At 54.1% G+C, this 278,201-nt stretch overlaps 10 protein-coding genes, 1 long non-coding RNA gene and 1 pseudogene across 25 annotated transcripts; 8 read left to right on the top strand and 4 right to left on the bottom strand.

Moving 5' to 3' along the window:
* Positions 1–9,519: 9,519 nt before the first annotated feature.
* Positions 9,520–9,612, top strand: LOC133101847 (small nucleolar RNA SNORA11; annotated as a pseudogene).
* A 6,299-nt stretch (positions 9,613–15,911) lies between these two features.
* On the bottom strand, positions 15,912–32,417 carry MFNG (MFNG O-fucosylpeptide 3-beta-N-acetylglucosaminyltransferase). 2 transcript variants are annotated; one of them, XM_061204643.1, is made up of 9 exons: positions 31,949–32,417; positions 26,126–26,174; positions 25,613–25,715; positions 25,040–25,193; positions 22,202–22,287; positions 20,679–20,761; positions 20,160–20,325; positions 18,324–18,409; positions 15,912–16,874 (listed from the first exon to the last, which is right to left on the bottom strand). In XM_061204643.1, exons 1-9 carry the CDS (start codon positions 32,201–32,203, stop codon positions 16,801–16,803), a joined length of 1,056 nt encoding a protein of 351 aa, XP_061060626.1. In that variant the 5' UTR covers positions 32,204–32,417; the 3' UTR covers positions 15,912–16,800. The 2 variants fall into 2 exon arrangements, with proteins under 2 accessions (XP_061060626.1, XP_061060628.1); XM_061204645.1 differs by lacking the exon at positions 20,679–20,761.
* Positions 32,418–35,027: 2,610 nt separating this feature from the next.
* Positions 35,028–60,585, bottom strand: CARD10 (caspase recruitment domain family member 10). Of its 2 annotated transcripts, XM_061204214.1 has the most exons (21): positions 60,479–60,585; positions 60,056–60,307; positions 59,051–59,188; positions 57,272–57,597; positions 53,336–53,527; positions 52,230–52,385; positions 51,347–51,472; positions 50,037–50,228; positions 48,734–48,868; positions 48,273–48,388; positions 47,448–47,476; positions 46,875–46,998; positions 41,333–41,492; positions 40,786–40,894; positions 39,875–40,118; positions 39,644–39,713; positions 38,508–38,610; positions 37,121–37,279; positions 36,912–37,027; positions 36,320–36,435; positions 35,028–36,079 (listed from the first exon to the last, which is right to left on the bottom strand). In XM_061204214.1, the coding sequence occupies exons 2-21, from the start codon at positions 60,288–60,290 to the stop codon at positions 35,842–35,844; spliced, it is 3,084 nt and encodes a 1,027-aa protein (XP_061060197.1). In that variant the 5' UTR covers positions 60,291–60,307; positions 60,479–60,585; the 3' UTR covers positions 35,028–35,841. The 2 variants fall into 2 exon arrangements, with proteins under 2 accessions (XP_061060197.1, XP_061060198.1); XM_061204215.1 differs by lacking the exon at positions 60,479–60,585 and having other exon boundaries at positions 36,320–36,432.
* Positions 60,586–74,649: 14,064 nt separating this feature from the next.
* LOC133100995 (ADP-ribosylation factor-like protein 6-interacting protein 1) lies at positions 74,650–75,642 on the top strand. The gene has a single exon (XM_061205533.1). It carries the CDS (start codon positions 74,725–74,727, stop codon positions 75,214–75,216), a length of 492 nt encoding a protein of 163 aa, XP_061061516.1. The 5' UTR covers positions 74,650–74,724; the 3' UTR covers positions 75,217–75,642.
* A 20,529-nt stretch (positions 75,643–96,171) lies between these two features.
* On the top strand, positions 96,172–104,064 carry CDC42EP1 (CDC42 effector protein 1). 2 transcript variants are annotated; one of them, XM_061205349.1, is made up of 3 exons: positions 96,172–96,287; positions 100,699–101,468; positions 102,797–104,064. In XM_061205349.1, exons 2-3 carry the CDS (start codon positions 101,006–101,008, stop codon positions 103,417–103,419), a joined length of 1,086 nt encoding a protein of 361 aa, XP_061061332.1. In that variant the 5' UTR covers positions 96,172–96,287; positions 100,699–101,005; the 3' UTR covers positions 103,420–104,064. The 2 variants fall into 2 exon arrangements, with proteins under 2 accessions (XP_061061332.1, XP_061061333.1); XM_061205350.1 differs by lacking the exon at positions 96,172–96,287 and adding an exon at positions 96,320–96,543.
* Positions 104,065–104,512: 448 nt separating this feature from the next.
* LGALS2 (galectin 2) lies at positions 104,513–121,519 on the bottom strand. 4 transcript variants are annotated; one of them, XM_061205353.1, is made up of 6 exons: positions 121,425–121,519; positions 120,788–120,919; positions 120,187–120,259; positions 106,297–106,379; positions 105,002–105,161; positions 104,513–104,836 (listed from the first exon to the last, which is right to left on the bottom strand). In XM_061205353.1, the coding sequence occupies exons 4-6, from the start codon at positions 106,362–106,364 to the stop codon at positions 104,690–104,692; spliced, it is 375 nt and encodes a 124-aa protein (XP_061061336.1). In that variant the 5' UTR covers positions 106,365–106,379; positions 120,187–120,259; positions 120,788–120,919; positions 121,425–121,519; the 3' UTR covers positions 104,513–104,689. The 4 variants fall into 4 exon arrangements, with proteins under 4 accessions (XP_061061336.1, XP_061061337.1, XP_061061335.1 ...); XM_061205354.1 differs by lacking the exons at positions 120,788–120,919; positions 121,425–121,519 and having other exon boundaries at positions 120,187–120,329; XM_061205352.1 differs by lacking the exons at positions 120,187–120,259; positions 120,788–120,919; positions 121,425–121,519 and adding an exon at positions 114,668–114,688.
* Positions 121,520–122,993: 1,474 nt separating this feature from the next.
* GGA1 (golgi associated, gamma adaptin ear containing, ARF binding protein 1) lies at positions 122,994–143,971 on the top strand. 4 transcript variants are annotated; one of them, XM_061206496.1, is made up of 18 exons: positions 124,036–124,429; positions 126,989–127,084; positions 128,344–128,428; positions 129,679–129,754; positions 130,822–130,920; positions 131,903–132,026; positions 132,445–132,545; positions 133,232–133,312; positions 134,362–134,502; positions 134,580–134,661; positions 135,767–135,874; positions 136,553–136,705; positions 140,116–140,180; positions 140,662–140,828; positions 141,297–141,490; positions 142,428–142,597; positions 142,835–142,945; positions 143,038–143,971. In XM_061206496.1, the coding sequence occupies exons 1-18, from the start codon at positions 124,387–124,389 to the stop codon at positions 143,146–143,148; spliced, it is 2,007 nt and encodes a 668-aa protein (XP_061062479.1). In that variant the 5' UTR covers positions 124,036–124,386; the 3' UTR covers positions 143,149–143,971. The 4 variants fall into 4 exon arrangements, with proteins under 4 accessions (XP_061062483.1, XP_061062479.1, XP_061062482.1 ...); XM_061206500.1 differs by lacking the exons at positions 124,036–124,429; positions 126,989–127,084 and adding an exon at positions 122,994–123,081; XM_061206499.1 differs by lacking the exon at positions 126,989–127,084.
* Positions 143,972–150,289: 6,318 nt separating this feature from the next.
* LOC133101510 (chronophin) lies at positions 150,290–171,930 on the top strand. Of its 4 annotated transcripts, none has more exons than XM_061206382.1 (18): positions 150,290–150,574; positions 151,732–151,774; positions 152,006–152,110; positions 153,254–153,330; positions 153,623–153,734; positions 153,826–153,902; positions 154,405–154,543; positions 155,107–155,175; positions 155,326–155,416; positions 155,828–155,973; positions 156,704–156,815; positions 157,184–157,265; positions 157,357–157,437; positions 157,951–158,067; positions 158,615–158,712; positions 159,047–159,212; positions 160,237–160,331; positions 161,758–162,585. In XM_061206382.1, exons 1-18 carry the CDS (start codon positions 150,516–150,518, stop codon positions 162,168–162,170), a joined length of 2,082 nt encoding a protein of 693 aa, XP_061062365.1. In that variant the 5' UTR covers positions 150,290–150,515; the 3' UTR covers positions 162,171–162,585. The 4 variants fall into 4 exon arrangements, 3 of the variants coding, with proteins under 3 accessions (XP_061062365.1, XP_061062367.1, XP_061062366.1); XM_061206384.1 differs by lacking the exon at positions 161,758–162,585 and adding an exon at positions 170,179–171,519 and having other exon boundaries at positions 150,295–150,574; XR_009702649.1 differs by lacking the exons at positions 150,290–150,574; positions 151,732–151,774; positions 152,006–152,110; ... (13 more) ...; positions 160,237–160,331; positions 161,758–162,585 and adding exons at positions 164,947–165,702; positions 170,179–170,554; positions 171,711–171,930.
* A 7,010-nt stretch (positions 171,931–178,940) lies between these two features.
* On the top strand, positions 178,941–182,206 carry LGALS1 (galectin 1). The gene is made up of 4 exons (XM_061206385.1): positions 178,941–179,069; positions 180,324–180,403; positions 181,520–181,691; positions 182,007–182,206. Exons 1-4 carry the CDS (start codon positions 179,061–179,063, stop codon positions 182,151–182,153), a joined length of 408 nt encoding a protein of 135 aa, XP_061062368.1. The 5' UTR covers positions 178,941–179,060; the 3' UTR covers positions 182,154–182,206.
* A 4,611-nt stretch (positions 182,207–186,817) lies between these two features.
* NOL12 (nucleolar protein 12) lies at positions 186,818–191,825 on the top strand. The gene is made up of 6 exons (XM_061204856.1): positions 186,818–186,961; positions 188,816–188,921; positions 189,208–189,256; positions 189,793–189,935; positions 190,891–190,988; positions 191,395–191,825. Exons 1-6 carry the CDS (start codon positions 186,879–186,881, stop codon positions 191,558–191,560), a joined length of 645 nt encoding a protein of 214 aa, XP_061060839.1. The 5' UTR covers positions 186,818–186,878; the 3' UTR covers positions 191,561–191,825.
* Positions 191,826–201,671: 9,846 nt separating this feature from the next.
* On the top strand, positions 201,672–258,337 carry TRIOBP (TRIO and F-actin binding protein). Of its 3 annotated transcripts, XM_061206537.1 has the most exons (22): positions 201,672–201,821; positions 206,897–207,036; positions 208,537–208,726; positions 210,190–210,358; positions 215,396–217,598; positions 221,670–221,784; positions 222,482–223,615; positions 227,476–227,553; positions 229,730–229,867; positions 239,230–239,286; positions 241,917–241,985; positions 242,108–242,197; positions 242,589–242,698; positions 244,172–244,697; positions 245,330–245,461; positions 251,347–251,494; positions 253,226–253,328; positions 253,894–254,053; positions 254,132–254,245; positions 255,242–255,328; positions 256,088–256,251; positions 257,623–258,337. In XM_061206537.1, exons 1-21 carry the CDS (start codon positions 201,708–201,710, stop codon positions 256,247–256,249), a joined length of 6,039 nt encoding a protein of 2,012 aa, XP_061062520.1. In that variant the 5' UTR covers positions 201,672–201,707; the 3' UTR covers positions 256,250–256,251; positions 257,623–258,337. The 3 variants fall into 3 exon arrangements, with proteins under 3 accessions (XP_061062520.1, XP_061062521.1, XP_061062522.1); XM_061206538.1 differs by lacking the exons at positions 201,672–201,821; positions 206,897–207,036; positions 208,537–208,726; ... (4 more) ...; positions 227,476–227,553; positions 229,730–229,867 and adding an exon at positions 234,040–234,216; XM_061206539.1 differs by lacking the exons at positions 201,672–201,821; positions 206,897–207,036; positions 208,537–208,726; ... (11 more) ...; positions 256,088–256,251; positions 257,623–258,337 and adding exons at positions 234,040–234,216; positions 245,610–245,967.
* LOC133101572 (uncharacterized) lies at positions 227,900–233,621 on the bottom strand. The gene is made up of 3 exons (XR_009702659.1): positions 233,535–233,621; positions 232,810–232,892; positions 227,900–227,983 (listed from the first exon to the last, which is right to left on the bottom strand). It is a non-coding gene; the product is annotated as an uncharacterized LOC133101572 (long non-coding RNA).
* Positions 258,338–278,201: the final 19,864 nt, after the last annotated feature.

Below are 278,201 nucleotides of genomic sequence, written 5' to 3'. Positions count from 1 at the left end.
AGCCCGCGCGCCTAGAGCCCATGCTCCGCAACAAGGGAAGCCACCGCAATGAGAAGCCCGCGCACTGCAACGAAGAGTAGCCCCCGCTCGCTGCAACTAGTGAAAGCCCGTGCGCAGCAACGAAGACCCAACACGGCCAAAAATAAATAAATTCAATAAATAAATTTTAAAAAGAAAAAGCCTTGGCCTGACCTGGAGGGCACCCCACAACTCAGGGGAGTGGTGTTCCACGCCAATCACTGCATCTGGAGCTGTCGAGATGAGTGTAGTTGAGAAAGCAAAGCACTGGGCTGAAGCTCATGCCTGTTGTAGAAATAAAGGAGAAGCTGGAGAATATTTGCAAATCACAAAGAGCAAACAAACAGAACGAATACTAGCCAGGTGGGGTAAAAGTCTCTTTTAAACTTGTCCTCCCCTGTCTTTGCCATGTGAAACTAAGGTTTGTGGGTCTCCTGCAAGAGGGGAAACCATTAAACTCACCCTGAGACCACACTACAGGGCTGTCCTACAATTCATGGCCTAGCGGCTGGGGACTAAGCAAGGGTACCAGCCAGCCTGGGTTCAAATCCCTGCTCCATGAACTGTGTGATCTCAAGGCAAATTCCTTACCCTCTTTGTGCCTCATCTATAAAATGGGCACCATAGGTGGCTTTGAGGGTTTTAGGAGCTGACCTGGGTAGAGCTCAGTCCTGATATGTAGGAGGAGATATTAAGTATCAGCCACTGTTGACATGTTCGTGCTGAGAACTTTCTTTATCGTGTGTCTGTTATAGGAAACTGAATTTACTCACCAGCTTTGGAACATTTCATTCGCGGACTTCACACTCACTGCTCTGATCATAATTAACCCTGTGTAGAGTCTCCGGGCACCAGGAAGAGCAACCCAAAGCTTTCCCTCTTGCTTAAGTTTATGCAAGTAAAACTAAGTGGTGATTATACATGGTTCATTTGTCAAACACAAGGTCAGGAATCTCAACTTGTCCATGTTACTAAGGCAACGCCAGGAAGCACCCTACGTCCCAAACCATCCCCCCTCTGACACTGACTGAAATGCCACCATTAGAGCCAGAGAACCCCTAGGAAGAGAAGCAATGTAGGAACAGAGCGTCTTGGAGTAAATGCACATATCCAGGTCAGCCAAGGGGAGCGAATCATAGCAAGGAAAGGGAGGGAAGGAAACACCATGGGAAAAATTTTGGAGCTTCTTTGGGGTAGGTGAGCTGTGAGCTCAGTCTCACCCACCTACCCAAGTGTGTGTGCACGCGCACACACACACATGCACACATACATGGATAATCGCTTTACCCCAGCAGTAGGGGCTTAAGCTGCTATCTAGGCTAGCACCACCCCCCCAGGCTGCACCAGCCACCTCTGTCCCAAGGTAAGGTTCCCAGAGGTTCAGAAATGAAACCCTGCAGGGCTGGAAGCTGAATCCCACAGAGCCAGCAGCTACCGGTGGTAACAGACAACCTCTCTCTCTGTCACACACACACACACACACACACACACACACTCATGCACAGACACACAGTCAGAGACAAAACACCAGACACAGATACACACTGAACTGTCCTCCCAAAGGCAAGACAAATCCAGAAAGACCACAGGGAATCGTCCTGTCTCAGAGAAAGCCACAACTGTGCACTCCCAGAAACAAGGTGGACACGCACCCTGAAAAACACTCACCAACAGACCTGCTCCCCTGGGGTCTCTCTGCCCTGTGCCCCCACTCCTACCCCTAGCTAGTTCTGCCCCCATAGTTTTCTCCCCAGGAGTCAAACCCAATCAGGATTCCCTATCCTCACCCATCCCCTTTCCCAGATACGCAGGCCCCCCAGGAATATCCACCCTCCCACATGTCCTCCTTTAACGCAGCTCCCAGGAACGGGGCTGCAGGCAGTAGGTGCTCGGCACACCTCCCCCTCCCCCTTGCCTGGGGCTCACTCCTCATCTCCCCTCCTCCGTGGAGCTGGCGGCTCTTCTCATTTTCCAGCGAGTGCGTGAAAACACAGATTAGAGCAATTAGAGAAAAGTCATCGGAGGGCAAGGCAGGAGCCACCACCGCACCTAATTGCCAGCTCCAGCAAGGCGTGGTGAAGCACAGACTCAATCGCACAGATTACAAATTGGCACAAATTCCAAAGCAGGAAGGGGTGGGGGGCGTGGGGTGAGGAGGCTCCAAGTTCCATTTTAGATTCTCTTGTTTCTGTTTAAACTTCTTCTTTGCTGTTTGCAGCAGTTTTCACAGCCATGCTCCCAAGAGAGGCAGGCAGGGCAGAAATGATTTCAGTCCCATTTTATAGAAGGGAAAACTGAGGCCCAGGGGAAGAACAGTTGTAGAAGGTCCACCTGGACTGGTCTTCCTGGCTGGAGGTGGGGATCAGTGTGGCCCCAGACCCCAGGAAAGGCCCCCACTGACCCCCATCAGCCCTCTCCTCTCCCTGGAAAGAATCAGCAAAGGGTTGAGGTACAGGGCAGGTTCCGGATCGGCCACAGGCGTGCTGTCTGGTGCTCATGGTGGGCAGCGTCTGCACATGGGGTGGCCTTGCCCTTCACCAAATGGCAGGATTATTTAATTGATGGCTGCTGTTCCCAGGTGCTCCTGTGTAAAAAGATGTCCTGTGTGCTCTTTTCCCCTGACAGGGAGGAGGGGAAATTTCCTAGAATCTGAGTGCAGGGGGCCCATTTCTATGTCTCCTTATCCCACAAGACTCTTCCCAAGCCTGGCCTGGTCCCCGCCCCCAGCAGCATCCCAGGCATCCTAACCTTCCAGCTGGGGCCCACCTTGCCGGGCCCTGGCCTGGGGGAGAAGCCAGCAGTGAGGCAGGAGTGCCCCCTGGTGGTAACAGCCTATACTACCCACTGGGACTCCACCCCCCCACCCCCACCCCGGGGTCTAACATCAGGGCCTGAAGACACTGGGGATGGCTCCATTCCTGTTCCAGCCTCAGGGAGCTCAGGAGGCTCCTGGGTGGCAGACGGACACTAGGTATGGTCAAGAAAGAAGGCAGGGGAGGATGCCCAGTATCAAGCATGACCCATCAGAGGAGCTCAGGAAATGTGGAATGGATGAATGAAAGAATGAGTGAACAAATGCGGAAATTAATTCATTGTTTCCTAAAAGGTGGTGTAAATATCACTAGTAATATACAAGATACCTCTTAGATAGTAGTGTGCTTTTTAGATAATAATTCTTGTTTATTTTAAGAATTACGTACTTATTTTGATGTATGTTAGATATAATAGATCTGGCCCATCAAATCCATTACATAAACTTTCTGTTTAAAACAAATGTCCTTAGGTACAAAAAAAACCATTAAGTAAGTAACATATGGGTATTCTCAGGACCTAGCATAGAAAGTGTTCAATTAATGCTAATAAATGAATGAGGAGATGACCAGCAGATTATGATGCTCTTTGTAGAGCAGAAGGTAGACAGTCCCAAACTTTGCTGTAAACTGAAATCACCGGGGGAACTTTTTTAAAAAAATATCTCTGGGCAGGTATGTGTCTTTGAATCTCCGGTGGCTGAGGAAGAAGGCAATGTGTCCTGGACAGCTCCCAGAGGAGGGGAAAGACACAAAGCACCCAATTTAGGTGACTTATAAGGAGCAGCATGGCTTCGTTACCATTTGAGATAGTAAAACTCATCACTGGAGGAAACAAGCTGTGCTTGGGTGACCTGGGACTCCTTTGCTGGGTAAGAGATTGGACTGGATGAACTTGAAGTTCTCATGCAAGGAAAGAGAAGTGAGTTATTCTTTATGTAAACTAGCTTCTACATTGACACACAGTACAAAGTTAATGTGTATTTACTATGGTTTTAACATACTAATTAAGTATTCCTCATTTATTCACCCTGCACATCATGTTTTATTTGACATATGTCTTTATTATCAGTTAATATAAATATTACATTAGTTGCCATACAGAGGATATAGAATTTGCTGTCCTGAGTTGATTTACAAGTTAGTTCATTTACGGGAGTTTTCTCTCCTGAAAAAAAAAATCCCCTTCTTCTTGAAAACTGTGTCTAGTGAATTATGAACATATATTAATATAATGTAGTTAATGTGGCTACAATCTGTTTATCTGTTTTGATTGGATCCCGGTTTGATCACAACAACTTTCAGTCGCTTTCTGAATTAGAAGTTGGAGGAGTGAGGTGTTTGGTGTTGGCTTTGGAAAGGGATGCTGTTTGCTTCTAAATCCACACGTCATCTAAAAAGCGCAGGTTGAGTTAATATTTGATGTGTGAGTTGTTCCATTATCTTGTTAGATACCACTGATAACAGAAAAGAATTTCCCGTCATGAATTTTCATGGCTATACCTCTGGGAAAATATTGATAAAAATAAATTTTATCCTATTTGGAAAGATTGGCATACCTATTGAGATTGAGTCTAATTTTTTATATCATTTTAATAGTATTAAGGAGCAGCTTTTTAAATTTTGAATAGATTTTTAAAACATAAAACATGAATAGATTTGTCATAGCACAGGGTCAAAAATCAGTTCTGTTGATGGCAAGTTATTCGATATTAATTCCATTTTATGAACAAATGCAATTGAGTTGCAAATCCCTTAACAGAGGGCAGTGTTAGGCCAATGTTTTAATCGGTATTAGGAAATGTCAGACTAGCATCCCCAAGGAAGAAGAAATCTTTGGCACAATGCTGAAAATATATGTGTTAGTTTTAAAGCTGCACCTTGCTCTCTTACATAGCTACAGGGAATATAAATCGGTACATCCTCTCGCAAGGGCAATTGGACAATATCTACCTAAATGATAAATGCAGCTTCTCTTTAATTCACCGATCCTACTGCTAGGAATTTATCTTTCAATATACTCACACATGAGCATAATAACATGTGTACAAGAAAATTCATTGTTGCATTGCTTGAACAGCATATGATTGGAAACAACCTGAATAGCCATCAGTAGAGGACTGGTTAGTAAAAGAACTGTATAACTCTTCTTTGAAATGCTACATGGCTGCAAAAAAGAATGAGGGCTCATCTACAACAAAAAACAACCCAATTTAAAACTGGGCAAAGGACTTGAAAAGACATTTCTCCAAAGAAGACATACAAATGGCTAATAAGCACATGAAAAGATGCTCAAAATCACTAACCATCAGGGAAATGTAAATCAAAACCACAATGAGATGGTTCCCACCCATTGACGAGACTTCACATGCATTAGGATGACTATTATTTTTTTAAAAAATGGAAAACAAGTGCTGGTGAGGATGTGGAAAAATTCAAACCCTTGTGCATTGCTGGTGGGAATGTAAAATGGTGCAGCTGCTGTGGAAAACAGTATGTCAGTTCCTCAAAAAAAATGTACACAGAATTACTGTGTGATCCAGCAATTGCACTCCTGGGTATATTCCCAAAAGAATTGAAAGCAGGAATGCAACAGATATTTGTACACCAGTGTTCATAGCAGCATTCACAATAGTCAAAAGATGGAAGCAACCCAAGTGTCCACGGATGGATGAATGGATAAACAAAATGTGACATATACAGACAATGGAATAGTATGCAGTCATGAAGAGGAATGGAGTTCTGATACATGTTACAACATGGATGAAACATTACGAAGAAGTTTTGGTGGTGGTTGCACAACATTGCGAATACAATTAATGCCACTGAAGTACACTTAAAATGGTTAAAATGGCAAATTTTATGTTTTATATGTATTATATTTTAACGCAATTTTTAAAATTAATAATGTAATTTCTTAAAGGCAAGGGTGGGGAGTCTAAATCCCCTCTCTTTGAACATGGGCTGGCCTTGGTTGGTGCTGCTGGACTTCCTAAGCTGGGTCATAAGGGGCAACCCAGCTTATACCTGGGACCCTGAGCCAGCATGTAAGAAGTCCATCTACCCTGCAATGTCATACCAGAGAGACCTCATAGAACGAGAGCAGCAATTTGAGTCTTCCCAGCCAGGTGTCAGACACGTGGAAGAGCCTTCAGATAATCGTAGCCCCAGCCGGAGCCGCCCCAGCTGACACCAAGTGAAGCAGAGACAAGCTTTCCCACAAAACCCGTCCCAAATCTCAGATTCATGAGCAAAATAAGTGGTGTCACTGTTCTAAGTCACTAAGTTTTGGGGTAGTTTGTTATGCAGCGATGGGACATGGAATGGTAAACATATTACTTATGTATTATAATTTATTTCAATTTAATTTAAAAATAATCAGATACAAATAAAACAGATTTGGACTACATAAATATCTCTTGCAAACCAACTGGTAAATTGGATGTTTTCACTCTCATGGTCTATATCCTGCCTCTGTAAAGTCATTAAAGGTGCAAATATACTTTCACCCAAATACTGAACAAAGCTGGGGTGGGAGAGGCTCAGTGGGCTGGAGAGATGGGAACACAGGTCCATCTGGAGACTCTTTTCCCAGAAGGCCAGGTTACGGGAGAGAGAAAGGTCACTGGAGCTATGTAGCATGAAGGGACAGGTTTCTGACCCAGCAGGGCCTGATTAAAGACAAAACTTGGTCAGCAGGTCCTTGAAATAAAATCCAGAAGGTGGAGTTATGAGTGACATATATCACACGAGATGGGGTCTCAGGAGGCTTGAGAAGGAAGTTATATAGCCAAAGCTAGAGAATTTCAGACCAGGACCATTGAGGGGCTAAAGGTTTATTTTTTAAGCTTAGAAGAACTTAAAAATAAATCCATAATGTATCCCCCAAACATTGCCCCACTCTCTCCTTCCTGTGTGTGGCTCTCCTCACTCCACCAGTTTCTAGAACTCCTGCTTATTTGTTTATCTGTTTGCTGTATCTCCCTGTATTATTAGTCAGGGTAGGCTAAGTGCTGTAACAAACACCCCAAAACCCAAGGGCTCAACTCAACACCAGTTTGTTTCTGGTTCTTCTAACACTTCAGTGCATCTGTCTGATGGACAGACTTCCACGAAGAGATTCTGGGACCTGGGCTCCTCCCATCTCCAGGCTCCTGTAACGCAAAGTCCTCCCCCTCCAGCCAGTGATGAGGACAGAGAGAGATCATCTCATGGGGGGGAATTTTATGGGCCAGGCCTGCAAGTGGGGCACATCCATCAGCCAGAACTCAGTCACATGGCCACCCTCTCACTGCAAGGGAGGCTGGAAATGTAGTCTCACTGGAGGCCAGGAGTATTGCCCTACCCCCCAGTTTACTCCCCCTGTGTGCCAGTTCTCATGCCCCTTGTTCACAGTGACTGTCACCATGCTTGGCATAAATGTGGAGTCTATGAGTGAATGAATGGTGCTGGGGCTGCACCGCTGGAACCGGGCTGAGTAGGCACGTTCCTTATAAATGCCCTGGGAGATGGAAGGACGTAGTCACTCCCATTTCTCAGATTAGGAAACTGAGGCTCTGAAAGCTAAACAGCAGGCACAAGGCCACACAGCTAGTCGGTGCCAGGGCCAGGTCTCAAATCCAAGAAGCCTCTTCTGCCACGTGTCTCTTCTCTCCACTCCTCTGGCAGCCTCTCCAGTAAGCATACTCACTGACTCCAGGTCTGGTTATCTTCGAGGCCGCTCTGCTTTCTAACAGTCAATGAGCCATATTTGACAAGCTGCTGGTTCCTTGGGGTGGCAGCTGTATCTCACTCATCCCTCTGCCCCCTGGCTACCAGCACAGCCCTTGAACACAGTAGGTGCTCAAACCACGGTTGGGGGATTAATTTGTTCACACTGGCTCAGGCTTCATGCTTTGCTGCTTGCACAGTATGAGGGTCGCTTACAACTTACAAAAGAAATAGAGGGAATATTTATTATCCTGCCTCTCCCTGTGCAGTCAGAGCTGTCTCCCACAGCAGGACCAGTGTCCACCCCGAAACGTGCTCCTGAAGCAAAGACAAGGGCTGTGTCACTTGAGGGCCAAGGCCACAGATGTCTCACGGCCCCCATCAGGGTTAGACCATTAACTCCCGCCACATACATACATAGAATGCCCTCGCCCCAGCTAGTCCCAGGAAGGAGAGTAGATAAAGGCAGCGGTGTGAGGTTCTGTCCATGGTGCTGAACGCACCTCAAATCCTTGTTCTCTAACCCAGCAGCCACTTAGATCCTCTTGGGAAACCAGGTAAAAATGCAGATTCCCTGGCTCCTTCTTCGGAGACTTGCATTCTGAGGATCTAAGATGGGGCCTTGGAATCTGTTTTTACCAAGCACCTGTGATTCTAATACAGCCAGGTTGGTACTAGCCTGAGGTTGACTCACCCACCTAAATAGTCATTGGTCTTCATGAAGTGCCTGCTGTGTGCCCAGCACTGTGCCAGATACTATAAGGCACAGAGCTGCATTGAGCAGGGTCTCTGCTCTGGGGGGGAATTTACAAAGTCATTCAGGAGGCGATGTAGGGAGGGAAGGAGGGAGAGAACTTGCTCTGTTTTATGTGGACACAGTGCCAGGTACATACTTCATCTTTGTCCTGCAAGGTGAGATAAGTAGGCACGTGAAAACAGTAATCATAACCATAACTAACATTTATCTTTCCTTAGAGTCTCCCTAGACATATCTTCAAGGCAATATGTGATGCATTCTGTTCCTTCTCACCTCCTCATGGCTCAAGACCCAGATCTTCCTGATTCCTGCTGCCCCTTATACCCCCTAGAATTTACTCCTCCCTTCTTCTGTCCCATGGTCACATTTCATCATCGATTACATGATACACCATGTTTTCAATATTGTCTCAACTGGGATTCGAGTTCCCTATTGAGGGTAGGGCTTACACCTGACCCCCCTGTGTAGCCTCTAACACCGGGACCTACCCATGCCCCCACCAGAGGAGGTGAACAGTAAATTCTTATTGGATGGATGACTAGGGGGAGTGATAAGTGGGCAGAGGAATCTGCCCAGTGACTGTGCCCAAGGAAAGTGCTGCTGGGTTACGAAGCAGTTGGGACAAGTGCTCAGAACCAAAAGAAGTCAGGATGGGCCTCAAGGAAACCAGGAAACAGGCAAAATGCAAATCAGGCAGGGGCCAGCTTCTGGTCAAGGTCTGCTTCTCCTTTCTCTGGGTGTTTGGGGAGAACAGGAAGTAGACTCAGGACAGCAGTGTCTGATGAGAACAGATGTTCTCTGGGCCTGAATGTGGGGCATGGAGGAGGGGACAGAGGAGAGAGAAAGGGGAAAAGCAAAGGGGGAGGGCCATAGCTAGCAAAATGGAATATCCACAGGCCCTCTTATTTATTTAATTTTACTTTTTTTATGGAAAATTTCAAACACACACCAAAATAAAGGGAATAGGAATAATGAACCCCCATGTGCCCATCGCCCCGCTTCAACAACCATCCCCATTTTAACATCCTTATTTAATTCCTTCCCCCAAGCATCTCTTTAAAGAAAATTCCAGACAATATATCATTTCAGAATATCTTCAGAATGTATCTCTCACATATTAGAACATTTCTGAAAAAGTAACCTCATTATCACACCTAATAAAATTAACAATTTCTTAATACCATCTAATGCAAAGTCCACATTCAAATTTCCTCATTTTTATCAAAAATGTCTTTTTAACACCTGACAGGAATCTGGGTTCATTGTGACAAGGGGCACAAACCTTGTGGCCTTCCTGTGAACAAATACCCACCACATATCCCCCTGAACCTCCACGTGGCTGCTGGGCAGGACCAGTAGGACCGGGCTCAGTACTGGAAGGAAAGCTACAGTATTTAGTGGGGGAGTTTGCCACCTGGAGCCTGTCCTGTCCACACATGGGTGGGCCATGAGTGCTCTTATAGGCATATAGGCTTTGAACCCCTCTCTTCAAAGAAAAAAGAAAAACAGATTCCAACTATATGCCATTCTGGAAAAGGCAAAACAATGGAGACAATAACAAGATCAATGGTTGCCAGGAGTTTGAGGGGAGAGGGGAGATGAATACACAGAATACAGAAGTTTTTATGAGAGGTGAAAATACACTGTATGCCATTATAATGATTTTATGTCATCATACTTTTGTCCAAACCCATAGAACGTGCAACACTATTCACTTCATAAAGTGAACCCTAAGATGAACTAGGGACTTTGGTCATTATGATGGGTCAGTGCAGTTCAGCCTTGGTTAAAAAAAAAAAAGTCTTAAAAAGAATTAACACTGAGGGTAGACGTTTTTGGCAAAACTTTTGTTTCACTTTTATATATGTATACATATTATATATGTGTGTGTTTGTTGGATTGTGATGTAAAATGTACTTTTTAGATTAAAAAAGTTTGCAGGCTACTGTAGTTATGCTGGCAAATAAAAGAACAAATTAATCTAAAAAAAAAAATGACTTTTTAGGGTCCATTTTTATGAACCAGGATCTAAACAAGGTCCGTGCACTGCATTTTGTTGCTATGACCCTTAAATCTGTTTTAATCTCTAACATTCCTTCCTCCTTCCCTTTTTTATGTCATTTTACTTGTTGAAGAAACCAGGTTCTTTGTCCTGTAGAATTGTCCTCATTGTTGATTTGGTGGATTGAGCCCTCCTGGTGTCATTTTACATGTTCCACTGCCCACTCCCCGCCCAACTCCTGGAAACTGATATTTAGACCCAGAGGGTTGATCTGTGTAGAGTCAATTATTTTGGCAAGCAGACTTCCTGGGTGAAGCTGTGTCCTTCCTAGTGCACCATATCAGGAGCAAGTAAGCTCAGATATTCCTTTTGTGTGTGATACTAAAAATGATCAATGTTACCAGCCTGATCCTTCCATTATAAAGCTTCCCCATCACCTGGTCCCCAAGGGGTTTTAGCACCTTTCGTAAAATCTTAAAACTGACAAAGCTGGAATAGCTCTGAGAAACTCATTCACTCGTTTTTCAACTCATCCCACAAATATTTGTTGAGCATCTACTATGCACCAGGCAGTGAGCAGGAGTGAGAAAAAACCACCACAATCCCTGGGATCACAGAGCCAACAGTCAGATGGGGGCAAACAACAAATACTTGAGCAAGCAGGTACACCAACAAGAGACGTTTAGAGCCATGTAAAGAGCTACCCCAGAGCACGGTGATGGTGGTCAGGCAGCCACTTTGTGGTGGGTGATCAAGGAGAGCCTCCCTAGGAGAGGACATTGGAGCTTGACAAGAGCGATCCAGTCATGCATTCCAGGGAGAGGGAGAGCTGGGGCAGGCAGAGAAGCTGTGCACCCATCAGCAGTAACGAGGAGGTAAGTGTGCTCAGCACCAGTGGGCAAGGGTGAGGGGGCCTGAGGGGAGGCCAGCGAGGAGGCTGCTATGGTAACACAGGAGAGACTGACCATGACCCAGACCAGACGGCGGAGTGGAGGTGATGGCCAGTCCAGCGCCCCTTCCACCCCCTTTTACAGCCGAGAACACTGAGCTTGGGGAGGGCAGGGAGATAGTGGTTATTGAGTAACCACCCGCCACAGGAGTTTTCTGTGCAGCATCTCAACACCGCCCCTGCACACTATGTAGAGGTCATTGTGCCTATTTCACAGGTGAGGCCAGTGAATCGTGACGTCACCTGCCCAAGGGCATAGAGGCAGAGGGGGAAAGGAGGATAGAGCCCCGGCCTGAGGAGGCCCTCTGACCCTGCAGGGTCATCCCACGCTGTGATGACCACTGTGGAGTCTCAAACCTTGGCCCTGGCACCTGAAAGCCCTGTGACCTGGACCAAGGGACTTCTCCCTGTGCCTCAGTTTCCTAACCTGTAAAATGGGAATAATACTTGCCCAAGGGGCACAGCAAAGCCGAGACAAGGTGGTCCAACCTTGCTCCCAGTCCCTGCCTGTGGGGCCCACACGAGTCACCTTAGCACAGCCTACAGGCAGCTTCACACCCTCCCATACGGACCCACAGAGGGTTAAACTCAGCCTCCCTCCTTCCTCCATCCCAATTCTGATCCTTGCTGACTCTGCTCCCCGCCCTACAGCAGCTATTCTGGGACAATGGAGGCAGCAGATGGCCCGAGTCCTATTCCCTCCACCCGACCCTCAGAATCTGGGAGCAACCTGCAAATTTGCTGCTGCTTCTAAAAGCGGTCCAGCCGGCAGCCTTCCACGTACAGGGTGGAGAGGACAGCGGCAGTACAACACACTATCCCATGCCCACCGGGCTGTAGGCCCAGGGGCCGCCCCACCCAGCTCGTATCCCACAAACCCAGCATTAGGTCAGCCCAGAAAGAAAGGAAGCCCTGCACCTAACAAGCACAGAGCGGCCTCCCTCTGGGTCAGGCTCCTCCTTGGAAAAGAAGGTGCTAAGGCTCCAGTGCTCGGCAGTTCCATCAGCCCAGACAGAGTTGCGGCAGGGACAAGGTCCTTCGAGGGCTGGAGGACGTGCTCCAAAGGAGCCCCCAGTCCCGGCTGCCTGGTTCAGAGCCCCCTTGTCCTCCCTCCCTCCTCCCCTCAGCCCTGAGCCCCACTGTGACGCCAATTCCCCAACATCTCTGAGCATGACGCTGGCGGGGAGCAGACAACTTCCCTTCCTAGCCCTGCCCACAGGTACCATCAGGCCTGAAATTTCACCATGATCACTTTCATTCAGTCATGCAACCTCTTCGGGACATGAAATTCTAAGGGCATTTACCTTTACTCAGCTCCTACCTGGGCTGTCAAAGTGCCCTTTTATCTGATACCAGAGGCTGAATCCCTTAGCTCCATTCAGCCTTCCTTGATTCTCTGGCCACGCCAACCCAGGCCCTGAAGACAGATAAAAGGAAGAATCGTCCCCAGCAAACCAGCACCTCATAGCACGCAGATATTCACACACACACAGGTGTGACACAGGCACAAACACGTCCATACACCCCACATATGTCCTTAGGCACAGACGAGCGTAGAAGGGTGTACGGCACATGCACACCCTTATATGCCTTGGCATGCAATGACACAGCAGACACTACTTACCATCACTGTTCACTGAGCCATTCCTTTCTCCGTGCTGTGCCCTTTACAAACTCTGCATCATTTCACCTACAACCCGTGAGGTAGGTATTCCTTTTCTCATATATAAAATGATTCCAAAATATTGCAGAGGGAGGAACACTCCCCAACTCATTCTACGAGGCCACCATCACCCTGATACCAAAACCAGGCAAAGATGTCACAAAGAAAGAAAACTACAGGCCAATATCACTGATGAACATAGATGCAAAAATCCTCAACAAAATACTAGCAAACAGAATCCAACAGCACATTAAAAGGATCATACACCATGATCAAGTGGGGTTTATTCCAGGAATGCAAGGATTCTTCAATATACGCAAATCAATCAACGTGATACATCATATTAACAAATTGAAGGAGAAAAACCATATGATCATCTCAATAGATGCAGAGAAAGCTTTCGACAAAATTCAACACCCATTTATGATAAAAGTCCTGCAGAAAGTAGGCATAGAGGGAACTTTCCTCAACATAATAAAGGCCGTATATGACAAACCCACAGCCAACATTGTCCTCAATGGTGAAAAACTGAAACCATTTCCACTAAGATCAGGAACAAGACAAGGTTGCCCACTCTCACCACTATTATTCAACATAGTTTTGGAAGTGTTAGCCACAGCAATCAGAGACGAAAAAGAAATAAAAGGAATCCAAATCGGAAAAGAAGAAGTAAAGCTGTCACTGTTTGCAGATGACATGATACTATACATAGAGAATCCAAAAGATGCTACCAGAAAACTACTAGAGCTAATCAATGAATTTGGAAAAGTAGCAGGATACAAAATTAATGCACAGAAATCTCTTGCATTCCTGTATACTAATGATGAAAAATCTGAAAGTGAAATTAAGAAAACACTCCCGTTTACCATTGCAACAAAAAGAATAAAATACCTAGGAATAAACCTACCTAAGGAGACAAAAGACCTGTATGCAGAAAATTATAGGACACTGATGAAAGAAATTAAAGATGATACAAATAGATGGAGAGATATACCATGTTCTTGGATTGGAAGAATCAACATTGTGAAAATGACTCTGCTACCCAAAGCAATCTACAGATTCAATGCAATCCCTATCAAACTACCACTGGCATTTTTCACAGAACTAGAACAAAAAATTTCACAATTTGTATGGAAACACAAAAGACCCCGAATAGCCAAAGCAATCTTGAGAACGAAAAATGGAGCTGGAGGAATCAGGCTCCCTGACTTCAGACTATATTACAAAGCTACAGTAATCAAGACAGTTTGGTACTGGCACAAAAACAGAAATATAGATCAATGGAACAGGATAGAAAGCCCAGAGATAAGCCCACGCACATATGGTCACCTTATCTTTGATAAAGGAGGCAAGCATATACAGTGGAGAAAAGACAGCCTCTTCAATAAGTGGTGCTGGGAAAATTGGACAGGTACATGTAAAAGTATGAAATTAGAACATTCCCTAACACCATACACAAAAATAAACTCAAAATGGATTAAAGACCTAAGTGTAAGGCCAGACACTATCAAACTCTTAGAGGAAAACATAGGCAGAACACTGTATGACATAAATCACAGCAAGATCCTTTTTGACCCAGGTCCTAGAGAAATGGAAATAAAAACACAAATAAACAAATGGGACCTAATGAAACTTAAAAGCTTTTGCACAGCAAAGGAAACCATAAACAAGACCAAAAGACAACCCTCAGAATGGGAGAAAATATTTGCAAATGAAGCAACGGACAAAGGATTAATCTCCAAGATTTACAAGCAGCTCATGCAGCTCAATAACAAAAAAACAAACAACCCAATCCAAAAATGGGCAGAAGACCTAAATAGACATTTCTCCAAAGAAGAGATACAGATTGCCAACAGACACATGAAAGAATGCTCAACATCATTGATCATTAGAGAAATGCAAATCAAAACTACAATGAGGTATCATCTCACACCGGTCAGAATGGCCATCATCAAAAAATCTAGAAACAATAAATGCTGGAGAGGGTGTGGAGAAAAGGGAACACTCTTGCACTGTTGGTGGGAATGTAAATTGATACAGCCACTATGGAGAACAGTATGGAGGTTCCTTAAAAAACTAAAAATAGAACTACCATATGACCCAGCAATCCCACTACTGGGCATATACCCTGAGAAAACCATAATTCAGAAAGAGTCATGTACCAAAATATTCATTGCAGCTCTGTTTACAATAGCCAGGACATGGAAGCAACCTAGGTGTCCATCATCGGATGAATGGATAAAGAAGATGTGGCACATATATACAATGGAATATTACTCAGCCATAAAAAGAAATGAAATGGAGGTGTTTTTAATGAGGTGGATGGAGTTAGAGTCTGTCATACAGAGTGAAGTAAGTCAGAAAGAGAAAAACAAATACAGTATGCTAACACATATATATGGAATCTAAGGGAAAAAAAAAAAAAAAAAAAAAAAAAAAGAGGTCATGAAGAACCTAGTGGCAAGATGGGAATAAAGACACAGACCTACTAGAGAATGGACTTGAGGATATGGGGAGGGGGAGGGGTGAGATGTGACAGGGTGAGAGAGTGTCATGGACATATATACACTACCAAATGTAAAATAGATAACTAGTGGGAAGCAGCCGCATAGCACAGGGAGATCAGCTCGGTGCTTTGTGACCACCTAGAGGGGTGGGATAGGGAGGGTGGGAGGGAGGGAGATGCAAGAGGGAAGAGATATGGCAACATATGTATATGTGTAACTGATTCACTTTGTTGTAAAGCAGAAGCTAGCACACCATTGTAAAGCAATTATACTTCAATAAAGATGTTTAAAAAAAAATAAATAAATAAAATAAAATAAAATGAGCAAACAGGCCAGAGAGACCAAGTGGATTCCTCAAGGTCACACAGCCAGCAAGGGTAGGGCAGGGCTGTCTAGCCGAGGGACCCAAATCAACACCACTGCAACAGACAGATCAAAGAACCTGCCCCGGTCAGGAACGACTTTGGCTGCAGGTAACAGAAAACTGAACCAAGAGAGGCTTAAACAAATAAGGGTTTAATATTTTTACACAACCAGATGTTGGAAGGGACAGCTGTGGATGATTGTCTTGGTCTTTCCTTCATGGTAGCAAGGTGGCTGCCCCAGACCCAGACATCACACCCACATTCACAGCAGGAAGATGGGGTCTGGGGCTGCGAAACCTTCCCCAGAAGCCTCTCTATTGGCTTTGCTTAATTTGCACTAACAGACAGAGCTCTGGCTCTGGCCAGAGCTGGGTCATATAGTAGCTCCTAACAGAAAGGGAAGCTGGGAAAGTGAGTAAAAGGATCATCATGACGGGCTAGGACCCATTCTGATTCATCATCTGGGTCTGGACATGCTGATGCTCCAAACAAAACCGGGTGGGGAGCAGGGACTGGAGACTGGTCGGCAATAACAGTATCTGCCGCAGACCCTGGATTCTGCCCTTCTTCCACCTGGGTCCCCTCGGTGGTTGGGGATCCAGCCGAGGAAGCCAGGAGTGGGTGGCCCAGCGCTTGACCCCGGGAGAGTGACTGAGAGACCAGAGGTGGGGGCTCTGACCACACCAAGGGACCCATGCAATTCTCTGCAGAGTTAGGACTCCTGAGCCCGAGCAGCTCAAGGACCCCTACCCTTGTTCAGTTCAGCCACCTAAGGCCCGTGGAAGTCCAGCCCCTGAGACCTCTCTGGCCCTCACATGGTGCACCTGGTCCTGGGCTGTCCAGCCCACCTCCCAGGGGCTTGGGATGCCTTTACCGCCAGCCACCATCCAATCCTGGGCCTGCCCACCACAGAGGCCCTGCCAGGGACTGCTGCCCACACAGGAACTGCCACGGGCCCTAAAGGCCGCCTGGGAGGCTAAGGACGACCAGAGGCTTCAGCTCAACCTTTGCCCGGAGGTTCAGGGTTCATCGGGCCACCAGCTGTGGGCACCAGGGAGTATCCGGGTAGAGGAGACAATGGAGGGAGCGAAACCTGTGGAGAGACCAGAAATGGACAAGACGGGTCACCCCCGCGGGTTCCTGGGGAGCGCGTCACAGAGATGCTCTGGAGCAGGGATTTTCCACCTCAGCACGATGAACACTGGGGGCCAGATAATTCTGTTGTGGGGCTGTCCTGTGCATTGTAGGATACTTAGCAGCATCCCTGGACTCCACCCACTAGATGCCAGCAAGCATCCCCTGAGTCTTAACAATCAAAAATGTCCCCACACGCTGCCAATTGTCCCTTAGTGGGGGGCGTGCGGGGGAGTTGCAAAATGGTCCCTGGTTGAGAACCACTGGTTTATAAAGACTTCAAAAGCCAGAGAAACCATGAAGAGGCCTCAGCTGAGGCCACACCATCTGACCGCACATATCTGAGTCCCCAGTTGGCTCCATCCCCATTAGGTAGCAACCTTTAGATTCTAAATCTTCAGGCTTTGAGAGAATTTAACACCAATTCTTAAACGTCTTGGCAGTATAGCCATAGCTTGCACACCTCCACTGATGGGGAGCTCACTCTGTTAGAAGGCAGCTCCTTTCCTCTTAGAAATTGAGCCAGACTCTGTCTCCTTGTAATGTCCAACTTGTTCAACACAGCCCTGGTCCCGGCAGCCTTGGGATAGCTGTGAGTTCTCTGCCCCCAGCCAGACAGATCTGCAGAATTTCAGGGCAGGAGTGCTGGCTCCCCTAAGGGTTACCCTACAGATAAATCCAAAGTCCAGACAGAGCCTACAAGGCCTTCAAGGGCATGGGGGAGGGTGTTCCCTGCCACCTCCTCAACTGAATCTGACACCACTCTCCTCTCTTCTCCCACATTCCAGTCACACTGGCTTCTTTTACTTCCTTCAGTAGGTCTTGCTCCCCTGCCACAGTTGTGTCACAGGCTGTGCTCTGAGCTGCCCTACAGCAATCGGGGCTGGGGGTGGGACGGAGGGGGCTGGGCTGAGCAGCTCTAATCCCCCCAGGGAGTCTTTGGGGACAGAACTGGAAGGTGCCTAAGTGGCATTCTAGCCCCCATCCCAACCCTGTATCCATCGAAAAGTATCATCAAAGAAACAAAGAGCCTGAGAAAGATTTTCTTTTCATTTCCCCATGAGTGCCTGGAGCTCCTCCATTAGAGCACCTCCTTTGCTCAGTGAAGAGAGCTCAGTCTTTCACAGGCTCCCAGAGGATCAGGCCTGGGAGAGCCCTTCAGATCCACATCGCTCAGCCTCCTTGTGTTACAAATGGGGCGACTAAGGTCCAGAGAGGGCAAGGCACCTGCCCAAGGTCACACAGCAAGCCAGTGACAGAGCAGAGACTGAAATCCACTCCCTCCACTCCCAGCTCTGTGCTGTCAGCCACTGGCCTCTCACTTCCCTCCCTCCCGGCTCCCCCATCTTTGGATGCCTGGACGCAGGCCCCACTCCTCCCATCCTACAGTTTCAGCCTCCAGACCCACCTGGAGGAGTCCTCCTCAGGGGAGAAGGGGCCGTGGAGCTTAATGACGTTGAGTTTCCCCTCAAAGACGCCATAGCTGAGGGTGACCTGCGCAGAGAGACACAGAGAAGAGAGTGAAGGGTGCGGGGTGTCCCACTGGCGACCCCACAAGGGGGCAGCATTTGGGCAGAAACAGAGAAGGCACATAAGGCATTTTGAGGGGCACAAAAAGCCTGCCTCTGCACCTGAAATTCCACCGTCTGTAACAGGTGTTCCGCTGAGGGCCCCACCCCACTCCCCTTTGACCATAATCCCATTTGTGCCCCCAACGGTCCAGTTTACTAGGGAGGCTGGAACGATTCCCTCATCTACAGATTGGGAAACTGAGGCTCAAGGCGGGAAAGCACCTTTCCAGGAAGTTGCGTGCCTGAACGGAGGTTTCCTGAGACCCACTCTAGGGCCTGGGCAATCCGTCTCCACCCAGAGCCTAAGGTCACTCCACGAGAAATGAGGATGCAGGATGATGACACCCGTCAAGAGGTAGTCAAGCACAGTGGTTAAAGACTGTGGGCTTAGGGGCCACCCAAGCAGGGTTCAAATCCCTCTCTGTCCTCTACTAGCTGTGTGCCACAGTTAGTTCCACTCTCTGGGCCTCAGTTTCTCCATCTGTAGAATGGAAATAATGTTAGGACTCACCCCCACATCAATGCTGTGAGGAAGCAGAGAGTTAAAGAAGTTAAGGTCCCCAGTGTGGTGCCTGGCACAGCGGGGGATCTGAAAACCCCACCTTTAGGGTGCCCTGGTTTTGGCTGTCCAAAATCTGCCCCTCTTTCCTGGCTGTGGTCCTAATGGGACCAATCTGCATCCCCGTTCTAGGCCTGGCCAATCAACTCTAACTCTAGGCGCTGGTAGGAGACAGGTCATGTGACCCAAGTGGGCCATGTGACCAATGAGCACCAGTCCTGAGATCTGGTGGAAGGAGGAGCTCTCTTCCCATGGGTGGGGTGGAAACCTGGGGCTGCCACCTTGTCAGCATGAGGGTTGAGCCTGCCTGAGAATGAGGCCAACGTGGGGGAGGGCACATGAGAGAGGGGACAGAGTCTGAGCACCCAGACCCTGCCAGATCTAGCAAGTCAGGCCAAGCCCTCAGCTTCTCAGGTACGCAGGCCCATAAATGACCTTTTCTGTTTAATTAGTCTGTTGCCTCTCTGTCACTTGCAGCCAAAAGGGCTCTGACTCACACCATGGGGCAGAAGATCCCAGGGGCCTCCCAGCCAGGACCCTCTACGGGGCTGGAAACCCATGAGTTGGAGGGCGTGTCTGCAAGGCAGAGCCAGTTGGACCTCAGCAGAGTCATTACTTGCCAGGTGGTGGGAGGGGTCCCTACCCCTCCCCCAGCCTGACATTACACTTGGATGTCCCTACTGAAGACCTGGTCCTTCCCAGTGACACCTGAGTGAGAAGGAAAAGCAGCAATCAGTAGACGGGTAAGCTTTGGTGAAGGAGAGGGCTGCCGATAGGCAGTTGAAAAGGACTGGCCCCTTCAGAGGGTGCGGGGAGGATGGGAGGTTGAAGAGAGGAGAGAGGGAAGGAGGTAGCATGTGGCGAGCTGGGTGGTCTGAACCTCAAGACGAGCTTCATCTCATGTGTGCAGGTCCCTCCAGCTGGCATTTGGGAACCAGATCAAAGAATTTTAGCATCATAAATGCAGACCCTTGAGGGTTAGAGGTGGAGAGAGCTGAGACACTGCATGCCCTCAAGGGGATCCTTTACCACCCTGGCCCTCAGTTTCCCCATCAATAGGGGAGAGCCCCCACAAACACCTTCCCCAGTGCCACCTGCCCCAAGGCTGGCTCACCTGCTCTGGGAGCTGGGCAGCCCCCAGCAGCTGCAGGGTCTCCAGGTGGGAGTGGAAGAGGGGGCTGGGCTGCAGGTGACCGCCCAGCTTGCACTCGACGATGTAGCCCACAGTGCAGTCGTCAGGCAGCCGGATGAGGGCAGATGTGTCCACGAAGCGGGGGCCACTGAGGGACAGAGTCATGCTGCAGCCACTGGCCTAAGGCCCTCGACACCTAGAGCCCTCCCTGCCTCCCTGAAGACCCTGCCTCCGCCAGGGCCAGCTGGGAAAACAGAGCTCGGCTCTAGCATCTGCCTCTTGCATACTGTGTAGCCTTGTGCAAGTCACAAGCCTCGAGGAGCCTCAGTTTCCTCTTCTGTAAAATGGGCATGATAATCGCCCTGCCCTCACAAGGCTGTTGTGAGGATTAAGTGGAGGAAAGGTGAAATGAAGCCCTTTATAAATGTATCCTTTCCTTCTCTCTCTTTCTTTTCATTCATTCACTCACTCATTCATTCATTCTTGAGTTTGAGCATCTACCTGCTGCCAGCCACCACGACACAGAGGCTGAGGACAAAGAGATGAGAAAGAAATGCTTCCTGCCCTCAACGGCAGCCCCGATTCTGGAGGGAGACAGATAGATGAGCAGGTCATTTCAGAGGAGGACTGATGCTAAGTCAGAGGGAAGCACGAGGCCTGGGGACAGGGAGGACAAAGTGGATTCCCAGGGGATGTGGCAGGCTTTTGTTTTGCTCTTTACTTAATCATGGCAGTAGCAGTTTTTAAACAGAGTCTTACAGGATGAGCTGGAGTCAGCCAGGTGCCGAGCAGGGGAGGAGCAGTGTTCCAGGCAAGGGCGTCACCTGACTGCATACCCCACGAACGCCGCGGGGGTGCCGGGGGGGCAGCTTGCCCCGCTGCGCAGGATGCCTGACCGAGGGGTCGAGTGGGTGCAGAAACCCAGCCGTTGCTCCCCTCCCCAGGCTGCACCTGCCCAGAGTGGGTACATTTTTCTAATTCACACACATGTACCATAGAGGTGGACAGAAGCCTAGATGGGGGCACCCCAGGCACAGGGATGACCCCTGGTTGTGGGTACATGCCTGCTGTCGACAGATACTAGGACAGCACTCCTGCTCCCAGTCAGGGCACAAATTGCCCCCGGAGGACCCCACCCGTCCAGGACAGGGCACGGCAGGCTGGTGTGGTGACAGAGCACGCAGGTCTTAGAGCCAAACCCAGCAGCTGAGTGACCTTGAACCAATTACTTTGCTTAACCTCTCAGCACCTCAGTTTCCTCAGCCAAGTAGAAATAAGGCCAACACCCCTTCCTCCCTGGGGGCTGTGATACTCTTAGCAAAGCACAGACCTGGCTCAGAGTCAACCCTCAATTCAAGGTAGCGACACTGATGTGGCTGTGAATAACAGCCTGCTCGGCAGACCTCAGGAGGCTAGACCTTTGCCACGTCCTCTCTAGAATATCAGTACCCCCACCAGGTACTGAGGGCTTCCACTACTCCCACGATCCCCCTCAGTCTGAGCCCTCTAGGACCATCCCAGCTCAAATTCCACCTCTTCCAGGAAGCCTTCCCCCCTTTCCCCAAGCAGAAGGCCCTACTCCCTCCTCTGAGTGCCCCTCCAGTTGGCCTTCACCTCCCCTTTGAGAGTGACCAGTCAGAAGAGGGCTGAAAATGGGACCTAATGTTTGCCGGGCTCCTGCCAGGTGCCAGCCCAGACACTTTTTCATTTAACCCTTACAACAACCACTGGCCATTGTACTATCAGGTCCATTTTACAGATGGGGGCACTGAGGCTCCTGGAGATTACACAACTTGCCTGTGTGTGGCAGAGTGCACTAGGCGGTGTACCCCCAAGGGCATGGTGACAGGTGGCTTGCTCACCACTAACTGTGTAACTCTGTGATGCAGCGGGAATGAGAGGTAGTTTCTCCTGAGCTCTCTCTCAAGCCCTTCCTACTGCAAAGGCCCCACCCACGCACCAGCCAACATCCCCTCTCTGCACCCCCCCCCACCTCTTCCACCAGTCTCTAGGTCTCTGCTTACCTGGCCCATGGGGCCATCTTCAAAGCCAGTTTGCGGTTGATGCAGAAGCCGGCACCCCCGGTGGCAAACCAGAACTGTACCAGCCTCTGCGGGGAGAGATGGGGAGGGCCAAAATGTAGGGTGACCTGGGGTGGGGGCAACAGCCAGGCCCCCCCTTACCCCCAACCAGCATGGCTCAAAACTTTTTATTTCACATCTCACTAGAGTCTTCCTACAGCCTGACATTATTATGCCCATTTTATAGATAAGGAAACCGAGACCCAAAGTCACATAGCTATTTAAGAATGATGGGGACACCAATTAGACCCCAATCTGGCTGGATTTCAGTTAAAGAGAACACATAACCTATTTGTCTACCCAGTGCACCTTATCCCTATCCTCAGAGAAACATCCCCATGTGTTCAGGAGGGACTGCCCAACACAGCACCTGCTCCCATAGGCCACAGATACGGGCAGGTGCCCCAGGAATGATGGATCACAAGACCACACCTTTGACCCAGTGACTGGCTCAGCGACAGGCACATGACTCAGCCAGCCAATCAGAGTCCTCGCCTGAGTTCCATATGCTGTCAGGGAGAGATGCTTTTACAGGGTCACCAGTAAATATAATCCTGATGCCATTTACACCGGGCCATGTACACTGGCCTCGCCACTCCCAACTCCTGGGACCAAGAAAGCTTTTCTGCAAAAGGAGAGAATGAGGTCTCATGGAGGAAAGAGAGAAGGGCAGGCAGGCCTGTGAGCCCCTGAGGCCAGCAAACCCCTTGGCATTACAATCTCAGCAACCAATACCACCCCTTTGGGGTGTAAACCACTTTCTGCCCTCACCCAACATCACCATGGCCCAAGGCCTCTTCTACCTCCTCTGTGAGGACCTGTGAATTCACCCATGAATTTCTTTAAGGCTTTTGAGAAACACTGAACCTTTTCAGCTGTACCATCTCTTGGTCAAACAAGTGCCCTAAAGTTACCTTCTCCCAAGTACAGAGTTGGTGCTTCATTGATGCATGTTGCATTGGGTTGGGTTACCTCCCATGATGCAGTAGTGAGAAGAGCCGTGGGCAGGGAGCTGGAAAGTGGAGGGGCCCCCGCCTCCTCCACTGCACAGCTGTGTAACCTTGAGAAAGTTCCTGCCCCTCTCTGTACCTCAGATTTGTCACCTGTGAATACAACATTGGCTCCAGTTCTGAAATCCGATGGCTCTCCTGGCCCAGAGGTGTCCTCCTCCTAAAGACGTCTACGAGCTTACTTCTGGAAACTCTGCCCTCTTAGAGAGAGGTCAGGCCTCAAACAGGCAGAATGAATGGTTTCTTGAGGACCTGACACACAGGAGGCGCCCAATAAATGCTTGTTTAATGAATGAATGAGGGCAGGGCTTCCACTCCCAGAGAACTGTAGCAACATCAGCAGTGACCATGCAAGCGCCTAGGCCTGAGTACGGACTGCAGAGCCCTGTGCTGCAGGGGAGGTGACCAAGGTGCACAGAACTGACGTCACTTGACTGAGGTCCCAGCTGGGACTGACTCCAAGCCTGAGCCCTTGTCCCCTTTGCTGTCCCACCCTGGGGGATGCCAGGGTCTTAACAGGCCAGGACACTTTGGAGCAGAGTCCTGGGATCCCGCTGGTGGGGTGTCTGACAAGGAGGGCATTCGTGCACGTTGTGAGGTCGGGGACTGGGTGTGCCCAGGACTGGGTGTGTCCTGAACCACCACAGGAAGAACACAGCCCAGAGATGAGGCTGAGATGAGTCGAGTGCTGATTGATAACGCTCACTAGCGTCCACCACGTGCCAGATCCCGTTCCAAGCCCTTGGATAGATGAGCGCATTTAATTCTTTTTTTGCTCACAATGGCCCTATGAGGTAGTGACTGTTTTCACTGATTTTACAGATAAGGAAACCGAGGCACAGAGAGGTGAGGTGACTTCATTCAAGGTCACAAAGCCAGGAGGTAGCAGGGCTGGTGTGTGAACCCTGGGAGTCAGGTTCCAGAGCAGAGCTCTCAAACCCTTTGGTCAGGGGTGAGGTGGTGTGGGAGTCTGGAGGACCCCGCGGCTCACCTGGCATCAGCTCGCTCACACGCGCTCCCCCAAGGCCCAGGAAGATTTAATTAGGGCTCAGAGGCTGATTAGCTGCAGATAATTAAGGTTCTGTGTTTCCTGCTCTTGGTTTCCCTAGTGAAGCAGATGGTGACCCTGGGAGGGAGAAAACCCCACAACTGGCCCAGCTCCCGCTCCAGGCACCACGTCTAGAGAGGGGGACCCATGGCCTGACTCTTCACAGGGGCCAAGGGAGCCCTAGGGGCAAAATCTGGCGACCTAAACCTGTCCATTCAGGTCTGGAGCCGAAGCTGGTGCTGGGGACCCTGTTGTGCAAGGTGTCAACTCAGTTGCTGGTTAGTGAAATCTGGAAAGAGGAGGGGTGTCTAGAGGAGAGGAGGGGAGGGGAGGGTTCAGGGGCTCCCGGCAGCCACAGTTTACTACCCGGCCCAGCAGATTCAGCATTTTAACAATCTGCCGTGGAGTCAGGAAGCCTCAACTCACCCCCCTCATGCTCACTCTGTGACCAGGACGAGCCCCTGCTCCTCCGTGGCCGAGGCTCTACTAAGCGCCAGTCTCTGTGCCTTACCTGCATTATCTCAATCTCCCCATTTCATAAAGGAGGAGACTGAGGATCACAGGCGAAGCCACCAGCCCAGACACACCCGGATGCAGCCAAATCTGAAACCCAGAAAACCCACCGGACCCCTCCACAGCCCCGCCCCCGCATGGCCCCGCCCCGCATGGCCCCGCCCCCGGGGCCAGCGGCCAATGCACAAAGGAGGCAGCGAGGGAACCGACCGTGCGGTTGTTCGGCTGCGGCTCGGAAGCGTGGATAGGCCGGTTCAGGCTGGGCCGGCCGATGTAGACGTCGCGGGTCCACGGGAAGGTTTTTAGCAGCTTCAGCAGCGCCCTCGGGTTCAGGTAGTTGTCGTCATCCACATGACAGAACCACCTGTGGGGATGGAATGCGGGACAGTGAACTTGGAGGGGGTTCCCAAGGGCCGCCAGCCAGCCAGACTCCGCCCTGCGCCCTCATAATCAGTCAACAGAGTTATGGGGTGGGGGAGGCTAACATTGAAGGCACCTGTTCTGTGCCAGGCAGCGTCTGGTGTAAGCTCATGAGGAAGTTGTGCCCACTTCACAGGTGGGAACCAAGACTCAGGAAGGTTAAGACACTTGCCCAAGGTCACACAGCCGGTGAATAGCAGAATTTGAATCCCATCTATCTGCCCAGAGACAGACCCCAGCAGGCCCTACATGTGATTAAATTCACAGGGCCCGGACAACTTTACTTTTTTGACAAGACACCTCATTTAGGAACTGGCCTGAGGCAAAGGTCACGCCTGCCCCCAAAGACCAAGGTGAACTCACCTCAGTCCGCTGGCCAAGAAGGCATCAAACTCAGCAGCCATCTTGCAGGACAGGGCAGGGTGGCTGTGCTCCGCAGAGCAGTTGGTGACCACGAGGTGGGACCCTGAATAAGGGAGGACAGGTCAGGGGCCCCTGCCCAGCTCCTCCCAACAGCCCTACACAGTGTGAGAATGCAGAGGAAGGCGGGGCCTCAGAAAGCCTGGAGCAGTGCATCCAGTCCCATTTTACATATGGGGAAACTGAGGTCAGGGGGGGCTGACCTGCCCAGGACCCTGGAGCTAATGGACAGTAGGCCGGGCTGGGACCCAGGTGTCCAGGGTCTTGTCCAGCACAGTCCCTCCCCACACCCATACCCGTTTCCAGGGAAGAAGCCTGCTCCCCTCCTGGGCAAAAGGGGAATCCACGTGTGACAAGGGTGGGCAGCCCTGTTTCCTGGGGAACGCCAGGCCAGGGGACAGCCACCCCAGCTTTCCCTGGCAACAGCCGAGGGGCTCCCAACCCACCCAGAGTTACCCAATCTCTCCTGGAGGCCTTCATCCAGGCTGTCGGTGAAGATGAACGTCTAGGAAGGAGAAAGGAATCAGGACTGGGGTTGGCCAAGGAGAGTCCCGGGCCAGCCCACAGCCCACCACAGCCAAGTCCAGGTGGATACACACATGGCAGACCTCTCCTCCTTCAGTGATGGACACACACCCCTCTCACAGTCACACGCTCCTTTAGGACAACATGACTTTCTCAGCTACCCAACCCACCCCCCCCATACAACACACACAACCCAGCTTTTGTACAACTTCGCGGTATACACCAGCCCATCAGTCTCACACTCAGCCCCCTTACAGACCAGCACCCACAGGGTCCCTACCAGAGTCACACACCCTTAGCAGAATCACACCTCCATCAACCACACACACACACACACATCACACATCACATCACACACACACATCACACACACACACACATCACATAACACACACACATCACATCACACACACATCACATCACACACACATCACACATCACATAACACATCACACACACACATCACACACACACCACACATCACATCACACACACATCACACACACACACATCACACATCACATCACACATCACATTACACACACATCACACATCATCACACACACATCACACATCACATCACACACACACATCACATCACACACACATCACACATCACATCACACACACATCACACATCACACACACACACATCACATCACACACACATCACACATCACATCACACACACATCACACATCACATCACACATCACATCACACACACACATCACACACACACATCACATCACACACACACATCACTCACACACACATCATCACATCACACACACATCACATCACACACACATCACATCACACACACACATCACACATCACATCACACATCACATCACACACACATACATCACACACACACAAACACATCACACACACACATCACACACACACACATATCACATCACACACACATCACACATCACATCACACACACACATCACACATCACATCACACACACACATCACATCACACACATCAGATACACATCACATCACACACACACATCACACATCACATCACACACACATCACACATCACATCACACACACATACATCACACACACAAACACATCACACATCACATAACACACACACATCACATCATACACATACATCACACACACAAATCACACACACATCACATCACACACACACATCACACACCACATCACACACACATACATCACACACACATCACACATCACATCACACACACACATCACACATCACATCACACACACATACATCACATCACACACACACATCACTCACACACACATCATACATCACATCACACACACATCACATCACACACACATCACATCACACACACACACACACACAAACACATCACATAACACACACACATCACATCACACACACACATCACACATCACACACACACATCACACACACATCACATCACACACACACATCACACATCACATCACACACACACATCACACATCACATCACACACACACAAACACATCACACACACACATCACACACACACACATATCACATCACACACACATCACACATCACAGATCACATCACACACACACATCACATCACACACACACATCACATCACACACACACATCACACATCACATAACACACACACATCACACATCACATCACACACATCACACATCACATCACACACACATACATCACACACACACAAACACATCACACATCACATAACACACACACATCACATCACACACATACATCACACACACAAATCACACACACATCACATCACACACACACATCACACACCACATCACACACACATACATCACACACACATCACACACACATCACATCACACACACACATCACACATCACATCACACACACACATCACACATCACATCACACACACACATCACACATCACATCACACACACATCACACACACACAAACACACACATCACATAACACACACACATCACACACACATCACATCACACACACACATCACACATCACATCACACACACATACATCACACACACACAAACACACACATCACATAACACACACACATCACATCACACACATACATCACACACACACATCACATCACACACACACATCACACACACATCACATCACACACACACATCACACACACACATCACACATCACATCACACACACATACATCACACACACATCACACATCACATAACACACACACATCACATCACACACATCACACACACACATCACACACACACATCACACATCACATCACACACACATCACAGTCCCGCTTGGCTCCTCCACATATACAGAACCCTAAACACTTGTTCAGTAGACAGACCCACATACTAGGACACCAAACTACTTAGGGAGACGGTCACGACTTTCACAGCCACGCAAACTCCCTGTGCAAGTGTCGGGGCCCTTACACATCTCCCAGATAGGAGAGGTGACCCACCAACAGCATTCATACACCTGGTCCCCCATTACCTCACTAAACCTCCAGACAGGTGTTATGATCTGTCCCCTTCGCAGATGGCAAAACGGAAGCTAAGTGATGGAGCAAGGCTGTGCGGTTGGCAGGAGGTGAGCTAGGATTTGAACCTAGCCTGGACCTCTCCCCGCCCTCAACTCCCACTACAGCCAGACTTTTCCCTGGGGGTCTAGCAGGCACCTCAGACTGAGGGCAAGAACACCGAGCACCCAAGCACCCCCAGACCTGGGCTCCTCTCACTCTTCCCCAGCTTGCTGGAACCCAACACCTTGGGGTCACCGTGCCTCCTCTCTCTCTCACACCCACATCCAGTCTGTCAACAAATTCTGTCCACCCAGCTTTCAAACTGCCCAGGGTGCACCCTCTCCCTCCAGCCTCCGCGGCCAGCCCTCGGTCCAGCCCACCCTCGTCACCTCCTGCCCGTTTTGCTGCAGTCACCTTTTCCCTGCTCTCCCTGCTCTGTCCTGCCCCACCCCAAGTCTGTTTTCAACACAGCCCCCGGGGGAGCCTGTAAAATAAGTCAGACCTTTCTTGCCCTGCTCCCTGGCAAACTTTTGCCACCAACCAGTCACCCAGATAGTGGAACTCTCTCAAGTCTGGAGCGTGGGCCAAATGGGCCAGGGAATGCCTGTGAATGAATCGGTGGGGGGAGGCGGAAGGGAGGGGTCCCCGCAGCAGGGCCCGGGGGCCGAGCAGGGTGCATGAGGCTGGTGTTTTGGTCCCCAGGAATCCTGAGGCTGGCACAGAGCGGCGGGCAGAGTTTCCTCTGAGCTGAGGGTTGCATTTGATTTGTTCAAGGAGGGACTCTGACAATGGTTAAAACCTCGCAGGAAAACAAAGGGACAGACAGCCTGCTGGGGTCAGGGGAGGGGTGGCCGGGGCCATCTGCTGCAGAGGAGGGGAGAAGTGGGGCCATTGTTGCTCCCCCCATCCCCCACCCACCCTCCTCGAGGACTGTGGGGAAGAGGAAGACCCCCCCCCGAATCACAAAACGTGCCTCCCCCAAGCCCACCCCCTTTGCCTGGGACAAAGGCCCCACACGAGCCCCAGCTCGCTGCCACAAAGGCCCACCTGCCACCCGGCTGCCTTAACCAGCTGGGGCGGGTGCCCAGCCCTGGAGTTAAGCAGCTCAGGACTGCTCCTGATAGCAGAGCTGAAAGAGGCTCCGAGACCCTCCTGCCCTGTGTGGCTGGGGAAACTGAGGCTGAACGGTGGAAGGCCTTGGCCAAGGTCACAGGAAGAGATGAGCCAAAGGGTGGAAACGAAGGGGGCCCAGATGCAGTGGCACGAGTGGGTCTCTCTGTCTCCTCTCCTCTTCCTCTATCTTTCCTTTTTTCAACTCTGCCTTAAAGGACAAGATTTCTAGACTCTGCCCCTTGTGGTAGGGGCAGGGGTGGGGGGAGTGGGAGTGTCCAGCTGCGTGAATTCATCTCCTACCTCTGCTTAACCTTGCTCAGTTTCCTCACCTGTAAGCTGAGAATATCAATATCTACCACTCGGGTTATTGTGAGGGTTCAATAGAGTGATGCACCCGATATGCTGTCACTTAGATGCTGAGCAGCTGGGCTGCCTGGTTAGCATCTGGGACTGAGCTCAGGGCACAGAGGGGGGCTGCTTGCCTCTCCTCTGCCGGCCTGGTCCTGCCAGGCCCAGACACCCAGGCTGGAGGCCCAAGTGACTAGGCAGCTCTGGGATCCCGGGTCTCAGCAGAGAAGGAGGGGCCCCAGCGGGAGATGGCAGGCGGGTCCTACTGGGCTCTGCCCCCTCAGGCCTTCGGGGCAAGCACTTCCTCCTCTCTGGCCTCAGTTTCCTCATCCGGAGCAAGCGCACCACCATAGTGATCAAGACGAGACAGGAAAGGGCCTCTGACCACGTGAGGCCATGCTCCCGGGTACACGCAGACATAGCACCATAAACAGGAAGGTCTGCGGGGAGGGCCAGGCTGGGCGGCTTCCGCAAGCGGATCCAGAATCTCCCCAAGATGAGAAGCTGTGCAGAGCCCCAGGGAAGAGCCTGGGGTGCTGGGGGTACAGCAAGGAGAGGGTTAATCCAGGGTGCTAGGAAATCCGGGCAGGGGTGTCCCCTCCCCAGGGGGCCCTGGCCTCTTCCAGGCACCACCTCCCCCCTCCTTGGTCTCCAGGAGCCCCCAACCCCCTCCGAAGGCTCGTCACTTCCACTGAGCCAAAGTGGGGACAGTGTGTGTGTGTGTGTGTGTGTGTGTGTGAGAGAATCTGCCTCTCCCCCTCCCCCAGGGATGCCTCCCAGCACCCCCAAATCACTGACTTTGCTTGAGGAGGGCACTGGATGTGAGGAGGGGAAGAGCCAGAAGGGACTCAGAGTGTCAGGGCCACCTCCCCAGAAAGACAGAAGCCGCCCACCCCTGTGACACACACGCCTCTTGTCACGGCACATCTAACACTGACGCCGGCTCCATGCAGGTGAGCATGCACGCGGGTGTACACACACACACACACACGCACAATCCCAATGCCAGGCAGACCTCTGCCCTGCCCTCCTGCCCACCACTACCTCAGCCACCACCATCACAGCACACACCCCACCTCCCTCGCCCGGAAAGTGCCCCACAGGAAATGGAGCACAGGAGGTGAGGTGCCACCGCCCTGGGCACACCCTGGGCAGTAGAGGCGTGGGGGCAGGGGCTGTCAGGAATTCTGAAAGGATGCCCCCCTGCCGCTCTCCCCGAACAGGCCCCCCCCCAGACTGTCCCCTCCTCAGCGGCTCAGTCCCTGTGCTTCACCCTCACAGCCAGGGCAGAAGGACCGCACCCAGGGCCTGGACAGGGGGCGGCCTGGCCTGGGCGCATGTCAGAGTCAGGACCTCTCGGGGGCCTCTGTCCCAGCTGCCCAACACCCCCCCTTGCCCCCGATGCCAGGCTGGGCCAGGGTGGGCAGGAACGAAACCTGTGCCAGGACAACCAGGGAATAGAGGGACCACCCCCCAGAAGGGACCCAGGAGCCCGGGGTAGGGGCCCAGCCTGGCCCCAGAAGAAACGAAGCAGTGGGCCTGAGGAGCACCTGGCCCCGGGGCCAGCAAGGGACACAGTCAGGGCCGCAGGAGCCCCCGATCCTTCCAGGAAGGCGCGAGAAGACAGCCCAGGTGGGGCAGGTGGGTGAGCAGCTTCTCCCTCAAGGCCGCCAGGGACCCCAGCTCGGTAGAAAGTCCTCTGTGAGTCCCTCAGACCAGAGGCCACTCCTGGGGCCCGCAGTCACCCGCTTGTCACCTGTTCCCTGGTCCTGGAGACCCACGTGTCGAGCAGCAGCTCCAGGCGGGAGCGGTGGAAGGCCCGGGTTGTCTTGACTGCGATGAAGACATCGTGCAGCTGCAGCTCGGGCGGCCGAGGGCTTGGCGGGCTCAGCCCGGGGGTCTCCGGCACGCCCTGCGGGGATGGGCTTGAGTAGTACCGTAGGGAGAGGAGCCCCATGCACAGCAGGGTGAGGAGGACTCCAGCCAGGCCCCGGAGGAGCCGGCACTGCATTGGCCCTGGGACCCCAGACGGCTCAGCCCCCAAATCCCAACCAGACGGGGAGGGGAGGCTGGTCAGGCGGGAGCCCCGGCAAAGGCAAAGGTCTGCCGGGCATGGGGGGCAGGCCAGGAGGGGAGAGGTGGGAGTCGGTGCTCTGGACCCGGAGGCCGAGCCATGGCAGCCCCGCTGCCGCTGCCGCCAGCCCTCCACCTGCTCCCGGGCCCTCCCTCCCACTGCCGGCTCTGGGGCGCCTGGCCCCGCCCCTGCCTCCAGGGCAGCCCAGGGGCGGGGCCGGCCCAGGGGAGCCCAGAGGAGCCCAGAGGTGGCTGAAAAAGTGTCACTGGCTGAAGGGACAGCCCAGCCCTGCCCGCTGCTGCAGGGGGGGATGGGGGCAACAACAACCCCTCCATGCCAGATGGAAGGGAGGGGCCCTCCAGCCTTCCCACTCCCCAGAGACCCCCGGCTAAGCTCATTCAATACCCAGTATCTTCTGGTGTCCAGCCTCCCAGCTTTTGCTCACGCTGTTCCTCGTCCTGGATGCTCTTCCCCAGCCCCCACCATCCTCACCCACGTTCCTTCCACCAGGCTTAATTCTATCTGGACTTCAAGGCTCAGCTCAAGGGTTCTCTCCTCCAGGAAGCCTCCCAGCCTCTGGGGCTCCCCCAGTAGTTAGCTCAGTTCCTCTGGTCTTCACAACAGTGTTAGAATTATTTCCAGTTCATAGCTGGGCACATAAGGCTCAGAATGATCTAAGATGATCCAGCAGCTCAGCCACAGAGCCAGGTAGAACCCAGGTCGCTGGCCCAACAGAGGCCCCTGAGGGTGCCTGTCCTGCTGTGGCCCACTGGAGCCCATCTTGCTCACCAGTCTTTATTGCTGCCTCTCTCCCAGCCAGGCCAGTGGACAGAGGACCCTCTGCAGCTACCACCTCCGTCTTGTTTTGTACAAGGTCACTCATATCTTGTCCTCCCTCTGCTAGAACCCTGATGGCTCCCATCTCCCTCAGAACAAAAGCCAAAGATCAGACACCAGCCTACAGGCCCTGTGTAAGGGGGGCCCCGTTACCTCCAATCCCATCTCCTACCATCTTCCCCTTGCTTCCTCACTCCAGACCCAGTGGGCTTCTGGCCAGTTCAGGGACACACCCACCTCAGGACCTTTGCACATGCTGTTCCTGCCTGGGCCTCTCCCTAGAGATCCATACACCTCACCCTCACCTCTTTCAAGTCTACACAAATGTCTTCTACGTGAAGCCTTCCCAGAACACCTTATTTAAATTGGAATCCCTTCTCCCTCGTCCTTCCCAGCCCCCCAGGCTCTCCTTCCCAGGCCCCCTTTTCTGCTGTTTTCTCCATAGCACTTTTCATCTTCCAACATCCTGTATATTTTATTTATTGTCTGTCTTCCTCATGAGAATATCAGGGCAGGGATTTCTGTGTATTCACTGAATCCCCAGTGCCTGGAACAGTGCCTGGCACGTGGTAGGAGCTCAATCAATATTTGTTAATTAAACACAAGAAAGTACCAGATGGCTGGTGAACTGCATTAGCCCCATAAAGGGAGAGGAAAGGAAAAGCAACCCTTTTGAGTCACCGTTCTATGGGCCAGCCCCGTGCCAGGCCCCTTCACAGTCTGTCTTCTCAGAATGGCATCACCAAGGGATGATCCCGTGGTTCATGCCACACAAACCAGGGTTCAAATCCTGATTGGGGCACTCCCTAGCTGTGTGACTCTGGGCAAGTTACTTCACCTCTCTGAACTTTACTTTCATTTGTCAGATGGGGACAAAAATAAGACTTGGTGAAGATTAAAGGATTGGTGGGCTTCTCCACCCCCATGGAAAAGGCACCTAAGATGGGACCAGCTACTGGGCTCCTGCATCTTCACCCAGACTCATATGTCCATAGACTAAGCACTAGGCCAGGCACACAGCAAGGAAGTGGGGAGGTTTGTTTACCCAAATGAGCATGACCCAGTCTCCATGGCCAGGGAGCCCAGAGCCACCCACAGAGACCCACCATCCTGCCACAAAGCAGAGCATGGCATGGCCCAGGAGAATTCCCAAGGGCTGGGAGAATCAGGCAGGCTTTGTGGAGATGGTGTCTGAGCCAGACCTCAAATTTAAGCAGCCCCCGACCCCTGGATGTGGACTTCTCAGCCTCATTTCCTACCACTCCCCAGGTGGCCAATCTCAACCCATCTTCTGCCTCTGAGCCTTTGCTCTTGAGGTTCCCTTCACCTAGTATACCCACTCCCCCAAAACCTCCCAGGAGCCTGCCCAAATTCATCACTGTGACTGAGGACAGTCATAGGAGGACTAAGAACATATAGGCATGTAAGTCCAATAAGTGCTTCCTGAAGAAAGGAATCCCACAACGCAAGCTCAAGTAGCACCTCCTGCAGTAAGGCCACCTAGATTTCTCCCACTGGAGGTGACCATCCTCTCCAGTGAAGCAGTCTCAGGGACCTGGTAATACACTGAGGGTTTGCTCTTAGTCCCCTGGATTCAGCAGCTGGGCCCCTTAGCCTAAGACCACACCCTGCTGGCTTGGCATCCCCACTCCAGGGGACACTCCTTTGATGATCAGGCACGGGCAGAGCTGAGCGCAGGGGTGGCCCATCTGTGGGGCCCTCCTCCAGTCATTCCGGGGCAGGTAAGGTGATGCCAGCACAGATGGCAGGCAGCTCCGGGATGAGTCAGGAGCGAAATCTGACCCTCCCCGCGGGAGAGTGGGAACCTGAAAGGTGGTATCAACCTGAGCTCGTGGTGGCAACAAGTGGGGGGATGGAAAGGGGGCCCCGGGCCAGGGATGCAAGCAAGCAAAAGGCCACCAGCTTCTATGACAAACTGTTTAATGTTCCATAATGTGCAGCTTCTAAGTGAAAAAGGCCCGTTAAAAATCTACGAGCTGTACATTCTGGTAATGGGGCAGCCGGCCCCCTCCCCGGCCGTCCCTCCGAGAGGCAGAGCAGGGCAGGGTACAGGCGCCGTGAGAACATGGTCCTGGGTGTGCTCACCAGGAACACACGCGGGTCAGTGCCCAAGGGTCATGGGGGTGGGGACATGATATTTACACAGGGGAGAACCACGGACACATGTGTGACCGGAAGACACGAGGGGCACAGGTGACAGTGGACCCGGGAAGCCACAATGCCCCCGTGGAGGTATACACAACAGATGTGAGCTGGACGGGTGGGCACCACGCCTGACGGGCTCAGGGCTCCTGTGAGCAGAGGAGGCTGTGGAGCCGGGAGACCTCGTGTGCCAGGGGGAGGGGCAGACGCGAGCCGGCCCCATGGGAACTTGGGTGTGCAAACCAGTGCACAGGGGTGAGAACGCAGATGCTCCAAGGTGAGCGACGAGGGAGAGGACACAGACGTGTGCATGAGACCCACGAGATGGGTCCGTGGAGACACGGGGCCACGGGAAGGCCCAGAGCAGCAAGTACAGGGATGGGAGGGAGCTCTGCCCCGGGGGCTCCTCCGGGTGAGAGAGCCCGGAGCCCAGAGCCAAGGGCCCCCCATCGAGCGTCTCAGGGTCTAGGAAGGCTCAGGATGGGGAGGACCCAGCTCCACTGCACACACCAGGGTCCCCGCTGGGGGCTGTTTCTGAGGTGCGTGAGGAAGGCACAGGCATCAGAGGGGACTCCTCAGGCCTCACTGCTGCTGCTGCTGCCACCTCTGCCGCTGCCACGCTCCGCCCACACGAGGCGGGCCTGCTCCTGCAGGATGCGGCCACGCACCACCTTGGCCAGCTCCTCTGAGTGGCCCCACTCGTGGGCCGCCACCTGCACCCAGGAGCAGGGCAGCCCCCAGAGCACCTGCTCCGAGCCTCGGCACTGCCGCAGCAGCTCTGAGTCCCGCCAGCCCGGCCGGCCCAGCAGACCCCTGCCGAGAGAGAGGAAGGTGGGCGGTGGTCAGAGTGGGGGATAAAGATGGACGGTGAGACAGAGAGAGAGGGACAGACTCAGATAGGAGAGTCAGAGAGAAAGGACGGACAGCGGGAGACAGAAGGCAAACAAAGAGATGGAGAAGAGGAAGAGACGGAGAGAGAGAAAGAGACAGAGACACAGGCAGCCAAAGAGGAGGAAGCGCTGGGGTCCTCCCCATCCTCCCGGCCCATCTCACCTGACTTCCCGGACATTCTTCTCGGTCACCTCCACGTGGATGACGATGGGGTAGATCTCGTTCTGGACCAGCTCCCGCACGCCCCGAGCACCCAGCTCCAACAGGCAGTGCTTCTTCTCAGGGGGTCAAGGCTACATTTTACTCTCAGGCCAGAGACCCTAAGCTCCCTGCCCCCTGACTGGGCCCCATAACACAGCCCCCTACACGGTCCTGTTTCTGCATCCAGGGGGACCTTGGCAACAAGGAAAGAACTGGAGGGAAAGGGCCAAGACCCAGGGAAATAAGTCACTTCCCCCCACTGGACCTCAGCCTCCCTATCTGTAGGATGGAGCTGGCCCCGGCAGCCCCAGCTCCCAGGGAAGAGGCAAGTTTGAAGGCAAAGGCAAACAGGTGAGATGTATCAGCCAAATTCTCCAGGGTGACCCACATGAGGTCGACTGCCCCAGGCCACCCATCTCACAGGTGAGGAAACAGGCCCACGGAAGGGAAGGGACTTGCCCAGGGTCACTCTGCAACTGAGCGGCACAGGCATGCACTCAGACTCTGCTCTTGGGCCCAGAGGGCACCCCCCCGCCCCACCCCAAGCACCTACCTTCCCGACAGACTCCTGGATGGCACGGATCCTGCTGCCCAGCCCAGGGGTGGCAGGTCGGGCCTTGGGGGCTCCGGGCGCTGACGATGTGCACTGTTCCTCCCCAGAGAGGCTTTCTGCAGGCAGGGAAAGGCAGGAACGAAGGGCCAGTGGGCCTGGCTGCCCCAGGGTGCCACCCAGCCCTCCCCTCTCCGGGCGTGCAGGCTCACCTGCTGGGCACACTTGGAAGTCCAGCCGGGAACTGGGCAGGTCTAGGAGGTTGCGGATGAGCCGGGGCGCCAGGCATTCAGGCAAGAGCACCACGGGCCGCAGGGCAGACACCAGCAGGGGCCGTACCAGGCTATAGGGTTTGAGGCTCCGCTCTGGCTCTGGGCAGGGAAGGGGGTGTGAAGAGATGGGGGTGCAGGCAGGGCCCCAGCTCCTCTTTCCTGGGGCAGCCAGTCCCCTTGATACTCTCCAGGCCCCTATCTTTTTTCCCTTCCTAAGTCCTGCTGCCCCTCCGACACACAGCAGAGCTGCCCCCTCCCTCGCTGGGACGTGGGACCCTCGAAGGAGGCTCCACCCCATCCCCTGCCTCACCCTTGCCCCCTACAGGCCATTCTCCTCTCAGCAGCTGGAGGGACACTTTAAAACTGAAGTCAGATCCTGTAACTCCCCTGCTTTCAATGCACCAGTGACTCCCCACAACTCTCAGGAAGAAAGCCACATCCTCCACGTGGGTGAGCCAGCCCTGCCAGAGCCTGGAGAAGCAGCGAGCCACGTGGCCCCTCACAACAGACTCCATTCCTGCCTCACAGCTCAGCAGCTCTAGTCACAGGGCCTTTGCATGCCCTGGGGTGGCCCAGTTAACTCTCCTTTCAGAGCCCAGGTCACACTTTCCCAGGTCCCCAGGTGGGCGGGGACCCCTCCCCCCTCCCCCTCCCCCCTCCCCCTCCCCCCTCCCCCTCCCCCCTCCCCTCCCCCCTCCCCCCTCCCCTCTCCCCCCCTCCTCCTCGCCGCCACAACACATGACAGTTATGCACTTGCTGTACTCAATGTCCTCCAAACACAGTACATGCAGCCATGCCTCTGAGCCTTCGCACAAGCTGTGCCTTCTGCCCGGCACAAACTCCTCTTCATCCGTGAAGGCCCCAGTTCAAACAACCTCCCTTCCAGGAAGTCTTCCCTAACCACCCTCTCCTCCTTGCCCCTCAGAATTGCTATTCCCTCATCTGGGCTCCCCCAGCCCCTCTTCCCTTCTCTGGCCCAAGGCCTCACCCTCCTGCCTCCAGAAACTCCCTCTGGGGTCATCATGGCACCTGCCACCACACACAGGCAAGAAACACAGCTACGCATGCTTTGCCAGACAAGGACAGGCCCGTGCTCGTGCGTGCCCCAAACTCACCCAGACCCCCAGTCACACCTGGACATAGATAGCTCCCTCAACCCTGGTGGCCCATCTCCCACCAGGCCCCTGGCATGGGCCCTGGCCCCCACCGGAACCCTCCCACAGGCCCTTCCAGGCCAAAGGGACCACCAAGGCCGAGGACACCCAGATGTGCACACTCCTGGACCCCGTGAGCAGCGCAGGCTGCACCTTCACACCTGTGCACGCACCTGAGCAGGGCTCCAGCAGCAGCTGCTCCGGGGAGTCCCCAGCAGGACTCCCCACATGCTTGGGCTTCACCAGCCGCAGCTGGTCCAGGGCTCGCTTCTTCAGCTGGGGAGCAGGTAGGGAAAGAGGGGCACCTGAGAGCTCAGCTCCATCCCACCCTCAGGGAGAGAGGGCCCCGCTGCCACTACTGTCCAGGCTCATGGGTCAGCACAAGAGCCCCCTCCCCACCAGGCTTTCCCCTACCCCCACCCGGCCCAGCACAGCCCCCGAGGCAGGGAAGGGCAACCATCACTAGGGACCAAGGGAAACAAGACTGTCAGACCCAGTTAGAGCTAGAGGAGCCTTAGGTGTGCCCCCACTTTAGAGACTGAAAAACCGAGGTCCAGAATAAGACATAAGGGACAAACTCTGGGGTCTCTTCCAATGAATTAGCAATGTGACCTTGGGTAGAAAGATTACAAAAACCAATATTGACAGCACTAATTACACCAATAGCTGACAGGTGTTGAAAGCCTACAATGTGACAGACACTAACTAGATCCCACGTGCATGAACCCAAGAGGCAGGCAGCATAATCCCCCCATTTTACAGATGAGGAAACAGAGCCTCAAGGGAGGGTCCCGTGGTCGTCCAAGGTCACAGGCTGAGAAGGGGCAGAGCAGGGATGCAAATCTGGGTGGCCTGGCTCCAGAGCCCAGGCTCTCCCCCTTCTCTCCAGCACCGTGGGCTCTTGAGACCTCTTTAACCTCTCTGAGCCTCACTCTGCCCAGGCGCACAGTGGGGGGCCATCACCCAGCCCAGCCCTGGTCCAGGGATTAGAGAAGGGGGTGTGACTGTTGTTCCGTTAAGTGCTCACCACGTGCCACGCATGCTCCTGGGCAGCGGGCACACTATCTCACCTCCCCCTCTCAACTACCCAGACGGGAGCCCTGTTGTTCTCTTTGCTGGACACATCGGAGAGGATCAACCAAGTCTGGGTGGAGAAGCAACCAAGGAGCTCACCAAGAAGATGAGGAACCAAGCGTGGGTGGGGTCTCCTCCCCCAGCTCCTGGATAATGGAGCCTGTCCTCTCCCTTTTGGGGCCCCCCTCAGTACCCCGTCCCCAGGCCCTCGCCCTGCCCCCCCAGCCCTGCTTACATTACTGCGGGGCCCCCGGTGTCGGCTGGAGGGCAGGCATTTCTCCTGAACTTCCAGGAGCTGCTGGGCTCTGTGCGGGGGGTCATGTCATGCGTTTGTAGGGAGAAGGGGAGCCCTTCACCTTCCCTCCTCCAGCCCCCCAATCCTGTCCCAGAGGATGGCGAGGAACTGAAGGAGGGAGAATGAGTCCCCCATCCCAGTCCCAGGTCCCAGGGCTGCTGGCAGTGTCACCTCTGATAATTGGGCACAGTGCCCCGGTCCAGGTCCCACAGCGTGAGGGGGTCAACCCGCGTGCAGAACCACTCCTGCCGCCGCTTGTACGCCGGGTCCACCAGCCGCAGGATCTCCTGGGCTTTCACGCACAGGGCATGGGGGTCGGTCCGCTCGGGCAGGGTGAGGTTGGCTCGAATGTAGAAGGGCTCGGCCCCCGGCCTCTTCACCCAGGCGTCTAGGGCCTCATGGAAGGACTGGCAGGCTGGGCATGGACAGGCAGGGGGCAGCAAGGAGGACAAGGAGAGGGGAAAGTCAGGCATCAGCCTCAGAGAGGCCACAGATGTGGCCCTCTCGAGGCCTGAGCGGCCAGGACCCCACCTTCCCCTTCTTTTTTTTTTTTTTTTTTTAATATTTATTCATTTATTCGGCTGCGCCAGGTCTTAGTTGCGGCATGTGGGATCTTTAGTTGTGGCACACGGATCCAGATCCCCGAGCAGCAATTGAACCCGGGCCCACTGCATTGGGAGTGAGGAGTTCCAGCCACTGGACCACCAGGGAAGTCCCCACCTTCCCCTTCTTAAAGTGAGAGTCCAAGGCCCAGAGAGGGCGGGGACTGGCCCAAAGCCACCAAGCTCACTCGGGACAGAACCAGGACCCGAACCCAGGTCTCTGGACTCCTATCCAGTGTTCCTTTCACTGTAAGCTGTTTACTGAGGACAAGACAGAGGAAGGGCAAAAGGACAACCGGCAAGGAGGCAGCGGCGCGCGGGAGGGAAGGGAACTGCCAGGAGTCAGGAGGCGGAGCATCCCCCTCTCAGGCCTTGGCTGTCCCACCCACACTATGGACCAGATGAGTCTTCTCTTGGGCCCTCAGTTCTGACCTTCTAGGACTCCCGAGTCCTCAGTCCCTCCCCCCAGGCCAGATTTACCCTTGAAGTCCATCAGAGGGAGTGTGGATGTCTGGTTCCAGGGCAAGGTTCTCTGCTGGGCCTCGCCTTCCAGGCCTGCCCGCTCCAAGCCAGCAGCCTCTGCCCTTGGCTGGGAGAAAACCCAGGCAGGGAGGGAATTGAGCTTCCCAGGGCTTCCAGAGACAGCCCTGGGGCTGGAGAACATCGGGTGTGGGGGTGACCATGTCTCAAAATTCAGCTGCCCCCACCTCACAGGGTGGTGCCCAGTCAGACACTGCTCTTGGCAACTGGCCTCCCCACCCAGCCTGGCTCAGTCTGGTCTTTCCCACGTGTAAGGGTGGGGATCTGTCCAGGTTCAGTCAGTCTGCCCCACCTCCCAGCCCCTGCCCAATCAGATTTCATTTGACGCTGGCTGAGGCGGGGCAACCGGCCGCTGGTCACTGAGCCCGCCTCAGCTTCGGCCAATCCGCAGAAACTCCGCCCAGTGACCTAGATCCACCAATCAGAGGGCGTCCAGCCCCAACTAAAGCACTGACTCCGCCCCCAGCTCAGAGGGGCGGGGCCTCACCTCTCTTGGTTCCACCCTGGCCGATCCTGGCCCAGAGAGCACCCTCCGAACGACAGCCCCTGACCAGCTGTCCCCAAGGAACGACAGGCCGTCTAGGCCCTTGTCCTGGGGCTCAGGCCCCCCCGGGGGGCTCCAGCCAGACACTCGGATGGCCAGAGACCTGAGAAGAGAGAAAGGAGATGGGAATTAGCGTTCAGTATTTTGATTCAGTTCAACATTCTTGGAGAACCATAGTGATTCCCCAAGGATGCCATGACTCCCACCCCGGGCCACTGCACCTGCTGGAACGCCCTCCCCCTTCTTCTCTGCCTGGCAAATTCTGTTCATCCTTCAAAGCTCAGGTCAAAAGCGACCTCTCCCTCCCAAACCCCTGCACACGGTGAGGTGGAGCTTCCTGCTGAAGCCCCGCGTTTTTGTATTTTCCCATTTGTTTCCTCGCTCAGAAAGAACGCCCTGAGAATAAGCCTGCTGTCATGTTCAGCTCCAGATCCCTACCACCAAACACAGTGTCTGGCACATAGCAGATGACTAATATAAGCTTGTTATGCTCATAGTCTAGGGCGGGAGGTCACCTTTAGATCACAACAGATCAGAGATGGTTACTGCTGGCAGTGGGAGCACAAAGGGGAGGGGCTTTCCAGAGGAAGCAGCAGCTGGGCTACATACATCATGGTGAAAAATAGAAGCACTTCGGGAATCGACAGAGAGCACACGGTTCTAGGCTGAAGAGCTGGCATGGGCAAAGGTGTGGAGGGCAGGATACAGGATACAGTGTGGAAGAATTTAATAACAACAATAATAATAGTAGCAGGAAACCCTGGGTGCTTCCCATGTGCCAGACACCATGCTAAGCTCCTTGCCCTAATTAACTCCCAGAAAAGGCAAGCTGGAGCCAGCCTATGGAGGGCTCGGAATGAAGGCGCCTGGCCTTCCTCTCATGGGCAGTGGGTACCACTGACAGGACAAAGAGTCACCAAACCCCCATCATGGCAGGGCTCTGCCTGTCCCTGGATGAGAAGTGGTGAGGACCTGTGGCCAGACTAAGTGACAACTGACCACAAGTCTCCCCATGGGCTTCCACGGTTCTGGGGAAGAAGAAAGACCAGGGTCCATGGGTGTGCCCCAGCTGGAGAGGGGGCCCAGGAAGAGCCCAGGCTTCACTCGCCTCCCCACCCACCCTGGCAGCTGCAGCCACAGGGCCACACTGCCCCCTGCTGCCAGCCCGGCATGGGCAAGGCTGCAAAGATCTTAACCCAATCAGCACCCATGCAGGGGGGGAACCCTGGCCTTGGGGAGTCCGACTTGGCTCCTGCCACCTCAGTCAAAACAGAGAGCCAGGCCCCAGGGGCTGGGGCTAGACATGGGTGCTAGAGGCATCAGGGCTGCCTTTACAGGCTCCTTCAGCCCCGGGACTGTCCTGGCCACATCCGTGTGGCACAGAAAGGCCTCGGCAGAGACAGGAGGCCTGAGGCCAGGCCTGGCTATGCTGCGCAATGGCCCGATGGCTGAAGCCACACAGTCCAGCTCCAACCCCAGCATTAACTGTGCCCTAGCCTTGGACAAGCGAGCTGGCCACTTGATTCTGTCCCCGCATCCCTAAAGCAAGAACGATGATGGCACCCGTCTCCCACTGTGGGTATGAGGGTCAAATATAGAGATAATGCAGGTAGAGGTGGAAACCAGAGGGCTGCAGGGCCTTCCAACTAAATGGGTTGTGAAATTCACTGGGTCATGACCAGCACTGTTTTTTAATGGAATGGAACAGAAAACATAAGCCTGCCTCCCTTCAAGTAAATCCAACTATCTTCCTGTAACCCTTTTGTTTCAGGCACATGTACTGGGTTTCTCGCGTGGAGGGCTGTGGTCAGAAGAGTTTGAGAAAAATGGCATGGAGGGCGCCAGCAGGGACTCTTGGGCCAGGCAGCCGGGCTGCTTGCCTCATTCTCAGCAGTCCCACCTGCATCTACCTACCTCATTGTACAACTCAGTGAGTTAAAACATGGGACATGGGACTTCCCTGGTGGCGCAGTGGTTAAGAATCCGCCCGCCAGTGCAGGGGACACAGGTTCGATCCTTGGTCTGAGAAGATCCCACATGCCGCGGAGCAACTAAGCCCGCACACCACAACTACTGAGCCTGTGCTCTAGAGCCCGTGAGCCACAACTACTGAGACCGCGAGCCACAACTACTGAGACCGTGTGCCTAGAGCCCATGTTCCGCAACAAGAGAAGCCACCACAATGAGAAGCCCATGCACCACAACAAAGAGTAGCCTCCACTCGTCACAACTAGAGAGAAAGCCCACGCGCAGCAACAAAGACCCAACGCAGCCAATCAATCAATCAATCAATCAATAAAATAAAATTACTTAAAAAAAAAAATGGGACATTGTTGGAACAGTGCCCGGTGAATCTACGTGCTCAATAATAGACATTCACTGTCAACAGGTGTGATTCAGGACTAGTCACCTCTCTGTGGCCCCATTTCCCCACCCGTTTCAAACCCACAGACAACTGGCCATCACAGCTCCCCAGTCGAGGGCCCAGCAGGCAGCCTGCATCCAGGCCCTCCAGGACCCACCTGCTCACCACCCACCCCTGCCTGAGCATGCCCCCTCCCCTCCCTGTAATTCCAGGATCAGGGCAATTTCTCAGCCACCCCAGGTTTTCAGGCTTTTCTTGCCAATTCCTGCTGCTCTGAGACCCAGCTCAGGCATCTCCTCCTTCAGGACACCCTTGCCCACCTCCCCAAGGGACCAAATGACTTCTCTGAGCCTCCACAGCCCCAGGCTACTACCTGGAGGTTCACTGGGGGCAGGGTCCAGGCCAGGTCCCTCAGCCCCAGGTCTCAGCAGACAAGCGGGTTTGGAAGAGAAAGGAATGCGTAGGGGGCAGGGGCTGCCTGCTCCAACCTCTCAGGACTCCTGGGTCTCGGGCAGCACACTCTGATTGACCCCAACCCTGCCTGTGGGGGCTGGAAAGGATGGGGTCCCAGGACACTTCCCCAGTGTCAGGTCAGGAGTTGGGTCACAGGGGAATGGGGCCAAGTCCTTCACTCTGCCAGCCCTGAGCAGTGATGGGCCAAGTGGCCTGGATGAGGGTTGCCCCACCCCAGGGCACTGTGGGAAGATCCCTAGGCAGGCCAGGGACCTTTGAAGTTGACACTTAAGCATGTCACATAGATTGCCTCACTGAATCCTCCCGACAACCCTTCAGGAGCCGCCTGTTATTCCCCCCACATTAGAGAAGAGGGAAACTGAGGCCCTGGGGAAGTTATAACTTGACAAGGGTTACACACGTGGTGGGTGGTGGAGTCAGGTGATGACCTATCCAAACCCTCCCTGTGCAAGGTCGGCCAGTGCTGGAGACCCTATGTCTACGTGACAAGTGCGGACAGGGGTGGCCCTGCCCGGGAGACAGCACCTCGATACTCTCCCAGTGCCTTCCCCACTCAGCACCTCACTTTCACTCTTTTTCTGCCTGTCCATCCATGTCCCCCATCCTGCCCTGCCCCAAGGCCCTGGGAGCCAAGAGGGGAAGATGAGAGCAGAGGGCTGAAATGCCCAGAGCACAGTGAGCACTCAACACGGGCACGAGGTTAAAGTAGCTTCGACGGGAGGAAGGGACAACAGAATCCCCAGCTCCACCACCAAGTGGCCATGGGACACATTCCTGACTCTGAGCCTCATTTTCCTCATCTGTATAATGGGGCTTGCAGGGCTACCCTGAGGATTAAGCCACAACAGCACCAGTAATAATAGCTAAGAGCTAGCGTCCCGCTCACCGCGAGCCAGGCACTGTACTAAGCACTCTAGTAGGAGTACCGGAACCCCCAACAATGACCCCAGGGGACAGGCACTATTGTGAACCCATTTTACAGAGCAGGAAACTGAGGCACTGAGAAATTAAATGACTTGCCCAAGGCCCCACAGTAGCGAGTGACAGAGCCCGGACTTCAGCTGGCTCCCAAGTCTGTTCTTACCGCTGTGCTGTCCTTCCCGCTGTCCTCCAGCCCAGGACACATGCAAACAGCACTCGCCAGCCCGTTAGGGTACTCGAGTCCCTGACCTCCCATCGGTCCACCCCTTTCTCTCCCGGCCCACCTCAGTCTGCGTTCTTCCCCCATCTCCCTCCTCCCCAGGAACGTCGTGGGCAGCAGAGGTGGCCCCACGTGATCATGGGGCCCAGGTGGGGGCTGGGCCAGAACCTCCAGCTCCCTCTGCTGCATCCCAGCCCCCTGGACAGCAGCCAGGACCCCTGCTGCAGGCCCGAGCGGAGGAAGGGAGGAAGAGCCAAGGCAGGCAGGAAGGGAGGCGCCTCCGCCCCTTCCCCCAGAAGCACGTCCTGCACAGTGAGAAACAATGTCGCACTGGGCCCTGTGCCGGAGTGTGAGAGTGGGGGCAGGGGCCTGGCCAAGCTGCTTCCAGGAGGCAGGAGGCCCCTGGCTCTGTGTGCCCTGATTTCTTGTGACCTGCACTCTGTGACCAGCATCCCTACGTTCCAGCTCTGACACCAGCGCTTCCTATGCCCCCTCCAAAACCCAGATCTGATCAGGTCACTCTGCACCTTGGCCCTGGCATGTCCCAGCTGTGTGACCTCAGGCAAGTCAGTTAACCTCTCTGAGCCTCGGTTTCCTCCTTTACAAAACAGGGGTAATCATAATAATGCCTGCCTCCCAGGACAGAGGGAATGCTGTAAGGCAGCCAGGAGCCGGCCCTGCATTTAGTAATAGCTAAGCTCCCCCAACCACCACCAGGTTTCCCAGGGTGCACAAGCCAAAATCCACACTTCCCCATCCTGACTCACAAAGCCTGCCCTAGCCTTTCGCCTTTCCCCTCCCCCACCCTCACACTCCAGTCACCACCAAACTGCAGGTCCATCCCTGGACAGATTCTGTTCTCTCTTCTTCCACGTCACCCAGCGGCCCCCCCATGCCTGCTCCTGAGTTCAAAGGCCACATTCTCAGACCAGCCTCCTCCATCTCCTGCCCTCCTGAGATCACGGACAGTCTTGAGCAGGGAGACCACGCATCCACCAAAACGGACAGAGCGCATGGCCTGCAGCGCGCTCTGAGCCGAGGCGGTTCATGACTCCAGTTGTGGGCCCGGGGCCAGCCCAGCTGCAGGGGCCCCACCCCACTCTCAGCGTGAGGTTTGCTGGGAGGCTCAGTCCTGCTGGGAACCCCGAGCCGGGAGGACAAGTAAGAGCTACCATCTCCCCACCACCTGCCTGGCAAAGCGGGGTGCTTTACTGCCATGAGTCCTAAACCTCCGAACACCACCTGTGGAAGACATCACTGTGGCCCTTTAGCCAGTGAGGAAACTGAGGCCCAGGGAGGTGAAGTGACCAGCCCAAGTCTCCCAGACGATAAGCGGTGGTGACAGCATATGAATCCAACGTGTGACTCTGTCTAAAGACCTTAATGGTCTGACAGCCGTGAGGCAAAGGCTTCGCTGCTGCTCCCTCCCACCTCGCCCCTGCTCACCCTTCTCCAGGAATCCGAACCAGCCCCCCAGCTCCACCCACCCCAGGCAGCTGCAGTACCTGTTGAGGAGATCCAGGCCACAGCCTCTGGCCAGAAGGCCCTCCGGCTTTCCCAAAGGCCACACGCTGTCGGAGGACGAGGACGAGGAGAGGCCAGGGGACCAGGGCTTAAGCGTCACACTCCCTGGGGAGGAGGAGTGAGGTTTAGGGGTGCCAGACTGAGCAATGGAGTAGGGCCTGGGGTTGAGCCCCTCAAGCCCTGGGATGGCCCAGGGCCCAGAGGCCTGGGGACTTGGCAGGTTTGAGGCCCCTGGAACACGTTGGACTCACGGGGCTCAGGGCTGGGCCTGGGCCGGCCAGGGTGACCCTTCAGTTTCCCGGAAAAGGGTGGAGGGCAGGCTGGAATTGAGGAGCCCCATAGAGCACAGCCGGGACCAGGAGAGAGAACCAGGGTGGGCTCGGGGTGAGAGGTGGGAAGCAACTCCCCCAGGGCCTCCCAAGCAGAGCCTCCCTGCCCGGCCAGGGGACAGCAAAGCCTCAGGGAAGGGGACGCAGGCCAAGGGCAGAGCAGGCAGCATAGCCCTCAGGTGGGCCCCCAGATGAGCCCTCCCCACGGAGTCCCCAGGCCTTTACCTGTGATGTCCGACATGCTGCTAAAGGACCTGGGCAGAGAGAGGGCGAGAGGGGCCGGCACTGAGCACAGTGATCCTGTGCCTCCCAAATGTCCTGCAACCCCCAAGCACGTGCAGGCTAGACCCCGGGAGGGGTCTCAGGCACAGTGCACTCGTGCCACCCAGTTCCCTCAACACACAGGACAAGAAGCTAACATCCTGACCTCTGCCCCGTTCTTCCACCTAGAATGCCCTAGCCTGTCCTTTAATGCCACCCCCTCCCGGAAGGCTGCCCTGACCTCTCACGCCTCATCTCAGCCTCACTTTCTACCTTTGTCATTCGTGACTCTGGGGTCTGCCTCCCTCCCACACTAGACCATGACCTCCCCATGACACACCTGTCATGGCAAGTTCATCCATCGGATCAAGCCCATGACAGGGGGACACATGCCAGGAGGCGTCTCCTGCCCTTGGTGTTGCCATCAGTGATATGGCTCAGTTTTTCTGGCCCCCATTTTCTGCTGCTGCTTGAATCTGGGGCCTGACTTTCTTGCTTGAGGTCCCTGACCCCTGGGAACTTCCTCCATGTCTCCTAGCCCTGAACCACCCAGGCTTCCCCCTGGATTAAGGATCTTTGAGGCTTGACCTCCAGTGACTCTCATGTCAAGGTGCTCAGCAGGGACTGAGCTCACTCTGCCCTTTGACCTTGTCTTAACCCCTGACCTCATTCATGCCTATGACTCCTGCAACCTGGGTTTCCAGAGCTCCAGCCATTTAAGGGCAGTAAAGGGAGGTGACAGCCTGGACCTGACTCAGGCATCAGGGATTCTGGGAGGAAGCTGTTTACCTCTTAGGGGGTGCGGGGTCCTCCTCCCGCTGCCGGCGAAGGATGGAGCCGGCGCTGGGGGGGAAGGGCAGGATGGAGAGCCGGTTGATTTCCTTCTCGCTGTCCGTGGCCTCCTCCTGCAAAGCCACAGCAGGGCCTGGTCACCCCCACGGGACCTGCCCACAACTCATCATACCTAGTTTGTGCCCATTTCACAGATGGGAACTAGGGCCCAGAGCCGAGGGGTAGGCTCTGCAAGGTTATGGGCGTGTGAGTGGCTCCCCAGGTCTCCTGGCACCCAGGCCCAGGCCCAGCACAGAGCTGGCTCTGCGTGAGCTTAAACAAGGCACTTGGCCTTCATGGGCCTCGATTTCCTCTCGTGTGAAACCGAACTGTCAGCAAACTGGAGAGTACTCTACGTGTCAGTAATTCTACGATGGCCATCCGTACCCCCCATGTCCGGGCTAGGGCAGGTGTCTTACCGAGGTGTGGGGCTCAGATCCCCCCGTGACAGCCGCCTCCCCAGCTGTTTCAGGGCCTCCCAGCGGGGAGGGGAACTCGCTCAGGCTCCAGGTGCTGCTGAGGTTGGAGCACAGGGAATGGGAAGAGGCGCAGGCCTGGGAGAGTAAGGGGGTGGGGAGGTCAGCAGCCCTGGGCCAGGGCCAGCCCCCGCCATTTTCTCAACACCTGCTGGGAACAGGGATGCGGTGGAGAAGGAGGGCTGGATCTCTGCCCTTGTGGAGCTCACACCCTAGCGGAGGAGATAAGCTATAAACAAGCAGATAGATGAAGGAAATAAGGCTCAGCGGCCAGGAGAGCCAGGCAGGAAGGTACCCAGGGTGGGGAAGGCACTCAAAGGCCCCACCCAGCCGGGGGCATCAGAGTGCTTTCCAGAGAAAGTGTGGTTGGAACTGAGAACTCAAGGATAAGTAGGTGTGAAAGTTGGGGCGGATGGTCTAGGCAGATGGAACAGTATGTGTAAAGGCCCTGAGGCAGCACTGTGACACATTCCAGGAATTAAAAGGCTGAGACCGAGAGAACCAGGCTGGGGGGGGTGGCACCCTGTAGGGCCTCTAGGGCATGGTAAGGGGTTTTGCCTTTACCTAAAAGCCACTGAGGATTTTTAAAAGTTAGAAATCACAGATTCACGCTTCCTTTGTTCTATTTCTTCAAGCATTAAACTCAACTGATCATCTTTAAGCAAACCCAAGATAGGAAAAGGCAGAGTTCCAGGCAGAGATCTGAGAGCCAGTGTCTGGTTTATAAGGGATCTGGGGGCTCAGCTCCACTGTTGGCTGGCTGTGTGATCTCGGGCAAGCCTCTGACCCTCTCTGGGCCCTGTGCAATGAGGGAACTGGACTAGCTGGTCTCTGAGGGACTTCTAGGGCCCACATTTTGCATTCTAAGATGCTCACAGGCCCTCGGGCAGCTGGGCTTCTCCAAGTATATGCTAAGCCAGGCTTCAAACTATTCTTTGTGCCCCAGGTGCAACCCCAGAAACTCAGAGACCCCCATGCTCCTGTCTTGTTCCCTGATACACCAACCCACAACTACCCGAGCTACATTTTGTCCACCCTGGCCAACAGGGCCCTCCAAGACTGGCATGTTCTTGACCTTGGGTGAGGGCTCCAGCCAAGACCCACGTATTTCCTCCCAGAACCTGCATCTTCCCAGGCCCAGCTGAGGACTCCCAATGGGTCCCCCGTGTCCCCACCCCCGGCTGAGTTCTCCCACCAGGTCCCACCCTGGCCAAGAGCTCCAGCTTGGATTCCTGACCCTGCTCACCTTGAGGTAGGGGCCACCCTGGACCCGCTGCAGCTGCACCTCCAGCAGGGCCTTGGCACCCTCCAGGCTGGTGAGCGCGGTCAGCAGCTCGTCCCGCTCGGCCTCCAGGCCCCGGACCTGCTTCCGGTACTGGTCCTTCTCGATGAGGCTCTGTGAGTACTGCAGCTGGATCCGGTCTCGGCTCTGGATGGCCTGTTGAGAGAGGGCAGGGAGGGTGTTGGGCCAGCAGCTGAAGGAGCCACATGGGCTCAGCTGTCCTGGCCTCTGACCTCTCAGATGCGGGGGTGGCAACAGGAACAGCGGCTAACGTTTATTAAGGACTTCCTGTGTGCCAGGCCCTGTGTTAAATATCGGCTCATTTAATCTTCACACTAACTCTCCGACTTAGAGATTCTCACTATTCTCATTTTACAGACATGGACACCAAGCCAGCAGGGACAGAGTTGCAGAGTCCAGGCTCGTACCGTTTCCCCAAAACAACTTAAAACTCGTCTGTGGGACCCACTGGGTGCAGGGGTCTTTATTCCCAGCCTTCAGGGTTCAAACCGAGACCAGTGCACCCAAAGTGCTTTTCCCCACAGTGAAGACCAGGGTCCCTGAGAGCTGGGCCCATGGCCAGGACCTGCTACCCACTGTCTCAGAGGGAGCTGGGGCCAGAGACCCACAGGCTGGGAGCAGGCAGGTGAAGCGCACATTCCTGGGCCCACCCCAGACCACATGAATCAGAATGTCTGGGGACGAAGCCTCAAATCTGCGTTTTCACCAGGCCCTCCAGGGGATGCTGAGGCCCATTCTCACGTGTACACTTCAACTCCTCTAGTGGGATTCAAACGTGGTCCAAGGACAAAACCTCCTGCCCTTCCCGCTGCATGGGGAGCCTCACACAAGGAGGGCTGCGGGCCCAGAAACTGGCCCGAGGTCCTCAGCCTACCCTATGGCCTCAGGAGATGAGGGCTATGGTACCCAGGGCCTGGGAGCCAGAACTTTTGAGGATTTCTTCATCAGCAAATATCTGTAAGTACCTCCCACTGTGTAGGCCTTGCTCTTGAGGCAGGGAGAACAAGGGATTCAGATGCAAAAGCCACCAGGACCAACTTTCATAACTGTCACAAGAGCCCAGTGAGGCAGGTGTGTTGAGGGGGCCGGGCTGGCACATCTCAGGCCCCCTGTCTGTTTCTCCTGGCCTACTTGCCCCCTCCTAAACTGATAAGTGTACTGTTCATCTCTGTCTACAATTCCAGTCCTGTCTGCCTCTCGTCATCCTCCCCTGGACGAAAGCCAGGGCCGGGCACACAGCAGGCCAGGCTCACCTGGTCCCGCTCCTTCTCGATCTCCTCCAGCTGGGCCAGGACGGTGGCCATGCGGTGCTTATACAGGTCACAGTCCTTCTGCAGCGTCCGGTGCTTCAGCCGCAGGTCCTCCATCTCCTGCAGGTACTGTGGGCAGGCGGAGCGGGGTGGGACACGCCCAGGCCGGACCCCAGGGCTGGGGACAGGGGCAGCTAACCAGCTGGTGTCCAGCAGGTCCAGGGAGAGAGGCCTGAGCCCCAATAATGAGTGCCCACCTCCCCAGCTGGGTGGCCTGGGCCACTGACTGACATCACCTCACTGGGCCTCAGCTGCCTGATCTGTAAAATGGGGATAACGACCCCGTCCCAGCCAACCTGGGCCTCCCCATTTCAAGTGCAATCTGCCCCCTTACCCCGCTCTACTTGTTCCACAGCACTCATCGCCCTCTGTGACATGAAGTAACGGACTGCGGATTACGTGTATGGCGTCCTGTTTGTCTCCCCTGCTAGAATCTGCCCTCCCCAGGAGCAGGGACCTTTGTTCCGTTCACTGATCGATCTCAATACATATTTGAGAGCAAATGAATGCACAGTTCTTGGCACAGGACTTGGCGTACAGCAGATGCTGGGGGAAGGCTGGCTGAAGTAAACTGGTGATGCCCTCCCCCCTCCCCTCCCCAGGCTGTTAGCAAGAAGGCAGGTGGGAGGGTGGGAGCGAGGGAGACGCCAGAGGGAAGAGATATGGGGATATATGTATATGTATGACTGATTCACTTTGTTATAAAGCAGAAACTAACACACCATTGTAAAGCAATTATACTCCAATAAAGATGTTAAAAAAAGGGGAAAAAAAGGCAGGTGGGGGCAAGGCAGGTGCGAGGGGAGGGGGGAGATGCGGACGCTACCTTGTCCCGCAGCTCCTCAGCCCACTGCAGCTCCCCCTGCACGGCGTGCAGCTTCTGGCACAGCTCCTGCCTGCTGTCCTGCGCCTCCCGCCAGTCATGCTCCAGGATGTCCAGGAGGATGCGCTCTGAGCCTGGGGCCCCTGGCCGGCTTGCCTCCTGTGGGGTCAGAGTTCAGGGCTGCCTCAGCCCCTGGCTCAGGGCCCACCCTGAGTGTGGGGTAAGGGGGACAAACAGCCCTCAGCCCCACCCTACTAGCTCTGCCACCTTGGCCAAGGGCCTTGACCTCTCTGGACCTCGGCTTCCCCCTCTGTAGAGTGTGTGTGGCGCCAACAGCCCTGCCCACCCTCCAGGGAGCATCTGGGGGTACAAATGAGGTAAGTGGATGAGGGCGTGTTCAGACAAGTTGGACCAGGACCTTATTCTTCAACAAGAACCAGGCCTGTTCTCTCTTGCTCTGGGCCCTACCTGCCACCCAGGACAGCAGACGGGTAATATTTCCAAGGCCTATTCCCCCCACCCCGACAATGGGTCTTCACAGGGTTTGAGCCTGGCCCAGGGAGGTAGACGGAAGGCTTAAGATCCAGCCCACAGACCCACACCCCAGCCGGCACGTCCAACCCTGTGAAATACACCAGAGCCCCGGCTCCCTCCCCCACTTCCTATGAGGAGCAATGGCCAGGTGGCAGGCCCACACTGCTACTGACCTGCCGCAGGACACCGAGCAAGCTCCAGGGCCACCCAGGGGTCTCAACCTTTCCAGGGTCAGACTCCTCTACAAATCCAAGGAAAGCTGAGGCCCTCTCCCCAGAAAAATGCTCACACACAAAATCAGGTACACAGTTTCAGGGAGTTTAGAGGCTTCCTGCCCCACCCGACCCCAGCCCCCCGCAGACCCCAGACTCAAGACCCAGCCCAAGCTGAGCACTGAAGGCCCTCCACTCAGAGCTTAAGACAAGGGGCCAGCCAGGATTCCATCCAGACCTCAGATCCCCGGATCTAGAATCCTCACTCTCCAGGCCTCAGGGGGACGAGTGAGCAGCAGGAGGGGTCTGGCCTCCCCCCGCCCTGCGGCACTGCCCCCCCCCACCCCGCCACGGCCCCCGTACCTGCTGCAGGCCCTCCTGCAGCTCCTGCAGCGATGCCGCCAGCCGCTGGTTCTCGGCGCGCAGCTCAGAAACCAGGTCCGCGCTGTCAGGCTCTTTCTCCTTCTCCTCGGCCCCGGGGAGTGGCCCCCTGGCCCTTCGCAGCAGTGTGCACTCTTCTTCCAGCCGGCTCACCTTGAGCTTCAGCTGGTCCACCTGGGGCCCAGGACAGGGGTCAGCTCAGGGAGGGGGCACCAGCCAGGCCAGAGAGGAGAGGTCCTGCTCCCACACTCCTGGGTGCCTCCCCGATTCCCAGAGGGGGCCGAGCAGGTGTCCTCCCCAGATGTGTCTAGGAAGAAGGGACAGGCTGGACAAATACAATGAGGAAGGAAGGGAGTTAGCGAGGCCAAGCCACCCTCCCAGGGGAATCTGCCTCAAGGACTTGTGGGTGGAGGGGCCGTATCATAACACGCTCTTCTGTCCCACACTTCTGACACTGAGCACAGGACCAGCATAACGGAGGGGAAGGAGGGCTGCACCAAGAACAGGGAGGCCCCAGGGGCTGGGCCCAGCTCGGCCTCTAACTCAGTGTGGCCTTGGGCAAGTCACAGCCCCTCTCTGTGCTTCAATCTCCTCATCTCGTCGGGGGAAGAAGGAGGAGGAGGATTCTGAGGGTTTCACCCAGCCCAAGAGCCAGGATGTCCCCCTCTCACCCAGCCTCCCCACTCAACATACACTCATGGAACACATGTGAGTCGCACCCTCCCTTAAAGATATTCCTACCAGAGCCTCCACTTGGGAAGATTATGAGGTTGGTTCACCCCAACACGAATTCCAAGTCCGGGATCCAGATTTCAATTGTACCATTTTACCCTCTGTCATCCTGAGCAAGTCACTTACCTCCTCTGAGCCTCAGTTTCCCCATCAGTAAAATGGGCCCATTCAATCCCCCTGCTCCACCACCTGCCTCCCAAAGTCACTGCAGGAATCAAACAAGACAGCAGGTGGACGGAGGCCTTTAAACTACAGAGCTGCTGAGGGTGTGACAGTGGCTATCTTTACAGCTTTAAATAAAATCCTAGGACCCCAACTGTCACCGGTTCGGTGCGGGCAGCCAGAAACTGGCCAAGGGTGCTGGGTGGGCAGCTGGGTGGTGGCCGCCTGGCAGACAGCAGATATGCACGGCCAGTTTGCTGGATTATGAATGCACTCAGCCGGAGTGATTTTCCAAATTCATGCGGGGTCTGGTGTCCAGCAGGTCCAGGTGGCTAGACCTGTGGTGGCTAGACAGTGACAAGAGGAGCAGCAGGTGGCAGGCCACAAAATGAAGTCACTGTTGGAAAAAGGGCACAGTGACCTCTGGGGCTATACTCAGGCATGCCGACATCTGGTGCCCTAGGAGTGCCCTGGCCTTGCTTGGAAAGGACTTGCAGCCCCACACCCCCAGAGCCTGGCATGGCACCCCCCTCCTCCACGCCTCCCCCCCGCCTCCCCCCCGCCCACACACACACACGCAAGGGTCTGGAGGCTGGGTCAGGCAGTTCCACGAATTAACAGCCCACTCCTCCTCCGCAGAGGACTCAGAAAGAAATTCATGACTCTCACATTCCTTTCCCCTCACAAAACACGCTTTGTGAACCGCCGGAGAAAGACAGCTAGTTACAAGGGCAAATGTGGTCACACCCTCTCCAGCAAACTGCAGCCACACACCATGGCCTCCCGCCCAACCCACGGCCAGCAGGCTCCCCCGATGAGCTCAGGGGACAGAGCACCTGGGAGTCTCCGCTGAACGCCAGGAAATATGGATGCATTTAATCCTGGTGTACAAACTCACTTAGCACAAAATTATAGCGTTCGTTCCTTTAAGTTTATGTTGCTTAGAAATAACAGCTCATTACATTTGCACCTTATAAAGCACAGTATTAAATCACAGCCACTACACACCTGTCCACAGGGGGAGGGAACCCAAGCTGCCGAGAAAAGCACCATCAGCTGCTCTGTTCATTTCCATCCGCAAAGCCTTTGTTAATATGTTGCCAAAAAGCTCCAGTAAGTTAAGGCAAATGTAGGGTAGCTACATTTAAAGAAAAGCTGATCTATTAACTGAATTTCACCCCTTACCCTCTGCTAAACTGGGAAAAAGCAGCTATTATCTGCCTACTGGCAGATCGCCATACCCCTAGGGCCATACTATGTGCACCTACAGCTGAACGGCAGACACAGAGAGAACCTGTGACACCTCTTCTACATCCCCCTACCCAACCCCAGGAGACTCCAGACAGCTGCACACACACACAGGGCATCCCCCACCCCAGTCACATGCACATATCTGCCACCTAAGGGGACCAAACTCAATCACACGCAGCCCAAAGGTGAGACGAACCGTGCAGGCCACAGCCCCTCCCAACACCCAGGGGGGTCGGTGGCCATCGTGCTGTACTCTCTGAGCAGGCTCTCCCCACCGGCCCCCACCCCACCCCACCCCACTCCCAGCAGTGCCCAGAGCAAAGTCAGAAATGCTCAATCTTCGAACCCTGGGAAAGTACTCCAACCAACCTCTCTGTGCCTCAGTTTCCTCATCCATAAATGGGGATAATAACAGAGTTCCCCCCCAACCCCCATTCCAATGAAGTTGCTGGGAAATTAAAGGACTTGATGGACGGCAAGCCCAGAGGACCATGCCTGCTGCACAGGAGGTGCTGTCTTGCTGTGATGTCATCTGCATCCATGACCTTGCACTTCAAGGATGAGGAAGCTGAGACTAAAGTAGGCCTGGCAGCCTGGGCCCGTCAACCTGTGGCCTCAACACCCCCAATCAGGACTCATTTCCCCAGACATCAAACCCCCAGCACGCACAGCCACAGGCTCCAGCGCACCAGTGCACCCACGGGCACCTGTCACCCCCTGGAGTGCTCCAGCCACAGCTGAGGCTCATGGGGTCAGGGGGCTTCAAATCCCACAGTCAGAACCCCCCCTGTGGAACCTCTCTGGGTATGACTGGGGAGAGCCTACTATGTGCCGCGGGCATTGTCAAATCCTTGGGACAACTCTCTGCAGCAGTAAAATCCCAGCTTTCTCCCCATGCGAAGCCCCAGTAAGGAACCAAGAAAGAGAGGCTCAGTTTCTCAGCCGGTAAGAGGCATGGCCTCACTCGTTGATGGAAGAGAACTGGGTGAGATTTCACCTGGACAGGAGCAAACAGAACAGCATCATGGGGCGGAGGCCAGCGCTGGAGCCAGGTGGACCTGGTTCAAACCCAGGCTGTGCCATTTCCCAATTTGCAGCCTTGAGCAAATCCCTTTACAATCCTAAACCTGTATCTGTACTTCAAAATGAGAACCTGGTGCATGGTGCCTTAGTGAGATTACATGATGGGATGCATGTAACCTGCGCGGCACAGAGTAGCACTTAATAATAATATCAATAACGATGGCTAACGATAATCCAGGTTTTGAGCACTAACTCTGTACCAGGCACTGTACATGTCTTAAATCCTGTGACTTAAACTCAAGGAATCCTCGTAACCCAAGGTTGCTCTGGCTCAGCACTTGCTGACATTTTGGGCTGGACAATTCTTGGTTGTGGAGGGCCGTCCTGTGCAATTAGGATGTTTAGCAGCATCCTGGGCCTCTACCTACTAGATGTCAACAGCACACTCCTGGTTGTGACAACCAAAAATGTTTCCAGACATGGCCAAATGTTTTTTTTTGCGGGGGGGGGGGGCAAAATCGCTCCCAGTTGAAACCACAGTCATAATTCAATGAAATAAATGCTCCCATAATAAATCAACACTCCCATGTTACAGATGAGAAAACTGAGGCACAGGGCAGGGAAGGGACTTGCCCACAGTCCAATATGCGACAGATGGTGGCTTTGGGACACCGGCTGTCTACCATATGACCATCATTTTTTGCAAAGCTGCCCCTTTCCCACGGCACCCCCCATCTCCCCAGGGCCTACCGCCAGCTGCAAGTCCCTGCTGCGCAGCACGGCCGAGTTCTTCTCCTCACTGAGCTGTGCCAGGCGCATGGCAATCATGTAGTTCTCGTCCTTAAGCCGCAGCAGCTCCAGGCTCCCCGCCTCCCAGTCCTCCCGCAGCCGCTGGCAGCGCTCCTGAGCCTGCTGTTGCTCCCGCAGCCGCTGCTCCAGCCCTGCCCGCTCTTCCTCCAGCACCCGGCCCCGGGCCTGCAGCTGCTGCTCTCGCTGCAGCTGGCTCTTGCGAGCCTCCCTCAGCCGCCGCACCTCTGTCATCAGGAACTGGGTCAGGCCCTCGGGCCCCTCCTCATCTGCCAGGGGCAGGGGAGAGAAAAGTCACGTCGGGCAAATAAAATCCAAGGGGATGACAGACTGCACAGAAAAACCCAAACCAGAAGAACACTAGAAGGAAATATTGGAACCAATTTTTACAATTTGGGGACAGGGAAAGCCTTCCTAAACAAGGCACAAAATCAAAGAGCTATAAGAGATTTCTAAATGATGACAGATATAAGAAACAAAGTTAAAAGACAAGCAACAGAGTGGGAGAAAATATAACAAATATAACAAATGACTCAGAGCCACTACATATAAAAAGCTCCTACAAATCAATAAGCAAACAACCAAATAAAAATGTGGGCAAAAACTATCAATAGGCAAATCCCAAAACAAAAATGGTTGGTAAACATAGAAAAATACGTTCCAACTCACTAGCAATAATAATAATAATAACAATAATAGTAGTACCACTAACAATTGACTTTATTCTTTGGCCTACATACATATATTAATTTATCTAATCTTCACAACAACACTTAAGATAGGTACTATTCATTGTACCCATTTTAAAGACAGAAAAACCGAGGCACAGAAATGTCAAGCCATTTGCCCAAGGTTGACTAACTAGTAAACTGTGAACATCTCTCAACAAAGTACAAACTTAAAACAACATTATTTTTCACATATCTGACTGCATAAAGTGTTTTTAAATGATCCCCAAGATAAATGAGGGTACAGCAAAATGGGCACTCAAACACTGCTGGAGGGATGTATGCTGATTTAACTTTTAAAATACACACTCTCTAAGAAATTTGACTTCTCAGAACCTCTCCTCCTGAGACACACATCTGCACAAAGATGCACCTAGAAGGATGTTCCCAGCATTGTTTGTAATGGTGCAAACTGGAAACAACCTAGATGTCCATCAACAGGGGATGGGTTAAATGACTGGCACGTCACTAATAAACACTATGCAGTCATTTAAAACAAGTGTAACAGATGTGGAAGAAACACAAAAATCAGTTGTTCTGAGAAAAAGTGAAACACAGAGCAAGACATGTAAGATGATTCCCGGTGTGTATGTCTGTGTGTATAGCTGCAAAGAGAAAGGAAACTCGCCAAACTGATACCAGCAGAGCAGAGCTGAAGGAAGAAGTAAAGATCTTTCCTATATATTTTCAAGTCTCCTGGAGTGTTTGAATTTTTTACAGAAGAAACTGTAAACTGGTACATGCCTGACACATCTTTGGGGGAAAGAGCTGCATTAAGTGTGTGGGCTCTGAACTTAGACTATAACTGCATTAGAATCACAGCCCCACACTCAGCCTGCTGGGGGGGCCTTGGGCAAACCGGTACAGTTCTCTCTGTGCCTCAGTTTCCCAATCTGTTCAACAGCGACAATGGGAGTGCCGCCCTGACAGGGACGGGGTAAGGAACCTCTGCACTGGTATCCGAGGCACTGGCACCCACTGCGGACCCACTCACCGAGGATCATGGAGCAGCGCTGGGCAGGTTCTTGGCCCGTGAGCAGCGTGAAGTGCTCGGGGTAGTAGAACTCCAGGGCTTCCAGGAAGGCCTCGTAGCCCCTCTTCCCCCGGCAGCGCAAGATGTCCATCAGGCGCCCTGGGAAGTGGGGCGGGGGGGGGGGGAAGCGGTGCCCAAGGGTCAAGGTGAGGGCTTCTCCCCATGCCTAGTTGCTTTCTCCCCCTTCCCCACGCCCCGCCAGACTCCAGGGCCCACGTTCTCCAGATTTCTGAACCGGTGACACACACAGGGGCCTGACTCAACACATCAGCGGGGAGAGCCCGTCTGCCACAGCCAGGAAAGCCAGGACCCACCCCCTCCATGGCACCCCAAGCCGCTGCCTGCGCCCCCCCACAGATATAGGGCCAGCAAACGCAGCCTGCCTTTTCAATGGCACAGGGAAGCCCCCTCCGTCCCCAAACGCAAAGAAAAATATTTCTCTCGTTGACCAATGCCTGAAATTCCACCATTAGACCCTCATCCCTTTGCCAGCTCTGTTCAAAGGCACAACTTATGGGAGAAGGCACCCTCAGAAAGCTGAGATGGGTCTTGAGCACTTGAGGAAAACGCTCCCAGGAGTGTGTAGCACACAGAAGTCGGGGGCGGGAGGGGGGGAGCAGCGAGAACCAAAGAGATCAAAGGACACAGGAAAGCTGCCAAATCCACCAGCTGTGACCGGGAGGTCCCAAGCCCAGCCTGCACCGGCAACTACAGCCAACCCCTTGCTCTAAGGGGGGCCCAGGAAATGGGAGATAAATCCAGACGCGGTCTAGGCACCGCGGACACGCTGGGTCACGCTGTGGTTCTGGAGGAGAGAGGATGGTGGGCACACCAACCATCCCACTCCACCGATGTGGAGACCGAGGCCCCGGGGATCAGAGCCCTTGGCCCGACGGTCCCGAAGAAGGCCCCAGGGAAGGCCGGCACCGCCCGCTCAGGCCCGACCCCGCGCCCCCCACGGCTCACCGGTGCGGTTGACGCGGCACGGGAAGCGGTAGGTGCTCAGCACCTCTTCCTCGTCCTGCTCGTCGATGACCCGGCATTGGCGCAGATACGGTGTGAGCTTGGCCGGGTTGAGGGCGCGCGTCAGCCGGTGCCGGACGCCCTCGATCCGCTCCCACAGCGCGTCCTCCTCCGCCTCGGACCCGGAGCCGGCCCCAGCCTCCTCCTCGGCCTCCCCTGACTCGGCCCCGCCCGGCATGACCGCGTCTTCGGGGTCTGCGGGCCAGAGGCGCGCGGGGGTCAGCGCGGGCGCCGGGGGCGGGGTGCGCCGGCTGATCCCAGCACTGGGCGTCGCCCGCAGGACCAGCCGCCCGTCGCCGCCGGAACCCCCCCTCCCGCGCCCGGTCCGCCCGGCGGGTGCCCGGCCCCCGCGCCCCCGGGACTCACCCCGCACGCCGGAGCCGTCTCGGACTCCCGGGTCAGCGCTCGGGCGGCGGCTCCGCCGGCGCAGGGGGGCGGGGTCCGCGGCGCCCCTGGCCCCGCCCCCGGTCCCGGCCCCGCCGCCGCCCGGGCTGCCCCGGCCTCCCCACATCGCCGCCCCGGCCCGGGCCGAGGAGCGTCCGGCCGGCCAACCACCCGCACGTCCGCCAGCACGCCCGGCTCCCCGCCGTCCGGCCGCCGCGCGCCTCCCCCCGCTTCCTGTTTCCCGCCGGCTCTCCCTGCCCTGGCTCGGCGGGGTCCCGACGGCCCGCCCACACCTGCCCGGCCTCGGGGCCTGGCGGCGCGGGCGGGACATGGCAAGCTCTCACCCTCCCGCGCGCCGCCACACACCTTCTCGCGTGCGCGCGGGGCACGCGGCGTCGGCTCCCACGGCGCACCGCGCGCCCTCCGCGCCCGGCCCGCGGATCCCACCTGGCACCTGGCGCCCACCTCGACACGCAGCCTGCACGGCGGCCAAACGCACACGTCACATCAGCAAGAGGCACACCGGTCACACCGGCACACGACGTCACACCCCACAGCGCACACGTCACACCAGTGTACTCAGAGCTCAAATGTCCCACACAACCCACGTCACACCAACCCTGTGCAGATGCCACACACCCGGTCACAATCTTATCTCCTCTGTTTCTCAGGAAATGACCATGCAGTGTGGGGCAGGGCTCCCATGCTTCTGAGAACTCCCCCAGATCTCTCCCCCAGAGCTGTCCCAGGGTCAGAGCACTTCTATGGCCCAGCTCAGCTGTGGGCCTACTGGGGCCCGTCGTGTGAGAGCACTGCCTGGGAGCAGGAGATCCTGATCCCAGCCAGGCCTCTGACCTGCTCCTGACCCGGGCGAGTGCTTGCCCTCCCAGGCCTCAGTGTCCCCAAGTAGACTGCCAGCTCTGGCACCTTCCCTCAAACTAAAAGGCAGCCCCTGGGTGGGCTGCAAAAGACAGAAGTATGGCTGCGTTCTCAGAGATGGGAGTCTGAACTCTCAGGGCACCACTGCCAGATCCCCTTCTACCTAAAGTCTCATGGCAGAACACGAAGACCAGGGATCCATTCCCCAAAAAGGGTGTTCCTCCAGGTGCTAGACCCAGAAATGCTTGGGAGTGGTTCTGTGGTCAAGTCAAGGAAGTTTGAGAAACGCTGCCTCCATATTCCCCCCTGCCACCTTGGGAAACTCGTAGTCACTTATCATGATAAAGTGTGCACCCATACCTGCTGGCACCGCGATAGCGTCTCTCCATGAGTTAGAAACTGCCAGTGGGGCCTGCTGCAAGTGAAGAGCGGAAGGGCAGGAAAGAGTTCTAAGCTCCCCAAACTCCTTCCATACCATCTGAACTAAATGCCATGTGCATTTGTGTTATTTATCCAAAGAAATAAAAGTTTTCAACAAATGAAGGCCCTGAAAAGCCCTGCGATAAAGAAACTGGTTTAACTTTATAAATCCTAGTGGTGTTTCCCAAACTTAATTAACCATTTTTTGTTTTGTTTTGGAGATCACCAGTTTACATGGGGGGAAATGCTTTGGAAGTACTGGATTCTAGTGCAAATTCCTCAGTTCACAGAGGAGGAAGCAGATGCCCAGTAGGGCAAGGAACTTGCCCAAATTCACACAGCGAGGAAGAAATGGGACCAGGCCAGAGCCCAGCCCCTGGCCCCTCTGTCTCCTCACCCAGGCTCTGAGCCCAGGCACACACCAGGCCTTCCTCCCAGTGGCCCCAGGTGCCCTCGGCTTCCTGTAATCCTCCCGCCAGCAGCCCTGTTCATTGTCAATATTTTTAACTTGGCCAGGATAATGGGATGAAAGTCTTTGAAAATCTTTCTGTGGTTAATTATTTCTTCATCAAGAAACCTAAGCAGGGCCTGGAGATAAGGCACAGAAACCAAGGGGCCTGCAGGTAAGTAGACAGAGAAGTGATGGGACACTAACCTGAGCAGGGGGTCACTGGATGCCCAGCTGTCCTGGAGAACCTGCAATTCCCACGCGCACCATGCTCACATATTCACATGCAGTTACACACACCCACAGACACACTCACACACACTCACCCACAGAGGGCATCCAGCCAGGTGGGAGACAAGGGGGCACACACCTGCCCTCCCCACAAGGCAGAGCTTCCTTGGGCGTCCACAGCACCGAGGGTGGAAGAGTGCAATTAAACATCACCTCCTCAGGACTTCCCTGGTGGTGCAGTGGTTAAGACTCCGCGCTCCCAATGGTGGGGGGAGGGGGGGTGGGTTTGATCCCTGGTCAGGGAACTAGATCCCACATGCATGCTGCAACTAAGAAGCACACAAACCCCAACTAAAGGAGCCAGCGAGCCACTACTAAGGAGCCCACCTGCTGCAACTAAGACCCGAAGCAACCAAATAAATAAATAAAATAAATATTAAAAAAAAAAAAATCACCTTATGTCCTCTTGTGGATTCTGCTACATTCATCTCTCTACAGCCACACCAGGAAGGCAGGAACTGAGGCAGGGAGACAGAGGGTCTAGACCTCGCATCAGGGGCCCTGGATCTTAACCCAGGCTGACTGCCACGAGTGCTGTTCTTCTGAGCCTCAATTTCGTTGTCTGAAAAGGCAGGTGATGAGTAATTCCAGCCACACCTAGAGAAGAAGACTGTCTAGGAGCAGAGAAAGTGCCCTAGGGACTTTGGGGCACATTTGACCTTAGTTATGTCTCCTTGGACAAATTCCTTCCCTTCCCAATTTCTACATCTGTAAAATGGACATAATGGTCACCCTCTGCAGGGACTGCCTCTGAGCTACAGTTCCTTTATTTGTGAAATGGGCACTGGGCAGTCAGTCCTCTTCCTGCTTCAGAGCAAAGCATGTCCCCATATCGCAAACCAATCCATGTCCCACCACCTCTGACCCTGCCGGTCCAAGCCACTAACCTGCCCACCCGCAGGGCGCTGGACTACAGTGCACTCTGCAGCCAGAGGGATGGCTTTAAAAACAGTTAATACCCTCCAGAGGTTTCCCACCAAATGGGAATACAAAGCAAATTGCCCCCCAGACCCTGCCAGCTGCCCCGCCCCATCTCCTCCCACTGCCCCCGTCACTCACCAGCCTCATTCTGTTCCTGGAACCGGTCAGCTCTTCTCACCTCAGTGCTTTCATTCAGCCTGTTCCCTCTGCCTGAAACGCTTGTCCCTCAGCTCCTGGCATGGAGGGCTCCTTCTAGCTATTCAAGTCTCAGATCAAAGGTCACCTCCCTTGGGACTTCCCCGGCAGTCTAGTGGTTAGGACTTCGCCTTCCAGGGGTCCCCTTCTGCAGGGGCTGCGGGTTCAATCTCTGGTTGGGGAGCTGGGATCCCACATGCCTCGCGGCCAAAAAACCGAGACATGAAACAGAAGCAATATTGTAACAAATTCAATAAAAACTTTTAAATTGGTCCACATCAAAAAAAAAAAATCTTAAAAAAAAAAATTGGGCTTCCCTGGTGGTGCAGTGGTTAAGAATCCACCTGCCAATGCAAGGGACACGGGTTCGAGCTCTGGTCCAGGAATATCCCACATGCCGCGGAGCAACTAAGCCTGTGCGCCACCGCTACTGAGCCTGTGCTCTAGAGCCCGCGAGCCACAACTACTGAAACCCTCACGCTCTAGAGCCCGTGTGCTGCAACTACTGAGCCCGCGTGCTGCAACTACTGAAGCCCGCGTGCCTAGAGCCCGTGCTCGGCAACAAAGAGAAGCCACCGCAATGAGAAGCCCGCACACCACAACGAAGAGTAGCCTCCGCTCACCGCAACTAGAGAAAGCCTGTGCGCAGCAACGAAGACCCAACGCAGCTAAAAATAAATTAATTAATAAGTAAAATTTATTTAAAAAAAAAAAAGTCACCTCCCTTGGGACAGGAGCATCCACACAGGCAGAGCTCCCCATGCACGGTTCCCATGCACCCCCTCAAGCCACTCTGTGCTGTTTTCTCCATTGCATGTTTTCTCCATCAGACATTTCCCCATTCTTCGATTACTTTACCTGTTTGTTGCCTGCTTCTGCTCCAAGAACAGAAATGTCTTGGTCAACAGGAGTGGGCTGGAATGTTCCAAGAACAGTGAGGATGAGGTGTGGAGTCGGACAGGAGAGGAGATTGGAGAAGGCAGGACGATAAGGGAAAGGATACAGAACAGAAGGCCATACAGGTTATTGTCAAGACTTTGGCTTTCCCTTTTATCAGTAGTAATACAGTGGGCCCTTGAACAACACAGGTTTGAATGGCACAGGTCCACTTATTTGCAGATTTTTTTCAGTAAATATGTACTACGGCATCATCCTCGGTTGGTTGAATCCAAGGATGCGGAACCTGGGATACAGAGGGCCAGCTGCAAAGTTATAAGAGGATTTTCAACTACACAGGTTTGGCATCCCTAACCCCCATGTTGTTCAAGAATCAACTGTACCAGATTATTATTGTCTCCCGCAAACCAGCCTCAAAGCCCACAGAGGTGGGCATCTACTTTTTTGTTCACCCCTTCAGGGAGGCCCCCAACACTGGCACCTTCTCTGTTCCTCTTAGGCGACCTCTGATTGCATCCCAGGAATCAGAGCCTTGATTTCTCTCTCCTCTAGACTGGAAATGTGGGTGCATGGTGGACCTGGGCTCCCCGACCCCAGCCCCTAGGCTGATCTCACCTTGTCTGGCCATCTCTTCACCAAGAGCAGGGCCTGGGTCCCATTGGTGCATACGTGGCAGCACCCAGTATGGTACCTGGCACACAGTAGGTATTCAGTAAGAGACTGGTGAATGGACCTGGCACTGGGGAGAATTCCTTTTGATGGGATGCACGACACCAGAACCAGACCGCCCCAGGGTTCAAATCCCAGTATAACACTTGCTTGTGACCCTGGGCAAGTCACAATTTAAGTTTTCTCTACCCTTCATGTGACGGGCCTAAATGCACATGATCAATTGAATTCATCTAGCAACATCCCTTTCTGTCCCACTGCCCAGTGTCCCCCTAGGGTCACTCTGTGCAGTAGGCCGGGGGGACCTGCTTCCCTGGGACCTATTCCACGGAGATGGGGAAGGAAGGAGGAGGCTGGGGAGTCTTTTGTGGCCAATTGCAGGAGTCTGGGCCAGAAGGGCCTTTAAGACTATCACCTTTCATTAGCTGTGAAAAGGAAGGAAATCCTACCATTTGCAACACTATGGATGGACCTGGAGGGCACCACGCTGAGTGAAATAAGTCAGACAGAGAACGACAAGTACTGTATGATCTCACTTATATGTGGAATCCAAAATAACCGAACTCATCGAAACAGAACAGATTGGTGGTTGCCAGGGATGGGGGCTAGGGGCATGGGAAATGGGTGAAGGGAGTCAAAATGTACCAACTTCCAGTTACAAGATAAGTGCTGGGGATGTAATATACAGCAGGGTGATTACAGTTAACAATACTGTATTGTATATTTGAAAGTTGCTGAGAGAGTAGATCTTTAAAGTTCTCATGGCAAGAAGAAAGCAATTTGTAGCTATGTGAGGAGATGGATGTGAACTAAACATATCGCGGTAATCATTCACAATATATACATGTATCAAATCATTGTGTTGTACACCTTCAACTAATGCAACATTGTATATCAATTATATCTGAATGACACTGGGGAAATAAGACAACCATTTTACAGAAATCGGGGCAACTGAGGCCCGAGGCTTTGGTGGCCTGGGTGAGCCCTGGGTTCCCCAAAGCAGGAACAGCTGGGCACCCTGAGGCGGAGGAAGGAATGGCCGGCAGGAGCCACCCTCCAGCATCACGTGATTGAGTTAGAGACTCCACAGGGGTCAGGAGGAGAATGGGTGGCTGTGTCCCCCCCTTCTCTTTCCCCCATGACTACCCTCAGCAGCCTCGGCAGCAGCGGAGCAGAGAGGCGACTCACCCTCATCCCAGTTCAGATCAATTACAGAGAGATTTGTGCCTGTCTGAACTTGGGCTCCCAGGGGCTGGGAGCTGGGCTGGGGTGAGGGGTCCCATTCAGGAGGTCCAGGGCTGGGCTGAGAAAAGGCAGAAGAAGCAGCCGGAAATTGAAGCTGAGCTTCTCTGGCCCACCCCTACCCCCAACCATGGCTGTAGCACCCTGCCACATCACAGGTCCTCTCTGCCTCGGTTTGCCCCTCTGCACCACAAGGTAATTGGAGGGAGATGTCCATCCCAGCAAGTCACTGACCCTCTTCCTGAGAGAAGATGGAGACCCCAAGGGGGACACACCTGAGGGACACAGCAGAGACTGCCATGGGAACACGAGCCGCCTGCCAGCTCTCCAGGGAGTGCATCCAGGAGAAGGCAGCCACTCAGGAACGCTGCCTGGGGGCCCTGAATTCCACAGAAAAGCCCGCGGAATTGCCTGGGCTGAGTCAGTAGGAAAGGGCGGGCCAGGGGACCTGCCAGCTCTGAGTCACTGGGGCCCCACTGGCTTGCGTGCCTTCCTCTGCCGCCTGCCAGGACCAAACGCAGGATCCTACAAACCCGGGTTCAAAGTCCAGCCCGGACACTTCAGTGAGGTCATGACCCTGGACAGTGGAGACAATAATGGTTGTATGTCATTAAATGAATGGCTTTATGGAACGTGCTTGGCACAAAGTTGGCACTCAATAACAACAATAGCCAACAGTTTTGAGCACTTGTATATGGGACATATTATACAAACAGTTTCCAAAATTAGCTCCTTAAAATCTTAACAGGGACTTCCCTGATGGCGCAGTGGTTAAGAATCCGCCTGCCAGTGCAGGGGACACGGGTTCGAGCCCTGGTTCAGGAAGATCCCACATGCTGCAGAGCAGCTAAGCCCGTGTGCCACAACTACTGAGCCTGCGCTCTAGAGCCCGCAAGCCACAACTACTGAGCCTGCGAGCCACAACTACTGAAGCCTGTGCGCCTAGAGCCCGTGCTCTGCAACAAGAGAAGCCACCGCAATGAGAAGCCCCCGCACCGCAACAAAGAGTAGCCCCCGCTCACCGCAACTAGAGAAAGCCCGCGCAGCAACGAAGACCCAATGCAGCCAAAAATAAATAGAATAAAATAAATAAATTTTTTTTTTTTTTTTAAACTTAACAAACAGCTAGACATGTGGAGTCACAAGGGTGATGTTGTTGGTGCTGTGCTAAGCATGGAGGGGAGAAATCTGCCCACCCCCCTCCGTGTGACCCTCCTTTCCCCCTCCCCCAGGCCCACCTACCAGCACAGTTCCCTGCACAGTCTCCCTGCACAGCCCTGTTTGGTGCCCTGGGCCAACCACTTTAGGTTAAGTTGCTCGCAGTGGTAAGAAGAGGGAGTCCTCTGTCCAGGGGCATCAAAAACTAAAGGTGAGGAAGAGGCAAGAGAAGGAAGGGCAGTTCAGGCAGAAGGAATAGCCAGTGCAAAGGCCCAGGGGCAGGAAATCTCACATTCTGTTCCCAAAGGGCCCCTCATTTCCCTCACCTGCTGGGACTTGCACCATTCTGAGCCATCAGTGCTGTTCACCATAGTCCCCATGACTCAGACACCACCCCAGGGGAGGAGGTGAGTTGTGGGGCGGCCCTGCCGGCAGGCTGGTGAATAATCATCCCACTGGCGTAGAACTCAGACCCAGGCAGGGCACTGAACTCCTCCGTCTCACACAAGCCCAGGGGGCAGGGCCTGTTAATATCCCAGGCTGGGTGAGGAAGCCAAGCCTCAGGTAAGACCACAGACAGAGCTGCCTGTCCCAACCAGGAACTTGTTGACTCCAACACGCTCTTGGGAGAATGAGCAACCTCAGTGTGGACAAGAAAACCCGGTTTAAATCCTACTCTGCCTCTCATTTGTCACCAGACTTTGGGGAGCCAGAACCGCCTTTCTTGGCCTCATTTTCTACCATCTGTGCAGTGGGGGTGGCCTGATGAAATGAACCTGCATCATGGCGCAGGCTCTGGAGCCAGATTGCCTGCATTTAAACCCCTCTCGTGCCTCAGTCTCCTTATCTGTAAAATGGGGAAGAGAATAGTACCTATCGGATAGGGCAGTTCTGAGGATGAAATAAGTTAATATACGTAAAGTGCCCTGCACATAGTAGGCTTTCAGGATAGTGATGGCTGTTGCAATCCATGAGGGCTCTATCTGCTGGGAAGATCCTGCCTGCCTCCCTCCTCCCCCACCTCCACACTCATCCTGCCCCAGGTCCTGGCACACTTGGACCCCACAGAAGCCTCTGCACTGGTCCCATGTCTGGCTGGAAGGCTTTTCCCTCCCCTTTTCTTGTAACTGGCTCCTCCATATCCTTTGATTCTGGCTCACATGACCCTTCCTCAGAGAGGTTCCTTTGTCCACTCTGTGGAAGGGAGGTCTTCCACCACCACTGTGTGCTCTCATGAAGATCTATCAGCTCTTTGATGTATTTGTCCACTTCCATCCTCCATAGAATGTAAGGCCCTGAGGACAAAGATGGCGTCCACCTCCTTCATCACTGAATCCCTAGCGCCTAACTCTGTACCTGGCACACAGCTGGTATTCCAGAGATATGGGCAGAATGAATGAATGAATGAATTATCCATATTAGGTTTCAATGCATCTTACACACTGAGGAAGCTCCCAGAGCTCCGAGAGGATAGGACCCCGGGGCCCGGGCAGTAATAATAATTGCCAGCATTTCAGAGTGCTTGTTGTCTACCGGACCATTCTGAGTGCTTTCCATAGATTAATCCCTTTAATCCTCACGACAGACCTGGGAAGTAGCCACGATTACTATCCCATTTTATAGACGAGGACACTGAGGTTCCAGTTAAGTACCTTGCCCAAGGGCACCCAGCTGGGAAGTGGGAGTTCTGGAATTTGAACCCACACATAGTCTGGTCCTGGAGTCAGCTTGTTTTGTTTTGTTTTAATAGACTTTATTTTTTAGAGCAGTTTTAAGTTCACAGCAAAATTGAGTGGAAGGCACAGACACTTCCCGTATAACCTCTGCCCCAGCACAGGCATAGCCTCCCTCATTGTCACCATCCCCCACCATCAGCTTGCTTATAAACACTTGCTTATAAACTGTCCAACACTGCAAACAGGAAGGCTTCCTAGAAGAGGCAGGGCAGAAACTGTGTCTGGAAGAGGGGAGCGGATTCCTGCACCACAGACAGGGAGCTGGTGCGTACAGTAGGGAACTGAGTGCACCCAGATGTGACTGGATGAGTGGCAGAGAGAGGGCCTGAAGAAAGCCCTGGGGAATAAAGTTACCAGATGTTCCACTTACCTAATGGCGCGTATCAATCCACCCCAAAACGCAGCATACAACGACAACCACCACTTATGTAGCTCATGAATCTGCACTCGGGTGGCTCGTCTCTGCTCACATGGCGTCAGTGGGGATCAAAGACCATCTAGAGGCTGAGAGCTGGGGCTCCTCAGGCACCTCCCTCTATCTTTTAGCGGTCTCACTGCATGGTCTCTAAGCATCACGGCCTCAGGGCAGCCAGCTTCCAACATGGCATGTACAAAGAGAGCCAGAGGACTCCATCGCCCTTTATGACCTGGCCTTGGAAGTCAGCCAGTGTCACTTCTGTCACATGCTCTTGGTCAAAGCAGTCACAGGCTCGCCCAGGTTGGGGGCGGCCACGGGGGCATGGGCTGTACCTCTTGATGGAGGAGTGGCAAAGTTCTGGAAGAGCATGTGTGGGGTGATAAATACTGTGCTAGACATTTTTGAAAATGTATTCTGTCACAGCAGGTGCCTGGGGCTGGATCAAGGTGTCAGCCAAGGAGCCTGCTCTGTCTGTGCATGGCAGACTCAGCTCTAAGTCCTGGGTCAAGTGATCGTATGCCTCAGACCTTTTTTTAAAGCTTTTTAAAAATGTTTACTTAGGTATAAAACACAATGAAGTGCACAGATCTTTTTTTTTTTTTAATTTTATTTATTTTTGGCTGCATTGGGTCTTCATTGCTGCGTGCGGGCTTTCTCCAGTTGCAGTGAGCGGGGGCTACTCTTTGTTGTGGTGCGCGGGCTTCTCATTGTGGTGGCTTCTCTTGTTGCGGAGCACAGGCTCTAGGCGCGCGGGCTTCAGTAGTTGCAGCACTTGGGCTCAGTAGTTTTGGCTCGTGGGCTCTAGAGCGCAGGCTCAGTAGTTGTGGCGCACGGGCTTCGCGGCATGTGGGATCTTCCCGGACCAGGGCTTGAACCCGTGTCCCCTGCGTTGGCAGGCAGATTCTTAACCACTGTGCCACCAGGGAAGTCCAAGTGCACAGATCTTAAGTGGGAGCTCAGTGGATTTTGACCAATGTCTGCACCCAGGTGACCATCACCCAGATCAAGACACTGACCATTTCCAGCACCCAGTCGAGACCTCCTCCAGAGGCAACTACTCTTCTGTCCTCTGTCGCCGTGGATTAGTTTCACCTATTTCTGTTCTTCATAGAAATGGAATTATCCAGCATGTGCTCCTTGGTCTCTGGAGTCTTTCATTCACCACGTCAGTGAGGTTCTTCCACGTAGGTATGTATATCTGTAAACTGTTGTGTATTTGTAGATTATCCAGTCTTGTTACTGAATAGCATTCTGTTTTGTGGATATACTGTTTAATGGGCATCTGGGTAGTTCCTGTTTAGGGGCTATTACAAATACTGCTGCTATGGGAATTCCCTGGTGGTCCAGTGGTTAGGACTCCATGCTTCCACTGCAGGGGGCACGGGTTCGATCCCTAGTTCGGGAACTAAGATCCCGCATGCTATGCAGCACGGCCAAAAAATAATACTGCTACTATGAATATTCATGTGCACTTCCCCTAGTAAACATGTTTGTGCATCTCTGTTGGATTCACACCCAAGAATCGGCTTGCTTGGTCATGGGGTCGGCATATGGTCAGCCTCAGTAGATCTACCAAGCAGTCTTGCCATGTGCTTGACCATTTTCCACTCCCACCGGTGGTGTGTGAGCAATCCACACACTCACCAACACTCAACGTGGGCAGTTTCATTTTACTCAATCTATTGAAGGTAAAGTGGAAACCAGTTTTCTGAATGAAATCTCACTACGAGCCACCGTTTCTAAGACAGATCAAAGGCGAGATGAAGTGAAAGCAAATACTATGTACAAGGGGGAGCCTACAGAAGCATCTTGCTATTGTTTTAGTTGGTTTTGCTTTATTTTCTATGTTTATATTTTTACTGAGGTGATTACGTATTGTTAAATTAAAACATAAAGCAAATATGAGCCCTTCTTGAAAAAACTGTGAAGCCCTTCCTGCTGGATGGCAAGCAGCTAAGAGGTGACTATAAATAAAGGAACTCAGAAATGGAGGCGCTGAGGTGAGTATGGAATCCACTTCGGTAGAGAATTAAAACTAGGCAAGCAAAGAAGTTATGGCGAAAAAGCAGAATTTAAATGCTATAAACTCCAACAAAGCAAAAAGAATATGAACAATAATAACTGGGAAGTGGGTAGGAGGGGAAGTGGAAGAAAATGTAAAGGAGCGAATTTATCTTTTATTTCAAAGAGGTGATACAGGATGATTAAATTCAAACATGTAGTTTTCAAAAAATTACTCCAAATATTTCAAGTGAAAGTTAAGATTGTCAGACTAGATAAAAATAACAAACCCAACTCTACGTTACTTACAAGAGATATGATTTAAATATAAGAACACAGGGACCTCCCTGGTGGCACAGTGGTTAAGAATCCGCCTCCCAATGCAAGGGACAAGGGTTCAAGCCCTGGTCCGGGAAGATCCCACATGCCGCAGAGCAACTAAGCCCATGCGTCACAACTACTGAGCCCATGTGCTGCAACTACTGAAGTCCATGCGCCTCGAGCCCGTGCTCAGCAACAAGAGAAACCACCGCAAATGAGAAGCCCTCACACTGCAACGAAGAGTAGCCCCCCTCGCCACAACTAGAGAAAGCTGGTGTGTAGCAACGAAGATCCAACCCAGCCAAAAATGAATAAATAAATAAATACATATAAGAACACAGAATGGATGAAAACAAAAGTGTAGAAAGAGATATACCACACAAACAATAACCAAAAAAATTTGCTGTAGCTGTCCCAGTGTTACAGAGTAGACTTGAAGATAAGAAGCAGTACTAGAAATAAAGGGGACATTTCAATCAGGAAGATATCATAATCTCAAATTTGTATGTACCCAATAGCAGTGGTTGAAAATACAAGCAAAACTTAATGGAACTAATAGGAGGAAGAAACACATCTGTAGTCATGGTAGGAGACTTTAACAAACATCTCTCAACAATTTATGTGAATTTAGCAAAGTCACTAGAAATGGGGTCAGTATACAAAATCAACTATATTTCTCTCCCTTGGCCACAAATATAAAACAACATTTTAAAACAGAAACTATTAAACTCCTGGAAGATAATATAAGAGAAAATTTAGATGACCTTGAGTTTGGTGATGACTTTTTCAATACAACGCCAAAGGCACGAGCCACAAAAGAAATCATTGATAAGCTGGACTTCATTAAAATTGAAAACTTGTTAAAGACACTGTCAGAAGAATCAGAAGACAAGCCAAAGACAGGGAGAAAATATTCCAAAAGACATATCTGATAAAGGACTGTTATCCAAAATATACAAAACTCTTAATACTCAACAATAAGAAAACAAACAACCTGACTAAAAAAGGAGCAAAATATCTGAAGAGACACCTCCAAGAAAGATGTACAGATGGCAAATAAGCATATGAAAAGATGCTCAACATCAATGTGTCAGTAGGAAATTGCAAATTGAAACAACAATGAAATGCTACTATGCACCTATTAAAATGGCCAAAATCCAAAACACTGACAACACCAAATGCTGGTGAGGATGCGGAGCAACAGGAACTCTCATTCATTGCCGGTGGGAATGCAAAAGGGCACAGCCACTTTGGGAGACGGTTTGGCAGTTTCTTATAAATTAAACATACTCTTATTACCATATGATTCAGCAGTCGTTCGCTTCTTAATATTTTACCCAAATGAGTTGAAAACTTAAGTCCACACAAACACCTGCACATGGATGTTTATGGCAGCTTTATACATAGCTGCCAAAATTTGGAAGCAACCAAGAAGTCCTTCAGTAGGTGAACAGATAAATAAACTGTGGTACATCCAGACAATGCAATATTATTCAGTGCCAAAAAGAAATGAGCTCTCAAGCCATGAAAAGACATGGAAGAAGCTTAAATGCATATTACTAAGTGAAGGAAACCAATCTGAAAAGACTACATACCATGTGATTCCAACTATGGCAAAACTATGGAGACAGCAAAATGATCAGTGTTTGGGGGGAAGGAGGGATGACTAGATGGACCACAGAGGATTTCTAGAGCAGTGAGATTATTCTATGTGGCACTATAATGGTGAATGTATGTCATTATACATTTGTCAAAACCCAGAGAATGTACAACCCTTATGTAAACTATGGACTTTGGGTGACAATGTGTCAAGGTAGTTTCATTGATTAAAACAATGGGGTGGGGACTTCCCTGGTGGCGCAGTGGTTAAGAATTCACCTGCCAATGCAAGGGACACAGGTTCAAGCCCTGGCCCGGGAAGATCCCACATGCCGCGGAGCAACTAAGCCCGTGCACCACAACTACTGAGCCTGTGCTCTAGAGCCCGCGAGCCACAACTACTGAGCCCGCGTGCCTAGAGCCTGTGCCCTGCAACAAAGAGAAACCACCGCAATGAGAAGCCTGCACATTGCCACAAAGAGTAGCCCCTGCTCGCCGCAACTAGAGAAAGCCCGCGCACAGCAACAAAGACCCAGTGCAGCCAAAAAATAAATAAATTTTTTAAAAAAACAATGGGGCGTTGATAGTGGGGGAAGCTATGCATGTGAAGGCGGGGGATAGATGAGAATTCTCAGTACTTTTTTTTTGGCCGTGCCAGGTCTTAGTTGAGGCATGCAGGATCTTTAGTTGCGGCATGTGGGATGTTTTAGTTGCAGCATGCAGGCTTCTTAGTTGCGGCATGCATATGGGATCGAGTTCCCTGACCAGGGATCGAATCCGGGCCCCCTGCATTGGGATCACGGAGTCTTACCCACTGGACCACCAGGGAAGTCCCCTCTCAGTACTTTCCACTCAATTTTGCTGTGAACCTAAAACTGCTGGAAAAAAATAAAATCTATTTTTAGAAAATGAAGCCATCTATAGGAGCATCAAAAATATCAACTTCCGAGTTAGGGTTGTCGTGAGTGCCTCTGAGGAAGGCAGGTTTTTGGGGGCGTCTTGCGCTCGCTGAGGGGGCACCTCGGGAACAATGGCGGAAGGAGATAATCGCAGTACCAACCTGCTGGCTGCAGAGACTGCAAGTCTGGAAGAGCAGCTGCAAGGATGGGGAGAAGTGATGCTGATGGCAGATAAAGTCCTCCGATGGGAAAGAGCCTGGTTTCCACCTGCCATCATGGGTGTGGTTTCTTTGGTGTTTCTGACCACTGAGCAACAGCAGAGATTCCATGAAATTTGCAGCAATCTAGTAAAAACTCGACGCAGAGCTGTGGGCTGGTGGAAACGCCTCTTTACGCTAAAGGAAGAAAAGCCTAAAATGTACTTCATGACCATGATCATTTCTCTTGCTGCGGTTGCTTGGGTGGGACAGCAAGTCCACAACCTCCTTCTCACCTACCTGATAGTGACTTTCTTACTCTTGCTTCCTGGACTAAACCAACATGGAATCATTTCGAAGTACATTGGAATGGCCAAAAGAGAGATAAACAAGCTTCTCAAACAAAAAGAAAAGAAACATGAATAATGCATCTGCTTTACTCAGTGTGATTAATGGCGTATACATTGTCCTTGGGGACAGTGTCTGTTATGCTGTCTGGATACTAAAATGTTACAGATGTAGCTCTTTGCTGTCCCTCATTCTGCCCTTAATTAGTAGAAATTCCGACTTGCCAAGTAGGGCTTTACACCCAGTGTCTTCAAGGGTTTGTTGTCATCAGCTGGCCTTATATGGACAACTCATTCATCATTACCACTTGTCTTGGTTTTTCTCACCCAGGGTTAATTGAACTCTTACCTTTAAAATAATATAGTGGTGAACTTCATCCTTTAGTACAGTTAACAGTGGCTTGGGATAACTGTTCAAGTTGATCTTTGCTTTAGCTGGATACAAGATCGTGGTCTGTGACTACAGGAAGCTGGTTCTACTGTCTGCTTCCACACTCTGCTTAAACAACTGTCTGGCTTCGTGAATACAGAAACCAAGTTTACCACTTCTGATGAAGAGACCAGTTAAGATTCATTCCTCATTCTGTTTCGATACTGTGGGAGAAGAATCCTCATGGAATAAAATGAAAGTAATTCCATGGCCTAGTATGTGTTGGCTTCTCCCTTGTGCAGGATTTAGCAATTTGTTGGAAACATTGATCCTTCCTCCCAAATAGGGAATCTGACAGGCTTAGAACTCTTGTTCCCGTGCACTTAAACTTGAAGTTAGTACATCCTTAAGGGCTTTTTAGTAGCAGGCTTACGCGAGATGGTATTTAGGATTTTTAGCATACTTTTAATTTCAGATTTTCAGCTAACTGAAACTAAAGTACATAATAGGTTAAGAGTCATGTCTATGACCTTCACTCCAAGACCAGCCAATAAAGAACAAAACTCATCCTGTGTTTAGTCAAGATTCATTTCAGTAGAAAATCCTACTAGTTTTTCAAGACCAGAATAAGCCTTTAAAGGTAAGCCTCAAGATTCTCATTTTATGGTAACACTGGCTGCTTTTGGTCCCCATAGATGGAGTAGTTGAAATCTGTAGGAATGAACCTCTGAGGGCTGGAAATGTGACTTATTTGGGAACAATTCTTAAACTGATTAACTAGCTGTAATATAGTTTTGTGAATTTATTGCACTGATGCTGTAAAACCTGGACCTTGTGGTATATCTGTTCCTAAATAAGTGTTGTTTTCTCCCCTTCAATATTGCTGTAAACAGTGGCACCCATGTAGCATATGTTTGACTTTTCTTTTTTAATGTTTCGTATACAAACTACCATAATTTACATGTGTTTCCTCATTGTAAGTAAGCTTGTCTTCCTAGATTTTTGTGTGTATGTGTGTTCTACCAATTAACTACTTTTGCAGTTTTAATCCTGTATTATTTCTTCTACTTTGTTTTGTGTAAAAGGGGAAAAATAAAAAAGCTGGAAGCCCAAAAAAAATAAAAAATAAAAAATAAAAATCAACTTCCTAGGAAGAAATCAAACAAGAGATGTGCAAGACCTCTACACTGAAAATTACAAAATAATTACATGTGTTAATCATTAGGAGAATGAAATAAAGACCACAGTGAGGTCCCATCTCACACCCAGGAGGATGGCTATAATCATGGCTATAATCAAGACAATAACAAGTTATGGCCAGGATGTGGAGAAATTAGAACCCTCTCACATTGCTGGTAGGAATGTAAAATGGTGCCGCTCCTTTGGATAACGGTTTAGCAGCTCCTCAAAAAGTTAAATATTGTGGTACCCTATGACCCAACAATTTCACTCCTAGGTATAAAATACCCAAGAGAATTGAAAATATATGCCCGGGCTTCCCTGGTGGCGCAGTGGTTGAGAGTCTGCCTGCCAATGCAGGGGACACGGGTTCGAGCCCTGGTCTGGGAGGATCCCACATGCCGCGGAGCAACTGGGCCCGTGAGCCACAACTACTGAGCCTGCGCGTCTGGAGCCTGTGCTCCGCAACAAGAGAGGTCGCGATAATGAGAGGACTGCGCATCGCGATGAAGAGTGGCCCCCACTTGCCGCAACTAGAGAAAGCCCTCGCACAGAAACGAAGACCCAACACAGCCATAAATAAATAAATAAATAAATAAAAATTAAAAAAAAAAAAAAGAAAGAAAATATATGCCCACACAAAAATGTACGCATGTTGTTCACAGCAGCATTATTCATAATAGCCCCAAAGTGGAAACAACCCAAATGTCCATCAACTGATGGATTGATGAACAAATGATGTATAGCCTGACAATGGAATATTATTCAGCCATAAAAAGGAAGAAAGTGCTGATACATGCTCCAACGTGGATGAACCTTGAAAATATGATGCTAAATAAAAGAAGCTAAACACAAAAGGCCACATGTTTTATGATTCCATTTACGTTAAAAGTCCAGAATAAGCATATCCATAGAGACAGAAAGTAACTAGTGGTTGCCAAGGGCTGGGGGGAAGGGCGCATAGGGAATGACTGCCAATGACATGGAGTTTCTTTGGGGAGTGATAAAAAATATTCTGGAATTAGATAGTGGTGATGATTGTACTACTTTGTAAATATACTAAAACAAAAAACAACCCACTAAATTGTACACTTTATTTATTTATTTATTTTTGGCCATGCCGCGCGACTTGTGGGATCCTAGTTCCCCAACCAGGGACTGAACCCAGGCCCTCGGCAGTGACAGTGCAGAGTCCCAACCACTGGATCACCAGGGAATTCTCTGTACACTTCAAATGAGTGAATTTTATGGTATGTGAATTATATCTCAATTTTTTAATTTTTAAATAACATAATGTGAAATTAAATAAGATCTAAATAAACTGAGGGCTATATCATTTTCATAGACTAGAAGCCTCAATATTATAAACAAATCAATTCTTCTCAAATTACTCTACAGATGCAATGCAATCCCAATTCAAAATCCCAGAAGTGGGACTTCCCTGGCGGTCCAGTGGTCAAGACTCCGCACTCCCAATGGAGGGGGCACAGGTTTGATCCCTGGTTGGGCAACTAGGATCCTGCATGCCACACTGAGCGGCCAAAAAAAAAAAAATCCCAGAAGTTTCCCCCCCCGAAATTAACAAGCTGATTCTAAAATATATATGGATATGCAAAGGAAAAGCCATTTATATAAAATACATAAATAAAGAACAAAACCAGAGAACTTACTGTACCAGACATCAAGAACTATTGTAAGAACAGGAATTTGAACAGTGTGGTGTTGGTATAACAATAGACAAACAGACTAATGGTCCAGAAACAAACCCATATGACATATGACACATGTGACACCGCAGTGCAGTGGGAGAAGGATGATCTTTTCAGTAAATGGTCCTTGGTCAACTGGATAGAATATTGTGGGGAAAATGCATCTTGACCCCTATAATAACTTCCTGTGGCTGCTATAAAAAATTACCACAAACTTGTGGCTTAAAGCCATAGAACTGTATCCCCCCACAGTTCTGGAGGTCAGAAGTCCAGAATCAGTATCACTGGGCCAAAATCAAGGTGTTAGCAGAGCCAACCTCCCTCTGGAGGCTCCAGGGGAGAATCTGTTGTTTGCCTCTTCCAGTCTCTGGAGCTGCCGGCATTCCTTGGTTTATGGCTGCATCAGTCCAATCACAAGGCCAGCAACTTCAAACCTCTCTGTCTCTCTCTGCTCCATCTTCATAAGGGCTTCCGTGTGTGTGTGTGTGTGTGTGTGAAATCTCCCTCTGCCTTCCTCTTACAAGGATGCATGTGATTATATTTAGGACCTGACTAGATAACCCAGGATAATCTTCCTATTTCAAGACCTTTAATTTAATCACTCTGCAAACACTGTGTCATATAAGGTAACAGTTCCAGGAATTAGGAGGTGCGCATCATGGGGAGCCTATTTTTCAGCCTAACATAACCCCTACCTCACACCATAAACAGAAATAAATTCCAGACCTAAATGTGAAAGAGTAAAATAATAAAGACTTAGAAGAAAGCATAAGAGAACATCTTCACAACCTTGAAACAGGCAAAGTTTTCCTAAACAATAAACAAAGGAGCTAATCATTTTTTAATGGGTTGTACTAAAATTAAGAACTCTCTTCAACAAAAAATGCATTTCAAAGAGTTAAAAGACAACCCACAAAGTGGGAGAGGATGTTTGTAATGCATATATACAGCAAAAAACTTCTGTTTGAAATATACATAGAACTCCTACAAATCAATATGAAAAACACCAAATATAAAAAGACACCAGAATAGAAAAATAAGCAAAAGACTTGAACAGATCAAAGAGGATACCCAAATGGCCAATAAATACATGAAAAGGTGTTCAACTTCATTAGTAATCACAGAAATGCAAATTAAAACCACAGTGCAATAGCACTATACACCTACCAGAATGGCTAAAATGAAAAAGACAGAAGATATCAAGGGTGAGTGAGGATATGGAGTAATCAGAACTGGTGGGAACGTCAATTGTTACCATCACTTTCGAAAACTTTTTGGCAGCTTCTACTAAAACAGAACATACATATACCTTTGACCCAGCAATTCTGTCTCTAGGTATAGATCCAACATGTTCACCGAAAGACACATACCACGCTAGAATATTCATAGCAACACTATTTGTAATGGGCAAAACCTGGAAACTATCCAAATGTCCATTAATAGTAGAACGCATAAAATAAAGTGTGGTATAGTCACACATTTGAGCATTACACAGTCATGCGGATAAATAATGTACAACCACAGGCAACAACATGGCTGGATCCCACAAACAGAATGTGGAGTGAAAGGAGCTGCAGACAAACGAGGACATGATGCCATTTACACAGAGAACAAAAACTTCAAAATCTGAGAGGTCAGGATAGTGGTTCCCTTTGCAGGGAGTTGGAAGTGGGCACAGAGTGGGCTCATGGGGAGGTGGTTGTGTTCATGTCTTTTGTGTGTGTGTGTTCATATTTGTATCTGGGTGTTGGCTACATGTTGTGTTCACCTTGTATACATTTACGATGTAGATATAGATATAGAAATATATAGATATAGTTATAGATATATGTTGTATTTCAATAGAAAATTGTACTCCCCAAAGTAAATTATATGTAATCATATGGATTAAATGCAAAAAGGTCATTAAGTGACAAAAGCAAATGCAGAATGTATAGTGCATGTCACTGTTTTTTTTAATGGGGGTGTGTGAATATACATGCATGGGTGTGTGTATATACTTATGTGTTTATATACATATATATTTATATGCATATGCAGAGATCATTCCTGGAAGAATGTGGAAGAAACTGCCCTAGCTTATCTCCTTTCAGAGAGGGGAACTGAAAGTAAGTATATATTTTAAACTATTAAATAGTTCACACTTATGAAAATGTTTAGAGAAAAACAATAAACACCTAATTTTTTTTTTTTTTTTTAAAGACCAACGTTTGAAAAGTACAGAGAAGCAGCGAGGTCCACAGACTACCTCAGCGAAAAGCTGAGTTCTGTGTTCCTCGGGTTTCCCTGCAAGGGGCCACCTAGGGGGCTCATGTGCGCGTCCCCGCCCCGTTTACAGCTGGGGAAACGTAGACCCCGAAAAGCCCCGCAGCCGCCGGGGTCGACAGGTCCCGCCCCACGCCCGGTGCACGTGTCTAGTTGTTACGGTGCGGCTTTGGAGTCAGACGGGAGTGGAAGTTGTGTGACCCTGGCGAGTCATAGCCTCTCTGAGCCGGCGTCTCCAGGTCTGGAGAATGGGGGTGATAACCCCCACTTCACACTGAGGCCAGCAGAACCGATGTGTGCGGAGCGGCTGGCGGACAGCTGGAGCACTGTAAGTGGCCGCGTGCGCCACTTGTCTCAGGGCAGGGACCCGGCTGGAGCCTCCGACCGCACTGCTCCCAAACGCACACAAGGTGGCGCTCACCCCCCACAGGTCCAGCCAGGTCCCCGCCTCTGAGGGCGTTGGCTACTGGAAGGAGGGAGACGGGGAGGCTGCTACTTCTGCACACGTGTCCAAACGCTTCTGGGCCCTGGGGGTGGAAGGGTGAACAGCGGGGCGCCCTCCCTGATCCAGAGGGCAGGACTGGAGGGACTAGGAGTCCCGAAGGAGGAGAAAGGGGGAAGACTCTGCACCTGGGATGGAGCCCTGGGATTAGAGTTTAGGATCTTGTAGTGTGTTGAATGGTAACCTCCCCCACCCCGCCCCCCAAAAGATAGGTCCACCTGGAACCTGTGGGGGTGACTTGATTTGGAAAAAGAGTGGTTGCAAATGTAACTAAGATAAGGGTCTTGTGGGACTTCCCAGGCGGTCTAGTGGTTAGGACTCTGCGCTTCCTCTGCAGGGGGCACGGGTTCCATCCCTGTGCAAGCCGCATGGCGTGGCCAAAAAAAAGAAAAAAGATAAGGATCTTGAGATGAGATGATCCTGGATTTTATCCAGGTGGGCCCTGAATCCAATGACAAGCATCCTTATAAGAAAAGACACTGTCACAGGGAAGGCCATGTGGAAACAGAGGCAGAGATTGGAGTCTTGCAGCCGCAAGTAAGGAACACCTGGAGCCACCAGAAGCTGGAAGGAGCAAGGAAGGATTCTCCCCTAGAGCCTTGTGAGGGAGCACAGCCTTGCCGACACTACGGTGAGAGAATAAATCTCTATTGTTTTAAAGCAGAGTGCCTTAAGGAACGCAGTTTGTGGCCATGTGTTTCAGCAGCCACAGGAAACTAAGAGATGTTTATATTCTCTTCCTGTTGCTCAGCCTGCTGACCTGCCCCCAACCCCCAATAGCCTACAGATGGCACCCAAGGCCCCCCAACTCCTGACCCCATTATTTCCTCCCCAAACCCACTGCTTTCACACTTCTGCTTTTGGTGCCCTCTGTCTGGACAGCCCTTCCTTCATGGGTCGCCTGGACAACTCCTATACACCCTTCAAGGCCCTCCTTAAACACCCTCTCCTAAGTATATTAGTATGTTCCGAATCAGTGGCTCCCAGCACACCTGGACCCATTCTCCTCAGCACACTGTGTCTATTCCCTCACTGTATCGTCACTGTCAGTTCAGCTAGGTGTCCCCCTATTGGTCCTCATCTCCAGGTTTCTCCATCCCCACAGCTAGTGTGTGAGTTCAGGCCTCCCCATGTCTCACCAAGACCCTGTGCCACCTCCTCACAGGTCTCCCTGCCCCAATCTGGCCCTCCAGCCCATCACGACTCTGTAGCCTTGGTGCTCAGATCTGCCATGTCACTCCTCTGTTCAAAAGCCTTCCATAGCTCCCCACTGCCCTAAGGAGAGTGTCCACAGGGAATGACAATACTTCAAATGCCCCTTCCCACCTCTCACCCCACCCCACCGATGTCCATCGTACCCATGTGCTGCACACCCCTGGGCCTTTGCACAGACAGTGTCCTTCACCTGAAAGCCCTCTCCCCGTCTGCCAGGCACACTCTGACCCGTGTGACGACCACACACCAGGGGCTGTTCTCAGTGTTTTACATGAGTTAACCTTTTGAATTCTCATAACAACCCCGGGAGAAAGGCTCCATCGCTGTGCCCAGTTCACAGGTGGGAAAACTGAGGCCCAGATGGGAGAGGAACCATTCAGAAGTGGCAGAAGGATCTGATCCCCACCCACACTGTCATTCCCCCTGGTAGGGGCCTCAGAACTGCTGAAACCTCCCCGATCCATGCCACAACCACCCAACCCCAAATTAATCGTTCTCTCCTCTGTGGGTTCTGAATTTTGTAAACCTGCTCCTCAGTGCGCTGTGCAGGAATTAGCCAATCACACAGTAATCTCCCCACCAGGAAGTTTCTGGATAACTTCACTTTACTTCTCTAGGTCCATGGTAACTGGCACAGTGTAAGGGGTTCAATAAACTAGAATGAATGAGTGAATGGTTTCCAGGGATGTCAGGTACTGGGCATTTCTCACCCTCCTCAAAGAAAAGAATACTTTATGCAAATTCTCTGGGGCCAGACCTTTTCCCTTCTCCCTCCCAGGCTCCCTCCTCCTAGCCCCACCCCCGCACCCCACCCCCAGTTTCTGGGAGGGCACTGGGCTCTCCAGAAAATGCCCCAGGCTCTCTAGTGGTGCGCTTCCTGATTACTGATGAAACCAGGGCTTAAAGCTGGTGAATCATGAGCCGCTGCCAGCCAGGGCATGTTGGGGTGCCAGGCGGGAAGGGAGAAGCCAGGCTCCCCATCAACCTCTCTTCCCATCACTATATGGCCTCCCCAGCCTCTGGAGTCCTGGTGACACTAGCTGGAAAAGGACTAGCCCTGGATGCAGGTGACTGGAGCAACTCCTAGACTGTCCCCAGTCCTCCTACACCCCCCACCTCGGCCACTCCCAGGTCCCAAAAAACACACAGCCCCAACAGTTCACAAACCCCCTTCCCATCCTTGGTCTGGTGACTCATTGACAACACCCAGGGAGGTGGTGCATCCCCATTTAGAGGTAGGGAAACCAGCTCAGGGAGACCAAACTACCGGAGACCACCCGGAGGAAGTAAGCAGGGCACAGAAAGTTGAATCCCAGTTTTCTGCCTCCCAAGGGGGTTCAAAGCAGGACCGGCCATTTCTTGATTCAAGGGTCACACCCTTAGAGGACAAAGGAGTGAAAAGTATGGATTCCCAGCTCTGGCCCTGAGACACCTGGAGGAATCTTGTCAAACATCGCAGGGACTTGAGGCAGGTGGGGAAACTACAACCCAGTGGGTAAGGGCTCATGTCCAGGTTCAAGTCCCAAGTTGACTCCTAACAAGTCACAGAGTTCCTGCGACCTTGGACAAGTTTTTTAGCTTCCTCAGGTTCCCCTTAGGCCTCAGTTTCCCCATCGGTAAGATGGGAGGAGCTCTGAGTACCTACATGTCACAGGATTATTGTGAGGATTGTATGAGTTAACACAGAAAGGCCTTAGAACAGGCAAGGCATACTCAATAAACAGCAAATATTTTTAAAGGGTATTTTGAAGGAATTATTTCCCCGAGGAGGAAGCATTTGGAGTGAATCCTTGTTGTCATCAGAGAGGAACGTTCCCCATACCTGCCTGGTAGAAGGTTCAGGCCTGAGGCCTCCTTACAAATCCCGAGTCCTGTCGCACCCCAGACCTACCAGGTCAGAGACTGGGGGTGGGAAGCTGGTATTTTTAACAAGAACCCCAGGGGGTTGCTTGGATCAGGCAAGCCTGGGCATCCCAGGGGCTGAGTATCATGCCTTTTTTGTGGTCTCTTTTGCTAAAACACCTTCCACCCACTTGTTGGCATATCCTTGGAGGGAAAACCAACTTTCTCTTTTTCCCAATTAGTAATAATATTTAGCTGGTATTAAAGGCTCACTAGTGCCAGGTGCTTTGCTAAATTAATTCCAACTACCAACAGCCCTCTGAGGCAGGTCCTCTCTTTAGCTCCATTTTATAGAGGTGGGAACTGAGGCCAGGGAAGTTAATAACTTGCCCAAGGTCACCGAGCTGGAACGGCAGAGCCAGGACTGTCTTCACCACATGGTATGGCCTGTACAAGCAGCCCCAGCGCCTTGGGGAAGTACCTAGATGCTCCGGCCCAGGGCAGGTCTCTCAGGAACTGGACAGCCTGCAGTCTTTTCCAGGCAGCTTCACAGAGCTAGAGGCCAGGGTCCCAGTCCCAGGCCCCAGGCCCTTGCCCTCACCAGATCCACACAGCCACATTGAATCTCAATCTCAGTGGTTCCTTTACCCGACTCCCCTCCGCCTCCTGGCCCGGGGCAAAAGAGGGCGCTCCAGAGCCAGGGAAAGTGCAGGCTTTGAGGCCCTGAGGAATGATCTTATCCCCCACCCCACCCATAATCTCCCGTTGCTCCCTCATCTGCACCTTTTTCCAGGCCCACCATGTCACTAGCATTTCTCTGGAAATGCCGTGTCTTTGATCAAGCTCTCTCCCAGGCCAGGCACATCCTTTCCCAATTTTAGGCTTCCATGTTGAGAGGGTGGCCTCCTCCGGGAAGCCCTCTCTGACTGCCTCCTCTGGGTTAGCGGGCTCCTTGGTGCCCCCATCGCCCTCCAGGGGATGACTGCCTTAAACAGTAATGAGGTTGTGTCCTAAAGGTCTGTCTCCAGGTACCCTGAGCTAGGGGGTGGGATGTTAGGGGAGGGGAGACAGAGGACAGGTGTCCCTGACCTCCTTCTGGGTTAGGTGGGGGAAGAGGAAAAGGGCAGGTCTCCCTCTGCCGGGCCTCTTCCACTGACCATGACCCTCGGGCCCACAATCAGTATCTCCTGTTGGGCAACCACAGGCCGGATTGGCTGGGGCTGTCTAGAGGTGAGGAGGGCAGGGCTGTTTGCTTTCCCCTGGGCACCTTTGGCCAGCCCCGCCCTCTGTCTGCCCCCCCACCCCCACCCCAGCTCTTAGGACCTGGGGCTTAGAACAGGGAGGGATACTTCTTGAAGGTGTGAAGTAACATCTTGGTCCCAGTTTTCTCCGGTAGGTTCCAAGCCTCCTAGCAGCCCTGCCCCATCCTCCCGGCATGGAGGCCTCAGGGCAAAATGCGGTGGGTGCAAGATGAGGCTGATGGAGTTACTGGCCCATCACCCCCACCCAAAGATGGGAGACTGAGGCTGCCAGAGCCTGGTCAAACCAGAGCTGAAGCCTTGTGGTCCCACTGGGGCAGGATGGGATCTGGCCTCCTCCTTCCCGACTCCCTCAGGCCCTCCACCATCAAAGCAGGGGAGGGCTCTGGGGTTGGGGGAGGAGAATGGGGAGGGTCACCCAGACGTGGGGGGGGCTGGGCCCTGGAGCCAGGGATGCTTCCTGCGGACACTGGACTCCCACATTCCTGGCCATTCCGAAGACTCAGTCCTCCTCCCTTCTCGCCCTCCCCGGCATGGGGGGAGGGCAGTGCCTGGGTCTGAGCTGGCTGCTGGTAGGGGGGACCCTGCAGGAAGGGACTAAGGTTCAGACTAGAGGGGCTGCCCGGCAGGCCTGTCCAAGGCACCGCCCTGGGGGTCCTTCTGATTCTCATAAACAGGAAGTCCCCCCCCCACCCCCCGGTCGACAGGCCCCTGTGTATGCAGACGCTGGACTCTGGAGGCCCAGCAGCCCTTGACCTCTCCGGCTGCTTCCTGTTAGCTGGGCCAGAGGAGAGAGAGGCAGACAGAACTGGCCTGAGGGAGTGTGAGAGCAGAAGAGAAAAGCGCTTAGAGGCTGAAAGGAAGGAGGCCAGAACAAGCCCGGCACATAGTAGGCGCTCAATAAATCATCCGGCCTGAGGTCGGATAAGGAGGAGAGGGGCTGCTCTGGGAGAGCAACACAGTTGGGGGAAAGAGAGGCTGGAGGTTCCCACCCCGCGGTCACTGAGGCCTAGCACATAGTAGGTGCTCAGTAAATATTTGAGACGGATGTTTAGGATAGGCATAGGATAGGCGGGGAAGGAGAGTCCTTGGGAGAGCAGCACTGGTGGGGGGCAGGGAAAAGAGGGCTCCCCCGGCCTGGCTGCTCCCTGTGGGTGGACAGCCCCTAAGAATCAGCTTCCCATTGTCCCTGTCTGGCCCCCACCCCGCCCCACGGCCGGCTGGGCCAGGCCACTGTCTCAAGGCTCTTTATTTTTAAAATCCCTGCGGTGTTCCCACCCCAATCCGAAGGAGCAGTGCCAGCCACAGATCCGCCTGCGGCCTGGGCTCAGGGCCCAGAGGCGCCGGGGGTGGGGCATCCGGCCACCCCACAGCTGCCGCAGATGCAATTCTGGGAGGGCTACTAGGCCAGCCAGCCTGCCTGCGCAGGGTAAGGAGGCCCCTGGCACGCCCCCTGCTCTGGGCCCAAGGTGTTAGCCCAGAGGCCTGCTAGAGGAGCAACCAGATATGTGTGTCGCATCCAGTGGCTTATTCTTCTGTAAAAATGAATCTTTCCAGAAGATTCGCTTTACAGAATCTTCAGAATCGTTCCCCACATTCCACCAAACAAATACATGCACAGCACCTACTGTGTGTAAGGAGGGAGGCATGGGCTCGACTACATGGGGGTGACAGGTGGGGCCTGAGGAGGAGGCAGGCGGTGCAGTTGTGGGGACAGTTCTGGAAAGAGCCCCCCGACCAGCTCCAGTCCTTCCAGGCTCTGTGACCTTAGGCAAAAATCATTTGGCCACTCTGAGCCTCGGGCTCCTCCCCTGTAAGATGGGACGATAATAGCTACCACGGAAGGCTGTGGTCCAACTCCAGACACAGCAGTGAACAAGGTAGTCATGGTCCCTGCCCTCATAGAGCCTAATGTCCTGGGGGAAGATGATCCCCCCATATGAACAAGGTCATGGCAGTCACGAAAGACACCGAGTGGAAGGGAGGGTGCTGGTGGGGTGAGGGGTCGGGGAGAAGTTAATTTGGATGGGTTGTCTGATAGGCTTCTGAGGAGGTGACACTTGAGCTGAGAGGGAGGCAGCCTTTCACTCACCTGGGGGAAGAGTGTTCTGGGCAGAAGGAACAGCAGTGCAAAGGCCCTGAGGCAGGGGAGTGGGGGTGACCTGACATAATGGGTATGGAAGGACTTTGTAAACTCTCAAGGGCTGTGCGCTTGGAAGGAGGGGTTATTATTGTTATTGTCACTATGTCAAGTTTGGGGAGGAGACAGGGATGTCAGGCAGACACATGCCACAGCTGAGAGCTGCCCCTGCATCCCTTCCTGTTCATGTACTCAACCTAGAGAATGCCCGGCTGGCTGGCCAGCCGACGTGCCTGGGTCCTTGAACTGCAAAGGGCGTTCACTCCGGCCAAACTCGTTTTCTCCTTTGATCCTCCCAGTAGCCATGAGGTAGGGCTGGCAAGGCTTATTATCGTCGTATCCATTTGATGGACGGGGAAACTGAGGCACGGAGTGGACACAGGATGATGGCAGTGGCTTGCTGAGATCACCTAGCTCACTAATGGCGAAGCTGAGCCACATGCTCAAGCAGCCCGGTTCTCAGGCTAGGCTATCCCGCTGCCTCGCCCCAGCATCTGGCCCAGCACCCACAAACCAGCACACAGCCTCCACCAGGAGGTGCCAGCCACCCCCCAGGCTCCAGCCCGAGAAGAATGCGGCCTGAGCCTCCCCGTGGGAGCTCTGGCCAGCAGGCCTTGGCAGGAGAGAGGCCGGCTGAGTCAACAAGAGGCTGGCAGGGGCTCAAGCTGCCCACCGAGGTGGAGTCAGAGACCTAGAGGGGGCTGCCCACCCCCCACCCCTCACTCTCCATGAGACCCTCCCTTCTGCTTGCCTGAGTGCCTGCCAGCCCAGTTAACCCCTGCAGGCCTGACAAGGGAATGGCCTGGTGAGTATCAAACAGTCAATCGCCCTGCAGAAAAGTGCTGTGGGACCTCAGGTAGGTCACTTCACCTCTCTGGGCCGGTTTCCTCACCTGTGAGATCCCCTACTTACCCATGAGGATGGTGTCAGGGTCTTTATGAATTAATAAAGGTTACTCTGCACATAAAACTGTACAAGCCATTGCGTCTCCCCTCTGCGAGCTGGGGTGCAAATTCCTGCATCCAGAGGCAATGGCTGTGCCCTGTTGCCAGGTGCCGAGGAGTTACTTAATGAGTGCTTGCTGTGACATGACAGTTCAGTTCAGGAAACAACTCAGAAAAGTACAAGGAGCCTGAACATCTGCAATCATTATGATACACACCCCCAACCTGTGTTTGTAAAGCTTCTTTTCCAGCCATCTTCTTTGATTGCAGCATTATTATTCCCATTTTACAGATGAGAAAACTGAGGCACAGGGAGGCTAAGGAACTTACCCAAGATCTACAGCTGGGACTAGTAGGATCCAGGTCTTCTGACTCCTGGGCAGACATTTGGAAGGGTGAATGTCAGGGGACGGCCCCAGGAAGTGGAGGGAGGAGCAGTGAGCAGAGGTTATGGGGAGTTGATTTCTGCTCCATTTCAGGGAGAAATTCTTGACCAGCAGAGCTGTTCTCTTGGAATGAGCTCCCAGTCACCAAAGAGGTGTAAGTAGAGGCGACATCCATCAGTCAGGGAGGCTTCTGAGCAATCCCGGCCCCAGGAAGATGTGTGTGCAACACGCGGGGTTCCTCCCCACATCCTCACACTGCAAGGACAGGGTCCCTTCGTGGTCTCAGAGCCTTTGCCCTCAAGGCAGCAGGGCAGTGTGAACGCCACAGACTGAGGTTTGAATCCAGTGGGACCACTTCCGAGCCGCAAGAGGTTGAAGAAGTAACTTTACCTCCTTGGCCTCAGTTTCCTTATCTGTATAATGGTGTTGTGAGGATTAGGGCCAATGCAAGTAAAGCACCGAGCCCAGAGCTCAAGCTCGCGTCTGGCACTTAGGAGGTGCTTAATTACTGCTCCCCTCACTTCAGCTCATCCTCCTCTTATCATACATCCAGGAAAGGGGGGAGGAAACCAGGAGCTAAGAAGCTGTGTGGGAAGGGGGATCATCGGAAGAACCCAGGACTCAGAGCCGGGAGCACCGGGTTCCACTCCCAGCTCTACGAACAACAGGCAGGGGCCGTGGGCCAGTGGGAAGGGCTTTCCCTCCTCTGTTTCTGCGTCCACCACATAAAGGAGATCACGTATGTAAAAGCCCTGCATCCACCAAAGTGGGCTGGCTTTTGTTAGAAGAAAACAGACGGACCCATGCATCCAGGAATGAGCCCATGGTTGTGGGGCTGAGGAAGGAGCCCCACCGGACCTAGGCAGGACCAGGTGAAGCCCCAAGGGCTGGGATAGGCTGGGGGAGTCGATGCTAGCGATGGTCAGGGCAAGGCAGGGCTGGCCTTCAGCCCACAGGCCTATCTCTCAGGCCAGGCTGGGCAGCAGAGAATAGGCCATTGTTTCTGCTCCTCAAACACTTTTCCTGTCCCCCCCACCCCTTGCCCCTGCTCTCTCCACACCCGCCCCTCCTCATGTTGAGAACAAAGATCTCCTGGAGGACCCGCCCACCCGTGCAACACTGCCCTTCCATCCAGGCCCCTGGCCACCTGGCCCAGGTCTGAAGAAGCCAGCATCATCATCTCTGAGATGGCAGGGTCACCTGGCCTTGGCCCTTCTGCTGTCCCTCCCCACCCCCTGCAGCTACAGGCACCTCAGACCCCCACTCCCCCCCCCCCACCCATCCATCTGACTGTCCTCAGGGGCGGGCCTGGAGGAACTGACCCCACATCCTTCCTCAGCCCCCCTCCAACTTCTTGTCCTGTTCTCCAGGAGAAAGGGAGCCTGAGGGGCGGGGGGGGGGGGCTTCCCCTCCCCCATTTCCCTGTGGAGCAGTGAATAAGGAACCAGAGCTGAGTTGGCCTGGAAGGCTCTGGCTGAGAAAACTCTTCCACGCGGCCAGCCCTTTTCCCAGAGCCTGGAATTCCAGAGGCGTTTCCGGCCCTGACAGCTGCCTGCTTCTGGGAGCCATGCTCTCCCTGTGGGCCTCACAGTCCCATCCTCTAAAGTACCCTTGGGATTAACTCCCATCCTGACCCTGCTGCTCCCAAGAACCCACTGACACCCAGGCATCACCTCAAGAAACAGCCAAGCGGGGACAGCCAGGGACTAATCTGTCATCACCCGGCCCCCAGGCCACCCGCCAGCCCCAGGCCAGGCCCTGATGCCCCAGCAACTCAGTCATCACTCCAGCTGACACCCCATGGCACACACACCCATGCCAGACACACACATTCAGTGTACCCAGCCTGGCTCTCACACCTTCTGGTTCGCACAGCTTCACATATCTGTGTAGAGCCTTGTCCCACCTCCTCCAGGCAGCCTTCCTGGAAGCCCTGCCAAGTCCGTGCTCTGTCTGAGCCTTAACTCTCTGTGAGCCTGTCTGCTTCATCCTGTTAGGCTGGGAGCTGGCACACAGTAGGTACTCAACACATGCCCATTCACACTGAAGGCAGCCATGGGGTGTGGGGCAGCCAAGGACTCCAGCTCCACTGCTGACTCGCTGTGCAGCCCCCGCAAGGCCTACCCTCTCTGGGCCTCAGTGTTCTCAGAAGCCCACTGAGGCCCTGAAACTTCCACCAATTGTTGACTCTTGGGGATCTGGGGTAGGCGGAAGGAACTAGGAAGGAAGGGCTGAAGGTTCCTTCCAGGAAAGTCTCTGTCCCCTGGCTCCCCTCAGAGCACGTTCCTGTCCTCAAGGTCAACCAGGGAAAAAAACTTGGGGCCAGGTTGCTGCAGGCCTCTGCTAATGAGAAACCCCAGTAAGGATCCCAAGGCACCTCAGGGTCTGTGACACTTGCGGGCAGCCATTGCTGGGGAAAGGCTAGTCCACACCACAGAGGGCCAGGCACTGCATTCAGGGCCTCTCTCCCATCCTCCACAGTAGACCCTCCCCAGCTTATCTTCTCCCCTCTCGAGACCAGCTCTCTCCCAAGCTCCACCTGTGGGCAATCTTACCCCAAGACACAAGGCCTAGTTCAAATGCCACCTCCTCCAGGAAGCCTCCCTGGACTTCCTCAGTCAGTCCTCTGCCTCCCTGGCCCCTTCTACCACTGTTTTGGCCTTTCAGCCCTACCAGTTCCTGGCCTCTGTCTTCCCCACCAGACCAGACAAATCTCTGAGAGCAGGGACTGCATTCCTTACTCACCACTGCCTCCTCACAGGGTACCCAGCCCAGGGTCTGGCCCACAGCAGGCACTTACTTAATGTGTGTTAAATGAAATCGCCTCCTGGGAAAGGAAAGTTCTAACAATAGTAATAATAATAGCTACCCTTCATTGACCATCACCTACAGGACAGGTAGTGAATTTTATGGCTCATCACAAGGCCCAGGCGAGGAAGCAGCTCAACCAAGGTCACTCAGCTAGTGAGAGGCAAAGCCGGGATTTGAACTCGGGTTGGTCTGACTTGGAAATGCATGCTGGGTGATAGAAGTGAGAGCATGAGGTAGCCCCCTTCGCCCCACTGCTAGTCTCCCCAAGCTGGGGAACTAGCCTGCAGCACAAATCACTTGGAGAACCCAATGCTGCCCCCTTCCCTGCAATGCCCAGGTGTGTCTGAGCCCCTGCCGGGAGGTCAGCCCATGGAGAGTGTCCCTGGAGTGGTCCCAGAAGGAGGACACCTGCCCTCATGGTGGATGCAGTCCAGTCGGGGTGAAAAGGACCCCCTTCCTATGCTGGCTGTGACCATTTGTTCCCCAAATGCGCCAGGAGCACAGACATCACTGTCTCATTGGAGAGCTAGCTCAGAGAGTAACCGATGCCAATATGGAGGAGGGACCAGGAGCAGGGGAGAGGCTCACTCTGAAGGAGGGCCTCCAGGAGGAGGTGACATTGCAAAGCAGCCTTCAAAGATGTTTTGCCCAAGGGCAACCCATTGATGAAGGTGAGTGAGGTGTGTGCCTGAGAAAGATGACGACATGCTCAGAAACTCATGTTGGTCAGCAGAGGCCAGGTATAAGTTGATGTAAGATCATCACAGGATGAACAGGGAATGAGTGGGTGGAGGGACCCATGGAGGGACAGGCGGGCGGGTAGATGGCTGTGGGTGTGGGCAGTGGAACAAGGGATGCTGGATGGATAGAGTGGGGGGGTGGATATATGGGTGGGTAAATGGATAGGGGTGGAAGGAGGCGTGGGTGGGGAGGTGGATGGATGGGTGGGGGGTAGCTAGATAATGGATAGGGCTGTAGGCAGTGGGTCAACTGAGGTGTAGTGGGTAGTAGGATGGCGTAGTGGATGGGTAATAGGCTAACGGATGGGTAAATTGGTGGTTAAATGGATGTGTAGAAGGATGGGTAGATGGATGGATAGGAGTGTGGGTGGTGGGTGGGTAGATGGGTAGTGGACACTCAAAAGACAGAGGACTGGGGGAATTTTCTGGCGGTCCAGTGGTTAGGACTCTGCACTTCCACTGCAGGGGGCATGGGTTCGATACCTGGTCCAGGAAGTAAGATCCCACATGTCTCGTGGCATCACCAAAGAAGAAAAAAAAAAAAAAAGACAAAGGACTGAGAAGAGCAATCAGTGGGTCATTGAGCAGATGCATAAACTGACGGAAAGCCGAGCCAGACTTTGGGATGGAAACGATGCATCCTCCTAGGGAGGGGCTGGGATGGGGGCTGATAGATGTGGCTAACTCACTCAGCTCAAGGCTCCCACTCCAAACCTCACTGGAGCCTGGTGGGCAGCCACTGGCATTCCTAGGTCCCCAAGAGGGAAGTGACCCCTTTAGCTGTGCCCTGCCCCCTCCACCCTAGCTCCATAAAGGACTCCCTGCCCAGAAACTGCTTCCTTTCCATAAGCCCCAGGCCTCAGCCCACCCAGTCTGCAGGGTGAGCTGAGGCAGCAGCTGAGCTCTGTGATTATGGCTCAAGGGGCCTGGTTCCTCAGCACACAGGAAGAGAGGGGGCCTCCTGAACTCCAGGCAGCCAGTCCCACCTAGCGGCTCCCAGTCCCCAGCTGGGAGGCATTTGTTCTGCATTCTGCACGGTGATTACAGCTCTGCCAGGGTTAACCCCTGCGCTCCTGGGCACAGTCTCTTGACAAGGGAAGGAAGGGGACCACAGGAAATTGGGAGAGGAGAAAACCATGGGAAATGGGGACTGCCCATCCCTGCATCTTTCACAAGGATGCCCAGACCCCTCCCTTTCTCTCATTTTCCGGAAGGAAAAACTGAGCTGGATCCTTAAATCAGGAGTGAAGCCAAGAACAGGAATGCAGCCTATATAGAGAAGTACTGTACTTCTATCTGGAGAGAGGCTTAGAATGAGGGGAGAGCGCCTCTCAGCCTCAGTTTACCCATCTGTAAAATGGGGCAACGAATTTCTAACTCACAGGTTGCCTCACAGAGAGCTAGCAGAGACAAAGTGACTGGCACATAGTAGGAAGGTTCTCAACCACTGGTTGTTCCCTGCCTGCCCCTGAGCCCGGAGCTAAAGAAGATAGAGAGTATGTATGGCAGGTTGTAACTTTTTCCATTAACACTGCTCTCTCGGCCATATCTCTGGGGCTCTCAGCAAGTAGTAAATACCCACGAGCAGCAAATTTCCATGCTGGTATTATACCCATTTTACAGACAAGAAACTTGAGGTTCAGAGAGGCCAAGTGCCTTACCCATGGTCTCAGGGCCTCTGACATCACACCAAGCTTTGCCAGCTGCTCCGGGGATCTTCTGACTAGATGTGTAATTTATTGTCTAACCAGGTCACCTTTGAGAGTGAAAGGAAGTGCTATTAATAATTACGCTGGGACAGTAGGCGTCATCTGGGACCGTCCTGGGCAAACCGGGAAGTATGGCCATCCTGCCACAGTTGGAGGCTTTGGGAAAGTCACTTTGCTTCTCTTCAAAATGGACATGATGGCAGTATTGTCCCTGCAGGGATCTCATGAGGATTAAATGTGATGATGCATGTGAGGCGCTACAGGGCCTAGTATGCATTAGATGCTCAATAAATGCTGCTTATTACTGCTGCTGTTAAAGATGATAACCACAGAGCGCTAGTCCCTGCCTCCGTCACTGTCCTTCACGGACGTTCTTGGCTCACAGCAAGAGCTTCCAAATTCACACTTGATCACACTGCTTGTTGGCTTGGTGAGGCGGGACACCTGGCCCAAGTTTAAGCCCCCAACGCCTGGCCCAAGTCTCTCCCAGCCCTTGACTGTGCCCCCCATCTGAGCCTCTCAGGGGCAGCTCCCCTTCCCCCATGCTATTCAGTGCCTCTGAGATGTTCCAAATTTTCCCGGGGCAAAGCACCTTCAAGCCTGAGCCCAGGGAAAGAGCTCTGACCGACTGGAGTCTCGGTGCTACTGCTGTGTGAGCAAGTGCTGGAATTCTCTATACCTCAGTTTTCCCATTTGTCCAGCTAGGGAGATAACCCCTCCCTTGGTGGCCAGCATGAGGATTCTGGGAGCCAATGAAAGAAGCACGGCGCTCTGAACCGCAAAAACCTCCTTCCACGTGTGTGTAAATATGGCCCCTCCTCCAGCCACACCTGCCTCCTCCATGCGGCTCCTTAGCTTGTTCTGTCTCTTGCCAGGTGTGTGTGCATTTCCACTGCCCTTCCCTCTGCCTGTGTGTCCTTTACAAGTTAACTCTGGTATCACCTCTTCTAGGACACCTTGCTGAGCCCCGCCCCTCTCCTGCAGGCTGTGTTAGGGGTCTCTTTGGGCAAGGACAGCCCCAGGTCTTCCTGCCTGTCCTCAGGGGGCTCACAGTCACAGGGGAGTATCAGAGGAGGTCAAAACAGCATGAGGCAGGGATCGGAGATCTATCTCCCCTCCTTGAAGATGGCACAGAGTGCTGTGCCTGGCTGATTCCCTGCCCCTCATGGGTGGGGTTGAGGGGTGCTCAATAAAGCTTTCGGAACCCATCTATCTGAGGTGTGACCTCATGTAATTGTTCAGCAAGATTCCTAGGTGCTGACACAGCAGAGAACACTTAACAACATAACAACTGATGCCTGCTGCTATTATGCCATTTTACAGATGAGAAAAGCAAGGCACAGAAAGGCTAAGCAGTGACCAGAACAGAATAGGAAGCCAGGCTGTTGAGTTCCAAGGTCCACAGCCTTGACCACACACCACACCACTCTACCAGTGGCCTGCACCCCAGTCTGGCTCATGTCTGTGTCCTGGTACCCGCGGGGGCCTGTACTGGAGCAAAAAGGAAAGGGGGGTTAGGAGAAAGTGAGTGGGTATCCCAGCTTGTAGAATTTAAGGTCTAAGCAGGACTCTGGCATTCAAGGCCTCTGAGATCCGGCTTCCCTGTTCCCCAGACTCCCGCAGGGAGCGGCTGAAGAGCCCAGCAGCGAGAGTTACCAGGTCAGGGCGCCCCAAGGCTACGCAGGGAGCCGGTGGAAGAGGGCTTGGGATCCGGGGACCGAGTCACCTCGCCCCGGCAACCCGCACGTTCCCCGGCTCCCCCTGCCCCAGGCAGCAGGCAAAAGCCTGACCTGGCGCCCCCGCCGCTCCCCCTCCAGCTCTCGCCGCCGCCGCTCGGGGCGGCGTGATCGGTGCCCGGGAGGGGGGCCCGGCCCCGCCCGCAGACGGGAGGGGAGAGGCGGGAGGAGGGAGCGGGCCCACACCCCGCCCCCGCCCCCGGAGCCAGCCCGCGGAGCCCGCGGCCAGGGCGGCGCAGACCGGCCCAGCCACTCGCCCGGGCTGCGCGCCGGGACGCACTGCCGCCACCGCTGCCGACGCGTCCGCCCTTCGCCCCCCGCTCCCGCGGCTCGCGGAGAGAAGGTAACTGCGAGTTGGCCCGCGGGTCGTCGAGCCCGGGGTGGGCGTGGACACCGGCAGGGGGATCGCGGCGCCGCGAGGACTTGGCACCCCCCGCTAGGCTCAAGGAGCGGGGGAGGGGGGCCAGCCTGCCAAAGTCGCCCCGGGTGCCAACAGGCAGGCCCGGAGCGCTGGCCGCGGGAGCGGCGCCGGGACGCTCCAAGTTTTCGGGTTGTTTTGCAATGTTCCCGGCGGGAAGAGTGTGGCAGAGAATTGGAAGGTAAAGCGGGTTGCGGGAGGAGGGGGCGAGTCGAGGGCAGTCTAGGCTCCTTCCTGCCCTGGGAAAGGAAGGGAAGGAACGGGGAGGGGGCTATGTGTCGGAATGTCTGGCCCCTTGGCGAGGCCCGCGCGGAGAGCGGGAAGTGGGGGGGACCGCTGGGGAGATGGTCCAGGCACCCTGCCCCCCCCCAACCGCCGCATTCCAGGCCGGAGCAGCGGATGAGGTCATCCCGTCCGGTTCCCCTCGGGCCAAGGCAGCCGGCTGCCCCCTTACCCGCGGAGCGACCCTCCGCATTCTGACCCCGTACCTCCCAGAGGGAATGTTTTCTGGCCAAAATCTTTCCCGGACTTCCAATCCCGACTGCCCTCGAGATTGTTCTATTCTTGCCGAGACAGGCAAGACTCAAGAAGTTTGAAGCCCATTTTCTGGATCGGGAAACTGAGGCTCAGATTGGTGAAAGGACTGGCCCGGAGGACACAGCCGCGCGAAACGCGGTGCAGGGACTGGAAGCGAGGACTTCGGGAGACCCTGCCGGAAGCCAGTCAGCCTCGCCGAGCCAAAGGCTGATTCGGCTCTAACTTGGGGTGTCTGGGCAAGAAGCGTCTCCCCCTCTTCCCGCTTCCTCCCCTGGTGGCCCAAGGTGCTCCCTCCTACTACTATCCCCCTTGACGTCCTGAGAACGGCGTCTCCGCTGCCACTGTGGACAGCTTGCTACCCTCTTTCTGGCCTCAGTTTCCGCGTCTTGAAGTGGCAGGACGCTGAGGAGCAGAAGAAGGCAGCCCCCAGGGAGTTAACCCCTTGTTCCAGAGGCCAGAGCAGCCCTAACAGAGACAGGGTCCCGCTGCGCACTGGCAGGGGTGGTGTTACCCAGCGGGACACTTGCGAGAGGGGGCCTATGTGCAGGTAGTGGCTTCCAGGACGAGAGGTGGTGCCCGCTAGGGGCCTGCGGGTGACCCCCAGGTGAGCGCTAGGGTTCCACGGCCCCCATGCCCGCCTCAGCCTTGCCTCTCCCCCTCCCCCCACCTCCGTCAGACAGCCCTGGGCCTCCTCCAACCACAGGTGCCTCCACAGCGGCCCCTGTTGGCCTTCCCTAACGCATGGTCCCTGCTTCCGGCCCCAAACCTTGTCCTTGTGGTCATCACTGCTATTGAGCAAGCTCCTACCGAGTACCCAGGCTTGACTGTCCTCTGTAGGGCAAACATGAGGACTCCTGGGACGCTGAGGCTGCACGGTGACCACTCTAGCACAGGTCACAGACACCGAATCTGCAGAGCTGAGTCTCCTGCCTCCCAGGCCTGCCCTTCTGTACTCAGCAGCTGGGCATCTGCCCGGACCCCAACAACTCTTCCCTGCACCCCTGGAGTCTTCACCCACTCCCCTGGCATTTACTATTGATGTTGGTCGACTCCTGGGGAGGTTCCCAGCCACACCACTTTTTTTGTTCTCTGACCTGGGGCAAGTCAGTTCCCTTTCTGTGCCTCATTTTTGCCATCTGTAAAATGGGTGTTTGTGAGCATTAGCAGGTAGTATTCCTGGACGGGTGAGGGGAGATAGGCCATGTTCCTGGACAGCCGGAGCCCTGCTTACTCCAGGGCCACGTGGGGCACACCTAACCACCAGCAATACCCTGTGGTCAGCGTCAAGTGCCAAATAGGCTGCCATCAAGGGTCCCCAGAATGAGAGATATTAGTGTAAGAATGTTGGCTTTGAAACCCAGCCCTACTTCAGAATCCAAGGGTTTAATTTACAGCATCTTCCACTCTTAAAACTCTCCTGCAAGAGGACCAGCGTTCGATGCAGTTCTTGTTTTCCACATGGGAAAACAGGTCCCCAGTAGCAGTGCCCTGCCCTCGGCTCCACAATGCCGCAGGTCTCTCTACAGCAATGGGTGGGGTAGAGATCTTTTGGAGGTGCCCAGAGACATTTGGGAGGTGGGGGCATCACAAGATTGGGGCAGAAGCTGGTCTCACAAGTCAAAGTGGCCATGGGTGTTGGGTGGGGGCTGGAGCCCCTTTTGCTGAGAAAGGAGGGGCTGCTTCTAGAAGCCAGGGAATTGGGGGCTGGGGAGAGGTGGGTGTGGCCCCATGGCACACACAGTGACCCCTCTTCATGACATTTCAGGATGACACCCTCCCCCCCTCCTCCAGAGATTTAATCCTCATCTCAACAGAGCAGGGAAACCTGGCCCATGGCAGGTACCTGCCATGTGACCTTGGCCAAGTTCTTTCTCTCCAAGCCGAGGCTCTTCCTGTAAAATGGGCTAACCCTCCAGCTTTTCGGGGCTGTTGGAGAATCAGATGACATCATGTAGTGGCTGGCCAAATGCAGAGTGCTTCATAACTTCAGCAAACATTCCACAAGGACTTCTTGGTGCCGGGGGTGCCAGGGAAAGGGATGATTCAGAACCGCCCCCCGGGGGGAGGAGTTATGGTTGGGAGAGGATCAGATGGTGGGAAGGGAAGAGAATGTAGTCAGAAAACAAAGCAAGCTTTGTTTTATTGCCTCCTTTGTTTTTATCTAGTTATTTAACCTATTTTGAATTTCAAATAACATTTGAAGGGCAGAATTGAGGTTTTTATGCTTGGAGGTGGCAGCAAAAAAATTTTTTTTAAGTTGACACTCAGATCTAGGTGTTCTTGTTAAGAATCATTATCAACGTCTATCAGCTCAGGTGCCGGGCCTGTGGAGGTAAATGACTTGCCCAAGGTCACACTGTGAGGCCACTGAATCCTCCACCTACCCTCCCTCGGAAGGTGACAAGGGGTGAGCCTTTGGCATGAAGGTATCACAAAGAACTCCTGTGATTAAACTGGTATTGATTTGGCACTTGGCCGCGTGCAGAGCCCAAGCTGAGTGCTGGGACGGAGGGAGGAGGGAAAATCCAGGCGGTGGCCCCAGCCTCAGAGTGTGCTGTGATCTGGAGAGACAAGACTGGGCTCCACGGGCCAGTAAAGGCTACATGAGTCAAAGGCTCTGAGTTGACGTCTCTACCAGCTCTCTTGATGTGACCTTGAGCAAGCTTGGCCTCTCTGGGCCACAGGAAAACCAAATGTGAGACCATAGGCTCATAGGTGTCCTCCAGCCTACACTTTCTATGATACTAGAACGGGTAGGGTGAGACCAAGAGAAGCTTAGAGAAGACTGGGACTGGGGAAGAAAGTGGGGGAGAGATCAGGAGGGGAGGGAGTAGGCAAGAAATAGCTTTTGGCACCAGCTGAGCTTTTTCCAAAACTTGTTCCCCAGTGACAAGGCTTTTGTCAAAACTATGATAATGTTCTTTCCTGCGGGCCTTCTCAGAGCCTTGAATATGCTCAGGCATGTAGTAGGCATCTGGAAAAACCACTTTTGACCACAGGATCCTTTTTCCAGGAAGCATCTAGAAGGCGAAGGTTTCTGCTGTTTACACAGCAGTTCACAAAACCTTCACCGGGCACCTCCTCCCTCCTGGCCTTGCTGGAAGACAATTTAACCCACTGAGAAGGGAGGTGACTTACTCAACCCACCAGCAGGAGGCCCTTGGGGTTCAAGGGCTCTGGGGTTGGGAGCCCTGCCTGCTTCACCATTGCCTACTGTGTGGCGTCAGGCAAGTCCCTTCACTTCTTTGTGCCTCAGTTTCTCCTCTCTCTATAGAGCCTCCCTCAGGGCTGTTGTCTGGGTTGAATGAGTGATGAACTTAAGCCATTGGCACTCCATAGGTGCTTCATCAGTGGGCGCCGTATAACGACCATTCATACATTTTACCTCCACGCAGCTTAAGTGTACAGCTCGATGAATTTTTTTGTGCCCCCTCCCAGTCTATACCTGTTCAAAGGCAACCACAATTCTGATTTCTATCATATCGTTTTGTTTTGCCTGTTCTTAAATTTCCTGTACGTGGAATCATGCGATGTGTCCTCCTTTGTGGGTCTGTCTGCTCAGCATTTTCTCCATGTTCCCCATCATTTGTTCTTTTTTTTTTTTTTTTTTTACTTTTTGCTCGCGCCAGAAGCATGCGGGATCTTAGCTCCCCAACCAGGGAAGGAACCTGCGCCCCCTGCAGTGGAAGCGCAGAGTCTTAACCACTGGACCGCCAGGGAGTCCCCATTTGTTCTCTTTAGCTGTTATTATTTGGACCCAGGATGCCCCCAGGCCTACCACTACTTTTCTTTCTTTTAGGTCTCCACCCCTGGGCAGGAGAGGGGCTGTCCACATTTGAGGCACGTCTGGTGCTTTCTGTGTTCTTGGACAGAACACCTACAGCTGCTTCCACAGGGCTAGGAGCCAGGCCTCAGGGACAGACAAGCCATGGACTTCCCATAGCCTCAGCATTTGGGGGCAGCACCTTAGGAGAGCAGGGGCGCAGCCTCCATCCACCCCCTTTCACCGTGAAGGAGGGAGCTGAGAAGCGGACCCTTAGCCCAGCCCAGCGCCCTCCCCAGGCCCCCGGTGGGCATGGACCAGCAGCTGTGAACAGCCAGAGCCGATGCCGGGCCCCCAGGGGGCCGGAGGAACCCCGGCCATGAACCTGGGCAAGCTCTCACCCGTGGGCTGGGTGTCCAGCTCGCAGGGGAAGAGGCGGCTGACTGCGGACATGATCAGCCCCCCACTGGGGGACTTCCGCCACACCATGCACGTGGGCCGTGGCGGGGATGTCTTCGGCGACACCTCCTTCCTCAGCAACCACGGTGGCAGCTCACGGGGCACCCACCGCTCGCCCCGCAGCTTCCTGGCCAAGAAGCTGCAGCTGATGCGGAGGGTAGGGGCACCGCCCCGGAGGATGGCTTCCCCACCTGCGCCCTCACCTGCTCCACCGGCCATCTCCCCCATCATCAAGAACGCCATCTCCCTGCCTCAGCTCAACCAGGCCGCCTACGACAGCCTCGTGGTAGGCAAGCTCAGCTTCGACTGCAGCCCTGCCACCTCCACAGACGGCCACTCCAGTTACGGTGAGGGCCTGGGCTATCTGCCTATTTTTCAGAGGCTGAGGCCCAGAGTGTTTGATGGTTCAGCCAAGCCTCCAAGTGAGCTCTTTTCCCCACAGCATTTCAGCCTCCGTGGAGGTCAGGCCCAAACCCCAAATCATGGATGGAGCGGGGGGTCACAGGGTGGGAACCTGCTCACTCCCCAAAACACTGAGGTTGAGAGGTGGGGAGATGGGGTTTGAGTTCTACCTGCCCCTGAGCTGCGCCCCCCACCCCCAGGCCCTTGGCTGGGCCAGCCCACTCTAGCCCCCTTCAATGGAAGCAGCTCCCTTGTGTCAGAATGATATAGTGGAGAGACAGAGAGCCAGGGCTCTGGATTCAAATTCTGGTTCTGCCTGAGTCCCAGCGAGCCAACTGACCTCTGATAAGTCAAGTCCTGGCCTGTATAATGGGCCCCTCAGGGTCATTGCTAAGATTCAGTGAGATGCTACACATATTCAGTGTGGCCCAGAATCTGGCACATAGTAGGTGCTCAGGACACAGGCGCTGTTGCTGTGTCGTTATGTGAACAAAGGTTCCTGTAACTTGCCAAATTTGGAAAACCACTCACATGGACAGAAGCCAGAGGCACTTCCTGCCAGGGTGGGGAGTGGCAGGTGTAACCTTGGCTCCTCCTCTGGACAGCTCACCTGGGAACCGGGGCCTCTGCTGCCACCTGGTGGCCATTTCCTGCCCTGCAGCTTTGCCCCCGCACCAGAGGCTTCCTGCGGTCCTTCTCCAGGGGTGATGCTTAGAATCTCACTGAGGGCTGGTCCACAGTCCCACCACTATATCTCAGTCCTGGTAGTCCTGGAGCCAGGGGCTGGGACAGAGGACCTTTGGAGGGCATTTGCCTGTCCTTTGGGTCTTGATTTCTATGTAGTCAGACTCTGGCTGCTGGTTCCATCCCTGTGCCCACAAACCAGCCCGTATGCTATGGGTTCATGGCAGGGAACCAGGGGTCATACAAGTTCACAGTTGGGACTGAGAGTCAGGAGATTTGAGCTCCAGGCTTGGCTCCAGCCCATCAAACTCTGTGGCCCTGGGCTAGCCCTTCCCCTCGTCCCAAACTGAGCCTCACTTTCTTCATCTGCAAAATGAGAATGAGGATTATGTAAATTTCCAGGGTTGACAGGAGGATCACACAAGAGACTACGGGGCTCACTGTATTGGAAAGATAGGGGAAACTGAGGCCAGATGGGGGAGTGGCTTGCTAAAGGCCACATAGCAAGCTGGAGTTGGTCCTGGCTCTCCCCTCCCGAATTCCTGGTTAGGGACCCCAGCTATGACCCTGGTCCCTATTTCTCTTCTAGGCCTGGACTCCGGGTTCTGCACCATCTCTCGCCTGCCTCGCCCAGAAAAGCCTCGTGACCGAGACCGTGATAGCTCCTTCCCCTCTGAGCCTGAGCTTCGCCGCTCTGACTCCCTCCTGTCCTTGCGCCTGGACCTCGACCTTGGGCCCTCTCTCCTCAGTGAGCTGCTGGGGGTCATGAGCCTCTCAGAAGGCTCTGCAGTCGAGACCCCAGCCCCACCCCCTGCTGCAAATCCCCCAGCCCCTGTTGCAAACCCCCCGACCCCTGCCTCAAGCCCCCCACCCCGTGGACAGTGCCCCAATGGGGTAACCCCGGGGTTGGGCCCAACGGCCGAGGCGACGGCCAGCCCGGTAGGAGAGCGTCCCTGTGCACCTGCTGACGTGGGCCCCGGCAGGCACTGGGGAGCAGGCTGGGGTGGCAGCCAAAGCAGCCGCCACTACACTGAGATGGATGCTCGGCGGGAGCTGGTGGAGGTGCTGCCCCAGGCTCGGGCCTCTTGGGAGAGCCTGGACGAAGAGTGGGGGCCACCGCAGGCAGGCAGCAGGGCCCCCGTGCCCAGCACGGTGCAAGCCGACACCTTCAAGTTTGCTGACGCTGAGGAGGATGACGAGGTCAAGGTGTGAGCGGCTGGGCATGGGCTCAGGACCCCAGCCAGCCTCGGGGCACCGCCTGTGAACTGCCCGCGTGCAGAGCCAGCCCCTCACCTGACAGCTGGGTCCCGCCAACGCAAGATGGGAGAACCCAAGTTGTCCCCAGACCCCTCCACACCTCTGCAGGACAGACATGGGAGGGAGGCCAGAGGAGACCAGGCTTGTCCTGGGACCCACGTATTCCCATGGGCCGTGCTGGGCCGCCCTGCCTCCCCCCACTGCCACTCTGGACCCAGTAGCCGTTCCTCGGGCCCACCCGCCACCCCAGGCCGTCCCCACCAGCTGGAGGGCCTCGCCTCACAGTGCAGCCTTTGTGCTGGGAAAGCTGCCCTTGCTGGGTGGGGGTGGGGAGCATAGCACATAGAGCCTTTGTCCCCTCTCCCAAAGGGACCGCCTGCCCCAGCTCATCCTGGAGTTGCCCCCAGCAGGGTCCCCACTGCCTTTCTGAGAGCCCCAGCCCTTGCTAAGGCTGCTTCCCCGACATTCCCCCCGCCACCCCACTTATCCCAGAAGCCTCAGAGAAAAGTCAGGTGTGACCTCACAGTGGGGGAATCCCACCTTCCCGTGCACCCCAGACCTGCCTCTGGGTCCTGATTAAAAAAGGCTTTTTTGATAAAAGGTGTCCTGCAAGATGCTTGAGGACCTGGGAGGACAGTGTCAGCGCCACCTGCTTGAGTCCCCTAAGCACTGGGTTTGGAAAGCCAAGGACTCCCCAAGGGGGCCCCAGTGAGGGGAGGGGCCGAGGCACTGGGTAATGAGTAATTAGGCCGGAATGAATAGCCCTGAGATAAGAGGCCCAGGTGGGAGCCCTTATCTATAGTTCCGGGAACAGCCCCTGGCCCAGGTGCCTGGAACCATAATCCCACAGGGCAGCTTGGCACTTGCCCTGGTGACAAAAGGGGACAAGCAGGCAGGACTGGTGGCTTAGAGGTGTTCGGGAGCACGTCCCAACCCCCAGCCCCCACTTGGCAGTCCAAGGACCTTATGCCTCAGTTTCCTCATCTGTATCATGAGGATGCTGGGAGCATTAAAATAATGGAAAGCACCACAGTTCCTACCACGGAAAGACTATAAAAGTGGATTCTTTTGTTGGTTCTTAGCCTTGGGGGATGAGCGCAGAGGGTTAGGAACAGCAGATGGGAAGCCGGGACCCAAGGGCTGCTGATTCCGCGTGACTGGCGGTAGCTGGGGGTCAGGAGCGGGAATCCGCTCCGGGGTCCTGCGTTCTGGCGAGGTGCTGCCCTCAGTCTAGCTTGAAGGAGGAGATGTTGAACCCGCCCTGCACACTCAGGTAGCTCAAGTGGTCGTGGCCCAGCCTGTTGGGAAAGGTCAACTGGTGCCCGTCTGGCAGCTTCACCTTGAATTCGTCGTTCTCGAAGGTCACGAGGAGCTGTAGTGGGAGGGAAGGCATCAGGGAGGCAGGAGCACCCTGGAAAGGGGCCACGGCAGTGCCTGGTGGCTCAGACGATCCCAGCCCGTGTCTAGGCCAGGGTGCCCTACCATCTGGGCTCTCCCCTTGATATCCTCCTCAGGCCCCTCCCGCCTTTGACCTCACCTTGACCTCTGATCCCGGGCTGAAGCACATGTGACTGTCCCGTTGCTCCTGCCCCCAGCTGTTGCCATCCCGTGAGTTGCAGACGACGGTGGATTCACCGAAACGTGGGTTGAAATGCAGGTTCAGTTTATCTGTCCCCTGGCCCAGATTAATCACAAAGCTGCAGGGGAAGGAGTAACAGGTGAGAATAAGGGGCTAGCCCTGGCTAAAACAGCTTGGGTCGCAGGGTTGACCACAAACTGGAAGAATCACCAAAGGTTGTGTTAATTGAGGTCTGTACCTGAAAACAAGGGAGGTGACAACTTGATCAGACTTGGCACTGGAGTATCACATTCCATTTAGAGCACAGACTAAGGTTCCTGACAAGAGGGTAACTAATAGTGACATTTCAGGAAATGAAGGTGTCTATCCTGGGGGAAAGAATTGCTGTTCTCAACTATCTGAAGACCCATTAAGTTTGGCCATAAATAGTTGGACACCTAAAGTGGTGAGCTCCCTGTCATTAGAGGTATGCAATCAGGAGTTGTGTGATCTCTTGAAAAGATCACTACAGGGGCCTGAGTTAGACCTTCAGGGTCCCTGAGAGTGGGACGTTCCGAGTCATGGGGTGCCTTCATTGGGACGTCTCAGACCAGAGGTATCCCACATTTCTGCAACCCTTAGGGACCCATGCAGGAGAAAGGGGTGATTTTTCTCTTGGTTCCTACACAATGTGTCTGCCTGCCCTTCCCCAACCAAAAGTTGATGGAGATCAGTCCCAAGAAATGCTGACATTGTCCTGCACACAGGAGAGGCTAACGCTGAGCTGTGACATCTGAGGCGGAGAAATGCCTCGGATTCTAATGGAGAGAAGGCAAACAAGACCACTTGGCGGCTCCTGGCGGCTGTCACTGGTATAATGTGTGTGAAAGGCCGGCCTCTGACCCTTCAGCTGGGTCAAGAGGGTGGTTCCCTGGGGGTTTGGGCCTTCAATAGAGGCACCTGACTCCGCAGAGGACTGGGCAGAGCTTCCGGGATCTCTCACCTGCCCCTTCAGTGTCTGTTGGGGCCAAGGAACTGAGCACATGGCATCCACTGTGAATACTGAAGCCTCAGATGTGAAAGCAGCCCTAACAGAAGAGGAGCCAGCAGGGGTGTGGGAGGGGGTGAGAGCGTGCAAGAGTGTACAGAAGGCCCCTGGTCTGAGGTCACTCTCGTTGTCCGACCATTTCACAAGGCTGCCCTTCCCAGCCTGTTCCAGGTCTGTGGGCAGCCCCCCTCCCCCTCCTGCCTCACCTGCCCCCCCACTGGCTCACCCATCAGCATCATCTGCGATCTTGCCCTTGATCTTCAGGGTTGTCCCCACCTTCATGTCCATGTTCATAATCTCAAATTTCCCCTGCGCCAACAGAGAAACAACCCACACAAATCAATCACACACGTGCCCAGCGCTCTTCTGCTGGTGAAGCCCATTCACCAGCATCATCCCATCCCGACCTGGCCCCAGGCCTCACTCTCCCTCTGCCCACATGAGAGTACGGAGCTGGCAAGGGAAAGAGCCAGAGTGCTCAGATCAAAGCTTCCCGGAGCCCCCCTCTTGCCCATTTTGCTTCACTCTCATCCACTGCAGCCTGAAGAACAGCCAGATCCGGAGACATAGGGCCCAGCTGAGGGAACCTCAGTTTGCCCATCTATGAAATGGATAGACTGACTCCTGCCCACCTCACTGTTCCCAAAAGTGTTTAAGTGATGATGCACAGTGCCCTCTGCAAAATCCCCCAAACAAGGATATGCTTAGTTCTTGCACAAACTTGGAGTCATTTTACTGACAGAAAATGACTGTATCACAGGCAGGTCTAGGCCCATCCTAAATGAAGAATCTATAAAACTCCATAAGTCACGTGTCTGAACATGTCCATCAAAATCCCTCTCCATACCTCACTTTCCTCATCTATAAAATGGGCTAATTTGATTTATTCATTCAGAACCAGTTGCCGAGCGTCCACTGTGTAACAGATGCTGTTGGAGGCCCTGAGGTTAATAGCGCCTCCTTTGAGCTGGTTGGGAGGATGAGAGCTCACGTTTGTGAAGCCCACAAATAGGGCACAGGCTAAAAGCAAATCAAGGGACTGTGGTCTTTGTGCTTATTTATTGCTACTACAGTATCCATCTGCTTCCTATTTTTCCATCGACCTTGGCACTGTCTGAATTTCGTATAGCAGGGGTTCCCACAACTTTACTACGGTTAGAGGGAGGCTCTCAAAGCTGGGTTTTCAAAGCTCATTATCCCAGCCCGAGAAAATGTCCAGTTTTCACATCCATGGTTGGAGGGTGTGAGGTTGGGCCAGACAGGATACAGCAGCCACCAAATATTTAGAACACTTTATGGGAGAACACATTTACATTGTGGGATTTCTGTTCACTGATTTTTTTTTTTTTTTTTTTCTTTCTGGAGAGAGCACACCTGGGAAGCCCTGAACCAACTCGTGGGACCGGGCGCTTTGCTGTAAGTCAAGGGCGGTGTCCGTGGGGGGAGGATCAATATTCCCCTGCTGGCAGCTGCCTCCTTTCCACGAAGAGGGAAAATAATCTGCCAGTTCATACACAGGGGTAGGGTTGCCCGGTTCTCCTGGAGGCAGTGCATTTTAAAAGGAAGACCTGAGGGCTTCCCCAGTGGCGCAGTGGTTAAGAATCCGCCTGCCAATGCAGGCGACACGGGTTTGAGCCCTGGTCTGGGAAGATCCCACATGCCGCAGAGCAACTAAGCCCGTGCGCCACAACTGCTGAGCCTGCACTCTAGAGCCCACGAGCCACAACTACTGAGCCTGCGCTCTAGAGCCCGTGCTCCGCAAGGGGAGAAGCCACAGCAATGAGAAGCCCACACACCACAACAAAGAGTAGCCCCCGCTCGCCGCAACTAGAGAAAGCCCGCGCGCAGCAACGAAGACCCAACGCAGCCTAAATAAATAAATAAATAAAACAAATTTTTTTTAAAAAAGGAAGGCCTGAAAGAGGCCTTGCCAAGCCCAGCAGAGTGGAGCCTCACAGCACGTCAGACCCTATGATGCCCCAGAGCAGGGTTTCCCAGCCTCAGCACCCTGGACATTTGGGCTGGATCACTCTTGTGGGTCTGTCCTGTGTGCTGTAGGTGGTAGAGCAGCATCCCTGGTCTCTATCCACCAGGTGCCAGTAGCACCCTCCCCCCAAGTTGTGACGACCAAAAATGTCTCCAGACGCGGCCAGACGTCCCCTGGGTGGGGGGAAATCTCCCTGCCTTCGAGAAAGTGGGATTCGGAGGCAGGAAGCCTAACTCCTCAGATGGGCGCTTAGGGTAACAGTTGGATCACCGGCCAGACTGGATTAAAATTCTCCTTCAGCCTCTCACAGATAGACAGAGAATGCCCTCCTTAGAGAGGTTATCCAGTCCGTCCCAAAGAGGAACATGGGCGCCCTGCCACCAAGCAGACCCTCACAGCTGTGTGCCCTGCGGCACGCACAATCCCCACCAGATGGCGTGAGGACTCTCCTGTCTCCTCCTAGTTGCATGCGCCACCCACCAGGACCCTGGGACAGTCAGGGTGGGACTGGGATGGGGAGAAGCACCCCCACTGCCCCTGTACGTCCTGGTGGCTGCCTGGCTCAAACAGAAGAACCCGAGACCCCAAGGCTGCTGCAGGGCAGGGGCATGAGAAAAGCCAGGCTCGGGGTGCATCTGGACAAACAGGGATGCCCGTGGGAGGGGGCCTGACCCACCTGCTTAACAAAGTCTGAAGCCCAGAGAGAGACAGGGAGGCAAAGCTGGGGTCGGGGTGGGGGCAGGTGTCAGGGGTCAGGATCTAGTGCCAGCTCTGCTCCTAACTGGCCAAGTGACTGGGGGCCAGCTGTGCCACCTTCTGGACCTCGGTTCCCCCATCTTTAGTATAAGAGATTTGAACTAGGTTGTCTCTGAGGAAGGAGGAAAAAAAGGGAGGGATGAGACGACCAGGGGAAGGAGAAAGTAGGGTAAGTCTCTGGGCACAAAGGTCCTCCCTGGGAGGCAGAGGGTGGGGAGAGCACCGTGCCATCCACGCTGGACCCTCCAGTCACATCCACACCCTGCATCTCACCTGTGCTGACTTGAATATTGTCTCCCAGAAAACCATGTCTACTCGGAGCCTGTGAATGAGACCTATTTGGAAATAGGGCCAAGTGGAGGTGAGGTCGTAGTGGCTGAGGGTGGGCCCTAAATCCAATATGACTGGTGTCCTTATAAGAAGAGGGAAATTTGGACCCAGAAACACAGACACACAGAAAAGACCATGTGAAGACGGAGGCAGAGATTGGAGGGATACAGCTACAAGCCAAGGATGGCTACAGATTGCCAGCAACCAACAGAAGCTGGAAAAGACGTGAAAGAATCCTCCCCTAGAGCCTTCAGAGAGAGCATGTCCCTGTCAACACCTGGATTTCAGACCCCAAGCCTCCAAAACTGTGAGAGAGTAAATTTGTTATGGCAGCCGCAGGAAACCAATATACCATACTCAGAAGATGCCATCTGTGATCCAATTCCCCAAATATGGGAGACTGAGGCTCAGAGAGGGTACCTTGTCCAAGGCCACACAGTAGGCTATGGCAGAGCAGGGTTTGCAATCAAAGAATTAGCAAGAGACCTCAAAGAACCTCGACCCCTGCAATTTACAGATTGTGATCTTGGGCAAGTGAATCTTCGAGTCTCAGTTTCTTCATCTTCAATAGGTTAAAGATGTCTATAGATGTTAGCAGTTACTATTATTGCCACGATTAATATTTCCAATGAGAGGGAATTCCCTGGCGGTCCAGAGGTTAGGACTCCAGCGCTTCCACTGCAGGGGGCCCCAGGTTTGATCCCTGGTCGGGAAAATAAGATCCCGCAAGCTGAGGGGAATAGGCAAAAAAAAAAAAAAATTACTGATGAGAAAACTGAGGCTAGAGGGGGAAAGAAACAGGCTCAGAACGGTGGTGGAGGGAGCAGAGAACCTCGGTGCTAAAGGGCTGTGGAGGGACTTCCCTGGTGGTCCAGTGGTTAAGACTCTACACTCCCAATGCAGGGGACCTGGTTCGATCCCTGGTTGGGGAACAGATCCCACATGCCCGTAACTAAAAATCCCGCGCGTGCAGCCACTGAGACGCAGCACAGCCAAGTAAATAAATAAATACTTTTTTAAAAGGGGGTGGGCTGTGGAGGTGATCTGTCCAACTTCCTCAGTATACAGATGAGGAAACAGAGGCTGGAGGGGCAGCGATGCTTTTCCGCCAGCATCCACCCCACCCCCACTCAGGCGAAGAGGCAGAGGGTTGGAGGAGGTGGGCAGTGGGGAGCCGGCATCCTCACCGACATGGTGGCAGCTCCTGACGGCAGCCCTCGGTGGCTCCTGGAGATCTGGGCTCAGGGTCTCACCTCACAGTCCAGCTTATATCCTAGAATATTACACATTAACTCCCCCAAGGCCATAAATGAGGACTTTGGTCCTTTCTGCCAGGGTGTTTCTCCACCCACATCTCCTGGTACCCAGAACAAACAGGCAGAAGGCTCCTCAACCCTGAGTGGCCCGGCCCACTCAGCCCAGAGCATCCTCCTGGCCTCCCTCCAGCCCAGCTTCCCAGCCTCCTCCCAGATCTCGAGGGCATGTGAACCCAGAAGCAGCGCTGAACTGGGCACCAGGAGCGGGCACAAACCATGTGAGCTTGGCAGGCTACCCGACAACCCTGAGCCCCACTTTTTCATCCTTAAACAGAGAGACTTGTTTGTAAAAATCTCTATCCTTTTATGATGTCCAGATTCATTTTGAGAGTCTTTTGTTTTCTCCCCTCACCTCATGATTTTTCTGATTGTCTGTGAAAGTTTTAAAAGCAACACATGGTGGATTCAAAGAAAACATCTAGAAGTATCAATAACAAACTAAGTAGGGAAGGGAGTGGGAGGGCTGGGGAGGGTGGGGTGGGTAATGGGATTTCCGTGCTTTGCTCTTTACCCCTGCTACTTATGTAATTGACATGCTTACCATAGTCAATTAGAGATCTCAAATAAAAAGAGGGCTTCCCTGGTGGCGCAGTGGTTGAGAATCTGCCTGCCAATGCAGGGGACGCGGGTTCGAGCCCTGGTCTGGGAAGATCCCACATGCCGCGGAGCAACTAGGCCCGTGAGCCACAACTACTGAGCCTGCGCGTCTGGAGCCCGTGCTCCGCAACAAGAGAGGCCGCGATAGTGAAGAGGCCCGCGCACCGCAATGAAGAGTGGCCCCCGCTTGCCGCAACTTGAGAAAGCCCTCGCACAGAAACGAAGACCCAACACAGCCAAAAATAAATATAAAAATAAATAAATAAATAAAAAGAAATACGATCACTCATAATCCCACCACCAGGATGGAACCTGCTTATTTTATTGGCACATTTCCTTCCACGCGGTTTTCAATGGATTTATATCATAGACACACGTTGTCTATTCAATTGTTGATCCTGCTTCATTCAGTAAACATTAAAGCCCACAAATGTATATTTCAGAACTATATCTTAATGGCAGTGAAATACTCTACCTTTCAATGATTAAATTTATTCAACCTATTTCCTTCTGCTGAACACTTACATTAATTCCAAGTGTTTGCTATTAAAAATGCTACTGCATTCAATTATTTGCACATAACGTCTGGCAGCATCATGACAACTTTTTTAAGGCGGATTCCCAGAAGTAGAATTTTTCTAGAGCCCTGGTCTGGCGAGTTGGAGAGTTTTCCAGTAGAGCTGGCGGTAGCCACTCTGGGTGGGGTGCTGGTGGGCCAGCCCTGCTGAAGGCCCTTCTGTGCCAGGAGCTGACAGGTGGCTCACTGCGCAGCACTCACAGAGGACGCCGCCTTCAGTCCCCGGCCCGCCCTGAGACGAGAGTGATTTCCTCACAAGGAAATTGATCCCTTCTTGATCTTTCTCCCAGGGCCATTGTAAAACCCAAGCAAGATAAGGAGTTGAAAGTGCTTCATAAATGGAAACTCTCTAATCAACAGAAACTACACCTTGTAGAGGTGACATTTTTCTGATGATATCAGTAATTCTAGCCCACAGTAGAAAGTACACAAAGTAAAAAGAACTTAAAAGTTCACTTGTTTTAGAAGAATGTTTAAAGACAGGAGAACATGACCACACTTATGAACTGTGCTCTTTTCTGTGTGTATGTTTTACATCAATGGAAGATTTTTAAAATACTAATAAAGGAAAGGAAAAAATCACTGACACTTGCATCTCCAACCTTGTTCTCTTAATAATGCCTACCTTCTGCAGGGTATTTTACACTTTACAGAGCACTTTTTCCAGGCCTCATCACAATAAACTCAATAAATTCTGGAGGTGATCTTTACTATTACCCCATTTTTCAGATGAGGAACAAAGGTTCCCAGGCCTCATACAACTAACAAGTAGCAGAGCTTGCCTTGTCTACCAACCCATTGCTCAGATGACTGCCAAGGCATGTTACACTGCCCTCACTTAGCAAAAACAATATTTGACCTCCAGGAGGAGTATGATCTTAAACCCTTTGTGTGGTGGCAGCCTCTTAGCTGGCCCCCAATGATCCCTACTCTTGGTATTCACACCCGTGTATAACTGGCTCCCCTTGAGCGAGGCTAGACCCAGTGACTCAATTCTAATAGCATACTAGAATTCTAGAACAGAATGCTAGAAGATTAGATTTCAAAAGACTGATTATGAAAAGAAAGATTACAAAAAGACTGCTCTCTCACTCTCTCTCATTCTCTCTCTCTCTCTCTCTCTCTGCCCTAGCTCTGGGGGAAGAAGCAAGTGAGCCATTTTATCAGCAGTCCTATGGAGAAGTCCATGTGCCAGAGAACTGACGTCTCCAGCCAACCAGTGATGAGGACCTGAGCCCTGCCAATACCCATGTGAGTGAACTTGGCAGCGGATCTTCTCCCATTTGAGCCTTGGGATGGCTGGTGTCACCAACAATTTGACTGCAGCCTTGTGAGAGACCCTGAGCCAGAGGGCACCCAGCTAAGTCCTGTCTGGATTCCTGACCCCAGGAACTGTAAGAAATGTGTTTCTTATTTTAAGTCCCTAAGTTCTGGTTAATTTGTTACACAACAGTAGATAAGTAATACACTTTGCCAAGCAATTGTTATCAGAAGTTTGGTGGGAGAAATAATGCTCATGAAAGCCTCCTGACTAAAGAATCTGCAGGGACTTCCCTGGGTGGCACAGTGGTTAAGAATCCACCTGCCAATGCAGGGGACATGGGTTCAATCCCTGGGCCAGGAAGACCCCACATGCCGCGGAGCAACTAAGCCCGTGTGCCGCAACTACTGAGCCCGCATGCCACAACTACTGAGCCCGTGTACCTAGAGCCCATGCTCTGCAACAAGATAAGTCACTGCATTGAGAAGCCCGTGCACCACAACGAAGAGTAGGCCCTGCTTGCCGTAACTAAAAAAAGCCCATATGCAGCAACGAAGATCCAAAGCAGCCAAAAATAAATAAATATATTTTTAAAATAAATAAATTTTTAAAATAAATAAATAAAGAATCTGCAGTCCACACATGTCCCTAGACATTCTACTACCTTGGTCTTTTTAAAGAACCAGCTCTTGGTTTTGTTTCCTTCATTATTTTCTGCTTTTATGCTAATTAACTTTTAGAGTTTTTTTTTTACTTTTTCTTTTATTGCTCTTTTTCTAACTTCTTGAGGTGAATGTTTAGTTCATTGACTTTTCATCTTTTCTTCTTACTAATAACTGTATTTAAAGCTATGAATTTTCCTCTACCTACTACTTTGGCCCCTTCTCGTAGGTTTTCAGATGTTCTGCTCAATATTCCAAATGTTACCCTTGAATCAAGCCAGATGATCAGAAAGTTGTTCTCAGCACTTAGTACATGCTTAATAAATATTTATTGACTGACTGACTGAATAGCAAAAATCATCATCATCATCAGGGAAGAGTTAGAAAGTGAAACATCAATACTACAGGATTGGCTAAGTTAATGGTGCTAAGAAAATATAAATGAACTATTATGCGGCCATCAGAAATCACACTTTGAGGAGACCCTCAATGGCCGTGGTTCCTTGCTCATGGTACAGTGTTAAGCGAATAAAGCGGCTACAAAAGCAAGTTCCCAGGACTTCATGATGGGCCCTTACAGATCTGCCTTCACTGAATTGTACAGCAGGCCACCAGGCTGCACTGAGGGACAACAGTGAGGAGCAGCCGTAACAAAGCTGCTGGTGTGTCCACCTCTGAGGTGCCAAGGAGGACATGGCCTAGCTGGCCACACAGGGTCTCCCTCATGGAACAAAAGCACAAAAGACTTGATTCAAATGCATGGGATTGAGGCCCCCATAGAAGAAAAGTACAAAATAAAGCCAGGCCTTAAAGAGGCCAAGTCTAGTAGAGAGACAAGCTTGGGCACAGGAAACGACTAGAAAATAATTAATGACACCCCAATGGAAGGCTTCAGAAAGTCCCAGATTCCTGGGGCCAGAGGGGGTTCTCCAATGTCATTTAGAGGTCAGTACAGCTCTGGAATCTTTGTTCTAACCTCTCTGAGTTCAGTCTCCTCCTCTGTAAAATGAGAGCAATAAGTGTTGTGAGGATTAAGGGAGACAAAGCCTGGCACTTCGTTAATAGTTAACAGAAAACATTTGTCATTATTATCAGGAGTCCAGTGCCCTACCTGTGTCAGCTGGGAGGAAGGCTGCTCACCTCCACCTGGCGGCCAAGTCTGAGCCCCAGGCCTGTGGGAATGTTCTCCTTGCAAACTCCCAGGGCCCCGTCATGACTTTTGTGAGCCTGAGGTATTTCTGCCTTCATGGGTCCCTTCCTCCATTAGAAAATATATATTATATACACATAGACATAAACATACATATATGTAATTATATTTTATGACTGCATTGAATAAATATATCAATGTTACATATATATATTTTTTAAATAAATAAATTTATTCGTTTATTTATTTTTGACTGCGTTGGGTCTTCGTTGCTGCGCACGGGCCTTCTCTAGTTGTAGTGAGCGGGGGCTACACTTCGTTGCGGTGCGAGGGCTTCTCACTGCGGTGGCTTCTCTTGTTGCGGAGCACAGGCTCTAGGTGCGCAGGCTTCAGTACTTGCGGCACACAGGCTTAGCTCTCCGCGACATGTGGTATCTTCCCCGACCAGGGATCGACCCGTGTCCCCTGCGTTGGCAGGCGGATTCTTAACCACTGAGCCACCAGGGAAGTCCCTCAATGCTATTTATTAAAACACTTTTGTCTACCTGAAAGTTCATTTTCTCTTCTGATTTTATTTTTTTGGCCACACCACGTGACATATGGAATCTTAGTTCCTCAACCAGGGATGGAACCTGTGCCCCCTGCCGTGGAAGCATGGAGCCCTAACCACTGGACTGCCAGGGAATTCCTCTTCTGATTTTATAAGAGATTAAAACATTTTGGTGGGCCCCTAAATTGTCTGGGCCCGAGCCACTGTGTTCTGCTAGGCCTAATGGAGAGTTTGGCCCGTGGCTTCCAGTAACTGTCACCCACCAGGCCTCCTGCTGTTGGGGGACTTTGGTCCTGAGGTCTGTGGGATCCCTGCCTATCTCCTCTCCTGTCCTTCTCCTCCCAAAGAACAAACAAATCAACTCATCAGTGATGTCTGTCCGCACTTCCCTCCCTGCTCATTCCCTCTCCAACTTCCTCTTTCTGAGACCAGGAGGTGCCAGGACGGGGCTCATGGAAAGCACCGAGCTTTTGGCATCAAATAGGCAAATAACACATCCTGGCTCTGTCACCTGCAAGCTGAGGAGCCACGTCAAGTCACTTCAAGCCTCAGTTTCTTCATTTGTGAAAGGGAGCTAATAGTATCTTCTTCACGGGGTGATTGTGAGAATTTTTGTTTGTTTGTTTGTTTTGTTTTTTTTGGCTATGCAGCATGCAGGATCTTAGTTCCCCAGCCAGGGATCAAACCCGTGCCCCCTGCAGTGGAAGCACGGAGTCCTAACCACTGGACCACCAGGGAATTCCCAATTGTGAGAATTTTTAAAGATTTTTTAAATTAAAAAAGTTAACCTATGTAGCATGTGGGGCGCATAATAGATGCTAAAAATTAAGAAACAAATGTCTTCCTTCCTTGCTTTGAGGGAGGATTCCTAAATGGGCAGAGGTTTCACCTGAGACGATGAAGCCGAGTATCCAGGACAGTGGAGAGAGCAGAAGCTCGGAGCGAATCTGCAACAAGCAGCATCTAAGAGCCTGGACTCTGGCTGGTGAGCACATCCCTCCCCCTGCCCCTGGAGGACAGTTCTCCTTGGGAAGCCAGCGTCCATCCTCCCAGAGCCCAGGGAGCCTGGGACTAGAGCATGATGGGTAAGGAGAAAGACGCTGGTGACAGCCAGATGTACCATCTCAAGGGGCCAAATGATCACACCAGCAAGATCGGGGCCCTGTTTCCCCTGGACAGATCTAGGGCTTATGATCTGTGCTTTCCCATCCCTATACAGAGAAAAGCCCCTCTTATTCCCACAATCTTTCTTCAGTTGTGTTAGCCTCAGGCACAGGGAGGTCTGTCTATAGCTGTGTGACCTTGGGCAAGTCACGTAACCTCTCTGGGCTTCAGCTGGTCCGTCTGCAAAATGGGAACTGTCACGGTCACACCTCACAGGGCAGATGTGGGCCTTAAGGGAGAACGTACGTGAAGTGCTAATCACTGTGCCGACCCATGTTCAGCTGAATAAATAAATGTTCGCTGTTATTAAATATTAATATCAGGTCTGCTTGGACGTCCAGCCCTGCTTCTGCATCTCTGACCAGCCGACCGTCTGTCCTTCAACGGACATCCACAGAGCTCTTACCTCATCTGGTCCAGGGATCTTCCTTGTTTAACCTGATCGCCGGGTTCTGTGGCCTCACCCTGAACCCCAGCTGCTGGCTGCACCTGGCCACACTCCCAGTGCACATCCTTCCAGGACTGCCTAGGTCCACTGGAGCTCCTGGGTCATCCTCGCCTCACCTGGAATTGGGGAGGGCCCTTGTGGGAGGAAGGGGTGGGTCACAGCCACTTCACTGTCTCTCCTTCTCCGCTCCTGCCCCCACAATCTTTTCACCACCCGTTGGGGTCTTTGTAAAATGGAAATGACAACACCCCACTCTCCTGCTCGAAACCCTCCAGTGGCTTCTTCTCACACTTAGAACAAATCCAAACTCCCACCTTGGCTGACAAGGTCCCGCCGATCCGGTCCTGTCCACCTTGCAGCCTCATCTCATCACACGTGCCCCCTGGCCAGGCTGACCCGTGGATTCGCCAAACTCATTCCAGCCTCAAGACTTTGTCCTTGCTGTTCCCTCCACCTAGAACTCTTCCTCAGCTCTTGGCTGGACCTTATCAGGTTGATCTTAACTCAAGGGTGGATGGATGGATGGATGGATGGATGGATGGATGGATGGATGGATGGATGAGTGCATGGGAGGATGAAAAGGTGAATAGGTGATTGGGTGGGTGGGTGAGGGGTGGATGGACGAATGGGTGGCTGGATGGTAGATCAGCAGCAGGAACCACTCATAACAGGGCTCAGAAGGGGGGTACTTTCAGTGGCTCCAATCCAGTGATGCATTGCCCCTTCACTTCCTCTTCCCCCCACCCCCTCCCAGCATGTTACCCAGGTCCTTTGGACCAGGGAGGCTCCTTCTCAGGGTCATACCTACCTATGCACATGTGGTACTGGGTGCATTTACACAAGAGACTATAATGTTCTATGTTCTGCTTCTTATAAGTGGCAAGAGGAACATTTTTTCCATAGAGAACATCTCTCTAGAAATTAAACAATAAAGCAAACTGTTTCTGTTACTTGGGTAGTCCTGGAGTGCCCTTCCTGGGGGAGAGGAGACCTCAGCCCTGAGCCCGGTTCCTCCCCCTGGGTCCAGAGCACCCAGTCTTCCTGTGGACAATGGGGGCTTGGATGCCTTAATGGCCTGGTCACAGCTGATGCGGCAGATCCATGGAGTACAGAAGCAACACCTGATTACAACTCCCAACCGAGAATTCCCAGCTGCGCCAAGCTCCTGATCGGCATGTGAATTATATCTCAATAAAGCTATTTTAAAAATCAGAGATTCCCTAGAGTTCGTAATGACAACTTATTTTCACTTATTTTCCTTTTAAGACCCCACCTGGAGTCTGGGTTCCAGCTACAGGGCACAGCCATGGTGTTTTCTGAAGGTTGTAGAAGGGGAAACCTCTCTCCAAGAGACAGAAAGCATTTGCCTCCTCCTGCTGGCCACTAAGAGAACAATCTAAATTAGGTTGAAAAATAGATTGTCAACTGCTAAGCATTTATCTAAAAAAAAAAAAGAGAGAAAGAAAAGAAAAAGAAAAAGAAGACATGCATGCGATTTAAAAAACACTTCACAAAGCTCAAAAGGGCTTTACAGGGAAAAGCAAGTCCCCCATCCACCCCGGTCCCCACAGCTACTCAGAGGCGAATACCCTTCTCCTGCTTCCTTCCAGAGATACCCTACACACCACACAGGTGCAAGTGTGCCACACTGTCTCGTACCTTGCTTTTATTCTCTTAATATATCTTGAAGATTGTTCCATATCAGTAAAACACTTTTCTCTTTCCAAAGGCTGTGTCCAACTACTCTGAGATCCAACTAATGGGAAATTGAGTTGGACATACATTTAGTTTGAGTTTAGTAGATTATAGTTATAAGGTTCACAGTCAACTTCTAGAATAGTTAGGTGATTGCTAGCATCCTAGTGTAGGGAATGGTTCCCAGAAATACTCCAATCACCCATACCCAGTCACCATGTCAATTCACCTGGTGTCCTGACATAAAGGTGCAGGGACAGAGGTCACATCACTACGTCACCATGACACCTAGGCACCTGACGTGGGAAGAATGTGGGCAGTGGAGGAGAACCCAGGTCTGCGTTGTATAGAGCCAGAAGCCAGTCTATGGAAAACTCTTCCAATTCTCAGACGTGTAAAATTACATGTGGAGGATTGAGTTCCCACTGATCTAGTTACAGCAAAAGTCCACGCCATTGGGAACACAATTAATAACACAGCATATCTAATTATAAATGCACCACATGCTATTTTCTTTTTGGGGCAGGAGAATCATGTGCAGTAGAATTAACCAGGATGCCTCTGTTGTAGGACACCAACCCATAACAGTACTGTACATAGCAAGTACATCTGTGTATGTCTTCAAATGTTTTATATATCATGACTCATGGGGTTCTGTCTCATACACACCACATTTTGTTCTGACAAAGTCTGCGGCTCCTAGTGAAACCACACAGAAAATTTGTCTTTCCCAAATTTGACAAAATTAAACATTTTAGGTTTACATGACATTACCAAAAACTGATTGCAAAGCTGAGAAAAACTTTTCTAAAATAATAAAACAAAAAACATTTTGATCAAACATGCTAGAAGCCTGACTTTTCTTTCTCTTTATAGAAAATATAAGAAAGTCACTGCTATATGAAAAGCATGCATCTTCAAATTGCAGAAAAAAAGGTAGTAAAGCAATACGTCAGGTAGTTTAGTGAAAATTTCTTATTGTTCTGACTTTATGATTATGGTGTTTGTCAGACTCTTTTTTTTTTACTTTTTATATTTTGTTTGTTTGTTTTGCCCACTCCACACGGCATGCAGGATCTTAGTTCCCCGGCCCGGGATTGAACCTCCACCCCCTGCAGTGGAAGCTCAGAGTCTCAACCACTGGACCACCAGGGAAATCCCAGTCAGACTTTTAAAGTTTGTAATTTATAGGAATTTATTTTTTTGCTCTAAATAAATACCTGATTTTGCATACATAATTTTATATTCTTTTTTTTTAAAGAGGTCCCTAAATTTTACAAACTTCAGCCTCCATAAAGCTTGAGTTCAGCTGGTCCTGATGTAAAGTGCATTTCTTACATTGGATATCTGTCAAAAAAAAAAAAATTGAAAAGCTCTGGGCTAGGAACTTCCCTGGCGGTCCAGTGGTTACACCTTACAATGCACGGGGTATGTGTTCGATCCCTGGTCAGGGAGCTAAGATCCCACATGCCTCGTGTACAAAAACCCACACCAAAACGTAAGACAGAAGCAATATTGTAACAAATTCAATAAAGACTTTAAAAATGGTCCACATCAAAAAAAATCTAAAAAAAAAATTAAATTAAAAAAAAAAAGCTCTGGACTATATATGTAATCACAAACCTTTCTTCCAGCTCCAGAATTTTCTAAATCTGTGGGAAGTGCACGCTGTCCCCTCCTCCGAGCAGCTGCAACTCTGACAGAAAGAGAAGGAAGTCCTTTCTTGGAGCTTATCCAAGTCTTTCCTGCTCTACTGGGAGTCCTTGTCCCCTAGGGAGGCAGGAAGACAAAATGCCAGTGTGCTAAGTTCCAGGGGGAGAAGTGAAGACAGAAGCCCTGTAGGTATAAGCTTTGGGGAAAAGGGAAGAGAGAGGGGTAGGACCAAAGCCCTAAATCTAGGGAACACAATTGAGGGGCTCTCCCAGTATGACAGTAGTGGTCACCACCTGGAGCTTTCTTTATTTAGCATTTATTGAGTGCACATATATACTATGTGTTCTACATTATCTTTAATCCTCTGCCAACTGAGGCTCAGGTGGTAAAAGACTTGCCCAAAGCCACATAACTCTGCTGTCTCCTGCCCTGCACACTCTTCCCTCCATCTACCTCACAGTTCCTGGGGTTCCTAAAGTTCATGTACTTCCCACATACTGCCCCCTCAGCTAGGGGAGGAAATTCCTCCTCCTTCTTTAGCTCCATGCTCAAGGGCACCTCCTCTTTTCACCTCTCACTCCACCACCAGGGTAATTGGTCTTGCCCTCCTCTGCTGCTCTTAGAATATACCCTTGCAGGACTTGTTACAGTATCGCTGGTGTTACAGCTCCTTGGTGCATTGTCTTCGTGGCAACACCCAGATCTGAAATTTAGAAAACAAATTGTTCATTTATTTATGTTCTTATTAGTTTACTAGAATGTAAGTTCCACGAGGGCGGTGCCTTGCCGGTCTTATTCACCCCTGTATGCCCTGACACAGGACTTGGCACAAGGTGGGCGTTCAATAATTTCTTCCAAATGCAACCTCTACCTCAAAGTTGTGCTCCAAGCTCCAAGTCTCAGAGCACAAGAATGAATGGTACACATCTGTCCATCAGCCAATTAACGCTGGGCAATATTTGCATATTGCCTTCCTATTGGTGAAATCCGTGGTCTCTAGTTTCCTTCCAGCCAGTGGAAGGAGGGTCATAATATTGGCCTCTGTGGCCACACCGTTCTGTAAAAACCAGATCTTCCTACCCCGCTGGAAAGGGGTATGGATGGGGGTGGCGGGGCGGAACGGGGTTGCTCAGACCTTTCAGTCCCCAGCCCCTTATCCTCTAACCCCGTTGGCACACAACTCAGTCACACAGCGAGTGTGACCCTACCTGGTATACCTGAGCACCGAGCTGGGAGAGGCTGATGTTACGAAGAGCTGGGGCAGAGGGAGGTCGGACACCAGGATCCCGCTAAGCTTCAGTGATCATCCACACCGCGCAGTCAGACCATCGGGTGGGTCTGTATTACCCCAGACGTGCACATCTTGGATCTAAGGTCTCTGAGGAACCAGAGCAGGCAAAGGGGGTTCAGGGAGCCGGGGGTGGACTGAGCATAGGATAGCTCTAACTTTGGACTGCAAATTCCTGGGCCACATCCCGGGAGTCCTACTTGAATATGAGGTTGCCCAGGAGCCTGAATTCTTCATTAGTTCCCCAGGGGATTTTGACACAGGTAGCCACCTCAGAGAAAACCAGCAGTTGGATTAGTTGATTATAGCTGCTTCAAGGACAGCTCAGCTCTACTTGCCCACCCCCTCCTAGGGGTTCCCCAAGTCACTCAGAGGAACACATTTGCAAATGGTGGAGAAGGGAACAGCTGCCAAAGGCCCAATGCCTGCATTTCCTGTTTCCTGTGTTGGTCCTCCTTCCTTTCAGCACCCTCACCTTCGTCACCATCCTCAGATCCTTCCTTCCACACCTTCTACCCTGACACCCAGTTTGGGCCAGGCCCTACCTGCATAGCCACTTCCTGACTCCCTCACCAATCCCTGCTCTCCAGGACTCAGTGAAGCGAGCCTAGAGCCTTCACTAAAAGTACGATCTGGCTCCCCTCCCACACACACTCGCTGTGCAATGTTGAGCACATTCCTGCACCCCTTCATCCATAAAGCTTATGAATAATAGTTTCAACTCATTCATTTATTCAATCCATGTTGATTGAACACCTATGTGCCAGTTACTCTTTCAAGCCTTGAGGATACATCGGTGAACCAAATAGCTGAAATTCCTCATCCTCACCGAGCTTACATTCCAGTGGGGGAGGAAGACAGAAAACACGATGAAGAAAGGAAATAGACAGTGCTAAGATAAGTGCTAAGGAGAAAAGTCCAGCAGAGAAAGTGGGTGGAGAGCATTTATTGGGGTTCACTTTGCAGACACCCTTCCACTGAATTCTCACAACCGTGTTTCAGATGAGAAGCCTGAGATGGAGAGTGTCTAAGTGACTTGTCCTAGGTCATACAGTTTAGAAAGCAGTCAAGTCAGAATTTGAATCCTGGTCAAATCTATGCCGTCTTTAAAAAGTGAGTCTTGACAGTGTGTATATGCCCCTAAATCAATGCGGTAAATGCGGTTGCATTTTATTTCTGTAATAATTCATTTCAGTAATAAAAGAAACAAAGGAAAAGAGCTCTAAGTACATATTATGTTACAGCTTTTATTGAGGAATGCAATAAACATATCATTTTCCTGTATAATTTTAATGGCCTGTGGGGGAGAATTTAGAAAAGCGTCCCAGCTGGCTGAATGGTTGAGTTTAGGGAAAAACTGACCCAGCACATGCCTCTCAACTCCCTAATGAGGTCAGTTCCGTTCTGCAAGGTGAATCGAGGTCGCTTGCCAGGGCGACGGCCGAGCAGAACCAGAATCGCCAGATTCCCTGTCTCGGTCTCGCTTTAACCCTCCCGGAGACCAAGAGGCTCGAGAGGACACCACGGGCCAGTTCCCCGGCGGGCCGCCAGGGGGCGACAGAATGCAACGGACCCGGGTAAGCCGGTAACCGGGCTCCCCCGGGCCGCGGGTGGGAAAACAGATGAAAAGGGTCTGTAATAGAGGGAGAAACGGCAGGAGAAAAGGCACTGAGGCTAGGAAGTCTATTCATTCTGCCCTGCCTGACTTCAGTCTGGCACCCAGCAGTATCTTCCGCCCACTGTTGCCGCCTGGACCTCTCTAAAACAAAAGCCTGACTTTGTCACCACTACGCGTGAAACTCTTTAAGGACATCTCCAACATAGTTCACAAGAAAAAAAGCTAAACTTGCAGGACTTGCGTGATCTTGCCGCAGCGTATTTCCAGGCCTACATCCTCTGAAGCCGTATTGAAATACTTTCAATTATCTGACCTCATCATACTCTTTCTCTCCTGTGAGCCCTGAAACGTTTGGTTCCCTCTACCCGGAATATCTTCTCACACCAGGTTTACCTGGAGAATTCTGACTGTCTTTCAGCTAAATATCACCTCCCCTGTGAAACCTCCCCTGACAAGAGAGCACCTCCCCCATCCCCACCCCAGTTTGGGGTAGAGGGCCCCTCCTGTGTTGCCATTACCCCGTGGGCTTCCCCTACCACGTTGTGTAATAAATATCTGGACTTGCCTTTCTCTTCCAGCGCCTGTCCCAGAGCAAGGCGAATACAGAGTGCATGAAATGATTGCAGAATGAATGCAGGAAATAGTACAGGGTTCCGGCTCTGCCACTTGTGTGATCTCAGACAAACTACCTGGTTCATGTTGTGAGGAGTAAATAGAGAAATGTATAAAAAGTGCTTAAAACAATACTTGGAACACTGTAAGCACTCAAACTTTGACTTATTTTCACAGCGGCCAACGTACGTCATTGCCCTTTTAAGGGACCCTCCCACTTTTGCATCTAAGCGGAAATACCCGCTCAGGGATACGGAAGTGACCTCAGAGCCCCTCAAAAACATGGCCGCGGAAAGTTCTTCCGGAAGCGATCATAGGCATCGCCGTGACGCAGAACGATTTAGAGCGTCCCGCAGGGTTTCCATGGTGCAGCCCTCAGCCCCGAATCCCTCGGCTTCCTTTCCGGCCAGAGCGCTGTGAGCAAGGCAGGCGGCGAGTCCCTCCCACGATGTTAACGCCGCTTGGGGGAGGGGTTGGGAGAGCAGGTGGCGCTCTAGGCGAGTTCGTTCGCGTCTCTATGGTGCCGAATGCTCTTCGGCTCCGCGCGTCGGGACGGACGTTGCCCCTTTAATCGGCGGAGGGTGGTGCCGAGGAGGTCCCGCGAGAGCGCCGGGGGGCGGGGGGCGGTGCCGAGGCTGGGGGCCCGTGGCCGATGGAGCCTGCGATGGAGCCGGAGACTCTGGAGGCGCGAATCAGTGAGTGTCCGGGAGGGGCGCGGGCCGGACCGGAACCGGAACCGGGGGCACTAGGCGGGCCCCTTCCCGGCGGGGGCGGGGTACGCAGCGCCCCCTCCTCACGCCCTGCCGCGGCCCGGTAGGGGCGGTGTTCCAAGCCCATACCTCCGACCTTGGGGTTAAGGGAGACCCCACCAGCTGCGCGGACCGGCGATGGGAGCGGGCGCCGCCCACCTTTCCGATTCCTGGGCCGCGACCCCCGGGGAGGAGTGAGCTGCGCCCGGCTCTGTGCCCAGAACCCCCGGGATAGAGAGAGCAGCCTCCAGCTGCCTCGGGCCCAGACTTTTCCGCGGAGCGGACACCCAAGTCATTCCCTGGACTCCGGGAGGAAGCAAGCGAGCGGCCCCGAGATCTGCACCTCACACCCGGGAGCGAGGGACTAGGCTCCCCTTGATCCCCGAATCCTCCACTCTCTGGCGCTGCATGGCGTTACTCTCTCCTATCCCTTTCTTGAGCTTGCAACTTAGATTTTCTCGTTCCCCCGCCCAGGAAGGTAGGACCCACTAACCCATCGAATCCCCCGCGCTCTGGTCACATAGTGAGAAACCCCCAAACCCCACAGGCTTGGGAGGGTCCTGTCTCAGACTCCAGAAGTGATTTCAAGTTCTCTATCACTACCCTCAGTCCAGGCCCTGAGATTCTGCACCCCCCACCAAAGACTCCTTTCCTAGCCCTTGCCAAGTTTCCTCCAAAGGACCCTGCATCCCCTCCTGTGTCTCCTCAGACACGATTTCCTACTACTTAGGTTTGAGTACTAGCCCTCACACTGTCTACCTGACCTCCATGTCCCACACTGCAGAAGATCCTCGGCTCTCATAACCCACTACTGGACTCTGCTCCTGAGAGCACGGCTTGCTTCCCCCTGGACTAGGGACAGCTCCCTCCCAAGTCTTTGCTCCCGTTCAGGTCACATCTGTACCAGGGCCTCAGAGAGTCCTCTGGGTCTACTTTCATGTCAGCCCCTTGACTCCAGGCACACCAGGGAGCTGCACAGGATGATTTGGGATTATGACCAGCCCCTTTTAAGCCAGTCTTGTGCAGAGTTGAATCCTGAGGATGGTCCCAGAAGTACACCGTCTCCAAGGATGTTTCAGAGTCCGTCTGGCCAGTGGAGGGGTAGGGCATGGAAAGGAAGCACTCAGCGGCCGTCGAGACTGTTCTGGAATGCCACAAGTGTCCAGGTCTCAGCAATAACTTAGGGGGGATGGGCAGGGCCCTCACTGACAGATCTGACAGGCCGCAAGCCTTGAGCTGTGGGTGCTACAGAACAGTGTCAGGTTTAGCAACAGTGGGGATTTTCTGAGAGGCCAAAGAGTCTGATCTGAAAAACAGACAGGAGTCAGGACACTCAGGTTTGGCAGGAGGCTAGACTCTGGTAGATTGCGGCTGAGGTGGTTTTCTCTTTTTCTTCCCCTTTGTGCCCTAGCAAAATGGTAAGCTCTTACCTTGCAGTGACTGGAGGTGAAGAGTAGCTTTTGGTGGGTAACTGACGACATTGTCACCACTGTAGAGTGACAGGGTGGAGTCATGCCCTGTTGTGAAACAATTCTCTCCTTCCCTGTGTGTTCCACCCTGCTGCCTGCTGGGGAAAGTGCTCCCCCCAGGTAGAGGTAAGAGGGCTGGGAGTTGGGGGCCAGGGCCAGAGAGGTTGGTCAGATCTCCTTGGACCCAGAGGCCCTCGCTTTGAACCAGATGCAGAGAAGATGTCTCATGATGCCACTACTTCTTCCTCACTGGCTTCTGACTTAGGAGCGGGCTCTAGAACCAGTTTCTCTGTCCTCACTCAGACTCACGTGTCTCTGACACTCTAAGGGACTTCCTGTTTTAGGGTTCCCTGGCTGGATGTCATTGAGTAAGCAATATCCAGCCCTATTCTAGTTTTCTAAGCAGCCTCTGGCCGTACTAGGGGGCTGGGAGGCTGGGAGGCAGAGTAGATGGGGGGCACCTCTGTTTCTGGTGTTCCTGGGTGGTCAGCAGGGGCTTCATTTCTCCCAGGGGTTGGCGGGCTCTGCAGGGCTCCTGGAACAGAGATTTGTATGCACAGAGGAAATGTTTCTTTCAGATCTCTGCTCAGCTGTACCTCTGAGAGCCCTCCCAGAAAGCAGCACCCCACACACACTTCTTTATATCTTCTACCTGCTCTGGTTTTCTTTCTTTCTTTCTGTTTTTTTTTAATGCTTTATTTTTCTTTATAGCACTCTGCAACAGTGTACAGTATCCTGTGTTTGTTTGTTTATCTGAGTAGTCAGTGTTTCTTTTGCTGGGCAGTGAGCTCCGAGAGGGCAGGGATTTTGTCTTGTTCACTGCTGTGGTCCCACACTCAGAATATTTATTGAATAAATATGAATTGAATGATTGGCTGCCAGGCACTGGGATCCTAGGGCTCCAGGCCTCCCACCAGAGCACAGGGCCCCAAATAGGCAGGGCCACAGGCCGAGTCCCCAGCCTCCTCCTGACCACAGATCCTTCTGTGTCCCACCTCCTGGGCTGTGCCCTCCACACCCCCGGCTCCATCCTCAGGTTTGGGCAGAACTGACCAGCACAGGGTGACGCTTGGAGATAGGCTGTCGGGAAGTGATGAAGATCCAGCTCTGGCTGCCCCACGCCTTACCCTGGGTAGAGTATGCTGTCATCCCAAATCACTTCTTATTTTGCTCCAACTTTACAAATGGGGAAATGGAGGTTCGGGGAAGTTAAGTGACCTACTTAATCGTTGGGGTTTTTTTTTAATTTTATTGAAATATAGTTGATTTACAATGTGTTAATTGCTGCTATACAGCAAAGTGACTCACTTTTACACATATATACATTCTTGTTTTATACTCTTTTCCATTATGGTTTATCCCAGGATATTGAATATAATTCCCTGTGCTATACAGTAGGACCTTGTTGTTTATTTTTAGCTGTTGTCTCACCAACGTTGGGGGTCGGGGGGTACTGTCTGGCCTTGTTTACCACCCCTTCCTGTTGGCCCTTTCCTGGCCACTACCTACTCCTGGATTCGGATTCCCCCAGAACCTCCCCCTGCCTGCCTGCAGCTGAGCCCGCATCCATTCACTCATTTACTGGGTGTGCATTTACGGGCGTGTGCATAAGTGGCTGGGATGCGGTGCAATAGCAGACTTGGGCCCACGATGAAGGTCGGGTCTGGGGGACACAGCAGAGAGCTGCCTCGGCAGTGCTGCCCCGGGCAGGTGGCGCTGTTAGGGAAGGAGGAAGCGATACCTGAGCCGCACTCCTTCCCAAGGCCCCCCATGCCCTGAGCTGTTATCCACAGCTCTTCTCACCCGCAACCCTTGAGCTGTTCCGAGGCACGTCATCCCCAGCCTGGTTAAGTCCCTCCAATGCTTCTTGTGTTGCCTCTTCCAGGCAGCCTCCCCTGAGTCCTCTCCTCCTGTTACCGGTTTCCACGGCTCCTTTGCCTCCCTCTGTCACATTCTATTGAGAACCTAGCTGACCTTGGCCCACTTCCCAGCTGCAAAGCTCCTTGAGGTTGGAACTACTGCTTTTTTCCCTTATCTCTGAATCTCCTCTGAGAGTAAATTCCGTGAGAATTATGGGGACACTTCAGGAGCAGAATCAGAGGAGGTGCAGACAGGCGTACAGCAGCAAGGGTTCGGGCAATGGCGAGAGGGGAACGACCCCTGAGCACAATCTCTAGACGTGGGGCCCTTCGGGGAGAAGCTGCGAGGAGAAGCCCGCAGACGGCGGCTCATCTGTGCATTGACTTGACGGACGTCAGTGCTGGGGTCTCGGGGCCGTCGGAGCAGGGAGTCCAGGGGAGGCCTTTTTGCACGCTCAGCCATAAGCCAGGGCAGGGAGTGGGAGAGGCAGGGATCCCTTCACCGGGCCACTGGCCCTCTCTTCTCCTCCAGACAGAGCCACAAACCCCCTGAACAAGGAGCTGCACTGGGCCAGCATCAACAGCTTCTGCGAGCAGCTCAACGAGGACTTTGAGGGGTAGGTGGCTTCCCCGTCTTTCACTCACATACTCAGCACCTGCCGTGCACACTCCAGACCCTGGCCTTGGGCAGAGACGAGGATGAGTTGAGACCGAGTGTCCATTCTTAAGTGCTCCCAAATTAACGATGGCAGCGCGCACTTTGTACTCAGTGCCACCGTGTGCCACCCTCTGAGGTGGGCCTTGCTGGACCCATCTTACACGTGAAGAAACCGAGGCTCAGGGGGCTCAGCAGTTGCCCCAAGATCTCGTAGAGAGAAGGAGGTAGTCCCGGGCTTGATGAAGCACCCATGCTTTGCTGGGGAGGGCCTCCCAGAGAACTACGTGCTCCCCAGCTGGGAGGGGCCAGCAGGCCCTTTGCTCAAGGAAGAACCAGAACCGTCTGCATTAGGATCACCTGGTGTGTTTGTCAAAAATGTCCATTTGTGGGCTGCACCCAGACTTGGAGTAGACTGGCCGGCAGGGAGCTTGGGGGGGGGGACGTTGTTAGCAGGCTCTCCAGGTGGCACTGAAGTCTGGGGAGCACAGCTCAGTGTGCTTCGCTTCCGCCACACCCCATGAGCATAGACGCTCCACTCGGGATGCCGTGCAGACAGCGTGACGTGTGTGCTCCCCAGTCCAGCTGCTCAGGTGGGAGTCCCATCCTTTCTGTTAGCTGAGTCTCCTGGACGAGTAACTAGATGCCTCTGAGCCCCCATTTCTGAGACTATAGAGTGGAGGTGATAGTGCTGCCTACCTCGGGGGGCTCTTATGGAGGTTAGGCAGGAAAATGGACGTGAGGTGCCTCGCACATCGTAAGTGCTCCGTATGTGTTAGCTGTTAGTGTCACTGGTGACAGGTCTTTCATGATCTGGTAGATGACGTCACCATTGCCACCGTGACTTCTCCCAGCAGAATATTCTGTGCACATTGTCATGTTCTGCTCCCAGGCTGGGCCCTTGAAGGCTGTGGGCCTCTCTCCGTACTTGTCCCTACGGCAAGCCAAGGACACGGCAGGTCATAGTTCTCAGTAAAGCTGGCCAACGGGCTGAGCTCACGCCTTTCAAAGGTCCCCGGCCTGCGCTCCCTACCTGGTCCTGCCCTCTTGTGCCACAGTCTCCAGCCCCAATCTGGAGAGGGAGCTGGGCCTTTGCATGTGTCCTGGAGAAGCCGCTGCCAGCTGCAGTTCCAGCGGGGAAGTGTGGCCGCCCTCCCTGGGGTGCCCGGGGCTCTGTGGCTAGTCTGGCTCTTTGCTGTTCCTCTCACCCAGGCCTCCACTTGCCACCCGGCTGTTGGCCCACAAGATCCAATCCCCGCAGGAGTGGGAGGCGATCCAGGCCCTGACGGTGAGGAGAAGGGGAAGCACGGTGCCATCTGTCCCCTGACCATGTGGGTGGCACCAGGGGGGGGCCAAGACTGGGGTTTTTGGGGTCCCAACAGGTTCTTCTTTAGAGCCCAAGGGAATTGTGCCCAGATGGCCTAGAATGGGGGTGTGGCCCAGCCCCTGAGGGTCCCATGGCAACCAATGAACCAGTGGGCTGGCCTCCCACCCCAGACCCTGCACAGTTAGGTTTCTTGTGGGGAGGAAGCCCTAGGTCATTCGGCCCAGGGATTCCCAGCTCCAGCTGTGCCTCCGACCTTCAGGAGGCTGAATCAGGGCCTCACCCCAGGCCCGCCGACCAGAACCCCTATCGTATATGCCTCCAGGAATCTTCGTGTTTATAGAGCTCCGTGTTTATAGATGCATTGCGAGGCCGGGCCGGGCCAGCCCATCGATGGCCTCCAGGCACAGGACAGCACAGGGGTGCAAGGGGTGACAGCTGGGCTCAGGCCAGAGGTTTCAAAGCTGAGCCAGTAGCAGAAGAGCAGGGAGTGCACTGTTGTGGCCCCCAAGCATGGGTCAGATAGCAACAAACCATACAGCAAAGCTGATTTTAGACGGTGGTAGATAAACAGTTTTCCTTTTAATAGTTATGTATTTGTTTTGACATGTTAGAGTTTGGGTGGGTTTTTTTTCCCTGAAATATATATTAGTCCTCTGATTTCACATACATCTAGCTTAGTATAAGGCTGAGTTTGATGGTGCCTATTTACGTTTCAAAAAATCAGCAAAGGAAAATAGTAAGAAAGTAATTTACAAGTGGTCCTCAGATGTGGCCAAGCCATGGAGGGACTAAGTCGGTGCTGCGAGTTGGGCATCGCCAGGCTCTCGGGGTGGCCCAACCCTCTCCCCCAGAGGGTGGTGATCAGTCTCAGGGGGTCTCTGAACTTCAGAATCCTCTTTTTCTCAAGAGTCATTTTCCCCCTTCTCACTGCCGGTCCCTGGGCTTCTGGGCCCTGGCTGAGGCGTGGGAGGGAGGGTACCTCCTCTGATCCTCCCTGGGGGTCCCCGCACCTCACACCACCCCCCCAGGTGCTGGAAACATGCATGAAGAGCTGCGGCAAGAGGTTCCACGACGAGGTGGGCAAGTTCCGCTTCCTCAACGAGCTCATCAAGGTCGTGTCTCCCAAGGTGGGTGCTCCCAGCACGCGCTCAGACCTGCGCTGTCAGATGGCGGTTGAGGAGGGGTGACTGGCCTCATCCTGACCCGACACAAACACAGACCCTTTCTCAGGGTTCCCTTCACGGCTGAGTCCGGGACGGCTGGGTTTCCAGGAAGAATGCTTCCAGGCTGCCTGGTGGCCGGCCAGCTCTGGAGCTGCTTGGCACTTAGGGAGGAATGATTGCAGTGAACACAGAACACTTCCCCAGCGCGGGCTGCTCGGGCTCTTGAGATCTCTCCCTGCAGACCTGGCCACAGCACCCCACCTAGGTGTCTAGTGGAGGGTCTCCCTGTCTCCACCTCACAAGAGTGGCCTCCTTGAGGCCTTGGATGCGGAGGCCCCAAACCTGAGTGATAGAGCCTCTGATGGGCCTGAGGAGTCCTCCCCTAGGGCAGGAACATGTTTGATGCCCCTTGGGTGAGAGCCCACCCCTTCGCCCATCCTTGCTCAGACCCATCCCTTGACCAGAGCAGCTGAATGACCCAGCAGCTCTTCTCAGGAGATGACCGGAGTGAGAGCCGGTTCCCCCTGCCGGGTTTGCTGCTGGGAGACTGATTGGAGCCCAGGGCCAGGCGGTTCCACACCTGCTCCTTCCCTGGTCAGCCCGGAGCCTGGTGGCTCCTCCTTCCTGAGGTCACAGTTAAGGTTTCCACGAGCTGGCCGAGAGCAGGCGCCGGGCTCTGGGCCTTACCTGTGTCAGCTCTGCATCCCCAGCACGGTGCTACTGCTGTCATCCCCACTTAACAGGCGGGGGACTGGGACACCCAGGGCTGGCACAACTGGTGAGCAGCAGGGCTAGGAGGTGAGCTCAGGCTGGTCAGGTGGGAGGGTCGTGTAAGCTGAGGTTTCTGAAGGAGTCCTGGGGAGGCAGCCAGGTTTAGGCTGGGGTTGGGACTACAGTGAGTGGGGCTGGGCAATGTCAAAGCCTCCTCTCCCTTCCGTCCCTGAAGTACCTGGGCTCTCGGACATCGGAGAAGGTGAAGAACAAGATCTTGGAGCTTCTCTACAGCTGGACGGTCGGCCTCCCTGAGGAGGTGAAGATCGCAGAGGCCTACCAGATGCTGAAGAAGCAGGGTGAGGCACCAGAGGTGGGGTGTGGCCACCTCCTCCCCTCCTCCCTGGGGCTCTGGCAGCTTCAGGGCCTCTGGCAGCAAGGTCCTAGGTCTGCCCTTTAACTTCTCAAGAACATAGAGCCAGTGGGGCCTCTTTATGGTTCTGCCTGAGGCCAGCTTGGATGGAGAAAAGATGGGGTTGAGTCAGAGACTGGTCCCCATGGTATGGCCTCAAAATACAGGTTTCTAACTGCCCCCGACCCCGCACACACACTATTTGACATGGTAGTTCAGGAGCAGGCCCTGACCCCCCAAAGTCCAGCGCCAGCATGCTGGAGAAAGCCTGCCCTCCACCTTCCATCCTACCCTTGCCTGCCCCCATCCCCCTCTCCCCTCCGCCCCAGCCCCTGAGACGGTCTCCCCACCACCATCCGCTGCAGGGATTGTGAAGGCCGACCCCAAGCTTCCAGATGATGCCACCTTTCCCCTTCCTCCGCCACGGCCCAAGAATGTGATCTTTGAAGACGAGGAGAAATCCAAGGTGAGGCTTCAGGGAGGGCCAGATGAGGACTCCAGGCCCAATGGGGGTCAGCGGGTTCCAGCCCCTGGCAGCCCTGTCCCTGGAGCAGAGGCTACTCTGAGCACGGCTGCTGTGGTGGGTGACGGGTGCCGGGTGTTGAGCCTTTACACATGCTGAGTGCTGCCCGCGCCGTGCCTTTCACTTAGTAAACGCAGGCCTGCGGCTGGTGGCCCTGGGGTTGGTTTGAGGGCGTTTCATAGGTTGATCAGGAAGGAGCTTGCCTGTCTTTATGTCTGTGACCTTCTCAACAATAACTTTACTAGCTTGTTGTTAAAGAAGCATGTGGTCATGGGCAAGAACTTAAACAGCACGGGAGGTAGGATAAAAAGTAAAAGCTCCTCTTCTACCCAGTCTAGTCCCAGGGGGTAAACGTTGTTGAGTTTCCTGTATATCCTTCCAGAAGAATTCTCTAGCAATAGTAATGTTTCGCACCATTTGTGGAAAGCTTATTTCTGCCGGGCGCTGCGGAGATCACTTACGTGCAGTGTGTCACTTATCCCACGGCCACCCCGTAAGGTGTCAATAGATCCTTGCCATCCCATGGAGAGCTTAGTAACTTATTCACATCCCACTACCAGGAAAAGGAGCCAGCACGGGACCCCAGGCCCAAGGACTGCTGTCACAGCCATGTCCCTCTGTCTCCACAGATGCTGGCCCGCCTGCTGAAGAGCTCCCACCCCGAGGACCTCCGAGCAGCCAACAAACTCATCAAGGAGATGGTGCAGGAGGTGATGGCCAAGCCCAGAGTGCAAGGAGGTGGCGGGATGGGATGTTGAGCTGGGCCACTGAGGGAGGTCGTGTGTACGTGTGCGCAGTGGCCCAACTAAAGGGCTGTGACAGCAGAAAAAGAGCTGACCGAGTCAGGGGGACCCTGCGGGCAGAGCCAGGATCAGCGTGTGGAAGAAAGAATTTCCCAGCAGCCGAGCTGACCTGCATTGGCTTCTGTGAGGCTGAATACCTCTTCTGTAAAAGTTAGAGGGAAATTAGGCCTTACTATGTTCAAGATATAGTATATTTTACATACATATACATATAGAGAGAATAATATACATGTATTCTATAAGTATGTATATCTGTGTTGTGGGTGCATGCTGAAATCTTTTTTATTGATGAGGGTATGTCATCAAAAAAGTGCAGTCCAGAGACCCAGAGGGCAGACACTGTGGGCTGTCTTAGGGCAGACTGTGTGCTCTGACAGCCCAGAGAAAGGGCAGCCCCTCTCAAGGAGGGCAATTGTATCAGACGGCACAGCACAAGCCCACCTTTCATTCCACAAGGGAGGAGCATGCATGGTGAGCAGAGTGGGAGAGGGATAGCAGGGTCACTGCTGCAGTGGCCTTTCAAGGGGGTCACGGCACTAGTTTCTCAGTTGTACTTGGTGACCACTAAGGTCCCCTTTCACTCTCAAGTAGGGGAACCTCCTTTCAAGGGACAAACACAGAGAGGGGGAGGGTTATGTAGAACCACAGGTGTAAATCTAGCTCCCGGCCCTCCAGAATCACCTGGTGAGTGTGTTGGAAACCCAGATTCCTGGGCCACCCCTAGAGATTCTGATGGGCTCGTGCAGAGGCCTGGGTCCAGGGGGCGTTGGCAAGAGGAGAGGAAGTGAACACAGGGTTGGTCAAGGGCTTCTTGGACCAGAGTGCCCTGTCCTGGGCCCAAGGGGCTGTTAGCAGGGGCTGATCTCACACCCAGCAGAGGGTGGAGTGGGACAGTGCCTGGCTCAGGTCCAGGCCTGACTCGGGCGCTCCGGGGCCGTTTGCCGATGCCTCCCCAGGACCAGAAGCGAATGGAGAAGATCTCGAAGCGGGTGAGCGCCATCGAGGAGGTGAACAACAACGTGAAGCTGCTGACGGAGATGGTGATGAACCACAGCCAGGGCGGCGCGGCTGCCCAAAGCAGTGAGGACCTCATGAAGGTGCGCCCGCCCCCACCCACCCCCCACGCACTGCAGGGCCCCCGCCGGCCCTGACCTGCCCGCCCTGCTGCCCCCAGGAACTGTACCAGCGCTGTGAGCGCTTGCGGCCCACGCTCTTCCGACTGGCCAGCGACACGGAGGACAATGACGAGGCCTTAGGTGAGCTGCAGTTGGAAGGAGCTGCCACCAGGGGGCCCCCTTCTCCAGCAGTGACCTTGGGTTTCTCCACTTTGAGGAAGAAGGAAGCGGAGATCAGGGGCTGATGTGCTTTAGAGACCCTTTGGGTCAAGCCCCTTCGCAGACACCTTTTTTACTGCCCGTAAGCCGCACAGGAGGGAGAATTGTCCCTATTTCACAACTGGGGCTCAGGGAGGGAAGTGACCTGTCCAGAGAGCAGAACGGTGGCAGAGCCAGGGTGGACCGGAGGCTGGCTCTCTCCCTCCAGACACTGCCTCCCCAGTAAGGGTGAGCTCGAAACCTAGAGCAAATCCCTCAGGCCTGAGCGCTTCCAGAGCTGGGCCCCGTGGCTCCTGCTAGGGCCACACGTCAGGGTCTCGTCCTTGTTTTGTGCCCCCACATCAGCCAGGGCCTCTCGGGCAGCAGTCTAGGTACCATCTCAGCCTCCATTCATCAGGAGTTCCCTGAGCGCCTCCCATGTGCCAGGCACCTGGTCCCCACCCAAGAGGCTTGCTGCTCAGATCCCTCTAAGCCTTGGCCCCCAGGAGGTAACATCGATGAGGGCCTAGTTTGTGCCAGGCACTGTTCTGGGCCCTGGGGGGTATGGCAGTGATCAAAATCAACAGAGCCAAATCCTCATGGAGCTTGTAGCCTGATGAGAGGAGACAGACAGTAAAGCAAGGGTGTGAGCGGGGCAGTTTGTCAGGCGGTGGTAAGGGGCGTGGAGAAAAACAGAGGCGGGACTGGTGGTGCGGGCTCGGGGTTAGAGAGGGCCTCCCTGAGGTGAATTGGATGAAGACCTGAAGCAGGAAGGGGTGAAGCCATGCAGAGATCCAGGGGTCTCCAGACAGCAGAGCCAGCGTGGAGGCCTGGAGGCCGGGGCACGCCTGTGTGTTCGGGGGCTGGCACGGGGCAGCGTGGAGGAGACTGGGCGAGGGCAGGTCGCAGAGGGCCTGAGTCTGAGGAGTCGAGGTGGGCTGCCCCCAGGCCCCTCCCACGAGGCTTGAGATGGCCGTGGGGTGCTCATCTCCCCTCCGGAGGCCCCCACATTCTTTCAGCCTGGCCTCTCCCCTCCTGCCTGTTCCAGCTGAGATCCTGCAAGCCAACGACAACCTCACCCAGGTCATCAACCTGTACAAGCAGCTGGTGCGGTGCGAGGAGGTCAACGGCGATGCCACAGCCGCCTGCATCCCTGGTGAGGAGGTGGCAGGAGAGCTGGGAGGGCCCCCGAGTCGGAGGGGCATCGGGTCCTGGTAGGGTGCTGGTCACAGAGCTTGGTGGCCCCTTAAGATGGGGGAGGCCCTCGCTGGGAGAGCTGGGGGTGGAGTCTGTGCCAAGCCTGCAGCTGCGGGGGAGGCGGGGGAGGAGGTCTGGATGCGGGTCGGAGGGGAGGGAGCTGAGGGTTTGGCAAGGACAGGCAGGAGAAGGAAGGCCTTTCTTTCATTTGACCAGTCTGGCACCTGTTGTGTGGGGCTAGGTCACACCCCCGAGGCTTAGTTTAATTATCAGAAGTGGGCACGGAGGGTTTGATACATCAGCATTACAGGCTTAGCTCCACTCAGGGTAAAGTGACAGCCCTAGGGGACCCGGGGAGAGGTTAGAATTGGCCCTGTTTGGGAGAGGTGGGGGTGGGGTACTACACAGAAACATCGGAGTCTAAGAGGGGCCTTAAAGGATGGGAGGCGATGGGCCAAGAGGGAAGAAGGAAGTACATTCTGTGAGGAAGGGACACCATGTGCCAAAGAAGAGGCCTGGCAAGCAGATTCGGGGCAGAGGGAATGTGGCCAAGGACGGGAAGCTCGCTGCTCCCAGACCCCAGGGACTCTGAGTGTCCTCCGCCCAAGGCTGGCCTGACTCTCCTTTCCCACCCCAGGGAGCACCTCGGCCTTGTTGGACCTCTCAGGTCTGGATCTCCCTCCGGTGGCCACCACTGACCCAGCCACGCCCACCTGCCCTGGTGACCAGGCCAGCCTGGAGCAGCCCAGCACCTCAGTTTCCCTACTTGACGATGAGCTCATGTCTCTGGGTGAGGAAGGGGCGGGGCCCAGAGCAGGGCAGGCTCTGCTGCAGGTGGGGGGTGATGCCCCCAGCACACGAGGCAGCTTTCAGAGCGCAGTCACGTCAGCGTGTTCCTCCTCCTGTGAGTCCTCCGGAGGATGGGGCATAGGCACCAGGCCCATTTCACAGCTGAGGAAGCTGAGGCTCAGGGAAATGAGGGAGCTTGTGCCAGGTCCTGCAGTCAAAGGGTGAGGCTGGTGGGACTTCCCTGGTGGCGCAGTGGTTAAGAATCCGCCTGCCAATGCAGGGGACACGGGTTCGAGCCCTGGTACAGGAAGATCCCACATGCCACGGAGCAACTAAGCCCCTGCGCCACAACTACTGAGCCTGTGCTCTAGAGCCCGTGAGCCACCACTACTGAGCCCGCGTGCCGCAACTACTGAAGTCCGCACGCCTAGAGCCCATGCTCCGCAACAAGAGAAGCCACCGCAATGAGAAGCCCGCGCACCGCAACGAAGAGTAGGCCCCGCTCACCGCAACTAGAGAAAACCCGCGCACGGCAACGAAGACCCAATGCAGCCAAAAATAAATAATAAGTTTATTAAAAAAAAAAAAAAAGAATCCACCTGCCAATGCAGGGGACACAGGTTCGAGCCCTGGTCTGGGAAGATCCCACATGCCGCAGAGCAACTAAGCCCGTGCACCACAACTATTGAAGCCCACACACCTAGAGCCCGTGCTCCACAACAAGAGAAGCCACCACAATGAGAAGCCCACGCACTGCAACAAAGAGTAGCCCCTGCTCGTCGCAACTAGAGAAAGCCCACGCGCAGTAACAGAGACCCAACGCAGCCAAAAAATAAAAAATAAAAAAAAAACAGTAAGGTTGGCATCACCTCTGATAAGCCAGCCACACCTAGGCTCTGGCGGCCTGAGGGAAAACAAAGGGATTTCCCTGTAGCAGGTTAGAGCCTAGAATTGGGAGCTCCCCAGGCAAGTCAGCATTTCCTCGCCACTGAGAGAAAGAGGTGGGGGGAGCTCTGGAAGCTCCAGGGAAGCCCTTGTGGGAGCGCAAGGCACTCTGTGAGCCACGCTGGTCCCAGGCCAGGCCCACGGTCACTCTGGCGGGGTCGGGGCTCCAGAGCCCAGTGGGGAGCAGGCTCCTCCCTGGGGAAGAAGCAGAGGGCACCCCGCCAGCCAAGCAGTTTTACAGTTTCCAGCTTTCAGGCGCAGCAGCGCCCGCCGAGAGCGTAGCAGCGGGAGGGCCTCAGAGCCTCCTCACAATGGCCCTGAAGTTGCGAAGGAATAGAGGTGATCCGGCTCTGTCAAGGAGACCTTGCCCTGTCACAGGAGTCTCAGAGGATATGTTGGGAAACTAACTTGGAAGCCAAGTCAGACTGTGTTCTCCTGAGTTAGTTCTGAGGTGAAAACTACACCTGACGGACTCCGAGAAGCGATGGTGTGCCGGGGTCCCGGCGGGGGCTCCCCTGACCGCGGCCACCGAGCGCTGCTGTGTCTTAGCCCACCCTCCACTCAGCCCAGAAGACGGTGCTGTCGACGTCCCTGGTCCACGGATGCTAGAGCAAGGCTTAGAAAGGCTGAGTGATTTGCCCGACGGGGCACCAGGCTTTGCACGAGGCCCTCAGATTCTGAAGCCTCACTCGTAGCTGCTTTGACTCGGCTCGTCAGCCGGAAACGGGAAGTGAGGACCTGGAGTGAGGAGCAGGAGACAAGGGGGACAGCGGACCGGGTCAAGCTCCCCTGTGTGGGCCCGTCAGCCAGCACCCCCAAGGAGGCCCTGACCACAGGGTGTCCGGGGGCTTGCCGAGGAGTCCCACCCACCTGCCCCCTCTTCATTCAGAGCCCGGGGTGACTCAGGGAGAGAGGACCCTGGCCCCTCTTGAGAGGTAAAGATGGGCCAGTGACCAGAAAGCGCACACAGGCTCGTCTTCCCCAGCAGGGCCTGCGCCAGCTCCCGACCCGGGCAGTGGGCGCGTGTGGCCCAGCCCCCAGCGAGGCACTGTGTGCTTCTCACTTCCTGTCCCCCGGTCGCTTCAGCAGAGCCCTGAGCCTCCAGCTTCCTCTGGTTGCTACTCAAAGCAAAGAAAATGTGGGAACCAGAACCAGAAGTGGCAGGGCAGCAGCCGCCCAGCTCCCCGCCTCGGGGGAGTGGAGGAAGCCTCGGGACCACAAAGGGGGCTCATCCTAAACGGTTCTGGGGCAGGAAGGGGGAGGGGGAAGGGTGGGGTGAGCAAAACGCACTTCCCGTCGGCCAGAGAGGGCGTCCCAGCACCGGGCAGGCACCGCATTCAGTAGTGACAACAGTCCTCTGATGCAAATGCTACTGTTGTCTCCGTCTTACAGAGGAGGCACAGGAAGGTTGCCACCAGCCCAAGGTCACACAGCTGGGTGGCAGAGCTGTGTTTGAGCTCCAGTAATTAGGCCTTGCTCTGTCCACATCCACCTTGTAAGGCTGTGTGAGGATTGAGACCCATGTCTGCAGTGCCTGACCCGGGGCTGTTAGCAGCCTCCACTATGTTGTCCTTGGTCTCAGAGAGGCATGTCCAGAGGTGGAGACCCAGCAGTTACAGCCTCCCGTGCCTCACCCTTGCCTGTCAGGCTAGACCTCACTTATTCAGGCTTTGCTACAAACAGGATAACTTGGGTTTTCTTTAAAAACCAGGGTGAACTTGGCTGGGGGTGTGCTTCAGGGCGGGCAGAGGTCAGACTGGCTGGTGATCTAATGCCCTCTACCGACCAGCAGGCGATGAGCGGGCCCCTTCCAGAAGGGCCACTGCCCTCCTTTGCACCAGTCAGCCAGCCTTGGCCTGTGCCAGGGCAGACAGGGCCTTTAGAGTCTGCCCAGGCCATCCGCGTGGTGTGCTCAGGGGCCCTGCGGCCCAGCCGGCACTTTGCCTACGGTTGCGCAGATTCTGGGCCGGGCCTGGGCCCAGGTCCCTGTTCACTGCACTGCAGTGCCCTTGTGACGCTCAAAGGGTGTCCCTCCAGTCAGTTTGGATGGGCACAGGATGCTGACCCCAGCCTGCCTGGATCTGTGAGTTTACGAACCTCACGTGGTATCTCCCATGCCCTCTTTCCCTCCCCCCCACCCCACCCCCACTGGCTCCCAGCTGCCCGCTAATGAACGAAGGTGAAAGTCCTGACCTCAGTAGTTGAGTTGTCTTCTGAGTGGCAAGAGAGGAAGTGTGTTTGGGCCCAGGGAATGGGCTCTCGGCGTCTTTGGTTTCTACTTCTGCTCTGCGGCTGGTTCCCTCTAGGGGGGAAGGGGGTGTGTGCCCTTCGAGCTGAGCCTCTCGGAGGAGGGGGTGCAGGGGGAGGGTAGAAATCAGGGAACCCTGACTCAGCACATAGCCGCCCCGGCTCTCTTGCCTTTGCTTACGAATCCAGCTGCTTTACCTCGGTCTTGCTTCCCTGCAGGCCTAAGCGACCCCACACCCCCTTCAGGCCCAGGCTTGGATGGTGCTGGGTGGAACAGCTTCCAGGTAGGAGGGGCCCATCCCAGGGTTAGAGCAGCTGGGACAGGCAGCCTGAGGGGCAGTGAAGGGACGGGTGGGCAGGAGGGCCTGGGGAAGGGGTGGCCCGGGGGCGGAGGCACCCATCCCAGGATGGAGGAAGGTGGGCGGGCCTCTCCTCACGGCGCTTTTCCCTGCATGTCTCAGCCTTGGGTTTCCCTTGGGTTGAGATGGGGGTTCCCCGTTCCTTTTCTCTTGAGGGTGACTCCGAGGTCCCTGGAACGGGATGGTTTCTCGAGTAGAATCCCAGACCAGGCCTGGCCCACCGATGGCCCTGGGGTGAGAGGGGCGCAGGCCGGTGGGAATGTTGTCCACACCCCTGCTGCTGCTTCCCCAGATGTCTCCTGCCGGGAGGGGCAGGGGCCTCAGGGCAGTGCCAGGTGACCTGCCAGGTGACCTGACGCCTTCTCAGCACAGCCTCACCCACCCACATCCTTTGTATGCCCGACAGTCGTCTGATGGCACTGAGCCCCCCCACCCCACTCCGGCCCCCAGCGTGGACAGTCGGCCCCCGGCGCAGACGTCCCTGCCCACGAGCAGTGGTCTGGATGACTTGGACCTCCTGGGGAAGACCCTCCTGCAGCAGTCGCTGCCCCCGGAGTCCCAGCAAGTGCGGTGGTGAGGGCACGCCCTGCCCGGACCCTGCCCCTGCCCCAGGCCCATCAGGGAGAGGCCCGGTGCTGGTCTGTCCCCGTGAGCAGCACTGCCAGAGCACCACCGTGTGCCAGGTGCCGTCCTGGGCTCGAGGGACGCAGCAGTGGCCGCAGCAGGTGCAGGGCGCATCCAGCAGGGCGCGGAGCGTATGAGAGAGAGGGGACCGCGCCCCACTCACGCGCCCTCCCCTAGGCTGGCCTGCCGGCGCCTGACAAAGACGGAAGGCCCAGAGGGCTGCCAGGGACGAGGGCATTGACCCCGAGTGGGTGGGGTGAGCAAGAGCTGCCCATTCCAAGGTGAGGAGACCAAGGTCAGAGAGACAGGGGGCGTCTGAGCCAGCCGTCAGGGACAGCCAGGAAGCCCAGCCTTTCCTGTGCCCCTCGTCTCTTGGCCACCGAAGCTTCACCTCTCAATGCACCGCCCTCCAATAAGGGAGAAGCAGCAGCCAGCGCCCCGGCTCACACTCCGGGACCTGCAGAATAAAAGCAGCTGCAGCTTGTCCAGCTCCGGCGCCACCAGCCTCCTCCACACCGTGTCCCCCGAGCCCCCTGGGCCCCTGCAGCAGCCCACACCGACGGAGCTCTCGCTGGCCAACATCACTGTGCCTCTGGAGTCCATCAAACCCAGTGAGTAGGGCGGGGGCACAGCGGGTACCAGCTGGGCTGGGTCAGCTCGCGGCCCCACCCGCCTTGCCTGCTGTCAGGAGCTGGATCTGGGGCAGCAGGTGGGAAGGCAGGGCTCCCCTCCCAGCCCTGCCCGACTCAGCGGGGGGCTCTGGGCAAGACCCTTCCTCTTCCCAGGACTCAGTTTTCTCACTGGTCCCAGAGGGTCACAAAACTACGTTCTAAACTCCAGGGTGACCCAGGCAAGAGGACTTCTCATGGATGGCCTCTGCGCCCCTCCCCGGGAAGGCAGGGCCAGGACAGGGGAGGTTTGGGGGGCTCCCCAAGATCATAAAACCGAACCAGGATAAAGATTGAGGTACAAGCCTAGGCTTCTCCTGCCCAGGAGCAAAAGGGCCGCTCACGGCACCAGGCTGTGAGCAGACTGATGAAGACAGGCTAGTCTTCTCGGTGCTGTCCGTCTTGTGAGCTCACTGTGACGAGCGTGTCACACCCCTGGTGTCCCCAGGAGCTAGGTAGTGGTGCCACCGTCTTAGCAGTATGGAGGACCCTGAGCTCAGAGAAGCAGAGTGGCGGTACCAGGGTCACACAGTGAGAGCATGAGTGAAGCTCAGGCACAGCCCTGCACTCGAGCACTCCGGGAGCAGCCGCCCGGCACTTCGGGAGCCCGGTTGGGACTCAGTTCCAGGGTGGGCATCCTGCCTTCACCATCACACTAGAAGTCCACCTGCCTGTCTGGGCCCCGGACTGTACCCCTGACTGCACTGCTGCCCAGGGTCAAGGCAACAGCCTGGGTCTGGGTCTGTTCATTCATCCCCAGCAGAGCAGCAAGTGCATGGGGTCAGCCGGGTGTGGGGAGCTGGTCGGATGTGCTTGGGCTCAGGCTTGGCACCCCACCCCACCCCCCCTGCCATCGCCCTCTCCCCTTCTCCTCCACCAGGCAGCATCTTGCCAGTGACCGTGTATGACCAACATGGCTTCCGGGTCCTCTTCCACTTCGCCCGAGACCCACTGCCCGGGCGCTCCGATGTGCTGGTGGTGGTGGTTTCCATGCTGAGCACCGCCCCACAGCCCATCCGCAACATTGTTTTCCAGTCAGCTGTCCCCAAGGTGACATAGGCAGACCCCCCTCCTCAAGGCAGGGTGACTTGGGGCTGGATGGGGAGCCAGCTCTCCAGGGCGGGGGTAGGGTCTCTGTCTCCGTCTCTCTGTCTCTCTCTTCTTGGGGAGTTTGTGGGTAGAAGGGCCCCCAGAGGAGGAGCTGGCAGGAGGCTGGGCCTTGTTCCCCAGGGACCGGGGATGAGAAGCCAGGGCTAGCTGTGCCCCATCCTGCCCTCCTGTCCACAGGTCATGAAGGTGAAGCTGCAGCCGCCCTCAGGCACAGAGCTGCCAGCATTTAACCCCATCGTCCACCCCTCAGCCATCACCCAGGTCCTGCTCCTTGCCAACCCCCAGAAGGTGAGGGGCCCGGCTGTGACAGGGCACCGCTGTGGGGTGGGGCAGCCTCTTTTCCCCGTCCGACCCTTCTGCCTTCACCATATCTGCCTCAGGAGAAGGTTCGTCTCCGCTACAAGCTGCTCTTCACCATGGGCGACCAGACCTACAACGAGATGGGGGACGTGGACCAGTTCCCCCCACCGGAGACCTGGGGGAGCCTCTAGAACAGAGAGGGGCTGGGGAGAGGAGGGGCAACGGGACTGGCCACCACTGAGCCTGGGTTCCCACGGCCATATTCCCCTGGGTCTGGTGCTTCTCCCCTCCCCCCTGTGGCCCCCTCCTTCCTTGCCCTCTCCCCTGCTGAGCCAAACCCAGCAGGAGGCTAGGCCTCGGTTTGCACTGGTGGGGACCTTCATCACAGGTGGGAGGCTGGAGCAGGGAAGTGCTGCACACGGGCCCCGGAAGGACTTGGGATCGTGGGGGAGAAGCACGGCTGTCGGGCAAGGGCCAGGACCTCAGGCCCAGCCCCGACCCCAGCCTGGGGAGGGGTCATCCCTGCCTGTCTCTTATGCCTTATGGGAAGGCCCAGCCATAACTTGGGGCCGTGCTGGAGCCGGGACCAGCTCAGGCCTCCTCCATAGGAACCGGGTGACTGGGGGGGGGGGGGGTGACGCCTACACCCCCAGCTCTTTGCACTCTCGGGTGTGTGGTTTGACTCTCTTAGCTTTTCTGTCTGCGTGGCCCTGTGGTCACCGTCTCAGGGGGCCCAGTGAGGGGAGCCCCACCTCTCCCCCACTCCTCCTGGGGGTCTCACTCCACTCTCCTGGCCCCTTTGCTGTCAGGCCTCCGGGGGGACTGGGGGAGAGACAGGTGGCCCCAGCTGGGGGCTCCCAGGTCCCTGGCCAAGGGAGGTCCTGCACTGGAGTTCTCAGTGTGTCTCTTTCATTCATTGGGCTTTGTCCATCCGTCTGTCCATGGGCAGAAGTGGGGTCAGTGTGTGAGTGAGAGCAGGAGTATTTATGGAAATAAAACGTCCTTTTTCCTGGACCAGCTGCTCTCGTGGTCCTTCTAAGGTAGAGGGAGTCAGGAGGGGTCCAAGAGTGGGAGGTCCCCGGGGCTGCCCCGCAGACCTCTCTGCCTCTCCTTGGAGATCAGGCCACGGTTCCTCTCCTCACTACTCCCAGTCCCTGTACCGGAAGAGGCCCAGCTCAGGGGCCTGTGGCCACTGCTGAGTCACCAGAGAGGACCCAGGGCTGTGGTGGGCCCAGAGCCGTCCCAGCTGGAAGCGAGCGGCTGCTCGGGCCTGCCAGGAGCCCCAGCTGCTGCAGATGCTGAGGAGGAGGCCCCTGGCCACTCACAACTTCCTCTTGCTGCACTCAGCCCTCAAAACACAGCTGCGGTGCAGCACCACCCGAGGCCCGTGCCTCAGCGTCTCCTTCTCCCCAGAGGCTACTCCCAGGGAGCAGGGTGCCAGCTGCAGCTTGTTTCCGGAGAGGCCCACGGACCCCGCACGGGGGGTTGGGGGGGCCCTGCCACTCCCGGCCGCGGCACAGTCCCCACTGGGTTATCAGTGTTTCTCTGAGAGGCTGGGGTCCAGGCCTGGGGAGTGGCTTAGAGGCTAGCAGCTGAGGGAGCCAACCAGCTCGGAGCAGAGCCAGAAGGAGCTAGTCCAGGGCTTGCTCTGTGGTGGGGAGCCCGCCCTCCGTGCCCTCTGCGCTCTGCCGGGGAGGGTTCCTGCTCACAGACATCTGGGGAGGGCTGCCCGCCCTTTCTCTTCTAGCAGATGGTGGAAGTTCTGCATTTAAGACATCAATTTCCCTTTGTCTAATCTAGTGTTTCCCAGTGTGAACTTGGGCGCTGAACACCTTTACATAGATACTATTGAGAAGTGCTGGAGACCAGCCTAGCCTGTGTGGTCTTTTCAGTTCTGCAAATGAGGCGCCTTCTCTGTGCCAGGCCGACCCTTGGAAGTGCAGGGCAAGAGCTTCTCCACGTGGGCTGTGCTGTCGAGGGCACAGGAGAGGGAGCAAGGCCTCAGAGCCGGCATATCCAGTTCCCCACTGCCCCCACCATCCTGCATCCTGCATCCAGGCCCCCAGACACCCTGACCTCTCAGCCACGTGGCCTCCTTCCTGTTCCCCTCCTTGCCCACCAGGCAGGACTCTGCCTAAACCCTTGTGATGTCTCTGAAAGATAATCTCTTGTTGGAAGCTTCTTCCTTTAAATGAAACAAAACCCTATTCCCTGTAGCGTCCCCCTGGGGTCCCAGAAGCACCCTCAGGAGAACGCGCTCTACAGGTTGCGTGAGCCTGTGACTGCCGGCTGGGAGCCTGGGCCTCTTCCAGTAGGGTCTCTGGCTTGCTGTGAGACTTTGAACAAGGTGCTTCCTTCTCTGGCCTTTAGGTTCCTTGTTTGAAAAGGTGGGAGGGACCCAGTGAGCTGTAAGGCCCCTCAGAGGCCTTCTGAAGAGTCCTTGGGCAAAAGGGTCCCCCAGTTGGCTTGGAGTGACCCAGATGTCACAGGGACAGGGAGATCCCTTCAGTCTTTCTGACCACCTTTCCCTGTTCCTAGGCCACCCATCCAGCTGTCTGCCTGTCTGTCCTGCAAGTGCTTCTTGAGCAACACCTGTGCCAGGCACAGCCCTGTCCTCAGAGCTCACAGCCTGGCACGGGACCCTTGAGCCAGGAGCATGACCACCGAGAGCTGGGAGGGAGATGCACACGGGAGCTGCTGCAGGAGCCCGCATCTGTCTGAGGGGCTAGAGGGGGGGTCTGATCAGAGGAGGGGACCCTTTGCCTTCACCACCTGGAGGAGTCATCCCCCAAATACTGCGTGTCAATCCAGACACAGGTCCAGAGCCCCTGGAGACCTCAGGCTGGAAGGGGGTACACGCAGGAGTGTTCTCTGTCTCTGCAAGGGTCACCCCCACCCCCATCCACGCCAGGAGCAGTGGGACATCCCAGGCCTTGAAGGCACACTTCCACTTCTATTTGTGCGGCTGGAGGCAGCAGCTCTTTTTTTTTTTTTTAAATAACCACGGCACACTGGGCTCGTCTGTTCAGAGCAGCCAAGAGAAACAGAAGCCACCGCTCGCCTGGGGAGCCTGTCTCTGCAGTCCCCTTGATGCCCCTGCCCCCATTCTCCGCGGGCCTCCTGGCAGGGGCACGGGCCCAGCAAGGCAGATAAGAGGGGAGCCGGCCCTAGCCCGGCGCCGCTCTAGGCCGGCAGCACGCAGCCCCTCCCTCCAGTTGCCCCGTGAAAATGGGAAACCGAGGCTCAGAGAGCTTATAAAGTGCCTGAGGGCATATGTTAGGGCCCAGATGTGACCAGCAGTCCTGTGAGGTGACCACCCTGACTGCACATTGCACCCCCCCCACGCCCCCTCCCGGTCAGCTGCCGTCCTCTGGGGCCAGGGTTAAGGGCACACGCTCTCCGGGGCTGTCAGGATTGCGGTGGAGTCCCCGTGCTTCAGCCCCACCCGGGGTTCCCTGGTAAGTCCTTTTGGCTGGAGGAGGAGGCAAGGAAGTTTTCGGAGCTCCAGAAATGACAGCACACGCCTAGCTGCTCTGGGCAGAAGCCTCCCCTTGGAGGGCAGCAGTGATACGGCCACAAACAATTTCTCAAGTGTCTGAAGTGGGATGTTCCTGCTCAGTCCCGCGGCCCCACAGCTGACCCCTGCTACCACCGTCTCAGCGCCGGCCACTGGCCTCCCTGCCCACATCCTGCTGGAGCTTCAGCAGCGGACGTTTCCCAGACCGTCGCGGGTTTTGGCAGACAATCTGCACTGAAGCCTCTGGGCCCCCCGAGGCAGCCGCAGGGATTAAGGCGGGGGGGGGGCGGCGGGCAGGGACCAGCATTTCTAGAGTCTTCAGGCAGTGCCATCTGGTACAGCAGGAGAGCACGTGGATGCTTTGGAGCCTGTCAGATCTGCTTTCTAACTTGGCCTCTACCACTTAGCCGGCTAGGGACCTGGGCCAGGAGCCTGGGTCTGCTCACCTATAAAACCACACGAGGGCTTCCCTCGTGGTGCAGTGGTTAAGAATCCCCCTGCCGATGCAGGGCACACGGGTTCGAGCCCTGGTCCGGGAAGATCCCACATGCCGCGGAGCAAATAAGCCCGTGCGCCACAACTACTGAGCCCACGTGCCACAACTACTTAAGCCGGCGCGCCTAGAGCCCGTGCTCCGCAACAAGAGAAGCCACCGCAATGAGAGGCCCGCGCACCGCCACGAAGAGTAGCCCCCGCTCGCCCCAACTAGAGAAAGCCCGCGTGCAGCAACGAAGACCCAACGCAGCCAATAATTAATTAATTAATTAATTAATTAATAAAACCACATGATACCAACCTCACTGGAGGATGTGCTGAAGTACATGACAATAAGTGCCATTGACCCCAGGCTGCAGGACACATTTAGGGGGCAACTGAGGCAGGAATGGGGGTTAAAGGGTCTTTCCATTACTGACTTTGCAGGCTGAATAATAAACAGGGCCAGGCACTGTCCTAAGTACTTTACAAATTAATTTATTTAACCCTCACAACCTATCAGGTAGATGCTATTATTCTCAAGCTACCGAGGAGGACAAAGGCTCAGAAAGGTGAACTACCTCGCCCCAGGTCACCCAGCTGGTGAGGCTGAGCCCAGCCAGCCAGCTCCATCCACACCAGTAAGCTCTGTCTCTTGGGTTGGAAATAAATGTCCATCGATGCGATGTCTTCACTTGCCATTCAAGTCGGCTGTGTTTATTGAGCTCCTGTGACTATGGCATATTGCTAGGCCCCCGAATTCAGCCTAAGCCAGACAAGGCCCAGGCCCTCCTCAGGAGGAGACCCAGCAAATCATTAGAGAAGGGGTTGGCTGGTGACCGCTGAGGTCCCCTTCCGCATCTGCAGTTCTAAAACTATGATCTCAACATTCACTGATTGAAACCTCTGAGTCCAAAAGTCTCTGATGACAACATCCTTCGAAGGAACAGCCAATGATCCAAACTTCAGGGCTTCCAACCTTTTCACGATTCAACATCTGAGTGTGCTTGAGCTTAAATATACCCTAAAACATACCCCTTACCCAGCTAAAAGGTACAGCAGCCCCACCGAGGCTGGACATGGAGGAGCCAGGTGCCCTTCCTGCAAAGGCTCTTGGGTCTGGCTGGAGGGGAGTCTGGAGCCCAGATGGGCGGCCCAGAGCTCAGGTGGCCTGATTGTACGGCTCAGTTGTTTCCACAGCAGCTGCTGCTACAGCCCACATAGATTGACCCCTCCCCAGGCTGCAGCTGGGGGCTCAGGCCCAGGCAAGACTAGGAGGGACAGGGGTAGAAGCCAGGCCTTGCCCTCAAGGACCTTCAGAACAGCTGGGGAAGTGGACAAGCCCAGGCCAGTGTGGTCTGGGCCAGAGGCACGGCTGGAACAGGATGGGGACACCATGTAGCCTGGAGATTTCCCAGACGGCAGGACAGTGGCACCTGGCGTCAAGTTGCTGCCTTGGGAGTCTTCAGTTTCCTAATTCTGCACACAGTAGGTTGTGCCCATTGTGGAGACAGGGGAAACTGAGTCACCACCAAGTTCTGGGATCTGTCCAGTGAGGAAGGTGGAGAGGCCAGGACTAGAACCCAGACATTGCAAAGCGCAGCCCCACATTTTAAGAAGCCAAGTCGGGACTTCCCTGGTGGCGCAGTGGTTAAGAATCCGCCTGTCAATGCAGGGGACACAGGTTCGATCCCTGGTCCGGGAAGATCCCACATGCTGTGGAGCAACTAAGCCTGCGCGCTGCAACTACTGAGCCCGTGAGCCTAGAGTCCGCGCTCCGCAACGAGAGAAGCCACCGCAATGAGAAGCCCACACACCGCAATGAAGAGTAGCCCCCGCTCACCGCAACTAGAGAAAAGCCCGCGCAGCAACGAAGACCCAACACAGCTCCCCCAAAAAAAAAAAAACAGAAGCCAAGTCTATACTGGACTCTGATGTCTCCCTCCATCGAGGCATTCCTCAAGCCCTGCCCCCCCTAGAATCCCCTCCAGGGGCCTTCCAGCTGGGAGAAGGGGAAGTGGGCAGGGAAACCTAGCCTGGGATCAATCCCCTCATCCTGGCCTAAGCCTTTGATCCAGGAGCCTCCCAACTTCCGGCCAGGATTCCACACTCAGGTTCCCTTTGCAGCCCCTCCCCACCCCACCAGGGTCTGCCTGGCTCTCCCTTTGGAGAGTTGGAGGGGCAGCCAGTGTCCAGCACGTGCCCACTGTGTGCCAGGCCCCATGTTGGGCCCGGGGCACACGGAGATGTCTGAGGTGGAGGTCCTGCCCTCAGAAGTGCCCAGTCTGCCCACCCACACACAGTAGGTGCTCAAGTAACCCTCAAACTGAACTGAAACTCCAACAAGGCAAAGTGCAGTAGGTGTGCTAGGACCCTACCCCAGGCCCCTCCCTCTCCCCCCACCCCCCGGAGCTCCTGATGCCCAAGGGGTGCAGGGGTTCAGAGTAAGAAGAGCCTACTGTTTGCCAAAGGCTCTCATCTTGTATTAACTGGCAGTTATGGAGCATCTACTGTATGTCCCAGTGTGTTTTGGGTGGAGAGCCGAAGAAATAACTACTACAGTACTGAGTTTGGGGAGGTCAGAGAAGTATGCATGTCCTTGCCTTACAAGAAGTTAGGGCAGGGACTGAGGAAGTCTGCCGGGCGAAGGGATTTCACAGACAGAGGAAACTCGCGGCTGGGGCTGGAAGACGGCAGGGTGTCAGGGAACTGCTCTGGGAGGTTTCGCTGTGGCTGGAGGGTGGTGGGGACCCCCGTGAAAGGGGCGATGGGAGCAGAAGTATGGGTGCTGGAGGAGCTGGCAGGAGTGTCTTATCCACTCTTCTGGGTGGGCAGGGTCAGGACAGCTGACCCACAGGCCATTAGAGACAGTGAGTCCAGAGTTCCAGGGAGTTGTCCAAGGGCACGCTGCAGCAGCGTGGCCCCAGGAAGCCAAAGCCTCCAGCCCATCTTCCAGCAGGGGAGCAGGGGTTGACCTTTAGCTCAAGGTGGCCAGGAGGTCCTTCCGGAAGGGAGTCTAGGACAGCATACTTTGGGAGGCCTAGATGGGCCTGTCCTTGGCCTCTGCCTCCTAAACATGGAACCCTGTTTTCCCTTTAAGAGGGTGCCAAGGTTATTTATACCCAGGGCTTGCAGGCCGGCGGGTGGGGCAGGAACCCAGGAAGCCGGGCAGGCGCGGTGGCAGGAACGGGCTTACCTGCTTCCCGCCACCGGGGCTGGGCGGGGCGGAGCGGGGAGGAGGGGCCGCGCGCACAACCTGTGGATCGCCAGGCGGCCGGCGGACCCACACTCGCCGGGACCGTGGGGGGGCGACCTTGGGGGGCCCGGAAGACGCGAAAGAGCGAGAAAACAAACTTGGAGAGAGGAGTGACCTGGGGGCCGGGGGCGGAGTCGCCAGCGGGGGAGGAGAGAGAGAGCAGCAGCGAGAGCGCGGCTGGCCCAGGAAGCGGAGAGCGCCGCCCACCCACCCGGGGCGAGAGAGGCAGCGCAGGCAGAGGCAGGCTGGGCCGGGGGCTGCCGGGCCCTCGACCCCCACCGTGACCCCGCGGCCCCCAGCCCGCCCCCAAGATGATGAAGAGGCAGCTGCATCGCATGCGGCAGCTGGCCCACACGGGCAGCTTGGGACGGTGAGTGTCAACCCCTTCCCTTCCAGTCCCATTCTCACCCGGCAGGACCCTAGGGGAGGTGGGAGGTCGGGGGGAGACTGAGGACAGCTGGACAGCCACCTTCTGACTGGCCACCTCTTTTCCTCCCCTCTGAATGCCACCCCCTCTCCCAGCCAGAGCAGGAGGGGCAGGCGCTGGCCTTTGGGGGAAGGGGCACCCCTACCCGTGATTGGAGGGTGGGTGGAGGATCAAGGATGCTGGGTCTTCTCTGTCTCCATGAGCCCCTGAGTGGACGGTCCTCCCTGGCCTCACTTGTCCCCTCTGTACAAGGGGGGACTGTTAACCATCTCTGGTTGCCTGCGGGGGAGGGACGGTCAGGGCCCCAGACCTTGCGGGAGCAGCAGAGATAGGGTCCTGGCAGTGATGGGAGGAGGGGCCGCCCCTGCCCTGCCCTGCGCCTCTTCCCGCCGCCCTCCAGCCCAGAGGCCTCCTTGCTTCTCTGTCTTGTTTCTGCTTTTCTCAGCCTCAGGTGGAAACATCCCCACGTTCCCACCACAGCCCCTGAGCTGGTGGTGTGGAGGGCGGAAATTTGGGGAGCTCCCAGGGCCTGTCTTCTCTCCTCTTCCCCCTGTGCTGGGAGTTTCTCATTCTCTGGGCTCAGGGGAGGGGACTGGGTGTCCACAGACCTGCTCTAGTCACACACTGGCGCAGATGCCTATATGAGCGTGGGCAGTCAGGCCACCTTGCTCTGAGCCTCAGTGTCCCCAGCGTGTCCCCGGGCAGGGGCCCAGGACCTGCCCACCACCACAGTCCAGAGTCCTTTGTGACCAACAGCCCAGGAGTCTGAGCTCGCACACTTCCTGTTCTTGGGGCAGCCCGGGCCTCCTCTCCCCAGGTCAGCAGAAGAGAGAGGCTCCCCCAGTCCCCGCTTCGGTTTCGGCCGCCCTCTCTCAGGACACAGCCCTGGGTGGAGGAGGAAAAAGCCCGGTATCCTATTCCCGCCCCCACGGAATGTGTTCCGACTGGGATGAGGCAGGCGGGCCACCCAGGGCGGCCTGACTGGGAGGAACACTGGAAGCAACTGGGGTTCAGGTGCCCCGTTTGCAGTGGGGGGGGGCAGGAGGAGGCGGGGGTTTCCTAACCTGGGCCAGCTCAGCAGAAGCTGTCTCCCCCTGCAGCACCCCGGAGACTGCCGAGTTCCTGGGGGAGGACCTGCAGCAGGTATGTGCCTGGGCCGGCAGCGGGTGGCAGGGCAGGCCCATGCAGGCTGTCAGCACAGGGCCAGGCAGGGATGCCATTGGGGGCCCGAGTTGAGTCATTCCCACGCTGTTGGCAATGGGGTCCCCAGGAGGAGGGAAGAGAAAGGTAGTTCCTGCTCTGGGGGAGAACAGGACAGTGGGGCGTGGGGAACAACAGCCCCCCACGATCCATAACCCCTGGACCCCCTCCCAGGTGGAGCAGCGACTGGAGCCGGCCAAGCGAGCAGCCCACAATGTCCACAAACGGCTGCAGGCCTGTCTGCAGGGCCAGAGCGGGGCGGACATGGACAAGCGGGTGGTGAGTGGGGGTCCCAGGGAGGAGGGGCCTGGGCAGGACACCTCTGTCCAGCGGGGCAGCGAGGTCGGGGCTGGGGTCTCCCCACTAGTCTGAGTTTCTGGCACCAAGGGGGTGGAGACTGCTCTGTCCCAAGGCTCCTCCGGCACCCCACTCATGAGATCCTATTTCTTCCCCATCCCCTTCTTGACGCCGCCCGCCTGCACCAATCTTCTGAGCCAAAGCCAGGCCTCTGACAGCACCTGAACCTCTCTGTCCAATCAGCACCCAGAGCAGGTGCTCACAACTGGGCAGTCTGTGAGGGCTTCCTGAAAGAAGTGGCATTTGAGCTGGATTTTGAGTGTTACTCTCTGGTGTTAACCAGCAGCCAGTATTTATGGACTGATTACTGCTAGTCTGTTACTAGGATATCTCCATGCATTGCCTCACTTAATGCTGAAAACAACCTTAGGAGGAGGCTGCCCTTATTAGCACTGTGTACTGAGGGGGAAACGGAGACAGAGAGGTAAAGTGACCCACTCAAGGTCACACAGCTAGTAAGAGGCAAAACTGAGATTCGAACTCTGGTCTCCCTGACCTAAGCTGGTGCTCTCTACAATGCTAGGTAGGAATGTGGGGGGCAAACTTGTAACTGGACAACAATTCCGTGTGGCCAGAGCAATAGGGAACCGTGGAGGGTTTTAAGCTCCGCAGGGGCTAGGTCAGCCACAGATGCCCTGCGGCAGGGGAGAGGGCCCACTCCGAGGTTGTGTTCCTGGCTTCTCCACCCTCCCTCTAACTGTGAACTGGGGCAAGCTCCATGCCCTCTGTTTTTAGTTCTCCATTCAGTGATGGGACTTGGTCCATCACTCCTTCCTCCCCAATCAAGTGGCTTCTGGGAGGGGGCAAGGGGGCCTCAGATGGGTGGGGGCTCTGTACAGGGTTATGGGGAGCCGTCACCTCCACCGTGCCTTGTCATCATCCTGCCTCTACTCTCACCTGTGTCCGTGGCCCTCCTGGGTTCCCGCCTCCCCTGTCCACGCCCAGGGCCTTGGTGGGGATTCTGCCCCCAGGAGACTCGCCATGTGCTCAGGCAGGGGCATGGAAGCAACCCAGTGGGCGAGCACATGCCCTCACGCTCACAGCCGGCCCCGCCCTTCCCTGCAGAAGAAGCTTCCCCTCATGGCTCTGTCCACCACGATGGCCGAGAGCTTCAAGGAGCTGGACCCCGATTCCAGCATGGGGTGAGCACGACAGGGACCTTGGCCCTCACCTGGAGATGCCAGGGAGGGATCTGGGTCAGGAGAGGGTCCCAGTCAGGGAGGGCATCCACGGTGGAAGGATGACCAGGCTGGGAACAGTGTCCAGGTCAGTGAGGGCGGCCAGACCTGCGCGGGCGTTGGGCTCAGTGAAGACGAAGGAGAGATAGAAGAGACGGGGGGTGATGGGGAGGGAGGAGGCCCCCCTCCCCGGTCTCTCCGGAGTGGGGTGAGGGGCTGTGGGGCCCGGCCCACTGGGTGCTGTGTTCATTCACAGGAAGGCCTTGGAGATGAGCTGTGCCATTCAGAACCAGCTTGCCCGCATCCTGGCCGAGCTTGAGATGACCCTGGAGCGGGACGTCCTGCAGCCGCTCAACAGGCTGAGTGAGGTGACCCTGCGCCCTCCCTCTGCCCCCAGCGTCCCCAGCCTCCAGCTCCCACCTCCGCAGCCCGCTGAACCCTTCCTGTGCCCGCCCCCAGGAGGAGCTGCCAGCCATCCTCAAGCACAAGAAAAGCCTGCAGAAGCTGGTGTCTGACTGGAACACACTCAAGAGCAGGTGGGAGCCACAGCCTCTAGGTGAGGTTCACGCCTACTTCAGCCTACGGATGTGGCCACAGAGCTTCGAGGCCCTTCCCCCACTAGGAGGACACTGCAGGGCCCACTGAATACAGTGTGTGTCCTTGTGCACACGCCTGGTCCTTAGGAAGACATATGGGGACAGTGCGTGTGAGGGTGCCTCTGTGCGTGTATGTGCATGTGCTTGTGCCAGCTGGGGTACCCCAAAGCCCGGGATAGCCATAAGCAATCCTCCAAGATCCCTGGATGGCGGGCGGGGCCCCGCCCTCCACTTTGGAGGTGCGTGGCCCTGATCACCAAGCCCACCACCAGGGGGTGCGCCAGAGCACTCTGCCCAGGGTGGGCAGAGACCCAAGGCCAGTTTAGCTCTGGGATTTGCATCTATAAATTCCGGAATCCTATGTGGTCAGGCCTATGGAGGGGCTCTTGGCTCTGGACATGCGATGGGGACGGTAACCTCCCCACCTTGGGATCATCCCCAGGCTCAGTCAGGCAGCTAAGAACTCAGGCAGTGGTCAGGGCCTGGGTGGCGGCCCGGGCAGTTACACCACCACAGCCAACAAGGTGGAGATGCTGAAGGAGGAGGAGGAGGAGCTGAAGAGGAAGGTGGAGCAGTGCAAGGTGAGGGCACTTGGGGCTTCCTGAGTGTGTGGTGGTGGCAGGGGTGGGTGCTGTCCCCATTTCTCAGATGACAAAACTGAAGCTCAGAGAGGTGACGTGACTTGCCCCAGGCCACATAGCTAGGAAGCAGCAGAGCCGGGATTTGAACCCAGGCTGTCAGGCTCCAAGGTCTGTGTACTTAGCCATTACCTCGTAGCCACTTCTGTCTATACCATGCGCATAACACCTGGGAGGCAGAGACGCCTGTTCACCAGAATCTCAGTGTGTTTGCTAAGTGAGTGAATGAATGAATGAATGAAGGATGGGTGAACAAATGAGTGGTGAGTAACACAAGGCACAGTGCTGAGGATGTAGGGACACAGAGAAGAGGACTAGAAGCTGTAAAAGCCCCTCAAGAGTTCAAAGGGGTCCCTGCGGGCTGGCCCCAGGAGCAAACCGTAAGCAGAGAGAGGAGAGCTGGTTGTGACCCTCCCCGTACAGCTTGGGCAAGTTGCTATTCCCTCCAAGCTTCCCCGCTGGGCCCCAGCCTCGCTGGTATAAGCCCTGCCCTCTCTGTCCCCAAGGACGAGTACTTGGCCGATCTGTACCACTTTGCCACCAAGGAGGACACCTATGCCAACTACTTCATCCACGTGAGTCCAAGACCAGGCTCCTGCCACCCGGAGCTCAGGGGCCACTGAGACCCCCTGCGAGATGGTGGGAGGGAGGGGTCTGCGTTTGTGGCCTCTGGGGGAGGCTCAGCTTCCCTCACTTCCCCCGGGGGTGCCCCCTTGTCTCCATAGCTCATGGAGATTCAGGCCGATTACCATCGCAAGTCTCTGAGCTCGCTGGACACGGCCCTGGCTGAGCTGAGGGAGAACCACAGCCAAACAGGTGGGGACACAGGCAGGCCCCGACCCCCACCCTGCTTGGGGCACATTAAGAAGCTTGCACTCCATCACGAAAGGCAGCAGGGAGCCAGGGATGAGTTCTGAGCAGGGGAGCGCTCAATTAGATTTGCGATGAAGAGATTGCTCCGGCTGCTGCGTGGAGGATGGAATGAAGGGGCAGCACTGGAACCCTGTTAGGAGGCAGAAGGGAGGTGACGGTGGCCCGGACTGGGGTGGGGGCAGTGGAGGTGGGCGGATTCAAGAGATGTGTTGGATGACTTCAGGATGTGTTGCATGGGTGGTCAGGAGGGAGGTGGTAGCCCCTTGAGAATGTCTGGGGATGCCCCTGTCTGCCCTGACCTGGATGCTCAGAGGTGGGAGGACCCTGGGCCGCTGATCTGTCTCGTCCCTGCAGACCCCTCCCCCTCGATGATGGCCGCCCCCTTCTCCAGGGTGTATGGGGTGCCTCTGGGAACCCACCTGCGAGAGCTGGGCCGGGACATCGCCCTGCCCATCGAGGCCTGCGTCATGATGCTGCTTTCTGAGGGCATGAAGGAAGAGGTGGGACTCACTGGGGTGGGTGGGGAAGGAGCACCAGGGCCCTCACTCAGTCCCACACCTCCTACACGCTGCCCGTGCTGGGACCTGTAATCTCACCATTAGCGTACAGGTGCCGGGAGAAGGCGTGGCCTCCTGCTGCTGAACTGATACCACCTCCCACTTAACGATGCTCACGTGGGCCGGGCACTGTGCCATCAGCGCTTTGCGCTCCTTGTTCCATTGGATTATCCCAATAACCCTTGGGGGGAGCCCTCATTGGCTCCATTTTGCAAGGGGGCGGCAGAGGCCAGCAGGTGAGAAGGTGGCGGTGAAGCCGGAGACTCCACGTGAGTCACAGCCACATGCTGCCCTCATCCGTCCTTTGCAACTCGGTCGTGCTAGTGTATCGGCTGCTTTCCTGAGGACAGACCCTTAGGAGGTGGACCACACCCAAAGACAGACCTAGGCTTCAGGACAGTCCTGCTGGGCCTCCTATCTCCCTTTCACTCCTAACCAGACTCCTGTCTCCCCACGACTTTTCTGAGCTCCTCCCAGACTTCCCGTTTTGCTCAGAATCTTAGACCTTGAGAGTCGAGAGGAACCACAAATACAGTGGTGTTCACTCTGCCCACCAGCCCAGTGGGGCCCCCAAGGCCTACTCCAGGCCATGAGTGGGCCAGGGCCTCCCAACTGGGGTGTCCTGCCCCGCCCACCCCTCCATGATCCCCACCTGCCCCCTCTCGCACCTCAGGGCCTCTTCCGTCTGGCCGCCGGGGCCTCAGTGCTGAAGCGCCTCAAGCAGACAATGGCCTCAGACCCCTGCAGCCTGCAGGAGTTCTGCTCTGACCCCCACGCTGTGGCAGGTACCTGCTCTGAGGAGCCCTGGGTGGAGAGCCTTCCCCCCAAATCCCTTCCCTGAAGCTGCCTGAAATGATCCCATGATAGTTTGGCTTAAGGCCTGATAATCTGCCAAGAAGACATCTGAGGAGACATAGGAGTCCTTAATGTTGAGGTCCATGGTGAGCCCCCTGAAACGTGTGTATGTTTTTCTGCGGACAAGATCACTAGGCTTCATCATTTTCTCAAAAGGGCCCGTGGCCCAAAGAAATGATCAGACCTAGACACGTTAGTGTGAACAAGGGCTAAAGGTTCCTAACATGGAGAGAGCTGAGAACTGGGGGTAAAGTTGGGGGCTTGGGGGACTGCATCTGAGCCCCCGCCACCACTCCAGGTGCCCTCAAGTCCTACCTGCGGGAGCTGCCGGAGCCCCTGATGACCTTTGACCTCTATGATGACTGGATGAGGGCAGCCAGGTGAGGATGGGGGTGGGGCCGGTGCTGGGGAGGACGAGGCTGCAGAGGGGCCACTCAGGGCAGGCTCACCAGGTCTCTCCCCCATCCACAGCCTGAAGGAGCCAGGAGCCCGCCTGGAGGCCCTCCAGGAGGTGTGCAGCCGCCTGACCCGTGAGAACCTCAGCAACCTCAGGTGAGCCCCCAGCCCACACCCGGGCCTCCCCAAGCCAAGGCCCAGCTGCCACTTCTGGGCCGTGGGCTGGTGTCCTTGTCCTAAGCAATATTTCTGAACATACCACTTTGATGTATTAACTGTATTTTTTTATACTAGACGTCGAACTGAACACATACCTTGAACCTTGAAGCCACACCACCCGGCTTTAAATCCCACCTCTGCCACTATGTGGTCCTAGGCTAGCAATTTAACTCTCTGTGCCTCAGCACCCTCGTGTGGAAGACTTGGAGCATAACAGTCCTTACTCTGTAGGGTGGCTGGGAGGTTCTCGACTTAGTGCCTGACACGTAGGTGGTGTTCAGTAGGTCAGCTAATGTAACTAGTAAAAATTTTCCTAAATGTCCTGTGTGGTGTCTTTGCCACTCTTTGGCAATCCCAGGCTGGAGAAGTCTCAGGTCTTGGGGGGCATCCATGGGTGTTCATGGCCCAAGATGCCCTGCCCCTGGTCCAAGTCCCCCTCCCACGCCCCAGGTACCTGATGAAGTTCCTGGCACGGCTGGCCGAGGAGCAGGAGGTGAACAAGATGACACCCAGCAACATCGCCATTGTCCTGGGGCCCAACCTGCTGTGGCCCCCTGAGAAAGAAGGGTGAGTGGCCACAGGTTGGGGGGAAGGTGGCAGTCCCCTCCCCCCCCAACATCTGCTGCTTATTTTTCCCCTGGGCCTCAGTTTCGCCATCCTTGGAGTAGGTTGAGCAGCTCCAATTTTCAAGGCTGCTGTGAGGAGCAGCCAAAGGGATCATGGACCCCATGGGGCTTTGGAGATAGGCATTCTGGGTAAAGGCAGTAATGGGGTGCTTGGTGGCCTGTTACGGGGAGCTAGGAGCCCAGGGATATGATTCTAGCGCCCCCGCCGCCCCCCACCTTCCAGAGATGGGCCTGAGGAAGTCACTCTGGACCTTCATTTCCTCATCTGTAAATTGGAGAGAAACTAGACAAACATTGAGGATTTTTGCTTTGGGAATTAGATGAGATAATAAACGGAGAAATGTTTTGTAAACTGTAAAGTGCTGTTTTATGTGAGGGGTTGTTATTCACCTGATCCTTGTGTCTCCAGTGCCCAGCACAGGGCCAGAGAGTTGGGGTCACTAGACTTTGCTAAATGATGACTCACTTTCACTTTCTTTTTGTCCCAGGGACCTGGCCCAGCTGGACGCAGCCTCCGTCTCATCCATCCAGGTGGTGGGCATGGTCGAGGCTCTGATACAGAATGCAGACACCCTCTTCCCTGGAGGTAAAGCTCCCGCCTTTGTGAACGTGTCCCTTTTTGTGCCTTCATCTGCCCAGCTTGGTGCCCTCCAGACTCAGCTTCAGTCCCTGGCAACCCTGCAAACTCACCACGAGGCCTGGAGGAAATGGCTTCTCCACTCTGAGCCTCAGTTTCTCATCTGTAAAATGGGGATGATGATGCCTGCTTCGTGGGATTGTTGTGAGGCCCACCTGGGAGTGGGAAGGCGAAACATGGTCCAGACAACATCAGGGGAAAGGGAAAGTGGTCCCGACACCGGCTGAGGCGGGGAGGCCTGCGGAAGCTCTGTAAGTTCATATCTGCTCCCTTCTGTCTGCAGATATCAACTTCAACGTGTCGGGCCTGTTCTCAGGGCCTGCACCCCAGGACAAGGTCAGCGACAGGCCGGCTTCTGAGGAGCTTCCATCGATTGCCACGCCCACCCCGGCCGCTGTACCAGCTCCAGCTTCAGCCCCTGCCCCAGTCTCGGTGGCTCTCAAGGAAAGGTAAGGACTGACGGGTATGAATGGCCCCTGTCCTGGCCTCGAGATGCCCAGCCTGAGGCACCATCTCTCAGGGTGTCCAGTAGCATTTTAGGAAATATAATTATTATATTTTCATCCCAAATACCAGGTTTTCCAGTTTGGACTGGGTAGGATAGAGACCTCAGAGGCATATTCTTCTCAATCTCTGATGTGTTCCCTTCTGTGTTATATGGTTCTTTACTGAGCACCTACTATGTGCCAGGCACTGTTTCAGACCCTGGAGATTTAGGGAACTAGGGAACTGATCATTTTGGAATGTGTAAATTCTGTACCTTCCAGTCTTCTCTTTGGTCCTTTAAATTGGAAGGTTTAACATGGTGCCATGTTGCCTCCGTACCCAGCGGGTATTGATCAGTTATCACAGACTGCTGGGGCCCAAACCATGAATTTCCTCAGATGAGCAAGACAGACAAATGCTGCCCTTAGAGCTCGCATTCCAGGGAGTGAGGAGACAGAATCAACCAGAACACTGATGAAGGCACAGTATAATGTCAGGCGGTGATGTGTGCTACCAAGGACAGTAGAACAGGGTCGGGGGGTCGAGTAGAGAACAGGAGTCAGGCAAGGGAGGCTCAGGAAAGGCCTCCCCAAGGAGTAGCCAATGGAGCAGAGCCAGGAATGAACCCTGGCCTCCTCCCCTGCTTCTCATCCGTTCTCTGGCTTCTAGTGGCCGGAACATCCCGTAAAGATCACATGGGGACTAAGAGCTGAGATACAGGGGAGGCCCTTCTTTCTACCCCACATCTTGGCCACATGAGGGACCTCAGACACTGCCGCAGTGTCACACAGCAGCCAGGGCTCAGTGGATACAAACTCTGGCTCATGCCAGAAGCATCTTATCAGATCCCAGGCCCAGCCACAAAGTGGTGGAGAACAACTCCTGGGAGGACCCAAACTCAGCCTGTTGGCTGGGAATCTCCCCAGGAGTCCAGGAGTCCTCTGGGAGATGGCCAAGGCTGACCCTAACCCTCTCCTTCCCTCGCAGGGCAGAGTCTGAGGCACCCCCCAGACCAGCCTCCCCCAAGGTCAGTAGGAGCTCCCTGGAGGCAGCCGCCCCAACAGAGGACATGGTTCGGAGGAGTGAGTTGGCTGTGGGAGGAGAAGGGGGGCAGAGGGTGGGCAGGGAAAGGGGGCGGGCAATCCCAGACTGTCCCATGTTTTCAGACAGCCAGGGGAGACCAGGAATCCAGGTGGCTAAGGGCCCAGCTTTGCTGCCGGACACTCTGGGTTCAGATTCCAGCTCTGTGACGTTGGGCAGGTGACTTCACCTGTCTGTGCCTCAGCTTCCTCCTCTGTGTAATGGGACAATAACTGCACCTGCCTTGTAGGGCTATTTGGAGAATTAAATGGTGCTGCCTGGCCCACACCCAGCACACAGTAAATGCTCGATAAAGGTCAGCGATTGAGTGTTGGGGGCGGTGGAGTTCAGTCCCTCAAGAAGACCAGGGATCACAGAGTGAAGAGGGAGGATGGGGTCTTCAAAAGACAGCGAAGGAGGGCGGTGGCGGTGCTGGTGGTTTGGTAGCCTCCTTCTGAGCCCCTTTGGTGCACTCACCTGTTCAGGTGGCCTAAAGCCAGGCAGGTGAGAAGGCTGAGGGTTCAGGTGGAGAGTCAGCCAGGGTAACTAGGACACTTGGGACACCCAGCCCAGGAGGCTCTAGAGTTTTCCACCTGGATGGGAGTAGGTGGGGCAGCGTCAGGAGCCTCTGGACCAGCAGGAGCTAGCAGGTCGCACACGGATCTTCTTACAGGAGGGGGCTTCTAGCCGCCTTTCCTGGATGGGGTGCAAGCAGGATGTGTGCTCACTGGAGCACAAGTCAAAGGACGGTCACAGCATCACCTGCGCTGGTCCTCACGTCAGCCCTGGGAGGTCAAGGCTGTCATCTTATCTCACCGATGAAGAAACTGAGGCTCCCGGGGGGCAAGTGATTTGCCCAGGTCCTCCAGTGGGTGGAGACAGAGCTAGGACCAGGGTCCAGATGTCCTGCCCCACCTAGCCCCTCGGCTGCCTTGTGAGGTTGGACTGTGCAGGGAGATCTGAGCGCTGGGGTGGGGCAGTTCCGGTGGGATTCTGAGAGGAGGTGAGGAGGACCCAGGTGGCAGGTGGAACAGGCAGCAGTTCTTTATTCAGCAACTCTGTACTGAACACCTACACTGTGCTAGCCAGCTGGACTTCAGCTGGCCTCGCTTAGTTTACATTCTAGTCAGGGAGACAAGCAATAATCGAGCAAAATTAAAACTGACAAGATCATTTCAGAGGGCAAGAAGTCCCGTGAAGAAAATACGACTGGAAAATATGCCAGTAACTGGGGCAGGGCGGGGGAGGGGCACTCTAGCTGAGGACAGACGTGGACCGAGGCCCGAATGGTGAGCAGCCAGCGTGGAAACTGTTCCCGGCAGAGTGAACGGCAGATACAGCAGATTCAGAGATCCCAAGGTGGCGTCGAGCTTGGGGATTTGCCGCAGGCAGTGTAAACGCCTAACCGCCCCTCTCCTTCCTCCACAGCCAAGCGCCCAGCGCCGGCCAGGCCCACCATGCCGCCCCCCCAGGTCTCCAGCACCCGCAGCTCCCCTCCAGCCCCACCCCCGCCCCCTGGCTCTGGCAGCCCTGTGACCCCCCGGGCTCTGCCCCGCCGTCTGGTTGGCAGCAGCCTCCGGGCCCCCACGGTGCCACCCCCGTTGCCCCCCACTGCCCCTCAGCCTGCCCGGCGCCAGAGCCGGCCTCCACCAGCCTCCCCCAGCCCGGCCTCCCCGGGGCCAGCCTCCCTCATCCCAGTCTCTCTGAGCGCACCTGCCGATGTGGACCTGGGGGCGGCCGCAGAGGAGGGAGGGGCCCCTGAGGCTGCAGGCAGGGCCCCCACTCCCCCAGTTATCCCCCCTCAGCCCCGGCCCAGGAGCCTCGCCTCAGAGACAGACTGAGCCGGCGGCTTCTCCCCGATAGCCCTCAGCATCCCCTCCTCCCCACCTTGTCCTCCCAGGACACAGCCTTCACCCCTCCCAAGGGGGTGAGGGCCTCCAGCCTTTGCCTACAAGTGCCTCGGTGTCCGCTGGGTCGGCCCTCACGGCAAGGAGGACTCAGGACAGTCCTCCACTTCCATACCTCTTACTCTTGGATCCACCCTGGGCTTGGGGGCGCCCCTCAGCCAACTCCCCACTCTCTGGCAGGGTCCCAGGGGAGCCGCCGGAAGGAAGGAGAGGCTTGCCTGCTCCTACAGGACTTTTATTTTTCTCTTGCCAACATATTTTTTTGTAAGGCTGGTAAATAAATTATTTTGGACAAAACTGGAGCAGCTGCCCAAATGATAGTTTTATTTTCTGTTCTTGAAATAAAGAAGCCACTTTGATAAAGGGGAAAAAATTACCTGTTCTTTGCCTCCTTTCTTTTTTCCTGTCTGAAATAATAACAGCCAACATTTTAAGCGCTTACTCTGTGCTACACATTGTGCTTTTCTATGCATGATTTCCATTTAATCCTCTTCCAGGGAAGTAAATCCCATTACCTCTTACAGGTGAGGAGACTGAAGCTCAGAAAATGACCAAGGTCACATGGCAAGTGAGGCATGGACCTGGCCCAGGTCTGCCTGATTCCAGAGCCTGGATCTGTCCCTCACATCCTGAGCAATTTATTTAACTTCTTGGAGTTTCCTTCATCTGTGAAAACATTTAACAACTTCCACCACAGAAATGTTGGTTTGAGGATTAAAAGAGACACACTTGTAAAGACCAAGGCACCGCCCTTGCACACAGAAGTGCCCTATAAGTGATGACTGCTGTTGCTGTTTCCCCCAACCTGTGGTGTTCTCTGCTCCTGGAGAAGGCAGGGAAGCCTCCCCTGTGGAGCAGGGATGGATCTGTCCTCAAATATTCCCTGAGGCTGCTCTGTGCCAGACTCTGGGCTAGGTCCCAACTCAGCCCTATGCCCTAGGAGCTCCTGGGAACGGACGGGCAGGAGAACTGACAATTAGAATCAAGTGTCATGGGGGTTCCCTGACGGTCCAGTGGTTAGGACTTCACGCTTTCACTGCCGAGCGCGCAGGTTCAATCCCTGCTTGGGGAACTGAGATCCCGTAAGCCGCGTGGCAAGGCCAAAAAAAAAGAAAAAGAATCAAGTGTCATGGCACTGGGAACCCATGTTAGCCCACTTAGGGGCAAGCCAGTTAACCCAGACTGGTGTGTGTGCGTGTGTGTGTGTGTATGTGTGTGTGTGTTTATGTGTGTAGGGTGGACGTCAAGAAGGCTTCCTGGAGGAGGTGATATTGATGGGGAGTCTTTCAGGAGCTGGCCAGCTAAAAAAGGGAAGAAGGAAGAACATTCCAAGCAAAGGAGACCACCTATGCAAAGGCCAGGAGCAAAGGCCCAGGGCACTGAAGAACAGAAAATATCAGCCTCAGAGCCTGAGTGACAGGGTGTGGCTTTTCCCAGGTCTTTGAAGCTCCAGTTGCTCCCAGGGGGTCAGACACGTCTTCAGAACCTTCTCAGAGGTTGGCAGACAACCTCAGAGTTGTGACACATTCCTCCCCAAGTGGGGACCTAGGCAGCTGGGTCCCATCACTGCCCTGGGCAACTGGCTACTGCTGCTCTGTCTCCTTCCCGCTCCAGGGTCCTCGGGTGACAGGCTGCCTCTAGCCCAGTGCCTCTCCACTCTGGCCTCACAGTAGAATCCCTGGGTAATTAAAAAAGCAAAGAAATTTTGAAATGCCGGGTCTCACCCAAAACAATTAAACTAGGATTTCTGGGATCCTGCCACACATTGGTATTTTTAAAAAACGTTTCTCAAAAGTCATGGAACTGGACTTTCCTGGTGGCGCAGTGGTTAAGAATCCGCCTGCCAATGCGGGGGACACGGGTTTGAGCCCTGGTCCGGGAAGATCCCACATGCTGCAGAGCAACTAAGCCTGTGCACCACAACTACTGAGCCTGCGCTCTAGAGCCCGCAAGCCACAACTACTGAGCCTGTGTGCCACAGCTACTGAAGCCTGCGCGCCTAGAGCCCGTGTTCCCCAACAAAGAGAAGCCACCTCAATGAGAAGCCCGTGCACGGCAAGGAAGAGTAGCCCCCACTTGCCGCAACTAGAGAAAGCCCACGTACAGCAACGAAGACCCAAAGCAGCCAAAAATAAATAACTAAAATAAATAAATATATTTTTAAAAAGTCATGGAACTGTACATTTAAGATCTACACATCTTACTGTATGTAAATTATATCTCAAAAAAAAAAAAAATCTTTCCCCTGGGGACTCCCCTGCACAGCCAGAGTGGAGAACCACTGGTCTAGACCAAGGGCTCCAGCGTCCGAGAGGACACCGTGTGCCTCTCTCCCCAACACACCCACACTCTTCTCAGGACTTCGCTCGGAACTGGTGTGATCACGGTTCAGAGGGCAATGAGATTTGACCCAAAGATAACATCTCCTATAGCATCTGTTTTCCTCCTAGCAACCAGCTGTCTTAAGCTTCTGATTGGCTGGGGAACGCGGAGCCGGCCATATTTTCTACTTGTAACTCCTTATTGGTCAAAAGGAGCGTCAGTCTCTCAGCCTCCCATCCCTGCAAGAGGCTAGTTAGGGCTGAAGCTCAGCGACTACTGGCCCAGCGGAACTAAGGGGCGTGACGAAGGACCAGGCTAGGCCGTCATTGGTCCCTTTCCCTCGGTGGCGGCTGCGATTCCGCCCTTTTCTCCAGGTTCCCTTAGCTCGCGGCCCAGCGCCTCCCCGAGATTCTAGCCCCCATTGGCTGCGGGCCAGGCCGTGACCCCGCCCCCTGGCCCTTCCGGAGCGCCGATTGGCAGGTGCCGGGAACCAGCCAGATGCGGAAGAGCGCGCCGTGCTCGCGGAAAGAGAGCGGTGCGGCGCGAGCGTGCGGGCCGCTAGCCGGCTGCATGGCTCGCTGCGAACGGCTGCGCGGCGCGGCCCTGCGCGACGTGCTGGGCCGGGCGCAGGGGGTCCTTTTCGATTGCGACGGGGTGCTGTGGAACGGCGAGCGCGCCGTGCCGGGCGCCCCAGAGCTGCTGGAGCGGCTGGCGCGGGCTGGCAAGGCGGCGCTGTTCGTGAGCAACAACAGCCGGCGCGCGCGGCCCGAGCTGGCCCTCCGCTTCGCGCGCCTCGGCTTCGGGGGCCTGCGCGCCGAGCAGCTCTTCAGCTCCGCGCTGTGCGCCGCGCGCTTGCTGCGCCAGCGCCTGCTCGGGCCGCCGGACGCGCAGGGCGCGGTGTTCGTGGTGGGGGGCGAGGGGCTGCGGGCCGAGCTGCGCGCCGCGGGGCTGCGTCTGGCGGGGGACCCCGACGAGGACCCGGGCTCGGCCCCGCGCGTGCGCGCCGTGCTGGTGGGCTACGACGAGCACTTCTCCTTCGCCAAGCTGAGCGAGGCCTGCGCGCACCTGCGCGACCCCGACTGCCTGCTGGTGGCCACCGACCGCGACCCGTGGCACCCGCTCAGCGACGGCAGCCGGACTCCCGGTGAGCGCGGGGCTGGCGGGGAAACTGATCTAGGGGGCGGCCTGCGCTTATCCCTCCACTCCTGGGAGTGGGGTGGGGAAGGGGCGTCTTCAGGTGACAGGTGGGGAACAGGAGGGATGTGAGGGCGGTCCCCACCCAGCAAGAGCCCAGGATGATTGCATGTCCACATGTGGTAATTCTTGCAGCCGTCACCCTGTGAGGGGCAGCAGTGGGGTCCCGGTTTGACAGATGAGAAAACTGAGGCCCATTGTGGCTCAAGGAGTTGCAGGCGGAATCCAGGGCCCCGACTCCCAATCCTAGCCTTTCTGAACCAGCCTCAAGGGCTCTTGTCATTTTCCCCACCCGCCATCGGGGTGAGGTCGGAGAGTTGGGGACAAAGCCTGGAAGGATTCCCACCCCCGTTGGAGGTTTGGAACAGGCGTTTCTAGCGCAGGTTGAAGGCAGGTGTGTGGGGAGCACAGAAGGTGGATGGAGTTTGACCTGAGTTCCAGTTCCAGCTCCAGGGCTCTGTAATCTTGTGAAGTTACGTAACCTTTGAGCATCTCTGCCCTGGGTGTAAAATGGGAATAGTAACCATGACAGTTTCGCTGAGGAGAGAGTGATCAGGATGAGTGCCTGCTACACAGTAGGTGCTCAGATGATGTAAATTGTATCCAAGACCTCTCCTATTACAGAGCTTTATGAAGCACCTTGGTGTCTGTTATTTAGTTTCAGAATTACTCTGGAGATGGAAGTTATTGTCCCATTTCCCAGTTAAACTGAGGCTAAGAGAAGGGAAGTGAGCCACCGAAGAGCAAGAGGATCTGAACTTGGGTCTTGAGGCCACCTTACCCCCAACCTCTAAACCCCACCCCCTCCATCCAAGGCACTCTTCACTGCTGTCATTTGGGAATTCAGATCTGCAGAGAAAGCAGGAGCAAGTGAGGCTCCTACATCTTGGAGGGTTCAAGTTAGACAAGAGCAGGTGGTAGCAGAGGCTAACTGACAGTAGTGAGTGTGTGTGTGGACAACGAGTCAATAAGCTGAGGGCAGGGACAGATCTCCATTGCTCACTCCCTGCTGGCCGCTGACTCGATTGATACCGAATCCTAGGAGGGCAGGGTGGAATCGATTGAGGAGTAGACACAGTATTAAGATGGGTGGCAGGGAGGTCCTAGAGCTGAGGAGATCTGGGAAAGCTTCCTGGAAGAGGCATCTTGCAGGACAGGGCACTAGGGAATGGAACAGGGCTTGAGCCATGGCAGAACCAGTTCCAGGCTGAGAATCTTATAGTTCTAGGCCTGTCTTAGCTTTGCTGCATGACCACTTCAGTCTCAGTTTCCCCATAAATCCAAGGTGAGGGCGCTGGTCAGGGCTCCCAGCTGCAGTAGCTCATGCCCTAGGCCATGCTATGCAAAGTGAGTTTCTTTGGAGGCCTCAAAGCTCAGGTTAAGGTTGTGGGTTCAGAAGCTCCTCCAGGGGCTCAGGAAGGATGGTGTGGAGGAGCTGGGGAGAGACCAGGCCCTGCCCACGTGTGCCCCTTGGGTCTCAGCACCCACCTGGCTTTGCCCGCCGGCTCTGCTGGTCATTCCCACAGCCAAGAGGGGGAGACAGAGCTTAACAAATAGAGCGCTGCTGTCCTGTTTGAGCACAACTGAATCATGCAGCTTTGAAAGTGGAATAAAAACACTAATAAAGGCCCCAATATGCATAAAATCTGAAATAATGCTAATCTCACCCCAGTTCCCCCTCTGCAGTCCCTATGGGTCTTCTAAATTGTGTGTTTACCTATTTACCACGTGGCAGCCACTTGAGCTGGCAAGTAGAAATGCCTGTTGTTTTAGGAATACGTCACCAGCAAAACATATGCCAGCCTTGGATGACAGGATGTTGAGAAGAGTGGGATGTAGTGGTCTGAGGACAGAGTTACGTTCATAGACTCCCCTGCTTGGATGCTCGCTCACCCAGGGTACGGATCCTAGTTTCATTCACTGCTTTATTCCCAGTGCCTAACACAGTGCCTGGCATATAGTTGGGCCTCAGTAATATTGGCTGAGTGAGTGAGGTGGGACATGGGGGGCCAAGAGGGATCGGCTCCGACCTGGTAGGAAAGGAAGATGCTGGGACTTCCCTGGTGGCTCAGTGGTCAAGAATCTGCCTGCCAATGCAGGGGACACGGGTTCAAGCCCTGGTCCGGGAAGATCCCACATGCTGCGGAGCAACTAAGCCCGTGCACCACAACTGCTGAGCCTGCGCTGTGGAGCCCGCGAGCCACAACTACTGAACCCGGGTGCCACAACTGCTGAGGCCCACGCGCCTGGAGCCTGTGCTCTGCAACGGGAGAGGCCACCGCAACAAGAGGCCTGCACACAGCAATGAAGAGTAGCCCCTGCTCGCTGCAACTAGAGAAAGCCCCCGTGCAGCAACGAAGACCCAACACAGCCAAAAATAAATAAATTTATTTTAAAAAGGAAAGGAATATGCTGACAGAGCTACCATTCTTTTTTTTTTTTTTTAATATTTTTTATTTATTTATTTATTTATTTTGGCTGCGCCAGGTCTTAGTTGCAGCATGCAGGATCTTTAGTTGCGGCATGCGAACTCTTAGTTGCAGCATGCATGCGGGATCTAGTTCCCCGACTAGGGATTGAACCCAGGCCCCCTGTATTGAAAGCATGGAGTCTTACCCACTGGACCACCAGGGAAGTCCCCAGAGCTACCATTCTTGAGCTGAGAAAATCACTTTGGGGTGACACAGTTGAGCCCTTCCCATCCTGGAAGGAATTTCTAACTAACAGGGCAAATGGCTTTTCTTCCCTACCCAGTTCTCAGGAAGACAAGCAGGCAAGTTCTAGGTCAGAGGTCAGGGAGACCTTCCCAACAGGGTTGCTCTGGGCCAGCTCTGCCTTGATCCTAAGGAAGTTCCTCCTCCTCATCAGGGGGCCGCAGGGCTGAGGATTCTTCCTGTTTGTGCACCTTCTGTGTCTTCGGCTTAATCAAGTTGAGTGTCATCCCCTGTGAGAAGGGAGACAGGAGGCCCAGAGCATTCGGGGTCAGACCAGTGGAGTACTGAGGTCTAGTAACTGGAAGAGTCTTGATTTATGCCTTTTCCCAATTTCTGTGGAGTAAGTACTTCCCCCAGTGTGGCTGATTTCAGCCTACCAACGTGAAGTCACTTCTCATCATGGCGTTGGGAAGATATGTACACACCATTCTGTAATATTTCCATCATTAGGATGCAGGTAACCTCAAGAGCACAGATAATGGTAAAATAATTAGGAAGTGATGAGTTTTGAGAATTTATTACCTTTGTTTTAAACATAGTTCACTTGATTGTTAAGTTTATGTAAGTTGACTTTTAATAGTGGCTTTGTTTAACCACCAACTCATTTCAGAATTCCTGAAAATGAAACATTCAGCACTCCCAAGCCAGTACAAGCTGGCCCTGCACGTGTCTGGGGCAGACCTACCTGAATGCATATCCTTTATCTGCCACTTATTAAGCTGTGCAACCCTGGACAAGTTACTTAACGACACTGAACATCAGCTTTCTCATCTGTAAAATGGGCGTTCTTGAGCTCCCACACAGCCCCTGGCACTTTAGAATGTGCTCATCATTAGTGTGAAGGTAGAACATTCTGGCACAAAGATGTACCACTGAGACGGGCACAGTGGACTCATTGTGTGGGACAGGATGGTACTGGGCTGGGAATTAGCCTTTTCTAAACAGTCCTCCTATTGTTAAACACTTGGGTGCGTTCCACAATTTTGCTTATTATAGTTACTGAGGCCACGGACATCTTCAAGCATGTAGCTGTTTGTCTCCAGTTTGAATTCTCGCCTTGTGATCACTTTCCCAGTGGAGGCTGACTGGGTCAGAGGTGCGAACATTTCTGTGCCCTGCTGTGTTCCAAACGGGCTGTGCCAGTTTCCGATGCCAGGAGCACACATTCTTGTAGCAATGACCACAACTGCTGTTTGTTAAGGGCTTTTCTGTTTCCAAAGCATTTGCCCCTGTCGTGCTCACAGCACCTTTTTGAAGGTAGGCATTACTTGGATCCCCCTTTCCAGTGAGTCTAGGGAAACTCAGAGAGGTTGGCTTGCCCAAAGGCGTGTGGCTGCCTGGGTAAAATTGTGAACCGCACGCAGGGCTGACTGAGCCAGGCCCGATTACATGCAGTGGCTCGTTCAGGCCTTACAATAACCACGTGAGATACTGCCATTGATATCCCCATACAAGAGATGGGAAAACTGAGGCACAGGGAGGTTAAATAACCTGCCCAAGAAAGCTGGAGATGGGGTGTGAATGCAGGCATCTGGTTGCAGAGTCTGTGCCCTTAACCCCTACACTATGACTTGGAAGCAGGTGGCCTTTTAACTCATTTCAGTGCCTAATTTGACCCCCGTGCCAAGCTGCCTCGATGGTAATTCCAGTTTCCGGGCTTGGATACTTTCCCCGCTGCCATCCGCACTGACCGAGTCTCCATGTCCCTGCAGGCACCGGGAGCCTGGCTGCCGCCGTAGAGACAGCCTCAGGCCGCCAGGCCCTGGTGGTGGGCAAGCCCAGCCCCTACATGTTCGAGTGCATCACAGAGCACTTCAGCGTGGATCCCAGCCGCATACTTATGGTGGGCGACCGCCTGGAGACCGACATCCTCTTCGGCCACCGCTGTGGCATGACCACCGTGCTCACGCTCACAGGCGTCTCCTGTCTGGAGGAGGCCCAGGCCTACCTGGCAGCCGGCCAGCACGACCTCGTGCCCCATTACTATGTGGAGAGCATCGCGGACATGATGGAGGGGTTGGAGGACTGAGCCCACCTGACCAGCAACTGCAGCTGCAACCCTTGCTCACCCTGTTCCTGTAGATGGAGGTGATGGGCCAAGAGCTGCATTAAGGGCTACCAGCTCCCTGGCCCCAGTTTCTACCCTGGTGGGGCTGGAACCCAGGGAAGATGTCAGGGCCCTCGGACCCCCTTCCAGCAGTGGCTGGGCACTCTGCTGTCCCAGAAGCTGCCCCCTCCCTGCCACTGGTTTACCCTGGCCTGACCCAGCCAGGTGGCCTTATATCCTGCCCTGTGACCTCCACTTGTTTAAATCTGGGCCCTGCTACCTTGTGAGGACTTCCCCCAACTCTGAGCACTTAATCCCCTACCTCCTCCCTGGGGCCTCTAGGGCTCTACCTGCTCCTGGGTCCTGGCCCTGGGTTCCTATTGACCAATCAGAGGTCTAGGTAGCCAAGAATCATTATTGTCCTGAGCCCTGAATGGACCGATCAGAAGGCTAAGTGATAGTGACTCGTTGCTCTTGGGTCTTGAGTGGACCAATTGGGAGCCTAAGCGACAATGACCCTTTCTTGTCCTAGGTCCGGGGTAGACCAATCAGGACCCTAGGTAATAATGACCCATTAGTCTCTTGGATCCTGAATAGAACAATCCAGAAGTCTGAGAGACAGCGGCCTCTTGACAATCTGGGTCTGACTGGACCAGCCAGGGGTCCAGATTTCTGTTCATAAATAAGGGTCCAAGTGCTGAAGACACCCCTCCTCCACAAAGGGGGCCACTTGGTGGCTCTGGGGGCTTCTGTAGCTGAGAGCCCCACCCCTCCCTGATCATGGTACCAGACCAGTGCTGACGGTGGTCACAGCTTGGGAGGGGGGCTTTTGTGGCCCGCCCCCCGTGCTGTCAGTGTTTGCTGTGCCACTTCTCCCCTGTGCCCACCCCCAGCTATTTATTATTGCGTGCCAGTGATGGTGGGGATGGGGCTGGGCCTTCCCTGCCACCTCCACCCCTGTTGTAACCAGTCCTCCCGTACTTAATAAAGTGCGAGTGGGAGTGTCTGTGGGTTGAAGTCTGTGTCCAGGGTAGGGCGGGGGGAGGAGCCCCTGCCTGAGCCTGCTCTCCCCGGAACTGGCCCACCCGCTTTGTGAAATGATTCACCCCAGTTCCAGAGTATTCTCTGTGTGCAGTGGTACCTTAGCACAATAGCACTTTATGCCTCACTGAGTCTTTATATACCAATCTGTTTCAGTCCTTCAGAAAATCCAGCAAGCTTGCATTACTCATCCCACTTTACTCCTTGGGGAATGAGCATCATAAAGGTGATGTTGAGTTAAACGTGAGGGCACACACCTAGAAAGTGTGATCACCTGCGGCAGGATCTGAACTTGTGTTGGCTGACTCCGGGAGGCTGCAGCCCCTCTCTGTAGAGACTGAGGTGGGAGACCGGTCCTCACCCTCCAGGAGCTCAGGTGAGATGCTGCGCACCCCTCTCCATTTCAGGCATCCTTCACACCTGGGCTGCTGCTGTGAATGTCTGCCCTGCTGGCCTCGAGCATCCCCAGTGCCTTCTGCAGAGCAGGTGCCCATCTGTGAGCTGGCTGAGGGTAGGACTTCGAGGTCTGGAAAATTCTCTTCAGTATGATTCTTCTGGGGAAGAGGGAGTACTTGACTGAGCTTGGCTGCATCAGGAAGTGGGAGCAAATGTGCTCTTGTGGAGACTTCTGGTTGTGACAGACTTGGCTCAACCTGGCTAAGGCATAAGAGAGTTTATTGGCTGCCCCATGAGGTGGTCCAGCACCCTCCGGGTGCATCCCTCTCATCCTCTCACTCTTCTGGGCTTTGGGTGTGAAAGCGGTTGCAGCCATTAAGTGATCGCAAAGCATGGCCCAGTATATTTCTCTGCTTGTGAGTCTGCTTCAGAAAGATGGGAAGGGCTTGTTGGGGTTGTTTCCTCCAGACCTCTAAAAGTTGCAAACCAACAGAAAAAGTCTAAGAACAGCACAATGAATACCACATGGCCTTCACCTAGACTCCCAGCTAATATTTCAGGAAGCTGATGACACCAATCCACAAAATGAAACAACTCCTTCACATTATACCCCCTGGTTTCAACAGTTACCTAGTTTTGCCTCCCTCCTCCCCCACCCCTGCATGTTGACTACTTTCTTGGTGACCAGAGGCCTTAGGGGTACTTTCTGTTGTCCCTGGCATAATTTTTTCCTCTGGGGGTGGCTCTGAAACAGTGGCCGAAGCTCAGACTCACTGAAATCTGAGCTTGGTCTAGCATCAAAGTCCCACCCAGCACTCTTTTTATTTCATCTTAGCTATTACAGATAAGCATAACCACAGGACTGTAAGTTTTACTTTTTTCACAATTCCTTATGCATCAGTAAGCCAGCTCCCCAGGACTTGGAGCCATGTCTAAATTCCATTGGTAACGTTAACCTTTTTTAAAAAAAATTATTTAGTTAGTTAGTTAAGAAAACACATAATCTTGGGACTTCCCTGGTGGTCCAGTGGTTAAGACTCCACACTCCCAACGGAGGGGGCACGGGTTCGATCCCTGGTCGGGGAACTAAGATCCCACATGCCACACAGCGTGACCAAAAAAAAAAAATTTTTTTTTTTTTTTTTTGGCCGCGATGCATGGCTTGCGGGATCTTAGTTCCCCAACCAGGGATTGAATCCAGGCCCTCGGCAGTGAAAGCGTGGAGTCCTAACCACTGGACCACCAGGAGATTCCCCCACGTTTACCTTTAGACAATGCAGCACAGCTGCTGCTCATACCATGGGTGACCACGTGACCACCTAGGAATCAAAGGTTCCTCATCCCGTGACGTTTCACACTTTCTCTTCCCAAACCACACGTTTCCATGAGCCAGGGCCTTTGTAGCAAATCCCACTTCTCTGACACCAACTGAAAGGGCAAACTGTTTCCTCTGCCCACAGAATACAGTACTTCTGACACCAAATGTGTGGGTTTTCTACATGAAGCAACTCACCAGTTTTCTGCAGACACCAACTGGGTATCCTACAATCTATCAATTCAATTCCGACACTACCTGGAGTTAGTGCAGACCCCACAAGTTAAGTGCTCAGTCCCCCAAGACTTTCCCCCACTTCAATGCCAGTCACAAGTGTCAGGTCATCACCTGGCACTCTGACCAACTGGCTGTAAATCGGAAGCTCCCACAACTCCCTTCTCAGGTCTGATCATTTGTTACAACGGCTCACAAAACTCGGGAAACACTACGAATACGGTTTTATTATATAATAAAGGACATGATAAAGCTTACGGATGAACAGCTAGATGAAGACATATACATAGCATGAGGTCCTGGAGGGTACAAAGTGAGGGGCTTCTGTTCCCGTGGGGTCAGGGTGTGCCACCCTCCCAGCATGTGGATGTGTTCACCAAACCAGAAGCTCTCCAAACTGTGTGGTTTGGGGATTCTTATGGAGGGGATTCATCACATAGGCATGACTGATCATTAGTCTCTAGTCCCTCACCCCTCCCTGGAGGATGGGGGGTGGGGCTGAAAGTTACAAGCTTCTGATCACTGCTTGGTCTTTCTGGTGACCAGCCCCCCTCCTGAAGCCATCCAGGTACCCACCAAGAGTCACCTCATTAGAACAAAATAAGATCCTATCACCCAGGAAATTCCAAGGGATTTAGGAGCTCTGTGTCAGGAACTGGGGTCAGAGACCAAAATGTTAGAACAAAAGATGCTCTTTCAGGCACCCATATCACTTAGGAAATTCCAAAGGATTTAGGAACTCTGTGTCAGGAACTAGGGTCATGGACCAAATATACATTTCTTATTATGTCACACTCCCCAAATTTTAATTTAGAAACGTTTCAAACCAACAGAAAAGGTGCAAGAACAGCACAATGAACACTCATGTGCCCTTCACCTAGATTCCCAGTTGTTCATATTTGTCCGATTTGCTTAATTGCTCTGTATATATTGGGTTGGCCAAAAAGATCGTTCACTTTTTGGCTGATCCAATATCTTGACATTTTTTAATTGACTCACTCGAGAGGCTGTTGCAGATGTGAAGACAGTTCATCCCAAATCCTTTAGCTTGTCTGTCCTAAGAGCAAGGATGAATAGTGGACTGTGGTTGTGCAGAAGAGCAAGGACTGTCTACACGGCCACAATCCATGATCATGCAGGAACCCAGATCTTTGATTTCATTGAGCCACTGAATTAACCTACCATGGAAACCTCCTAGCTCCAGACTGCTTGGTATGTGAATTTTCCTTAATTTTCAAGCAGTTTTCGTTGAGATTTCTGTTCTTTGCAGCCCCAAACTCTCCTGATACACACGTCCCAAGCACATTATAGAAAACATGAAAATGTACCCACAGCCCCCATTAAATATATTTATGGGGAGTTTTTGCTATACATTTTCCCAAATATTTTTATGCTTTTGTTTTAGACATTATTTGGCTATGGGGATCTAATTTAGGAGTGACCAACCTCTAGAGAGAACTGGGCACACTTTCGAAGAAAATTCAACCCACAAAATTGTTTTCAAGGTAATACAATTTTTATGACTACCAAGTGTTAGGTTTGAGCACAGTAAACATTAATTTCAGCTCTTCAGTCTTAGAATTTTGGGGCCAACAAATTTTTTTCTTCAAGTCTCAAATATTTTCTAAGCTTTTAAAAAACTCTTAGCTTCCTGTGAGTCTATAATTATTTCACCCCCCCCCCAAACGTTTAAAAAAATAAAAAAGACTCATGCCTGAGCCCCAGAGGGCTAATGAATGACAGGGTCTGGACCCTACCCAGACCTCATATGAGAGGAGGAGTGGTTCCCCAAAGGCGAGCCGGGGCCTTTGGTCAGAGGGGGACAAACACCAGGTGGCAAGGCAAAAGTGACAGAGTGTACTGTGTTTGGGGAGGTGGCTGTCTGGGGCAGGTGGAACAGCGTAAGCAAAGGCAGGGAGGTGGGACTGGATGAGCAGCTAAGTGGGGAGGTAGGCTCCAGCACAAACTGGTTGGAAAAGTATCTGAAGTTGGGGGCATCCCTCAACTAGTCCTTCCTTCATGGAGCAGGAGGAAAAGATCATTTTGAGGTCCAGGTATCCCCGGACCACAGTGTTCTTTCCTTGGCTCGGCAGATGAAAGCGCTGCAGCGCTAGCTCCGTGTGTGACCCTGGCCACATGGCCATGCTCTCTGGGTGGCCTCTGCATCATTAAATGAAGGAGCTCTGGAGCTGGCTCTGACCACCCACACTTTCCCCAGCTGGGCCAGCCAGGTTGCCTGGGGGTGTGGATGGTGTCTCAGTGGGCCTGGCAGCCCTCTCCACCACGGCCAGCTGGAGGAGGCGCAGCCTTCACGGGGGCAGGGCAGGAGAGTCGGCAGGCTGGGAAGGGCCATGCTGGCCTGGATCCCCTGTCTGGGCAAGCTCAGCTCATTTCTCATGGCGGAAGCCAAGGTCCAGCCCATAGCACCAGCCTGTAGGATGGAGGAATTCCAGAGAGCTCGCTGCCTCTGCGGCAGGCCAGTGAGGGGGAGAGTCCCTGGGGTGGGTGCCCTTGGCCTTGGGGGGTGCAGGAGAGAGAGCTGACGTGCAGCCTCTCTCACATCGCTCCTGTAATCCTCCAAGCAGCCAGAGGATTACACTCCTGCTACCCTCCAAGATGGGTAACATTCCCACCTTCCGGGCCTGGATACAGGTTCAGGGAGGACAAGGACCAAGGCTAGAGTCACAGCCAGGTAGCCCCCAAATCAGGACTTGCCCCTCTTCTCTGATTCTAACGTCGGCTTCATTTCAGGGCCCCAGAGCAGCTTCCCTGTGCAGAAGTTTCACCCAGGTGGCCTGCTTCAGGAGGGAGGTGAAGACGAAATGAGATAATGTATGAAAGTGAGGCGCCGGGCACAGGGCCTGACAGATAAGTGGGCGCCACCAATAGGAGGCCCCAAGATGGGGGCGGGAGGCACGCAATGCACCTTGTCCCTAGTCCCTGCCTCAGGAAAACTGCGGCCCCTGTTATAGGGGACACTGGACTCTGGAGAGACTCCCCACCGCAGCCTAGGCAGGAGGGGACTGCCGAGGGACGGGGGGGTGGTGAGAGGGAGGCCTCCCAGAAGTGCTGACCCAGGAAGGTGAACTCAGCCTGGGAGAAGAGATAAGAGGAAGGCTAAAACCTTCTGAGACTCTATGAAAAAAATAATCATCTATTAAGTACAACAGACCTGAACTCCACCTTGTACTAACCTCATGCAGGAGAGCAGGGCTGCCCATCCCCAATTCACAGACGGGGAGACTGAGGCAAGCAGGGAGAAGCAGCTTGCCAGGATGCCCTGGGGAGGGCGTGGCAGGGCTAGAACCAGAACCCAAGTCTCCAGACTCCCAAAGGGGCCTTTCCGGGGGCCTATACACCCTGTCACCCTGCCACTCCATCTCTCTACCAGCCCTCGACAGGCCAGATGCCAGAGAGGAGTAACGCAGCCCCTCATCCAACAGCAAACACTTCCTGGTGCTGGACCCGTCTTCCAGGTTGGGGGGAGAATGGAGGAGCAGCTCCCGAGGCCCTGAGAGCCCAACTACTGGGTGGGAACAGCCAGCCAGTCCCACCTGATGGCAGTCACAGCAACGACTGCGTCTGAAGCACCTCTGGCCTTGGTCCTGGACTCCTCCTGAAATGCCCCCATTCCTTGACCAGGCAGAGAGAGTGTCTGTGGGCCTCGGAGGGGAAGCACAGAGGAAAGGCAGTGGAGCTAGGCCCCACCCACCCCTCCCTAATGCTGAGGTTTGGGGGAGGCCCTGGAGGAAAAAGTGAAGCTCTGTGGTTGGTTTCCGTGGCAGCTGGCTTGGTCTAGGAGGAGGGATGAGGGGCTCGCAAGGGGTGCGACCCAACCTCTCTGGGCCTGCCTCTCAGCCCCGGGCAGCCCCTCTCCTCCTGTGCCAGCGTGGGTTTCAGGCGTCTGGAGGAAGGTGGGGTCTGGGGAGGCAGTGCAGGGCAGGGCGGGTTTGCTCCAGATGTGAGTCTCCCCCGGTCCACATCTTCTTCCCTCTTCAGTGCTGGTGATTTCAGAGGGGGGACAGTGATGTGAAGCAGGCCCTGTTGATAACTCTCTTAGCAAGCCCCCCACCTCACCCAGTGCTCCCCACGCTCCTCCCTCTACCTGGTTTCTGAGTGTGAGGTGAGCACCCCTCCAACCCACCTTCAACCCTGTTGCTGCAGTGATTTTCCCTGCAGCCTAAATCTGGCCTCAATACTCACTCTTCCTACAACCTTCGGTGGCTCCCCAGCACCCTCAGATAAAACAATGCCCAAGCCCCTCAGTGAGGCCCTTCATGATCCAGGCACCGCTGGCTTCCCACCCTCATGCCCCATCTTTCCCCAGCACACCCTAAACTCCAGCCATGCCCAGATGCTCACCGTTCCCCAGACTTGTGCCTTCTCATTTCTGAGCCTTTGCCCACGCTGGAATGCCAGTCCCTGCTACTTCACCCATCCTTCAAGACCCACCTTCTTCCCATTCTGGACCATCCCACCAAGGTGCTCGCTCATGACTTCCCTCAGAGCCTGCATCATGCTGCTTCTTAATTAGGTTCATGGCCAGATTCTGCCCCAACAGTGGGCTACTTGAGAACAGGGACTGAGGGCTTCATCTTTGAATCCTCTGAGGCTAGCTCAGGGCCAGGCACATAGTAGGTACTCAGTAAAATATCTGCTGAACAGATGGGGAAAGGGAAAGCTGTGCCGGGTGTCAGAGGGAGAAATGTGAGGAGAGTGGATGGGGGTGCACAGACCGGGGACCCCATCCCCTCATGGCCTGGCTCACCCTGGGCCCCCTCCCAGGCCTGACCCTCTCGGACAGGCCAGAGGCTGTCAGGCAGGGTCTCTTGGAGGATCCCCGGCAGACCCCTCGCGAGGGCAGAACGAAGCCTGAGGCCTGAGCCCTGAGCCTGGGCGGCAGCCTCAAGCCTGGCACCGGCCCAGCCTTTCTTTAGCGCTAGTGAGGAGCACGAGCAGCAGCCGCAATCTCTGCTTCCCGGGGAGGCCCAGGCGGGGCCAGGGCTTTGTGGTTAATGGGTCCTGGGTCCTCTGCAGAGGCGCCCTGGGCGGGCCACGCCCTGGCCCCTGCCAGGGAGCAGCCTCACGAACCCCAGATCTAATTCTTGAAGGACACTGCACCTCCTCAGCCGCCTTCTATGGGGGACCCCCTGAGCTCAGCTAGCTGGCCCTGGCCCTCTTCCCGCCAACTCTTGGGCCTAGCTCATCCTCAAACTATTTTCCACTGGCTTCCCTCAATCCTTGCCACAGCATAATTTTGGGAAGGGGTAAGAGAATGGGAGGTGGAGCCTGGACCTTGGGGGAGTGGCTAAGAAGGAATGGGGGGGGTCTCCACTCTGATTGGTCAGCTCTGCTCCAGAACTGGCTTCAAAATTCCATTGACTCCGCCTCCTGTGGCCCCCATCTCCTTTCTGAGTTACAATTGGCTCAGCATCCAGGGGGCGGGACTCACCCTGGTCTGGTCCAGTTAAAAGGGTGGGAGCGGGCTGTGGCCCATCTCTCCAGTAGAGTCTTCAGACAGCTGGTCCCGAAGTCCCAGGAACATCCTCCTCTCCTCAGTCATGGCTTGTGTGAGTATGGGGACCCCACCCCAAGGCCCAGAGATGGCGTGGGGGCAGACAGCCAGGCAGAGTGAGGGCAGATCACGATCTGGGTTCTAGTTCTTGTGGTGTGGCCTTGAACAAGTGTCTTTTCTGGGCGTCAGTGGCCGTGTCTGTAAAATGGGGGTGGGCTCCATGGTTCCCCAAGGCCTTCTCTGGCTTAAGAATTTTCTGGATTCCTCCAGGGTCTGACAGCACAGTTATTTCTGCCAAGGGCTGACATTCTGCAGCTCTCTAAGTGGGAGTGGGAAGGGTGTGGCCGACTGGAGGTGGAGTGGGGCATTTTGAGGGCGCCCAGGCCACTATCCCTTCCCCCCAAAGAGCCTCCTGTCCCCTCCCCCCTGCAGCTGTCCCTGTCACTGGGCCAGAGCAGAGTCACCCTCTGCTCCAGAGCTGTAAAAGTCGCCAGGATCTGAGACAGGCTGCCGGGAGGGAGCCTGCCTGGGTTAGCCGTGGGCGGGTGATTCTGTCCAGGCTGGTCAGGTGGGGGCTGGGGGAATTCCCGCTCAACCATTCCTCCAAGCTGGGGGGTGGGGGGTGTGATAAAGGAGCAAGAAGGCAGCAAGACTCTTCTGCAGGCCCCTAGGGAAAGGATTCAAGCTTCTGGCAGGAGGAACCACTCACACCAGTTAAGCTTTGCGCTCTTGTTAACCCCGAGCCAGCCAGGTTGCAGGCTCCCGCCCTGGGCTGCTCTCCCTTCTTAAAGGGGTCTAGCTGTGCTCCTTAGGGGTCTCCTCTCCAGCCCCTGGCCCTCTCTGCACAGAGGAGCTTGAAGGGGATGGTGGCGGATGGCCCAGCCCCAGGCCTCTTCCTCTCCAGCAGAGGGGCAGACGCCGCACTCACCTTCCTTTGCCCCCAACTCGCAGTGTGACGCATTTGGAGCCTGGTTCTCTCCATCTATTCAGTGAGGCGATGGAGCACAGCACTCCACCTCCCAGGCTACTCTGCATCTAAAATCCCTGGGCTAAACCGCAGAAACTTCTAGATCCTGTCTTCTAGAACCTCAGTCATGTTACAGACAAGAAACTGACCCAGTTGGGAGTAGGGACTTGCCCAGGACCACACAAAGAAGGAGAGTCTAGAACTTGCAGCCGGGTTCCTCAGCCTTCGGGTCGGCCTGGTCATAGCAGGCCTGGTCTTCCCGGGGAGGGGGGCGGGGGCACGACCCCCCACCCTCCCACCCTGCGTCCTCTAACCCGGCTGGGCGGGGTCTTGTCTGCGCAGGGTCTGGTCGCCAGCAACCTGAATCTCAAACCTGGGGAGTGCCTCAGAGTGCGGGGCGAGGTGCCCCCGGACGCGAAGAGGTGAGGGGACGACTGCGGGGGCGGCGGGCTGCAGGGGCGGGGGCTGGAGCTCGAGGGTCCTGCCCAGCCTCTGGCAGGGGCGTGGCTGGCCGGGCCCGGCTCCTCCCTCCGGCGGGGCGGGGTTAATGTCGGCGGCTGCTGAGGCTACGTCTTCTGGGTGAGTCACTTCCTCCGCGGAGTCTGGACTCCCCCACCGTTGTCGCCCCCTTAAACTAAACCAGCTGCGGCCTCGTCATCTGCCTCGGCTGGCCTTCCCCTCCCCACTGCTGTGGGCGGGACCAGAGGCTGAGGGGGGCGGGGAGAGGGAATGAAAGGGTGTCACCCTCGCTGCCCGCCCTCTGAGGTCTGTGTATCCTGCTCTCTTCACTCTCGACTTTTCACTCCTTCGGTCCTTCCTTAACTCATCATTCATTCGGCCAGCTGGCCTAGTTTCTCCGCAGCCTTGTGAGCTTGGACCAGTCAACCAACCGCCTTGAGCCTCGTTTGTTAATCAGTTAATGGAGGGGGGAGGTTGTGTGGAGGTGAAATGCCGGGTCATCTCACACGTTGATGACCAGCTGACAGTATAAAGAGCCGCACGCTTCATATGCACTGCTCATGTCATTCTTTCTAAACCCTCAGAGGGAGGCCTTGCTGTTACCTCCACTCAGCAAATGTATTATTGTTATTCGTTCATTCGCCCCACGGTTACAGAGCACCTAATGTGTGTCACACATCATGTTGGGCACCAGGGATACAGAGATAGACAAGACAGGACACTTGCCCTCCCAGAGGTCACCATCTGGAGGGAGTCTCTGACCTTGACCAAACGGGCAGGGACACAAATTCATGTCTACAAGAGTCCTGGCTGTCAGCACAGCAAGGCCCTTAAGAGATACTTCCGGTGGAGCCCCCACTGTGCAGATATGGAAACTGAGACCCAGATGGGGCAGGGACTTGCTCAAGGTCACACAGCAAGGAGGTGGCAGGGCACAGCTAGAATCCAGGTTTCCTGCCTCTCGACTCCATGAGTTCCCCCGGTGAGGTCCATTAATGTGGACTGAGCAGCACAGACTGGTCGGTCTGAGGGGGCTGCAGCGGGCGGGGGCAGCCTCAAGCCCACCCGTTATCCCTTAGCTTCGTGCTGAACCTGGGCAAAGATGGCAACAACCTGTGCCTGCACTTCAACCCCCGCTTCAACGCGCACGGGGACACCAACACCATCGTGTGTAACAGCAAGGATGACGGGGCCTGGGGGGCTGAGCAGCGGGAGTCCGTCTTCCCCTTCCAGCCTGGAAGTGTTGTGGAGGTGGGCTGGGGCCTGCGGGTGGGGTCAGGGCCCTGGGTGGGCTGGGGCAGAGCTGGGTTGAGTGGCTAGAGACCTAGGTCCCACCCTGCCCCCCTTCCCTCCCTTCCCATCTCCCCTCTCTCCCGTCACCTGCTGTGTGATCCTCGGTGAGCATCATCCCCTCTCCCAACCTCAGGGCCTCACCATGAAGCGGGGCTGTTGTCAGGGCTACGTGAGGAAAGGGCTCTGGGAGGGCCTAGGACCTGCAGGCCGTGGCTGCAGGGCTGAGGCTCCCGCTGTGGGGTCCACATGCTCACTGCCCCTCTCCACCCCCAGGTGTGCGTCTCCTTCGACCAGGCAGACCTAACCATCCAGCTGCCTGGTGGATACGATTTCAAGTTCCCCAACCGCCTCAACCTGGAGGCCATCAACTACCTGGCAGCCGATGGCGACTTCAAGATCAAGTGCGTGGCCTTTGAGTGAAGCCAGCTGGCCCATGGCCCCCAATAAAGGCAGCTGCCTCTGCTCCCCCTGAACCAGCCTCCTGTGTGTGTGGGTGTGGAAGAGGAGGGTTCCGCCGACTACCCCAGGCTCTGCCCCTTCCTTCACCTCCATTCACTGCCTCGATGCATGCATACCTTTTTTTTTTTGGCTGTACTGTGCGGCTTGTGGGATCTTAGTTCCCCGACCAGGGATTGAACCCAGGCCCATGGCAGTGAAAGTGCCGAATCCTAACCACTGGACCGGCAGGGAATTCCCTCGATGCATACCTCTTAAGTGCTAGTGACATCTTGTTCCCCTGGGTCCCCTGGGCTGAACAGAGAGCTCAATACACAGCGAGGGGCTCAGTACTAAATAAGACCCAGTCACTGCCCTCAAACAGCTCCCAACTCACTGGGCCCCAGCACACAGTAGATGCGCAAAAGATGTTGAAATAAACGAAAACGGGAAGAGAGGCAAGGACAGACTGATTCATGCCATGGTATCTGGGGCAACACAGGGGGAGGTGAAAGGAATACCTGGGGCCCCTCTCATTTGTTTTCATGAACTAGGAAGAGATCTGGTTCAGACAGTGCAGGGAAACCAGCTGTGTGCCCCTGTGGGCCTTAACTGACCTCTCTGAGCCTCGGTTTATTCATTTATATGAGGGGGATGATAGCACGGAGCCTACCGTGGGACTGTTGTGAGGATGAAATGAGGTGTGTGATGGAGGATGAGTTTAGGGCCTGGCACAACGTACACACGCAGTGGATAGTGTTTCCCGTCGCTGCCGCACTACCTCTTGAGATCTTATCCCCTGAATCTGAAGGGGAGTAAACAGGCTCTGAGTGATGACTCCCTGGTCTCTACCAGGCCCAGCTGAGCCTTCTGGGGCTCCCCAGGCATCCCAGCTTTGTGGCGCCAGGCCGCACACCTCAATGCTACAGTGTAAGGGCAACCAGGGTGCTAGTCTGGAAACTCGGGTTCTGTGGCCTTACTCAGGACCCTCAACCCAACACAGGGAAGATGGGCTTGTGCGATGGCCCTGGCACCACCTGCTGGCCCGTTTCTGTATAGGAGGAATTGGGGTCGGTGGCAGGATACGCCAGGCCCTGCAGAGAACCTAGAAGTAGAGGCAGGTGGGCCGACTTGAAGCCCCGCCTTCAGGTTCTCAGAGGCCTCCTGCTGCACACAGCCTGTTCCCTGCAAGGCAGAGTGCGGGAGACTCACTCTGCCTGAGATGAGGCCTCCATGAGCCTCTCCTCTGCTGGTTTCCAGAGGACGTGTTTTCCAAGACCAGCCAGGCTCTGTTACCTTGGAGGGCGATCACACTCACTTGTTGCAAGTGATGGGACATGAGCTGATAGCTGGGCAACGCTGCAGACCGACCACTCCCCTGCACCTTTTCCTTTCTGCTCCCTGCTGTAGGGCCCCCTACCTCCCTAGGAAACAGCCCCTGGGAACTAAGGCAATGTTCCAAGAAGGCTTGGAATCAGGACCTCAGTAGGCACCCCCAACCCCCAAGGCAGTCTCCTGAGGTATGTGTGGGGTGGGAGCTTGGCAAATCTCACTCTCCAGGACAGCCAGCACTAGCTGTGGAACCCTGGGTAGGTCTCTTCCACCCCCCAGTCTGAGTTTCCTCATCCATAAAATGGGGGTCATTATTTTCACCTGGCCCTTTTGGGTGGATGATTCCCATCTCAGTGGGTCTGCTGGAGGGCACATCTCTATAAGATGGCCAAGAAGGATGGAGCGCAAAGGCTGGGAGCTGCCATGAGCCACACCCAATCTCCAGGCTCTCCTGGGGCACCCAACTGGCCACCCAGAGAGAAACAGCTTTGGAAGTCTGGCTGTGGAGGGGCGCCCTCTGCTGGACATCAGAGAAAGTGTCTTCTTGACTGCCTTTCTCTGATCCCACTTATTCTCTCTACAGTGGCGGAACTCAACAATACTCCAGGACTGGGACTACAGCCAGGTAGAGGGAAGCCCTGGGGCAGATAAGGAGAGAGACCACTGGCAGTGGAGGAAAGAAACTGGGCTCGGAGTCAGACAGACTTGTGTCCAAACCCCAGCTCTATCACTGTGTGCCCTTGGACCAGTTAATCAACCTCTCTGAACCTGTTTCCTCATCTAGCAAATCGCATTAGTACTAGTATCCACCCTGTGCGGCCATTGCAAGGATTAGCTGAGATAACGTAGAGAACTACACTGTGCCTGGCACATAGTAGGAGCTCCGTAACTGTTGGTTCCCTTCACCCCTTTTAAGACTCGGTGTGTCTCAAGAGCCTATGAAACTGGGTCCAGAGAAACTAAGTAGAGTTCTGCCCTTAGACCACTCAAGCTTCACCCTCAGCACTTGCTCTTCTTGTCTGTGTGACCTTGGGTAAGTGACTGCACATCTCTGGGCCTCATTAAAATGGAACTCATACCTCAAAATAGATAATCGTGTAAAGAGCTAAATAAATGGCAGCTGCCGTTATTCTTTTGGCTCATCATCTTCATTATCATTTCTATTATGGAGAATGTACCACCTCTTGCTGTGCCTGGCACACAGCAGGTGCTCAATAAACATAAAAATAATGAGAAACTGACCTAAAAAGGGAAGTGTTTTAGACCGTGAGTTGCAGTAAATGGCCTTCAAGCTTTTGGAATCTGGGTGGGGTTGCCAGTCCTGCATCTCTTTTCCTGGAGTAAAGGGGACCTGGAACTCCCAGGGAAGAGTTTGGAGCAACAGCACCTGCCCAAAGTGGCGGGCTTCACTCTGCACTGGGAGCTTTCGCAGATGTGACCTCCCTGAACCACTCGTGGGCTGGCAGCTCGGGCCCGGTGGGCTGCGAGGGCGGACTGTACAGAGCTCCTCACACGAGGTCCTGCATAAGCAGGTGTCTCCTTACTCAGTCCCCAGTCTCTGCGCCTGACTGGAAGCTCTGGGAGGGCAGAACCACTCCACACACAGGGCAGCAATTGAGGATGACGCTGCACACAACTTAATAATGGGGTGACTTTGCTTAAGTCACTTCTCTCTGAACCTCCACAGAAGGCGGCTCGCTGGGCATCTTTTTGGGGGGCATCACTGCATCCAAGGCAATGCTTCCTCCCAGGAGGAGGGTGCCAAGGGGGCAGTTGTTCATCACCCTGAAGCCCCCCGCTGTGCCCTGGATTTGAGGATAACTTCCTCTCAGTGCCCAATGTGGAATCCCCCAGGCGGAGGACCCTTGTGGAATGGGTTCAACATTCGTGGAGAGATGCACCTACTGTGTGCCTAGCTCCTTTCAAAACTCATGGTCAGGGTCTGCGTCTTGCCCTCTGGAGGGGGTGTGCTGCTACTGGGAGAGTGATCCCTCAGGCCAGTGCCCCAGGATGCTGGGCCATGAGGCCAGTGACCCAGGTCAAGTCCCAGCTTTACCAAAGAACAGCAGTGTAACCCTGGACAAGTCGCTTCCTCTCTCTGAGGTAAAAGTTGCCTTCTCTGTGTGCCTGGCACACAGTAGGCACTCAATATGTGTGTACTTACGTGCTCTCTGGGCTCCAGTCACTTGTCAAAGAAGAGCATTGGGTCCTAAGAGTCTGTTATCTGCACTCTCGTACTGTTCTGGGGTCACCTCCTCTGGGAAGCCCTCCACACTGGAAGAGCCAACCCTGAGCTCCTCCAGCCTCCCGTGCACCTCACAGCAGAGGTGTCATCCCCTGGACTGTAATGATCATTGACCCTGTGGACCCGTGAGTCCTTAAGGGCAAGGGCAGCAGCTTGTCTGCAGTACCCAGCACAGATGAGTTGAGAATGGGGGATTCAGGCATACAATCCCAGCTACTAAAATTCCCCTTCAGGTGTTTTACTTACTGCCTTCACATTCATGCCCTCATTTTTAGTAGAGGATGTGTTACTACATCCCAACTCCATACTTGGGGAACTGAGGCACAGAGAGGGGTGATGGCTTGTGTAGCAAACACACGTGTGGCATGTATTATGTTATACATACACGCTACATAACTCACTTATCCCTCACAATCAGGGTTCTCAAAATTTGGTCTGTGGGCCAGCAACAGCAGCATCACCTGAGAACTTGCCTGAAGTGCAAATTCTGGGGCTCACTCCAGAACTGCTGAATCAGAAACTCTGGAGTGGGCCCAAGCGATCTGGGTTTCAGCAAACCCTCCAGGGGATTCTGATGCACGCCAACGTTTGGAAACCACTGCCTTAAAATACCTACCAAGTCACTATGATTAGTCCTCTTTTACAAACAGGGTGATTGAGGCACAGCGAAGGCAACTGGTCCAGGACCATACAGCTGTAACTGGGGTACCAGGATTCTAATCCAGGTAGTTTGGCTCCAGAAACGTGCTCTTGGAGACCACCACGGAGTTGACATCCAAATCAAAAGAAGGATCAGCAATCTTTGGCCATTCACTAATAACTCTGTATTGAGCACCTACTGTGTGCAAGGCACCGTGCTAGGCGCTGGGACCTCTGGGTCTCACTCTCACCGTTGTTAGTCTAAGAGAGGGAGTGGGGCTGGGAGTCGCGGGGGTGGGTTGGGGAGGGGCAGGAATCTTGCCTGTTACAGGCAGAAGAGAGGGACGCGGAGACGGGCTGGGCGGCCCCTTTAAAAGGCGGGGCCTGGCGAGCGGAACTGCGGGGCGTCTCTGAGGGGCACTTCCGGGAGGCTGGAAGCGCTACACCCGGAAGTGTCAGGTGAGAGGGAACCGCGCCGCCGAGGCCTCACCGCTATGGGCCGCAACAAGAAGAAGAAGCGAGATGGCGACGGCCGGCGGCCGCGGCTCATTTTGAGCTTCGACGAGGAGAAGCGGCGGTGAGTGTCAAGGCTGGACCGTATCCTCTTCGGGCCGCCGGGCAAGGCTAAGGCCAGGTCCGCTGGCACACGCTCACGCGGAGGGCCCTTCCGGTCCCGCCCTCTGGGCGTGGTGCGAAGCACCCGCAGAAGGAAGCGGGCGCTCTAGGCCCCCAGCCCAGAGAAATGGAATCGTCCTCCCCGCCCTTACTTCTCTTTTCGGTTCCCCAACCCGCCCAGCGCTGCTGTACGCGCCGCCCGAGAGCGGGGAGCTCGGGGCTCCGAGCGGTGGCTTCGACCTCCGTAGCCCAGCCCGGCGGCCCCGCACGCAGCAGACTCAGCTGTCTTTGTTTTTGTTTTTAATAAATTTATTTATTTATTTATTTATTTTTGGCTGTGTTGGGTTTTCGTTTATGTGCGAGGGCTTTCTCTAGTTGCGGCGAGCGGGGGCCACTCTTTATCGCGGTGCGCGGGCCTCTCACTATCGCGGCCTCTCTTGTTGCGGAGCACAGGCTCCAGACGCGCAAGCTCAGTAGTTGTGGCTCACGGGCTTAGTTGCTCCGCGGCATGTGGGATCTTCCCAGACCAGGGCTCGAACCCGTGTCCCCTGCATTGGCAGGCAGATTCTCAACCACTGCGCCACCAGGGAAGCCCGACTCAGCTGTTTTTGATGAACGATGAGTGAATGAAACGAGTGGCTTAAATTCATTTATTCACCAGGCGATTACTAAGTTCCTTCGGGGTATGCGCGCCATGCCTCGGGATACCTGAGTCGGACTCCTAAGCCTTAGTGTCCGGTTCATCAAATGTCCCCCACTCAGAGTGCCACCTGGGCATGATAGTGGGTCAGCGAAAAGCCTAGCGTTGGGCCCCAGAACAGATGGGAATGGTGCAGCAAGCTCTAGAGAGATGAGAGGGACTGAGATCAGATAGGGGGAGGGAGGGAAATGCCAAAGCATCATCAAGAAACTCAGGGTGGGACTTCCCTGGTGGCGCAGTGGTTAAGAATCCGCCTGCCAATGCAGAGGACATAGGTTCGAGCCCTGGTCCGGGAAGATCCCACATGCCGCGGAACAACTAAGCCCGTGCGCCACAACTACTGAGCCTGCACTCTGGAGCCCACGAGCCACAACTACTGAGCCTGCGTGCCACAACTACTGAAGCCCGTGCGCCTAGAGCCTGTGCTGCACAACAAGGGAAGCTACCGCAATGAGAAGCCCATGCATCGCAACGAAGAGTAGCCCCCACTCGACAAAACTATGCAAAGCCCGCGCGCAGTTATGAAGACCCAACTCAGCCAAAAATAATAAATAAATAAAAAATAAAAAGAAACTCAGGGTGGCATCAACACAACTTACAGATGAGTCCAGGGGCGGGGTCCTGGGCAAATGGGGGTTAGTCCAATGGAGAGTTCGTGGAGGTCTGGGTGAGGGTGGCTTTGAAAGCCCCACTAGAAGTGGCTTAATTTACTGAGTAATGGAGTTTGCCAGAGAAGAAGGGACCCTCACCTGTTCTAGGTTCAAAGGCCCTCAGCCTGTGCCCACCACTTGGCCCTGTTGCTGGCAGCTGAGAGCCCTGGAGGGTAGTGAGTGGAGAGAGACAGCATCTCCCTCTCTTTCCCTAACCTTACACTCTCTGTGACCTTGGGCAAGTAACCTTCCCTCTCTGTGCCTCAGTGTCTCCCATCTGTAAAATGGGGATGGGCACCTACTACACAGGTTGCTGTGAGGATTACATGAGTTAACGTGTACATTTTTGGAATGGTGCTTGGCACGTGGTGAGTGCAGTATTAGGTTTTGTTTTGTTTTTTTCTCTTTCTGGAGCAAGCCCTTCTTTCCTTGTATCCTGATTTTCTTTCTTGCCTCTCTGCTGTAGGGAGTACCTGACAGGCTTCCACAAGCGGAAGGTGGAGCGGAAGAAGGCAGCCATTGAGGAGATCAAGAAGCGGCTCAAGCAGGAGCAGAAGAAGCTCCGGGAGGAGGTGCAGAGGGAGAGGGCGGGAGGGTGTCTCTGACTCCCAGGGGACTTGCAGCCTCGATGGCCCGAAAAGGGGCACCTGCAGGGATGAGGGGAGGTGTGGGCAGGCCTGGGGAGCAGTTTATACAGATAGAGACGCCGTGGGCCCAGGTCTGGGGAAGGTTTAAGGTGAGATCGCCTGGTCTTTCTCTTCAAGCCATGGTCTTACTCACCCTGGAGGTGAGCAGTGCCTCTGCCTGAGGTTGAGCTGAGAGGCCATACTCACCATGTTCCTTTCCCTTTGGTTTCAGCGCCACCAGGAATACTTGAAGATGCTGGCAGAGAGAGAGGAGGCGCTGGGTAATCCCATCCTTGGCCTGTCCTGGAGAATAGCCGACAGGCTGAGTTTATTTATTCCTTGGTGGGTGGGAGGGGAGGGGTGTGAGGGCTGCACAGAAGCTGACGTCCCTTGCTTTAGGGGTTTTGGTGGTGACGTGGCAGTCAGGGGTAGTCCTCAGCTGTCTCTAAATGTCAGTGGATCAGAGACCAGGAGGAGATCCAAACCTCTTGGTAAACCGATTGTGAGCAGAAAGGCCAGCTTCTGAGGCCTGAAAGGACTGGGGGTGGAGGGGTAGGGGAAGCAGCAGCTCCTGGTGTGGCTCCAGCTTTGTCCTGGTGGGAACCAGGGGGTCTGAGGTCTCCCTGGAGCATGAAGGGAAGAGTTGGGGGTCATTTATAGCATTTGCAGACCAGGCTCTGGAGCTGGGGACTTCCTGGATGCCCTCCGATAGAGCAGGGGGGCCACTGCACTCCAGGGCTGGGGGCAGGGGGCGGTGACTGGAGCCTGCTTACTTGTGCCGTGGGGCTGAGGCCCGGCTCTGTGCCCACCTGCACAGAGGAGGCAGACGAACTGGACCGGCTGGTGACAGCAAAGACAGAGCCGGTGCAGTACGACCACCTCAACCACACGGTCACCGTGACCACCATCAGCAACCTGGACTTCTCAGCAGCCCGGCTGCTCGGACTGCCCCCGCCTGAGGTGGGTCTCCCTCGCAGCCCCAGGGAAGAAGGGACACAGGGGCAGCCTGGCTGGCCAGGGGGTCACTAAGTGCGGGTCCATGTCATGGGATTCCAGTGTGAGGGCCTCTTTCCTCTGGGGCACCCTCCAGGGCCTGGACAAAAGCCCCGAGCCTGGGGCTTCAGAGGCCGGCTCCACCACTAGTGGCTGTGGGAACCTGGGCAGGTCTCTCTGCCTTGTCTGCTTCCCTTCACCACTACCTTGGGGTCACTGATGATAGCAGCTGCCTCGTGGGGTTGCTGTGGAGGATAAAAGTGGTCGATCCACTAGAAGCACTTGAGAGAGCAGTGATCACTCCCACTGCACGGTATGTCTCTGTGCCCTGACCTATGGGGTGTGAGTCATAACAAGTTCCAACCAGCTTTTTTTTTTTTAAAGAAAAGGAACACAATATCATTGAAAATATCAGAAAGCATCACAGCAAGTGCTGTCTTTTGAAACGTTTGTTTCAGTTAAACTTGTGTTTGGGTCGCGTAGGGGTTTATATGCGTGTGCACGTACAGTCACCAGGTAAACCACATCCCCGAGCATGGGTTACGGTGTCCTTGAGTTCAAGGGCCACCGCTTTATCACATCCTTTCTGAGCTCACACTCACCTTGCATTTGGTGCTCTTTCTTCTGTAAGGTCTGATGCAAAGACCAGTCTCGTCCCCATCTTAGAGTTCGCTCATTTGTGAGTGTTTGAGTGTGTCCACTGTAGGCTGTGGCGGTGGAGGACTTTGGAATCCAGCTCTGCCCGTGTCATCCCTGCTTTAGGGCACACGTGGCCTTTCCGCCCACGGCCTTCTCTGAGCCCCGACCCAGGTGAGGGAGGCGGCAGGTCACGCCCCCGCGCGACAGAGCCGCAACTGCTCAGGGTGCCCAGGCCCCTCGATCCAGCGCTCCCTGTGACGGTCCTTGTCCTGCGCTTCTTTAGCAAGGGCCCGGGCACAGGTCTGAGGAGGACGCGTCATCCGCGGAGAAGCCGACCAGAGCCTTACCCAGGAGGTCCAGAGACCCTCTGCTGTCCCAGCGGTGAGCCCTGGCCTGTCCTCCCCTGTGGGCCTGCTGCTATGGCTGGCGTTGTGAGGGTGCCTGTGGTGGGTGGTGTGGGGCACGTGCGGGGCCCTGGGCAGCGCTCTGCTCTGCTTGTCAAGTGGTCCTCGGCCTCCCTCACTGCCCCCCACCTCCAACCCCTGAGAATGTCTGACCCTGGGTACCCTTAGTGCCTGGGGTAAGGGCCTTTCTTGCTGTGAGCTGAGGAGCTGGCAGGCCCTCTGGGGACAGAGCATGCTGCCTTTGGAATGGTGTCCATGGCCTGTCCTGACTTCCCCTCCATGAGCTGGGCCGTCAGTCCCCCCCCTGCCCAAACTTCCACCCGCACCCTGTTCCCCAGGGTAGACTGAGGCCCGAGCCTCACCAGCCTTCCGCCCTCCCACAGTATCTCCTCTCTCACGGCCTCGCTGCACGCGCACAAGCGCAAGAAGATCAAGAGGAAACATCCCAGCCGGGCCCAGAACTCCACCAAGAAGCCCCCAAGCGCCACTCGTACCAGTAAGACCCAGCGCCGCCGGCTGACAGGCCAAGCCCGGCACAGCGGGGAGTGAGCCCTGAGACCCAGGCCGTGCCCCAGCCTCGGCTGCAAGGACCTGTCCTGTCCCAGCTTGGCTGTCCCGTAAGCCAGCCTGCACCCAGGCGCTGACTCCCCGGCCCAAACTTGGGAGGCCAGCACCTCTCAGGCCTGGGGCTTGGACTCCAGCCGACACAGGCGGCTGAGAGCTGGCCTCCGCCAGGGGGAGCCTCCAGGGCCACATTTGGGGCATCTTCCCAAATGTATACCCCACCGAACCTTGATTACATTTGTGAAAGTAAGCGCACGTGTGGTCAGTTTGTCCCTGGCCCCGGTGCCACACGCCGAGGGCAGGCGTTCGGGGTGGAGGGAGCTGCTGAGGTATGGGTCATCCTCACTGTCCAGCAGTCCTCCCTGTGGGCACGAAACGGTAGCGCTAGGTCCGGGCCCCCAACCCGGGTGAAGGCCAGCGCCACCACTGGTAGAAGCCAGGGTCTCCCTGCTGCTCTGGAACCTGGGCCGGTGGGTGAGCAGAGCTGGGCTCTGCCTTTTCCTGGCTGGGACCTTTTGCCTCTTCCTTCTCCTTGGCCTTGTTGGCCTCCTTAGCTGACGTTGAAGGGGTGGAGACGGGGGAGTCCCGGAGTATTCCTCCCCCACCCAAACTTGGGCAGCTTCCCCAGGCTTCCAGCAGCTCCCAGACAGAGCCCAACAAAGAAGGAGCGATTAGTCCCTTGTAAAGAAAATACATCTCCACTCGCCTGAGAGCCTGGCCCTTTCAGAGCAGGCCCCTCACGAGGCTGGCTGGTGCTTGGTGAGGCCTGCTGCTTTTTCACACTTCTTCCAGGGAAACCTTCAGGTGCGGCTTCAGAGCCGATGGAAACCAGCCTGTTAGTGACCCACGTCACTCACACTCCCCGCTCTTCTCCTGACCGAGCTGGGCTGGTGGCAGAATCCAGGTCCAGCTGCCTCAGGTGGATGTGATGCCGGTGAGGACAGCCGGAGCATCTGTTCTGGAGACTGTCAGACCCCACTTGGGCTGACTGGTTCCTGTGACTCTGGGCCAGGGCACAGGAATTTCAGGTTGCGCCCTGAGTAGCGGAGCTGTGTCGGGCCCTGACACTAGGACTGCAAAGGCGAGACACATGAGCTCTAGGCCCCTGTGCAGCTGATGGACTAGTGAGTGTGTGTGAGGGGAGTGCAGGTTCTGCTCAGCCCTGGGGCGTGGGGGGCTTCCGGAGGAGGGGAGCAGGGATCGGGGGTCCGCAGAGCCGGCCTTCCCCTCCACTCACCCCGTGGAGGGACTCCCAGGAGCAGCCCTGGCCCTGCACTGGGCAGGCGTTCTCCCCTGTCACCATCAACCCACCATCTGGTGCTGGCTGGTGCGGGTCTGAAGGCCACACCTGGCCGTGGGAACGTGAAGCTCAGGGCTTGTGGCTGGGAGGCCCGGTGACCTGGCTTCTTGGCTCCTTCCACCTGCTCTCCCTGCTGCCTTCCTGTTGTCCTCCCCGTGCTTGGGGTGGGGCGACTTGCCCCGTTTGGCTGCCTCCATCCAGGGCAGAGGGCAGAGCTTGTACAAGCTGTCCAGGTGGTTCTGGTACTTGACCCGGAGCAGTGAGTCTCTCCCTCACAGCCCCTTGTGATCAGGAGCAGAGATGAGCCTGGGGGATTCGCACACACAGCCGGGCTGGGATTTGAGTCCTGGCTCAGCCGCTGGGCCACTGTGTGAGCTCCTCACTGCTGACTTCACTGGGACTGTTTCCCCACGTGTGAGATGTCATAAGACACCTATCTCGCAGGCCTGCCTGGAGGCTGAAGGGAGACCACGTGCATGAACCGCTTCCCACGGCTCCTGACTTTCCCAGGGGTGCCTTCCGTGTGTGCACGGCTGCCGCTGAGACACCGTACCGGGCTCTCTTCTCCATCCCCAATGGCATAAGATGTTTTACAACTTACACCTACATTTGTAATGTTTACTAGTATTACGTTCTCATCCACTCTCTCCCACGTGTGCCCTCGGAAACCAGCAGACCAAGGAGATTGAATCATGGTAATTTTTGCCAATCCTAAGATTGAAAGTGATAGAGTCAGAACTCTCTGGAGAACTTGTTTTTTCTCTCCATGTTCTACCTGGATTCTTCCTGTCGCTCCCCATCCTGTGGGCCCTGTGGTTTGGGACCTCTAGGAGCTTAATCAGGAAAGATTAGATTTAGCTACATATAATATGAAACAAGATTTTAAAATAACTGGCTTATGTAAGAGAGGAATTCTCAGGTTAACAAAAATGGAAGTTAGCTAGCCTGGAGTGGAGATGGCAGGCTTTTAGCTTTTTGTTTTGTGCCATTTTTTTTTAAATTAATTAATTAATTGATTAATTTATTTTTGGCTGTGTTGGGTCTTCGTTTCTGTGCGAGGGCTTTCTCCAGTTGCAGCGAGCGGGGGCCACTCTTCATCGCGGTGCGCGGGCCTCTCACTGTCGCGGCCTCTGCTGTTGCGGAGCACAGGCTCCAGACGCGCAGGCTCAGTAGTTGTGGCTCACGGGCTTAGTTGCTCCGCGGCATGTGGGATCTTCCCAGACCAGGGCTTGAACCCGTGTCCCCTGCATTGGCAGGCAGATTCTTAACCACTGTGCCACCAGGGAAGCCCTTGTGCCATTTTCAATACATGGGTTCCACCTCGTGGTCCAAGATGGCTGCCTGAGCTTCAGCCATCATATCTGCCTCTCAGCTGCAGGAAGGAGGAAGGGATGAAGGTCAGGGCCCTCCTTTTAGGAACACTTGATGCTTGTGCTATTAGGCAGGTGGCAAAGGCTTAGGGCAGGAGGAAGAGGGAGCTCCTAGTTGCAGGGAAGGCTGGGGTCCGTGGTCTATTCTGGAGAACCGTGTACCCACTAAGAATTGGGGATTGCGTTACTAACGGGAGAATTGGTATTGGGGTGCAAGCAGCAGATTCTCACACAGGAGCCAAATACGTAAAGGGCTGTCCAGCGGGGATCCAACTGTGGAACTAAAGCCATAGCAGACGCTCATCCAGATGTTCCGGTTACCGCACTGAACTTCCCAGATGGGTCAGGCCTGTGCTAGTAAAACGAGGAGCAATGGCCATGGTTACTGGGAGCCAGGCCTCAGCTCAGTAGAGGAAAGAACTCTCCTAGTAGGATCCGTTTTGGGGTGGCCTGATTCTCCCCCAGGGGCTGAGGTGAGCAGGCCAGGTGGAGCTGCCCGCCGGCGTCTGAAACTGAGGAGGAGAGGGATCTGATGTTAAGCCTCAGCTTCCTTCCTCTCCAAAATCCCTTTGACCTTGATGTTCCCTAGGCTTGAGCTGTTGCTTTCCCTTTAGCTGTGTGGAGGGCTCTGGGGAGGGGTTCCCAATTCATCCTGAGCTTGGAGGGCTCACTGCCTGCTCTTTTGTGAGCAGGTCCATCTTAGAAAAGCCCTCCTGAGACTTCGTTGGTGGTCCAGTGGTGGTTAGGACTCCGTGCTCCCAATGCAGGAGGCCCGGTTCGATCCCTGGTCGGGGAACTAGATCCTGAACGCTGCAACAAAACTAAAAGATCCCACTTGCTGCAACTAAGACCCAGCACAGCCAAATAAATAATTATTAAAGAAAAAGAAAAAAGAAAAGCTGTCCTGTTCTGAGCAAACATCTGCCTCCTCCAGATGCCAGAGAAGCCCTTTAGGTGTTTGCACTCTGCCCTCCGCCTTTCTCACTCTCCTCGGCTCTGAGCTGCCTCCTCTGGGAAGCCTTCCTTGACACCTGGCAATCAGTCATTTCTCCATCTGGGCTCCCGGGATACTTTGCGTTTCTTTCTTTTAAACACTGAACATATTATAACCTGGTTACCTCTTTCCCCCCAGCCAGGCCCTGAGCTTTCTGAATGGGAAGTTGTGTCGGTCATTTCTGTGTTTCTGCTCTTGAAACAGGACCTGAATCGCTGTAGGTTTTTGGCCAGTCCTGGCTGGATTACACTGGACCCATTCTCCCTCCTCACAGGTGTTCCCACGTAACCCTTGAAATAATCTTTTTGAGATTTTCTTGGCCCTAGTGCCATGCTTTCCTGTCTGCAAGTTTCCGAATCTAGTTTTTTCTCCTCATCGCCACAACCATCTCCCGTGGGCCCTTGCTGAAACCTTCCCTGTCCGGTGAGCTTTGCCCTCTCCCTTCCCCCTTAGTCACCATGATTGGCAAATAACCAAAAGAAGGAGGATGGAAAACAAATTTATCAAGTACCTCCAATGTGCCAGTAATGACTAACTCAACAACAGCACTGTGAAGTGGGTACTAGCTCCATTCGACAGTTGAGAAAACTGAGTCTCAGGTTAAGTTACATCAAAAGTTACCCCGTTATAGATAATAAGACATGATCCTCACATCTCATGAGGGAGACAGACACATGGAGATCACCCTGGAGGTCGGTTCAATAAAGTATAGGCCCAGGGGGGCACAGAACAGATTGGAGGTGACATTGAAAGGAGTCTTGGAAGATGGCTTGGCCAGGTGGATGGGAGAGGGGATGGGCAGGCAGAGAGCCCTTGGTGAGCAAAGGTCGGGGAGGGGTGGTCAGAGGAGAGGAGTAAGCTGCAGAGGCCGGCAGGGACCAGACCCCTTAAGGGTCTGAGCTAAGGATCTGGACCCTTATCTTGGGGCAGCGGGAGCCTCCGATGTGGGAGTGGGGGTTGAGCCTGGGGATAGTCAGAGTCAGGGATTCATTTGAGAGAAATCTCCCTGGTGGCAGCGTCAGGGTGCACCAGGGGGACTGGAAGCTCCAAAACCCTCCAGCAATAATCCAGGGGAGAGGTGGGCAGACCCTCCTCTCATGCAGGCAGCACTTGCTCTCTCACCAAGTGTTTACCGAGCACCGGTAGGGCAGTGCTTAGTAAAGCACCAGTATTAGGTGCTTAGCACTGGGGATACACTGGTGAGCAAGACAGGGTGGTCCGTGCCCTCCAGGGATTTACATCCCCTGAGCTGTTTCTATAGGGACAGAGAGGAGGAGAGATAATAACATTTATTGAGCACTCACTGTATACCAGTCACTCTTTACCTGGTTTAACTCACTGAGTTCTCACCATAACCCCACAGGGTAGGTAATTCCATTAAGCCCATTTTGCAGGTGAGGCACATTGAGATGCCCCCCAACCCTACCCTGATGTCCTCCAGGACACTGTTTTAGCTGAGTTCTAACTGCTCACTGTCTCTCAGTTGGAGCTGGGATTTAAGCTGAGGGTCATCTCTGGCTGGGCACATGTACATCTCCAGGGAAGGATCAAGAAGGTAGACATACCCAAGCCATGGGTCCTTCCAAAAAGAAATGTCACACCCTAGATACCTATGTTAACACTGCCGGACTAGCTGAACAAACCCAAAGAAACGGGAGGTGGAGATCCAGGATCTTACCTCCAGGGGGCGCCACTCACATGGTCGACAAAGTGAAAGACACCCCAGGAACAACGGGAGTCTTGCACAGGATCCCGGCAGAGTGAGCCCTCACTTAAGGCTGGGGAAGCCAGGGAGGGCTTCCTGGAGCGGGTGGGCATTTAAGCCATCACTAAAGGATGAAAATCTGTGATTTACCATTTCAGAGACACTGCATAAAAGAGAAGTCCTGAGGATTAGTTTGGTTTGACTTACACAATGTTTAAAAACAATTTGACTTAGCCATATTTAAAATTTTTTGAGGTTTTATATAAAAGTTCAGATTTCCAGCTTCGCCAGCTTCTGCAGGCTTTGGATCACCACTTTACAGGGTAGGTAGCTTTGGGCTGGAGCCAGCCCTGATGACCGCTTTAGGGACTCATACCTTCCAGCCCCTGCTCCACTGGGTCACAGCCCCCTGCATCTCTACCTTGCCTGCCCAGATCATGTGACACTCCAACAGGCCTGTGAGCCCGGAGGCCTGGGATGACCCTTCCCGCTTGATCAGTGAGGAAACTGAGGCTCAGGGGGGTAGAGTGGGATTAGGACTATCACTTATTGTTCTGCTTCCCCAAATCTCTGAAGAGGTATGTCTCTGCCGAGGGGAAGGGCGTGAGCCAAGGGGTGGAGGTGAGCAGGCAAAGACTCTTCAGGGAGCGGAAAGGGGAATGGGAGGCTGGGGCTAAATGGTGACAAGTGGTGATGCTGCCCTGGCTGCCACCATTATGCCCTGAGCCATCCCACAGAACTCAAGAGTGTGTTTTCAGACCAGGCACTGTCATCGAGGGGCTGGGTGGCTTTGGGCAACTTGCTTGAGTCTTGAGTTTCCCATCTGTACAATGGGGTTGTAGCTGCCGTTCCCATCACAGGGATGAAAGTACTACTGTCCCCCACAGGAGGGGGCTTCCTCCAACAGACCCCTTCACTCATCCCAACACACCCCTGGCTCACCGGTCCCTTCAGTACCCTGGCTGCTGCCCAACCCCAATCCCCCCACCCCAACTGTTTTCCCTGCCCTGGAGGAATGCAGGCAGGCAGCTCCAGAGCTGCGGAGAGCACTCAGGACAGCCCACCAATCCCACCCACTGACTCTCCCCCTCACCTCCTTATTCTTTCCCCTCTAGCCTCGCTGCTGCTTTCCCTTCAGCCTGAAATGCTTTTCCCAGGACCTGCAGGCTCACTGCCACGTCTTCTTCAGGTCTTTGCTCAAAGGTCGCCACCTCAGAGAGCCCATCGCCGACCACCTTATTTTTTTCTTTTAATGTTTAACATTTTCTAAATATTTATTTTTGGATTTTTGTAACATTAAATAAGAAATAGAGCCATTGGAATTGTTTTATTGACTAAATATATATGTGTATATATATGAGATCCAGCTGGAAATACTTCCTGACCACCTTTTTTTTTTTTTTTAATTTTTATTTTATTTATATTTATTTTTGGCTGTGTTGGGTCTTCGTTTCTGTGCGAGGGCTTTCACTAGTTGCGGCAAGTGGGGGCCACTCTTCATCGCGGTGCACGGGCCTCTCACTGTCGCGGCCTCTCCCGTTGCGGAGCACAAGCTCCAGACGTGCAGGCTCAGTAGTTGTGGCTCACGGGCCTAGTTGCTCCGCGGCATGTGGGATCTTCCCAGACCAGGGCTCGAACCCGTGTCCCCTGCATTGGCAGGCAGATTCTCAACTGCTGCACCACCAGGGAAGCCCCTGACCACCTTATTTAAAAAGTAATGCTCTCCCCACACCAGCCACTTCCAACCCCCCGACCCCTTCATTTTTCTCCTTAGCACCTATCACCAGCCGACATACTCCATATATTGCTTGTTTATCTTGTTTGGGATCTGTTTGTCTCCACTAGAATGTAAGTGCCACAAAAATAGGAGGTTCGCGCTTTTGTTCACTGATGTGTCCTCAGCGCACACAACGGACAAAGTAGGGGCTCTGTAAGTACTGAATGAATTGAAGTGTCAGGAGTGCCACGCTGAGTTGGCTCCAGATTTTACTGGTTGGTGGGTGCTGCAGAGCTGGGGCCATACCCTGAGTTTCAAACTCAAACCAAGCACCCACCCACCTCCTGACTCAGAGAGGTCAGGTAACTGTCTCAAGATCCCATGGCCTCACTACAAGTGCTAGAGCCTCCCTGCTCTCTGTTTTGCTTACAGTAATTGGGACTGAGAAGAAAGATCATTATCCTTGTTATGAAGGTGTGCTTTCACCCAGTCCGTCCTGTGCCAGGATGACCTGTTCAGGGGTCTGTCTCTCCCCCCGTCAGTGGGCTCCCCCTCTCAGAAGGAGCCACGTTTTATTCATGTTACCATATCCCTGGTGCCCAGCACAGGCCTGGCATGTACCAGGTACCTGTGAATGTCTGAGTTAACTAGTGAATGAAGATGCTCTGTATTGGCCAGTGGAGTCCAGACACATCAGGGTTTTAGTCTTGGCTCTGCCACTTACTAGCTGGGTGACACTGGCGAATTAGTTAATTTCGCTGATCCTAGTTGCTGTGAAATGAGGATCTTGGTACTTAATCCTTCAGGTTACTACGTCCTCATAGATGTAAAGATTTTGGAACAGAAGCTGGCACATAGTGCAGAATGTTAGCTTAGAAAAGAAGGCATATTTTTTAAAAGGAGGAACTTTGCATTTTGTGAGTGAGCTCCACATCAGTGGAAGTGTGCAAATGGATGTGCAAATGGTCGAAAACCCCTGGGCATTTCATTTCATCCTCAGGTACTACTGCCACCTCCACTTTACAGATAAGAAAATTGAGACGCAGAGCCAAAGCCGGCCTAGGAGACTGTGGCGGGAACGAACGGAAGGGAAAGAGATTAAAAAGAGCCAGAACCGCCAGTGCCAGCCCTCTCAAGAACCTCCTGGGAACCCTGCCACTGCTGCTCAGGCTAAGCGTGCAGCGGGTCTGGCATTCGGAGACATCTGGGCGCCGCCCGCCTCCGCCCCGCCCCTTGCCCTCGGGTTGTCCAGTCCCAAGGTCTTCATGTAAATGAAGCACCTAGAAAGAGCCTATGCGAGAGCGGCAGGGGCGTGGTCTTCGTCCACCTCCCAGGCAACGTTCTGATTCATTGTTAAAATAGAAAGGCTGTGACCCCTGGCACCCCACCCCAGCACCCCCTTGTGTGTGGAAACCCGAGCCGAGGTTAGTACCGCGAGCAGAAAGGTTGAGAGGGAGGAAAGGCTAGTGGGAAAAGGTAGAGGGGTGAGGGACACGGGGAGGGACTGTCTGACTAGCTGGATGGAGAGAGGTCCAGGGGTCCATTCCCCGGGTGGGGCATGCATGTCCGCTGAAGGTTTTTCATTGTTATATCCACACCTAAAGTGCATTTTAGAGAAGGATTCTGCCAATTGGTTGGGGGTGGGAGGGGGAAGCGGGAGCAGTGAGGGGCATGTGTATAAGAGCACCCCACAACCGCCCACAGGGGATTAAGCTGCTTTCTCAGTCTGAGGCGTTGCTCCTTTATGTGGCGGGATTGGGAAGGAACCGCCCAGGCTGGGCAGGACGGATGCCTACCCTCTGCACTACTGGGAGCAGGGAACGACGCAGGGAGATAACAGCTCGGGGAGAATTGGAGACCCCGGGACCACTGAAGGGCCAGTGGTGCCCCCAACCTCCACCGTGCCCTGCCACTTCCCCAGGTCTGATGGTGAAGGAGCCAGGAATCTTCTCCCTGGTTGCCCCAGGGGAGGATGTGAAATTCTCCAGCTCTCCCCCAAGATTGGCAACTAAGGCCAGATCCCCTGCGACGCTTTGGAGGAAACTCGACAGGTATGAGCAGATGACCTGGGGGCACAGTAAGGTGCATGTGTGTTTGGGGATATGGATTCCTCTCACCCCACCCCACTTGCTGGGGTGAGGAGAGCATCTTCAAGTCACTCTTCTGACGGGGCTCCCCCGCCCCGCCAGGGCATGGGGTTGGAGCCCTCAGTGGCGCCCAGAGGAAGAGCCCTGTGCTCGTCACAACACCAGGGGTTCTCTTTGGCTGAGCTCTGCCAGACTTGCAGTGTGACCTTATGTTGTTCACTTTCATCCATGATTTTGTCCTCAATTCTGAAAATACCTGGCTGGCCATTTGCCTCACTCTCAGGGTTTCCCAAGGGACCTGTGTGAGTTGGCAGTGTGATCCAGTGTCCCTCACACCCACCTCTGAGAGGGTGGGGAGGCACAAAGATTGGGTTTGAATCCAATTCAGCCACTGGGACTTTGAACAAGTTATGGAATCTCTGTGAGACTTAGTTGCCTCATCTGAAATTGGCATTAATTTTATCTACAATGCAGGATAACTGTAAGGCAAGGGCACTCAAACTTTGGGGTGCATTGGAATCGCCTAGGAGACATGTATAACATGCATTGTATAAGTGCCTTGTATAAGTGCCTCACCTCCAGAGATTCTGGCTGGGTGGATCAGGGAAGGAACTGGGAATATGCATTTTATGAGCAGCTCAGCTGAGTCTAATGCAGGGTCCTCAAAATACACTTTGAGCAACACTGCAGTAATGACTAGAAATCACATGTCAAATGTTTGGCAGAGTGCCTGGTGCTTAGGAGGTGCTTAATGAGTGTTTGTTGAGTGAATAAGTGAGCAGGTGAAAGAATTGATGGATAACCTCATTTCCTTGGTCCTTGGCTGTCTGGGGGCAAGCTGGGGCTGGAGTCCGGGTGGGCTGCCAGCCAGTCAGCTGGTCTTTGCCTCTCCCCACTCCCAATTCTTCCCAGGCCCCACCATCGGATTGCAGGAGCTGCCCTGGCCTGATTCAACTGATATGGATGGGGTGGCTGGGAATGCCCCCTGTGAACACTTTGAAGCTAATGTGCTTGCCCAGAGATGCTGTCAGAACTGCTTCCACCCTGAGGAGGCCCACAGAGCAAGGCATCAGGTGGGCAGGCTTTCCTGAGTGGTCGTTTGGGACAGGGGAGTCTGCGATGGGGGTGCCTGGCTGGGCCACTAACTTGCAACTGAACTCAGACACTGACCTTCCTTGTGGTCAGAGCCTCAGTTTTCCCAGTCTGTACAATGAGATGGTGGGACCATGTTAACGCTTCCCAAATGCCAGTTATTCTCCTCCTGCTCTTATGATTTTTTTGCCAAGCCTCATATAACCTATTACTTACTGTACTGTCCATTAAATCAGTACGCATTTTTTCACTTATATTAAAACAAAACTTTACATCACCACCACAAATAGAAAACTAGAATCATATTCTTTATATAAAAGGTTCAAAGGAAAGAATAAAAAAGGAAAAAAAAAACAATCCAGAAATGTCACTAAATTCTAACTAGAGAGTGTTGTCAGCTAAAGGTTCTGAGCCTGAGCCCTGCTGTCTCTGTTAAAAAGGGAGATTGGTAGGTGTTAGCCATTAAAGATACCCACATCCACTGGAGACTTTCTCCTTGAAGGTACTGAAGGAGTGAAAGGGGAGGCATTTTCTCACTTTGTGATGGATGAGGTTTCAGGCTAAGCCCTGGTCCAAGTAAACCCAGAGCTATGAGAAGCACAGGACTGTGAATCTCCAAGGGCGCTGCAGCCTTGACCGCCTAATGGCTCTGTCATTCTCAGTGGGACTTGAGGCTCCTCTTGAGCCTGGCAGCCATCTCCATGCAGGCATTAGGCTCTAAGAGGTGACCATTATAAGGGAGTTGCTGTTCAGCTTTGGAGCCAAAGCAGACCAGAGTTCCAGTCCTAGGTTTGCCATTTACCCGCTGTGTGACCTTGGGTCATTGACTGCTCTGGTTTCACTCTCCTAATGGGTAAAGTGGGGCAACAAGTCTTCTCACCCAGGGCATCTGGCCCTGCTTAGCCCAAGTCACATGTGGCTAATTCGATACACATTCGTTTCCTTTCTTCCTCCTTCCCGACCAGAAAAATAAACCTGGGAGATTCTTTTCTACCCGTCCTGATACCTCCAAAAACAGCTCCCCTACCCTCGCCCCCAAATTCAGGGAGCAGTTGCCTGAAATCCCTGTGAGTCCATCTCCCATGCAAATGACCTTCTCCTGATGGGTGGGGAGATGGCAAGCATGGAACAGGAGGAGAAACTTGGATTCAGACAGGTCTGAGTTCTAGTCTCAGTCCCACCACTTCCCAGCTGAGACCTTGGGCCAGCTCATGTGTTCACATATTTTGAAAAGGTACTTAAAATGTGCCAGGCATTAAGCTAGATATTGGGGAAACAGTGACAAATAGAACAGACACAGTTCCTGGTTCATGGGCTTGTAGTCTAGCAAGAGAAATGGAGACTAAGAAAGTAATTATGCAAATAATTTTTGAATCATGGTTGTGATAAATGTTGTAAAGGAACAGCACGTGGCATGAGGGTAAATGATAGGGCATTCGGGGAATGTTTCTCCAAGGAAATGATACTTTAGCTGCTTGGTAAGGGCTATGAGGGTATCGCCAGTGAAGTTGGGGTAAGAGGAGAGGAAGGGAACAGTAAGTGCAAAGCCCCTGAGGCAGAAAGGAGGAGGCACACTGGAGGGTGGAGAGAAGCCAAGGATGGAGAATGGGGTGGGGGCTGGGTCTCACCGGCCTTGTGGGAACTTGTGGACATGCTGAGAACCTTGGACTTTTTCCTGAGAGGCATGGGGAGCCACTAAAGATTTTAAACAGGGGAGTGATGTGATCAGATTTGCATTTTCAAAAGTCACTCTGACTGCAGGACAGAGAATGGACAGCAGGGAGTGAGAGTGAACAAGGTGACCAATGAGGAAAAAGTGCAATTACTCATATCAGAGGTGACAGAGACTTTTTTTTTAATTAACTAATTTTATTTTGGCTGCACTGGGTCTTCATTGTGGCACGCGGGCTTCTCTAGTTGTGGCGTGCGGGCTTAGTTGCGGTATGTGGGATTTTAGTTCCCCAACCAGGGATTGAACCCGGGCCTCCTGCATTGGGAGCGTGGAATCTTAACCACTGGACCACCAGGGAAGTCCCTGATGCTGGAGATTTTGAGATGGAGACAAATGGACACATTTCAGAACTAACTGAATAGGAGAATCTAAAGGATTTGGTAACTGAGTAACGTGGAGAGGCTGGAACATGGCTGACTGCTGTGTTATTTTCTGAGGCAGAGTTCTTGGAATGGGAGGCCCGTTTAGAGTTGTTTGGGGTGGTGAGTGGGAGGTGCCTGGGGGACACACTGGAGATGAGAGGAGTTTACTTAATATGAGGCGCTCAGGAGCCAGACCTCTGCAGGAGATAGAGGCTTTCAAGTCATCAGGATCTGGCGCTGATGAAAGTCCTGCTCATGGATGAGCAGTTTCAAACACGTAGCGTCACAAAATCTGTGTGTTAAAAAAGCATCCCCCAGCCAGATCCTTAATTACACTCCAGCACAAACTCATCCCTGAGGGGCCTGATAAAGGTATCACCTGGGGCTAGAGCCAGTTCTGACATCTTCACCTATGTTAGAAAACGCAAGGACTTCCCTGGTGGCGCAGTGGTTAAGAATCCGCCTGCCAATGCAGGGGACATGGGTTCGAGTCCTGGTCCGGGAAGATCCCACATGCCGTGGAGCAACTAAGCCCGTGAGCCACAACTACTGAGCCCATGTGCCACAACTACTGAAGCCTGCGCGCCTAGAGCCCGCGCTCCACAAGAGAAGCCACCGCAATGAGAAGCCTGCTCACCGCATTGAAGAGTAGCCCCTGCTCACTGAAACTAGAGAAAGCCCACGCACAGCAACGAAGACCCAATGCAGCCAAAAATAAATAAATAAATAAACTTATTTAAAAAAAAAAAAAAAAGAAAGAAAGAAAATGCAGAAAGGGCCCCAGGTCACAGAGCAAACCTTTCCCAGAAGCTTGCTCCAGCTCCCCTATGATCCTGGGCTCTGGATGCATCTCTGCTCTGCTCTCAGCTGAGTCTCCCAGGCTGGGAGGTGTGAGGAGGGCTTATCCCTGGAAATCACACAGCCTTGACCAGGTCATGGCCAGGTTCTGGATGGAGGGAGGAGGGTCTTGCTGTATGCCAGGCCCCACACATTCCTTTTCAATGCATCTATTCTTAAGTGTATTTAACATTTATTGATTTAACACTAATAAAATTCTATTGAATGTTTTTACATTATTTATTATATTTAAGATGTACAGACCTGGTGGTGTTCTAAGCCCTTTCACTCATATTAACTCATTTAATTCTCATAACACCCCTAGGGAGTGGGTCCATTAATCACCTCTGTTTTGTAGATGAGGAAACCAGGCTCAGAGAGGGAAGTCACTGGGCTGAGGTCACCCAGCTGGGAAGTGGAGGCGCCAGGATTGGGCCTGATGACTGTCTGAGGCCAGAGCCCGTGCTGACCCGCCAGACAGGAAATCAGAGCTGGGGATTAGTTGCTGGGCCTACTCGTGTGGATGGTGGGTAGTGACAGGGGCTGGAGGTGAAAGCAGGGAGGAGGTACCACAACAGGCTGGGGCTCCTGCTGGGCCCAGCTGGGCTGGGACCCCTTGATGATGCCCAGAGTGCCGCTCCCTCCTCATTCATGCGGCAAGGTCCCCAGGGTAGCCAAGGCGCCAGGCCGGGCTGCAGATCTGACACCTCCCGCTATGGAGCGGTGATCAGAATCTGGCTCCTGGGCAGGGGGCGAAACTGAATCCAGACGGGCCTTCCTTCTCTGGCTTGGATGGCGCGGCAGACACCCCAGCCCCACTCCTTGGCACTGGCCAGGTCCCAGAGTGGCGGCCTTCTTGGAACCTGGAGACTCTGTGCCCACCCCAGGGCTGCGGCCAGGCTGTGGCCTCCGCCCCGGTTCTGGGCTCCAAGGTCCCCAGGGAGCCCGTGCCCAGGCCCCCGCCCGGTCCCGCTCTCAGGTGAGCCGCGAGGATCGGGTTCCTGCGGTTTCATGTCCTGCATTGTTCTTGGCTGGGCCCTGGCTTATGAAACAGTAATGAGGGGCCCCTGCTCCCGCAGCCGGCCCCTCTAAGGTTTCCACTGCCTCGGCTGCCGCCGCCTCAGCCCAGAGTCGGGGCCTGGGAGGGCAGCAGCGTGGGGGCCTGAGTTGGAGCCCCCCGGGGACGAGGGTGCTGACAGCCGCCAGCCGCCACTGCCGGAGCCCGCCGCCCAGGTAATCCGAGAGGAGGCGGGGTGCAGGGTGCCGTGGCCGCTGTCCCCCTCACCGGGGGAGGGCCCTGCCACCCTGGGAGGTGGGGAGGAATGGGGGGGCCTTCCCAGAGGTGAGCAGCCGTTCCCCCTGTTGAGCCCAGCACCAGCCTTCACAGGTGTGGCCCTGCTCAGGGCAGGAGGGAGAGAGAAACCCTCAGTCAGCTCAGGGGCCCTGCCCCCAACCCCTGGAGCCTTGACCTTCCAGCCCTGGAGCCCCGTGGCCCTCCTTTAGGAGCGCACATCTCTCCTTTTCTCCAAGGTGTTCCTTCCCATCTCCTCCTACCTCAGACTACCTCTTCCTGCCTCAGACATTTTCCTTCATTCTCCGGGCTAGCTTAATCCTCCCTCTCCCTCCTCATCCTTGTGTTCTGGCGGCGACAGAAGACCCTTTTGGATCCTTGTGTGCACTTCACATCCTCAGGCACATACTCATACATCTGTGCCTACACACACGTGCTAGCTTGTGTACACAAGTCAGGTGGGTATGCTGATGCGTGTGTTTATAAACACATATAAATAAACGTACATGCACTTATGCAAACAGACGCATCAGTGTACCCACCAGGCACGCATACACATGCGTGCACATGTGCATACTTGCACACACGCAGGAATTTATATGAACACATACCTGTAGACGTGTGTGCATGCACATACCCTGTGCCTCTGCCAGCCCCCAGCTTGGGTCCCAAGGAGCACTTCCAGTCTGATGGACAGCTCTCCCTGAGAAGTGGAGATCCCAGGAGGAGCTGTCTGGAGACTCTTCCACACCGCCTGGTGGGGGGAGGGGCTGCACAGGGGGAGGGGAACCCCCACGTGGGCGGCAAGCTGCCTCCTCTCCAACTCTGTCTCAGGAGCCCGGGAGCCCTCCAAGTGCTGAGGCGCCCTACTGCGACCTGCCCTGCCGCCCGGCTGCCCCTGAGGACCCGCTCTGTGCCTCGACCTCCAACTGCCAGTCTGTGGTGGGTTCAGGCCTTGGGCCAGGGCCTGAGAGGTGGGTAGAACCCTGGGGCCTGAGGAGGGGTTCCCGGGGTTGGATGCCCTCACCCATCCCACCCCACACCCCTTCATGATGGCAGCCTCCGTCTGTGTTGGCTGCTGGCGTGGGTCACGTGGTCAGTCCACTTGGCCTGGGTACAGGCAGCAGTGGGCATGTTCCATGGGCCCTAGCTCAGGGGATGGAGCAGCTGTGCACCCACCCTGCAGTGGGCATGGCCCACAGCCCACTCACATTTCCTGGTTCCCTTTGCACAGCTTTAAAAGATTAAACAGTCTCAGCACCCAGGGGCGCTTTTTATCACCCACCTACCTGACCATGCACTGCCCCTAGGCTCTGGAATTCCCTCCACCCCGGGGCCTGAGTTGGACCGAAGTCCCTCTTTGGGGCCATGGTGCCTTGGGAGGGCATGGCTGAGGGTCTAGAAACCTGGGTTCCAGCTTCAGCTCCTTCCCTGATGGGCTGTGGGACCTTGGGCAAGTTATTCCCTCTTTTTATACCTCAGTTTCCCTATTTAAAAAAGAAGAGGGATTGAATCAAATCAGCATTGTTTTGCGAACATGTGTTCCTCATAGGTAGGCATTATTTTAAAAAAAAACGAAAAACAGCTCTGCCATCAAATATGTTTCAGAAAGTCTGGTATAAACAAATTTGAATATCTTTTTTGCAGGACTTGTCAGAGCTTTTAGTTTGCTAGCATGCACTGTGCTTTTGGGTGGGGAAGATAGGAGAAGAGTGTAATATGTCTCAAACTTATTTGACCACAGACCTCTTTTAAGGGTCATCATTCATTTCTGTCTCGTAGACCAATTTGTGGGTTACTCTTTTTTTTTTTGAATTTTAGAATTTTATTTTTTATACAGCAGGTTCTTATTAGTTATCCATTTTATACATATTAGTGTATATATGTCAATCCCAATCTCCCAGTTCATCACACCTCCCCACCACTTTCCCCCCTTGTTGTCCATTGTGGGTCACTTTTTGGGGATACTGCCAGCTCTAACCTACTGGCTTCTTTAAAGCAGGGCTTTCTCTACAGCTCCCTCCCTTGGCATCCAGACCAGTGGCCCTGTCACTGCCCCTGGAGCCCTGCTCCCTCTCAAAGCCCACTATTAGCCCAGCATGATTCTGTCTTAGTCTTACCAAGCTTGGGGTCCTCTCTCCTGCTCTAGTAACATGGTGGGGGCTGAGGCCACAGCCCTGGTTCACAGTGCATCTCTGCCTTTTCCTAGCTCTGTGACCTTGGCCAGTCCCTTGACCTCTCTGAGCCTCAGTTTCTTCATCTGTAAAATGGGAATCTTTACACTCACTTCGAAGGGAGGCTGTTGGAGCTAAACGAGGCAGCCCACGTGAAGGGCAGAGCACAGGCAGCCCTCGGTGTTAGCTCCCTCCTCCACTCAAAAGTGAGGTGTGTGTGCACCTGGCTGGTGGTGGGGTGTTACTCCTTAATTCCCATCACTTTGGGGGAAAAAGTCATGGGTCTGTCTCCTCTCCCAGGGGCCCATCAGCAGGGCTCCCTGCAGAGGGCCTCACAGCCACCCCCAGGAGCCAGGAACCCGAGGCAGCACCCTACCTGGAGGGCCTGGCCTCCTCCCTGTGTGGCAGCTTCAACGAGAGCCCTGACTCTGGCACCAGCTCCAGCCCTGACTGCGAAGCCCCTGATGATTCCAGCGACTCGTCCTCCGTGGTGAGAGGGGGGCAGGAGGCCAGGGCAAGAGCAGGTGTCTGCCCCTGGGCCAGCCCTGGGGTCCCACGCAAACTTCCAGACGGGGCTGAGCCTCTCACAACAGGGAATGGAGCCGAGGTCCTTTGGAGCCTTAGCCAGCATGTTGGGCCGCCCCAGACCATGCACCTGGGAGGGGCCGGGGGCTCTGCAGGGCCAGCCCAGGGGGCTGAGGGTCTGGCTATGAAAAGATGGAGGCAGGTGTTTCAGTTGACAGGGAGCTCCCCGTGAATCATCAACGGGCTCCGGCTGCCAAAAACTCTCAGTTCACGGAGGGCCGGGATGTTGGGTGTGGTATCCAGATCAAGAGTGGGACTGGACCTAGGCCCTGCCCTGGTCACACACTGCTCAGCCCCATGACCAGCCCTGGCATGGATCTCCGAGGGTCAGAGGAAAGGGAGCAGGCTGTGGGGCCTGGCAAGGGCGGGGGGCTATTTAGCCAGGAGAAGAGGAGACTCAGGGGAACTTCTTGGGACATTCGACCCTCAAAGGGTTGTCCCAGGACAGAAGAGGCAGACTACCCAGGAGACCCCAGGGGGAAGTGGTAAGACTCAGAATAAAACAACCCAGCCCTGCAGGCATTGTCTCAGGAAGGCTCACCACCCCACTCTGAGGTGGAGAGTTTTATGTCCCTGTTTTGGGGCAAGAAATCTGAGGCTCAAAGAAGGGAAGTGACTTACTTGAGGCCACACATCTGGGAAGTGGTGGGGCTAGACTTTGGGGTTTTTTTGTTATTATAAATTTATTTATTTATTTATTTTTGGTTGCATTGGGTCTTTGTTGCTGCACATGGGCTTTCTCTAGTTTTGGTGAACGGGGGCTACTCTTCAATGTGGTGCGTGGGCTTCTCATTGCTGTGGCTTCTCTTGTTGCGGAGCACGGGCTCTAGGCGCGTGGGCTTCAGTAGTTGTGGCATGCGGGTTCAGTTGTTGTGGTGCACGGGCTTAGTTGCTCCGCGGCATGTGGGATCTTCCCGGACCAGGGCTCGAACCCGTGTCCCTTGCATTGGCAGGCGGATTCTTAACCACCGCGCCACCAGGAAAGCCCCTGGGGCTAGACTTTGAACTCACCTACTTCTCTCTGGATCCTGGGGGTGTCTCTGGGGCAGGGGCCGCTATTCGAAGGCCCTCCTACCACACGGAGTCTGACTACCCTGGGTTCAAGTCCCCTCCCATATAAACCATGTCCCAGCTGTGTGACTTTGGGCAAGTTCTTAGCACCAAGGGACGTACCTACTGCACAGGGTTGATTGAACATTCGCTGAGTTAACACCTTCAAAGAGCCCAGCACAGTCCTGACCATACAGCAGGTGCTCTTGCAATGTCAGTTCCCTTCCCTTCCATCTACCCATCTCATGCTGGGAGTGCAGGCCCTGGGCTCTCTCTCCTTGCTCTCCAAACAGGCTTTCTCCTCCCCTTCCCTGGCAGGACTGGGACACTGTTGAGAGGCAAGAGGAGGCCCCCAGTGGGGACAAGTTCACCGTGATGATCCCACGGAAGCCACAGGAGGGGCCAAGGGCTGACAGTGCCCGAAGGGCTCCTCCTCTCCTCACCCGGTCCCCTGTAGGAGGAGACACTGCAGGCCAGAGAAAGGAGGGTGAGTACCTTCTGCCAGGCCAGGTTGGTCCCTGTGACCACAGGTGTGGTGATGGCCAGGGGCCTGGGAACCAGAAAACCATTTCTCTGGCCGCGTGGGCCCCTGGATACATCTTACTTTGACAGCTTGAGTCTCAATAACAGTAACAGTCCCCATATAATTATGGAGCAGACAATGTGCCATGCAATCTGCTTTAAATACATCATCTTGCAACTGGTGGGTCAGAATCTTCAGGTTGCAAGTGATGGAAACTGGCCGAGTAAAAGTCTAGAGGAATGCCTTCGGGCATGGCTGGATCCAGGTATGCAAATGGCATCAGAAATCTGGTCTCTGCTCTTCTTTCTTCTGTGTTGGCTTCATTCTCAGATCCTCCCCTGATGGTGGCAGGATGAGTAGCAGTGGTATCAGGCTGTATCCTACCTAATTTTCAACTCCCACAGTAAGCGGGCACAATCTTCCCTATAGATATAGCTAAAGTCCCAGGAAATCAGGGATGGGATCAACCCCCTGTGCAAACTTCATGGTCTGAGAGTGGGAGAGAGGAGATGGCCCAAAGGAAATCAAGGAGGTGTTGTTTCCAGAGAAAGGCAGAAGGCTGCTGGTCAGGCGAAGCCCACAGATGCCCATGACACTGGTCAGCGTCTCGCTGGTATGTGAACCCAGGATGCTGGACCCCCAAAGTTTGGGCCCTCCATCACTACTGCACTGCGTTGCCTCCTGGTCTGTGTCTTCAGCATCATCAGGATTTGGAGATGTGGGACGGGGCATCCATGTCCTAACCCCAGGAGGCAGTCTTGGCTTCCTACGGCTCCTGTAGCATTCAATCATCAAACACATGAGCACTAACCATGTGTAAGACCTGATGCTAGATACCTTGGGCGTTCAGGAGGAGACAGACATGGTCCCTGCCCCGAAAAGCTCATCATCTAGTAAAGCAAACAGATGGGAGATGACAAACAGCAGCTCAGGACAGAGGAAGAGCAGAAACAGCTGTGCGGGGTTGTGAGAAGGGCTGGGGGTGAGGGTCGGGGTGGGGCCGGGGTCCGGGGAGAAAGAGCTTCATTCCAGCCAAGGAAGGACTCAGAGGAACACCTTTTGGACGTGGCACTGTAGCTGAGGAAACAGCTGGGTAAAGGCATGGAGGTGTGAAAAGGGAGTATCCTGGTACGCACAGCTTTAGCAGAGATGGTGGTATATAGCTGGGCCAGACCATGCGGGGCCTCAAGAGTCTAGCCAAGGAGTCTGGACTTTCTTTTGTAAGTAGCAGGGAGCCACAGAAGGTTTTTGCGAAGGGGGGCGATGTAATTGGTCCTGTGCCTTAAGAATTTCACTAGGGCAAGGTGTGAAGGAAGAATTGAAGCAGGGTGAGGCAGAGGAGACTTTTGCAGTTTAAGAGACTATTGCAGCCACTGTAGTGATAACTGGTTTAGGCATGAATCACCGGCTGATGCTAAATTCCTGGGTGAAGGGTTGTCGGGGAACAGTATATTCACACGGTCTCAGAGTATCGCCCCTCAGATTACGTATCGATTACAGAGGGAAAAGGCACCCTTACGATGGGAAGATCTGGCAGACACCACCTTAACCAAGTGGCTGCTCAGCCTCCCAGCATGGGGCAAACTGGCCAGGTGCCCCCATGTGTTGCACGGCGGAGGACATGGCATCTTTTCCAAGTCCAAGAGAGTGGGAACTGATTTTTGGAAAATTAGACAGGAGGCTGTGAGAGCAAGTGGCCGGTGGACAGGGAGGGCCTCTCTGGGGAGGCGACATTGTAGCTGAGATCTAAGTTCAGAAACAGAAGGAAGATCCAGTGCAGAGCCTTAAGGAGTGGGCAGCGGTGGCAGGTTCGAGGAGAGAAGAAAGATGGGGTGATAGGAGCATATGGAGTGTAGGAGAAGGGGGTGGAGAGGAGGCCGGTGTTGGGGGCCACCAGCAACCTGACCCTCCCTCCCAACCTGTTCCTCCTCCAATCTGTTCTATGTCACCACCCATCCGGAGGCTCAGGTCCCAAATCTCGTGTTATCCTGATTCCTCTTTCCTCACCCTTTATATCCAATCAGCAGCAATTCTGGTCAGCACCTCCAAAACATACCCCAAATATGTCTCCTTTTTGCCATCTTTACCACTGCTCCCCGACCAAACCAGGAGTTATTGCCACAGCGCCTTCAGATCTCCTGTTTCTGCCAGGCCCCTTTAGTCCATTCTGCCCCCAGCAGCTGAGCCATCCTTTAAAAACATTCATCAGATCTTGTCAGCACCCCAGCCTCCACTGCCCTGCCCTATCAGGCCCTGGGGAGAGTGTGTATGGGAAGAAGTGCCTCCCCAGTGTGAATGGCCTGAGAGGTGGTGGGATTTTGTACTAAATCCCTGCTTTCTTGCTCTTAAACACAAGGGCCGTGGGGTGGGGGGACCCTCACTATGTGACCTGCTTGATCAAAGGCAGTCACCACTGTCCGCCTGGCGGCAGGTTCCCAAATTGCAGCAGGAGGCCAAGGCCTAGGGGGAATTAGCCAAGTCCAAGATGTTGGGAATGCCTTGACATCCCTCTCGGGGCACCTCTCAGTTTGCAGACACACTCCGTGGGGCAGGCTGTGCCGAGCCCGGCTAGCTGAGGGACAAAACACAGATGCCCTAGAACATCTGCGTAGCCTGCCCTGTGTGCTCACTAAGGGGGCTGCAGGAATGAAGTCAGATCCTGGGTGGGCCAGGCTCCAAGGGATGCTTGTGATGGGTGGGAAAGGGAAGAAACCGGGGCTGGGGGTGCTGACCCAGCTGTGAGCCACTGGGAGTGGTGGTTAACGCCATCTCAGCCAGTGCACATGCTCAAAGGGTGGGAAGACTCCAGGACGAGGCGCAACTCAGAGCTGGAAGGTGGTGGCACAATATTATTGCTCACTCATGGTGTGCTAGACACTTTCCTAAGCCCAGTAGACACAGTAGTAAACAAGAAGGTGAGGCCCCTACCCACAGGGAGCTGGGAGGCCGGTGGGGGCAGGCAGAGCCTTGCCGGCCATGGGAAATGCCTGGATTTTATTCCAAGTGCAGATGGGAGCCCCTGAAGTTTTTGCATTTTTTAAAATCTTTTAGAAGAGTTGCAAAGATAGTACAGAGAGTTTCCATTATACCCCTTACCCGGGTTTTCCCAGTGTTGACATCTTACATAACCATAGCCCAATTATCAAAATTAAGAAATTAACACTGGTAACAATACTACTAACTAAACTACAGACTTTCTTTGGATTCACCGTTTTTCCACAAATGTCCCTTTTATGTTGCAGGATCCAATCCAGGATCCCACATTGCGTTTAGTTACCATGTCTTTCAGTTTTCTCCCATCTGTGACAGCTTTTCGTCTCTCCTTGTAAGCAGGGGTGATCTAGCTAGATTTGCTTTTGGAAAGGATCTCCCTGGATGGGTGGTGACCTTGGGCCCAGAGTGCACATTGTTGGGGGGCTATTGCAACCATCCAGGTGAGAAAAGAGGGTGGCTGAGAGCTGGGAGGTAGGAAGAGGTGGATGAGAGGAGCGTGCAGATTTGGAACGTCGTGGGGCATCAGACCATCAGGCAACCACAAGGAAAATTTTTTTTTTGGCCGAATCGCCGGCTTGCGGGATCCTAGATCCCGGTCTCGGCAGTGAAAGCGCCGAGTCCCAACCCCTGGACCGCCAGGGAATTCCCAACAGCGCAAAATTTTAAGTGCTGCTCTGTGCGTGGTTCCAGTTCCTTGATGGGTGCTGGAAACTCAGACTTCAGTGACACCAGCTCAGAGAGTTTGGAGGAGGCAGAGGTTTCAAAGTGTGAGAAGAGGGTTTCCTTTTTTTTTGGCCGCGTTGCGTGGCTTGTGGGATCTCAGTTCCCCCACCAGGGACTGAGCCCTGGGCCAAGGCAGTGAAAGTGCAGAATCCCAACTCCTAGGCCACCAGGCAACTCCCCAGAGAAGAGGGACTCTTAAGTGCGGCCTTTAATGAAGGCAGTCGTGGCTCCTTCAAGACAAGGCCACAATACCCGTTACTTCTCTCCTGAAGTACCAGCCCAGGGACATGCACACAGCTGGTGGCCACCACATGCTTGGTGACCAAGGGACTGAGGGGGGTGTAGGGTGACACCATGATCATGGCGGCCCCTTCATGGCGATGGGAGTTGTGAGGGGGGGTCACTGATTAGCGAAGTTACATGAATCCCTTAGATCAGGGCTTCTTAAACTGTAACGTGCATGCAAATCACCTGGGAATCTTATTAAAATGTGATTCTGATGCAGTGCACCCAGGGTGCACCTGAGAGTCTGCATTTCTTAGCAAAACCCCGGGTGAGGCCAATGCTGCCGGTTCACAGAAGGAACTTTTTAGAGCGATCACACAAGTCTCACTGGAAGAGAGGGGGGAATTTCTCGGAATCCAATTGCAGGAAGTAGAACAGAAATGAAAATCTGTTGGTAGCTGCTATTCGATCTAGCTCTCCCTCTCTGGGGTCACACAGGCTATTTTCTTTTTCTTTCTTTTTTTTTTTTTTTAAAGGTTTTTTGATGTGGACTATCTTTAAAGTCTTTATTGAATTTGTTACAACATTGCTTCTGTTTTATGTTTTGGTTTTTTGGCCGCAAGGCATGTGGGATCTTAGCTCCCCGACCAGGGATCAAACCCGCACCCCCTGCATTGGAAGGCGAAGTCTTAACCACTGGATGGCCAGGGAAGTCCCTCACAGACTATTTTCAAAACTGCTCTTTACGCGTTTGCCTCTTTCCTGACTTGTTCGTGGACCCCCAGACTATGTGACCTTCGGCTCTAGAGCCCACACCACTTTGACTGAGTCATCCTGGTTTTCAATTTCAAATTCCTGACCTCAGCTTGAGAGCGACATCTAAGCCCTCCTCCAATCTGTTGCTCAGAGGGATGGAGTTGTTTGGTAGGGACAGTGGGTCCTCTAAGGAGACAGTGTGGGGTCTGCTCCAATCATCTGTCCCAGGGGACAAAGAAAGGTAGGCTGTGGGAGCTGCCTAGACCTCTGCCCTTACCTTGAACCTGCCTCTTCTCTCTCTAGGCTCTGGTGGTGGGAACCGAAGCGCCGGACAGCACTGGGCGAAGCTCCGGGGAGAAAGCGGGTACTTTTCCTTGGAGCAGCACCGGTCGGCGCTGACCCTGGCCTCTCCCGCGACACCACAGAGCGGTCCTCGAAGTGCCACCCCCCAGGCTTCCTCTCTCCATCGCTCTGCCCAAAGGGACGTTGCCCAGACTGCTTCCACACAACTCGATACCTCCCGAGCCTCCTCTCCCCCCCGAATTGCCCAACGGGACACCCCCAGACCCTCGTCCACCCAGCAGGACACCCCCAGGACCTCTTCCACACAGTGGAACACCCCCAGAGCATCCTCTCCCTCAAGAGTCGCCCAACGGGACAACCCCAGAACCTCGTCCACCCAACAGGACACCCCCAAGACCTCTTCCACACAGCGGAACACCCCCAGAGCATCCTCTCCCTCAAGAGTCGCCCAACGGGACACCCCCAGAACCTCGTCCAACCAACAGGACACCCCCAAGACCTCTTCCACACAGTGGAACACCCCCAGAGCATCCTCTCCCTCAAGAGTCGCCCAACGGGACACCCCCAGAACCTTGTCCACCCAACAGGACACCCCCAAGACCTCTTCCACACAGCGGAACACCCCCAGAGCATCCTCTCCCTCAAGAGTCGCCCAACGGGACAACCCCAGAACCTCGTCCACCCAACGAAATAATCCTCAAGTTTACTTTCCCCCCAGAGCCACCCAACAAGACAACTCCAGAGCCTCTTCTACCCAACAGGACAGCCCTCAAGCTCCTGTTCCTACTGGTACTCCCCAGTGGGACAACCCCAGACCTTCTTGTATTCAACAGAACACTCCCAGAACCTCTTCTACCCAAAGGGACAACCCCAAAACCTCTTGTGCCCAACGGGACAATCCCGGACCTTCCTCTCCCCATCGTTCCTCTCAGCGGAACAATCCCAGGAATTCCTCTCCCCATCGTACTAACAAAGACATTCCATGGGCCTCCTTTCCCCTCCGACCAACCCAGAGTGATGGCCCCCGAACCTCTTCCCCATCTCGCTCCAAGCAAAGTGAGGTTCCCTGGGCATCCATTGCCCTCCGGCCAACCCAAAGCGACAGGCCTCAGACCTCATCTCCCATCAGACCAGCTCAGCGTGACTCACCCAAGTCCTCCTCCAGCCCCACCCAGCACAACTCACCATCCCGGGCCACTTCCTCCTCCCATTACGCAGGCCACCACAGTGCCTCCCGGACCTCCTCGCCTCTGCACCCTGCTACCCGCGGTGCACTCCAGACCTTTCCGGAGCCCTGCCAGCCTCCCTGCGCTGTGTGCATTGGGCACCGGGATGCCCCTCGAGCCTCCTCGCCTCCTCGCTATTTGCAACATGACCCCTTTCCCTTTTTCCCAGACCCCCACGCATCTGAGAGTGAATCGCCCCACCATGACCCCCCCTATATGCCCCCAGCCGTATGCATTGGACACCGGGATGCCCCTCGGGCTTCCTCACCCCCCCGCCACACCCAGTTTGACCCCTTTCCCTTCCTCCCAGACACGTCAGATGCTGAGGACCAGTCCCCCCAGCATAAGCCTCCTCAGTTCCCCCCAACTGTGTGTATCGGGTACCGCGATGCACCCCGGGCCTCCTCCCCGCCACGCCAAGCCCCAGAGCCCTCCCTCTTGTTCCAGGATCTCCCCAGGGCCAGCACCGAGAGCCTTGTCCCCTCCACAGACTCTCTGCACGAGCGCCTCCACATGCCCAGCCCTGTATGCATTGGGCACCGCGATGCACCCTCCTTCTCGTCCCCACCCCGCCAGGCCCCCGAGCCCTCCCTCTTCTTCCAGGACCCCACTGGGACTAGTATGGAGAGCCTGGCCCCCTCCACCGACTCTCTGCGTGGCTCCCCAGTGCTGCCCCCTCAAGTGTGCATAGGGCACCGGGATGCCCCTCGAGCCTCCTCCCCACCCCGCCACCCGCCCAGTGACCTAGCGCTCCTGGCACCCTCACCTCCGCCAGGCAGCTTGGGGGGCTCCCGGGGCTCGGCACCCCTGGGTGAGACCAGGCACAACTTGGAGAGGGAGGAATACACCGTGCTGGCCGACCTGCCCCCACCCAGGAGGCTGGCGCAGAGGGAGCCAGGGCCCCAGTGCAGCAACGGGGGCCGCACTCGCAGCCCTGGCCGCGCAGAGGTGGAGCGCCTCTTCGGGCAAGAGCGCAGGTGAGCCCAGGGCTGGGGCAGCCAGGTGGGCTGGGGCGGAGGCTCGGCGGCAGGACAGGTGGAAGGTTCACAGGCTTAGGTTCCAAACCAGGAAAGGGTTTAGACCCCTGCCCTGCCGCTTACTGGCTGTGTGACCTTAGGCAAATCACTTCACCTCTCTGTTTCCACACCTTAGGAGTTGTTTTTGACAATTAAGTGATATTGTGCATAGCCTAGTGGGTAAGAGCGAAGACCAGGGTCAGGCAGGCTGGGTTCAAATCCTGGGTCAATGCCATTCGCCAACTGGTGTGATGTGGTAAAGTGATTAAACCTACCTGAGCCTCAGTTTCCTCATCTGTAAAATTAGAACATTAGCACATTAATTTAAATGAGGTTAAATTCTCAAACCCTTTGTTTGATCCAGAGTCACAGGTTTATTTATTTATTTATTTATTACACCTTATGTGAGGGAGAAGAAAGTGTCCCAGATTTTTTTCTGCCTTAAAGAAGAAAACTCACAGGTCCCATGCATTTCAGAAAACAGAGATGTCAATTTAAAACGTATGGCCAGAGCCACATATTTTAAATAAGAGAACCCACAGGATGACAGACTTTTTTTAGAGGTTAAATGTTCCTTTTCTGGGACACAGTGACAGCACCTGAAGTCCAGGAATCCCACGAGTCTCCTTGGTCAGTGGCTCCATTCTTGCGGGTGTTTACAACCCAGCAGAACGTCTGCTTTTCCCCAGTCTTGGGGAGGAGAAATGTTTCCTCCAGATCCGGCTGAGATTTCTTTCTCCAGCAGTTCCAGCCTCAGAGTCTTTAAGGATCAGGGCTGAAATTCCATTCGTGAAGTTCAAGAGAACAAAAAACATAGGTCTGAAAGTCTCAAAACTTTCAGTGTAGAATTCAATAAATTATAGCATATTTACCGAGGCTGAGGTGTACAACTGTCACCACAACCTAATTTTAGAACATTTCCATCACCCTAAGGAGTGGGTAATATTTTGCATCCACAATTCCTCTCTTTGCTGTCCCTTAGACAACATTTTCTCTTAGATTTGAATCTGCATGAGAAACCTTATCTCTTATTCTTCAAATTTCCTTTTCCAGTCAGTTTTATCCATTTAAAACCCAGGCGACAACCTTTGTGGTCTCCAGCATTAGTGTAATTCTTTCTTTGGCCTCTTAAAAAAAAAATACATTCTTTTTTTAGAGCAGTTTTTGGTTCACAACAAAATTGAGCGGAAAGTACAGAGATTTCCCATATATGCCCTGTTCCTACGCGTGCACAGCTACCCCACTATCAACATCCCCCGCCAGAGTGGTCCACTTGTTACAATCCATAAACTTACACTGACACATTATCACCCAAAGTCCATAGTTCACATTAGGGTTCACTCTTGGTGATGTACATTCTGAGTTCAGACAAATGTATAATGATGTGTGTCTACCATCAGAGTGTCACACAGAATAGTCTCACTACCCTGAAAACCCCCTTTGTCTTTAGCCTTTTATGATGACTATTTTTGGTCTGATGTCAATTTGCATACCTTTGACTTTACCTGATAACTCAGCAGGGTCTTTGAACCAAAGTTAAATTTTCTTTCCTTCTTTTTTTTTTCTTACCGTGATTAACTTTTAGAGAGATAAGGCATTTATAGTAGAAGTCTGGAATATTTATACTTTTATTAATCATTTAATTGTTTTTACACAGATACTTCTATTCATTTTATTTTGCTCTCTTCGAAGTAGATTTACCTTTTTTTAAAGCTTTATTGAGGTATGATTGGTATATAAAAATTGCATATTTAGCATATATATTTTGGTGAAGTAGATTATTTACTTTTAACCAAGGTTTTACGACTCTACTGAGTAATTAAAATTTTCCCTCTTGTATGGCATTTTTTCCAAGTAGAAAACCATTCGTCCTCTGAAGATAAAATTTTAAAACCTATTTAAATATCTCTAAGGGACAGACTGAAATTTATGAGTGGGTGGCTATAGAGCTGTACTCTTATTTTCTCCCATTCATTCATTCAACATGTATTTATTGAGCATCTACTCTGTTCAAGCATTGTTCTAACTGAGGCTGGAAATTTTTTCTTAAAGGGCTATCACATTAAAGCATTAGGAATTTTGGCTTGATATCTTCATTCCTGCCCTCTTGATGCCTTTGGAATTTCTTGTCTTAGAATCATATAAGCATTTCCTAGTATCTTGAATTCAAAACAGAGCCTTCATGGAATTTGCCTGACTTGACGGCTGTTGTCCTTTAATACCCTCTGGAGGTGGAAGAGCCCATCCAAGCTTCTTTGTCATCCTCGGTGCAGCCACACCAACCCCCAGGAACAGGTGGCCTGAGGAAATACTGTTGCTTCAGCATCAGGAGGCTGGGTCTCTGTCGAAGTCTCAGAATTTTCTTGAGTCCTTCTCCCCCCTCTCTCCATTCCACATGGGGGGAACCTTCTCAGAAGGAATGCTCATTGAACAAGCTGGACTTTATATGGAAAATGCATTCATTCGGAAGAGAACGCATGTTTGCCTCGCCACCCTGCACAGAGTACTTTCTGCCATTATCCGCCCCACCTAGTCAACGTTGGGGTTTTTGCTTCGCAGAGGCTCCTACACCCCGGTTCTGACGGAAATTCACTCTAAGGCATCAGATCTCACAGAGCCGGGAAACTCTCTCGCTTCAAATTGGATTAAAAATTGAACCTGATCAGGCAGCCGTCAAACTTAGAAACACTTACTCCAGAGCAGGGAACTTTGGTTTCCTGTGAGTCCAATGCTAAGAATGGCTAAAAAATCAAATTAGTTTATGGATCTGATTCCAATAACATTGGCAAAAGCCATAAGACAAGAACAAAGCCCAAGCCCTTAATTGTTTCACTTTCTAAAGCCTCTGTAGAGTTTCAGCCTAGTCCCCAAGCTGGAGACAGACTGCAGGGTATGGGTCCTGGCTCAGACCTGAGTAGAGATTCTTCTTCCTGTTTCACTGGCTGGGTCAAGGTCAGCACCTGGTCTTCTTTCCCAGGCTTCTGGTTTGGTTCAGCCACCAGAGACACAGCTCCATTTGTCAATTTAGATGAAGTCTGACTCTCAAACCCTCTTGCAATAAATATCCTAAATATCCAGTGGAGTGGTTAGGTCTTTTGTTTTGACCCCCTTACGCAGGGGAGGGGAGAGATATACCCAGATTCTGTTTGATGTTCCTACATTTCAACAGAGATGTCACGTTAAATATTAATAGCCATGGCTAACAATTATTAAGCAAGACAACTAGCTGGAACTAGGGACTTTCTACAGCTTAGAGGTTGTCTTCCTCAGACGTGGCAACAATGCCTGAAGTCTGGGTGTCTTAGAAATGACATTTGCATGGACGGTTTTATGTTGGCCTTTCTGGAGTTGTGGGGAAAATAGGATGTTTCTTCCTTCTGATCTTGCTAAGAGCTCTTTAACCAACAGCTAGATGGCTGCAGCTAGTACTGAGGGGAAAAACAGGTTGGGCTGGGAAGTCCAAAATTTACCATATGGACAGAAGATGGGCAGAAAGAATGGAATATGGGGGCATATGACATTCTGCATCTCCTGTCTCCACCTCATGGATTGCAGGAGTTGAAATGAGATAGTACAAGTGCCTGGGACACAGGAAGTGCTCCATAAATGTTTGCCATTATGATCATGCATGCACACTGCCTGGGACACAGTAGGTGCTCAATAAATCTTAATTCCCACAAGAACCAGTCTAGCCTTTGTCTGAGGGTGAACTGTGGGCTGCCAGTGGTGTGGCGGCCAGGCAGTCAAGGCCAAGGCTGAGCTCCCCGACCTTTGCCCACCCCTTTTCTCATTTCATCTTCACAACAGCCCCATGAGGCAGGTAGAATAGGGCAGTGTCGACTATCCCCATTTTGCAGAAGGGGAAACTGAGGCCCTGAAAGGATCCTCCCTCACTTAAGGCCCTTCAACGAGCTTGTGGTGGGTCCCTGGATCTGCTACATCTCTTCCACTGGGGGTGGGAGTAGAGGAGCTGGGGTGCCAGGAGTGGGACAGTCCCAAGGGCCCTCAGCGGGGCGGTGCGTTTGCTCATAGGAAGTCCGAGGCACCGGGGGCCTTCCAGACCCGGGATGAGGGGCGGTCGCAGCGGCCCAGCCAAGTTCAGAGCCAACCTCTCCGAAGACAGTCCAGCCCTGCCCTCAGCAGGGAGGTGAGCACTGCCAGCCTGCCTGGGGCCCCTGCACCCCCAAGGGGTGAGCCACAGCTTCTCCCCTCCCCCAGGTGCTGGGCGGGGATCCTGGGAAGGGAGGTTCTTTACGAAAGGGTCAGAGTCCCAATCATGGGCGTCCAGGTCCTCCCTCTCCCAAAGAGCCAGCAAAATTGAGACAGACCCCAATCAGTCCATCTTGAAGATGGCACTTCCATGCTGTCCCCGTCCTTCATTAGGCACCTGCCATCTTGAGAAGTTTTCAGGGAAAACCTCCCCATACAGTCAGACCAGCTCTAAGGGCTGTCTCTTCCAGGGTGGGGATTGGTATTTTTAAAGAAACTCTTAGATGGCAGGGCCCAACCCAATGAATGGAGTATTGGTGGTGGAAATTCCGGCACCTGATAGCCCAGGTTGGAATCAATATCTTGGGGGGGAGGGGGAAGTCCAGAAAGTGAGCAGCTGTTTGCAGATCTTTTTCTGGAACTGAAGAAGGTGGGTGAGAGGGAAGGGCTGACACCCCCAGGGAGGGAAGCCAGAGACCCTAGGTACTTTTTGACCTGCTTTAATCCAGCCTGCTGTGAGGACAGAGCTTGCAACTCCCTGAAGCCTGGCTAAGACCCCAGTTTGCTGTCCTCCTAGACAGACACCACCCAGTCAAGGTCCTGGAGCCTCACCCGCCCCCTCACCTCATCCTCAGGTAACCAAGCCCCTCGCGAAGCAGGCAGAACCGGCCCGGCGGAGCCGAGCAGAGCCCCCTCATCCCAGGAGCCCCGAGAGGCGGCCTGAGGGGGAACGGCGGCTCCAGGGGTCCTCGCCGCCCCCGAGGACGTCAGCCAGGACTCCTGAGAGGGAGCAGCGGACAGAGAGACCTCTGGAAAGTGGCCGGGCGGGCCCAAGACAGCCTCTGGGAGGGTGGCGGAGTCAGGAGGAGCCGCTAGGATCCGGGGACCCACACAGACACCTGGAGAGAGGCTGGGGCAGGCAGGAGGAGGGCCCAGGCCCAGGGGGCTGGCTAGGACTTGGGGGGCCCAGCCGGGGGGCTGCCAGAGCCCCAGAGAAAACATGGAGGGGCCCTCCCAGGGAGTCTGAGGAGAGCTGGAAGCTGCTGGGTGGCCCCCCCTGCCACAGGGGGCAGTCAGAGGCCTGGGAGGAACCCCCCAGGGGTGGGCCATGGGAGCCCCCTGACAGGCCAGCTCAGCGGGGCTGGGGCAGCCTGCAGGAGCTGTCCAGTCCTCACCAGCCTATGAGGCCCCCAGAGAACTCCAGGGCAGGCCCAGGAGAGTTCTCGAAACCCCGGAGGCCTGAGACACCCCCTGCCATTGGCTGGGGGGCTGAGGGAGCCTGTCCACACCTGCATGGCCCTGAGAGGCAAGCCGAGCCTGACTGGAGGGACCTGGTGGGCCTGCTCGGGGCACCCAGAGAGGGGGCCTGGACCCACTCGGAGGAGCCGACGCTCGCCTCCGCTCTTCCGAGGCTGGACTGGGAAGGCCTCCTGGAGCTCCTGCAGGCCCAGCTGCCCCGCTGGCACTCGGCCGGACACTGGGGTGGCCCGGGCACAATTTCCCCAGGCACGACGGGTACGCTGGAGCTGGAGCCAGAGCGACACACCCAGTCTGAAGGAGGGGCAGGAGCTACCCTAGTCAACGGATACAGCCCTGGGCAGTGGCCCCAGAGCTCCGCCCAGCCGCCCAGCCCTGCCGGCATCTCCACCCAGTGGCCAAAGACCAAAGTGACAAGTGGAGCAGAGACCTCAACTATGGCTGGTCTGGAGGAGACAGGCCAGCTGAGGGGCAGGAGCCCTGCAGAGGGCCCCAGCTCGCTACAATGGGAGGTAAGTAAGTCTCACTTCCGAGGGGCAGCCTGAAAGTCAGTCCCACCCCACACAAGTGTCCCGAAAGGCCTCCCCTCAGCTCCTGCACACAATCCTCCCTCCCGACCAAAAGCTTTCCCTAGCACAAACTGCACAGTGATAATGAGAGCACTTTTTTTGAGCATTTACTGTGTGCTAAGCCTTGGTCTGAATGTTTTATGGTATTTTCCTCATTTAATCTCCACAGCAGTCTGATGAAAAAGGCACTATTTATTTACAGACAAGGAAACTGAGACACAGAGAGGTTAAGCCACTCACCCAAGATCACACAGCTAGTCAGGGCCACGGTAGGGGTGGACCCCAGGTCTGCTCTGTGCAGATCACCCTGAGGCCTCAAGCAAGATGCACTGGCCAGGGCCTTCTCCCCTCCTGGCCCTACAATACTTGGTTTGTGTTGCCTCTGGTGGCTTCTACCTGGCCCTGTCTGGGACTGCAGCCAACGTGGTCATGTCCCCTCCCCACTGTTGTATTCCAAGTTCCTTAAAGTCCAGGAGTGAAGCTTGACAGCTTCACTTACCTTTCTCTGGCCCATACAGCTCCTCTCAGGCACAGAGAAGGGGTTGCATAAATGCTCACTGGGCTGAGCTGGCTGCTGAGACAGCTGCTTAAATGGGGGCCTATATGTAAAGTAGGCCCAGTGCCTGGCACATAGTAGGTGCTCACCAAATCCCTTCCTGTCTCTTTGGTCCAGGGGCAGGGTCACAGAGTCAGTGGTGCTCTGGTGCCGCCCAGAGCATTTATCTGAAGATGGTCGGTGGGAAAGGCCCTGGAGGCCAGAACCCTGCAACCTGGCCTCAGCTCACCAGGAATGCAGCAGGTGGTTTTGGACACCCAGACTCTCTTGGTCCTGGTCTTCCTCTGTAAAACGGAACCAACTACTTCCCTGACAGGCACCACTGGGGTGATGCGGCGGCTTCTGCGCATTCATCCAAACCCTCCTCATCTCCACAATGTGCAGCCCAGTACTGCCTCCCCAACGGATGACAGGGGAGGGCTTATGGTGTGCCGGGCCCTGGCCTTGGGGCTTCGCATGCTTTGCCACATGTGCCTCAGCTAGATACGAGGCCCAGACTCATTCAGCATTTGCTGGGGGTCACACATGTATAAGTCGAGAGAAATGAGATCAAAGTATTGACTCCAAAGCCCGAGTTTTTTTTGTTTTTTTTGTTTTTAATTAATTAATTTATTATTTTTGGCTGTGTTGGATCTTCGTTTCTGTGCGAGGGCTTTCTCTAGTTGCGGCGAGCGGTGGCCACTCTTCATCACGGTGTGCGGGCCTCTCACTATCGCGGCCTCTCTTGTTGCGGAGCACAGGCTCCAGACGCGCAGGCTCAGTAGTTGTGGCTCACGGGCCTAGTTGCTCCGCGGCATGTGGGATCTTCCCAGACCAGGGCTCGAACCCGTGTTCCCTGCATTGGCAGGCAGATTCTCAACCACTGCGCCACCAGGGAAGCCCAAAAGCCCGAGTTTTTACTTTTTAAAATTTTATTGAAGTATAGTTGATTTACAATGTTGTGTTAATTTCTGCTGTACAGCAAAGTGACTCAGCTATACATATATATACTTTTTCATATTCTTTTCCATTATGGTTTATCATAGGATATTGAATATATTTCCCTGTGCTATACAGTAGGATCTTGTTGCTTATGCATCCTATATATACTAGTTTGCATCTGCTATTCCCAAACTCCCAATCCTTCCCTCCCCACCTCCCTTTCCCCTTGGCAACCACAAGTCATGTCCGTAAGTCTGTTTCTGTTATGTAGGTATGTTCATTTGTGTCATATTTTAGATTCCACATATAAGTGACATCATATGGTATTTGTCTTTCTTTCTTACTTCATTTTGTATGATAATCTCTAGGTCCATCCATGTTGCTGCAAATGGCATTATTTCATTCTTTTTTGTGGCTGAGTAGTATTCCAGTGTGTGTGTGTGTGTGTGTACACCACATCGTGTATATACACCACATCTTTTTTATCCATTCATCTGTTGATGGACATTTAGGTTGTTTCCATGTCTTGGAAAAGCCCAAGCTTTTAACCACTATTTTGTGGAGCCTCTGAGCCCATGGAAGGACTAGGGAGCCCCCTTCTCTGCATTTCCCTGAGGCTGCTCTCGATTTCTCCCCTGATCAACTCAATGCACAGACACCAGAGATGCAGGGATGAGCCAGCTTGGTCCTGCCCTCGGGACCAAGAGGGGACTTGGGGCCCCACATGAGAGGCTGCTATCAGGCTTGTTGGGCAGGCAGGTGGACCACCACAGGCAGCTCAAGGAGAAGATGCTGCGTCCCAGTGGACGCTGGGATGCTGCAGCCTGGTCTGGTCAAAAGAGGGAGGAAAGAGAGATTCTCTAGCTAGAGTTACTCCATGGTGAGGCTCAGGGGTCCCTGGGAGGTTAGGAGATGGTGACTGGGGAGGGGCAGGAACACCAGGTGCTTCAGGCCATTTCACAGATGACACAGCAGAGGCATTCACCAGGTCCTGCCGGGGCTCCAGCTGGTCACCTCTAAGAGATCTTTGGCATAGCATTCAAGGCCTCCTGGCCTTCCTTCCACCCCAGATTTGCCCTCTAGCTGTGCTGAGCTGGCTGCAGAGCTCTGTGAGCACATCTCCCTGCCCTTGTGCCTGCTGTTTCTGGCCTAGGAAGCTCTTCCCTTCCCTCTTCACTCACCAAACATCTGTTCATTGTTTGAGTCTTAGATCAGCTGCCCTGTTCTGAGACGCCTTCCCTGAATACTCACGCCACCCCTGGATTGGTGATGTTTCCCTTCTGGGCTTGGTAGTTCTGATACTCTTCATCTGGTCACACTCAGTTGTCATTTTCCCTTAAAAAACATGAGCTCCATGCAGGCAGGAGCTGCACCTACTTTATCTCTGTACCTCTGGCCCCTGGCCCAGGGTCTCACACAAAGGAGGAGATGAGCTCAGTGGCTGGTTGACCAGTGAATACATGGATGCTTGAGGGCTTGCAAGAAACAGACGGAGGGTGGGTAGGTCCGTGGGTAGTTGATGGATGAATGATGGATGGCAGATGTGTGAACGGGTGATGGATAGATGATATATGTTGGACAAATGAGAAACAGATGTTGGATGGATGACAGATGGGTGGATGGATGAATGGATAGACGGGTGATGAACGGAACAGATGATGGATGCTGGATAGATAGATGTTGCATGGATGGGTAAATGTTGTGGAATGTGGATGATGGATGGTGAATGAATGTTGGACGGATGGGTAGATGGACGAATGGATGTTGGATGGATTGAGGAAGGATACGTGGACACAGTTTTTTTTTAAATTAATTTATTTTTGGCTGCGTTGGGTCTTCGTTGCTGTGCGCGGGCTTTCACTAGTTGCGGTGAGTGGGGGCTACTCTTCGTGGGGGTGCACGGGCTTCTCATTGCGGTGGCTTCTCTTGTTGCGGAGCACGGCCTGTAGGCGCGCGAGCTCAGTAGTTGTGGCTCACGGGCTTAGTTGCTCCATGGCATGTGGGATCTTCCCGGACCAGGGATCGAACCCATGTGCCCTGCATTGGCAGGCGGATTCTTAACCACCGCACCACCAGGGAAGTCCCGTGGATATGGGATGGATGAATAGATGATGAATAAATTGAGGATGGATGTATTGGGATAATGGATGTTGGCTAGATGAGTGGGTGGATGACATAGGATGGATTCTGGATGGTTGGATGGATACATGGGTCTATTGACGTTGGATTCTAGATGGATGTTAGATGGATGGATGATGAATGGATGCATAAGAAGTTGGAACCTGGGGAATAATCTGACCTAAGCTGTGTTCTTTCTTACCTCCAGTTCCAATCAAAGGAGGCTGAGGAGTCAGAAGGAAGCAGAGGCCAAGACTCACTGACTGACCAGAAGCAGGCAGACTCGGTAGCTGGGTCATGGGTGTGGGCACAGAGGGAGGGGAAGGGAAGGGAAATCAGGTTGGAGGTGGGCTGAGGTCCTCAGATCAGCTCTGGGGTCATCCAGACCAAGGCTGGCTCTGCCATGGGGACATCGAGAAGAGGGGCTCTAGATGAGCTGGCAGCAGGTTCACCTCATCTGGGTGGGTGGACAATCCTAGGGTCAGAAGCCTAGGGCTCTGCTTTCAACTTGCTAGGATGCCCTGAGAAGGTCGCTGCCCTTCCCTGGGCAAATGGCAGTTTGGCCCTGATGGTCTCTGAAGGCAAGGTCCTCCTGATTCTGGAGGGTTGGCCAGGCTGGGAGAAAGGGTAGAGCTTCCAGGAGCTGGAGCCAGAGAAGCACTGAAGAGGGCCGAGGAGGTACAGAAGTCAGCTGGGCCTGGAGGAGCTCCAGGGTCCTGGGGCGGGAGAGACGTGTGCAAGGGGTGGGACCCGCCGAGGCTGCTCTGAGGCCTGGCTGCAGCTGGAGCACATGCTCTGCCCCGCCCCTCCCCACAGACCTGCCAAACAGACTGTTCTCATCACCCGCAGCCTCCAGAGAGGTGAGGTCAGAGCTGAGGGCCTGGGGCAGCGGGAGGCGAGGAGAAGAACACCAGGCTGTTTGAGGCTGTGCTTTTCTAATCCTGCTGTTGTTCTGCTGTTCCCCATGCCGCCTCCTGAGAAGCCGGGTGTGACCGGGGGGGGGGGGGGGGGGGCGGCAGGGGGCGGTCTGTCTGGCAGTCTGGAGCCCCCAAGTCTGGCCCTGCCGCTAGTCAGAGCTGGGGGGATTCTGCCCAACCCCTGACTGTGCAGATGAGGAAAGGAGGGGTAGGCAGTCATCTCAGATCACATAGCCGGTCGGTGGTTGGGCTCATATTAGGACCCAGGGCTCAGGACCCCCTACCCAGCGCTCTCTCTGCTACCCCCAACACTGCTTCCTGGCTCTGCCCTGATTGCCTGTGTGGCCTTGCATAGTAGAAGCAGCATTCTAACTGCTTGGTGGGCCAGTCTTCCCATCTGTGAAATGGGAGGGGACGGGGACTGGTCACTAAAAGCACTTCCAGCTCTCACAGGGACTCCGCGAACTTTGCTCTTCCTCTTTCTGGGTTATTTCTTCATACTTCCTGGGGCCAGAGTTTTGTGAACAAGGAGGAAATAGCACTACAGGGGTCCCCCTCTAGTCTCCATGAAATGGGCCTGCCCCAGCCACCCAGAAAACCTCTCAATCCACCCCCAGGAAGCCTGGACTGGACAGAATTGATAACTGCCTCATTCATTCATTCACATACCCTTCGTGAGCACCTTCTGTATGCCTGGGTGTGGGCCAGAGGCGAAATGAAGCGCCAGCATGGAGCCCACGGTCTAGTGGTCAGGGCTGTGATGGCGATGTGGTGCAGGGTGGGGGCAGTCCTTCCCCCCAAAGCCCCCTGGATCTGTGCTTTGATGCTTCATGTCCCACGTCCAGAGAATCTCTGGATTCTGAAGAGTTGGGACACCTGGGCTCTGCCCTGCCTCTGCCAGTAACTTGCTCTGTGACTTTGGGCAAATGCCTCTGCTTCACTGGGGCCTCAGTTTCCCCAACAAGGATGACTCCAAAGAGGGGGCACTGGGGAATCTGCCGGGTGTGTGGCTGTAGAAGTCTGTGACTCATTCCTTTCACAAAGGTGAGGAGAGTAGGCAGACGGGGGACTCAGGATTAGGGGGCCCTTGAGTGACCCCTTGGCTCCAGAGGGTTGTTGCCTTGGAGAAGAGGAGCCCCGAGTTTCTCCATCTTTAGATATTTCAAGAGGAGCTGGAAATATGTAGTTATGTGTTAAACCACTTGATTATTTAACACTGGAACCTAATGCAAAATAATCTGAAAACCTTATGCGGGCTGAATACACATCTGTGGTCCGCACTCCCCTCCCGCCGGCCACCTGGGGTCTGACCTGAGGGTGGAGAAGTGCACATCCCCAAGGGCGCTGAGCCCCAGGAGCCCTGTCAACCAACACCACGTGGTGTGAACACGTGGCAGTCCACCTTGGCAGTTCTGGGAGAGGAGAAAGATGGCAACCCTGGGCCTTTGAGGTGGGCATGGCAGCATGGGCAGGGGAGGCTGTCGTCAGGGACTCTCCCATCCCACCATAGGGACATGGGGGCCAACACTGGACCCTGTTTGACAGGCAGACAAGAGGCCAGCGGAGGGCAAGGCTGGGAGCCCACTCAAGGGCCGACTGGTGACCTCATGGCGGATGCCCGGGGACCGTCCCACGCTGTTCAATCCGTTCCTGCTGTCTCTGGGGGTCCTCAGGTGGCAAAGGGTAGGCTGGCTCCAGTGGGGTGGGGGTGGGGGTGGGGTGAGGGTGGGGAGAGTGGGGGAGGGGAGGGAGGAGGCTGGTGTCAATCAAAAAAGAGCCAGTAGGGGCTGAGAGGGAGAGATGTGGAGGCCCCACGTGAGGAAGGAGAGCTGGAAGCAGAGCCCAGAGCTTCCGTGGTCTCTGCAGCAAGGGGGACGTCCCACCTGCAGGACCAGGCTGGGGCTGTTCTCAGCTTTCAGGGTGAGGGGTGATGGAATAATCCACCCAGCTGAAAGCTCCCAATCAGCAAATAGGCCAAGGGGAGCCAGGCTGGGGGCAAGGGGGAGAGGGAGGGAGGGCCTGCGAGGGGCTCTGGGATTGCAAAGTGTGTCTCAGACCTGGGTCGGAGCCAGTTGCACAAACATCTGGCATTACGTAACCCATTCCCTGCCCAGAGAGGGCTGTAAACACTCAGGCCTCTGGTTCGCGGTTTTCTCAAGGGCGGGGAGGGGAGGCAGCTGTGACTTGTGCTCTCCTGCTCCCTTCACGGTGGGAGGGAAGAGGCCTGGCCATCTCCAGGAGCCACAGCCTGGCTCATGGGGTCTCTTCTCTCAGTGACAGGCTGACTCTCATACTCTCATCGGCTTGGGGTCTAGCTCTAGGCTGAGAGCCCGTATACCCATTCTACAGATGAAGGGACCAGCACTCAGAGAGGTGAGGTAGACTTGCCCGAGGTCGCACAGCTATGGTTTAGAGCAGCGTTCGCCAACCTTTTTGACACCAGGGATCGGTTTTGTGGAAGACAATTTTTCCATGGACAGGCGGTGTGGGGGAATGGTTCAGGCGGTAATGCAGGCGATGGGGAACGATGGGGAGTGCCAGATGAAGCTCCGCTCGCTCGCCCGCCACTCACCTCTTGCTGTGCAGCCCAGTTCCTAACAGGCCAAGGACCGGTACCAGTCCACAGCCTGGGGGTTGGGGACCCCTGGTTTAGAGGAACTGGCCTCTTGCTGATTTTCCTCATTCCTAGATGAGAGAATGGCAGCAGCCAAACTCACCAAGCCTCAGTTGCCACATCTGTCTAAGGGGGAAAAAAAATCTATGGAGATGATCAGGGCTGCAGGGAAGGCTCAGGGAAATCAGGATGCACAGAGGTGTGATGGGGTGGGGTACAGGGTGGGGGGGCGTCCAAACACTAGCTTCTCCATCCACTTCTTAATTTCCTCGCTGCTGCTCTTTGGGGGTTAAGGCACAAGGGTAACCAGGCAAACGTGGTTATCTGGGCAGAGTGGTATCTTCAAGCCATGGGCGGGAATTACCTTATCAACCTAACTAAAGGTCACTAACACACAGCAGTTCCGGCAGGAGGGGGCAGGTAAGTTTTTGGCTGGAGAGAAGGGGGAGAGAAATGGGGAAATGGACTCTGGGATGATGATGATGGTGATGATAGCCAGCATTTATTGTGCACCTACTATGTGCTCAGCTCTGTGTTCAGTGCATGGCACATCTGATTGCATTGAATCCTCACCACTAGGCATACTAGGTACGGTTCATATTGTCCATTTCATAGATGAGGGAATGAAACTCACTTGTTCCAGGTCACACAATGGGGGAGAGCTAAGATTTGAACCCTGCTCTGGCCGACTTCAGAGCCCACCCCCCCACTTCTGTGCATCCGTATCTCCCTGAGTCCTCCTTGCAGCCCTGAGAGTCTCTGCAGATTTTCTCCATTGGACAGATGTGGCAACTGAGGCTCAATGAATTTGCAGCTATTCTCTCACCTGGGAATGAGGAAAATCAGGAGCTGAGAGATGGAACTGCTAGTGGAGCCACCCAGACAGTTACTTAAAGCAGCTTCACACATCTCCTGGGCTGGACAGTGAAATTAGTCCAAGGTCAAGAGCTAGGAAGCCTGGGCTTGAGTTCTGTCTCTGCTCCTAACTTGTGTGACTTTGGGCCATTGTCTCCTTTCTCTGAGCCTCACATTGTTATCTTCAATAGAGTAACGCTTTGAGACTGGATAACCCCAAGGTTTGGTGGCTCTGTTTAATAAGTCACTCCTGGGTCCCTGAAGCTGTGCCATCTCTGTCTTACCAGGGCAAGTTGCAATAAGGCAGTCATTCCTTCATTTGTGCATTCATTCACTCGACCAATGTTTACTAAGGACCTAATGTGGGCTGACACCCTCGGCTTACCATGATATAGACAAAAACCACTCTGTTCCTGCCCACAAGGAGCTCACAGTTTGTGAGGACACTTACATATACTGATTAGAACACTGTGTGGTCATCACTTGAGTTGGGGAGTGTACAGATGCAGGGAGCTCTGGGCAGCGAGTTCACACAGGCAGCCCTGGGAAAGGAGATTCTAAGTCTGTGCTGGGGGCACTCTGGCTTCCTTTGGACTGAGACTTGAAGGGTAAGGAGGAATTTTCCAGGCAAACAAACATGTGGAGGGAGGGAAGGGAGAGAGTGAGTGTGTGTGTGTTGGGGCATAAGAGGACAGGAAGGGAAGTGTTCCAGGCATGGCGCAGAACAACATGTGCAGTTAGGGAGGTACAGAGGACCTGGCTTATTCTGGGACTTCCCAGCATTGTGTAGCCCTAGCACGTGAAATGTGTGTGTCTAATGATAGAGGACAGCAGGCAGGGGCCAGATGATAATGGACATGACTGCGGGCACAAGGATGTGGCTATCAGCAGTGGAGAAGCGGTGAAGAACTTTGAGCAGGGGAGTGTTCTCATCACTGTGTTGAGGGTACTAGAAGGGAGTCCCAGAGGCCAGGAAACCAGCGAGGAGGCTGGTACTGCCAGGTGTCCACGCCACTGCGGTAGGGCATTGGTGGTAGCTGAGGTGTTCTGTTTGTCCACGCACTCTCCCAAGGACCAAATGCCTGAGTGAGGTACAGGGTAGGGTGGGAACACTCAGCACAGGGATGCCAGAAGGCCAGTGTCTAGGAAGACTTACCCTTGGTCTCATTCCTCAGGGTGGAGGAGAGAATTCCAACGGGAAATGCTGGGAAAACTTCAGCTCCCTGGGCCTCTGTTTATCTGTGAAATGGGGATAGTGATTATAATCATGACAGCAATAATTTTCAAACCCCACACTGAGACGGCAGAATCATCGAAGTGGTAATTATTCCAAGCTCCCCTGCGCCCCTACCTAAGGAGAGCTAACTAGGGATAAAGGGGTTGTTCTAGGTGCTTTACTTAAATTAACACTTAATCCTTACAGTAGCCTGTGAGATAACAGCATTATCCCATTTTACAGAGGGTGAAGTTGAGGCACAGAGAGGTTAAGGACCTTGCTTAAGGTAACACAGGGTTTAAATCACAATGCCCCATAAGCCACCTCATGCATTTAGCAAAAAATTCCACCACAGTACCTCTTCAGCTGCGGGCTTAGAGGAGCTTCTGCAGGGCAAAAGTACTCTTACAAACCACCAAGTGTTCTGGGAAAGTGAGAAACGGGTATAGCCCACACCCAAGAACCCAAAATGAGGTTCTTAAGGCGAGAAAGACCCCCGGTGAGGAAGGCACGTTTAGGGAAGGCCCTACCAATTCCAGAACTCACTTTGTGCTTAGATTACTTGCTAGGAATCCCGTCTCTTCTTACTGTGTGACCCTGAGCAAGTTGGCTCACCTCTCTGAGCCTCCGTTTTCTCATTAGTAAAATGGGGACAAGGACATCACCTGTCGGGTTTGTGGTAAGGATGAAAGTCCATTACATGGGTAACGAGCGGGGCTTGGCGTGTGGGACCCGCTGAATTGGTAGTAATGGGTGCTTTGCCCATGTCACCATCAAACCGAAGCGCCGAGGCCTAATGGACCCATCGCTCCGTCCGGCGGCTGGCGTGGGTCGGGAGCCGTTGCTGGACGACGAGGGTGCCACACCCGGCTGCCCCTACCCCGCACTCCCTAGCCGTGGCCCGACGGAGTCACCTGCACGCTAGGCCCTTCCTTCCTCCCAGTTTGCCCGCCGTCAGAGCTCGGCCCGCCCTCACTTCCCTCCGCCCCCATCCGCCCGCCCGGACTGCCCCAGCTCACCCGTCCCGTTGCGGCAGCCCCCGCCCCCGGGCCCCTCCCGCGCTCCTATTGGCCCACCCGCGGCCCCCGCCGCTGTTTGTCCCGGCTTCCCCGCCGCCCATTGGCCCGCCCGGGTCCTCCCAGGAAGTTTGAAAAAAAAAAAAAAAGTTTTATGGGCGGATGGAAGGGGCCGGGGCAGCGCCGGGGAAGGGAAGGGCCGGACGAGCGGCGGCGGGTGGCCGAGAGGGGCGGCGGCGGCGGCGGGATTCCCGCGCCGCTGAGCCCGGCCCGAGAGCCCTTTCCACCTTCCTGCCTCCTGCTCTCGCCGCCCCGGGGTGCCGCCATGACGGTGAGTGCCTCCCCGGGGGGCAGCCCCTCTGCGCCCCAGGTCCGGATGAGAGCAACGGCCAGAGCCAGAGCCGAGCCGAGCCGCTCCCCTCCTGGGCAGCCCCCTCCTCACTTCTCGGAGGCGAGAGGAGGTCTCGGCCGGAAGACAGGGCGACCCCGGCGGCACGGACCGGCCGTCCTGCCTCACCTTCCCCCGGCCTCCGCCTCACCTTTCCGGGCCGGAAGCCCGGGCAACCCCCGAGAAGATGGGAACTCTCGGTCCCAGGCACCACCCCCTCGCTTTTGCGGGACCAATCACGGACAGATTCCGGGTGGCCTTTTGCCTTCTCTCTTCCAGCTCCCCCCTTAGTGAAAACCTGATCTGATTCCCTTAAGCTGCCAGATCCGTAGGGTCTCTCAGGGTTCTGGGCCACGGGAGGAGCGGAGGTGGGCCTGGCCTGGATCTGGGTCTCGCCGGGGCCTGGAGAGAGGCGCTCCCTGGTTCGGATGGGTCGCGCTGATGTGGGCCTGGGAAGGCTGTACGCCTGTGTGGGCGCTGGCCGGAGGTTGGGTGGGTGAGAAGGGGCCGCCTCGTCCCATCCTGACCAGAGCCCATCCTGGGACTTCTGAAGCAGCAGGATACCATGTTCTCCTGGGCTTGCCACTTCGCAGTGGCGCTGGGACCTTGGGTGGGGCAGGCCCGCTACTGGGGGTGGGGAACACGATGACAGGGATTTGTCTTTCTCTTGGGGATGAGCCCTACCCAAGCTCTCTCAATACATGTGCCTTATTTATCATATTGCACCTCATAGCTGAGTTCACCATTACTCCCATTTTACAGTCGGATAAACTGAGGCTTGGGGAGGGGCGTTGGTGAGTTGCCAGAGGTTACCCTGAGTGTAAGGGAAGGAGTAGCCCTTTTCCACGTCACTCTGGCCCCTTGACTGTGATGTTCTGGAAGAGAGGGGCAGGACTGCTTTTGGCTTCTGGCAAGTGCCTTAGGGAGGCTCTGACAGCCTGATGAGGAGGGTGGGGAGAGTTGAGCAGGGTGGTGTATGCAGGGGCCCTGCCCCTGTGAGTGTGATGACCTGCTCACTGCCTGGACTTCCTCAGGCTCTGCACATCCTGCCACCTCTCTGCTGGCCCTTCCTGTTGTCAGCAGCCTCCCCTTCCCTGTCAGGGAGGAGTAGAGAGGGATGTGGGGGGAGGAGCTGAGTCAGTGTCTTGGCGGGGCCCCCCCCCCGGCAGGCTAGTGGGGGGTGGTTTCATTGTTGACTGGGTGCCTGCCAGGCCCTGAACTGGGTGCTTTCACATTACCACACTGGAACCCTGAAGGTTGATGGTAACTCCCCATCTAACAGATGAGGACACTGAGGTGTAGAGAGGTGAAGTTACAGGCCCCAGGTGACACAGCTGTGCCCTGGCCAAGCCAGAATTTGTAACCAGGTCTGTCCCGGTCTTCTCTCAGGATGAGAGAAGAAATGTGCACAGTTGCCTTTCCTGGGGAAGCACGCACTGAACAGGGGTAAGGCTGCTAGAAGCAGCATGTGGAGGAAGACAGCACATCCCTGCTGATGGGAGGGGGCTTCCCGAGGGAGGTGTCCTCCTGTGACTGTAGGACTTTGTCAGGTGGAGGTGGACTGGGGGAGGAGGGACAGTGTGGACAAAGGCTGGTGGCCATATTTGGGGAATTAAATGGTGAAAACATAGAAAAGGGACTTGGGAAGGAGGGCCTCAAAGGCCAGGAGGAGCAGTTTGGGCTTTGGTCAGGGGCACTGGGAAGCCATGAAAGGTTTTGGAGCGGAGGGGAGGCTCACAATCACCTTTGACAGTGTTTACCGGATTCATCCTGGCCGCTTTCAGACCTGAGCCTGCTCCAGGCCGGTGTCCTTCCTGTTTCTTCTTCATACCCTTTTCCTCTCTCCTGGCCCCATCTCCCCGACCTCAGGAATCTGAACGAGCAAGTGGCAAAGGTGCTGTGACTGGGTAAATGCTTAGAGGCTTCAGGAAGCCAGGCCTGGAGTCAGGATCTGCTCCACCTCCTTTTGCGGTAGCCGGGTGCAGCCTTGCCCCTGGAACTTCATTCCCCAGCTGCTACCTGGCATCAAATTATATACCTGTTTGCTTGTTTATTGTCTGTTTCTGTCCTGAGTTTTCACCAGGGCAGGGGCCACATCTCTTGTTCACAGCTGATTTCCTGGCGTAGAACAGGGGCCTGGTTCCAAAAGAAAAAAAAAAAAGAAAAAGAGAGAGAGAGAAAAAAAAGAAAGAAGAAGAAAGAAAGAAATTTTTACGAATGTTCCCTGAGTCCTCAGGTCTTGGGGCATGAACAGTACATGTCCCTGACGGAGTTGCTTCTAGTCTAGCCTGTGAGGGATAAGTAAATGGCTTCAAGACAATCACAGATGCAACAGAGGCCGTGGGAGGTCGTCTGGTGTGGTGTGTGGTGTGTACTGGGAAAGGGACCTCTGGCGTGGCAATTAAGCCGGGTCTTAAGGCATGAGAAGGGGTTTGTCTGGTCGAAGGAGGAGGAGGAGGAGGAGGCCTGGTATTTCAAGCAGAGGACACAGGCATGTGTGGAGGGCCCTACTAGTCCTGATGTGTTGGGCATCAGAGAGGATGTGTGATGACATAAACATGGGGCCCCCTAAGCAGTGGGAAGTCCAGGTTGAAGCTTTTGTGCCATTCTAAGGCAGCTGGACCTTGTTCTGAAGCTGTCTGGAGCCATCCCTGGAGGTTTTAAGCGGCTTGTGACATTCGGCCTTTTGGATCGGGTCCCCTGCCAGAGTGTCCTTACGGGAGGCTGTGTCGATGGTCCAGGCCAGCGGGAGGCAGTGCTGACCTGTGGCCAAAGGAAGGAGGGCCCACTGTGAGGACCTGTCAGTGCTCCGGAAAGGAAAAAGGAGAAAGGGAGCTTCCTGCAGGAGGAGGAATGGTGTCTGGGCCTGAGGAGCCACGCGTGAAGGTGCAGGGGAGGAGATTTATGTTATCAGACCTTTTGACCCCTGGGGGGGGGGTGTTCCAAGGTAACTTCAGGACCTCTCCTGCCAGCAGGTTTAAAAACTCCTCTCCCCAAGGTCACCGCACCATCTCGCGCTTGATGCGGCACGTGTGCGGCATGTGTGTGGTGTGTGTGTACTGGCGTCTCCATGTGTGGCCCATTCAGTTCTCTCACGGAACTGGGGGGAGGGCAGGGCCCTGCTATCATTAGCCACATCAGGCAGCCGGGCTCAGGGAGTGGATGTGACTTAGGAAGGTCACCGTGACCCCACTTCCCAGGCAGCCCTCAGGGTCCCAGCCTGTCATTCCTGCCCTTCCTCAGCCTCTGGAAGCCCACGGCTCATCTCCCAGCCCTGGCTCAGCTCAGTCCGATTGGCTGGGTTATCTGCTTGTCCTTTCCGGGGGCTCTCTTCGGGTCAGCACAGTGATGCCAGCTCCGTGGTCCATCCCAGAAAGCCTGGCTTCTCATTCTCAGCGCCAGGAGGTGGAAGTGCGGACTGCCCCAGAAGCACAGGAATTTAGATCAGGGAGGTAGAGGAGGGAGGATATTTATTCAGCACGTTTCCCCTGGGGCCACAGCATGCCAGGCCCTGGGGCCACGGGGGGTCTCCATCTGCATGTGGACCCAGGTGACTTGGTGGCCCTGAGCGTGGCTACCGGTCTTCAGTCTTAGCTTGGAACCACCCTGAGCAGCTTCCGGCCCACGTGGGGAACAGGGCGGGGAAGGAGAGAGAGCAGACAGGGCATACGCAGCCTGGGGTTTCCCAGGTCACGGCAGAGCCTGTGTCTCTTCCCTCAGACAGGTCTCCGGGCAGGGGCTGCGATGCAGGAGTTGGGCTGCCGGTCGGCCGAGATCCAGGGGCCCTGGTCCCAAGGCCACGGCTGGAGACGGCTCAAGATGTCCAGGCCGCTGGCCCGAGCCCCTCTCAGGTCTCTTGCTCCACCTGAGGAAGAGGAGAATGGGGCTCCCTGACAGGAAGGCGGGTCAGGGGAGGTGGCCAGGTCAGGTGGCTCCAGTTTCCAGGTTTCCAGCCGCCACCGCTATCACCGCCCACCCCACTGAGCCATGCCACCCGCTCCCTCCATGCAACCGGACACCTTGGCCTGGTGAGGCTGTGATGCAGGTGCTGATAGGTGGGCTCAGAGCCATGGCAACAGGTGGCCGCCTCCTCCCTGCCGGCCAGCCTGGCCCGCCAGTGGGCACGAGCTGAACCTCTGCAGGAGGACCGGGACTTAGACAAGAGAGTGGTCTCCCCAGCAGGCAGGGAGGGTCTGTGGATAGGCCTGGCCAGAGAAAATGCCTGGATGAGCAGTTTCGTCATCTAGGGTTAGGTGGGGGGACCTAGCTCACAGGCCCCCGTGGAACATGCTACAGCTGGGAGCCCCCAGACCCCGGGGCCGTGCCCCCCTGAGCAGCACCCGGCAGGTAGGGCTTGCTGGGACTGAGGTGCCATCTCCCCGGCCCTTCCAGAGATCTAGGGGGGGACCAGGAGGTCTCTGACCTCATCCTGGGCCTGGCTCCATCTTTCAGGCTCTCCAGGAGATGAGGGAAAGGCAGGGCTGGTTGGACCATGGGAGGGTTAGTGGGTTGGGAATGGGTAGGAGCATTAAGGCATTGTCCTGCTGGGCCGCTTGGGCCTCATCAGCGAGAAGAACTGGACGGTTCGCTCAGCCCTGCTGATCTGGCCTGTCCTCTGAGCGCTCTAAGGGTCCCTTTTTACAGTCAGAGATCTCCTGCCCCCTGTCCCACTCTCAGGTGAGGAAGCCGGCTGGTGGGAAGGGAGCTCAGAGGTCTGTGGTGGGTGGCCAGTCACCCAGCCCACCTCTCAGAGATTGCTGGATGTTCGGGAAAGGGACCAAGGCTGCCTCAGTGGCTGGGGAGCCTGCCTGGATTTAGGGGGCTACCTGGGCCCTCAGCCCTCCCTCTGGGCTTCCCAGGACCTCACTCGGGGGCAGGATGGGCAGCCCCCCTTCCTCCCCAGGCCTCTTTGGTTCTTGCTGGGCCTGACTCATCTGCCCCCTCCTCTCCCCATAGCCCGACCTGCTCAACTTCAAGAAGGGATGGATGTCAATCTTGGATGAGCCTGGAGAGGTAGGAGGGCTGAGGCGCGGGTGGGGTGGGGGGTGGGAGGTGGGGTTGCTGCAGGGCCCAGGTGGCTGAGCTGCTTCCCTGGCCTGTCGGGCTTTCTAGAGACCCTGGCTTCTGGGTGGAGACGGTACAGGATGGGGGCCGGAGTGGGAGCCCTGAGGGTAGGATGTTTCTTGTCCTGTTGGAAAGAAGGCCTTGGGCTGTGGGGTAGGAGGGCAGAGGCTGCTAGTCATCTCAGCCTCTTGGAGCAGTCTGCAGTCTGTAAAGGTCACCAGGAATGGCGGCCTCCTGGTGCTTCACGTCCTGCACCCCATCCTCTCCTCTCACCAAGAGCCCCTCAGCCCTCCCACCTCTTGACGACCCTGGCTGGGTATCCAAGGGTCTGGAATGGAAGGGTTCACAGAGATCATCCAGCCTGAGACACGTACAGATTCCCAAAGACTCAGCTTTACAGCAGCTCCCCCCAGCCCTGGGGGTGGGGCTCAGACCACATTTCTTGAAGTCTCACCAACCTGGGGCCCCATCGGGTGAGTCACAGCTTCCTCTGGCCTCGGTGGCCTCATCTGTGAAATGGACATACTGGATAATGATAGTTCTTTCCAGGGTGGATAACGGAGTCACAGAGGTTAAGCATGTAAAGGGTCCCACACAACCCCCAGTGCCTGCTTGGACCTCAGCTAATAACCCTTCCCTTTCTCTAACGTGTGCATCTTTACAACCAGAAGGGACAGTAGCCTTTCACCAGCTCTACCCTTCTGGCTGCCAAGCTGAAGCTGGAGCTGGCCTCCCGCCCACCCAGCCTGGGAAGGGACATCTCCCTGCCCAGGTCCTGCATGCGCCCGTGGCTTGGGTCTGTGTGCAGCCCGCATGCAGGGGAGGGCACGGAGCCAAAGGGAATCTCATTGTGTTTCCTACCCACATGCTTTATTCCCTCCAGCCTGCAGCCTTCATACCCGCTGCCTGCTTGCCAGTCCTCTGGTGGCTGAGCTCCAGGCTCACACAAGGCTGGGCACCCTGCCAGTGACCCTTCCCGGCCTCCCCCACCCAGGGTCTCTGGAGGGCAGAGATTATGGGCTCCACCCAGAACTGGCCGTTACTCATTCTCTTTCACAGGGTTTTGGAATGTCCGAGCTGGAAGGGCCCTGGGAGTTCAGCCAGCCCAACCCCTCGGTGCACAGACAGGAGACAGGCCCACAAGGGCTTTAATCTCTTCCGGGCCTAGCAGCACCTTGGGCAAACCCTGGCCTAGAACTCGGGGCACCTGAGGCCCATCCAGCTGCCATCTCAGGCAGTCACAGACTAGGCCTGGAGGGGCCAAAGAGATCATCTGACACAGAACCCCTGCCCTACTTTACAGAGGGACAGTTGTCCTGAGCAGCAACTCGGGCCATTCAGAAGAGCAGGGTGGTTCTAAGGCCAGCCTCTTAGAACGATCCCCTGCAACCTAGTGCCTGACCCTATGCGAAGTGCCATGAGAGAGGTTCCAGGGAGGGTTCCAGGGAGGGTTCCAGGGAGGGTTAGGAATTTCTAACTTCACTAGGAGGCTTAGGGTCTTATTAGTCCTACTTTATAAGTTAGAAAACTGAAGCTCAGAGAGGTCGAGACACTTGACTAAAGACACACAGCTAGCAAGGCATACAATAGTTGTAACCTTGGTCTCTTGGATGCTAAAATCCTGTTTCTTAGGGGAGGCAGTGTGGAAAGAAGTAGAAAGTATCATCCTGGCACATCCTTGAAAACTTACTGTCTTCTTGAGGAAAGAAAACGAAGTACTTGAAGTAATAAACAAGGGCTTAGTGATGTGGGAGAGCACCAGGAGGACATGCACTGACCCTGGCAGTGGGTGGACCTCGACTGGCATTCCAGTGAATGGTCAGAAGCCCAGAGGTGGGCTGAGCTTGGCACTTTCATATCAGGCTGTTCTGATGCCCCCACCCCTCTCTTATGTGTCCTGCCAACCTAACCCTGGTTGGAGCAGAGAGAAGCCCACATCATAAATGTACAGATAATATATTCACATAGCTGAACACGCATGTAACCAGCACCCAGATCAAGAAACAGAATACGACCAGCACTCAGATGCTTCTCCCTGGGCACCCTTCCAGTCCTGCTCTCTGGTAGACTTGTCTTTGACCACTGGGGTGATTTATCTGGGGTCAGTGTACGGAAAAAGGTTTTTGAAGTTCTGGCCTCCGACTTGCTAGGCAAATGACCTTACACAGGTCACATCCCCTTCCTGGATTGCACTGGGTGGGATTTGCATGTAGGAGCCTTGGTGATCTTGGTGGAAAGTTATCAGGAAGCCTGTGGAAGTGTCAACAAATCAGAGAAGGGCCCTGAGAAAGAAAAGAAGGGTGTGGTTACTGAGGAGAAGCCGACCCATTTCACAGATGCTGTCCCCGCAGAGAGGAAATGGGGGGCTTACTTCAAATGTGGATTTTGTGACTCTGCACTGTCCCCTGTCCCCTGCCCCCCACCCCTCAGCAGAGCAGATGAGGGTGCCAGGCCCCTGCTGCAAGCAGAACGGTTGACCTGGCAGCGCCCAGGATGCCCGCGGAACGGTGCACACACACACGCACACTCTCACTCCACACCCCCGCGCCCCCTCCCTCACCACCATCTCTCCTTCACAGTGGAAGAAGCACTGGTTTGTGCTGACCGATTCAAGCCTCAAGTACTACAGGGATTCCACTGCTGAGGAGGTGAGACGATGAGATGGGAGGGCTCCCTCCCCCATCAGGTGCCGGGGGACACCTGGAAGGGGCTTGGGGGTCCCGGTAGGGTCACTGGAGTCCAGGGACCATCGTGAGCCCTCCTGCTGCAGGCAGATGAGCTGGACGGTGAGATTGATCTGCGCTGCTGCACGGACGTCACCGAGTATGCGGTGCAGCGCAACTATGGCTTCCAGATCCACGTGAGCCTGCGGGCGGCTGGGGGGCGGCATGCCTGGAGGGCCCCCCAGAGGAGGTGTCGGGGTGGGGCGTGGCCCACCAGACTGGCTCCTATCACTCATTTACCTGGAGATCCTGTCCTCAGAGCCAGTCAGAAGCCCTGCTGCCAGCGCTGAGCATTTCTGGGGTGATCCCGGATATCATTGGCAGGACTATTTGGATGTTGGAGAGATCTTGGAGCCGATGGGGCTCTCCTGAGGCTAGTGGAGGGGAGGTTTTGCATGCTCTGCTCGCCTCCAGGCTCAAGACCTTAGATACCCACCTGGGAGGGAAGGGCACCTCTTTGGAGTCCATAGTGGGGAGGGAGCAAGGGGGCTGGCCAGGTGGCAACCTACCTGTGGGGTGGACTTACAGACCAAAGATGCTGTCTATACCTTGTCGGCCATGACCTCGGGCATCCGGAGGAACTGGATCGAGGCTCTGAGGAAGACTGTGCGTCCAACCTCAGCCCCAGATGTCACCAAGTACGTGCTGGGCTGGACCGGGGCCTGGGGGGAGGCACTTACCCCCGCATCCTGAGTGGGTTTCTGGCACTCACCTGAGGGCCCTGTGGCTCTACTTGCTGGGCCTCAGTTTCTCCACCAACAAAATAGGGAGAGGGAGAGGGCAGGGGGTATCCGTGGCACTCATCCAGAAATACCTTGAGGATTTGAGGTTTGCCTCTTGTCCCTCTCTATCTCCCCACATCCTGAAAAGGTGGGGAGACGCCTTGGCTCTTTGGAGAAGATGCCAGTGAGTCACAGCCCCATGAGGTGGCTGATTGACTCTGTGCCGCAGGGGCTGTGTCTGAGCCTGTGTCAGGGAGAGGGGATGGCTACTTAGTCTGGGTGGGGAGCTCACTCTCTGTGGAGGTCACTGTGGGTAGAGGGGCAGGAGGACCGAGTGACCTGGTGGTAGAGCCCCACGCAGGATAAACCCCAGACGCCCGTAGCGGCTGGGACTCTGGCTGCTGGGCAGTAGGAACGGAAGCGTGGTATCGAGGGGCGCTGAGTGTGGGTCCACCTGCCTGGCCACACCCTGGCTGGTCAACCTTAGGCCAGTTGCTGTCTGGCCTGAGTTTCAGGTTCCTCACCTGTCACACCGAGGTGTGTCATGCGAGGACGTGCATGGAGGCCCTTTGTAAACTCTCAGCTACTGTGCAGCTGGACTTTGATTTAGTATATAAGCTCCACTGCTACAACAAAGAAACCCCAGACACGGGTTTAAACAAGGGAGAGGTTTCTTTCTCGCTCCACAGCAGCCCACAGCCTTGCCTCTGCGCCGGAGCACTGTTCACATTCTCATGGGTCCCAACCAGGAGCCAGGCCAGGGCACGCCTGGTCCTTCAAAAGGTGCCACCTCTCATACGCACTGGGCAGGGTGGAGTCACACGGCCACGTGTAGCTGCAAGGGATGCTTTAGTTTTTGGCCGGGTAACCATGTACCCAGTATCGCTATGGAAGAAGAAGGGGAACTGCCGCAGTCGTTACGGGTCTCCACAGTTTGTGCTCTGTGCCCCCACCCAGAGGCCACCGTTCATCTCACCAGCAGTGAGCCTGGGCATCTCCCCTATTCCACTGTGAGCCTCTTGAACCTAGGGCCTTGTCACACAGCACACCCTTAATACTAATGCTTCGATCACGTTCTCAAAGGGCTTCCTGGTCGCTTTGCACACATTTGCTCACCTAGTCCCTCCTGTGAGTGGCACTGTTGTCCCATATCACAGATGAGGTAACTGAGGCTCAGAGAGAGAGGCCAGGTATCCTGGACCCTCTGCCGGTAAGTGGCAGAGCTGGGATGGTTCCCAGGGTCTGTTAAATGATGAAGCTCTAGTTCTAAGCTGCTTCCTCCACTGGGGTCTGTCCCCCGGCCCCGGTGCACGGGTGGCACTGCAGAAGTGCTTATTTTGGGACCAAGAGGACAAGGTCTCGCCTGATGTGGCTCTGCTGGCCCCCTAGGCTCTCAGACTGCAATAAGGAGAACACGCTGCACAGCTACGGCACCGCGAAGGGCTCCCTGAAGGCGGGGGAGCAGCGGGCAGGCTCGGAGGTCATCGGCCGGGGCGGCCCCCGGAAGGCGGACGGGCAGCGGCAGTCACTGGACTACGTGGAGCTCTCCCCGCTGACTCAGGGCTCCCCGCAGCGGGCCCGCACCCCGGCCCGCGCTCTCGACCGCCCGGCCAAGCAGGAGGAGCTGGAGCGGGACCTGGCCCAGCGTTCCGAGGAGCGACGCAAGTGGTTCCAGGCCACGGACAGCAGGGCCACGGAGACACCGGCCGGCGAGGGTCTGCGCCGGGGCCTGGGCGCCCCCCTGACTGAGGACCAGCAGAGCCGGCTCAGTGAGGAGATCGAGAAGAAGTGGCAGGAGCTGGAGAAGTTGCCCCTGCGGGAGAACAAGCGGGTGCCTCTCACCGCCCTGCTCAACCAAAGCCGCGGGGAGCGCCGGGGGGCCCCAAGCGACAGCCACGAGGCACTGGAGAGGGAGGTAGGCGGCACGGCTGGCCTCTGGGAGCCTCCTCACCCTACCAACACCCTTCCTATCCCTGCAGTCACGCTATGGCATTCATCTTGCATACCTACAGTGATGGGGAGCTCACCTCTGAGCCACTGACCCTCCCCAGATTCCTTATGAACTAGAATCTTCTTTCCTGGACCTTGGGGATTTTTTGTTTTTGTTTTTGTTTTCCCATCTGAGTTCTGTCCTCAGCAATCACAGAGAAGGGAAGAGGGAAGAGAAGGGAGAGACCATTTATTGAGTACCTTCTGCATCCCAAGCCTTGTGCTAGGCCCTCTTTACCTACATTGGCTCGTGTAATCCTCACAGCAGTCTCATGGTCCCATAGGGTAGACCTCATCACTGTTTTACTGATGGGAAACTGAGGCTCCAAGGCATTTCTCCCCACCTACATAACGTGGGGGTGACCGCGGTGTCCTGCTCCCAACCCTGTCGAGCCGTCTCTGGGCCAGCACTCTCCTGGGTTTCTGACCTGGCCATCCAGGAAACAGCTAGAATGTCCCCCTTGCCTGCATCTCCACACGAGGGCCACTTCCTCCCATCAGCTCCATCCCCACTTTCAGGCCCTCACTGACCTCGCCTTCCCGCCCACCCCCCCATAGGTCCAGTCCCTTCGTGCCCAGCTGGAGGCCTGGCGTCTCCAAGGGGAGGCTCGGCGTCTCCAAGGGGAGGCTCCTCAGGGTGCACCCAAGTCCCAGGAGGACGGCCACATCCCCCCAGGCTACATCTCACAGGTAAGGCCAAGGAGCTATTGTGTCGGGGGTGGGGGCAGGTTTCTGGTTGCCACGTTGTGAGAAAACGGCTAATATTCTGGGAGCCCTTCCTGTGTACCGGAACCCGTGTGAGGCATTTGACATTCATTATCTCATTTAATCTCCCCAGCGGGTGGACGTGAGCACTGTGCCCATTTTTACAGACAAGGCCACTGAGCTATGAGAGGTTATGTGACTTGCCTGAGGTCAACCTGCCTGCAGATGTCAGAGGTGGGATTTGAGCTCGGGTCAGGCTGACTGCAGAGACTGTGTGTGAGCCCCCATGTGATCCTCTGTACTTAGACCCCTTCCCCTGCACGTCTGGGGCAGAGGGGGCCTGGTGGAGTGTGGGATCCCTAATGGGCAGGCCCCTGGAAGTCGCTCCCTAAACACAGGGAAATCCTGCCCATGCCTGCCAGGCCGAGGCCCTGCTCAAGGTGGTCTGCGGGACGTGGGCGCCTCCAGTGGCCCTCGGGAGACGCACGGTCTGCCTAGGACAGCGGCTCTCAACCAAGGCTGATTTTGTTCCCTTGGGGACATTCGGCCGTGTCCGGAGACACTTTTGATTGTTATGCCTGGGACAACTAGCTCTCCAGAAAAAATACATGTGTGTGTACACACTGACACACTTGTATATGTTTATTGTAAATTTCACTGATATAAAGGATGTTTAGTGTGCAACTTACAAATAAAAAATATGTAATGTTTTTTATTGTGAATTCCATATAGCAAATTGATTTTTCTCAGAATACTTTCATTGGTTTTTCCGAATGCTCGTATCCACAGCTAGCCAACAAACGAGTGTCGTTCTAACACGAATGTCATTTGGCATTTTTGTTTGTGTGAATGAGTAAGACAGAAAGACATATGTCGAAACTTTACTTGGTCAATGTCAGGGCAACTTCTTTGCTGAATTAGAGGATAGCTTTCGGTTGAGACTATTTGAGAATATTCTTTTAAGAATATTTCTCAGGTTTTTGTTCTGTGTACAACGTGATGGTAATACATAGGGCACGCCGCTTTGAAGTATAATCTGTACTGTGAGCATTATTAGCTTTTTCTCATCTCTTGCTTAAATCTGGACAATCAACAAAACAATAAATCAAGCCCTGATTTGTAACGTTTACCAATTTCCATGGTGTAAATGCTCCCTCTATGGCTGATGTCCCTGAACACAGAGTTGGGAAGCTATGTGCCCGCCGTCATATGACATTTCCACCCTACAGATACAGGAGATGTAAATAACCTCAAAGCATAGTTACTAATAAAATGCAGTGAAATAATTAGGAAGTGATGAATTTTGAGTATCAGCTTTGTTTTTAATGTAACAATTAATTATAAGTTTATATAATTCCTAATAATGGCTATGCTAAATAACCGTGCCCCAGAATTCCTAAAAATTTGACAATCGGCTGCCCCCAGCCAGCACGCCCTGGCCTGAAGCAAAAAAGAATGCTGGGATCCCAGGCTCTGGGCAGGGGGACCTTCTAGAAGTTCTGAGGGGGTGTGGGGCTCTCAGGAAGTCTTCCTGGAGCTGTGGGTGGGAGCGTGGGCTGCAGCAGGAGGTGGAGGGCCAGTGGGTGCCTATCGTGGAGACCCCCACTGCCAAGCTAAGGAGCTGGGATCGCATCCCACACATCTGAGGAGGTTTGGGGTCTGACAGTGACATCGGGAAGGTGGGGTTGGAGTGCAGGGGGCTTGGGAGGGGATAGGGCCAGCGTCAGGAGCTAGGACGATGCTGAAGGAGAGAGGGATGTAGGAGGGCATGTGGAGGGAGGTGAGCTTAAGGCTGGGCCACTGCCCCGAGGAAGGCAGAGGGGAGCGGCTGGGAGCTGGGGCCACCATGCAAGGCCAAGGGCCGTCTGGGGCTGAGTGGTTGATGGAACGTTCAGCTGAAGGGAGACCAGGGCCGGCCAAGGGGCGTTGGGGTGTGATGTAGAGGCCTAGCTTGGGGATCACCTGACATGGGGAAGGGGAAAAGGTAGGGCCCAGTGTTGTCAGGGCTCCCTTGAGGCCAGAGGAAGGTGGGGCATCTCTAGACAGGGTGAGGTCCAACACCACCACCACCTGAGGCATCTGGGGACCTCAGAGACCCCCACCCAGAGGGCTTCAGACTTTGCTTTGTGGAGGGTCCATTCTGGGTGGGTTCATTCACAGGCACCAGTACCAGAGCAGCTCCATCCTTGTCCATTTTACTATTAGAACCTGCATTAGAGTCCCTTTGGAAGAAGGTTTCTGTCACTAAAATGAAGTTTGAAAAGCACTGCTCTGACTTCTCAGCTTACAGATGGGGAAACTGAGGCCCAGAGAGGGGGCGAGACCTTCCAGCTGGCGGCAGACCTGTGTCTGCAGTCCAGGCTTCCTGGTCCCCAGGCGCCCACTGGGCACCCCAAGGCTGTCAGCATTTCGTCCTGCTAGGTTGGGATGGGCAGGAGGAGTGGGGGGTGAGAAGGGCATAATGGGGAAACAGCCCAAGACGGGGTGGGGGAGGGCGCCAGAGAAGAGGAGCTGAGCCATCTGTGTCCCCTCGGGTCCCTGAGGAGGCAGCTGGAGAGTCAGTGGACCCTGGAGAGGTGACAGCAGGGGAGGGATTCCCTAGCCTGGTATCAGGCCGAGTGGGCACCCCTCTTCCAGCTTGTGGGGCTTGCCACCACAGGACAGCAGCGGGGGGCCTGGCGCTTCACCCCGCGGGGCTTCAGTGCTTACTGCAGTGGGGGCCACGGGTACTTCTTTATCTACTTTGATCCATGTCAGAGGTGGCAGCCAACACGTTGGGCCCTCGGGAAGGCAGGTCAGAGGGAGCAGCACCTGGCCTTCTGGGAGCTCCTCCTCGTGGGCTAGTTCCCACCTCCTGACGTCAGCCTCCAGACGCCCTATTGGCTGCCGGGTCTGCCTGCCTGATCTGGCTCTTTAAGAACAGCAGTCCCATCTCCCATAGTGCTCCGGTCTCTACAGGTCGGCGATCTCTATAGGTAGATGCTGGCTTACCTTAGGGACCCTCCTGAGTTGGTCTTATGGGGTCTGTTTTACAGATGAGATTGAGGCTGAGAGGGGGAAAGGAGCTTGCTCGAGTTCACCCCATGGTACAGCCAGGACTAGGACCCAGTCTGTGGAACTCCAAAGCCATGTTCTGTTGCCCTTACTGGGGGCACACACAGAGGACAGGCACAGAGGCTCAGTGGGACAGGTGTCCCTTGCCCACCACTCAGAACACCTGGACCCAGGGGGCCTGACCCTTGCCCTTCCCCCACACTGGCCCGTGCAGCCCCTAGATGTGGCTACTGGCGAGGTGGGGGTCAGTCCCCACCGGCCGTGAGGTGCCCTGTGGCATGGGGGAGAATGCAGCCTCTTAACTGGCCCTCCGTGCCTCAGTTTCTTCCTTGGCTCTTCCCCTTCCCTTTTTAATGATGGTAAATATTTTTAAATTATATAATGAATTTGTTTACATTTTCAAAAATAATTCAAACAAATCAAAAGGTTAGAAACAAACATGTGAACTCTCCTTCCCCTGCCTGCTCCCAACCCCAGGGAGCCTTGGTTACCATTTGAGCACATCTATAGAGTTTCCTGTTGCAGCCATGACAAATTACCACTAACATAAGTAACACAAATTTATCATCTCACAGTTTTATAGGATGGAAGTCTAACACGGGTCTCGCCGGGCTAAAATCCAGGCATCCACAGGATCGCGTTCCCTTCCATAGGCTCTGGGGAGGCTCCGTTTCCTCACCTTTTCCAGCGTCTGGCAGCCGCCTGCATTCCTTGGCCCGTGGCCCCTTCCTTCACCTTCAGAACCCGCGAAGGAGAGTCAAGTCCTTCTCACTTCCCACTGAGCTCCTTCCGTAGTCCCTTCTGCCTCTCCCTCTGCTCCCCTGCCTCTTCCACATCCAAGAACCCTGTGATTACTTTGGGCCCAGAGGATAATCTAAAATAATCTCCCTATTTTCAGGTCAGCTGATTAGCAGCCTCTATTCCCCTTGGCCATGTAAGGTAACGTATTCGCAGGTTCCGGGAGTAGGACATAGACATCATTGGGGCACCATTACTTTTCAAAGTATCCTTCCATACCTTTCTCTGTGTTTTTTTTTTTTTTTTAAACATCTTTATTGAAGTATAATTGCTTTACAATGGTGTGTTAGTTTCTGCTTTATAACAAAGTGAATCAGTTATACATATACATATGTTCCCATATCTCTTCCCTCTTGCATCTCCCTCCCTCCCACCCTCCCTATCCCACCCCTCTAGGTGGTCACAAAGCACCGAGCTGATCTCCCTGTGCTATGCGGCTGCTTCCCACTAGCTATCTATTTTACATTTGGTAGTGTATATATGTCCATGCCACTCTCTCACCCTGTCACATCTCACCTCTCCCCCTCCCCATATCCTCAAGTCCATTCTCTAGTAGGTCTGTGTCTTTATTCCCGTCTTGCCACTAGGTTCTTCATGACCTTTTTTTTTTTTTTCCTTAGATTCCATATATATGTGTTAGCATACTGTATTTGTTTTTCTCTTTCTGACTTACTTCACTCTGTATGACAGACTCTAACTCCATCCACCTCATTACAAATACCTCCATTTCATTTCTTTTTATGGCTGAGTAATATTCCATTGTATATATGTGCCACATCTTCTTTATCCATTCATCCGATGATGGACACTTAGGTTGCTTCCATGTCCTGGCTATTGTAAATAGAGCTGCAATGAACATTTTGGTACATGACTCTTTTTGAATTATGGTTTTCTCAGGGTATATGCCCAGTAGTGGGATTTCCCTGTGTTTTTATGTACACGTACTCAGACCTACAGCTCTAAGTGTCTTGTGTCCGTGACTGGGGTCCCACCGTGTGTATTGTCAGAAACCAGCTTTCATCACCTAATTTTTGGGACACCTTTCTACAGCAGTCCATGTGGGCAGCTCTGTCTTTTAACAGTTGCCTGGGTCCTCTGTAACGCTCAATCCCATAATTTATTTAAGGGCTTCCCTGTTAGGTATTTAGATTATTTCCAGTTTTCATCTGTTACCAACCTTGCCGCAGGGAATACCCTTGTCCAAGAGTCTTTGTACACGTATGACTTTCTGTGGGGTCATTCCTAGCAGTGGACCTGCTAGGTTAAGGGGTTGTTAAAATTTGATGATGCCACCAAACTGCCCTCCACGCACACAGTCACGGCTGACTCTCCCAGCAGTGGGTATTATCAATTATTTAAAAACTTGCCAGTCTTGTCTACACAGCCCCATGCTGTGGTAAGCCATTAATTTCAGCTGACTTACTCAGCACCTGCCACAAGTCAGGCCGTGGCCCAGACCCCGGGGACTCTGAGCTGGATCAAATCTTCCTTCTTTGGGGGGAATTTATGATCGGGCAGAAGCAGAGCCTTTGGAGGCAGGGGAGAGGCTGCCCAGAGTCAGAGCTAGGAGGATCTTTAAGCTGGTCTAATGGCCAAGTGAATTACCCAGGAAGAGAAAGTTGTAAAAGAACGTTCCAAGCAGTGGGAATATGAGCTAAAGCTCAGAGGTGTGAACATGCCATGAACTGGTTGTGTTTTTTTTTTTTTTTTATAACTATGGGGCTTCTTGGTGGGGGAGGGCCAGGGATGAGACCACCAGGGTCAGAAACTGGAGCAGGGACTTGGCTCTGCGGGATGGGGAGGCTCAGAAGGGTTCGAAGCAGGAGAATGACAGGGTGAGGTTTGTGGATGGCGGGGAGCAGGGGCAGATACAGGCTGATGATGCCAGGGCCTTGGGGAAGGTGGTGAAACCTGGACCAGGGCAGGCCTGCCCCTGAGGCTTCTTGTCACAGGCTTGGAAAGGGCCACCATCCAGGCAATGGGGGTAGCCCCGTGACCTCCTGGCCTCCCACCCGCAGGAGGCGTGTGAGCGCAGCCTGGCGGAGATGGAGTCTTCGCACCAGCAGGTGATGGAGGAGCTGCAGCGGCACCACGAGCGGGAGCTGCAGCGGCTGCAGCAGGAGAAGGAGTGGCTCCTGGCCGAGGAGACAGCGGCCACAGCCTCAGGTGAGGTCCCCGGGCAGGAGCGGCACGGTGGGGCCCGGCCCCATGAGCCTCCAAGCAGAGGCTCCTGCTGACTGGATTCGGGAGGCCTGTAAATAAGAGGTGAGGGCCTGGGTGCCAAACTTGGGGTGAGGGGTCAGGAGCCTCTAGATCTGGCCTCTAACCCTGCTTGCAAAGAGGAAACCAAGGCAATAAAAGACCCCAACTCACAGACCGTGGGTTGTGACTCCTCTCCCTCAGGGGCCTGTGGCCACTGGGAAGCCCCCCTCAAGCCACACACATGCCCTGAGCTCCAACTCCATGCCCAGGCCTGTGCCGTGTGCTGGGGAGAAACCGCTCAGCCACAGACGCTGCTCTCATAGGAGTGCTGTCTCACTGGGCATGTGGGCCGGACCCTGGGGAGAGCAGTGAAAGGTGTGAGCATTTACCAAGCCCGTTACCCACGTGAGCAACCTTAGTCCTTGCAGTGCCCGAGGGAGTGAACCCATTTCACAGATGAGGTAACTGGGGCTCAGAGAAGTTAGCAACTTATCCCAGATGGCATAGCGTGGAGGTGGCAGAAGCTGACGTGGGAGCTCAGAGCACTCTGACTGCAAAGCCATTCCCTGAACCCTTCCCTCTGCTCTCCCAAGTCAGAAACAGGAATGCCCAAGATGCTGGCCAACTCTCCCTCTCTGTCCTCTGCACACCTGCTGTGTGTGCCTGGCATCCTAGACACTTTCATAGGGTTTTCAGAATAATGGAAATGATGAAAGAGGCCACATGATCTGGAACTTTACCACCTGCCAGTGCTTTAAGCACTCAAGCCCAGGGCCCCTCATCCCAAACCCTGGGGTCAGTGCGTTTTGCATTTTAGAAAGATAACCTGGTATGTATATTAAATATCCTCTCCCAGCAGGGTCTGGGCTTCACCCTGAAATCTAGCACTAAGGTTTTGGCAAATTTTGGAAATTTCTCAAAGTCACACTTAAGTGGGATAATCATGACCACAAATAGCCTTGTGTCCGTTCAGGTTGGGGATTGCCACCAAAAGAGTTATAAAACACTTTCAGTGTTCAGAGCTTTTGGATTTTGGAATTATGGATAAGACTATGAATGAGGGCTTGTTTAATCTTCACAACAACCCCGTGTGAGTGTGGAAAGAGACTCAGTCCTTGGGGGCTCACAGCCTGAAAATAAACCAGTGGGGGCCAGTGTCTGAGTACTGACTCTGTGCCATGCATTGTTCTGAATGCTCTACACCTGTCTCCCAACAACCCACGAGAGAAGGTGCTGTTGTCATCCCTGTTTTCCAGATAAGGAATCCAAGGCACAAGAGGTGTTAAGTCCCCTGCACAAAGTCACACAGATTTGTACCAACCGTAGAGCCTGCGTTCTTGACCACTAGGCTGGGCCAGGCAGATGGACCTTGTTAAAGAACCTTCCAGGCTCTGCAGGGAGGACTGTGTGGGGTCTTACCAAGAAATCACTAACAACAAGAGGTACCAGTGGCCAGACATTGAGGTGTCTCCCCAGCAGGGTCCATCAGGCAGGCACTGTCATCCTCCCTTGATAGACAGGCTCAGAGAGGTTGAGCAGCTTACCCAAAGCCACTCAGTCCATGACACAGCCCGGCCCAGTGCTCTTTGCATACCACTCTCTGCTCCTGTCTCCATATGGAGCCCCAGAGGAAGTGGAGCTTGTTGCTGCTGACCCCTCCCCAATCTCCCTTCCACCTCTCTGCCCTGCTTCCAGCCATCGAAGCCATGAAGAAGGCCTACCAGGAGGAGCTGAGCCGGGAGCTGAGCAAGACACAGAGTCTCCCGCAGGGCCCGGATGGCCTCCAGAAACAGCACCAGTAAGATGGCAATTGGGCCCTGCGGTCTGGGGACAGGGGCTCCTCTGAGCCAGGGGCCCAGCTGTCCACCCTACTGATTATGAGTGGGGGACCTGTGCTAAGACCCCTGGCAGAGGGCATGTCAGTTTGCCCCCAGCTGAGATGCCTGCTCCGGTCACATGGCACCGGGAACAGAAGCAGCGGGACCTCAGCCAGACCCCCACGCCAGTGCACACGGCAGTTCTCAGGCCCCTTCTTGTCTAGCCAGTCTCAGCCTCCACCCTTCTCTTCCCCTCTTTAGTGTCTCCTAGAGCTGGGCTACAGTATCAGCCAGTAGGTGCCCCTCTGCCGCGGAATGTTGGGGCTATGGAGGCTTTAGAGATGGGCTTCTCCAACCCATCCCCTCATAGAGGAGGCGCCTGCAGCCCAGAGAGGCTGACACCAGTTCACAGCCCCACAGCTGGCTGAAGGCAAAACTAGGGCGGGAACCAGGAGCCCTAAGCTGCTTTGAGTCTATGTGACCTGACCCAGCTTGGCAGAGGGCGAGAGAGCCCGGGCCATCCTTCCCCTCCTCTGCCCTGGGCAGGTCAGATGTGGAGGCACTGAAGCGGGAGCTGCAGGTGCTGTCAGAGCAGTACTCGCAGAAGTGCCTGGAGATTGGGGCCCTGACGCAGCAGGCGGAGGAGCGTGAGCACATGCTGCGGCGCTGCCAGCAGGAGGGCCAGGAGCTGCTGCGCCACAACCAGGTGGGCCTGGCCCCGCTGGCGTGGGGGTGGGGCGTGGGCATCCCGGGGCCCCTGCACTGACCATCCCACCCCTCCCAGGAGCTGCACACCCGCCTGTCCGAGGAGATTGACCGGCTGCGCAGCTTCATCGCCTCACAGGGCACCGGCAACGGCTGCGGGCGCAGCAGCGAGCGGAGCTCCTGTGAGCTGGAGGTGCGTCCACCCCTTGCGCCAGGCCGCCCAGCTGGTTCTTGGGGCCTGGGTGTGGGGAGTGTATCCAGACAAGCTGGGTCTGCCCTGTAGCCGGGAGAGGACGGGGCAGTTAGGAAGGACGCCTGCTGTGCACCCAGCACTACTGGGCTGACTGGGTGAAAGCCCTCCCATGGTGGGTTCTGCCACCCACCTGCTGTGTGACCATGGCAAGTCACCTCACCTTTCTGAGCCCCAGTGGCTCATCTATAAAATGGAGCTAGCACCTCCCTTACTGGGAGAAGCCGGAGTGAAAAAATGTGTATGTGATCCCAGGGCCACCCTAGCCTTTTGTTGTATTTAACAAAAATTTATATACAGCTTTACTCTGTGGCTGGTACTTCTGTAAGCCCTTATATCTGCTAATTCATTGAGGCTTCCTAACAGTCCTATGAGAAAGATGCCATTACTGTTCCCATTTTATAGGTGAGGAAACTGAGACACAGGGAGGTCAAGTATCTTGCCCAAGGCCACATGGCTAGTCAGTATGGGAGCTGGGATTTGAACCAGGCAACCTGGCTCCAGAGTCGAAGCTTTTAAGCCTCCTTCGTCCTGGCTGAACCTGTCTCCTCCTTGGTCAGGTCAGGGTAGCAGTACCTGCTCATCAGGGTTTGGGGAGGGGTTAATGAGGAAGCCCAGCCCACTCTGGTTCACACTAGGGCCACACTATGGCTTCTTTTCGTGCTCTTTGCCCTGAAGTGGAGGGCCTGGCGCTGTGTTGAGGCCATAGCAGAGGTGACCATAAGCTACCCACTCACATGGTATGGACAGGGTGAGAGAGCAAGGAGAAATCACAGAGGACTTCGTGGAGGAGTCTGCTCCTGGGGACATGGGTCTTGGTGCAGGTTGGGAGCTGCATTCTAGGGGCCTGAGGCAGAGAGAAGCCATGCTTCAGGGGTGCAGTGAGCCAGGGTAGCTCTGGCCTCTGGCCCTGCGTCAGCCTGGCACCTGTGACCCCAGGTGCTGCTGCGAGTGAAGGAGAATGAGCTGCAGTACCTGAAGAAGGAGGTGCAGTGCCTCCGGGATGAGCTCCAGATGATGCAGAAGGTGAGTCCCAGCTGGGCAAGGCAGGGTGTCAGCGGGGTGGGGAGCCCCTGGATCCAGCTGTGCCCCATCTTGTGAGCACCTGCTCTGTGCCAGCCACTCCTGGCCTCATCAGGCTCTCCCCGTGCCTCCCCACGTAGGTGTCACTATTCCCATTTACAGACAAAGAAACTGAGGCTAAGAAAGGTAAGTGACTTGCTCAAGGCCACATTTGCTTTTATTTAGTCAGAAAATATTTATTGAGCACCCGCTATGCGCCCAGCACTGTTCTGGGTGCTGGGTGACAGCCGTGGACAAGACCAAAACCCCTGCACGTGTGGAGCGTGCGTTGCAGTGAGGGATAAGCTGTGTTGCTGGGAGTCGGGGGACCAGGATTCGGGGCCCAGTCTGGCCCACCCTTGGTGCCATGTCCCTTTGTCTTTGACATCCGCTGCATGTTGGTGGCTCTGAAGTGTGTGTGAGCCAGACTCATGGAAGGGGCCCAAGCACTGGGCCAGGCTGACCTGGTTCTCCTCCCAGCCACTCACTGCTGTGTGGTCTCGGACAAAAGCTTCACCTCTCTGAGCCTCAGCTCTCATCTTGAATGGGATGAAAATGACGCTGAGACCTGTGTCACTGGGTGGAGCCGGGGGCCATCTAGGGGGGCCACCTGGAGGGAGGAGGCCATGGGGGCAGTGGAGGGGCCTGGCTGCGTTGTGCCGGCAGGTGGGCAGGACCAGGGAGGAGGGCTTCGTGCCCTCACAACCCCTCCCCGCCCCCCAGGACAGGCGCTTCACCTCGGGAAAGTACCAGGACGTGTACGTGGAGCTGAACCACATCAAGACGCGGTCGGAGCGGGAGATCGAGCAGCTGAAGGAGCACCTGCGCCTCGCCATGGCTGCCCTGCAGGAGAAGGAGGCCGCGCGCAACAGCCTGGCCGAGTAGAGGTGGGCGCCCCGGGGTGGGCGGGGGTGAGGCCACGCGGGGCCTGGAGGTGTGAGCTCAAGGCTCATCCACACCTGACTCCCCCTGCCATCTGGGCCAGGGCACTTCCTTCTCCTAGCCTCCGTATCCCTTTCTGTAAATGGGGACAGTGACACCAGCAACTCGGGGTTGTCGTGGGGATCTGTCAGGCTCAACCAGAGGCTGCTTTGTAAACGTGAGCGTGTTTCTTCAGAGGTGGGCCAGTGAGTTCAGGGTCTGATTTTCGCCCTGTCCCCGCCATGTGACAACGGGTGCTTCTTAACACAGAGCCACAGCCACAGTCCGAGCAGTCCACACCCCTCCTCAGGGCTGGCAGTGCCCTAACTGATCTGCCTGGGCTTGGGTGGCAAATCCGGTGTGGCCACCCCCTCATCAGACCCAGCAGCACAGCACACATCACTAATCACCCACAGCGTTCCTTCCTGCGTGCTTCACACCCCAGACATCACTGGAGGCCGTGCTCTGTCCTACTTCTTCTCACAGTCATCCCTGACTTGGCAGGGTTTGAAACATTTTTATGATGCCTTTTCCTACTGCCCTGTCTACCTGGAGCTTCCTCTTTCTAACACATCCTTGGGGACTTCCTAAGGCACTCGAGAGAGGCCACCCTGTGGGCCAGGCTTGGGGAAAAGCCCGGAAGAGAGGATCTGGCCCAGCCTTTGGGGCCGAGAGGCATTGGAAGGACCTGCCAGCCACCCTTGCCTGGCCTAAGCCAGACTCCCACACTCTTTTTTTTTATTGAAATGCAGTTGATTTACAATGTTGTGTCAGTTTCTGGTGTACAGCAAAGTGATGCAGTTATATACAGAAATACATACATACATTCTTTTTCGTTATATTTTATTACAAGATATTGAATATAGTTCCCTGTGCTATATAGTAGGACTTTGTTATTTATCTATTTTATATATAGTAGTTTGTATCTGCTGATCCCAAACTCCTAATTTATCCCTCCCCCCACCCCTGCTTTCCACTTTGGTAACCATAAGTTTGTTTTCTGTGTCTCTGTTTCTGTTTTGTAAATAAGTTCATTTGTATCATTTTTTTTAAGATTCCACATATAAATGACATCATAAGATATTTGTCTTTCTCTGTCTGACTTACTCCACTTAGTATGATAATCTCTAGGTCCATCCATGTTGCTGCAAATGGCATTATTTCATTCTTTTTTATGGCTGAGTAATATTCCACTGTATATATATACATTATCCATTCATCTGTCAGTGGATACTTAGGTTGCTTCCGTGTCTTGGCGGTTGTAAATAGTGCTGCTGTGAACACTGGGGTGCACGTGTCTTTTCTAATTAGTAGACTCCTCCACTCTTGTCTTCTAGGTCCTCGTGGTCCAGCCCTGCTGCAGACCCCCAGCCCAAGGGGACCAATCGCCCTCCTTCCCTGCTGGATGGACGTCAGAAGCCAAGCTTTCTCCCCACCCTCTGTGGGCCGCACATGCACTCACACCCACTATACACACACACACACACACACACGTCCACACACACGTCCACACACATACACATACACACGCACACTCTCTGCGTATCTGAGCGCGCCCCTAGCACTGGGTCTTACCTTGCACCTTCTTCAGGATTTTATATGTGAAGAGATTTTTATATAGATTTTTTTTCCTTTTTTTTTTTTCCCCCAAACACTTTATACTTTTTAAAAAGCAATTCCTGGTGGCGTGTGCCTCTAACACTGGCTCCCCCTGTGTCTCTAGACGCCTGCTTGGGCTTCTGGGCCCACAGCCTGGCCCGGGGTCTAGCGGAGGCCCAGCAGCAGCTATGGCAGGGTTGACTCTGCTGGGAGAGGCCGGGAGCCAGCAACCCTCTTCCTACCCTACCTCCCACTAACTACTTCCTGCCCTGGGGGGACCCACTCCCTGGAACTCTGGACGGAGGGACAGATGGACAAAGGGAGCCAGCAGCTGTCCCCATGGCCCCACCCCCTCCTCCGAGGGGTGCTGGGCATGGATCTGCGGGGACCACCCCGTGCAGGTGTTTCTCTCCTGCTCCGTGAGCCTTCTTAACTTAATAAAATGTTCCGGCAGCTCTGGTGTCCTGGGTGGCTGGGCAGGGAGGGTAATGGAGGTTGGGGTTTCTTAAAGTGGCTTCACCACCCGCCCCCCCCAGCGCTCCACCCTTCCTGAAGCGGCAGCATGTGGGCTTCTGAGGGTGGGGTTGAGAATCTGGTTCCTCCACCAGGCTTTGCAGCTCCACGTGGGGTTTGCAGACCAGCAAGAACAGCAGTGACACCAGGGAGCTTGTTAGAAGCACCAAGTCCAGGCCCCGCCCTGACCTACTGAGTCAGGATCTGCACTTTAACAAGGCCCCTCAGTCTGACAAGCCTGGGAGTGGGCGCCGGGCCCAGCCTTGGAGGGAGGACTGGAGCTGAGGCTTTGCCGGTGCTTGACCTCGGGCAAGCCATGCCCCTCTCTAAGAGCCTTAATCTGCTTCTCCATCAAATGGGTACCTTTCAGCCCCAGTCCTATATTGAGGCTGTGCCCAGAGGGCTTGTCCAGCCCTGGCAGGGTTGGGGGCGGGAGCAGTGGACGTGGCCACCCCAGGCCCATCAGGCCAGGAGGCCTCATCCCTGCTGGCTGGCTGTGCTGATCGTGGCCCCACGTGGGGCTGAGAAGAGGCCCCAGTTCCGGGGTACTGCCGGGGCTCTCCGATTTGCAGGGCTGTGGCGAAGGTGATGAAGATGAGGGGACAACTTGAGCCGGCCCCACGCTCTTCCCATCAACCCTCAGGCACCTCCTCTGGGCTGGGCACTGCGTGTATAGAGTTGAACAAGAACAGGCCCTACCCCGCACTGAGGCCACAAAAACAGGTCACATTGGGTTGGGTCCCGGAAGGCTGTGGGAACCCAGAGAAGACCCCCAACCCAGCCCGCAGGTCGAAGAGGGTTTTTGGAGGTGGCTTTGGAATATGACTTTTCTAGATGGAAAAAACAGGAAGGGCATTCCAGTTCCAAGGGAACAGCATGAGCAGATGCCCTGTGAACTTCCCTGGTACGTTCAGGGAATGACCCGCAGGGGAGTAAGCTTGTGGGGTGTGGGGGAAATGTGCCCCATTCCCTTGCCAGTGATGGGTTTAGGAATGAGCATGGGATGCATTGCAGTTCCAGCCAATGAGATGCCAGGGAAAGTCTTGGTTGGGGTGGAGGGCTGGAGGGGGTCATCTGGAAAGGTCTGCCTTGCTCTTAAAAAGGAGCACAGGGAGGGAATTCCCTGGCGGTCCAGTGGTTAGGACTCCACGTTCTTACTGCCGAGGGCCTGGGTTCAATCCCTGGTGGGGGAAATAAGTTCCCACAAGCCGCATGGTGCGGCCAAAAGGGGGGTGGGGCACAAGGAAGGGAGGCGTCTTCCTCCCAGCCTTTGGACACTGTTGGATGAAGTCCCCACGTTGCCACCATCTTGCCTCATTAATATGCTAAAATTGGCCGAGCAGAAAGAAAGAAGAACCAGGATCCCGAGCCATCAAATCACCCAGGCTTGGCACTGTGTTGCCTCAGGACTTCTTGTCTCATAAGGATCATCCAATGGGCAGCCCCAGTATCCAGCTGGTTGAGTCCAGCGCCCTGCCCATCCTCACCATGCTCTGTTGTTTCCCACCAGCACCCCCAGACCTCCCTCGAGTCCATCCTCTGTCTTCATGACGCCCTCAGCCCAACTCGGGCTGCCTGTGTAGCACCTGGGCTACGGGAAGATCCTCCTCACCGGCTCCCTCCCACGCCACCCTCTCCTCAGGCAGGGCTGCCTGGACAAACCAAAAAATCAGGCCAACCTATGAACAGGTGCCCCACCTCAACCATTTAAAAACAATGAGAGATCACTTCCACCCCACCCCACTGAAAAATAGCTCAAATTATCAGGACTAATGATACCAAGTATCTGAGGATAAGAAAAACGAATTCTCACGACTGCTGGTGGGATGTTCTTGGTACCGGCACTGTGAAGAACTGTTGGCTTTTTTTTTTTTGGCCGCACTGCGCGCTATGCGAGCTCTTAGAAGTCCCAGCAGTTTCTTATAAAGTTAAATACGCACCTACCCTGTGACCTAGGATTTCCACTCCTGCATATACACCCAAGAGAAATGAGTGCTTAGGTTTATAAAATGACTAGTACAAAAATATTCATATCAGCCTTACTCATAGTAACCCAAATCTGAAAACAGTACACATGTCTATCAACAGTAGAATGAATAAATAAATGATGGCATATTCATACGTTAGAATACTATACGGCAATAAAAAAGAATTATTAGGACTTCCCTGGCGGTCCAGTGGTTAAGACTCCGAGCTCCCACTGCAGGGGACATGAGTTCGATCCCTGGTTGGGGAACTAAGATCCTGCATGCTGCGCGGCACGGGCAAAAGAAAAACAATTACTGCTACATGCAACAGCATGATGAGTCTTCTAGACATAATGTTAAGTGAAAGAAGCCAGCCACAAAAAGTCCATTTACAGGACGTTTAAGAACAAGCAGAACTGTCGCTATGGTGATAGTCATCTGGGCTCCGGGTAGGGTGGGGCACATTGACTAGTGGGAACTTTCTGGGGTGCCAGAAATGTAGCATATCTTGACCTGGGTAGTGGTCACATGTAAAAATTTGCCACTTTGCACACTTAATGATTTGTGCATTTGACTGTGTGAATCACATCTAATTAAAAAAAAAAAAAATCCAGGGTTCCAGCAGGTGCCCAGGTGAGGCTCCTGGGGAAAAGTCCAATAACCTGTCACACAGGGAATTTGGCCAAAACTACAAGGTTTGGCTGCTAGGTCTGGCCTCCTCAGACAGCCAAGTATGTGCTACGGAAAGAGCACAGAGTGGGGTATCAGCTTCATTCTTCTTTTTTTAAAAAAATATTTATTTATTTATTTGGTTGCGCTGGGTCTTTTAGTCGCAGCTTGTGGGCTCCTCAGTTGCGGCTCAAGGGCTCCTTAGTTGCCACTCACCAGCTCCTTAATTGTGGCATGCGAATTCTTAGTTGTGGCATGCGTGTGGGATCTAGTTCCCTGACCAGGGATCGAACCTGGGCCCCCTGCATTGGGAGCACAGAGTCTTAACCACTGCACCGCCAGGGAAGTCCCTCTAGCTTCATTCTTAACCCAGTGGGGAGCCATTGGGGAGTTTTAGGTGGGCCGTGCCCAGGCTCAGGACGGAGGTCTGGGCAAAGACGGGGCTGTGGGCGTCATCAGCACAGGGGGTTGGTGAAGGCTCTGAGTTGGTCTCAGGGTGGTAAGTAGCAGGGTGGGGGGCCGGGGGTTGGAGAGGAGGACAGGACCCTAAGGAAGAGCAGTAAGTAGGTTCCCAGCAACCAGAGGGAGTGGATGCTTTGAGAAGGGAGTGGCCGACTGGGGCTGGGAGAAAAGGCCCACCAAGGGCCCACCAGGCCACAGAGGGTGGGGAGCCATGAGGGGGACAGAGGCTGTGAGGGGAGGACAGAGAAGTTTTGTCACTTCCTTGTCACCTTTACTCTTTACACCTTGTCAGACTTCACCCTGGCTCCTTTTTCTAAGGCCTAGAGCTTCAGTCACCCCAGGCCCACCCCATCCAGGGGCTCTGGGACCATCTCACCCTCAGCTCGAGGGACCTGCAGCTCCTCTGGGAAGGGGGGACAATGTCATCTCAGAAGGCACTAATGATGCAGACCCTCCCCTCTCCATCCCACGATGCCTGAGAGAGGCAGGATGAGGAAGGAGTAAGGGCTGAGGTCAGCGGCGGGGGGTAAGGGGACCAAGACAGCCCTCCATCCGTATCCTAGCTCCTAGCTCTGCAAACTTGGGCAAGTTATATAAATTTTCTGTGCCTCAGTTTCCTCATCTGTAAAATGGGGATAGTAGTGCATACCTCGCAGGAGTATTGTGAAGCTCAAAAATGAGGCAATACATATAAAATGCTAAGAAGAGTGCCTGGGACAGAGTAAAATGCAATTAAAATGTTAGTTGTTCTTATTGTGGTGGTTGTTATTGTTATGGGGTGGTGATGAGGATTAAATGAAATGATGGAAGTAAAATGCATGGCATGGGGCCCAGAATACAGTAAGTATTTCAAAAACAGGAGCTATTATTTTATTATTATTAGTCAGAAGTCAGCCGGCTGTCCCTGCCCCCTGCCATTCCCAGGAGACCTGGTTGAACTTGGTCCAAACCCCGACTCCATGGCCTGTGAGAATCCAGTCCTCTTCCCCCCATTTTGGCAGATTCCCACCTGTCACTTTTCAGGGCGTCCTGAGACTTCCCTTCTCTTGGGGTGGGATGTGTTGCCAGGTACAAAGCCAGACCCCTTCAGGGGCTCTATGATAAATCCTCTGGAAAAGAGTGTCCTATTAGCAAGCTCTCACCAACTTGCCCCTGCGCCGTCTCGACCCTGGCAGGTGGGGGCAGCTGGCAGTCTGGGAGGAGCCCAGCGTGGCCGTGGGGTACTACTGCCCGCTCCTCCTCCCCACCAAGCCCTGGGGTAGGTGGCTACCCCTTTACCACCCTTGGATGCTACTGCTTATCTTTGTCCCCAAGCCCATGCCTCATTCTGCATCTTCCCCGGTCCCCAGCCTCTGATTTTTCCCCTCCCATCCAATCCACACACCACCACTGTGGGTTTTCTAAAACAGGGTTTTCCCTTTGTGAAACCTTGTTCTGAGCCCCTGCTGCCCTAGGATCAAGTATTGGCACATGAGCCTCTGCTCCTTCAGGATCCCTGGGCTCTGGGTTTCCACTCCACGAAGGCACCTGCAGCTCCTAAGGGTGCCCAGCCAGGCACTGGTCTGTCCTCACCCCTCTCCTCCACATGCACCTGCCCACTCCCCGCCCCTCCTCTGGGAAACCCAGTAGAGTCAGGACTCAGATCAGTCATCACCTGCCACCTCCAAGATCCCCCAGATGGGGCTAGATGCCCGCTCTGGCTTCCACAGCCCTTCTACTTGACATGTTCTCTCCACATGGCTCCCCCAGACTGTGAGCCCCGCAAGCCAGGGACCAGCTCTGATTCACTTCTGTTTCCCCAGGACCCAGCACAGAACACATGGAGTCTCGGTATGATGTGTGTTTGTTGATTGACTTACTGACTGACTGACCGACTGGAAGTGAATGACTACCCAGCCAGGCACCCTCCAGACAGGGCACAGCCACAGCCTCAGCCTCACCCCCACGCCAAAGGGCAAAGGGCTGGGTCTCCCCGTAAATCAGCCTGGAAGCCCAGCAACCAGCCTGAGGTGCTAGGAGCTAATGACAGTTTCTGGCACATGAAAGAGCCTAGGCTGTAACTGTGAGTCATCCCTGTCATCCCAGTGTCCCATCTGACTTTACGAGCGGACTCTGAGGCCCGGGAAATGAGGAGCTCACATTGAGGGAGCTCCTGCCGTGAGCAGACTTTTAGACAACAACTCTTTGAAGTGCTGAGCCCATTTACAGAGGAGGAAACTGAGGATCAGAGAGGGGACATGACTCACCAAGGTCAATAATTTAGTGAGTCACATCACGGCATGTCTGGCTCCAGCGCCCAAATCTTCTTACTCAGGCCACCTGCCCAAACAGAAAGATATCTACCTTTTGTGGCGCACTTACTGTGTGTCAGGTCCTGGAATAGGCATTTGCATTCATTATCTCCTTTAGTCCCCTGAACAGCCCAGTGAGGGAGGTGCGCAGTTACCTCCATTTTATAGGTGAGGGGGCTGGGACTCAGTAGCGCAGAAGTCACAGAGCTGGAGTCCAGGTCCGTGGGTCTCATAGCACCAGGGGCTTCCCAAGCTGACCAAGGTCTTCTCATTGGAAACTGCCCAAAGACCAGGTGCCCTGGGTCCCTTCCTTGGGCATAGGTTTGGAGGGAGGTCTGGGTGCACCTCTGTTGGGCTGACTTGAATGAGTTACCTCCACACTCCTGCCTCAGTTTCCCTAGTTAAGCAGATCAAGAGCTTCCTCCCAAGGGGGGTAGGAAGGCCGGAGGCCCCTAGAAAGGGCAAGAAGGTGCCTGAATTGTTGCCCCTTCACCATCCGGCAGCTCCAGTCTCCCCCCTTTGTCACGAGGGGTGCCAATCACACCTTCTTCTCAAAGCCCCTGAGCTCTCGCAGTGTGGATCCCTGCCTGGACCTCCAACCCCACTCCCTGAACTCCCAAACCAGACCCTCCCCAGCTCTGGGCACCCTGGACCCAGTCGGCCACTCTCTCCAAGCTCCCTTGTGGTTCCTCGAGGTCATGGTTCAACGAGGTCAGTGGCCATCTCTGTGTCTCCATCTCCCCCATCAGGGCAGGGCATGGAGCCTGCATCCCAAAGATGCTCATTTGGCTTGGCCACCCACTGGCCCGGTGACCTCAGCGGAGGCATCTCTAGCTTCAAGAGGGGGGCAGCTGGCTGCACTGGCCAAGCAGGTGTGAAAGGTGACTCATGGTGGGCACACTTCACCAGCAGTGTGACGTTGCGGCATTGTTGAGGAGGAGCCGAGATGGTCCTGCCGAGAGACCTTCACCTGGGACCCAGCTGGTGGTGACCCTCAGGACTCCAGCGGATTCTCACGTTCTCCCATTTCCTTAGGAAGACAGGTTTGGAGGTATCTCTGGCCCCACGCCCAGGGTCCCCCCATAACCCAGGCCCCAACCTCAGGCATCCTCTCTCCCCTTCACTCGCTCCTTCATTAATCCATTCATTCAGTCAAAGTCTGTGCCTGTACGAGAACATACATGGCCTCATTGGGAGTAGGAAGTGTTTAATAAATTCCCCACCACGTGTGCCAAGCAGTTATAAAAAGCAGTGAGGACGTTCTTACATGCTGATGCGGAGAGATCTCCAAGATGTGCTGTGAAGTAAACAAAGCAAGGTGTAGATCTGGGTGTGGGGTGTGCCACTAGTTATGTAAAAGAAGAGAAATAGGGCTTCCCTGGTGGTGCAGTGGTTAAGAACCCGCCTGCCAATGCAGGGGACACGGGTTGGAGCCCTGGTCCGGGAAGATCCCACACGGAGCAACTAAGCCCGTGCGCCACAACTACTGAGCCCACGTGCTGCAACTACGGAAGCCCGTGCGCCTAGAGCCTGTGCTCCGCAACAAGAGAGGCCGCGATAGTGAGAGGCCCACGCACCGCGATGAAGAGCGGCCCCCACTTGCCGCAACTGGAGAAAGCCCTCGCACAGAAACGAAGACCCAACACAGCCAAAAAATAATAAATATAATTAATTAATAATTTAAAAAACCCAAAGTTTAAAAAAAAAGGGGATAAAAATAAATAAAATAGATAAATAAATGCAAAAATACGAAAAAAAAAGAGAGAGAGAAATAACAGCAGGTATGCTTGGCGTACGTGCTTAGAGATGCTCAAAACCTCTCTGGAAGGAGTCACACACGTGCCCATGCTCATGCACACGTGTGTGCGCCCACACACATGAATGCACATGCACACACACAGCATGAGAAAACGCAGGGGGAAGGGGGCCCTGGACATGCAAGAACCTGGAACAGCGGTTGCCTCCGGAGCGGGCTGGAGGGTGAGTGACAGGGGTGGAGGGACGCTTATTTCAGTGTTAGATGCTTTTCTGAATTGTTTCCCAGGGACGTGCGATAGCTAATCGCAAATAAATAAAAGCTTAAAAAATAATAAAATTGCCCGAAAGGAGCATGGTACGGGAACGACAGAGCTGAAGCCAAGCCCGGGGTTCAATTTCTGGTTCTACTGCGTACTTGCTCCAATCACCCTCTGAGACCTCGATTGATAAATGGGATTCAGTGAGGTCATGAGGGCACCGCTTCCGCGCACGCCTGTCACATTGGCCGTGCCCACCGAGTGGCAGCTGTTATCATCGCTGTTAATGTCCCGGTCAGACCTGTTCCAGACACCTGAGTGACACAGATGTGAAGGACACACCCTCACCCCGACCGAAGACAGCGCCAGGGAGGGCCAATGTTGCAACTGACCCAGCCAGAGGAGCCAGGGCCGCCTGGGGGAAAAGGTGACACCCACACTGAGTCTCCGGGATACGTAGGCGTCACCAGGAGACAAAGGCTGAGAAGGGCGCGCCAGGTTGGGGGAGCAGGGCAGGCACACCTGGAGCCACGTCCCGTAAACAGAGTTGTAGACGCGTGCTGTCATGAACACCTGTGTGCACTCCCGCCCCGTACTGTTCACTCCCACACACGCTCCCCTGCTCACACTTCCAGCCTGCGCAGGTGTCCACACATGCTCCAGGGCCTTGCAGGTGGGCCGAGCGTGGAGGCAGCTTGAGGCTCAGGGGTGCGGGCTGGGGACAGACTGCTGACTACCTGTGTGACCCCAGGCAAGTCACTTAACCTCTCTGGGCCTCAGTTTCCTCACTTCTAACCTGGGGATAATAACAGTACTGACCTCGTCAGGATGTGGTAAGGATTAAATGAGGCAGTTCCTGTAGGGTACTGAGAACACTATTCAATACATATTCACTGTTATGATTTCTCAAACACACTCAATGATACATTAATATCATTACATTGTGTTCATATTTCATAGACTATGTTAATGTTTTACTAAATGCATGCCTAGTGGCATTCATTTATATGTATTTTATGTATACATATGCACAAGCCTGTAGGCACGCACCACACATCTCATGTACGCCTACATGCTTGTGTGTATGTATGGATACAGCACACTCAAACACACACACCTGTCTGCACACATGCACCCTCTCTACGTGCCCACTTCACCTCTGCCCTCTCCTCCCAAGTTAAATATGCGCACAGGGCAGTGAGGCAGGTGGTCCGAAAGGTTGCCCCAGCCTGAACAAGGCCAGTCTCCCAGGCCCCAGCTGCCCTGTCAGACCCACTAAGAGTAGACCCAGACTGATGAGAGGCCAGGAACCACATTCCAGAGCCACTGAGTCAGAGGCCACTGCTCTGGATGGAAAGAAGGCTCCAGGGTCACGGCGTGTGTTCTCAGCCTGGGGGCCCCTTGAGGGCCAGCCGCGTCAGTGTCCCTGCACTCAGTGCAGTGCCTGGTGGTGAGCAGAAGCCCCATCTCTTGGCGAGAGTTGACTATGTGAACAAATGGTTACCTATTGTATGAAACTGAGAATAGAGTTGTCCTGGGATTGTGTATTTCATCTTCGCCTCCCCTCTGAACTGTGAGTTTCACGAAGATGGGCTCATGTCTGATTTGTCTTTGTTCCCAACACCCAGTTCAGATTCTGGTAAAGATTGGTCATCAGTGAGTGAATTAGTTAGGATATGTTTGGCTGTGAGTGACCATAGAGTAGCTTAAACAAGAAAGATATTTATTTGTCTTATCTGGAAAAGTCTGAAAGGAGGGATCACAAGCTGAGCTGAGTCAGAGTGTCTGGGATCCAGCCTCCTTATATATTTATATCTAGGACCTAGACCCCATCCTACACAGCCTTCATTCACAAATGCACCTCATGGTCCAAGATGGCTGCTCTAGTTCCAGTCAACACATCTGCATCTCAGTCAGCAGGTAGAAGTGAAGTGAAGAAGTGGCAAAGGGCCTATGCCAGCTTTCTCTTAAGGAAGCTCTAGCACAACACTTCTACTTGTATTCCTTTGGCCAGAACTTGGTCATATGGCCATTCCTAATTGCAAGAGAGGGTGGGAAAGGCAGCCTCCATTTTGGGTGGCCACGTGCCCTAGCCAAACATCAGAGGTTATGTCACTGTGCTCTAAGGGGAACATCGATATTGGCTCCACCATCATCAGTATTTACCAACTCAACTGCCTAAGATTCAGAAAGCAACTTGGGAATTCTTTGTCAGGCTAGGGACACAAAAACTGTACTAAGGAAAGAAGGGCTCTAGTTGTATCCCAGCCTGTACTGCCTGTGCAGTGAGGAGATGGCAGTGACTTCCAGCCAGAGCTCAGAGGAGGCTTTAACCACACAATGGTTAAGGCCATGCGCTTTAGCGTCCAGCATGTTTGGTTCTGGCTCCAGCGTCTTTCACCTGTGTGACTTTGGGCACATCCCTTAACTTCTCTGAGCCTCTGCTTCCTCATCTATAAAATGGGAATAATCATCCCTGTCTCAAAGGAAGATCTTGAAGATACAGTGATATGAACACAAGGCACTTAGCACAGTGCTAGGCCTTGAGGGGACCCTCTGAAAACCACCTCTGAGAGGAGAGGAATGGGGCCACCTGATCTGGCAAAAGTCTTGGGGAACTGGGATAGGGCTGGGGCTCAGCCACCAAGGGACCTGGAGTTCTTTGGGTACAGCGGGAACCTGCTTTTTCACCACTTTTATTTTGTCCCATCTAAGTTTAAAAAATTGTTATTTACTATACAAGTGAAGTATGTTAATTTTTGAAAGTGAGAAAAAGCAGATGAGCTAAAAGAAAAAAGAATCATCAGTAAACGTACCCCCTAGAAGCTAAACTTAAGTTGTTGAATATCCTGTCAGACTGTTTTGCAATCCTATGTGTACACACAACCACTCATACTTATATACTTCTTTTAATGTAAAATGTATATACCTAAAAACTATCCCGCTGAAATATAACTTTTACCTTTTGACATATCAACGTCTTTTCATGCCAACAAATTGGAGAACTCCACCATCATTCTTACTGGAATGATAAGACCAAGATTTATTCCACAGGTCCCTCTCTGTTTCACATATAAGTATTTTCCATTTTTCTAGGGTTAAAAATAATGCTGCAGGGACTTCCCTGGTGGTCCAGTGGTTAAGACTCCACACTCCCAATGCAGGGGCCTGGGTTCGATCCCCGGTTAGGGAACTAGATCCCGCATGCCACAAGGAAGATCCCACACACGGCAACGAAGATCCCATGTGCCACAACTAAGAACCAGCGCAGCCAAATAAATAAATTAATAAATTTTTAAAAATAATGCTGCAGTGAACATCCTCGTACAGAAACATTTGTGTGAATTTCTGGTCATTTCCTTAGGCTAGATTCCTCTAAGTGGACCTCTTCCATGTTTTAAAAGTTCTGGTCTCTCAAACAACCTACATTCAGAAATAAGAGATTCCTCTGTTTAAAAAAATTAAGGAAAGCCATATGGAGCTGCCAGTCAAAGCTTTGCATCAGCAGGAGCAAATCCGCTGTTCCCACATTGAATTGACATAAATCTTAGCCAAAAGTAAAGACACAACACATTTGTGAGTCTCTGCCGCCTTATTGTGGGTAAACACATCATTTCCGTCCAGGTGATGAGATACCAACAATGATGATAACAACTAATGCTTAAACTGTGCTGAGTATGTGTCTGGCACTCTTCTAAGTGATGTATATATGATCATATCACATTATAATATATATAATACTATAGATGTTATATATAATATGACATATAATTTGTTATAAACATATTACATATACACATATATATTTATACACATATATATACATTCAGTCTTCATGAAAACTCTGTGAGGTAGGTGCCACTATTATCCCCAGTTTACAGGGGGAGGAAATTGAGACACAGAAGGGTCAGCTTGCCCAGAACCTCGTACCTGTAAGTGGTAAAGCTGGGATTTGAACCCAGACAACATGAATCTATGGTGCTTGGACCTCACTACCACGCTAGACTTTGTGGACTTCTAGTGGGTCAATGAGGTCCTCCTAACCCTGAGTTTCTAGGAGAGAGCACATGAACCCAGAGAGGGTCACCAAACTATTTTAGGTCACACAGCAGTTTCAGGGGCTTCTCCCACCCACACTGTCTCCTAAGGTGTGTTTAAACGCCTTCAGCGCCCGTGGGAAAAGTTTCCTGAACCTTTCCGGAGAAGCTGCAGAGACCCAGAGTTTATACCCCCTCGTTCCTGGGAGCGGCACTTTGCTCTCCACCCCAGCCAGCACCAAAGCATGTTTTGAGCACTTGCAGGGAGTGAGGCCAGCTGTGTTTGGGCCCCAGTTGGGCATGGCCCTCGCCAGAGAGCAGCCAGGCCCAGTGTGCGGGCCCTCCTCGCCATCCTGGGCATCCCAGCCTCGGTTCCAGGTTCCTTTAGCCGCTGGTGCTGGGCAGGGTACCAGTTAGGGTATCTGAGAATGTGGTGCATGGAGCAGAAAAATAATATTTACCCATCTATCTAGCCACTTTCCAGATATAAGAGATTGTGATTCCAATATTTTAGAATTCTAACATAAGTGAGAATTCTAATATGAGGACTGAATTCTTAGCTTCCATAATTTCTCTGAATTCTTTGATTCTAGAAGTCTTTGCCCTTCATTCCCAAAAGCTGTGGCCAAGGAAGGCCAGCGCTCCTTCCTCTGGGCAGTCAGGGAGTGGCTGCCTAGAAAACATCAAAGTGCTGGAAGGCAGCTGGTTTCGGTCTCTCAGAGCGAAGGGGCCGCGATCTATGTACTTTGCCATCTTTTCCTGGAAACTCTGGTTTTGTTTGTGTTGCGTGTTGCTCCCAAGACGCCCTAGTCCCCCCTGCCCCCACCCAGGGACCCCTTTTTATCTCCTCGTCCAGGCGAGTCTTGCTCACGTGAAGGGCCCCCAGGTCAAGCTCAGCTGACCACTTCGATAGCAGAGGTCGTGCCCCGAGGTTAGGAAAACAACCGCTGCTGACGTTGGGTGTTACTGCTTTTGACAAAATAAACACAAACAGACCCTCCACGTGCCCTGGGCTTCAACAGCAGGGCCTGCACTGAGTGGCAGAAGCAGGGCCTTGGATTTGGGTGTGGGGTGATCCCGGCTTCTCTCGGACTCCCACCTCTGGGGGCTTCCATGACCCTCCAGGCTGTGGCTGCCCATCCAACACTTGCTGGAAAAGACACAAGCCCTGAGTGTTAGGGAGGATGGACAGGCAAGTCCGGCAAGGAAGTGGTCTCAGAGCAGTGCTAAGGGGGAGACTCGGGTAAGATCACAGGCGGAGCGAGGACTGGGACTCCGCCTCCTTGACACCACCCAGGTGTGAGAGCTAAACTCTGCGACTAGGGTCCTGGTTTTGCCTCATCCTGGCCCTGATGTGGGATGAGGGGTTGAGTAGAAAGGACTGGCTCAGGGGTCTGGAGCGGGGCCGGGGCCAGGGCAGGGCAGGCAGCACACGGCGTGAACCCCCAGACAGGCCTGCAAAGGGTCTCTAGCCCAGAGGTGCTGAGGGCAGAGGAGAGCAGGAGCAGGCTGGGCAGGGGGGGGCATGCAGGACCAGAGCCAAGGTCAGCCTCACCAGGCTGCACATCCTGCCTCTCACTCAGACGCCGGGCTGAGAATGGGCTATGCCTCCGCACTCACTTGGCCTTGAACACTTTTCCTCCAACTTATTCTGTACATTTTTAAACCTACAGATGAGCTGCAAGAATAGTCCAATAGGGACTTCCCTGGCAGTCCAGTGGTTGAGACTCCGTGCTTCCACTGCAGGGGGCACGGGTTCGATCCCTGGTTGGGGAACTAAGATCCCGCATGTTGCGCAGCCGTGCAGCACGGCAAAAATAAATAAATAAAACTTCACACACAAAAAATAGTCCAATAAATTTCCATGTATCCTTTGCCCAGGCTTACCAACGGTCATGATTTTGCCACCCTCACTTTCTCTCTGGTGTTCTCTGTTGACACCTCTGTCTACATTTATACAAATCTGTAAACCAATACTTCTAAGTACATATATTTTGCTCAATGGTCTGAGTTGCAGACATCATGACACTCTCTCAGCCCTTCAGCATCCACCTCTTAAGTTAAAGGACATTCATCCACAAGACCACAATCTAATGAGCGCATTCCAGAAATGGAACGCAGGTGCAATGTTATCTAATATACAGCCCACATTCAAACTTCCTCAACTGTTTCAATAACGTCTTTTAGAACTTGTTCTTTTTTAGACCCAAGGTCCATCCAGGAGCACGTACAACATTTAGTTGGGTCTCTCGTCTCCTGTGATCTGGGACATGTCTCTGCCTTTATAGTCTTTCATGACTTTAATATTTTTGGAGGGTCCAGGCCAGTCGTCTTATAACATGTCCCTCGGTTTGAGTTTGTCCAGTTCTTTTCTCATGATTAGATCCAGGTTGAGTTTGAATAATTCAAGCCCTTTGAGTCCTAGTGGCAAACTGTTATCCAAACACGTTGATCTAATGTCCACTCCTGCGAGCAGCGGAAAGGAGTGGCCGACTCACTCCCAGCACTGTTACCATTTCTAAAAATCCTAGTTAGGGAAGTCCCTGGCAGCCCAGTGGTTAAGACTCCGTGCGTTCACTGCCAGGGCCCTGGGTTTGATCCCTGGTCTGGGAACTAAGATCCCGATCCCACAAGCCGTGTGGCACGGCCAAAACAAAAAACAAAAAACAAAAAACCTTAGTTAAACTGAAAGGTGAAAAATATGACATTGCTGTTGTTTAAGGCTGCACATCTTGGCTAACGTATGAGATCAAATTAGCAAATTAGCTGGTATTTACTTGTCTATAATTTATCTGTTTACGTACTATCTCTCACTGTGGTGTTACCATTTTTCTCCTAAGGATTTGTAACACTATTCTATATGCTATGAATACTTACTGTTCATCATATTTACTCTGAAGGGTTTTTTAAAATATTTTTTTTGCCTTTTCCTCATATGTATGTTTTTGACATTATGAAGGTTCTTTATTATAAAAGTAATACATGCTTATGGGACTCCCCTGGTGGCACAGTGGTTAAGAATCTGCCCACCAATGCAGGCGACATGGGTTCGAGCCCTGGTCCAGAAAGACTCCACATGCCGCGGAGCAACTAAGCCCGTGCACCACAACTTCTGAGCCTGCGCTCTAGAGCCTGCGAGCCATGATTATTGAGCCCGCATGCCACGACTATTGAGCCCGCGTGCCACAACTACTGAAGCCCGTGTGCCTAGAGCCCATACTCCACAACAAGAGAAGCCACCGCAGTGAGAAGCCCGCGCACTGCAACGAAGAGTAGCCCCTGCTCGACGCAACTAGAGAAAAGCCCACGTGCAGCAACAAAGACCCAATGCAGCCAAAAATAAAAAATAAATTAATTTATTAATTTTTTTAAAAAGTAATACGTGCTTATTGTTTAAAAAATTAAAACAACATGGAAGTGTAAAAGTAAAAAGTAAAAGCCTGCCATGACCCAATTCCACTTCTCAGAGAAAACTGGCAATAATAACGTGGACATATGCACACACGTCCACAGCCCCTTGTCCAGCCTGGAAAACAATCCTCTCATCACAGTGCGGCGTGGTTGTTTTTTTAAACCATCTCTCATGCACCCTCATGCATTTATTGGTAAGAAGCCCAGCATCTCCCTCTCGAGGTCTCTTCCAGAATAGACTGAGATTCCCAGGGGCTCACTCCATCCAAAGGAGGCCGGTCCCCCTCCTACAAGGCCCAGCCTGCCTGCTGGTGAGCTCTGAGGTTGCAGTGCTCTCGTTCATACCAGGAGCTCAGTCCTTGCTCCCTGAAGTGGGAATGATGCCAGAATGGGGGGAGGGGAGGGCCCAGCATGGCTTCCAGCCCAAGCCACACATGGTGTCTGTCTGCCTCACAATGTCCATATCCCTTTTCCCACAGAGTGAGTTCCCTCTTTGGGGGCATAGGTGTCCTCTTTGCCAGATGACCTTGGTCAGGACTATCCCAGTGGGTCAGATGGCAGCTAATCTTACTGACCTGTATAAGGGAGGGCTTGGAGCCCGGAGCTCATTCCTCCCAGGGCTCCCCAGGACAGCCACAAATTTGCCCATCTAGTCCCCAGATTAAGGGAGGGGAAGCTTTGAGAGTTGATTAAGAGCATGGAGTCAGACCCCTTTAGACAAGTTCCTTCCCCCTCTGTCAAAGGAAGTGACAATAATAGCAAAAGGTCCAAATGCATTAGTACCTATCAATAGAGCACTGACCACAGTGCCGGGCACACAGTAACTGCTCCATAAATGTGAACTATTGTTATCAATATATACCTGGATGGAGCTCCCTAACTTCCCTATTTTATAAAAATGAGATCCCCACGCATATTTTTCTCAGCTTGCTTTTCTGAATTGGTGTACTGCAGACACATTCCAAGACTGCACTTGCAGCCTCCTCTCCTGTGTAAGAGCCACATGGCCTCCCAAAGGATGGTGTCCATGCAGGAGATTATCTCTAAGAATCAAAACCCTCAGCCTTTGCCTTGGTGATGTCTTTGTTGCTTTAAATCTTAGGAAATTAGTTAAAGTTTAGTTCAGCTAGATCAGTTAAAGTTTAACCGTGAAGCTATCACCTGCATTTTCATTCCTTTGTCATGGAGTGTGTGTTTGTCTTTCTGTCCATCATTTGGCTTTCAATCCACATGGGATTTCGATTATTTTCCTAACTTGGGAGAAGTGGGTGAGAGGTCAGCTTCCAAGGCATGAGGTTGTAAAGGATGAGGAGGGACCGGGAGAGCTGCCAGCTAGGGCAGGAAAGGGGAAGGCCCACGAGGAAGGGACCTGGTGTCAGACTCCCTGCCATCACCACCTCTGGTTCCACCACCATCCTTGCTTCTGCTCCAGGAACCTTGGTTGCTCCCTCACCTCCAACAAGGAACCCTTTAGGGAGTCCTGTGGACTTGTCATCCTAAATATTTCTCACATCTGCACCTTCTTCCGGCCTCCACTGCCACCTCTTTAGCTCAGTACCTGGCTTGCTGAGATGGCCCGTAATGGTCTCATCACCCTCACTCTGCCCTTCCCAAATCCATCATCCAAACTGCAGCCTGTGAGAAGCAGTTGTCTCGACCAGGTAAAGCTGAGGCTGCACATATTACACCAGGACACTTGGAGAAGGAAAGTCACAGCAACATTGCCTGGAAAGCAAGAGGCTGGAAACAACCTAAATATCCAACCCAAACAGTAGTGTATTAGTTTCCTAAGGCTGCTGAAACAAATTGTCCCAAATTTGGTGGCTTAAAACAGCACAAATTTATTACCTTACAGTTCTGGAGGTCAGAAGTCCAAAAAGGGTCTCACTGAGCTAAAATCAGGTGTCGTTAGGTGTGTGTTCCTTCTGGAGGCTCTGGGGAGGATCTGGATTTTGCCTTTTCCACCTTCCAGAGGCAGCCTGCATTCCTTGGCTTGTGGGCTCTTTCTATCTCAAAAGCCCACAGTGGTCCACTCTTTCATGACACCATCTCTCTGGTTCCTACTCTTTTGCCTCCCTCTTCCCCCACTTAAAGACTTTTGTGATTACATTGGGCCCCCCTGGATAATCCAGGGTAATCTCTCATCTCAAGATCAGCAACCTTAACTCCATCTGCAACCATAATCCTTCCTTGCCATGTGACAGAGCATACACACGGGTTCCAGGGATGAGGGCATGGACAGGTCTGGGAGCCATCTATCACAAGTAGCATGGAGAGAAACTGCAGCCTCTTCCTACAGTGGAACATACCACATTCTGAGAGAGATTCACCGTGAAGCTGGCCTCGCTGGAGCCTTAGGGTCTCTGCCTTGCCCAAGTCCCCTGCAAGGCCCTGAGAGGGATCCTAGCAATATGGGTCAGACAGTTCATTAGTAAAAGTATATTTCTGGATTTCATGATCTTTGTGGTATTTATTAGCTTTTTTAAAAAAAAAAAGATTTGTTGTAAGTTCTTTTCTCATTCTAAATATAGACTCACTTTTTACCTAATATTCTATTACTGTATTTTTATTTATTGGCCACACCCATGTGGTTTGTGGGGTCTTAGTTCCCCGACCCGGGCCCTCAGCAGTGAAGGTGTGGAGTCCTAACCATTGGACTGCCGAGAAATTCCCTATTATTGCATTTTTTAAAAAAGGACTTCAAAAATTGTATAAATGTTAGGTCCTACAAAACCAGTATGTGCTCTGACCACTGAGCAACAGCTGCTTGCACCAACATGACGACTCTCAAAAATACACTGAGTGAAAGAAGCAAGTCACAGAAAAAAATACCCATGATATGCTTCCATTTGTATACAGTCCAAAACCAGGCAAAACTAAGCTATACAGTAGTGTATGGGGTTAAGTTCACATATGGAAAAACTATAAAGAAAAAGGAGAGAACTGTTTTACAGAATTCCAGGATAGAGGTCACGGAGATATGGTCAGGGAGGGGGACACAGGGGGCTTCTGAGGGACTGATGATGATTCTCATGTCAACTTGAGCAAGGCAAACAGTTGTCTCCATATTGGTTTTAGAATTGTATTACATTGCATAATCTCTTGCATGGATGATGTATGTCATAATTTCAATTTTTATTTTAAAATAACTGGGTTAATTATTTTAAGAAACAAAATTTTAAGCTTAAAATTCTGTAGTGGCTTGTGAGCGCACTCAGAACAAAATCTACACCCCTTGCCGTGGCTTAAAGCCGCACGTGCTCCAGCCGGCTCTTCAGTCTGAGGGCATCTCCCTCCACACTCCTCATCCTGTCTCCATCCAGCCACACAGCCTCCCCTGGCACTTGATGTACATAAGCCCGCCTGTGACCCCTTTCCCAGGCCCCAATTCTCATCCTTATCTGCGCTTGACACAATCACAATTTGTAATGATATCAATGCTGTCTCCCCAGTGGACTCTGAGCCCCGTGAGACCAAGCTGGGTCTGTTCTGTTCACACCTGGCACTCGGCCAAAGTAGAGGGTCCTTAAATGGGGGAAGAGGGAGGTAGAAGATCTCTCTCCTTGAACTCCAGACTCAGGATTCTTCCATTTACCTGACTTCTCAGCATCTCCACTCACACATCTGGGAGGCATCTCAAACCTAACCCGGCCAGAACTCTCAAACCCTCAGTCTTCCCTGCCTCAGTTAATGACAGCTCCATCTTCGCTTGTTCAAGCCAAAATCCGTGGGGTCCTCCTGGGACCCGACCACTTCCCATCCCCTCCACTGCTGCCACCTGGGCCAAACTACCATGATTGCTCACCTGGATTACTGCAACAGCCTCCCAACCCCGCTTCTGTCCTTGCCCTCTGCAGCTTCTTTTCCACACAGTAGCCAGAGTTGACTATGATTAACTATTTTTTAAAATAAATTTATTTATTTTTGGCTGCTCTGGGTCTTTGTTGCTGCGTGCGGGCTTTCTCTAGTTGCGGTGAGCGGGGGCTACTCTTCATTGCAGTGCGCAGGCTTCTCATGGCGGTGGCTTCTCTTGTGGAGCATGGGCTCTAGGTGCGCGGGCTTCAGTAGTTGCAGCACATGGGCTCAGTAGTTGTGGCTTGCGGGCTCTAAAGTGCAGGCTCAGTAGTTGTGGCGCAGAGGCTTAGTTGCTCTGCAGCATGTGGGATCTTCCCGGACCAGGGCTAGAACTGGTGTTCCTTGCCTTGGCAGGCAGATTCTTAACCACTGCGCCACCAGGGAAGTCCTATGATTAACTATTGCCTGGGTCCCACCATGTCCCACCTCTGCTCAAAACTCTCCAATGGCTCCCACCTCACTCAGAGTAAAAGTCAAAGTCCTTACAATGGCCCTCCAAACCCTACATGACCTGTGCCTCCTTTACTTCCCAGACCTTACCTTTTAAAAAACTCATCTCCTCCTACTGTCCTCCTTAATTCAGCCACCCTGTACACTCCTGCCATAGGGCCTTTGCACTGGCTGTTCCCTCTGCTTGGAAGATTCTTCCTCCAAGAATAAGAATGGCTCCCTTTCTCACCTCCTTTGAATCTGTTCACACGTCAGCTTCTTCTCTGACCACCCTATTTAAAATTGCAAACACCCTCTTCTCAGCACTCACCCTCACCCGGCTCTAATTTTGTCTTTGCAATTATGGCTTTCCAACATACTATATAACGGACTTTTTTTTTTTTTTAATACTTATTTATTTGGTTGCATCAGGTCTAGTTGCAGCAGGCAGGCTCCTTAGTTGCGGCATGCATGTGGGATCTAGTTCCCGGACCAGGTATCGAACCCAGGCCCCCTGCATTGGGAGTGTAGAGTCTTAACCACTGCACCACCAGGGAAGTCCCTATAATGGACTTCTTTATTTACTTTATAAGTTTATTTATTTATTTTTTTATTTATTTATTTTTGGCTGCGTTGGGTCTTCATTGCTGCACACGGGCTTTCTCTAG

This window comes from Eubalaena glacialis, chromosome 11 (genome assembly GCF_028564815.1).
Source record: "Eubalaena glacialis isolate mEubGla1 chromosome 11, mEubGla1.1.hap2.+ XY, whole genome shotgun sequence".
Taxonomy (NCBI): Eukaryota; Metazoa; Chordata; class Mammalia; order Artiodactyla; family Balaenidae; genus Eubalaena; species Eubalaena glacialis.
The sequence above is the reverse complement of the archived record's forward strand: the minus strand, read 5'-3'. Positions and strand labels throughout refer to the sequence as shown.

Excerpts from the sequence above, each read along its gene's own strand:
- CARD10 (XM_061204214.1), bottom strand. The coding sequence starts at position 60,290 with ATGCCGGGCGGGGCCGAGTCAGGGGAGGCCGAGGAGGAGGCTGGGGCC. Across the intron at positions 52,386-53,335 it reads TGCAGGAGGGCCTGCAGCAG|GAGGCAAGCCGGCCAGGGGC; the intron begins GTACGGGGGCCG and ends CTGACCCCACAG. Across the intron at positions 37,280-38,507 it reads GCTGCTGGAGCCCTGCTCAG|AGCCAGAGCGGAGCCTCAAA; the intron begins GTGCGTGCACAG and ends TTCCCTGCCCAG.
- MFNG (XM_061204643.1), bottom strand. The coding sequence starts at position 32,203 with ATGCAGTGCCGGCTCCTCCGGGGCCTGGCTGGAGTCCTCCTCACCCTG. Across the intron at positions 25,194-25,612 it reads TTCTTGGCCAGCGGACTGAG|GTGGTTCTGTCATGTGGATG; the intron begins GTGAGTTCACCT and ends CCATCCCCACAG. Across the intron at positions 20,762-22,201 it reads AAGATGGCCCCATGGGCCAG|AATCGGGGCTGCCGTTGAGG; the intron begins GTAAGCAGAGAC and ends GTCTCCCTCCAG.
- LGALS1 (XM_061206385.1), top strand. Across the intron at positions 180,404-181,519 it reads GTGCCCCCGGACGCGAAGAG|CTTCGTGCTGAACCTGGGCA; the intron begins GTGAGGGGACGA and ends GTTATCCCTTAG. Across the intron at positions 181,692-182,006 it reads AGCCTGGAAGTGTTGTGGAG|GTGTGCGTCTCCTTCGACCA; the intron begins GTGGGCTGGGGC and ends CTCCACCCCCAG.
- LGALS2 (XM_061205351.1), bottom strand. Across the intron at positions 105,162-106,296 it reads ATCGCAGATGATGCTGATGG|CTTTGTGATTAATCTGGGCC; the intron begins GTGAGCCAGTGG and ends CTTCCCCTGCAG. Across the intron at positions 104,837-105,001 it reads GCCCGGGATCAGAGGTCAAG|CTCCTCGTGACCTTCGAGAA; the intron begins GTGAGGTCAAAG and ends CTCCCACTACAG.
- CDC42EP1 (XM_061205349.1), top strand. The coding sequence starts at position 101,006 with ATGCCGGGCCCCCAGGGGGCCGGAGGAACCCCGGCCATGAACCTGGGC. Across the intron at positions 101,469-102,796 it reads AGACGGCCACTCCAGTTACG|GCCTGGACTCCGGGTTCTGC; the intron begins GTGAGGGCCTGG and ends TTTCTCTTCTAG.
- TRIOBP (XM_061206537.1), top strand. The coding sequence starts at position 201,708 with ATGGATGGGGTGGCTGGGAATGCCCCCTGTGAACACTTTGAAGCTAAT. Across the intron at positions 210,359-215,395 it reads TGCAGGCCAGAGAAAGGAGG|GCTCTGGTGGTGGGAACCGA; the intron begins GTGAGTACCTTC and ends TTCTCTCTCTAG. Across the intron at positions 241,986-242,107 it reads GGGATTCCACTGCTGAGGAG|GCAGATGAGCTGGACGGTGA; the intron begins GTGAGACGATGA and ends CTCCTGCTGCAG.
- LOC133101510 (XM_061206382.1), top strand. The coding sequence starts at position 150,516 with ATGATGAAGAGGCAGCTGCATCGCATGCGGCAGCTGGCCCACACGGGC. Across the intron at positions 157,438-157,950 it reads GAGAACCTCAGCAACCTCAG|GTACCTGATGAAGTTCCTGG; the intron begins GTGAGCCCCCAG and ends CCCACGCCCCAG. Across the intron at positions 159,213-160,236 it reads TCGGTGGCTCTCAAGGAAAG|GGCAGAGTCTGAGGCACCCC; the intron begins GTAAGGACTGAC and ends CTTCCCTCGCAG.
- LOC133100995 (XM_061205533.1), top strand. The coding sequence starts at position 74,725 with ATGGCGGAAGGAGATAATCGCAGTACCAACCTGCTGGCTGCAGAGACT.
- GGA1 (XM_061206496.1), top strand. The coding sequence starts at position 124,387 with ATGGAGCCTGCGATGGAGCCGGAGACTCTGGAGGCGCGAATCA. Across the intron at positions 134,503-134,579 it reads GCAGTGAGGACCTCATGAAG|GAACTGTACCAGCGCTGTGA; the intron begins GTGCGCCCGCCC and ends TGCTGCCCCCAG. Across the intron at positions 142,946-143,037 it reads TCCTTGCCAACCCCCAGAAG|GAGAAGGTTCGTCTCCGCTA; the intron begins GTGAGGGGCCCG and ends TATCTGCCTCAG.
- NOL12 (XM_061204856.1), top strand. The coding sequence starts at position 186,879 with ATGGGCCGCAACAAGAAGAAGAAGCGAGATGGCGACGGCCGGCGGCCG. Across the intron at positions 189,936-190,890 it reads TCGGACTGCCCCCGCCTGAG|CAAGGGCCCGGGCACAGGTC; the intron begins GTGGGTCTCCCT and ends GCGCTTCTTTAG. Across the intron at positions 190,989-191,394 it reads GACCCTCTGCTGTCCCAGCG|TATCTCCTCTCTCACGGCCT; the intron begins GTGAGCCCTGGC and ends GCCCTCCCACAG.